Below are 220,588 nucleotides of genomic sequence, written 5' to 3'. Positions count from 1 at the left end.
TATAATCTTCATGTTAAAATATGAAGAATGGTAAAATGCACTAGGACAGTACTTCATGAAGTGAGACTTTTGATTCCTCTTCCTGGGAAAGGAATCAAAAGCAACATATCTGCTTCGCAAAGTAGCTATGTAGAATTGACTTTATTAGTAAAATTATGATTCCACTAATATTTGCGATGAAAAATAGAAACTGAGTGTTAATCTGCAGTCATTAGTTTTACCCCCATAAGCATAGTGTTTAACTTATGCCAGTGACATTCACTCTGGAACATTTTTAGGATGATTTGTATCAAAATAATTCTTAGAAAAAATCATCTTAATTATTTGGGAAAAAATTACAAATATTCCAAGCCAGTATTACATCAAAACTATTCTGATATTATGTAAAAAATATGTTTTATATATATATATATTTATGTGAATTTTATGCAAATTGAGTTTATTGAAGGACTAATTCTAGTAAAACAAGCACGTACAACCCTAAATATAACCCTGGCTACTATTTTAAATTCCCTCTAACTCTTATTCACAAGCCAGTATTGGGCTGTGGAACATTTGTAACTTAACACACAATACTATAAGATCTACTGACTCACTATGTATTCAATAGCCTCACCTGGCCTGAGGATAAGATTTGGCAAAAATCCAGAAACATTGCCAGATTCAAATTGTATCACCAGATTTGCCGTACAATAAACAAAATTTTCATAAAACTCACATGTTTACTTAATATTCATGCTTAAACTGTATGAATTATTAAATTTTGATATTATGCTAAATATATTATGAATAAATACCAAAGAAAATAATACTCTTTTTGGTGCTATATTGTAAAAATATAAATTGCTTATTATACAAGCCAAAGTAATTTTTCTTTTCAGTCAAGGCCATGTTTATTTCTAAAATCAAAATCTGAAATTGTAACAACTAAAATAATTGACCTTCGAAAATGTGTCTGCTTAAATATACTGTTCACATCTAGACTAGTTTTTTACATAACACACTCACACTCTAAAATGTTTAATTGTTGGAATTAGTCTTATGATTGTAATAAGACTAATATTATTATAATAATACTTATTATTATAACTTTTTTTTCTTGTATTTTAATTTTTTTTGTGAGTATTGTTTTTACTTAATGTTATAAAATTCTCAGTCATAAAAACCAAGTTTTAATTCACTTATTTTGGAAGTACAGCCATATTGACTAAGCAGATTAAAATATCTGTATATAATATATATAAATATATGCTGATTCAAATTGTTTGTTTTATTACTGTATATTTATTTGTAGATGCAAGTATGTCTAAGTTGGAGACAAAGAACCCACAATAGATATTGGTGGTTTAAAATCATAAATATAAAATTGCTAGAAGCAAATCCACTTTAAAGCAATTTAGAGATATTGCAACAGTTCTTATTAATATGAGAACTGTAAATTAAGATTAATATGAAAATATTATATTTTTTATGTTTTATGTGGTCCAGTTTCAGTCTATTAAAAATATTACTTATGATGATACTATCTTTTAGATAACTATTACTACAAGCAACTTATAAATCTTTTAACGACTAATGCACAACAAATGCTACTAGTAACTTTATTTTAATTTTTTACTATCTTTTCTGCTTAATTATTTGGTATCCTCCATCTATAACATTGCTTTGAGTGCTTTAGTAATTTTTTTTTAATTTTGAACACTATCAAACAGTACAATGTGGACACTATATAATAAGATTAAAATAAGAATATAATATTTAAATTTTTTCCCTATGCAGTGCAACCTTAACATAACTTACATTCTTGCTGTGCTGCTATTGAGACATACTAATGACAAAATTGCCTAGGGACAAATTTTCATGTTAGTACATCTAAATAGAAGCACTGCAAGAATCAGTTTTGCCTCTGCTTACAGTTGCCATTAAATCATTAGTTTGTATATCTTCCTTCCCTCTCTGTACCCTCCAAAACATTCACCCATCTGTATCCTCCAAAAAAATTAGCATTTTTCTGACTCATTTAGAAGAGTGATGCAAGGAAGCAAAGCTTAGTATTATCTCTACCAAATAATAATAATAAAATAAAATGTCTCATGTTTTTATTTTATCTGCTTCCAAATATTTATCTAATTCCTCTTTAAATCTGAATAAGCCCTCTGCTTCTACTATCATTAGTGGCCACTTGTTCCAATAGCTGATTATGCCTTTTGACTAAAGGCAACTTTCCTTAATTTGCATTTGTATCTTCCTTCACCACCAATCCCCAAGAACTCTTATTGATACTAAGATTTGGGAACAACTCCCTTTTTTCTGACAATCATGCATATTGTTTTCATTTATGGATAGCCCTATATGTTATAAACTAATTTTTAACCTCTTTTTAATTTTATTATTAATACAAAAAAAATTTGCAGAACTTTTTCTGCTGATAAAAATTATAACAAAACAGCATTAAATTACTTAACTATCTAAATAGTAATGTATTGGTTATTGATAATTTGATGTTTTAAAAAATTTAGGAAAAATCCAAAAAACCTGAAAGTACTATCATTATAATAAAATAATATTAAATAATTAAGCAAGATTATGAAGATGTATAGAAAATCAATAGTAGTAGCAAACAATTTTATTTGAAGCACTGAAGTACCCCACATGCTGTATAATTATTTGCCTCTTGCTCACAAACGACAGTTTTTTTTTTTTTCATTATCTTCCATTTTGTTCATGTTTTGAGTCCCTCCCCCTCTATGTGTCTGTGCATGTATCATGTTTTTTCTTATTAAATCTGTTGGAGGCTTTTTGAGAATAGAAAACTAAAACAAAAATTATTAATTCTGACATGGAAGTCAGTTTTTAGAAGCATTGTAGTATATTAATAGCATTGCCTAAGAGTTTTTCAATACAACCAGATAAAATGCTCTATGAGAATAAAGGACATCTTGTAGCTTCAAAGCACAAAAAATTGTTTATCACTTTAATGCTACATCCTCAACCTCATGCCAGCTTTTGGCACTAATTGAGATTCAAGCAAGATAAAAAGGAAAGAAAAAATTGAGAAGGAGCAATACTTTGTTCTAGTAGTAGGAGTAATGGCAAATGATACATGAAAGCAAGCTTATATAGCATCAGCTAAAAAAAAAATAATAAAATAAATAAACATTCACCCATCTGTACCCTTCAAGAATTTGTCTAGTTCTCCCTTGAATTTATTCAACCCATCCACTTCCACAAAAACAGATGGAAGCCTGTTCCAATAATCAACCACTCACCGACTGAAGGCAAACTTCCACACACCTATTGTGCAACTATCCTTTCTCAACTTGAATTTGTCCCCTCGTGCGTAGTCTCAGCAAGTGGAAGAATACCATTAACATTCAGCTTACTCAATCTATTCAAGGCTTTAAACACCTCAACCAGATCTCCCCACAGGTGCCTGGTCTCGAGACACTGCCATTTGCAGAACTGAAGCCTTTCTAGGTAAGAGCACTCTCTTTGTTCCCTTCCCAATCTGGTTGCCCTTCTCTGCACTCATTCCAGCAGATCTACATCTTCCTAATGTGAGGCCTCCAGACCTGTATACAGTACTCAAGATGTGGCCTAACCATGGCCTTATACAAAGTTCTATTTTTGTTGTTTTAATAGCTGCCCTGAATTTAAAAAGATGCCATGGCCTAAGAGGTGACTGTAAAACGTATTGTCCTGCAACAAAAACAAATATATAAATATGTACTTATAATATATTTGAATGAAGTAATCAATGAAGACCCTGATGAAATGAGAGAATCAGTAAAAAAAAAAACTTCAGCATTAATTTCATTATTGAATAAAGTGGTGGCAGTGTAGTTGGATGGTTAATCATGATTACTTTGATTGTTTATTTTTATAGGAGACAAAAAAAGTCATATTTTTAGTTACACTGTTCACAAATTTGTGAACAGTGTAACTATTACTCCAATGTTAAGGAATTTAACAGAAAAAAAAATTATGGACACAATAATACATGAAATACATAAAAGCAATAATTTCAAAATTTTGAATTACTGAACATGTACGACCCCTACTGCACCTTACCAATATTCTCCAGTTATTTTATACTGCTGTAAACAGCCATCAGCTCTCAAGCTATGACTCCATCAAGGAAAATTATCATTGGGTTATTTAGGGTAATTTTTAAGCATTCACCTAAACAGTATATTAAATATTTAGCTGCATATAACATGTAGACATTTCTGGAATAAAGTTTTGGTAGCTTTACCTGTTCATTGGGCTAGTTTTTATCAAAAGTTAAAAAGTATAATGGCTAGAATTTTATTTGGTATAATCATGGTATAATTTGGTATAATATTTTTGAGAGATTCAAAGGCACCTAATACAATGGTAAAAAAATTATCTGACTTTCGAGAAATGTTTTGGTGATTTTGTCAAACTGAATTCTACTATTATGCTGTTGGAACTTGTTCTTTCTGTATTAAGAACTAAATGTATTTGTTAAAAGTTTTATTTGTAATTAAACTTATTTAAACAGTTTTTTAAAATGTATTTATTTTATTTTTATTTAAATCACCCAACATTTTTCCCTCTTTTGTATAAAACATTAAAAGTCCTATTACTACCTCCCAAATGTGATTTTATTTTTAACCTAAGAAACCATTGCCATAGTAATAAATAAAGCATAAAATATTGATGTGTGTGAAATGGACATTGATAAAATAAAAACGTAGAGAAAACTGATTTTTTGGGCCAAAGCCCGTAATCCTCAGATATCACCCTTTCTCCCACATACACAGGTTAAGAACCACTAGTTTTAAATCATTTATGTAAGCATTTTACATTATTATAGCTTATTTATATTTCCATATAAATAAGATCCAGACATACCTCAAAGAAATTACTTTGTTTTAGTTATATCAGGAATGGAACCCTCTATTTATAATATTTTGCTTATGGGGAAAAAAATTATTTAACTACAAGGAGATTTTTTAGGAAAATATTACTTACATTAGTCAAAACAGAAGTATACTTACATTTTATATATCTTTTATGAAGTAATTAGATCAGTGTGCTTGAACTGATTTTTAAAACTTTTTAGTGTATAATTCTTAAAAATAAAAATCAAACTTTTACATGAAAATATTAAACATCAGCATTGCATGTACTGTACTTAGAAATAAATTTTCAACAATGTCAATTTCTTTTTAGTAATACTACACTTCCAAGTAAGGTATTGTTTACAGGAAAACAAATTTATAGTATAGCACTCTAAACAAGCAACAAAGAATGGCTCAGCTACATATCAAAGAATGGTCTTTTTACATAATCAAAACCTATCATGGTCCTGCATGTTTTGGTTTCTTTGGACTTCTTCATAAAGGAATACAATAATTTCATTTTTACAACCCTAAATTAAAGCATACAGGGAGTGTACATGATATCACAAAATGAATAAACTGAAATTAAACACCTTTTTATCACATGAAAGTATTGCTGTAACTACAAGATTTTACTTACAAGAAAATGTTACTTGTACATAAGCAAAAAAGAAAGTAAGGAAGATATTAATACTTTCATTGCTGGCTTTTCTGATAATCTTTCTGACCCAGGATTGAAAACCATGGGATTGAGTTAATGTGGATTGAAACGGGTATAAATATTTTTGGGCTTTCTTCTCAGTACAACTGAATTAATCAGCCCCTGGTGAAGGTGGCTTGAATATCCAGTTTTTATTCTGTCAAATTGGAAGAAAAAGTTCTAAAAGTAGGGTGGTTTTCCCCTCTGATTGTATTAAAATCTGAAGCCACATATATTTGCATTCAGAAAGCAGTGAACATGTTAAACTAAAATAATTAAGAACTGGAAATTAAAAGGGAAGAAATAGAGTATGTGCACTCACCCAGAAGCAAGCAATGCAGAATTTGACCATGGTGGTGCAACTGCAGCCTGTAACAGAGCAGAAGACCATGCAAAGCTGTCCTGTGGGTCAATGCAGTCATCTTATACAAGGAAAATAATGAAAATAAAAGAAAAAAGGGAACCACAAGCATGGCTATATTAGACAGAAGTGCCTGTAGACCCCAAAAGGTTGTATTTCTGTAATGAACTGCTGAGAGATAGCCAAAAATTCATTGATGATACCTATAAGACCTGTCAAAGGCCAAACTAAAGAAAACACAAATTTAAATACAGTAAGCCCTCTACTGCCAAACATTACAAAATGTAAATCTTTGTGATCAGTGCCAAATTGACTAGCCTAAAATGTATGCAAAAATAAAACTTAATTATATTAAAAAAAAAAAAACGAATAACAGAAAATAGTAACTAAACAAACTAAAATTAAATAGCATTAGTATTAATGGCAAAATGATGCAATAAAGCAAGCTTTTTCTGCATCTGTAAAAAAAAAAAAAAAAATCATTCACACCTTTCCCATTGTCAAAAAGTGCCTGTCCAATTTCACTTTAAGCTTTATCGGGCTATCCTCCTTGACCACTGTTGCAGGCAGTTCATTCCAATGGAATTATGGCATGCTATTTGAAAGTAAACTACATGAGATCTGGCCTTTTTCTGTTTCTCCCCTAAATTTTGTGTTCGTGTCTCCTGGATCTCTCTTTTGCCAGTCAATATACCTCCTTCGTTCATTTTACAGATTCCCTTCAGAGCCTTATACACCTCTATCAGGTTTCCTATAAGATGTCTGGTTGGCAAGCTTTGTAGGCCACACTTTCTAAGCTGTTCTTCCTATGGGCATTGATTAGCACTCCTCACCAATCTAGTTGCCCTTCTCTGAACTCTTTCTAGAAGTGCTGGCTTTCAAGTGTGGCCTCCAGACCTGAACACAATATTGTAAATGTAGTCTTACTATTGTCTTATATACAAAGGGACAGTGACATCGTTTTCCTTACTTGCGAAGGGCCTGCATATCATAGACATGGCAGTGTGCCTTCCTAGCTGCTTGCTTATGCAGTGTGAAAAATTTTGTTTGACTTAATCATAACCTCTATAGTTATTTGTCCTGGACCACTTTTAACTCCATCTTCCCCCCCCCCCATTTATAAGCATTTCCTGGATTTGTGTTGCCTAGGTGCAAAACATATTTAGATGAATTAACTTCAGCTGCCACTTTTCAGACCAATTGGTTTGAAGCAAAATGGCCTAGTTTTAATCATGAAAAACCCTTCCTGCCTTTAAATCATGAAAGTTTGACAACTTCCTCTGCTTCCTCATCAATGTCAAGGAAAATAAGAAAGCAGTGTGGTCCCAACACCAATATCCGAAGGACACCACTTTCTACTCTGATCCACCCCAAGGTATATCCATTTGTGACTAGTCTGTCTCCTACCTTTTAGCAAGCCCTTGATCCTTTTTCCTTTTGAAGGACCTTGCCATTTATCCCAATTAAAGTTTTTCACCAATGAAGGATCTTGCCATTAATCCCAGTTAAACATTTTTTCACCATGGGAAAAGTATCTAATTTCAATTTAATCACTTTGTGATAATACCACAATTATGTATCTGTATGATTTAATTTAACTTATGGAAAGTAGAGTACATTTGTCCATTTATGACCTCTCTCTCTTCCTCCCCAATGCCATTAATTGCAATTAAAAAATACATTTTCACCATGCAAAATACTTTCCTCATAATGAAAAGTGATAATTTTGTGATAATAACATGTATATTCCTGTGTGACTTAATTTAATATAACATATGGACAGTAGAGGTTACTTGTTTGTGTTGCCACTTGTAGTCCCTCCATTTTATTTGTGTGCTTTTCAGTGCCATTAAACCCTTCTTTTCTTCATTAAGTTTCTTGTAATTTTCTCATTTAGTTAATTACTTCTGTTGAATTGTATTGGTTCAGTTATTTTTTTTCTTTTTTTCTTTTGTTTTTTTCAGTAGGATTGATTTATTTTATTGTACATCCAGTTTAGGTTAGTTGATTTTGCACTGGTCTGCACCAAAATTTTCTTTTTGTACTTCTGTTTTCTTATGTTTGGAAGCAGAGGGCTTACTATATTTAATTTTGTGCTTTTTTTTTAGTTTAGTCTTTTATTGGTCATACAGAGGCATCAGTGAACATGTAGATGCCTCTCAGTAGTTCACTACAGAAATATGGCTATTTTTTTTTTTTTTTGTTGACTTTCAAATGCATGCCTGTGGCTCCCTTTATTTTTGTTATCTTAGCATTAGTATTAGTTGAGGCATATGATGCAAGAAAGCAAACTTATGCAGCATCAGCCAAAAAAAAAAAAAAAAAAAAAAAAACCCTCCCATTTCACCCATCCAATCACTCCAAATGTTTGTCTGGTTCAGCCTTAAATTTATTTAAGCTATCAACTTCCACAACAACAGATGGAAATCTGTTCCAGCAATAAACTACCTGCAGGCTAAAGGCAAACTTCTGCACATCTATGCTATAACTGTCTTTCCTCAGTTTGAATCTATGCCCCCTCTCAGGTTCCTAATCTGAATCTTTCTTGCATAAGGTGCCTGTGTTCACCCATAGGTCAGCTTTTCATGGTCTACCAGCTTTGTTGCAGCCTGCAACAAAGTTGGTCACTTCCTGTGGCAAGCATACTCTCTATTTCTTCCTTTTTAATTTCCAGTTATTAATTAATCACTTTTAATTTTCATTACATGCAAGTAGCAATAGTTTCTTATAAGCAAAATCTTGCTGTAGGTATAGCAATGCTTTTATGTGCTTAAAAAGTGTTTAATTTCATTTTAAACATATACTTTTTTTACAGTTTCCTGTGGTAATAATTTGCAGCGTAAATCTAGAGTCAAATGGTGATATTATGATATACATCGCAATTTCCCTTCCTGATTTTTGCTTCAAGCTAAAGAAAGAAATATCCATTTTTGGTCTAACAGAGGTTACATAAGTAACTCTTATTATACACTATATGATATGGCCAAGACCAGAAGGATTTATAAGAAAATAGTACTGTTACAAAGTAATTCAAAAAAATAAATAATATTCAAAATCAAAATTAGTATGCTTTACTTGCATTCAATTCAACCATTGAGGGACTTTCTGCCTCTCCATGATCGAAATTAAGTGCAGATAAAGCATACTGAGTTTGATTTTATTTTAACTACAGCAATTACATTGTTGAAATATCCTTGCAATTCTGTAGTAAATAACACTTTGAACATAAAGTGGAAAAGGGGCAAATGAAGCAACAGGATATCTATAGGAGACACAAATATAATAGAAAATCAGTTATATTAAACAAAAAAAGTAGAAAATCAGTTATATTAAATTTTACCTATAATTTGGGTGAGTACTAAATAAACCACCAATTTTAAGTGTAATGGAAGGAATGAGAAAATTCTATCTAGAGAACAAACTGTTGACACAAGGACTTAGTACTGGATTTTGCAATGTATTTTTTCTTATTATTTGCCATATTGTGCAAGGAAGCCTGAGGCTTTTGCTGCACCAACCAAAAAAAAAAAAAAAAAAAGTTTTCTGAGTTACCCTGTAAGGGAGAGAAAGAGAGAGAGAGAGAGTCAGAAGTAGAAGGAAATCACCAAAAAAGAGCAGAATGATGATGTGCCAAATGTGAGCCTTTGGGCCACATAACTTTAAATTTGCCAAGTAACTTTATGCAGATTCAGATTAACCTGAAAGAATTTCTGAGAAAGTAACAAAATATTTTTAGAGGAACTAAAGTTAGGGATGGAAGTTCAAAATTTGAAGTGGTTATGTTCTTGATCTAGTGAGGATATGTCTACTTTTGAGATTGGCCCTCCTAAGGAGGAACTACTCAACTGACAGATCTTTTAGGTCAAAATGAGCAGCCATTGACCACATTTCTGCTCTGCCCAGCATAGTGGAAAACATATGGGCTATAATATATCTCTTTAAAATAGTAGGATCATATTCATGAATCAAGTTTGTCTTAGACCCCACATTTTTTTTAAAAATATGTCATTTCACTACATGTAAATGTGCAGTTATGTAATATATTAAAATTACATAACCACTTCATTAAAATTACATTATGATCTCATCTTTAACTGGAAATAAAACTAGAAAGACAAGAAAAACTAAGCTCCTAACTTCATGCTACAGTTATTTTGTTTTAGCTTCACTGGTAACTCAGATATGCTTTATGTGGGTTAGATTTTTTGGAAGGTGTGCTTTGATTGCACAGAGCTGTAGAATGATGAGGAATATAGGCCGAACTGTTGTGCTTTGAAGTCCACTAAGTCCACTGCTTTGAAGAGAAGGCAAGGAATCAGTTTTTTTTTTTTTGTTTTTTTTCTGTGAAGAACACTTGGACCTGGAATTTTTAGCTATTCAGGCGATATGTTTCTTCTATCTTGGGATGGTAGGGAAAAGTAAAGGAAGAATTTCCTAGGATAGCCATTGCTCTCTAGTAGATCTTGAGTTGTCCAGCTCCGGTCCTAACTCCTGGAACTTCAGTATGTGCCAGCTTTGATACTCAGTTTGGGATGGGGGGTAATGTTCCTGGTTTCCTGAGATGAGATGAGATGAGATGAGACAGAAATGGCCCACCAGTGTAGAAGATAATTGTAATTTTAATAAGAGGAGGAGGAACAAAAGCAGAAAAAAAAAATTCTGCTTTTACTGTTGATTTCCTCATGGTAACAGCACTATTGGTTATCACCTCACGGAATGTCAGCATTAGCAGTATTAGATGGCAGAATTTGAAGTATGTGGGTATTGACATCACAAAAAGTTTATAGAAGATTCAGTAAGATGAATGGTCTTATGGCATTAGATACAGCCAAAAAATCAATATGGAGGATATCCAGTTGATCTTTATTAATTGCTTTCAAGGTCAGGAGCACCTTGTAGTAAATTAGCAATTGTGGAAGAACTTGTTTTCATGTAGAGAATATGAAAAAAATGTGAAGGAAGAACTCTTATCACTGGTTAAAAGAGATAAGTATAATTCTTTGAAACAGTTTGAGTAAAGAATAAGAAAGATATTCATCAGGATTAATTGAGTACTTCAGGAGATAGACAGAAAGTGGTGTGTTTTTTTTTAGGCATTTATTAAAAAGATTAATCAAGGCTTCAACTATGGAAAAAAGTAGAGTTTAATCAAAGTGTGGGCATTCAAAGCGCAAAACATATCTCTAAGAATTTAGGAAACAGAGCTTTAAAAAATAATTAAAACAAGGTCTTTTCAGGCCAGATATAATCGCAAAATGCAGAAATAGGATCTGAAAAATTAGAGAATGCTTTGGCTGCTGTTAAAGTTCAGATAGCAGAATAAATGCAGATCTTTCTTTTACATAAACTGTGGCATTGTGTTCATTGAGTTGCTTTTGTTTCTTTTGAAATTGATGCAAAACTTAGTTTCCAGTCCCATTAAACTTTGGAGATGATTAAGAAATGGGCCTTTTTTAATGTTACAGTAATCTCTAGCAAAGAGGATAGAAGGGCCTTATCAAGGTAATTTGGACAGTGATAGCATGCACTGTGGGGAAAAAATTAAGCTCTAATGCAGCTCTAATACATAAATCTTGGATTCAAGGTATATTTCCTAATGGACTGAAAGTCAGAGTGGGAATAAGATGCATTTTGGGGATGGTGAAGACAAAAGCAGTAGAATTATGATCTGAAATAAGTGGAGAATCCCATCTAACAAAAGTGTTGTCTTAATTTATGAAGATTAAGTACTAACACATTAACATTTCTAGTAGGGAAGGTTAATATAATTTTTGTTAGGTGAAGTTTGCTAAAGACATCCAAGAATTCCTAAAACTGTGGCAAAGGTATTAAAATCTCTCAAAATGTTAGCGTGAATTTTTAGGTTAGTTTTTTCAGTTATCCAAGAGATGAAATTCAAGTGGAACTCTCATCTGAGCAGAAAAAACAGTAAATATTAAAGACAAAAGTTAAAATGAGAATAACAGCATTCTAACATTAGATTTCATAGGCATCAGACAGAAAGGTCAAGCTTAACTATCTTATAGGATGATTTTATGAGTGCCTTAAGTCCTCACCTCTTTTGCATTAGCATTAGAGTAGAGATATATAATGCAATTAGACTGGTTGCAGAAAGGAGTCAATGTGAATGGAGAGTACCTAAACCATTTACAATTTGCAGATGACATTGTGGTCATGAGCCATGATCCCAAAGAATTAGAGGAAAATCTTAATCAGTTATGCAGAGTTAGTAAGGATTTTGGACTAAAGATGAATATGACTAAAACAAAAGTAATGATGAACAAGTATGCCACAGAAAGGGATATAATGATTGAAGGAGCAGTAATTGAAAAGGTGGAGTCATATACTTATCTGGGACAAGTCATTAGCTGTAATAATGATAAATGGCTGGAAGTCAAGAGAAGAATAAATTTTGGATAGATAGCATTCAGGAAATATAGTCACATGCTAATGAGCAATATCCCAATTTGTCTGAAACGTAAAATAATGAACCAATATGTACTACCCACCATGACTTATGGAAGTGAAACTTGGGCACTTGCCAAAAGAATGGAAGAGAAGCTGAGAACTACACAGCGAAGAATGGAACGAATTATATTGGGAATCAGACTGTTAGATAAGAAGAGAAACACATGGATTAGGCAGCGAACTCAAGTAAAGGACATTCTTATCAAAACTAAAGAACTAAAATGGTCTTGGGCAGGACACATCTCGAAGACATGATGACAGATGGACTAAGAGAATAACAGAATGGTACCCAAGAGGAGCTAGAAGAAAACCTGGAAGACAACGACGGAGGTGGACAGATAAAATTCATGAGTGTGGGTAGTAAATGGATTGCCATTGCCCAAAACAGAAGGAACCGGAAAGTTGCTGGAGAGGCCTTCATCCTGTAGTGGATTGAAAATGACTGATGATATGATGCAAGAAAGTAAGCTTATATAGCATCAGCCAAAAAAAAAAAAAAAAAAAACCTTCCCATTTCATGCATCCATTAACTCCAAATGTTTGTCTAGTTCTGCCTTGAACACTTTGTGAGGAGTAATGATATCTGAAAATAATCAGAAATAGTAGTTTCAGTGGCTTCACTTTTCACTGCTTAACAAAAAACAAGTTGAGCAGCATATTAAATTTATTAGCAAAAAAGTAAAGATTCAAGTGCAGATGGTTTGTTTTTAATTCTTCCAATATTCTGTTATTCACTTGATCAGTATCAATAGATAATGAAGCAGGAGTTGCAATTTTTTGTTCATGAGGTGACCATGATTATATCACAGCAGGAATAGGAAAATTTTTAGTGGTTATTATTAGAAGAATCAGAAATTTGGATAGTACCACAGTCATTGTTTGAAGACTAATCATAATGGGACAAAAATGGTATAAGTTTGAAACTTTCTTTTGTCCCTTTGCTGTACAAGTTGTTGAATCAAAGCATTTGTAGAAATAGTGGCTAGAGAGGGTAATCCTATGTTAACAAAACTTAAAAGAATAAATTGGATCATCATTCAGTACTGTAGTTGTTTTCATTTCTTTTCAGTAAACAAGAAATGAAAACAACTACAGTACTGAATGATGATCCAATTTATTCTTTTAATCCGCCAAAGTTGTATGGGCTGAAAAACCGAAATAATTCAGTGGAAAGCCTTGCAGTCTTCCCTTTCCCTTGAGATCAGCAAACCGCAGCCTCGGTTGAAGAGGAGTTTAAAAATTTCTCCAGTCTTGACTTGATTCCCGTACCTCTCCAAATGAGTAGCAGACGGCAATGTATCGTCCGATGAGGCTGCCACTGAGGTCTATCCAGTTTGGTAACAACAGATTAAGACGTATTATGTAGACAGATTATGTATGCGGTCTGTGATACGTTTGGCGGTGTCCTGAGATGAAGCACTCGAATTTCTCAGAATTCGTTGCCTTGGCCATTGTGTGAAAAATGTCTAAAAAAACCTTCCCATTTCATGCATCCATTAACTCCAAATGTTTGTCTAGTTCTGCCTTGAACACTTTGTGAGGAGTAATGATATCTGAAAATAATCAGAAATAGTAGTTTCAGTGGCTTCACTTTTCACTGCTTAACAAAAAACAAGTTGAGCAGCATATTAAATTTATTAGCAAAAAAGTAAAGATTCAAGTGCAGATGGTTTGTTTTTAATTCTTCCAATATTCTGTTATTCACTTGATCAGTATCAATAGATAATGAAGCAGGAGTTGCAATTTTTTGTTCATGAGGTGACCATGATTATATCACAGCAGGAATAGGAAAATTTTTAGTGGTTATTATTAGAAGAATCAGAAATTTGGATAGTACCACAGTCATTGTTTGAAGACTAATCATAATGGGACAAAAATGGTATAAGTTTGAAACTTTCTTTTGTCCCTTTGCTGTACAAGTTGTTGAATCAAAGCATTTGTAGAAATAGTGGCTAGAGAGGGTAATCCTATGTTAACAAAACTTAAAAGAATAAATTGGATCATCATTCAGTACTGTAGTTGTTTTCATTTCTTTTCAGTAAACAAATTGTATATTATAGTAATGCTAAGTAGAGTCAAACAGTGGTGCATTTTGAAATTCCTCACAGAACTGAGTAATAGAGCTAAGTAATATAACAGTTGCAATGTAAAGTTTTAACTTCACAAAAAAGAATTACAGAAAAAAAGCTCCCCTCTCCTCCCCAAAAAAAGATAATTTTTGAGTTAAACATGATTAATGTATACTTGAAAGTCACTGCATAAAGGAAAATCCTGTATCTTGGAAATCTTTTCCCTAGAAAAGAATTCCCCTCAAATTGGATGTATTTATTTGTGTTATGAATGGCACAAGCAAACATCAAAGAACATTAATTTCAGACAGACTATAACAATATGAAGACTGTTTTCAGTTTGTGTGTGATATTTTGTTAAACTATTAGTTGTCCTTGTTATTTTGAATGTTATTTCGTTGTCCAATGAAAGATGTCATGAGCTGTTGTTTACTAAAATTTTCTTTATAATTGATACACTGTAAATGACAGTGTATCAATTATAGTTATTTTTTTTTAAGTTATTAAGTTTAAGTGTAATTAAGTTATTTCTCCTTTAGAGGAGAAATATCAGTTACTCTATTTGTCATTTACAGTATATCAATTATAAAGAATGTGTGTGCGTGTGATGAATACCAGAGGCATTCATTACACAGATAGTGAAATTCATCTTGCTATTAAAAAATAATAATAAATAATAATCATTTTAACAAAATTAGTAAAAGGAAACCATTAAACAAAACAGTGCACACATTTTGATCTTTGGTCTTTAACATCTGGTACTGCTGCAATGATTTACTGACTGGACAGTTAATTGCCTGTTTGAAATCAGTGGCTTTTAATCTATCTGCATTCTTACAGTCCTGTTTGAATAATTTTGGAAGGGACAAATTGTTTGCTTACAGTTTTATATGAAGAGGTATAGCTGTGTTTATTATAGTTTTATAAATTTGAAACTGGAAGAGACTAGTTTCATGTACTGTATATAATGTTTTTCTTTCTTTTTTTCCAGCAAAATTAATAAAAATTTTCTTTTATTAAATGTAATAAGCATTAAAAAACAAATTTTTGAATTTTTCATTACGCAAAAATATAAAATTGTATTTTATAAGCTATTTGTTTGTAATTATTATTTTGCAGTATGTAATTATGATTTATAATTAAAACTCACTAATAGCATAATCTACAATGGACAGTGCCCTTCGTGGACTAATGTTATTAGCGCAGTCCCCCAGAGTTCGATTCTGGGCTCATTGTTTTCTGTATTTATTAATGATACTGATGAAAGTATATCAGGCTTTATGTCTAACTTTGCAGGTGATAAAAAGGTTGGCAGGATGATTAATGACAGTAATAATGGTATGCTATGCAACAAGATCTAGAAAAATTAGGCAGATAAACTGAAAAATGACAGTTGAAGTTTAACATTGACAAATGAAAAGTACTGCACATAGGTAGCAGTTGTCCCAGAATAAGTACCAGTTGTGCTACTACACTGAGGGTAGTGTAGAATGAAAAAGACCTGGGGGTAATTGTGCAGTCAGATATGAAGTTCCCTGACCAGTGTAGACAGGCTGCCAAAACAGCTTATGGGGTTTTTTCAATGATATACAGGAATTTTACTAGCAGGGATAAGGGGGGTGATTATCCTATTGTACAAAGCAGTGGTCAGGCCACATCTTGAGTACTGGCATACAGGTCTGGTGGCTCATTTTAGGAAGAATGTAGAACTGCTGGAACAGGTATAGAGAGAAGGGTAATGCAATTGGTGAGCAGAACAAAGGGTGCTCTTACCAACAAAGGCTTCAGTTCTGCAAATTGCAGTGTCCTGAGACTAGGCATCTGCAGTGTGATCTGATTGAGATGTTTAATGCTTTGAATGAATTAAGCAAGATTAATAAAAATGATGGGATTCTTCCTCTTGCTTAGACTACACACATGAGGGGGGCATAAATTCAAATTGAGGAAGGATGGTTGCAAAATAGATGTGTAGAAGTTCACCTTTAGCCAGTAAGTGGTTGCCTGCTGGAGCAAACTTCCATTTGTTGTTGTGGAAGTGGATAGCTTGAATAAATTCAAGGAAAAACTAGACAAACTTTGGAAGGGATGGATAGATGAAATGGGAAGTTTTTTTTTTTTTTTTGCTGATGCCGTATAAGCTTGTTTTCTTGTATCATTTGCCACTAATAATACTATCATGCTGATAATTTTTCATTGCATTGCACTGTAATAAAATTTCATCATAACAATAATTTGGATTTATTCAGTTATATTTACAGTTAGTCATAATTATGAGAGCAGCTTTGGATTCAGGGGATGTCCAAGTGGATTGTAGATTTGAAAATGCCTTCCCTATTCGTAGAGAGGTATCAAAGGGATGAAGTGAGTAATATAACAAGACATGTAAGCTTGATTTCTGTTCCAGGGAAAATAAAGGAGTTAGTAGTTAAAGAAGTAATGCAGAACAATCTTGAGAGGATGGAGTTATACAGCAATCACAACGCAGATTTCTTAAAAAGAGAACTTCTCTGACCAATCCGATTGGCTACTATGACACACAGTAACAGCGGAAATGAATGCAAAAAATAATTTGGATATCATATACATAAATTTCAGTAAAACTGTTAACACTGTTCCACATAAAATATTGATATACAAATTGGAATAGTGTGGCATTAGGGGGAAATTACTGCTATGGATAAAGGGATCATTGAGTGGGACAGGATAAAGTGGTTATTAATGGACACTGTTCTTCATGAATGCCAGGGGTCATTGTTGAGCTCTCTTATTGTTTTAAATATTTATTAATGATAGTGAAGAAGGCATATCAGACTGAATGTCTAAGTTTGCAGGTGATACAAAGATGACAGCAATCAGGGTATATATATGACTGCAACAAAATCTAGAAAAATTAGGCAGATGAGGTTATAAGTTGAAATTATAGGCACTTGTGAAGAGACCTGATTGAGATGTTGAAGGTTTTGAATGGATTGAATAAGCTAAATACTGATGGCATCCTTACTCATCCTTTCTCAGACAACACAGAGGGCACAAATTTAAATTTAGAAAGGATGCTACAAGATATGTGAAAATTTGCTTTCAGCTACAGTAATTGATTGTTGGAACAAACTTTCATCTGATTTCATCAGATGAAAGTTCTTCATCTGCAAGTGTACAGTTTGAATAAATTTGAGAAAAGACCAGACAAAATATAGGAGGGGATGGAGAGGTGAGGCAGGATTTTTTTTTTTCCCTTTTGAAAAGCACATCTTGAGTAAAGAATTTTGGTCACCTGCATTAATTTGTTATACTGACATTTCACTGTATATATTTTTTTATTGTATTGTTGATTGAGGTGAGGTAGGAGAGAAATCGCTAGTCTATAATATATAGGGTCAATCTGTATAAGTTCTGTTATTTGTGAATAAGTAATTTATTCTCATATCACGGAGAATACAGTAGTTTCCTTTTCAGAGGAATGCTAGATGTTTACGTTTGCCAGTTTCCAATGTGAAATTAATGGGCGTTTTTTTTTAATGTATGCAGTTTTTTTTTTTTTTTTTTTTATACCCATCTTTGGCATTTCATTATGCTTGTTGTATACGCAAAACCACTGTATATTGAGGTTGCACTGTATTATAAAGTTCATAATTAATTTGTTTTATTAAAAATAAATGTATAAAATGTTATATACTTAAACATTTAATTATATCTTATTTTCTTTGAATGTTAACCAGTCACATAAGACATGGAGCATTACCCAACACAGAAAAACATATAAATTTTCAAAATTTTGTGAAAAAAATACTTCTCACATATGGTAAAGGTTGCCCATTTGCATCATTAATAATTTTCTTTAATTGGAGAAATATAGCCATAAGAATCTCTTTAAGACAGTTTGAACTAAAAATTTTGGCTTAATAAATAAGTGTTAATTTTCCATAGAGCTGTAAGTCAAGAAGCAGGCAAAACTGCCATAAGACAGTTAGAGAAAGATTATATTGGATAATAATGTCAATAATTAAGAATAATTTTTAAAGTTTTTCAATTACAGTTGAACCTCCAAGTTCTGGCTACATTTAGAAAATTGGATGAATCCAATAAACCACCCAAGAGTCAGCAAATTTAGTTCTATTGGTCATTTGCCATAGCAGTGTCAGGACTTATTGTGAAGGATGGTGATTTCACCTCAGAGCCTTAAGTTTTTATTGTGCTCCACCCACATCATTTGTTAGATCGTGAGATTGTCTAATTGCTATTCATGAACAACATTATAGATTAATAATTTCTGATTTCACAATATTTACATGTAGCATTAGACTGAGCTAATGAATTACTTAACACATTTACCATTTAGAATATTTTTACTTTCAGAATGTTGTTTATAAACAATCACACTGAAACTTTTATCCATTTGTATTTGCCAATATGCTGTCTAAAAGAAAATTAAATAGTTCACAGGGTAGTGCCAATTCAAATGCGTACACAAGGGACTACCTGTTGAAAAAAAAAAGTTGCATCATCAGGGATGCTTGACACCAGGACTTGAAGTGATTATATGAAATAGAACTTTAAATAGGGGAAAAATTTTATTTTTACTGTATTCTACAATACTTTTATGTACTGTATGTTTATTTACTGTACTTCTCCATTTTCTATACATTCTCTTTGGAAAAAAAAGCTGCATTTGTATAGTTTTGTAGCAGTTCAATGTTTTTTGTTGATTTTATCATGACAATAATATGACTGCCTGATATTGGAAAATTTCCAGGTCTGGCAATAATTAGGTATCGAGGTCACAAGATTTGGGAGGTTCAGCTGTATTTCTTGCTGTTTATTCCAAAAATCTGAGTGGTAAATTCTGTTCACCAACACATCCACTGCTGTGAATTTAAAAAAGCACCTAGTCAAAGGTTCTTTTGACAGGACACAGACTTGCCTTGAGACTTTGTCAGTTGGGGCTGAGGAATGATGGGTTTTGCACTTGTGGTGAATTGGAAAAATCTATGCATATGATGTTAGATTGTGCAAATATGCTGATTTGAGACATAAATTGGAGGTTTCTATGGGAAATTTTGGAAGGGGGAGCCTTGTGGACCCTATTCATAGATAAACGGTTATTTTCCTATTTCAATAATTATGTGGCCGCAGTTTTTAAAAGAAGAGGGCATCTACAGCTAGATAGTAGAGCCATGCCTCATAGCAGCAGGGGCGGTAACTCTTGATATTAAGATCAATGAAGCAGTTTTATATTAGATCTTTCTTTCAAGAGGCTAAGTGGCCAAAGTATTATAAATTTTTATATTTTGAGTTAATTTATTATTTTGTGTTATAAGTTGAATTCTAAAGACTATGATATAAGAACCCAATTAACCCAAGAACCTTAAAACCATGGATAGGCTTCGGCCTGGGAAATGGATAGCTGATTGGAGGTTTAATGTGTGTTCAAAGGTTAAGTGTTAGGACTAAAAGCTCTTCTGGATTATTGTTCTTTTAAGGTAATGTACTTACAATAACCATAGTTTTAGAAAAAAGTGTAAAAACTTTAAGATCTCCAACTCTTCTAAAAGGGGCATTGAAAGTACTGGATATTAGGCCACTACTATAGATGTCACTGATTTAGCTTGACTTTTTTAAACAGATTAGTTATTTATGGGAAAAAAAAGAAGTAATTTAATCTCTTCCTCCTGAATGGTCTCTTTTAAGATGTGCACAGCAGTTCATGAAAGATTTATTCTTATAACCCAGTTACTTCTAAAACAAATATTTATATTACAGTATTTTTATAAATTTTCTCAAATTCATTAATTTGTCATCATACAAAACCAAGAAAGATAAATAAAAACATAAAAAAATAATTATGAACTGAAAATATGACTAAAAGTGATAAAATGCACAAAATAAAGTGACAGCTTTCAAGGTAGAATGCCTCTTTCTGACAAAACATCACATAACAACATTGTGATATTATTGTTGCAATGAAAGAAGAATGAGGTGGGAGAACAGGAAATGGCAATGAAAAGCAAAAGAAAATTAAAATGAGAATCTGATGACAAAACAGTACTTCATTCTGTAACCAATTTCTGTGCAATATTCTCTGACTACCATATTTGTGTACCAATGCTTGTCATATTGAAAAACAGCAGATTACCTCATGTGCTAGACACCATTCCTTTATTTCAGTTAATATTGGGCTAGAAGTAAAAATATGTGTTTTGAGCCATGAACACAGGTAAAAATTGTGTGATCAGTCAAAAACTTGAAGACCATTATGGGAAAAAGGTTGTCCACTTGAGATTTGGGAGGAAGGTGTGTGTTGGGGGGGGGGATAATCTGTCGTAAAAGCCACATCTTTATTTTGTGTATTTTATCACTTTTAGTGTTAAAATACACAATTATACATTTTTTTTATATACACATTATATTTTATCAGTCCTTAACTGTTTTTATCATGTTTTATTGTAATTTTACCATTCTTAAAAAGAATATTTTATTTAGTGTGGTGCAAGTCAGGACTTGAAAATCTACTGTACATGCTCTAAGGACTAGTTTTTTGTATTCCTTATATATTTTGTATGCCTTATATATTATATATTTGTGAAATATGTAAATCAAAGGAAAACATTTGACTAAAGGTAAGTCCCCAAGATTAGAATGGTTTAACTTTCCTTATAAAACAGTTTTTTTTTTTTTTTCTTCTAATCAAAAATATAAGTCTATCAGCAAGACTTACGATTACACTTTTGTCAATATTAAGAGAGATTGTCCTCCAACCATCTGATAAAGATATCCAAGGAAGAGGCTTTAAAAATCTTACTTGAAGTATATAATTTGAAAAGGTTTGATATCGTCAGTACACACATGTGTGCACGTGCAAACACACACACACCTGTACATTGAAATCCACTCTGGCCAGTTATTGAAATATAATATAAACAAAAGAGAAATTGAGTGAGGAATATCTAATTAGCAATTAAAATTATAAGAATTTATTCCCTCATAAGTTACAGAAATAGTCCTATCAAATAATTGGCAATTCTGGTTAAGTGCCTTATCACTTAATCCATAATGATATGACTTCTTTATTAGTATTTCAGACAAATTGAGTCAAATGTTTTTTATGTCAAAAAAATATATGTAGTATCCACTTAATAATCTTATTGCATTATCACAGTAAGGACTGAAATCTGCTTTTGTAGATCATGTTGGTAATTCATGACTAAATTATTAAGCTTGATCTGTGTAAACCTCCTAATCTTCACATGTGAAAGTAACAATGAATAAATATAGTCAAACTCTATAAAAACAAGGCTTACTGTATATTGGTATGGGTATTGGTACTGGTATACTGCATATTGGAAATTATCTGCAAATCTGCCAAGACACAGTGGGAGGGACTATATGTTGAGAGCCTTATCAAATCAGTTCGGCCCTGGAGAGATTGTGCAAGGTTCATGGGGCAAAATATTTCTATGTGTGTTCTGTGCTTGTTAGCAAAAGAGACTGTTTTTACAGGGATGGGTAGTGGCATAACTAGGGTGAGACATGCCCTGAGCACCAAATTTGGGGATGCCTTTTTATGGTTACCAAATGCAAAAATTCCAAAAGAACAGTTTTCGAGGGGTGCCATTTTTTATTTTCCCTAGGTGAAATCAACCCTAGGATGGGATAAACTTGAATAGAAGGGGTGCAAGAATATTTGCTGATGCTATCGAGGCAGTGATAGGCGGGTTGGAAAACTGCTAGGTTGGGGGAATAAGCAGACTAATAGATTAACTAGAGCCGCAGGCAGAGATGAAAGTGATTCTTGTACTGCTTCTATTGGAGCATGCAGCAGCCTGGAAAGCAAGATGTCGGGTATTTCGGGCCCTGCTGTGGGACATTGTGGAACAAGTAAATGCATGGGCTGTATGTGAGTAACTAAGAATAAAAACGTGCACGTATACTAATGCCAGGAGCATTGTAAATAAATTTCATGAATTTTGAAGTACTGATTAAATCACCAAATGCAGACATTGTGGGGATAGCAGAGACGTGGTATCACTCAGACATAAGCAATGCTGAATTTGAATATGGAGAGTACAATGTATACAGGAAAGACAAACAGGACAGGATGGGTTATGGTTTTAGTTGAGGCATATTATAAGGCAGTGCATCCACTCAACATGCGTGACCAGTGCAATATTGAGTAAGTATCTCATCTCGGGGGCTCACATCTGGTGAGTATGGGCTTGACACACCCAGGGTCCTGAGCTGGATATCATTATTCTTCTCTTTCTTGGTGATTCCCTTCTACTCTCTCTCTCTCTCTCTCTCTCTCTCTCTCTCTCTCACAAGGTAACTCAAGAATTTTTTTTTTTGGCTGGTGCAGCATAAGCCTCAGGCTTCCTTGCACCATGTGGCTACTACTTACTCCATAAGTTCAGTGTGATATAAACACTGTGAAAACAAAATTGAGAGTAGGAGTGTGTTACTGGCCTAATGACTGTGATGAGTGTACCAAACAGCTGTAAAGTGAGCCCAGTAAATCTGAATGTCTCATAATGGGATATTTTAACTTTCGATGTCTGGAATTTGCGGGTTGATCATTCACACTAGCAGGACTTCTGTGGATTTTTTGGATGACTGTTTTCTACAGCAGTATGTGAGAAAGGCAACAAGAAGAAGCAATACTCTTGATCTGGTTATCAGCAGTGATTCTTCATGTATTAAGAATCTTGCAGGTAAAAGATCCACTGGGTTGCAGCAATCACAGTGTATTAATATGGAATTTAATTAAAGACATAACTACTGTCAAGGGTAAAAGGAAAGGCTTTTGCTTTCATAAGAGTGATTACAGAGGTCTCTGACAGTTTTTAAGTTGTGTGCAGTGGGACCAATTGATGAAGTTACCAGCAGCAAATTCTAAATGGGAAGTAATCAAAGAAGCTACTAGGCTTTTCATACCAACAAAGAAATACTGTTCAAGACTTAGACCTAAATGGATGCCGGATGAACTATTGAGACACGTGGCAGAGAAGAAAAATGCATGGAATGCATATAAATTATCAGATGATACAGAAGCCTATGGTATATATAATTTAGTCTGTAATCAAGTCACAAAGGAGGTTAGGCAAGCTAAGGAAATTTATGAGAAGTCTCTGACAAAGACTTCTATGCTTATATTAAAAGTAGAAGGAAGGGGTTGAACTGCATTTGGGCTACTTGATGTCAATTAGTTAAATGTTGATGACCCTGCTCAAGTTGCTAACAAATTGAATAGCTATTTTGCATCTACATTCACACACCAGGAATTCCTTAGGGAAGGGGATGCCAGAAGTTTATTAAAATGTAACGAGGAGCTAAATGACTGTGATAAATGACTTGCATAATTTACCACTACTACTGAAAGGAAAGTGGAAGAAAAATTGTTGAAGCTGAATGTAAAAAATTTGCCTGGGGGGATGAATCTACCCAATTATATTAAGGGATGTAGCAAAGGAGGTAAGCAAACCCTTACCCATAATTATGAGAGTCCTTAGATTCAGGGGAGGCCCCTCTGAAATGGAGACATGTGATTGTATCTCCAATTCATTAAAGGGGGGGGGATCAAAAGGTGGCATGAGTAATTATGGGCCTGTTAGCTTAACGTCTGTTTCAGGGAAAGTAATGAAGCCACTGGTTAGAGAAGTGATGCAGGACCATCTGCACAGGAATGCAATTATAAATTATACTACAGTCATAGCATGGATCTGTTAAGGGGTGATCTTGTCTACCCAATCTGATAGGTTACTATGATGCAGTGACAAAGAAACTGGATGCAAAAAATAATTTTGATAAGATACTTGGATTTCAGGAGAGGTTTTGATACTGTTACGCATAAGACTTCTGTATAAACTGGAGAAATGTGGCATTAAGGGCAATTTTCTGCAATGGATAAAGCGATTTGTTGAGTGGAAGAAGACAGTGGTAATCAATGGGCACTGCTCTTCGTGGAATAATGTTATTAGTGGAGTCCCCCGGGGTTCAGCGTTGGGCTGATTGTTGTTTTTTATATTTATCAGTGATATAGATGAAGGTATATCAGGCTTAATGTCCAAGTTTGCAGACGATACGAAGTTTGGCAGGTTGTTAATTACAGTAATGACAGTATGCTACTGCAATAGGATCCAGAAAAGTTGGGCAGATGGGCTGAGAGTTGTCAGCTGAAGTTTAACATTGAAAATGCAAAGTGTACTACATATGGGTAGCAGTAACCCCAGAGTGGTGTACCAACTGTGCGGTACAACACTCAGGTAGTGGAGAATGAAAAAGACCTGGGGGTAATTGTGCAGTCAGATATGAAAATCTCCGAGCAGTGCAGACATGCCGCCAGAACAGCTCATGGTATTTTGTCAGTGATACACAGAAACTTATATACAGAAGCTAGCAGGAATAAGACGGTGATTGTCCCTTTGTACAAGGCCATTGTTAGGTCATATCTTGAGTACTGTGTACAGGTCTGGATGTCTCACATTAGTAAAGATGAGATCTGCAACTTGATGTAGATGGGCAACCAGCAGGGTTGGATTTTCCATTAGGCACCATAGGCACAGTGCCCAGGGCCTACGAAGGAAGGGAAAAATAAATAAATAAACAACGCTTCACACTTTTCATTGTGACTAACAAAAAATGATCTGAGAAAACTTGTGCAATTGGTTCTAGGAGCTTCAATTCAATATGCATATGCTATCTAGTGACTGTTCTCGAAACTAGAAGAATCGTTGCTCCGTCAATTAAGGTGGTTTATCATTTATTATAGTTGAAACTTGAATTACGTTAATTGACGTGGTTCGCAGTGAAAGTGCTAAAATAGAAGAAAAATTATACCCCCCATTTTTTTTAGCACATTTCAGAATAAAAGTGCCTAGGGCCTACGAACACCAAAATCCAGCCACGGCGACCAGACCAGTGAAATGAACATACGGGTGCTCTTAATTATAAAGGTTTCAGTTCTGCAAATTGCAGCATCTAGACACTTGTGGAGTGATCTGATTGAGATCTGTTTAAAACCTTGAATGCACTGAGTAAGCTGAATGTTAATGGCATTCTTCTTCTTGCTGAGACCACACAAGGGGTGCATAAATTCAAGTTGAGAAAGGATGGTTGCAGGTTAGATGTGCAGATGTTTGCCTTTGGCCAGCAGGTTGTTGATTGCTGGAACAGGCAACAGTATTTGTTACATGTGCAAATCATATCTACATTAAGTTTATTATGATTTATTACTGCCATCCATGGAAATTATGAGTGATATATAGAGTCGGAATATCTTATCATGTGAGGATGTCAGAGAGTCTCCAGGAAGTGGATGGTTTGAATAAATTCAAAAAAGAACTAGACGAATGCTTGGAGGGTAGGGTGTGGATGAGTGAAGTGTGTGGTTTTTTTTTTTTTTTTGTTGATGCTATATAAGCTTGCTTGCATCATTTGCTGCTACTACTACTATTGCATCACAAGTATATACAGTAGTTGGGAAAGATTTAGAAGCTGGCAGTAGTTATGAAATTAGAATCCTTATTTAATGTGCATTCATTCTATATTTTTGTTATTACTTGGTTTTTCTATTAGAGAACATTTTCATTTCAAGTGAAATTTGTCCATAATAATGAAGATTTTCTGATAGAAAACATTCTCTTAATAAGGAATGCACTTTTTATTATGTGGCTTTTGTTGATGGCTCAGGTGTTTAGCAATGCTGGGTTTACATGTACTGTGTGATACTTGGGGTCCTGTCTTCTCAGTTCTTTCTTATCAGTATTTGTTGCATGTGTAAATCATATGTATAATAAGTTTATTATGATTTATTGGTGCCACCATTGAAATTATGAGTGGTATTTAGGATCAGAGCATCTTATCATGTAAGGATGCCAAAGGGTCTGCAGCAAAGTAAAAGTAATCTTCTATATTAAGTTTTTGAAACAGTTACTACATGATTCAGTCATTTCAGATTTTAATACTTCATTCTATGATCAATTTCTGTGCAGTATTCTCTAACTACCATATTTGATTCTTTTGTTTGCTAGATTTTTGAACATGCTGCATACTACTACTTATAGTTTTAAAAATAATATAAGGATTACTCATGACACAGCTGCTGTAGTCAGGGAGGTGAATAAGTACGCATGCTTTGAGTGACCATGGTTAAAGCCCATGTGATTACTAAATATGGTGCTGTTTCCTGTATTCTTTCTGTTTCGTGAACTCCTCTGACTGCTGTCCCAGATTATAAACAAAAATTTATTTTATTTTATTTGCTGTTACCCAGTTACTAATCTTTTCACATGGCACATGAATTCACAATGGGTGAATATAGATGCAAACTCATTCAGTTTGTCAGCAACTTGAGCAGGATCACCGACAGTCGAACCATCAATATAAAGTGGACCAATCTGATTCATCCCCTTCCTTCTAGAGTTTACATAAGTAAAGAAGTCTGTGCTGTTTTTCTTTGCATCCTTTGCCAAAGATTTCTTGTAATCTGCCTTCACTTGCCTAACCTCCTTTGTGACTTGATTACAGACTACCTTATATCTACCATAGGCTGTGTTTCCTGATAATTTATATACATCCCATGCATTTTTCTTCTCTGCCACTAGTCTCATTAGTTCATCTCGCATCCATTTAGGCCTAAACATAGAACAGTATTTCTTAGTAGGTATGAAAAGCCTAGTAGCTTCAAAGATTAATTCCTTGAATGCTTCCCATTTAGAATTTGCTGTTCGTAATGTCATCAGTTGGTCCCACTGTATAGAATTTAAAAATTGTCTGAGACCACTACAGTCACCCTTATGAAAGCACAAACCATTCCCTTTACCCCTGATGGTAGTTACATCTTTAAGTAAATCCCACATCAGTACACTGTGATCACTGCCACCTAGTGGTTCCTTTAGAGGGAATAATACTCGTGATCCGATAATCAGATCACGAGTATTACTTCCTCTCATTGCCACTGCTGCTAATGTGCCAGAAAAATTCCAATCCAACCAACCAACCCTCTCACTGCCTCTCAAACATGCTGCTGTAGAAAACAAGCATCCAATAAATCCTAGCTGGGAATCCTTGAAATTTTTGGCACCTTGCTTTCCAGAATACTACTTGTTCCGATAGAAGTAGTGCAATAATCACGTTCACCTCTGCCTGTGGCTATTGTTCTTTTAATCCGAGTCCCCCCCACAAGCTAGCAGTTTTCTGACCCACCTAACACTGCCTCGATGGGATCAGCAAATATTCTTGCACCCTTTCTATTTAAGTGTATCCCATCCCTGTAGAAGCAGTCTTTCCTGTTAACAAGCACAGACCATGCTAAAAAAACAGTTCAATTTTTAAATTTTTGCCTGAATGGTAAATTCTTTTAACATGATATTAGCATTAGTAGAGGCATATGATGCAAGAAAGCAAGCTTATGCAGCATCAGCCAAAAAAAAAAAAAAAAACCCTTCCACTTCACCCCTCCGTTCATTCGAAATACCTGTCCAGTGAGCCTTAAATTTATTTAGGCTATCAACTTCCACAACAAGGAATAGAAGTCTGTTCCACCAACCAACTACCTGCTGACTAAAGGCAAATTTCCACACATCTATCCTACATCTGTCTTTCCTAAATTTGAATTTATGCCCTCTCAGGTGATTATTCTGAGCAAGAGGCAGTATCTCATCAGCATTGAGCATGCTCAAACCATTCAAGGCACCTCTATCAGATCACCTCACCGGTGCCTAGTCTCCAGACACTGTAATTTGCAAAACTTAAGCCTTTCTTCATAAGAGCAACCCTTCGTTCCGTTCACTAACCTTGTTGCCCTTCTCCGTACTCGTTCAAAAGCAATGCAGTAAGTCATCAACCATCACCATTTTATTTCCATACATAACAGATGGCTTTTATAACCCAAAAACAGTTTACCGAAACCTGGGATCGAACCAGGGACCTTGAGATCTTCAGTCTAACGCTCTCCCAACTGAGCTATTTCGTCACCATATAACAGCATTTAATTATATAAATCATTACCAAGAGGTCATCATGATGGAACAGATGCTAGGAATAATTTTAGCATCATATACTTTGATTTCAGTAAAGCCTTTTAAACTGTTACAAGCAAACAGCTGTAGTATAAAGTGGGCTGTATAGTACTGGGCAGGTTACTACTACGGATAAAGGGATGGTTAAGTGGCAGGAGACAAAAAGTCTCCTAACACTTAACTATCATGGGCCAATGTTATGAATGGGGTTCCCCAGATTTCAGTTTTGAGTCCCTTACTGTTTTTAATATTTATTAATGATACTGACGTAGGAATTTGATGTCTTTTAAGTTTTCTGATAAAAAGTGGTTACTGCAATTGATGACACTAAACCAGAGGTTTCCAAACTTTCTCGGTTCACGGCACCCTTAGTGTTCCAGTATTTTTTTCACATCACCCCTAGGCCAAAAGAAATACCTAACACAGTGGTTTTCAACCTTTTAATAATATATACCTATATAATAATTTTATTCTTTATATAGAGGTACTAAATAAAGATCAATTATAGATCACCACTAAATTAAAAAGATATGATACAATGGATACCATACACCGTTTTATAATAAAATAAATATACAAATTTAAAGAAAAACAAAATAATAATAGCTTTAAGTAACTTAAACCGAAATTACACAGCACCCCAAGAATGTTGTTGTGGCACCCCGATTGAAAACCACTGCACTAAACTGTAATTTGTATGATAGGTTCTCAGGCTGCAAGATATTTAAATTTCTTCTTGTGTCAGTTTTATTTTCCTGATGGTTGTGAATATTTTAGTACCTTTTTGTTATCTGCTTAATTTTTATATAATTTTTTTAAATAATTTATTTAATAATTAAATAAATTTTTTAAATAATTAATAAATAATTTTTAAATTCTGCTTGCAGTCTGACAGACCACACTTTACTATTTACATAACATTTTTGAGTTATACAGGGTGTTTCAAAAATGGTCAATAATTTAAAGGTGAAAAGTACAAACTAAAATAAGCAAAAAAGTCCCAGTGAACATCGGGCTGCATGGGGAAATGCTTCTTAGTACAAATGTGCAGACTCGAATGCACTGCCGTTGGTTTTGCCATACATGAAGTGCATGTCTGCATACTCTTCATTGCTGTAACCTCTTTCCATGTTAACTATCTTTTGACAAGTACTAGTGTGCCTGCTACGAGCATTGAGAAAGGGGAAAGGGAGAGAGAATGACCATAACCTAACCTAAACAAACAAGTCAGTAGTGGATCCCAACTCTGTACAGTTCACCTTGTCAGTGGTGGATCCCAACTAGAAATGTTCAATATCTCGGAAAAAACTATTCACTTAAGGATCCATGTTTACTGGGCTTTTTTTGTATATTATAGTCTGTACAGTTCACCTTTAAATTATTGACCATCACTTTTGAAACACCCTGTATAAAAATGTTAAATTAATTTTAATTTTTAAATGTTTCTTATTATATGTATTTCTGTTTAATTTTTAACCAACTGGTAATATTTAATCTTTTAAGTATCAATAAAATTAGTAAATTTATTCAAATTTTTCGTAACACTTTCTGTAAAACAAAATAAAAGAAAAAGTTTTCATAAAATTATTCAGTGTCATTTTATATAGATGAAAATATTTTCTTCCTTGTTATTCTTTTTTTTTTTTTTTTTTTTTAACAAAACTAGCATCAAGCATAAAAAGAAACAATAATGGTCAGTGAGACTGCACTGTATCACATTGTACTAGTTATCAGTTAATCAAGATTTAGATAAACAAGTGGAGAGACTAAAAATAACAACTAAGGTTTAACATTCATAAATGCAAAGTACCACACTTAACTAACACAACTCAAGGTGGTTGTTAAGGAAAACAACCTGGGGTGACTATACCACTGGACATGAAGTTAGCATTAGTAGAGGCATATGAATCAAGAAAGCAAGCTTAAACAGCATCTCTGGTAGTGCAGTTTTGATGAAAACCATAGTGTACTCTTTCTTCATCCAATTTTTTTGCGATGACTAACTAACTGGTTAAAATAAATTTGTTAAAATAAATGATATATACATAAGATAAAACAGAGATAAAATAAGATAAAAGCATTAAAATACAATAAGATAAAAGTGTTAAAATATAATAAAAACACTAAAATACATAGAAGCTTTCAAGGCGAAATGCCTCTTCATCAGCTAGTCAGTGAATAGTGTACCTCAGTATATATTGATGGTTACATTAGCAAAAGTCAGCTGGGCATGATCATGTATCACAAGTCTGGTGTTGGTAGAACAGAATTACTTACACATGATGACTGCCAGTGCTCATCGCACTGCAATACAGTACATTCCATAATAGGGTGTAAATGCACTCCCCCTGTGCAATTCATAGTACTATTATTGATAGCTATGTGCAGTGCTTCAAGCCATGACCGCTGGCAGTAATCACGTGAATAGTCGACAATTTCAATATCCCATCGGGGATCAAGATTGTGCTGCTCAACCCAATAATGCTCGGCAACTGCGGAGCGTTCAAAATTAGCGGTTCGCAGAGCCACCTCATGCTCAGAAACCTGGTCTTTCAATCTTCTACAAGGCTCGCCTACATAACGCCCCCCCCCCCCCTCACAATCTGGACACGTAATGCGGTATATGGAACCACTCTGTAGGAAAGGAGGAATAGGTGTTTTCACCTTAGAAATAAAAGACTGTAATTTCCTCCCCGGAAGTTGCTCACATCATATATGATGGAGACGCAAAATCCCAACAAGACGTTCCGATACGCCCAGATAATAGGGGATGTAGGCAGTAGAAATAAATTCATTGACGCGAGGAGGGTTAGATTGCATAACAAATTCATGAACTCTTCAAGCTCACATCTATCTAGAACATGAGGTGGATAGCCGCAATTTGAAAGGTCTTCTCTAATTTTGGCAATCTGCCTCATGTTTGCTGCATTACATGTCCGGATTGTGTTATGAGGGGTGTTATGTAGGTGAGTCTGGTAAAAGATTGAAAGACCAGGTTTCTGAGCATGAGGTGGCTCTGCAAACCACTAAGTTTGAATGCTCCACAGTCGCCGAGCATTATTGGATTGAGCAGCACAATCTTGATCCCCGACAGGATATTGAAATTGTCGACTATTCAGGTGATTACCGCCAATAATAGTACTATGAATCGCACAAGGGGAGTGCACTTACACCCTATTATGGAATGTACTGTATTGCAGTGCAATGAGCGTTGCCAGTCATCACATGTACGTAATTCTGTTCTACCAACACCAGACTTGTTATACATGATCATGCCCTGCTGACTTTTGCTAATGTAACCATCAATATATACTGAAGTACGCCATTCACCGACTAGCTGATGAAGAGGCACTTCGCCTCAACAGCTTCTATGTATTTTAATGCTTTTATCTTATTTTATCTCTGTTTTATCTTATGTATATATCATTTATTTATTTTAACAAGTTAGTCGGTCGTCGCAAGAAACTTAGATGATATGCAACCCGATGCACAAGGCCTGTTTTCTAGTGTACTCTTTCTACATAAAGCTAATTTCTGTTTCTCAGCAGCTTTAGAAAAGTATAGCCATTTTAATACTTATAAGAATAATATCCACAACAGTGTAGTTAGAAAATATAATCATAGATTATTATGTTCATAATATAGCACTCATACATATAAAACACACATAAACAGAAATGCAAAGAAATTTGATTTTTGAAATAACTCAAGTCAAAGACTTGAGTGCAGACTTATAAGCAGTTGTGACTTATATGACTCAGATTCATGCAGTTGTGGCTTTACATAGCATGGTTTTTTTTGTTAAAAATATGGTAGGCTTCTCATAAAAATCTTAATACTCAAAATATTCATAATATTTATGTTAAATTTTTAAATATTGTTGTGATTATATTAGAACAAAATTTTTAATTAATATTAAATGTTTATATATTATAATAGTATGTTTTCTGATTATTTCATCTATTAGATTTTTTAACATGTTTGTTTTAAAGTAATGTTTAAAAATACTGTTTGGCTTGAAGAAAGTTGTAAGGTGAAAGTTTTAGCAGTCCTATAAATTTATTCAAACTGCCAACTTTTACAACAGTTTGTTCCAACAATCAACTACCTGCTGACTGAAGGCAAAGTTCCACATGCCTATCCTACAACCATCCTTCCTCAATTTGAATTTATGTCCCCATGTGTGTGTAGTCTGAGCATTAGGATGGATGCCATCAGCAGTGATCTTATTTAATCCTTTCAAAACCTTTAAACACCTCAATCAGATCTCCTCATAGGTGCCTAGTCACCAGACCTGTAATTTGCAGAACCAAAGCTTTTTTTCTTGGTACAAGTACTCTTTTATTTTCCCCACTAATTTTGTTGCTCTTCTCTGCACCCATTCCAACAGATACACATCAATCTACATCAAGACTGAAATTTAGAGGTTGTTAGTATGTTCATAGTTGGTTGCTGTTAATGCCAACCAGAAATAAAATACTAAAATCCAATAGAGAAACCTTTATTTGGATTAAAATTTAGAGAGGGTGTATATTATATAATCTCATGAATCCATCAAAAATTAAATATATATTAAAAAAGGTTACAATAACTTAAAAACATTTAACAGTCAAATTGACCACTGTCATACTTCTAGTGTTAACTGGTAAGTGTGGCATAGCTTGATAAGGCAAGAGAGTGCCACCTCTCTTTTCACTCTACAACTGCACAAATACTAACTAGTGTATATTTATTTAGTATACACTGGTTAATTTACACCAGTAGAGATAATAGAGAAGTGGTGATCCCATTATAAGTAAGTAGATATAACAGAACCAATTAAAAGTAAATAGTTTCTGTGGAACAAAAATTTAGATCTGGTATGAAAGAAATAAAATATATAATGTATAAAACTTTATACATTACAGGATTTGATATAAAATAATTAGTATTAGCCATATAGAGCAAGGAAGCTACTTTCACTGAGGGAAGGGTAAGATGATTTGTAATTTAGCATTGCACCATATCTATGGGTTTTCAGTAGATAGATTTTGGGATGCCACTGGAAGAGTTGTTTATGAGAATAGCTAAAAATGCTAGTTTGTTTTCCTCCATTTCCATTTTTAAATTTAACCTTTTGAGAAGCTGAGGTCTCTGAAAAATAGGTTGTTCATTCTATGCTATTAAAACATCACTGAATTGGGAAGTCAGATTTTAGGTTTGAGATTATGATAATGTTCTAGGAATGTGGATTTCAAGTTTCACAAAGATTTCTGCATTGATGATGGTATTGATGAATGACACAAGAGTGTAGGCCAGACGTAGCCAGTTGGTCATGTGCAAGAATGCAGTAATGCATTTGAGTAGACTGCAGTTCAAGCCTGCATGACTTCAAAATATGATTAGTTAATTGTATTCATTTGTTAAAAAATAATTAATTGTAAACCTTCTCTGACTTATTAGTTGTTCCCCAATATAAACAAGAATTTATTATTATTATTTTTCAAGTGAAAACATAATCGATATCTGAACCTTGTGCACCAAGATCCCCCACTGATGCTAAATGAAGTTAACACTGCTCTTTGTGGACTAATGTTATTAGTGGAGTTCCCCAGGGTTCGGTGTTGGGCCCATTGTTGTTTTGTATATTTATCAGTGATATCGTTGAAGGTATATCAGGTTTAATGTCCACGTTTGCAGATGATAGAAAGGTTGGCAGGATTGTTAACGACAGTAAAGACAGTATGCTACTCCAACTGGATCTAGATAAGTTGGGCAAATGGGCTGAAAAGTGGCAACTAAAGTTTAACATTGACAAATGCAAAGTACTGCATATGGATAGCAATAACCGAAGAGAAATGTGTGGTACTACATTCAGGGACATGGAAAGTGAAAAAGACTTGGGGGTAATTGTGCAGTCAAATATGAAGTTTGCTGAGCAGTGCTGAGGGGCTGCCAGGGCAGGTCATGGAGTCTTGTCAGTGATATAGAGGAATTTTGCTAGCAGGTTCAGGAAGGTGATTATCCCATTATACAAGGCAATAGTCAGGCCACACTTAGAGTAGTGTGTACAGGTCTGGAGGCCTCATTTTAGGAAGGATGTAGAGTTGCTAGAACAAGTACAAAGAAGGGCAACAAGATTGGTGAGGGAAACAAAGAGGTGCTCTTACCAAAAAAAAGGCTTAAGTTTGGCAAATTGCAGCACCTGGAGAGTAGGCACCTGTGAGGTTAAAGCCTTGAATGGGTTGAGCAAGCTGAATGCTGAGGGGCCAAGATTCAAATTGAGGAAAGGCAGTTGTAGAATAGATGTGCGGAAATTTGCCTTTTGCCAGCGGGTAGTTGATGGGTGGAACAGACTTCCATCTTTTGTTGTGGAAGTTGGTAGCCTAAATAAAAATTAAGGCTGAGCTGGACAGGCATTTGGAACGAATGGAGGGGTGAAATGGGAGGGTTTTTTTGGCTGATGCTGCATAAGTTTGCTTTCTTGCATTGTATGCCTATGCTAATGCTAACTATAACTGCAGCCAGTGTAGAACCACTTCAGAGATGTCCTCTGAAAAGTGATGATTTTGCCTCTGCTCACCATTCTCTTCTTCAACAGTATGAAGAATTCAAAGGCAAATCACTAAGATTCAGATCCAGTGGATATAGCATCCGAGACCATCCAATCCCATGATCATACATTATGTCAATTAGAGCTGATCCCGCTATTAAAACACATTCCTTCAGAAAATGAACTGTGTTTTCTGTTTGTAGTCTTTACTAAATTCAAAACTGTTAACCTTTCTGGACCTTTTCCATAACCAAATTTCATTTAAACTCTCACTGTACTGTAAATAAAACTGCTGGTTTGATTTAAAAAAAAAAAAAAAAACCTTTTCATGTCCATCTTGCTTACAGAATTTTTCAGCAGGAATACATTAACCAGTTAAAATATATTCTCCTGTTTTAATTATATCAAATTCACAAAGCTTTTCATTTGTTTCCTTAATGAGCTTGTATATATCAACATAAAAATGAAGTTTGAATTAAAAAAAAATTGATGGAGTCTGACATGCAAAAAGACAAGTTAGTTGGTCAAGATGATCTTTAAAAAAAAAAAAAGTTTTGTTCAAACTGCAAATTAACTCCTCTCTGTGTAGTCCTCACTGAACATAAGTATAGTAGATATGATTACTTTAACTCTGGAATTACATAATTAACAATGATATTACTATAGATTATTAAAAAATAGCAAACTGTGAATTATCCTACAAGGTCTACAGGAAGATTAAATTTGAAACAAATGGTTGCAAATATCCTGATGTGTACTGGTACAAAATCTGTTGACAGACTGGGAAGTGATGTCATGCTGTCTTGAAAAGTCCGATGCTGGTTGGGGAACTTCCTGATCTGTTTCTAGTGATGTAACAACGTTAAACAGGTGAGGAGGTATCCCCAACCAACTCCAGTTCTGTGTCCGCAACCTTTAATGTCACAGCACTGCCAGCCCAGGAAATTCAGAAAGTATAGGAGATTACCATTCTATGATGCCTCCTAAAAAGGACTGCTGACATATTTAACAGATCCGGCCATAAGCATGAGATATGTCTGCAGTGGCGGATTAAGGATAGTTGGGGCCCCTAGGCAAATTATATTTGGGGGGCACCCCAAAAAATAATAATAAAAAAAAAAGAATAAAAATTAAATAAAAGTTAAGTGGCAAATAAATGAAATTTTGTACTTTTGAATTTTTTGCTTAAATTTTTGCTTAAATTAATCAAGATTTTTATGATGTTTACTGAAAACATTAATCTATTTTAGAACACTATAGGAAAATGCCTTGGCCTGGGGCCCCTAGGCATGTGCCTCATTGCCTTAATGGGTAATCCGCCACTGTATGTCTGAACAGCATGATGTTGTTTCCAGTCAACCAGATAGATTACACCATAACAGCATTCATCATCGATTTCCTGCCAGCCATACGGAGAACATTTGCTATTTCAGTAGTTTGCTACATACAATATTATTAATTATGTAGTTGCAAAAGCTTTGAAATCTGTTTTGATAATCAATGTTCATTGAAGTGGATCCAAAAAGATGGGTTAATATAGTGCTGTCCAGCTACAAACCAAAACCACTTAGTGACCACATTGTAACTTTAGTATATACGTTTTTTTTTTTTTTTTTTATGGAAATAATATATATTTGTAGGCCACATCATGAAAAAAATATTCCTGTTAAAAATTGTAGTCTATTTACAAGTCAAAAAATCTGCTCTGAAATAAGTAGATTAATTCATGTGCATGAAGCACAAGCACATGAACAAGAATGAGACCCATAATTAATAAATGATTTATTTAAATTTAATATGTCAGTACTAAAATTTAAGGAATTTGCTTCTGATACAAAGCTATTTACTAGATGTTGTATAAACAGGAGCTCTCATCTGGTGAGTATGGGCTTGGCACACCCAGGGTCCTGAGCTGGATATCATCATTCTTCTCTTTCTTGGTGGTTCCCTTCCCTTCTACTTTGACTTTCATTCTCTCTCTCTCTCTCTCTCTGGGTAATTCAGAAATTTTTGTTTTTTGGCTGGTGCAGCATAAGCATCAAGCTTCCTTGCACTGTATGGCTATTAATAATAATAATAATAATAATAAACAACTGAAGGATTACAAGCAATATTTAGCAAGCAGATTTTGTAGTGTTTTTTAAATAAGATTTGCTGACTTTTTTAAAAAGTAGGAAAGCATTAGCATTATAATGACCATTTATCCTGCTGCCACTCCAGTATGTAAATCCTGCTTTCTAAATTCTGTTCTGTCCTGCTTTCATATTTTGTGAATACGTCAAAGTAAAATTAATTTGAATTTGCTTGTACTTAAGTTTATATTATTCCATGTTTTTTTTTTTTTTTTTGGCTAATGCAAGAAAGCAAGCTTATATATACAAAGCTTGCTTTCTTGCATCATATGCTTTTACTAATGCTAATACTTCGGCACTGTTGTTTCTTGTAAAACGTTTTTCTGTCATAAGATAGGTTATGAATAATTTTTTTATGTTTGGCTGTCTGTTCATGTTGCCGCATGGTGTAGTTCGCAGCATACACTGATGTTTATTCTTCTGTTTGACTAAACATTTTGAATATATTTAAATACAGTGGATTTCAAAATGGAATAATTAAATCCCACAATAGATAAAAGGGTGGGCATATGTTAGTACTTTTTTAAAAAATTTACGTGCATTGTGAAAATTTAAAGCAGATAGTGAAGTATATATTATGTGTACCAGAAATTGACGATGCTTGTTGAACACATTTTTTCTATAATGAATAAAATTTTAGCTGCAACAATGTCTCTAAAGTGGAAATCAAATGACAAAGAGCTATAACCTTCTGCTTTTTTACAAGTTATTCCAGTTATATTTTTACAAAAGTGGGAGATCTTGTTAAAATGTGGCTGCATTATAAACACCTATATTGCTTTGGTAGCCAGATCTGCTGAGTATATTTAATATATATTTTGGGAAATGGAAATATACTCTTGCGAGTCACACAAAACCAAATGGAAGGCCACATGAAGTGCATGGTTCCATGAAGGCCAGCATGGTTTCGATACATATGGAATAATAATATATATGGTTCCAATGAAACCCTTATCTCACAAAGAAAACTAGTTTTCATTTTCTTATCAGTCTACATCTGTGGTTACAAACGTTTATTTACAAAATAGACAACTTCACTCTGTTTTAATATTAAAATTTCCAAAAATCATAATTAAAATTGGAGATCTGTAGTACTTTTTCATCTATTTAAAACAATATGTTGTGATGATTGTTGTATTTCAAATATCCTCAAATAAATATTCTCAAATGGAAGCATTTTTACATATGTAAAAATGCTGAATTTAAATGAATGTGATTTTCATAAGATTAAATCATGTAGAATTTAATCTTATATTTATTTCAGAACTTCTGATTGATTTAATAATATTGGTTAAATCTCTCTCTCTCTCTTGTATATTTTTGCTTAAATATTTGTTATTCTTATTTTGGTATATGGAAAATAAAAAGATGTTCTTTATACATGTAAATAAAGAGAAGTCTTCATTGTTAATTTCAATAATTCCTGTCACAGCTGGAAGGTAGAAGTTAAAAATGAAATACTTTTTCATCACAGGAAAAAGTGTATTTCTTAATGACATGCTTCTTAAGGTTTTCTCCACATCATTTTGTCTGATTATTCTTCCTCATATCATCTAATAATTATTTGTATTTATTAATAGCATTAACATAATTTAAAAATTAGATAATAGATACAGTACTGATTATCTAAGTTATACTTTCCCCTTCTAAAAATATTAACCAGTGGCACTTGTTTTAGTACATACAGTGAAGGGGAAAAAAAATTCTTTTCTTGTAAGGTACTGGGAATCAGCTCAGTAAACAATTTAATTTAGAACACAAAGGAGCAACAAAAAAAGTGCATGGAGAAGGACAGTGAAGGATCAAGAAAACCAACATGTGAGTGCCAGCAGTTTAAACATTTTAAATATGATCACTGGTACTTGTTGATACTTCAATTAATTATTAAAAATATTTTACAAAATTCAATTCAAAAATATATTGTTCATGCATGTGATTAATGGAAATGGTTCACATTGATGCTATTATATTTATTGTAATTCAGTTTTGAAGCTCATTTAAATATGGTTAGAGAACATTGTAAAAAAAATACAGTAAAACCTCATAAATCCGGCATCTTTGGGGACATAGCATATTCCAGATTTTTGAAAATTCTAGTTCTTTGAAGGTTATACATATCGTGTAACTATTCAAGGGTAATTCATTAATTTTATTAGATATTACAGGAGCTCTGATTCCTATAATCTTCATAGAATGATGATCATCGGTATTAAGCCAAATTGTTAACCTGTACTGCCAGATTGTCCAATGGATAACAAACTTGCCTAAAAAATAAAGATTGCAAGATTAAAATACTGCCTTTGGTATGAGTGTTGTGATTGTCCACATATTTTTTAATATGAGGTATAAATAGTAGTAATCAAATTGCCTTAAAAACTAAATACATACTGTACTGTACTGTACTGTACTGTAAACTAGTATTGAGTGTCTTGCAAAATGAATGATTTTATACAAAATAATGATGGCCTGCAGCATAAGAAATATGTAAAACAGAAAGAAATCAGTGTTTGGAAATTATTAATGGAACTTAATGCATAAATTGGCACTTGCAGTATTTTTTGTATTTTTTTAAGTCCAGCTAGCCTATTTTTACTATGCCTTTGTATAGTCAACTACCCTAGGAGAAATATTTTTGAAAAAATTCTGGATTTCTGAGGTTCTACTGTATAAAAGAAAAAAAATTTACTCTAATGGAGGAATCCATTGCATCTTTTGACATTCTATGTATTTGGGACCAATTTGAGATATTTTCCACATAAAATATTTTTAAAACAAGAGATTTACAGTCCATGATGACCAATTATTTCAAAAAAAAATTATTTTCTACAAAATGTGCAATTTATATTTAAATCCAAACTTGATTCTGTGCAAACCGACTTTTATTTTATCTGTAGGCATGTGGCAACTGAAAAAAGTTTTAAAATAATGAATTTTATTAGCTTTCTTAATTAAGATTTGAGATTAAATTTTCTCCAAGTACGGAAATGTTAGACATTGACTCGCTTCAGATTTAAAGTGCTGAAATTAGTAGTGTTCTAAAGAGGGAGTATTCCATGTATGGTGCAACAAAAGCTATTGCAACAGTAAATACTTGGTCCCCAGTGAAGATGCACACATTGTATTTTGTAGTGTATATTATTAAGTGAATTGTTTGAAAATTAGTTATCAGTGATACATATGCAGTTTCTCACAGATAATAGTGTCCACGTTTAAATTTACATTTTTTATTTTAAGTTATCTTTAACCTAATTTTGTTAACAAAATTTGAATGTCACTGTTTATAATTTTTGTAATTTAATGCAATTTTTTCTGTTATATTATGAATAAGAACAGAATGGATTGCAGGTAGATTTTTAGTAATTTCCTTGTTAGTAAACTATTTACATATACATATTGCATACTGAGTATAGCATAAAACTAAAAGATAAAAAATAAATAAGAACACCTAGCTACAGTATAGATAAGTGAATTTTTTCCCCTTTCTTGTATATTTGTGATAATGCCTCAATTGTGTAGATACTGAAGTGCATAATTTTTTATGTTGAGAATTCTGTATTTTATAATATTAAAAATCTTGTATTATCACTTGTATTTTCTGTGAAAAGAAACTTTGTATTTTTATTGCTCTGTGGATAAAACCAGAAAAATTGCTAATAGTAGCATTGAATGTTGTCCGTTTCTTTGTAATTTAACTGTTATAAAAAATTTCAAGATAATCACAAAATCCTTATGTAGGTTTCTCATCGAGTGATGTCTTCCTAATCAGTAAACACATTATTCTCAAAGTAGAATAAGTTTTTAAACATTCTTTTGTTAATTTTCTTTCTAGATATGTGTAACATATCATTCTGTTAGCTACACGCATTACTGTTATACACTAATTCCTGGTTTTACAAAAGGGGTGTGTTCCTTGAAAGTTTGCTAAGTGAAAAAAAAAAAGTGAATTTCCCATTGATTTAAAGGTAGTAAATAGGGTATGGCGACCTGAAGCAGTGCACACCTATATAAATAACAGTAAAGGTAAGTAATTATACAGTATATATATATTTATTATAATGAACAATTTTAAATGAAGAGTAACAAAATAAAACATACAAAATACAAGGAGAAAAAATGAAAAAATGCACATTGGTCGAAGCTGTGGCAGAAATTCAATGCATGCACTGAAAAAAGAGGTGCTAATTTTTCCAATACATTTACATGAAAATTTAAGTAATCATTTGTAAAACAAGAATGCATTGTAACACATCCCTGCCATTAATACCCAGACAAGTGCTATCTACAAATAGCCTTTATTAATAGGAAAAGTATGCTAAAACTTTTAGCCCTTATGACAGGCTCCATGTAACTGCTCCAACAAAAAGACTGAGCGGGCAATACAGTGCCAGCAATCCCAAATCAATGCTAGTCTTGAAAACTAACCAACAGAATCCAAAACCAATGAGGAAACAGGAAACTACACCAAAACAAGGCAATGAACAAAATGTAATCATTATTAGACCAGCTGAAGGTAGTAACTTTGCATCCAGTGAAGCTGTCAAGCAAACCATCTCAACTAAACTAGAGACAATTAAAAAACATAAAAATCAAGGGACTTAGAAAAACCAGACAGGCAAGCTGGAATATCTGTAGGGAACTAAAGCAAATGCCAGATGGCAGCATGCAAAAGAATTTTGTGGCCTGCAAACAAAAACAAATTTTAACAAAAAATTTGATAATTCTGCATTTCAAAGCTTTTTTCAATAACATAGGAAACACATCCATTTGCTCTAAAAGTTTGTCCAATTCTTCCCTGAATTTATATAAGCTATCAACTTCCACGACAGATGGAAGTTTGTTCTAGCAATCAACTACCTGCCAGCTAAAGGCAAATTTCTGCACGTCAATTTCACAACTGTTTTTCATCATTTCGAATTTATGCCCCCTCGGGTTTGTAATCTGAGCAGGAGAAAGAATCCCATCAGCATTGAGCCTGCTCAAACCATTCAAAGCCTCAATCAGATTACCTCACAGGTGTCATCACCATATGCTGAAATTTGCAGAACTTAAGCCTTTATTGGTAAGAGAACCCTTTTGTTTCCCTCACTAATCTTTGTTGTCCTTCTTGGTAATTGTTCTAGCAATTTTACATCCTTTCTAAAATGAAGCCTCCAGACATGTACACAGTACTCAAATGTGTGGCATGACAAAGGGATAATCACCTTACCCTACCAGCAAAATTCCTATATATCATTGACAGGGTGGATGCCCTCGAACGATCTAAATTCAGAGGCCCATCAAGCTCTCAGCTGCCCACATCAATGCCAGAGCTTGCACTTCATCATCACACAACAAAACGGCAACCCACAAGGCAGAATGCACTGGTTCAGGAACTAGTAGTTGTTGGTGACTCTATTGTCAGGGAAACGGTGAACATCCTATGCAAAAAGGATAGGTGGAACAGAAAAAGGGTATGTCTGCCAGGAGCAAAGGTCGATGACATTGTAGAGTGGATATCATCTTTTAAGGACACAAAAGGTGATATTGTTGTACACGGCACTAATGATATTAAGAGTAGGAGACTGGCAGAATTACTTAACAAGTACAGGACTCAGTTGAAAAAAGCCTTGAATTAGGGTTGAATTTGAAAGTGTGCAATTCTGCCCAGAAACGATAGGAAGGAGTATATGATAGCCTTGTCGATCAATTCATCCCTGGAAAGGTTGTGCAAGTCTCAAGGGGTAGAATTTTTTTCACTCTGGTCTGTACTTGTTAACAGGAGAGACTGCTTCTACAGGGATGTGATACACTTAAATAGAAAGGGGTGCAAGAATATTTGCTGATGCTATCGAGGTAGTATTAGATGGGTCAGAAAACTGTTAGCTTGGGGGGATACAAGAATTAATAGATTAACAGTAGCCACTTGCAGAGGTGAAAGTGATTCTTGCACTGCTTCTATTGGAATGAGCAGCAGCCTGAAATACATGATGCAGGGTATTTCAGAGACTGATGGGAGTCATTGCAGTAAAATTAAACACATCGGTTGTGTTAGGGTAGTTAAGAATAGGAACAGGTGCGTGTATACTTGCGTATACACCAATGCTAGGAGTTTGGTAAATAAATTTGATGAATTTGAGGTATTCCTCAAAACATCAAAGGCAGATATTGTTGGGATATCAGAGATGTGGTGTCACACAGATATAAGGAATGCAGAACTGGAATTTGAGGAGTACAATGTGTACAGGAAGGGAGGAGGGGTTATGCTATTAGTTAAGAAATGCATAAAATCCAAGGGAGTGAAGCCAGTCGACATCGCTGGACAGTGCAGTGTTGAGTCAGTTTGGTGTGACATAAGCACTGGGAGATCAGAATTGAGAGTAGGAATGTGTTATAGGCCTAATGACTGTGATGAGTATAATAAGAAACTGTACAGGGAAATAAATAGAGTGGGCCAGTAAATCAGAGAGTCTTATAATGGGGGATTATAATTTCCCAGATATTGACTGGAATATGTGGGTTGGTCACTCACACATTATCAAGGCTTTTATGGATTTATTGGATGATTGTTTTCTACATCAGCATGTTCAGCAGGCAAATAGAGGGAGTAATACTCTTGATCTGATTGTCATTAGTAATTCTTCATGCATTAAGAATCTGCAGATAAAGGAACCACTAGGTGGCAGTGATCACAGTGTGCTGAAGTGTGATTTAATCAAAGAGGTAACTACCATCAGGGGTAAAGGGAAGGGTTATTGCTTTCATAAAGATGACTACGGTAGTCTGCGACAGTATTTAAATTCGATATGGTGAGATCAACTGATGATGTTACCAACAGCAAATTCAAAATGGGAAGCATTCAAAGAACTTATCTTGGAAGCTACTAGGCTTTACATACCAACTAAGAAATATTGTTCAAGGTTTAGACCTAAATGAATGTCAGATGAACTAATGAGACATATGGCAGAAGAAAAATGCATGGGATATATATAAATTAATGGGTTACATGGAAGCTTATGATAGATATAAGCTAGTCTGTAACCAAGTCACAAAGGAGATTAGGCAGATTATGAGAAATCCTTGGCAAAGGATGCAAAGAAAAACATCAAAGAGTTCTTTACATATGTAAACTCTAGAAGGAAAGGGATGAATCAGATTGGTCCACTGGATATTGATGGTTCGACTGTTGATAATCCTGCTCAGGTGGCTAACAAACTAGATCAGCATTTTGCATCTACATTGAGGAGTTATTCAGGAAGGGGAATGCCAGAGGTGAAGTAAACTCTGGCAGTGAGCTAGATGATTTTGTAGCAACTGAGAGGAAAGTGGAGGAGAAATTGTTGAGGATAAACATAAAAAAAGGCACCCGGGGTGGATGGGATGTATCCAGTTAAAGGAGCCAGCAAAGGAGGTAAGCAAATCCATAACCATAATTATGAGACCTCTTTTGGACCCAGGGGAGGTACCCATGGACTGGAGATGTGCAAATGTGAAACCAATTCACAAAGAAGGATCAAAGGCTGACACAACTAAATATAGACCTGTGAGTTTAACTTCTGATCCAGGAAAACTAATGGAAGCACTGCAGGATTATCTAGACAAGACTTCAGTTATAGCTCGGACACAGCAAGGTTTTGTTAAGGGAAAGTCTTGCCTGACCAATTTGATTGTATATTATGATGGTGTCACAAAAGAACTGGATGCAGGGAATAACTTTGATATTATATATTTGGATCTTAGAAAGGCTTTTGATACTGTTGCGCATGGAAGACTGCTGCACAAATTGGAGAAGTGTGGCATTGGAGGCAAATTGCTGCTATGGATAAAGGGATGGTTGAGGGGGAGAAGGCAGAGAATGGTAATCAATGGACACTGCTCATAGTGGAATAATGTTATTAGTGGAGTCCTCAGGGTTCAGTGTTTGGTCCATTGTTGTTTTCTGTATTTATAAATGATATTGATGATGGTATATCAAGCTTAATGTCCAAGTTTGCAGACGATACAAAGGTTGCCAGGATTGTTAAGGACACCACTGAAGCTATTCTGCTGCAACAGGATCTGGAAAGGTTGAGCAGATGGGCTGAGAGGTGGCAAATGAAGTTTAACATTGACAAATGTTAAACTAATCTTGGAGGCTACCAGGCTTTACATACCAACTAAGAAATATTGTTCAAGGTTTAGGCCTAAATGGTTGTCAGATGAACTAATGAGACATGTGGCAGAGAAGAAAAATGCATGGGATACATACAAATTAATGGGTGACATGGAAGCCTATGATAGATATAAGTTGGTCTGTAACCAAGTCACAAAGGAGATTAGGCAGGCAAAGGCAGACTATGAAAAATCCTTGGCAAAGGATGCAAAGAAAAACAGAAAAGAGTTCTTTACATACTTGAACTCGAAAAGGAAAGGGATGAATCAGATTGGTCCACTGGATATTGATGGTTCAACAGTTGAGGATCCTGCTCAGGTGGCTAACAATCTAAACGAGTATTTTGCATCTACATTCACGCATGAGGAGTTATTCAGGAAGGAGAATGATGTAGGTAAAGTAAACATTGGCAGTGAGCTGGATGATTTTGTAATAACTGAGAGGAAAGTGGAGGAGAGATTGTTGGGGATAAACATAAAAAAGGCACCTGGGGTGGATGGGATCTATCCAGTTATATTAAAGGAGGCAGCAAAGGAAGTAACCAAACCCTTAGCCATAATTATGAGAGCTTCCTTGGACTCAGGGGAGGTACCTATGGACTGGAGATGTGCAAATGTGACCCCAATTCACAAAGGAGGTTCAAAGGCTGACACAAGTAATTATAGACCTGTTAGTTTAACTTCTGTTCCAGGTAAATTAATGGAGGCACTGGTTAAAGAAGCACTGCAGGATCATCTAGACAAGAATTCAGTTATAGCTCAGACGCAGCATGGTTTTGTTAAGGGCAGGTCTTGCCTGACCAATTTGATTGGATACTATGATGTAGTCACAAAAGAACTGGATGCAGGGAATAACTTTGATATTATATATTTGGATCTTAGAAAGGCTTTTGATACTGTTGCACATGGAAGACTGCTGCACAAATTGGAGCAGTGTGGCATTGGAGGCAAATTGCTGCTATGGATAAGGGGATGGTTGAGTGGCAGAAGACAGAGAGTGGTAATCAATGGACACTGCTCAACGTGGACTAATGTTATTAGTGGAGTTCCTCAAGGTTCAGTGTTGGGTCCGTTGTTGTTTTCGGTGTTTATGAATGATATTGATGATGGGATATCAAGTTTAATGTCCAAGTTTGCAGATGATACAAAGGTTGGCAGGGTCGTTAAGGACAATACTGACGCTATGCTGCTGCAACAGGATCTGGACAGGTTGAACAGATGGGCTGAGAGGTGGCAAATGAGGTTTAACATTGACAAATGTAAAGTGCTGCATATGGGAAACAGTAACCCCAGAGCAACGTATCAACTCTGCGGTACTACACTGACAGTGGTGGAGAATGAAAAGGACCTGGGGGTAATTGTGCAGGCAGATATGAAGTTCTCTGAGCAGTGCAGACGAGCTGCAAGAGTAGCTCATGGTGTCTTGTCAATGATATACAGGAATTTTTCTAGCAGGGATAAGGAGGTGATTATTCCCTTGTATAAGGCAATGGTAAGGCCACATCTTGAGTACTGTATACAGGTCTGGAGGCCTCATTTCAAGAAGGATGTAGAGCTGCTGGAACGGGTACAGAGAAGGGCAACAAGATTAGTAAATGGAACAAAGGGTTGCTCTTACGAAGAAAGGCTTAAGTTTTGCAAATTACAGAGTCCGGAGACTAGGCACCGGCGAGGTGATCTGATAGAGGTGTATAAGGCTTTGAATGGTTTGAGCATGCTCAATGCCAATGGGATTCTTCATCTTTCTCAGAATAATCACCTCAGAGGGCATAAATTCAAATTGAGGAAGGACGGATGTCGGATAGATGTGCGGAAATTTGCCTTTGGCCAGCGGGTGGTTGGTTGGTGGAACCGACTTCCATCACTGGTTGTTGAAGTTGATAGCCTAAACAAATTTAAAGCTCAACTGGACAGGTATTTCGAACGAACGGAGGGGTGAAATGGGAGTGGGTTTTTTTTTTTTTTTTTTTTTTGGCTGATGCTGAATAAGCTTGCTTTCTTGCATCATATGCCTCTGCTAATGTTAATGCTAAATGTAAAGTACTACATATGGGAAACAGTAACCCCAGAGCAATGTATCAACTTTGTAGTTCTACACTGACAGTGGTAATTAGAATGAAAAGCACCTGGGGTTAATTGTGCAGGCATATATGAAGTTTTCTGACAGTGCAGATAGGCTGCAAGAGTAGCTCATGGTGTTTTGTCAATGATATACAGAAATTTTTCTAGTAGGGATAAGGAGGTGATTATTTCCTTGTATAAGGCCACATCTTGAGTACTGTATACAGGTCTGGAGGCCTCATTTCAAGAAAGATGTTGAGCTGCTGGAACGAGTACAGAGAAGGGCAACAAGATTAGTTAATGGCACAAAGGGTTGCTCTTACGAAGAAAGGCTTAAGTTTTGCAAATTACAGTGTCTGGCGAGGTGATCTGATAGAGGTGTATAAAGCCTTGAATGGTTTGAGTATGCTCAATGCCGATAGGATTCTTCCTCTTGCTCAGAATAATCACCTGAGAGGGCATAAATTCAAATTGAGGAAAAACAGTTGTAGGATAGACGTGCGGAAATTTGCCTTTAGCCAGAGGGTGGTTGGTTGGTTGAACAGACTTTCATCCCTTGTGGAAGTTGATAGCTTAAATAAGTTTAAGGCTCAGCTGGACAGATATTTTGAAAGAACAGAGGGGTGAAGTGGAAGTGGTTTTTGTTTTTTTTTGGCTGATGCTGCATAAGCTTGCTTTTTTGCATCAAATGCCTCTACTAATGCTAATATTGCGGCCTCACGTTACGAACGGGACGATCCCACCTTGGCCATCCTGGGATAATAAAACACAACGCCCCTTTGAACTCTTCAGTCTGCAAAAGCACCATTCTTGCAATGAGGAGAGAGTTTGTCCTAGTTTAGTACAAGAATTAAAAACCACTAGCCCCAGTACAACAGGTCAACTGTCCAAGATTTGAGGAACCCAAGAGAAACATACCAACTGTGTGGCACTACATTCAGGGAAGTGGAGAATGAAAAAGACCTGCTGCGGTTTTTTTGTGCAGTCAGTCATGGAGTCTTGTCAATTATAAATAGGAATTTTGCTAGCAGAGAAAAGCCTTATACCTTTGTATAAGGCAATGGTCAGTGATATATCACCTGTATGCAGTATCTTGAGTACTGCATACAGGTGATATATCACAGGTCTGGAGGCCTCAATTTAGGAGGAATGTTGAGCTCCAAGAACGAATACAAAGAAGGACAACAAGTTTGGTGAGAGGAACAACGGGGTGCTCTTACCAAGAAAGGCTTAAGTTTTGCAAGTTGTAGGTTCTGGAGACTAGGCACCTGCGAGGCGATCTGATGAAGGTGTATAAGGCCTTGAATGGTTTGATCAGCCTCAATGCTGATGGCATTCGTCCACTTTCTGAGATTACGAACCAGAGGGGGAGGCATAGATTCAAATCGAGGAAAGACAGTTGTAGAATAGATGTGGAAATTTGCCTTTAGCCAGCGGGTACTTGATTGCTGGAATAAACTTCCATCTGTTGTTGTGGAAGTCGATGGCTTAAAAAATTTAAGGCTCTACAAGCAAACGTTTCGAGTGACTGCATGGGCGAATTGGGAAGGGGTGGTTTTATTTTACTTATTTATTATTATTTTTTTTTTTGGCTGATATTATACATTGGTGTGCAAAACTGAAGAACCAACACTATTTCTAAAGTTACAACCACGAAATCAAATGAAACAGCCTGTGGCGATTTGCATAACTGGCTGTTCAGTAGAAAGTTGGTGCATATGCAAAAATTTGAATCGTGATGAGAGGGCTCACATAAACAGATAAAAACAGCAGTTCAGCAGTTATATGCAAATTACCGAATGGTGAGCACGATTGTTACAGACGTTCGATTGGTTTCATACAGTGCCATAGACTACGAAATGGCCAGGAGACAACATCTGGATGGCTTTAACCGAGGTCGAATAATTGGGAAGCTCGAAGGTCAAAGTGCGAGGAGTGTGGCTGCAGAGTTCGGTATCATCTCACGTGTGTGGTAGGCCTTCAGAACGACAGGTACAGCTGTTCAAAGGACCAGTGATGGTCGTCCACGAAAAACAACGCCCACGTTAGCCGCTATACACTCCTACACGACAAGAGTGATCGACACCAGACAGAGGATCCATTGCAAACCTGCTGCACAGGACATAGGATATCGCAGTTTACTGTGGACAAGCGACTCTACAAAGGTGAACTGTTTTCCTGAAGGTATGTTGTGGCCCCGAGTTCGTGTTTATGGATAATAACGCCACAACCCATCGCACTTCAGCTGTTGATATGCTTTTGGAAAGTGAGGAATTGTTCGTATGGATTGGCCTGCCCGTTCAACCGATCTAAATTCCATCGAACACATATGGGACACAATGGTGAGACGCCTAGCGGCACATCCACACCCACCAGAAAATGTTCACCAGCCGAAGATGGCGCTGACAGAGGAATGGACGATTTTAGCATTAGCATTAGCATTAGTAGAGGCATTTGATGCAAGAAAACAAGCTTATGCAGCATCAGCCCAAAAAAAAAAAAAAAACACACTTGCACTTCAAACCTCTGTTCTTTCAAAATACCTGTTCAGCTGAGCCTTAAACTTATTTAGGCTATCAACCTCCACCACAAGGGATGGAAGTCTGTTCCATCAACCAACCACCCGCTGGCTAAAGGCAAATCTACGCACGTCTATCCTACATCTGTCTTTCCTCAATTTGAATTTATGCCCTCTCAGGTGATTTTTCTGAGCTAGAGAAACAATTCCATCAGCATTGAGCATGCTTAAACCATTCAAGGCTTTATACACCTCTATCAGATCACCTCGCTGGTGCCTAGTCTCCAGACACTGTAATTTGCAAAACGTAAGCCTTTCTTCGTAAGAGCACCCCTTTGTTCCATTCACTAATCTTGTTGCCCTTCTCTGTACTCGTTCCAGCAGCTCTACATCCTTCTTGAAATGAGGCCTCCAGACCTGTATACAGTACTCTAGGTGTGGCCTGACCATTGCCTTATACAATGGAATAATCACCTCCTTATCCCTGCTGGAAAAATTCCTGTATATCATTGACAATACTCCATGAGCTACTCTTGCAGCTCGTCTGCACTGCTCAGAGAACTTCTTATCTGCCTGCACAACCACCCCCAAGTCCCTTTCATTCTCTACCACTCAGTGTAGTACCACAGAGTTGATACCTTGCTCTGGGGTTGCTCTTTCCCATATGTAGTACTTTACATTTGTCAATGTTAAACTTCATTTGCCACCTCTCAGCCCATCTGCTCAACCTTTCCAGATCCTGTTGCAGCAGCATAGTGTCAGTAGTGTCCTTGACAACCCTGCCAACCTTTGTATCATCTGCAAACTTGGACATTAAGCTTGATATACCATCATCAATATCATTTATAAATACGGAAAACAATAATGGACCCAACACTGAGCCCTGAGGGACTCCACTAATAACATTAGTCCACGATGAGCAGTGTCCATTGATTACCACTCTCTGTCTTCTCCCCCTTAACCACCCCTCAACCATAGCAGCAATTTGCCTCCAATGTCACACTGCTCCAATTTGTGTAGCAGTCTTCCATGTGCAACAGTATCAAAAGCCTTTCTAAGATCCAAGTATATAATATCAAAGTTATTCCCTGCATCCAGTTCTTTTGTGACTGCATCATAGTATCCAATCAAGTTGGTCAGGCAAGACTTCCCCTTAACAAAACCATGCTGTGTCTGAGCTATAACTGAAGTCTTGTCTAAATGATCCTGCAGTGCTTCTTTAACCAGTGCCTCCATTAATTTTCCTGGAACAGAAGTTAAGCTCACAGGTCTATAATTACTTGTGTCAGCCTTTGATCCTCCTTTGTGAATTGGGGTCACATTTGCACATTTCCAGTCTATGGGTACCTCCCCTGAGTCCAAGGAAGCTCTCATAATTATGCTAAGGGTTTGCTTACTTCCTTTGCTGCCTCCTTTAATATAACTGGATAGATCCCATCCACCCCGGGTGCCTTTCTTGTGTTTATCTTCACAATTTCTCCTCCACTTTACTCAGTTATTTCAAGATTCTGTAGCTTACTGCTAGAGTTGAATACACCTCTGGCATTCCCCTTGCTGAATAACTCCTCATGTGTGAATGTCGAAGCAAAATATTCATTTAGTTTATTAGCTACCTGAGCAGGATCATCAACAGTTGACCCATCAATATCAAGTGGACCAATCTGATATATCCCCTTCCTTCTAGAGTTTACATAAGTAAAGAACTCTTTGCTGTTTTTCTTTGCATCCCTTGCCAAGGATTTCTCGTAATCTGCCTGCGCCTGCCTAACCTCCTTTGTAACTTGGTTGCATATCAACTTGTATCTATCATAGGCTTCTGTGTCATGTGTTAATTTGTAAGTATCCCATGCATTTTTCTTCTCTGCCATATGCCTCATTAGTTTATCTGACATCCATTTTGGCCTAAACCTTGAACAATATTTCTTAGTTGGTATGTAAAGCCTAGTAGCTTCCAAGATAAGTTCTTTGAATGCTTCCCATTTTGAATTTGCTGTTGGTAACATCATCAGTTGGTCCCACTGTATAGAATTTAAATACTGTCTCAGTCCATCGTAGTCGCCTTTACGGAATCAATAACCTTTCCCTTTACCCCTAATGGTAGTTACCTCTTTGAGTAAATCCCACTTCAGCACACTGTGATCACTGCCACCTAGTGGTTCATTTATCTGCAGATTCTTAATGCATGAAGAATCACTGCTGATAATCAAATCAAGAGTATTACTCCCTCTAGTTGCCTCCCGAACATGCTGATGTAGAAAACAATCATCCAATAAATCCACAAAAGCCCTGCGTGCGTGAGTAACCAGCCCCCAAATTCCAGTCAATATCTGGGAAATTAAAATCTCCCATTATAAGACTCTCTGATTTACTGGCCCACTCTATTTCCCTGTACAGTTCCTTATTATACTCATCAGAGTCATTAAGCCTATAGCACACTCCTACTCTCAATTTTGAACTCCCAATGCTTATGTCACACCAAACTGACTCATCACTGCACTGTCCGGCGATGTTGACTGGCTTCACTTAATTGGTTTTTATGTGTTTCTTAACTAATAGCATAACCCCTCCCCCTTCCTATCCTGTCTATCCTTTCTGTAGACGTTATACTCCCCAAATTGCAGTTCTGCATCCCTTATAGCTGTGTGACACCACGTCTCTGATATCCCAACAATATCTGCCTTTGATGTTTTGAGCAATACCTCAAATTCATCAAATTTATTTACTAAACTCCTAGCATTGGTGTACACGCAAGTATACCTGCACCTGTTTCTATTCTTAGCTACCCTAACACAACCCATGTGTTTACTTGTACCGCAATGGCTCCCAGCAGTCTCTGAAATACCATGCATCTTGTTTTTCAGGCTTCTGCTCATTCTAATAGAAGCAGTGCAAGAATCTCTTTCACCTCTGCCAGTGGCTACTGTCAATCTATTGGTCTTTGTCTCCCCCCAAGCTAGCAGTTTTCCGACCCACCTAACACTGCCTCGATAGCATCAGCAAATATTCTTGCACCCTTTCTATTTAAGTGTATCCCATCCCTGTAGAAGCAATCTCTCCTGTTAACAAGTACAGTCCAGGCTGAAAAAAATTCTACCCCTTGAGCCTTGCCAATCTTTCCAGGGCCGAATTGATCGACAAGGCTCTCATCATATACTCCCTCCTATCGTGTCTGGGCAGAATTGCAGACACTTTCAAATTCAACCCTAATTCTCGGCTTTTGTTCAACAGTGACCTGTACTTGTTAAGTAATTCTGCCGGTCTCCTACTCTTAATATTATTAGTGCCAACGTGTACAACTATATCACCTTTTGTGCCCTTAAAAGATGATATTCGCTCTACAACGTCATCAACCTTTGCCCCTGGCAGACATACCCTGGTCCTGTTCCACCTATCTTTTTTACAAAGCATGTTGCCCGTTTCCCTGACAATAGAGTCACCAACAACTACTAGTTCCTTCGGGACCAGCGCATTCTGCCTTGGGGGTTGTCTCTGTGTCACGCGATGCCAAAGTGCAAGCTCTGGCGTTGATGTGGGCAGCTGAGAGCTTGATGGGCCCCTCAAATTAGTTTCTTCGAGGGCATCCACCCTGTCCTTCAAGCTCTCATATAGGCCCACAAGAACGCCGAGTTGTTTCCTGATATCGATACACTCCTTGCATCGCGCACACACAAAGACATCCCCCTTGGCAGTATCATGTCCCGAACCCGATTGCTCTGCAAACATCAAGCAAACAGTGCATTTTATAAGGCTGTGAGTCAGAGGACAACTGCCCCCCTCAGTTCTGCTCTGAGCCACAGCACTTCCATTAGCTTGAGCCTTTTGCTTTGCCGCTCTGGTCTGAGTCATGATTCTATTAATTTATTAATTATAATTAATTATGTTATGTTATTAATTATGTTAAATATAATTAATTATATTACGTTTGTAATCTAAGTCATTATATGTATTTATTTAAACGTACAATTTAACTGCTAACGAAGTTCAACTAACGCTATCTAGTACGGTATATAACTATCGCATCACAAAGACGGGAAAAGTACGAACGGTAGCGGAGTTGAAACACGTGGAAACCTTTACCGATACTTTTATGCAATTACAAGGCGAGTAAAGAATAAATACACCAAATTAATCAGAAAATCACAAAATAATGTTATACTACTAAATTTAAATCAAAAGTTTTAGAAAAACAATAATTTCAAATCAATAAATAAGAAAAATCCACTTAGCAGCTTTGAACAGGACCGTCTCTAGTAGCCTCGTCAGCAGACAAATTTTACCGCAAGAAGTTATCAAAAACATTGTTCTAAATATGGACAAGTGGTGCACAGATTGCATCGACATTAGGGGTAGTCATATCTCCTACTGAGACCATCTCTTCCCTTTGCTCCATCTTTGATAGTGATGCATCTGTATCACGGCAGCCAGTACTATATCATTTTTGAATAAAGTTCCTCTGTACAGTTTTGTTTAAGTTATTTCCTTCATCATTTCTGTACCTCACGAGATTCCTTTGGTATGCTTTTCCCATATCCAGGCCCACTCCTATGGGAAGCTACAGGTGAAAATCTGACTGGTCCTTATGCACACCAGTGTATAAGCTTGCATTCTTGCATCATATGCCTCAACTAATGCTAATGCTAATTTGTGTCCATGATATGGATTATAGGTACCAACACCTGCTCTTGGTCCCTTTTCGAATCACATCTAGTGCCACAGGCAGTCGAAATCTCCGTTAAATCTTCATTTCTGAACCTATTTGTCCACTTCATTCCATGAGAGTTATTCCATAGCCACATCTCCTCTCCTAATGATAATGTCTCAACTCCATCAACTATGATCCTAGGTCAATGTTGAAAAAAAGCCGTGAGTTAGGATTCAATTTGAAAGTGTCTGTAATTCTGCCCATACAGGGTAGGAGGAAGTATATGATGAGAGCCTTATCGATCAATTCGGCCCTGGACATTTTCAGTCTAGTTTGTGCTTGTTAACAGGAGGACTGTTTCTACAGGATGGGATACATTTAAATAGAAATGGTGCAAGAATATTTGCTGATGCTATCGAGGCAGAGTTAGGTGGGTCGGATAACTGCTAGCTAGGGGGGTTACATGTTCTAATAGATTAACAGTAGCCGCTGGCAGAGGTGAAAGTGATTCTTGCACTGCTTCAATTGAAATGAGCAGCAGCCTGGAAAACAAGGTGCAGGTGATTCTAGAGACTGCTGGGAGGCATTGTGGAACAAGTAAATACATGGGCTGTGTTAGGGTAACTAAGAATACAAACACGTGCATGTATATTTGTGTATACACGAATGCTAGGAGTTTAGTAAATAAATTTGATGAATTTGAGGTGTTGGCAAAACTTCAAAGGCAGATATTCTTAGGATAACAGAGAAGTGCTGCCACACAGATATACGGAATGCAGAACTGGAATTTGGGAAGTACAATGTGTACAGGAAGGATAGGAAGGGAGGAGGGGTTATGCTGTTAGTTAAGAAACACATAAAATCCAAGGAAGTACAGCCAGTAGACATGGCTGGACAGTGCAGTGTCGAGTCAGTTTTGGGGTGACATAAGTACTGGGAAAGCAAAATTGAGAGTAGGAGTGTGTTATAGGCCTAATGATTCTGATGAGTATAATAAGAAAGTGTACAGAGAAATAGAGTGGGCCAGTGAATCAGAGTGTCTTGTAATGAGGGATTTTAATTTCCCATATATTGACTGACATTTGTTGGTTGATCACTGACACACTAGCAAGGCTTTTGTGGATTTATTGGATAATTGGTTTTTACAGCAGCATGTTCAGGTAGAAACTAGAGAGAGTAATACTCTTAATCTGATTATCAATAGTGATTCTTCATGCATTAAGGATCTGGATATAAATGAACCACTAGGTGGCAGTGATCACAGTGTGCTGAAGTGGAATTTACTCAAAGAAGCAACTACCATCAGGGGTAAAGGAAGTGCAATGGATGTCAGATGTCAACGCCATCGTCAGCTGGTAACCATTTTCTGGTGGGTGTGGATGTGCCGCTAGGCGTCTCATGTGTTCGGTGGAAGCTAGATCGATGGAACGGGCAGGTCTATCCATACGAAGAATGTCCCCACTTTCCAAAAGCATATCACAGCTGCAGTGCGATGGGGTGTGGCGTTATCATCCATAAACACAAATTCGGGGCCAATGGCACCTTGGAACATACGCACATATGAAAGGATTACTCCAGTACAATAGCGTGCACAGGTTACAGTACCACCTTCCAATAGTTGGAGTTGTGTACGTCCATTCAAGGTAACCCCTCCCCAGACAAGAACACCTTGACCGCCATATCGATCCCTTTCAGTGATATTTGCGGGGTGATACCGTGTGCCATCCTCTCGCCAGATTAGCTGACGACCATAAGCACTGCTAAGACTGAATCTACTCTCATCACTAAAGAGAACTTTAAGTAAAGATTTTGTGGTTGTAACCTTTAGAAATAGTGTTGGTCCTTAAGTTTTGCACACCGGTGTATAATCTCCCTGTAAATATCTGCTTTTGCTCCAATGCTGTCTTCTCATTACAATTCTGTTTCTAATCGTCTGACTACTTCTACCATCACTTGTTATCAGACTGTCAAAATATTTATATTTGCTCACTTCATATTAGTTGCAAATGATGCAAGGAAGCAAGATTATACAGCATCATCCGAAACACCTCATCTGTACATCCTACTAATAATTCTTCGAAACTTTTGGAAGTGAATAGTTTGAAATTTATTCTCCAGTTCCACAATACAGGATGGAAGTTTTCTCAATCACTCTTTAGCTGAAAGCAATCTTTTTTTTTCCTATCTATCCTGCAACCATTATTCTCCAAATTACATTTGTCCCATTAAGTGTGTTGTCAGAGAAAGTGTAAGGTTGCCAAGAGCACTATGTTTCCTGTATCTATTCCGAGCCTTAAATAATTCAATTCAAGTCTACTCGAAGGTTCAGTTTCATACAAGTTGCACAACTTTATTGGTAAGAATATCCTTTTCTGTCCGTGACTGGACATCCGAACCCCTCTAACAATTTGTCTAATTGTATCTTAAATTTATTTAAACTACCCAATTCCACAACTCCATATGGAAGTTTTTTTTTCAAACAAATAATCATTCTCTTGAAAACAAATTTTCGTACACGTATCCTACAATTCCTTTTCAATGTAATTCGATAACGCCCCTTTATTTGTGCTGTTCGAGAAAGAGTAAGCATTCCACCAGCATTTTACTTAATCAATTTAAAGCTTTAAGCACTTCAATTAGTTTGATTTGCTGGTACCTGGTTTCCACTCACTACGCTCTCGTGAGTAGCACCGTTGGTATAATCACCATCCTCCCCCACACCAGGTGGAAAAGACCTGAGTTCAAATCTCCTCAATGACACGAGACAAGAAATTTATTGGGTTAGTAAGTTTCATGCAAGGGTAGCATGGTTTTGCTACCGGAAACTCAGATTTTTTCGCTCAACAAACAGCGCCCTTGTTGGTAGCACAGTTGCAATAATCACTGTCCTCCCACACCAGGATGAAAGACTTAGGATTAAACCCATTCAATGATGGGAGGTATATTTATGGGTATTTTCACAATGTAGCTGAGTTAGTTGGTCTCAGGAGAGGGTAGTATGGTAGCAAGGGAACGTCCTTTCTCTCTCTCTCGAAAACATCTCATTACCCACAGCAGAATTTTGCCCTTAAAGCAAATTCTACTCGAATTTATACCTTTCATGTAGTATAGCACCAAAAATAACAAAATTATTTTCTGAATCCAGCTCCTTTTTGGTTATTTTTACCTACAGTTACATAGCAGCCAATTAGCGCGGTCAAACGAGACACTCCTTAGCAAATCGATGCTCCAATATACTACATTCCTGTCAAGATGACCTTTCAATGCTTCTCTAACCACTCACTCCATTATTTTCAGAAATCAAGCTGACAGGTCTGTAACTACTTCACACATATATCTTCCCCTTTCTGGATAGAAGTGTTTGCACTTCTCCAATCTTGAAAAACAGGAACTCTTCCCTGTTTCTGTTCTGGAGTAAAACTGTGTGTAATCGGGCGGGCAGATTCGTGACATTTTCAGCTGATCTTTCACAATATACTTAGCGCTACAGTATGAAATGGACATTCTAACAGCTAATTCACGAAGTGTAATTCGCATGTCTTCATCCAATATTTTCTGGGCTTTTGCGATTTGTTCAGGAGTTGTTCAGGAGGAAGGCTAACCAGGTCTTGGGTCATCTGCAACAGACTCATGGATTTAACTGAATCACTTATTATTATCGCTTAAATTCCCGATACATTTAAGGCCCGTCTGACACAATAACGAATTACATATCGCTGTTCAATCTGTAGGTCCGACATACTTGCTTCAAAACGATTGTCAGTGATGACAGCAGAGACGTCAATTAGGGTTGAATTTCAAAGTGTCTGCAATTCTGCACAGACACGATAGGAGGGAGTACATGATGAGAGCCTTGTCGGTCAATTCATCCATGGAAAGATTGTGCAAGGCTCAAGGGGGTTGAATTTTTTTCAGCATGGTTTGTACTTGTTAACAGGAGAGACTGCTTCTAAAGGGATGGGATACACTTAAATAGAAATGGTGCAAGAATATTTGCTGATGCTATCGAGGCTATGTTACGTGGGTCGAAAAACTGCTAGCTTGGGGGGGGTGAATCAAGGACTCACCGTGAATCAAGGTGAATCAAGAATAGATTAACAGGCCACTGGTAGATGTGAAAATGATTCTTGCACTGCTTCTATTGGAATGAGCAGCAGCCTGGAAAACAATATGCAGGGTATTTCAGAGACTGCTGGGAGTCATTGCGGTACAAGTAAACACATGGGTTGTGTTAGGATAGCTAAGAATAGGAGCAGGTGCATGTATAGTTGCGTGTATACCAATGCTAGGGGTTTGGTAAATAAATTTGATGAATTTGAGGTATTGCTCAAAACATCGAAGGCAGATATTGTTGGGATATCAGAGATGTGGTGTCACACAGATATAAGGAATGCGAACTGGAATTTGTGGAGTTCAATGTGTACAGAAAGGAGAGGAAGGGGGGAGGGGTTATGCTATTAGTTAAGAAACACATAAAATCCAAGGAAGTGAAGCCAGTCGACATCGCTGGACAGTGCAGTGTCGAGTCAGTTCGGTGTGATATAAGCATTGGGAGATCAAAATTGAGAGTAGGAGAGTGCTATAGGCCTAATGACTCTGATGAGTATAATAAGATACGGTACAGAGAAATAGAGTGGGCCAGTAAATCAGAGAGTCTTATAATGGGGGATTTTAATTTCCCAGATATAGACTGCAATTTGTGGGTTGGTCACTCACACACTAGCAAGGCTTTTGTGGATTTATTGGATGATTGTTTTCTACATCAGCATATTTGGGAGGCAACTAGAGGGAGTAATACTGTTGATCAGATTAGCAGTATGATTCTTCATGCATTAAGAATCTGCAGATAAATGAACCACTAGGTGGCACTGATTACAGTGTGCTGAACTGGGATTTACTCAAAGAGGTAACTACCATTAGGGGTAAAGGGAAGGGTTATTGCTTTCGTAAAGGCGACTACGATGGTCTGAGACAGTATTTAAATTCTATACAATGGGATCAACTGATGATGTTTCAAACAGCAAATTCAAAATGGAAAGCATTCAAAGAACTTATCTTGGAAGGTACTAAGCTTTACATACCAACTAAGAAATATTGTTCAAGGTTTAAGCCTAAATGGATGTCAGATGAACTGAGACATATGGCAGAGAAGAAAAATGCATGGGATACATATAAATTAATGGGTGACATGGAAGCCTATGATAGATATAAGCTGGTCTGTAACCAAGTCACAAAGGAGACTAGCCAAGTCACAAAGGAGATTAGCCATCATTTGTCAAGGATTTCTGTTCCCTTATATAAGGGAACAGAAATCCTTGACAAATGATGCAAAGAAAAACAGCAAAGAGTTCTTTACTTATGAAAATTCTAGAAGGAAGGGGATGAATCAGATTGGTCCACTGGATATTGATGGTTCAACACTTGAGGATCCTGCTCAGGTGGCTAACAAACTAAACAAGTATTTTGCATCTACATTAACAAATGAGAAGTTATTCAAGAAGGGGAATGCTAGAGGTGAGTTAGACTCTGACAGTGAGCTAGATGATTTTGTAATAACTGAGAGGAAAGTGGAGGAGAAATTGTTGAAGATAAACAAAAAAGGCACCCAGGATGAAAGGGATCTATCCAGTTATATTCAAGGAGACAGCAAAGGAATTAAGCAAACCCTTAGCCATTATTATGAGAGCTTCGTTGGACTCAGGGGAGGTACCCATGGCCTGGAGATGTGCAAATGTGACCCCACCTCACAAAGGAGGATCAAGGGCGACACAGGTAATTATAGACCTGTGAGTTTAACTTCTCTTTCAGGAAAATTAATAGAGACGCTGGTTAAAGAAGCACTGCAGGATAATCTAGACAAGACTTCAGTTATAGCTCGGAACAGCTTGGTTTTGTTAAGGGAAAGTCTTGCCTGACCAATTTGATTGGATACTATGATGCAGTCATAGTTGCCCTTCTCTGTACTCGTTCCAGCAGCTCTACATCCTTCTTGAAATGTGGCCTCCAGACCTGTATACAGTACTCAAGGTGTGGCCTGACCATTGCCTTATATAAGGGAATTGGATGCAGTCACAAAAGAATTGGATGCAGGGAATAACTTTGATATTATTGATGGTTGATGGGGAGAAGACAGAGAGTGGTAATCAATGGACGCTGCTCATCGTGCACTAATTGGAGTCCCTCAGGGTTAAGTTTGGGTCATTGTTGTTTTCTGTATTTATAAATGATATTGATGATTGTATATCAAGCTTAATGTCCAAGTTTGCAGACGATACAAAGGTTGGCAGGGTTGTTAAGGACACTCCTGAAGCTGTGCTGCTGCAAGAGCATCTGGAAAGGTTCAGCAGATGGGTTGAGAGGTGGCAAATGAAGTTTAGCATTGACAAATGTAAAGTACTACATATAGGAAACAGTAATCCCAGAGCAACGTATCAAATCTGTGGTACTACACTGGCAGTGGTAGAGAATGAAAAGCACCTGGAGTTAATTGTGTCAGGCAGATATGAAATTTTCTGAGCAGTGCAGATAGGCTGCAACAGTAGCTCATGGTATCTTGTCAATGATATACAGGAATTTTTCTAGCAGGGATAAGGAGGTGATTATTTCCTTGTATGAGGCAATGGTCAAGCCACACCTAGAGTACTGTATACAGGTCTGGAGGCCTCATTTCAAGAAGGATGTAGAGCTGCTGGAACGAGTACAGAGAAGGCAACAGGATTAGTGAATGGAACAAAGGGTTGCCCTTACGAAGACAGTCTTAAGTTTTACAAATTACAGTGTCTGGAGACTTGGCACCTGCGAGGTGATCTGATAGAGGTGTATACAGCCTTGAATTGTTTGAGTATGCTCAATGCCGATGGGATTCTTCCTCTTGCTCAGAATAATCACCTGAGAGGGCATAAATTCAAATTGAGGAAAGACAGATGTAGGATAGATGTGTGGAAATTTGCTTTTAGCCAGCGGGTGTTTGGTGGTGGAACAGACTTCCATCCCTTGTCGTGGAAGTTGATAGCCTAAATAAAAGCTCGGTTGGACAGGTATTTTTCGAATGAGTGGAGGGGTGAAATGGGAGTGGGTGTTTTTTTTTTTTTTTTGGCTGATGCTGCATAAGCTTGCTTTCTTGCATTATATGCCTCTACTAATGCTAATGCTAATACCCGTGGCTAAAAAAAAACTCTTCACGCCACACTAGCTCGACAAGTACTAGCATGTGCATATAGTCTGCTCAGTAGCGATCAGGGAGGGCGTCAGTTATGGAAAGTTTGCGCAGTAAACTTCAACCAGAACGCGATTTAAATGATAACCCCTCCTATAAAGGGAGTGAAAGGAATCTACAAACCAGAAGATTGTGAAGAACGTGATGAGAGTCTCTATATGCAGATGGAATGGGCAAGCAAGTGCCAATGTCTTATTATGGGTGACTCCAATCGGCACCAGACTGATTGGTTAAGAGTGAGTTTCTCTCTCAGAAAGTGGGAGAGAAATTCACCATGAAAAAAAAAAAAAAAAATCTTTTTTAAATAAATTAGATGATAATTTGTACCAGGGCGTGAAAATATTCTCACTTCATAAATACTCACGAACCAGATGACATCGCCGGGCTTAAAAGTACAGAAACGATTGACAAGCAACAATCAATTATTAGTAGGAAGATAAAGATGCTGCAGTTGTTAAAGGCACATCTTTTGTTTCCCGAAGGAGGGACTATGACAGTTAAAGCCAATATATGACATCTATTTAATTGGGCAAACTGCAGAGGCAAAGCAAATACATAAGAATTATGGAATACCTTTAAGGCAAAAGTTCAAAAACGCCATGAACGCAGATACCATTAAAAAAATATTGAGGAGTATGCCAAAATGGATGGATGCAGAGCCAAACTTCAATTTTTGCTGGCCTGCTCATTCCAGACAGAATACTTTGATAACAATAGCCTCTGCCAAGGGTATGACTTCCAAGTCTGCTAACTGCATTTGGAGTAAGAGATCTGCTTTATGCTCTAGTATGCCATGTGGATTCTGATGCTGGTTACCTGTGTGAGAATTCTGAACAGTGAGACCCAACGCACAAGCCTTTGGAGTTTGTTGCTATTGTTGTAGGATTTAAAAGCATCAGCTACTAAGGCCATATTGCTGTGTATATTGGCTGCAAATTGGGTGTGTTCTGAGGCTGATTTTCTGTTTGCTCGATGAAAAACTCAACTTTCCAGGAGAAAAAACCACACTACCCTAGTCCGAGACCGATTAACTCAACCACATTGTGAAAAAGACCCATAAAAATTCCTTCCGTCATTGACCAGACTCCAATTTGTGTCTTTTCCATCGTGTGGGGAGGATGAATTGTGCTACACATAAGGGTATGTGAGAAATTCTTAGACAACCCAGTTGATGGTGCAGATGAACTAAATAGGTATTTTGCATGTCTTCACTGAAGAAAGCTGAGAAGAGGTTGCTAGTTAGGCTAGGCCATACGAAATTAGTGATTTCGTAATTGCTGATGACGTTTATTGGTAAAACTTAGCATTTAGCATTAGTACCGGCATACGATGCACGAAAGCAAGCTTATGCAGCATCAGCCAAAAAACAAAACCTCCCATTTCACCCCTCCATTCGTTCCGAATGCCTGTCCAGCTCAGTCTTAAATTTAGCTATGCTATCAACTTCCACAACAAAAGATGGAAGTCTGTTCCACCAATCAACTACCGGCTGGCTAAAGGCAAATTTCCACACATCTATTCTACAAAACTGTCTTCCTCAATTTGAATCTATGCCCCCTCAGGTTCTTAATCTGAGCAAAAGGAAGAAACCGATCAGCATTCAACTCGCTCAACCCATTCAAGGCCTTAAACACCTCAATTAGATCAAGTCACAGGTGCCTACTCTCCAGGCACTGCAATTTGCAGAACTTAGCCTTTCTTTGTAAGAATACCCATTTATTCCCCCTCACCAATCTTTGTACTAACAACTCCATAAAATGAGCCCTCCAGACCTGTATACAGTAGTCTAAGTGTAGCCTGATCATTGCCTTGTACAACGGGAAAACCACCTCCTTATTCCTGCTAGCAAAATTCCTATATATCATTGATATACAGGAATTTTGCTCCATGACCTGCCCTGGCAGCAGTCTGCACTGTCAGCGAACTTCATATTTGACTGCACAATTACCCCCAGGTCTTTTTCACTTTCCACTTCCCTGAGTGTAGTACCACACAGTTGACACGTTTCTCGTGTGTTATTGCTACCCACATGCAGTACTTTGCATTTCTCAATGTGTTAAACTTCAGTTGCCACTTTTCAGCCCATTTGCCCAACTTATCTAGATCCAGTTGGAGTAGCGTAGTCTTTACTGGCGTTAAAAACTCTGTCAAACTTTCTATCATCTGCAAACTTGGACATTAAACCTGAGATACCTTCATCAATATCATTGATAAATATACAAAACAACAATGAGCCCAACACCAAACTCTGGGGAACTCCGCTATTAACACTTGTCCACGAAGAGCAGTGTCCATTGACTACTACTCTCTGTCGTCTCCCACCCAACCATCCCTTTATTCATTGTAGCAACCTACTCTTAATGCCATACCTCTCCAATTTGTACAGCAGTCTTCCATGTGCAACTGTATCAAAAGCTTTCCTGAAATCCAAGAGTATGATATCAAAATTATTTTTGGCATTCAGTTCCTTTGTGACCACATCATACACTAGTGTGCAAAATTTAAGGACAAGTCAAGTTTTCACCTTTAGCTTCTCATAGGAGTGGCCTGGATATGGGTAAAGCATACCAAAGGAACACCTCTGGTATGCTTTACTAATGTAGCTGTTGTTTGGTATAACCAAACACCTACACAACGGAAACAAAACGGTACAGAGGGGATTAATTAATTAATTAATTACTGTATTAGGGTTACCCGTATATGAAATTACATTAACCCGTATTCGTGTCTGTAAATTGCGTGTGTTCTCTGGTCGATTTGCCTGTTTTGCTGGACGAAAAAAACTCAGTTTCTGAGGGAAAAAACCTTGCTATCTATGCCTGAGACCAACTAACTCAGCCACGGAGTGAAATAAGCCCACTAAAGGTCCTCCCGTCATCGACGGGATTCGAACCCGGGCCTTTTCCACCCGGTGTGGGGAGGACGCAGACGGTACAGAGGGGATTGTACTCGGGGACAATGGCACCTTGGAACAGACGCACATGGCGAAGGATTACCTCAGTACAGTAGCGTGCACCGGTTACAGTACCGCCTTCCAATATCTGGAGTTGTGTACGTCCAAGATAACGCCTCCCCAGATGAGAACACCTCAACCGCCATATTGATCCCTTTCAGTGATGTTTGTGGGGTGATACCATTTGCCAACCTCTCGCCAGATTAGCTGACGTCCAAAATTGCTGCTGAGACTGAATCTACTCTCATCACTAAAGAGTATCTTAAGTAAAGATTTTATGGTTGCAACCTGTAGAAATAGTGTTGGTCCTTAAGTTTTGCATACCAGTGTAGTATCCAATGAAATTGGTCAGACAAGACCTGTTAACAAACCCATTCTGTGTGTTATCTATTACTGCCGTCTTGTCTAGATGATCCTGCAATGCTTCTTTAACCAGTGACTCCATAATTTCCCCAGAACACAAGTTAAACTAACAGGTCTATAGTTACTTGTGTCACCTTTTGAACCCCCTTTGTGAGCATAATTGCGTAAGACTGCCAGCGTTGATGGCTTATACCCAACAATTTTGAGTGAGGCTGCTAGGAAGTATATTGAACTCTTGAGGTTAATTATGAGGGTATCTTTGGACTCAGGAGAGATTGTTTGGGTGTAGCCATTTCTATCTAAGTGAGAAGTGCCAATGTACTGCTAATACGTAAAGGCAATTCTAAGAATGATGTCAGTAACTACACACCAGTTAGCCTGACTTCAGTGATAAGGAAAATCGTAGAGACAATGATCAAGAATGCAATTCAGGGATACTTAGATAGAAATGGCATTCTGGAGAAAGTATAATACGGCTTTAAGAGGAAATCATGATAAACTAATCCAGTAAGCTATTTTGACGCTCGTGCTGGATGTACAGAACCACATATATTTTACAACTCTTTCTTCAATTTGAATTTTTTTGCTCCCTCAGGTGCATAATCTTAGCAAGAGAAAGAATCCCATAAGCATTGAGCTTGATTTAGAAAAGCATTTAGCCAGTCCCTCGTGAGAGGATACTATATAAGCTGGCACATGTTTTGATTAGTGAAAAGATTCTAAGATGGTGATTAATGCATATTCAGGTTGATGAACATGACATGGAGTCCCCCAAGTTTTGGTTCTTGGACCACTGTTGTTTCTGATTTTCAAAAACATCAATGAAAGGATAGGTGGAATGTCAAAATTTACAGATGACGTAAAGATTGGTAGAGTAGTTAATTAGCATTCCTTCAGAACAGGCTTCGGGGTGATCAGAAACAGGCAGCAAAGTTTTAATGGGGCAACAATGTCTTGCACTCTTGGGTAATAGTAACCCCCACCCAAAAAAATTGTGCTGAGCACACAGCAGAAATTAAGTGAAACTTTTTTAGAATCTTTTGAAACGTTTATTATTTCAATGATCGGTTTAATATTTTACAAGTTTATACTAAGTTTTACAGATCTCTCCTGTCCTCAATGGAGGTGGTTTCGGTGGTCGCGTTGCACGTATATGTGCTCTATACGCCTTACACTACACTACTCTTCGCCATGTTGAATTTTAAAGCTTAAACGCGATGTGGTGTAAGTTCCATTGAGACCACGTCGTAGGGGTACTGACTTGTAGTTTTACAAGTTTATAGTTTTTACAGATTTCTTTGTACTCAGTGGTCACATTACACATATACATGCTCCATTGAAATTTTTATGAAATATAGTAGAGAATGACAAAATATTGATATTTAAAATCGGACTGCTAGAAGCTGAGATATACCAATTTAAAAGTTAAACGCATGCGAGTTACACCGTGGCCGCACTGTGGGATTCTGATTGCACCATGCATCACTACAATGTATTGCATCGCGTCGGTCATTCTTGGTTCAATGGTGGGAGCAACGAATCATTTCATGTCGCATTTTCATGGGATTTTTGTCAATCCACCAATGCAAGTTACTCCCATGTGAAAACTGCCTGGGGCTTGCCTAAAGAAGTTTAACTTCAATAAATTATACACTTGGCAGGGTTGAAGTAAAAAAAGTGGACAGGAAAATGGATCTCGGGATTACAAAAGGGCAGTTATGAAATTTTCTGAACATTGTAAACAAGCAGCCAGGGAAGCACATCTCGTCGATGATTTATCGAAAGTTATTCTTTAGGTAGGGAGGTCATAATCCCACCGAATAAGGCGATTGTAAGACCACATTTGGAATACCATGTTCGAGTATGGACACCATCTTAAAAAAGGTCCAAAGTGGACAACTCGCATGGCAAAATCTGCAAATGAGAAAATACTCAGATTGTGGGCTACAAAGGTTGACAATCAGGCACCTGACAGAGGTTTATAATGCTCTGAGAAGGGTTAGTAAAAGAATTTAGGGTGGAATTTTCTTTATTATAATGAATTCTGCTAGGGACCTAAATTCAAATTACAGGTACAAGTTGCCTCTGTAGGTAATTGAGGCTGACAGCTTGAAGAAATTCAAAGGTTAACCAGATAATTACCTTCACTAGTAGGGAATTGTTACCTTCTTGCACTACTTGGCTAATACTAATACTAAGAGAAAATTAGTTAACTCTAGGATATATTGTGGTTTATTTATTATTATTCGCCATATAGCGCAAGGAAGCCTGAGGCTTATGCTGCTCCAGTAAAAAAAAAAAAAAAAAAATTTCTGAATTACCCTTAAAAAAGTCAGAAGTAGAAGGGAAGGGAATCACCAAGAAAGAGAAGAATGATGATGGCCAGCTCAGAACCCTTGGTGCACCAAGAGTATACTACACAAATAAGTTTGAATACATTACTAGGGATGACATCTCATTGATTGCTACTGGTGAAACTCCTAGACAATTTGCATGGATGAAAATGCAAATTTCACTGGTAACTTTTTTGGTGTTCTTTGATTAATACCTCAAGTTCTTTGTCTCCGCCATGACTTCATGGATTGTTTGTTTGTTTGTTATTGGGTTTTTAGGAGCATTGGCAACTAAAGCCATATTGCTCCGGGATATGCGGTGGTCATTACCTGACCTTTCTGCATCTGGTGGTGACCGGCTCGAACCCCGGTCTAATCAAGAAGCATGTGCTATGCACTGCTGCTCCTTCCAACCTAGCTATGGAGGCACCTGACTTCATGGATGTCATCTTGATGCTACTAGTAAAACTGACAACTACTTGTTTGATAATGGTACTTGCTGTTACTTATCTTAAACCAATTCGCTATGGAGGATGAATCGAATTCCAAGATACTCGGCATGGATGGAAATAATTTTAGTTAGAATTCTATTAAATTTATCCTGATTGCCTGCATTGCACATTGACAATTCTCTTGATGTTCTTTAATTTCACTAAGAAGTTACTAACTTTATATTAAATTTACCGAAACATGGACACTCACAATGACAGCATTGATTTCTATCTTTTTGTTAACATTATTGCTGAATTTTTGGGAATGATAAACAATGTTAACTGGAGAGACTGCTTCTACAGGGATGGGATACGCTTAATAGAAAGGGTGCAAGAATATTTGCTGATGCTGAGGCAATGTTAGGTGGATCGGAAAATTGCTAGCTTGGGGGGATTCAAGGACTAATCGATTAACAGTAGCCACTGGCAGAGGTGAAAGTGATTCTTGCACTGCTTCTATTGGAATAAGCAGCAGCCTGAAAAACAAGATGCAGGGTATTTCAGGGACTGCTGGGAGTCATTGCGGTACAAGTAAACACATCGGTTTACTTGAACCGATAGTGATGTTTACCAATGCTAGGAGTTTGGTAAATAAATTTCAATTTCAGGTATTGCTCAAAACATCAAAGGCAGATATTGTGGGGATTTCAGAAACGTCGTGTCACACAGATATAAGGAATGCAGAACTGGAATTTAAGGAGTACAATGTGTACAGAAAGGATAGGAAGGTAGGAGGGGTTATGCTATTAGTTAAGAAACACAAAATCCAAGGAAGTGAAGCCAGTCGACATCGCTGGATAGTACAGTGTCGAGTCAGTTTGGTGTGACATAAGCATTGGGAGATCAAAATTGAGAGTAGGAGTGTGCTATAGGCCTAATGACTCTGATGAGTATAAGAAGAAACTGTACAGGGAAATAGAGTGGGCCAGTAAATCAATCTTATAATGGGAGATTTTAATTTCCCGTATATTGACTGGAATTTGTGGGTTGGTCACTCACACACTAGCAAGGCTTTTGTGGATTTATGGGATGATTGTTTTCTACATCAGCATGTTTGGGAGGCAACTAGAGGGAGTAATACTCTTGATTTGATTACCAGTAGTGATTCTTCATGCATTAAGAATCTGCAGATAAAGGAACCAATAGGTGGCAGTGATTAGTGTGCTGAACTGGGATTTACTCAAAGCGGTTACTACCATCAGGGGTAAAAGGAAGGGTTTTTGCTTTCGTAAAGGCAACTAGATTGGTCTAAGACAGTATTAAATTCTATACAGTGGGACCAACTGATGATGTTACAAACAGCAATTTCAAAATGGAAAGCATTCAAAGAACTTATCTTGGAAAGTTTACATAGCAACAAAGAACTAAGCTTTACATAGCAACTAAGAAATATTGTTCAAGGTTTAAGCCTAAATGAATGTCAGATGAACTAATGAGACATATGGCAGAGAAGAAAAATGCATGGGATACATAAATTAATGGGTGACATGGAAGCCTATGATAGATATAAGCTGGTCTGTAACCAAGTCACAAAGGAGATTAGGCAGGCAAAGGCAGATTATGAGAAATCCTTGGCAAAGGATGCAAAGAAAAACAGCAGAATTCTTTACGTATGTAAACTCGAGAAGGAAGGGGATGAATCAGATTGGTCCAATTGATATTGATGGTTCAACTATTGATGATCCTGCTCAGGTAGCTAACAAACCAAATGAATATTTTGCATCAACATTCTCACATGAGGAGTTATTCAGCGAGGGGAATGCCAAAGGTGTATTCAACTCTGGCAGTAAGCTAGATAATCTTGTAATGACTGAGAGTAAAGTGGAGGAGAAATTGTTGAAGATAAACACAAGAAAGGCTCCTTGGGTGGATGGGATCTATCCAGAGGCAGCAAAGGAAGTAAGCAAACCCTTAACCATAATTATGAGAGCTTCCTTGGACTCAGGGGAGGTACCCATAGACTGGAGATGTGCAAATGTAACCCCAATTCACAAAGGAGGATCAAAGGCTGACACAAGTAATTATAGACCTGTGAGTTTAACTTCTGTTCCAGTAAAATTAATGGAGGCACTGCAGGATCATCTAGACAAGACTTCAGTTATAGTTCGGAAACAGCATGGTTTTGTTAAGTGAAAATCTTGCCTGACCAATTTGATTGGATACTATTATGCAGTCACAAAAGAACTGGATGCAGGGAATAACTTTGATGTTATATATTTGGATCTTAGAAAGGCTTTTGATACTGTTGCATATGGAAGACTGCTGCACAAATTGGAGCAGTGTGGCATTGGAGGCAAATTGCTGCTATGGATAAAGGGATGGTTGTGGTGGGAGAAGACAAGAGTGGTAATCAATGGACACTGCTCATCGTGAACTAATGTTATTAGTGGAGTCCCTCAGGGTTCAGTGTTGGGTCCATTATTGTTTTCTGCATTTATAAATATTGATGATGGTATATCAAGCTTAATGTCCAAGTTTGCAGACAATACAAAGGTTGGCAGGGTTGTTGAGGACACTACTGACGCTATGCTGCTGCAACAGGATCTGGAAAGGTTCAGCAGATGGGCTGAGAGGTGGTAAATGAAGTTTAACATTGACAAATGTAAACTATTACATATGGGAAAACAGCAACCCCAGAGCAATATATCAACTCTGTAGTACTACACTGACAGTGGTAGAGAATGAAAAGGACCTGGGGGTAATTGTGCAGGCAGATAAGTTCTCTGAGCAGTGCAGACGGGCTGCAAGAGTAGCTCATGGTGTCTTGTCAATGATATACAGTAATTTTTCTAGCAGGGATGAGGAGGTGATTATTCCCTTGTATAAGACAATGGTCAGGCCACACCTAGAGTACTGTATACAGGTCTGGAGGCCTTATTTCAAGAAGGATGTAGAGCTGCTGGAACGAGTACAGTTTTTTAGGAGCATTAGCAACTAAAGCCATATTGCTCTGGGGATATGCGATGGTCGTTCCCTGACCTTTCCGCATCCTCCGTATTTGGTGGTCACGGACCAACCCTGGTCTAATCAAGAAGCGTGTGCTACACACTGCTGCTCCTGCTCACCTGGCTACAGAGATGCCAACGAGTACAGAGAAGGGCAACAAGATTAGTGAATGGAACAAAGGGTTGCACTTACGAAGAAAGGCTTAAGTTTTGCAAATTAGTGTCTGGAGACTAGGCACCGGCGAGGTTATCTGACAGACGTGTATAAAGCCTTGAATGGTTTGAGCATGCTCAATGCCGATGGGATTCCTCCTCTTGCTCAGAATAATCACCTGAGCAGGCATAAATTCAGATTGAGGAAACAGATGTAGTATCGATGTGTGGAAATTTGCCTTTAGCCAGCGGGTAGTTGGTTGGTTGGTGGAACAGACTTCCATCCCTTGTTGTGGAAGTTGATAGCCTAAATAAATTGAAGGCTCAGCTGGACAGGTATTTGGAACAAAGGGATGAAACGGAAGTGTTTTTTTTTTTTTCTTTTTTGGCTGATGCTTCATAAGCTTGCTTTCTTGCATCATATGCTTCTACTAATGCTAATGGATATAATTTTCAAACCAATATCATTTCAACTTGAATGCTACAATGTTCAATTCAATAAGAAATTACATTTTTCAGTGACAATGGGCTTTAAGTGTAAACTTCTGATACATCTTTAGCATTATTCCATTCCTCCTCCAAGTTCAGAATCAGAAAGGCATTCTTACTTTGAGAAGCGTACTCAAACTGTATACTGTACTCAAAGTAACAATCCATAATGAGTGACAGAACTCTTCTGTGCACCATTTTTTTGAGAGTACATTTATAAAATATTTAAATATAAAATTCTGGTTTTTATTTTTTATCACCTGCTTAAGTAAGTCAGCTTGATGATCTTTGTTATCATTAAGTATTTGTGTAATTAATTTAGTTTATCAATAAAAGTTTAATAGTAGTTATGATTGTCAACATCAATAAGCATATCTTTTTTCTTAGTATGTATTCATTTGTCTGATCTGCACATATATATGCATAACAAAAGTAAAAATTATAAAGTATTTCACTTTTCATCAGGTTAAGATATAACTGTTTTCAGGCAAAACAAGATTCTGGTATCAACCAGGACTGCAATCCTTATTTGTGATGAATATGAGGTATGAACCAAAGTTTCTGGAATGGGGCAATAAAATTAATTTTGACTTGTGTTAGTTACATGTTGCCATTCTCCTCTCCAGATTTTATACATTGATCCCAGCACTTCTCCAACTATTTGAAGCATTTCTGAAGCTAATATTTCTTGATGATGAGGTCCAACACTTTCTGCAGTCCAACTTGAATCTCAGTGATAACCTGCAAATTATTGCCCTTTTAACTAGATTTTCATTTTAGGGAAGAGGAATCACAGGGGACCTGGCCAGGAGAATACAAAGGATGTAGGAACATTATCATTTTGTTCTTGACTAAAAACTGAACCAATAGACAATCAGCATGCTCTTGATTTTTGTTTTTTAATGGCACAAAGATTTTCTTTTTTGGAAGTGGAGATGATACTTTTTCACTGGGAGGACTGCTGCTTTGTTTCTGGCCTGTGCTTGTAGTCACCATACATACAGAAAGCCAGTTGTTTGTTTGTCACTCAACAAGTGGGGCACAAATTTTGCAGTAATCCGCCTCATTTAAATTTTCAGTGAAAATTGTCAGTACATATTGTGGTATTTAACACAGTGCTATACTACACGTTAGTGCTCCATGTGGGCAGTCCAGAAAGTTTTGGCTTGCACGTCATATATTATAAAAAGCAGCAGAAATCCAAGAAATGAAAACAGACTTCTGCTGCCAAAAATATCCTATACTGCTGAAACGGCAAAAAATTTGCCCATGTGCATGCACACACATGCCTAGATTATGTAACCAATCTAAGGATGCAAAATATTTAAGTAAAAGTTTCAGCACTGTCTTTCAACAGTCATTTGGTTAAAAGATAAATCAAATATCTTTGAAGTGTCAATTAAAACAATTTGATAATTTAGGAATGAGAACACTTCTTCAGTTTAATGATTGAGTAGTCATCACAAATAAAATAAGTTTATTAAGAAAGTCAGACCACTACATGAATTGATATACAAGATGTTTTCATACACACGGTGGGTAAATGATACAAGATGGATTTGTCTCTGGACACCAGTTTTGACATGAAACAATGAGATTTTGTAGTTAAGTATCTATTTTTTTTATATGTGCTACAACAGAAGCACATTTAGAAATACTATTACCAAAGAATTGACATTCGCTGAATATGAAAATGCAATGATACAGTACTAACAAATGGCTCCTATAAAGCATACAAAACAGAACAGGATTAAAATTCATTATTTTATCTCATAATTAAAAATCATATTACAAACTTCCCTTTGGAGTTTAATGCACACTTTGCAGTATGGCACCTTGCTTGCTTTATTTTTTACAGTATGTTTTCTTCAGACAAAGGTTGGACACCAAACACAAAAATATGCTAGCTAAAACATGATGTGTGCTGAAGTTAGAAGTCGCCTGCTGATAAAACTGTTCAATAGCTGAATCAACATGCACAGTGCATGGTTGCATTACACTGCCATAACTGTTATGGAACGCTGATCTAAAACTTGTCAAACCAACAGAGACCTCTGAAAAGTTAAGAAATTAGTTCAGTTTAGGGTGATGCTGTGCAGTACATTCCACTACACTTATGAATGAAACAAAAAAAAAAAAAAAGGTTATATACATAAAAATAAATGTATAAACAAATTAATAGGCAGACATTTGCAAATGAAAACTAGATACATGTCAGAATGTACTTCACTGAAATTCCATAAATACAGGCACAATACTAGTTGGGTGTACAGCAGTGTTCAATCTTTTCACTATCCCTCCCCAACTTTAAAACTGTTTTTCCCTAAATGTAAAGTAAGGAATTATTAGGAACATTACTTTGTCACTCCAACTCCATAGAAATAAGATAAACGTGAAACAACACAAAAATGATTAAAATGCCATAATAGAGGAATTATAACATATAAAGCTAAAGAAAATACAGATGTTTCAAATACAATAATAAGTAATGAACAGTATGAAAACCAGGCACTAACAATGTTTAGTGAAAAGAATTAAGTTAGTCTTACTAAGTAGCTTCCAAGTGTAGATGCATATTGGAAATGGCTACTTCTAGTTCTTTTTTTTTTTATGTTCAATATGGAACAAGACAAGAAAAAAAAAACACCCCTCATATAAATTGTTTATTATGAAAGTAATCAAACATTTAATACTTGCCTACTTAAAAAATAGTTCTGTAATATATTCAGTCAGAAATCAAAGAATGACTGTTTAACATGATTTTCCAAAGGAGAATCAATGAAAAGGTCAACCAGCTTTACCTGTACACTTATATTCAATAAATCAGATTTACAATTAAAAGGGTCTCTAATTCATTTGAACTGATCTAATTACTGCAAAATATATTTCAGATTTTTTCACGACAAAGTGATTTGAAAAGCAGATTTTCAGCAAAGGGAAAGTCTGACAATGGCAGATAGGTGCATTGGATCAAAAACAAGCAAAATTTATACCAATAATGACAATCAACTTACATATTCTTTGCTAATCGGTCAGTTTTTATTGCTCACCTGACCAGCAAAAGGAGATGAAACAGAGGAGGGACTGGTTGGTTGGTTTCATTTTTAATGGTGCCTTGACAGCTTAGGCTGGTTGGTTGGTTGGTTATTAGGATTTTTATGGCGCATCAGCAACTAAGGCTATAGTGCGCCAAACAGCTTAGGCCATAATGCACCGAGTCAAATATAAAAACAGTACTAACATGTTTAATTGTTTTAATTGTTTATTACTAACATGTTTAGCAGCCTGTAAAAACAGCCTACCATATCAAGATGATAATTATTATATATTATGGACTATGGTTAAAATAAAGTTAAATAACAAAATATGAAAATAATATATATTAAAATTTAAACCTGTGTATAAATTGAGTGTAAAAAGTTAAAAACATCAAACATACTGTCACTGTCTTCTGAAATGTGGCCGAGTGAAAATGCTTCAGCCAGATTAATAAAATGCATAAAAGATAAACAATGCACAATGGTAAAAATGGGAAATTCCATAAAATTATGGGTAATGGTTAAAATAGTTAACCCTAGTTTCCCCCAAGCCTCCACCCTGGTTTGTACCAGGCCTATATACCACATTTCTGCTAACAGGCATAGTTCCCTGAATGCAAACTATGCCAACTTGGCTTCATAAAGGATCCTAAATGTACCTGTGGTGCTGATGAGGATTGGGCACGTCATATATGACTGTCCCAATTACCATCCCCATAAATGCAGACTGATCACAAAGACTGGACCTATAAATGATGGAAATTAGCAGTTGCTAATCTCTGATGAGACACAACACATGGCCTTCTCCGAGTTTTCTCAGAGAGTCTTTCAGACCAGGAGAAGAAATCATGCCATGACTCCCTAAATTGTGACGTCCTCCCCTCCACTATTTAGACAAACAAGCTTACCTTCAAAAGGTACAAACCTAAATGTGACTGGCCTGCCAGGATGTTTCTCACTCAGTGCAAAGTTGCATATTAATGTGGTTCCCTAATTACTTTTCATAATAAAACCAAACTCTTCTTATATGTAAAATATGTTTTACATACACACTGAGTGATCACTGAATTATGACCACCTACCTAATACTTCGTAGATCCTCCCTTTTGCCCTCAGTACAGCAGCTATCCGACGTGGCATTGAATCAACAATATGTCGGAAGTGTTCGGGAGGTATGGCCAACCAAGTTGTGTATAATGCAGTCAGCAATGCAGGTATGGAGGTGATTGGTGTAACCAGATGCCTGATATGCCTTTCCATAGTGTCCCACAAGTGCTCTATGGGATTGATATCAGGGGAGTTCAGAGGCCAATCGATATGCTGGAAGTCAACTGTGTTCCTCAAACCATTCCTGCACAACAAGTGCCCGATGGCTCGGCACAATGTCATCTTGAAAGAAACCATCGCCATTCAGGAAAAAGTGTAACATAGTGGGGTGTACAGTCAGCAAGCGGTTGACGATAGTGGAGACCACTGATACATTGTTCGACATGCACCAAGGGTCCAAGTTCCTGCCAGTGAAACATGCCTAACACCATACAAAGTCCTCCACCAGCCTGCACTTTTGATACCATGCATGATGGATCAAGAGCCTCATGCTGAGGCCAAATCCGTACACTACCATCATGTTATGTACTCCACAGTGTGGAGTAAATAACATGACTCATCCGACCAGTACACTTTCTTCCAGTCTTCTAACGTCCAACCTGCATGCTCTTTGCACCAGGCGAGTCTTTTACATCAATGAACCTTGTTTAGGAGAGGATACCATAGGGGGTTGTCTGCTGGTATAGCCCATACGTGCAAGTGTGTGATGCATGATAATGCCAGATCTTGTTCTGGATTGGCCCATATTGTATTGGGTAGTCAACTTTTCAACAGTGCTGCACCTATTCGGCAGCACGAGTTGTCAGAACCGGCACTCACCTCTTAACATCAACCTGTCTCTGACCTTTGTAGTTTTGCCGTCGGGTCGTTGTTTGACCATTTTGACGTCAGTCCTGGTACACTTTAACTACAGCAGCTCTCGAACACCCCAACAGTTCAGCCGTTTGGGAAATCAAGGCACCAGCTCATCGAGCACCCACAATCTGTCCTTTATCAAAGTCCGATAAATCCTTCCTTTTACCCATCATGCTCGAAATTTTACTACCTACTGAACCACTGACACCTTACCTATGGTACGTAGGTCGACTAACTCCACACTCTCGTACCTCATGTGGTCAACAGGTCGCATTCAGTTTTCATAGTTCGTTATGAGTGGTCATAATTCGGTGATCACTCAGTGTATATATAAATACAATGTATATGTGAAATATATATTTATATATGTAAAACTGTTTTTGATATTGCCAGTATACCATTCACGTGCTGCATTTCATGTGTATTAATAGGTATAAATACTGTGAGTGTAAATGCACAAATATGTATGAGTGTGTGCACGTGCGTGCATATTTCACAAATGAGTACATGCAAATGTATGTATTAGTTAGATTCTGCAGTGAGTGGAAAATGCATCCACCTAACCTGCAAAAAAGAAGACATTTTATTATTCAGGGCACTGTACTGAGTGAGTGTTAAGTATGTGCAAAGGCTGAGTGAATGAGAATGTCCTATAAGTGTTAAATGTACCCTGAATGTGTGTATATGTATGTATGTATGTATGTATATATATATATATATATATATATATCTGATAATTAAAATAAATATGATATTTAAAATAAAAACATCAGCCAGTAGTACGGCAATAATGCAGAGCGAAACGAAACGCAAAAAAAAAAAATATAAAATAAACAAACAGGGAAGGGAAGGTAAAGATAATAGGACAAAAAGGTAGTCGATAATCCCCTGTAAAATTTAGTCAATTAAGTCATTAAACCCAATTAATAAAATGATGTAAATTTAAAATAATGCCAATTATAAATAATTTAGCGGTACCCCCCCTCGAAGGTACCAGTTCCAAAAGACGTGAAATATTAATTGACTAAATTTTACAGGGGATTATCGACTACCTTTTTGTCCTATTATCTTTACCTTCCCTTCCCTGTTTGTTTATTTTATATATTTTTTTTTTTTTTGCGTTTCGCTCTGCATTATTGCCGTACTACTGGCTGATGTTTTTATTTTAAATATCATATTTATTTTAATTATCAGATATAATTAGGCATCATGTGGAGGATGTGCATTTGCTGCCTCTGATGATAGCTACATAGCCATATTTATTTATTTTTATTACTTTTGCCTAACTTTTACCTCACATAATATATATATATATATATATATATATATATATATAAATATCTCCAAGTATAACAAAGCAAATATTAAATGTTATAATAAATATAAATATTGTAATAAATATTAAGCAGTAACATAACCAATTAATGCCATCTAGGACGATTAAACATTACATCGGTCTGTATGAATATGAGTTAAGTTAATAATGGTAAGAGTTTTTTTAAGGTAAAATATGATATACTAGCTTATCAGGTAAACCATAAACCATGGCGGGTACCCAACGTGACCTGGAAAAAATTAATCTATGCCATGACATAAGCAATAAATTATAAACATATATAAAAATACCATTAAAATGTTAGTTATGGCAATAAGATACATTGCAAGGGACTTTTTCGAGGGCTAACCCTTACTATGTATCAACCATAATTAACGAGCATATGAATATATATGAATATATAAATATAATATATATTCTATATATAGAATATATAGAATAATTCTATAATAATATATAACCATTAAATTCAGCCACGCATTATTCGATTATGTCTGCCTAGATAAAACCATTAACGTATATATAAGTGATTTACCTATTACCAATGCACTGTTACGTACCAGATTCAGCTATAATAAACCGTTTGGACTATTGGTCTGTAACTATAAAAAAGCTGCTACTAACCTCGTCAATAGTGATATTGAGGCGGATTGCTATTGCCATTTACCGCAATATCAGACATATGGGGATGCACACCATAAACACATTATCACAGGAGATATGAACATTATAGACTATCCTGAGCTACGTGAGATTCTATCATTTGGTTTTAAATTTCGACCAAATACCGATATTAATACCTATGCCATCATTAAACAACTACATTCAGATATAATGAAGTTCTGCCTAAAGTTATCCTACAAATATAACATATCCTTGGAAGCCTTCCACAAGTGGCTTACACTCACCTTTCAGGCCATCAAGAAACAGATAAAGTCCGCAAGCATGAAACTACCACCTACTAAGATTTTTAATATAGATGCAATTAAGCGTAAGCTTAAACTGATACAAAATAAGTTTATAATTACTACTATTGATAAAGCCTCTAATAACTACAGCATCATATGTAAAAAATTTTACACAACAGCATTACTAAATGAACTTAACAACAGTAGCACATACAAAATAGTAACGGATAAACGTAACGCTATTACTAAGAAAATACGTGCGTGGCATAAAAAATTAAAACTTACCAACCATACAACTACATACCCATACATATACTGTATACCTAAGTTTCATAAAAATCCGACAGGTTTTAGATTTATAACTTCGTGTAGGGATAGCTACGCTAAGATTCCGCATCGCAAACTAGTTAATTTACTTCAAATTATTTTTGATAGCATAGGTCATTCAAATATTATTCTCAATAATAGACCGGTATTGAATTACATCAATAGCAACACAGGCATCAATACGATAGAACATATCAATACGTTCGACTTTAATAACTTGTTTACTAGCATCCCACATAACAGCCTAAAAACAGTGTTCGGCCATTATTATGATAAATACAAAAATATCTTACCCTGTGAGAAACACTACTGGGATGACCTTTTCAACCTTTGCATCTTCAATAACTATATATTTAATGGCAGTAACCTTTATAGGCAACATACAGGGATACCGATGGGCGCATGTAGCTCATGCATTGTGGCAAATTTATACCTACACCACTTCGAATATAATTTTAAACAAAATATGGTTCTATACAGATATATTGACGATTTGATAGTTTTTAATATGCCTGACTTCCATACGGAAGCAATCAAATATTATCCGCCTGAATTAACATTAGAACGCACCAACACTAATAATTCCAAATCTGCTACCTTCCTTGACTTGGATATAAGGATAGATAACAATACTGTACACACTAAACTGTATGATAAACGCAAAAATTTTCATTTTAATACTATTGACCTCACTAACTGGAACTCGAATATCTCAAAAAGGATACATCGCAATACCCTAATCGCGCAAAGCATCAGAAGAATACACATATGTAACCAGACAGATTATATTATAGATACACTCATTGAATTCAGATCCAAGCTTTTAGAAAATTACTTCCCACACTGCATAATTACAAGATATATGTATAGAGCTATATTGATAGCAAGCAACAAGGGGAACTATAACCTTAACGCGCAGAGTATTATAGATAAAGTCCTAAACAGGCGCTAATATAACATAGCCGTTGTAAAATTTTCGTAGGTGTTTCTTTGGCTTAGATAAATTTCGTTGGATATGTAATTATGTAAATAGTAGGCACTGCCCATGGAGTAAGTTACATATAGCTTACTCGCATTAAAAACTTGTACCTATATTTGCTCCATGGGTAGGAACTTATTCTGTAAACTTCTATTATTACTTCGAGATATACTTATTTGACGGCTTTTCTATGTGTAATACTATACAGTATATTAAATAACAACAGAGGGCGCTGTATATAATTATACTTATTTTATCACTTAATTTAACTATTACTTTTCCTAGGGGGGGGCTGCGATCGGTAGTTATATATGCTACACGCGCCAATACATGTGGTTTTCTAGTACCTTGGCCATACGGTGGTAAGCATTCTAATTTTAATCTTAAATCATTCTAACCCGGATACCTTACTATAAGGTTACATCCTATGTTAATTATTTTGCTTTTTCTTTGCTGTTTAACTTTCACTTTCTTATCCCTATTTTTTCATACCTCATGAACTATTAGAGTATTCGAGGGGGATTGAGGTACTATATCTATTCTTATACCTTTGTTCCGTTCGCCTTTGTTAGCTATAGCTCACACTGTTATTATTTTTATTAATTTTGATTAGACTACCGTGGCAGCATTTACTATCAACTACGCACATATGCCTAACAATAATTATAGCTCTTTCTATAATTTTAATTTAATATTTTGGCTATCCGTCGGGCTAACAGTCATCTTGCCAGTTTACTGCTAAATTTGGGATTAATTAACAAATTTTATTACTACCATTTGGCTCTAACTTACTACAAATTTTATACTTTTGGCTCTAACTACTACAAAATTTATACATTTGGCTCTAACTTAATGCTAACTTAATACTATTTTACGTATATTAGGACATAGTTATGCTGGACGATGACTACAGAAAGGGATAGCTCGTTAATTATGGTTGATACATAGTAAGGGTTAGCCCTCGAAAAAGTCCCTTGCAATGTATCTTATTGCCATAACTAACATTTTAATGGTATTTTTATATATGTTTATAATTTATTGCTTATGTCATGGCATAGATTAATTTTTTCCAGGTCACCTTGGGTACCCGCCATGGTTTATGGTTTACCTGATAAGCTAGTATATCATATTTTACCTTAAAAAAAAACTCTTACCATTATTAACTTAACTCATATATATATATATATATATATATATAAAAGTACTTATATTTGAATAATGTTTGAAATAATTGAAAACTGAATCTTAAATTAAAAAAGGGGTAAAGCATACATCAGAGGCAGCAAAGAGCATTTTCCTCTACATGACGACGCTTGAGATATAAACTTACGTGAGAATAATGATTAAAATAAAAATGCCAGCAGCATGGCAAGACAGAAGAGCAAAAATTGTGAAATTATACGTAACAATCAAACCAACGGGGAGGGAAGAGAATAAAATTATTGCATCAGAAACTCTCAAAGATAATTTAGAAAGCCTAAATACAAAAGATAATAAAATATAAACAATTAAATTTTGAATAGCCAATTAAATAAAATTTAATGGCACCCCCTCTGACAGGCATCAGGTCCAAAATTTATGAGAAATATCACGGGCAGAGATGTAAACTACAATAAAATAAAATAAAACAGGAACTGACTGACCATTATGCCCCATCTCAACAGAGGACCACAAGGCCAATAATGGTCAGGGAATCGCTGCATTTCGATCGCTAGACAAATTGCCGCAAATGCGAATCAATCGAAAGATCAGTACCACTATCCGGTCCCCGGATTGAACCGCCAATATGCAGAGGACTTGAATAGCGGTGGTCCTGATGCAGCGAAAATTAAAAATAGGACAGATACAAGCAATCAAATGCAAAGCCACACCACTGACAAAAGTAATCTTAACCAGATTATAAAGGCAAAACATGAACTATGGTTGGTGTGAGACTCATTTTTATTTTTATCATTATTCTCATGTAAGTTTATATCTCAAGTGTCATGTAGAGGAAAATGCTCTTTGCTGCCTCTGATGTATGCTTTACCCCTTTTTTAATGTAAGATTCAATTTTCAATTATTTCAAACATTATTCAAATATAATGTATATCACATGACAGTAGTGGGCTGATTTGCTAACGCTGCACCTGTGCTGCCATCCATTGTTCATGTTTTGCCTATATAATCTGGTTAAGATTACTTTTGTCAGTGGTGTGGCTTTGCATTTCAGTGCTTGTATCTGTCCTATTTTTAATTTTCGCTGCATCAGGACCACCGCTATTCAAGTCCTCTGCATATTGGTGGTTCGATCCGGGGACCGGATAGTGGTACTGATCTTTCGATTGATTCGTCTTTGCGGCAATTTGTCTAGCGATCGAAATGCAGCGATTCCCTGACCATTATTGGCCTTGTGGTCCTCTGTTGAGATGGGACATAATGGTCAGTCAGTTCCTGTTTTATTTTGTTTTATTTTATTTTATTGTAGTTTACATCTCTGCCCGTGATATTTCTCAAAAATTTTGGACCTGGTGCCTGTCAGAGGGGGTGCCGTCAAATTTTATTTAATTGGCTATTCAAAATTTAATTGTTTATATTTTATTATCTTTTGTATTTAGGCTTTATAAATTATCTTTGAGTTTCTGATGCAATAATTTTATTCTCTTCCCTCCCCGTTGGTTTGATTGTTACGTATAATTTCACAATTTTTGCTCTTCTGTCTTGCCATGCTGCTGGCATTTTTATTTATTTTTATTATTTTAATCATTATTCTCACATAAGTTTATATATATATATAAACTTCCACTAAGTATTTGGCAGGTTAAGTTGCATAAATGTGTATGAATGCTATGATCACCTGTGTAAACGGTGCACAGTGGCTGATTGAATGTAGCTGTGACAAGCTTTACAAAAAAAACCAAAAAAAACCTAAATGTCCTGATAGTTGTGTTTGTTTAAATGCCACTTATATGTCCTGTCTCTGAGTGTATGATGATGTATGAAAAGAGGCATATAATTGAGTGATTGTTGTGTGCTGTTACCTACCAGTTTGTCCTTAAATAAGTGGAAAAAAAGGTGTACACCTGTGTATCTGTTTGAGTGGAAGGTTTGATGTATGTAGAGTGTGTGTAGGGTGTGTGGCAGCCCCCCCCAGCTGGACTGAAGTGGGGATAAACCAATGGGAATATACCCTGCCTTGTTGACACTGGCTGGTGTGGAATTTCATGCAGAGCAGCACCATATATCCACAGGGCAGACTTCCCCCAACATAGGGCACTCTGATCCTGACATCCCACCCCCCCCACACTCTCAATTCCAACTTCTCGCCTGGTGGATTCTCCCACCACAAACCATTTGTTTTTTTAACAGCACCCCCCCCCCCCCCAGTGAGGATAGGCTCCTCTATCCCATTAACTTCCTATTTCCAGGTGCCTTCCCATCGCACACTTTAACCTTCTTCACCTGTTCCCTCCCTCTTCACTGTCACCCCTTTCATGTCCTATCCCAGTGATAGGGCCCTCCCTGGCAAGCTCAGGCACAGTCCAGGGTTCACCCTTCTAGAAAACTTCTATGGCCGGCTGCTTCCCTGAGCACAGACCAGGCAATATGGGGCCTCCAACAAAATGCCAGAGGAAGACCAGACCAACACAACAACGCTACGCTATGCAAGCCAATACAAAAACTTACACCATCTCTGGCATTTACAGAGTTTGTAGCATCACACGTATATTATGCAGTTTGTGAAGGAAACCCCTGGCACTGCTTCAAAATTTACACAATATCCTTTCTGTACACACTGTACTTCCGATATTCAAATTCTGCATTCCTTATATCTGTGTGACAACAGGTTTCTAATAACCCAGTGATGTTCACATTTTATGTCTTAACCAGCACTTCAAATTCATTATGTACATTCATCATAATCAGCCATTTTCAATCCACTGCAGGATGAAGGCCTCTCCAGCAACTTTCCAGTTCCTTCTGTTTAGTGCAATGGCCATCCATTCACTACCCATAAACTCATGAATTTCATCTATCCCTCTCCGCCATTGTCTTCAAGGTTTTCTTCTAGCTCCTCTAGGGTACCATTCTGTTATTTTCTTAGTCCATCTATCATTATGTCTTCGAGCTATATGTCCTGCCCAAGACCATTTTAGTTCTTTAGTTTTGATAAGAATGTCCTTTACTTGAGTTTGCTGCCTAATCCATGTGTTTCTCTTCTTATCTAACAGTCTGATCCCCAATATAATTCGTTCCATTCTTCGCTGTGTAGTTCTCAGCTTCTCTTCCATTCTTTTGGTGAGCATCCAAGTTTCACTTCCACAAGTCATGGTGGGGAGTATACTATTGGTTCATTATTTTACATTTCAGACAAACTGGGATATTGCTCTTCAGTATGTGACTATATTTCCTGAATGCTATCCATCAAAAATTTATTCTTCTCTTGACTTCCAGCCATTTATCATTATTACAGGTAATGACCTGTCCCAGATAAGTATATGACTCCATCTTTTCAATTATTGCTCCTTCAATCAATATATCCCTTTCTGTGGCATACTTGTCCATCATTACTTTTGTTTTAGCCATATTCATCTTTAGCCCAAAAGCCTTACTAACTGTGCATAACTGATTAAGATTTTCCTCTAATTCTTTGGGATCGTGGCTAATGACCACAATGTCATCTGCAAATTGTAAGTGGTATAGGTACTTTCCATTCACATTGACTCCTTTCTGCGACCAGTCTAATTTTCTGAAAGCTTCCTCAAGGGCAGCAGTAAACAGCTTTGGAGATATTGTGTCTCCTTGTCTTGATTTTAAATTTGCCACTGTCTTTGTCTAGTCTAATAAAGGAGGTAGCGTTCTCATATATTTTCTTCAAAATCATAATATATGGGGTATCTATGCCTTGTCTTTCCAGTGCCCGAAACATTGCCTTATGCTGCATGGAGTCAAATGCCTTTTCATAATCCACAAATGACAGGCATAATGGTCTTTTTTATTCATTTGCTTTCTCCATTAGCTGTGATATTACATGAAGGTGATCCATAGTTGAGAATCCTGTCCTAAAGCCAGCTTGCTCTTTCGGTTGATTCTCATCAAGTATTCTTTCTAATCTGGTGTTTTTTTTTTTTTTTATGTAAACCCCAAACATGAGAGGTATTAGAACCTATAGTACTTAGTACCGTGCTTGGGTTGGAGATTGAGAAGATGAAAGAAGATATTTGTTGACATTGGACTTGAACTTCTGTAGACTGTAATTTTCAGGAAATACGTATGAAGGAAGGTTGTTCCAGAAAATGGCAGCTGAATGAATAAACGAGGAAGATGAAAAGTTGGTTCTGTGAGTTTGAAGTTGGAAAGTAAATGGATGTTGGCGGCACGTGTTCAGACTGTTTAGAAAGAGAGAGCGGGAATTATAGAATCCAATTCAGAAGAACAGTGCCCATGGAAGTATCTGTGGAAGAGGCATGCAGCAGAAACAGTACATCTATGAGACTCTGTTAGAGATGAATCATTAATTAACCTAACTGCCCTCTTCTGAATGGAATCAAGAAGCTTGAGAGAGGTTTTGGGGGCACCACCCCAGATGTGGGAACAATATTCCATGGCTGGGCAGATTTGCGATTTATACAGAGTGAGCAGCTGTTTGGAAGAAAAGTAACGCTGAGAGCGAAAGAGAAAACCAAGTTTTTTTGATGCTGAGGAAGCAATATTTGTAATGTGCTTGTGCCAAGAGAGATTAGAAGTCAGGGTAATCCCCAAAAGAGATATACCATTTTGCCTAGAAATCAGAGTGTCACTAAAGATAAGCATAGGAGCAGAAAAATTCTTTTTGCGAGATATAAGACAAGATTGAGTTTTAGAAGGGTTGAAATCATCTAAGTTGTCTTTGCCCCACTGGAGAATTACCTGGAGATCGGCATTTAAGGAATTGGTTGCAGATTTTCGAGAAGTTGAAGCTGATTGAGCAGGACAAGGTTTCTCAAAATGGAAAGTGGAATGCAATGTGCTATCATTGGCAAAACTATGGATGCAAAACTGTTAGTAATGACCCTTGTGAACAACATGTAGATGTGGGATAACAAGCTAATTGGTCTATAATTTCCAATTTCTGATTTATCTCCTTTCTTATGCAGCAAAACTATGATTGCATTATTCCACTGCTCAGGCATCACACCTTTTCTAATGCATTTTGTGAAGAGCCTTGCCAGTTTTTGTTATGTCTCTACCTCCCAATTTTAACAACTCTCCAGTAACTTCATCTTCCCCCGGGGTTTTCTGATTCTTCAATGCCTGTTCTAGCTCATCGGGAAGAATATCAGGTATGTCATATGTATTGCTGAATTGCGATCCAGCTTCCCCACTGCTGGCATCATTCCCTCACTCCTTGTATAATTCTCTATAGTAGTCTTCTGCTATTTGAATTATGCCTTCTCTGCTATTTATAAGTGCATCACCACTATTCTTCAGTTTCAGTATCATTTGTCTTTCTGTATTACTGCTCATGGCTGCTGATTTAAGTCCTTTGTTTTCCCTTAATGCTTGTTCTACTTTTCTTGTGTTAAGTCTTCTTATGTCCTCTCTGAGCCTCTTTCTAATGGCTTTGCATAACTCAGTATACTCAATTTTCTCCTTGTCAGTGTTTATCTTGCTCTTCATTTGTCGCCTTTGGTTCATCATAACAAGTGTTTCTTGACTAATTTTTTCTTCTTTGGATTTCTTTTTCCCTATTGGTTTCTGGGGCTTTATCACTTTCAGAAAGTTGTAATATTCCTCGTCGATATCTTGGTCCTGAGCAGTCTGCAGAAGCTCAAACTTGTTCTTACGTTCCAGTACATACTGCTCTTTCTCCTCTTCTGTTATCTCAAAGACCGTATTATTTACTCAAGTCAGTTTTTTTCCTTTCCTACATCTATATCAAGTGTGCATCTTACCATTCTGTGATCACTTCCAACATGTACCTTATTCAGGACGGTAACATCATTCACGATATATCTTCTGTTAGTGAGGATGAAGTCTATTTCATTAGTTGTTAATCCATTTGGACTCTTCTGTGTCCATTTTCTGTTCACCCTTTTCTTGAAAAAAAGTGTTCATTACTGATAATCCTTGAGATTCTGTAAATTCCACAAGTCTTCCACCTCCTTCATTTCTTTCACCATTAAGGCAGTTGCACAATGAGATCATCTAGGTTTGTCTGCTAATTACAGGTGGAAAATACACTAAACATATTGTGAAAAGAAGTATGGTTACCCTCTAGGATCACTACAATGGCAACTCCACCATAAACCGGTCCATCCCTTATTTTGTCTTTACATATTTGTGCTGACATTACATAAAATAAGGTCTTCACCTGCCTTTAAATATGTCTCCTGCAAATAAAGGCACACTAGCTTGTGCCTCCTCTTTGTGTGTATGGAGGGCCTTGATATCATCCATGTTCCTGCAGAATCCATTGCAATTCCTGTGTATGAATTTGGCCATCATTTGGGCTTCGTGGATCCATCAGATTGCTTCCAAAGTGCTGAAGGCTTAGAAATGGACACTATCCTGTGTCCATTTCTTCCTCTGTAATAAGTTCCAATACTGAATCTGGCGCTTCCTTTACCTCAATGTCCATGTTTTCCTGCATTACACCAGGTACTTCAGATTTTTCAGTCTTCTCTCTTGATTTTTGTTACCAGCAGAGCATCAGGAGGCACAGATATAGGGGTGATAAGTGACTAGTCCTTCTGGGTAGGTTTTTTCGAGCTTAGTAAATAGTGGGTGATGGGATAAATGACTAATGGTGGTATGGTCAACGGTGGTATGGTGGAGAAACCTGGGTGTATGAAAGCTTACCACTATTTACTGGTTGGATGCATTTTTGAGCCTCTTGGTAGGAAATGTTCAGCTCTGTCCTCAGTTTTTAAATTTCTTTCTTTTCCTTCCATCACTGACATGATTGAGAGTATGCGGAGCACTCTCCTCGGCAATCTGTATAGATTGGCTTTGGAGCTGAGCATTCCTTGCTCTCATGGTCTTTAGAACATCAGGCAGGGTTACCACGACAGGACATTTATGAATGGCTGTACTTTTGGCACTCAAAACAGCTCAGTGGATCTGGTATGTAAATCTTAACTGGCTTTTAGAATTTGCTGGGCATGTTTATCACATGACGCTTCCACTAAAAGATCTCCAAATCGTAGCCTTCTCACCGATTTTGGAGATTCTGCCAACCTTTCTAAACCTTTCTCAACGAAGAAGGGTGCCATTTTCCAGATTTTCCATTTTCTGGTGAAATGGATTATGAGGGAAAGGGGTGTCACCAATGGCGGTTTTATTTTCAGTTTTGGGGGTCTTCTTGCAGAGGTGTTATCGGTATCGCCTGATCAGTTAGGTAGGGGAGCAAAATAAAAATCTCTGATGTCCAAAGTACTTCACCCACTACGAGCTCTACAAGGGGATGCACACTCGTGAACTAATGGGTGTTGCATACACAAATGGGACGTCAAGTTCATTTACAGCATTGTGCCCACATTTCCAATAAGTCTTGATCGCATCCCAGGATCAAAGGGAAACTTATTGGAGTGCAGTTGACCCTAGCAGTAAGAACTGATCCTAGTTAGGCCAGTCTGGGAACTCCCATCTTTTCAAAGCAGAGGTCAAAGTGGTGTATTAAGGCTGGTCCCCTCACTCACCCACAACACCCTTTTCTGAGTTTTCTTGGATCACAGTGCACGAATGTAGCTATATATGCCAGATTCTCATGATGTAACTCTGGAACCAAAGTTTGGGTGTTGAATCCCAATGATAATAATCTAGAAATCCAGCAGAATTACCAGGAGATCATCTCACCATGTATAAGTGCCTCAAGGGGCGAGGAGGGGCAGTATTACAAATGCTCTAAAGAGCAACACAGAAAATAAGTGAATAATGACCAACTAGCGTTAACAAATGTTAGGCTGAACCTTGACCTCTAAGATGACCTGGGTGGCTTAAATAGTGGGCAGCCAGTTTCACATAAAAATTATAACACAGATAATACCATCTGGCATTACTGAAATATAAAGTAATAATAATACTTTATGCAAATAAGGTTGGTTACATAAAATATATTAAAAAAATAAATTAATAAAAATAAATATATATAACCCAAGGCAGCTGCATTAAAGGTGTTTAGAAGTATGAAAAACTACATACTGTTTAAAATTGTTATTTTAATACATTGCAATTTTTGAATTCATGCTATAAAATATTTTCCATAAGCTCAAAAGAGCGAGCGAAACCATTAGTAAACTTATCCAAATCAAAGGAATTAATAAGGACAAACTGTTTAAAAAATAAGGTTATATATATGTTCTTGTTTATGCTCCAGCACAACCATCAGGTCAGTGGAGTTTACAATAAATCAATCAATACAAACGTTAATTGTATTTAGCAGTCATGGGCTTTGGGGGAAAAAAAGCAATCTAAGTTTTTACATCTTGTACGTATTTGTGGGGCGTATCTTCTCCTTTCAGTTTTTGCAACCAATAATATTTAAACTTCCTAGTTAAAGCTGCGGTCTTATCAGTTCACAGTAGTTTCAGTAGCTTCTTAGCTTTTGTAGGCCTTTAGGTACATCAACAACTTGGGCCATACTGGACTGGATCACAGTAGAGTACATTTTGCCTTTAATGCATTGTTGGGTATTGTACTTTCAAACAAATGGCATTGCTAAAAGGCAAAAGCACTACTATACCAACCTGTTTCAGGAATTGCAGGTTAGTCATCGGGTAGCAGTGTTCTCAGATTAACCTTTTGGTTATGTTGTTTGAAATTGATACAATACCAGGCAACTCATTCTGAAGGCAAAGTCTGTTCTAAAATACTTGTACAAAAAGGATAGGTGGAATAAGACCAAAAAGTCTTATTCCACCTATCATGCTTCCTGCCACTTGAATTTGAAGAATCACATTTGTATATAGTACAGACAGCAAACATGTTACCTACCTTTTTTCTGATTTTACAATACACGATTCTCCTTGGACTCAGGGGAAGTCCCTATGGACTAGAGCACATCACACAAGTACCATGAAATGATCACATATTACAGAGAACAACGCTATTGACCTAAGTTTTTATTTTGGAATGTAGACTAGCACATCTGATGGTCAATTCGTTAACAAAAATAACAAATACACAAAATATTTTTGAAACATCTTTTTCTCCTCCCATACTACTTTAATTACTCTGTGTATCCACTGCAGCCCTGCTTGGCCAGCATCTTACTATTTCAATAGTCACTTCATCACGCCCTGGCAATTTACCTCCGTTCATCCTTTTCCACAGCTCCCACCACTTTACTTCTTGATATCCCTCTTTCCTCTACTTCTATTTTATTTCCTTTTCTTTGATAATAGCCTCCTAAAATAGTCTTTGCACCTCATTTCTTCTTCATTTGTAATTATTCTTCCCATTTCACTATAAAGCTAATGTTGTTCCTTCCTATCTCTCTTGCTATTCTTCACTAATCCATAACATCTTGCAGATCTTGTAACTAGCTTTCCAAACATATCTTCTTTAACTATTCTCTTTACACGAGAACAGTTGCCTTTTGCTTCTTTATATTCTCTCTGACTCGTCCATTGATTTTTTACATCTCTTTCTAAAGGCCTTATTCTTCCTTAGAGTAGCCTCTTTTGCTCTCATTCTTCCACCACTGTCTCTTTCATCTCCTCATAGTGCTTGTCCTCCCACACACTTCCTCCACAGTAAGCAACCAACCAATCCTCCTCTACCCCCTGTACTTTATTCTCTGTTTCGATCTTTTCTCTATACATTTTTCCTATATCCTTGTTTTTCAGCCTCCATATCATAATCCTCCTCCTGTCTTCTTTTATTTCTATCTTTCATTAATTCTAGCACCCCTATAACTAGTCTATGATCACTGTCCATCACTACTCTTGATAGAACGTTAATATCCTTTACTTTCAAACATAAGTCACTACTAATCAATACAGTCAATTATTGACTTCTGTTTCCCATACCAGCTATACCTTGTATAACTGACTATCCTGCTTCTAGAACCCCCAATTCCCAATTGGTCCAACATTCTTTTGTCCTCTTAATTTCTTTTTCCTTTCCCCATCTTCTGTCTGTGCCAACTTGTGCATTAAAATCCCTCATAACAATTTGATCTTCCTTTAAATACCCCTACATCTCTTCCTCAAACATAACTTTTTCTCCACTTTCACGTTCTGTGGAGCATACATCCTGCAGAATGTTGATCCTTTCTGTCATACTATCATCTTGATCCCTACCATCCTGTTGTTTATTTGGTTAAACCTCCACAACCCTCTCTATACATTCTGGGCTCACTACTATACCAACTCCATTTTTCCTTTCCTTTTCATTTTCTGACCAGTAAAGCTTATAATCCTTTCTTAGGTCCTTTTGTTCTTTGCTCCTCCACTTCACTTTCCTCAATCTCAACACATCTAGCTTTCACTCCACCATTATATCTACTAATCTCCTTCCTTTTAAAGTTACAATGTTCGGGGTTCCAGTTATTCTTTCTCATGTCCTTTTTCTGTTTGCCGTCATTAACTGTAGTATTTTGTCCAGTTTTCCTGGTTTTGAAAGCACTTAGTTATCCACTGTCGGCTTTATAGGCCTTTCACAGCATCACCAAAGTTAATTAGCTAACTACTTTCAGGTAATCATAAGAGTTCTTTTTTAATTATCTTAAATGGTATAGATGAAGGGATGGTGAGCACAATATCAAGATCAATAGATTACAGTAGTTAATGATTAGCACCAAGCAGAGCATCTTCATAACTTAGACTGACTTCAGGTGTGGTCAGAAAAGTGGCAGCAATGTTTTAATGCAACAAAATGGAAACACTTGGGGAACAGCAAGCCTTCGCAGCCGAGTGGTGAAAGCAGGAGTGCAGTAGTACACATTCTTCGAGTAGACTGCGGTTCAACCCCCCCCCAACTGCTAAATAAATTGGATCTGTCAACCCGCATTGGACCAGCGCAGTGATTATGGTCCATTTCTCTCATTGTGAATCATTGAGCAAGCTTCCATCCTGCAGTGGGTTGATAATGGCTGCAGTTTACCTTTTTTTCTTTTTTTTTAATACCAAAATAACTTATATGGTCAGATGTGAAGTTCTTTTCTCTGAGCAATGTACACAGGCAGCAATGAAAGCGCACAGTATCATACTGATAATTTATCAAACATTTACTTGTATATTCAGGTGACACTCAAGTCAAGTGGACCCAATTTCAGTGAAGTACGGACCGTCTGTGACAGCCAAATCCTCTGCTTGCACCTTCACGATGGTGGGACTGTTAGTAATCCTATGTATAACCCCCAGGCACAAGTACATGGTGGGTGACCACCCAGGTGTGAACCAATGTAAGCAGAGGAATGCCGCCGCTATATATTACCAGGCAGTACTAGGTGGTAGATAACTCTCATCAACCCATGAAATACCACCACTTTGCTTATTGGAGGCTTGAAGTGGTGGAACCCATGTTTAGTCTCTAGAGCTAAGTTCCATTCAACCCTTCCCCATCTCTTCCATCATGCAGTATGATTGATGAATTTTGAGGTTATGATGAACATCGTGGCGAGATCCAACATCCCTTACATTTCGAGGGTACAGCTCTAAAGCGGTGTTTGCAGGCCGGCCGCTAGTTAGTACACCACACCGAACCTATTCGTAACTCTCTAGGAGGCTTCCGGATCAGCTAGTTTATCATCTTGCTACCTCTACTCTGCTAGATAGTGACTGGAGGGAGTCTGAGTAGTGTGTATGCGGGGAGCATTGTCGAGGCCACTTTATGTCAAGGATCTGGCTATATTCTTACCATGTGTATGTCATATCCAAAAATTTCATTACTTCATACAGCATGTCTCACCTACTTTTTCTTACTATTGAATAAACCATGAATTGTCAAACTAATGGAGCAAGCTTATCTGCGAAAAGATCTAAACCTCCCAAACACTTCCTAATTCATTTCACAAATATACGTGGTCTCAATTCTAATCTCAACCATGTCCATTTCCACTTGCAGTCTGCCAAACCCCACGTATTTTTCTGACAGAATCTCAGTTATCGGTTGATTCAACTACTGCTCATCTCAGATGCCCAAATTATTCGCTGTATGATTCCTTTCGCCTCAAAGGTGGTACTTGTGCACATGTCCGTTCTGATATTCCCTGTCAAAGACTTGGCAATTTGGAATCTCCTCTCTCTGATCTTCTCTGCCTTAAAATCTCTCTACCTCATTGTGTCAAATTCATCTGTTGTCTCTACCATTCTCCCAACTCCACTAATCACTTGGAGCTCTTTGCAACTTGACTTTCTACAGTCCAACTTTCCAAACAGTGAGGTAATTTTCCTTGGTGATTTTAATGTTCACAACTCCAGCTAGCTTCCATTTTCTAGTCACACCGACCCAGTTGGTCAAGATGCTGAGCTTTTGCAATTACTATTGACCTTGCACAGATTGTTCATTTACCTACAAGAATACCGGAAAATCCTAACCATACAGCCAACACGCTTGATCTTTTTCTCACAAACAACCCTTCTAAGTACATGGTCGAAGTAAGAGGTCCTTTAGGCACTTCAGATCACAACTTGGTGATTGTCTTTTCTCCAATGGAACCTTTATCTCATGGCTATTCCCAACCTCGTGTTATTTGGAATTACAAGAATGCAAAATGGGATGACCTGCGAGATTTCTTTTCTTCTTTTCCTTGGTTGGATTACTGTTTCAAAACTTCTGATGTCAATGTCTGCTTAGATCGTGTCAGTGAAATTATTCTTGCAGGAATGGAATCCTTTATCCCACACTCCACTTTAAAATCTCATCCTTTATCTAAACCTTGGTTTTCCAATAAATGTGCTAAGGCTGTTCAAGAGAAGAATGTTGCATATCGTAATTGGCTTGTTTCTAATTCTTAGTTAATTTTCTGCATACACCAAAGCTCGCAACAATTGTAACGCAGTTATTAATCAGTCCAAACTGGAGTTCGAACAGGCTAAGAGTAGAAAACCTGCTTCTTCCATTGATGGTAGCCGAGCATTCTAGTCTCTTGCCAAAGCTACTGGCCATTTTGCCCATCTCTGCTCCTACCTCTGTCCAAACCAGATGGTTCTGTTGTCACTTCAGTCAAGGATAAAGCTGACCTGCTAGGATCTCATTTTTATTCCAACTCATGTATTAATGATCTTGGTAAAACACCTCCAACCATTCCCAACAAGCTCCATTCAATGCTTCCTGTGGTCTTCTGACAAAAGGATGTCAGAAAGATTTTGACGAATCTTGATGCTAAGAAAGCTCCAGGTCCCGATGATATTTCTCCACTTGTTCTCAAAACCTGTGCTCCTGAACTTACTCCTATTCTTTGCCACCTTTTTTCACTTTCTTATTCCAAAGGTGTTTTTCCTTCTGCTTGGAAATTTGCTCACATCCAGCCAGTTCCTAAAAAGGTTGACAAATCTCTCCCATTCAATTACTTCTACTCTTTCTAAAGTAATGGAGAAATCAATTAACTGTCAACTTTTAAACTACCTACAAACCTTCCATCTGATCAACAATCGTCAGTATGGATTCCATCAGTGTCAATCCACTGGTGATATTCTGGCTTATGTTACCCATTTATGGACTAATTCAATGGAAAGGTTCGGTGAAACACAAGTAGTTGCTCTTGACATCTCAAAGGCCTTCGATCTTGTCTGGCATAAAGGTCTTCTTAACAAGCTTCCATCTTATGGTTTGCCAACTGTTTTTTGTAATTGGTTATCCAGTTTTCTCTCTGATTGCTCACTGAGGGTGATGGTAGATGGCTCTCTGTCTTCTAACTTCTCCACTAATACCAGTGTCCTCCAAGGTCCAGTTCTTTCCCCCACTCTTTTACTCTTGTATATTAATGACATTTTTCCATTGACTGGAAATCCTATCCATAGTTTTGCTGATGATAGCACATTGCATTCCACTCTCCATTTTGAAAAACCTTGCCCTGCTCAATCAGCTTCAACTTCTCGAAAATCTGCTACCAATTCCTTAAATGCCGATCTTCAGGTAATTCTCCAGTGGAGCAAAGACAACTTAGTTGATTTCAATCCTTCTAAAACTCAGTCTTATGCTTATCTTTGGTGACACTCCAATTTCTAGGCAAAATGATATATCTATTTTGGGGATTACCCTGAATTCTAATCTCTCTTGGCACAAGCACATTACAAATATTGCTTCCTCTGCATCTAAAAAAAACTTGGTTTTCTCTTTCACTCTCGGCATTACTTTTCTTCCAAACATCTGCTCACTCTGTATAAATCACAAATCCGCCATACCATGGAATATTGTTCCCACATCTGGGGTGGTGCCCCCTAAACCTCTCTCTCTCAGGCTTCTTGATTCCCTTCAGAAGAAGGCAGTTAGGTTAATTAATGATTCATTTCTAACAGAGTCTCTCCACTCGCTGTCTCATCGACATACTGTTTCTGCTGCATGCCTGTTCTACAGGCACTGTTCTTCTGAATTGGCTTCTATAATTCCCGCTTTCTCTTTCAAAACAGTCAGAACACATGTAGCAGTCAGCCAACATCCATTTACTGTCCAACTTCAAACTCACAGAACCAACCTTTCATCTTCCTCATTTATTCATTCAACTGCCGTTTTCTGGAACAACCTTCCTTCATACATATTTCCTGAAAATTACAGTCTACAGAAGTTCAAGTCCAATGTCAACAAATATCTTCTTTCATCTTCTCAACCTCTAGGTTATAATACCTCTCGTGTTTGGGGTTTACATAAAAAAAAAAAAAAAAAAATATATATATATATATATATAGGGGTTTTTTTTTTTTTTTTTGGTAGTTGTTGGCACATCGGCTTCTGTGGCCATAGTACACCTCCCAAGGTTTTTGCAGTACTTTGATCCAAGTCCGAGGCGGGATTCGAACCCTCGACCTTTGGGTTGCCAGGCAGGCACTTTACCCACCTGGCTAGCCCGGTCGGCCTATATATAGGGAAGTGTTAATCCCACCTCGTGTGGTAATTGTAAGACCACACTTAGAATACCATGTTCAAGTATGTTGTTGTTGTTGTTGTTTTGGTTTTTAGGAGCATTAGCAACCACGGCCATATTGCTCTGGGATATGCGGTGGTCATTCCCTGACATTTCTGTATTTCGTGGTGACGGGCTCGAATCCCGATCTAATCAAGAAGCATGTGATACGCACTACTGCTCCTTCCCACCTGGCTACGGAGGCTGTTCAAGTATGGAGATTGCATCTAAAAACACAGTCTAGCTTCTTGAAAGTGTCCTTAAACAAGTAACACACCTTATATGGTCAGCCAAAAAAAAAAAAAAAAAAAAAAAAAACCATCCATAAGAGGAGACTGAATATGTAGGCTTACGAGCTTGGAAACTATACACCTTAAAGGAGACTTGATTGAGATGTAGAAGGCTCTGAGACATGTATGTGAAATGAACGATGGTAAAATTTTCATTGTTGCCCCCATGGGTGGTTGAGACTGACAGTTTTGGGAAATTCAAAGGTCTGCTGGATGGCCACCTACATGAGGAAGGAGTCAAACAGGTAGTTGATTATTTATGTATTTTTTAAATTAATATATATTTTTTTTCCCATTGGAACAGCAAAATCGGTATCCTGTCTTCTCAACATTAAAAATATACTAGTAGATGGTCTCAATGATTTGTGATGGTTAATAATGAAGTTATTCAGTGACATGAAGTACATAAAAAAGTTAAAACTTCAACTATTTAATACAGCAGAGTTATGTGGCCATAGAAATAAATCCTGTAAATTGAGAATTATCTTTTCCTATATGTTTGCTCAGGGAAGAACACTATACTCCTTTATAAAGCCTAGATGTTTTACCTCTATGCTAGACAGACAGGAATAAACATTCACTCCATCATATGAGTGAGTCTGTCTATATGTCTATCCCTCTCTCTATATTAATTTGTAATTTGATATGTTTGTGTTACCAATTGTATACTCATTCTTACCTTGTGACCTATATTTGAGATTTTATTCAGATTCTGCTTCTTCTCCAGTATCACCATCTTTCTCTGCAGATGCTGCTTTAGCATCACTTGTCTCCTAAATAAATAAGTTCAGCAATTATAATACAATTGTTAAGTAGATTCAGGTTAAATAGAAAGGAAAAAATTAGCTTTTCTAACATCTCATCATTAACCTCCAATAGCAAAATAAGAATTGGCAAAAAAGTTAATACATTTACCACCTCCTGAAATATACACAAGCAATTCCAAACAAAATAGCAACTCACCAATAAACCCATTTTTTGCATTTTTTACTCAAAAATGTTTATTATTTATAATTACTTTTCTTTCTTTTTTTTGGGAAAAAAATTCTGTGGGTAGTAACAAAATTCATTCATATTATTAAGGTGATATTCACTGAATAAAATAATGATTTTGGGGGAGGTGGATGAAGACAGGGGTATTTTGATGGGAGTAAACTCCCATCAAAATGATGTCTAAGGAATCAGTCATAAAGAGCACTATAAGAAGGAATGACTTTTTGGGGCCTGTATTTCATATTTTATCAATAGCTTGGTAAACAAATGGATTTTATAAAGTTTTTTTGTTGTTGTAGTGTTTATGAAGCAATGGTTTATATGTTATTTGAAAAAACTGCACACTTAATGCATTATGCTTGATTTTTTTTTTGGCAACTTGAGTCTTATTTTACATGCTAAACAGGAAAAAAAAATTAATAAATTAATTTTTTTAACCCTTTAAACATATCTTGAATATTATAAACATGAAAAAAATTGTATTAACAATAATACTGTCATTAATGAAATTTTTTATGCAAAATTGCATACACACACTACCGTATTAGCAAGGATGTAATGTTGAAAGAAAAAAGAAAAGGAAAAAAAAAAAAAAAACATTGAAGAGAGCTTCTGAATACACAAACAGGAAAGATACTGAGTTGCAAGAGCAGCCTTCTATCTCCAAAGCTTCAACTTAAATATAAAATGAACAAATGTCATCTGCACTGGAAACGACTTCTACAAAGAAAACAAAGTGCATCATGAACAATTCAAAGAATTTATTTGCTTTTTTTTTATCATCCTGTTTCCAAATGTAAAGGAGAACTAAATGCAGATTTGTTTCTTCTTGAAACTTAAAAAAAAAAAATAAATAAATAATAATAATAATAAAATAAAGTAAAATAAAAATAACTGAAAAAATACATGACACTTTGTAGGATTGACCTTGTGACCACAAAAGGGCACTAAAGCAGGATTGCACTCTAAGTGAGAACGCTATAATGGGAGTTTACTGTACGACCAATGGACATAATAGAAAAAATAATAGCAACCATTGCTCTTAAACACTTGGGATGTCTTAATCCTTTCTGCTCCCCCCCTCCCCAACAAAGTGCAGGTAGGGATAATAACTGAATATTCATCACAATTTTAAAAAATGCCCATTAACTTAATCTATACAAATGTGGTAATCCAAGGAGAAAAAAATTATACTGGAAAGGCAACATGTTCTGAGCCATCATACAGAGCAGTTCATAGCAGCTGTACAAATGTCTCTCCTATTCACAAGGGAAATTTCAAAGGGTGAATTGTGTAATTACAGATTTGGAGGCATAACTTCTGTTGCGGGAAATAGTCACAAACGAATTGGAAGCAAAAAATTGTAACAGTCAGCATTAGTTGAGGCATATGATGCAAGAAAGCAAGCCCATACAGCATCAGCCAAAATTAAAACTTCCCATTTCACCCATCCATTTGCTCCAAAAGTTTCTCCAGTTCTTCCTTTAATTTATTTAGTTCAACTTCCACAACAACAACAAACGGAAGTTTCTTCCAACAATCAACCATCTGCTGGTAAAATGCAAATTTCTGCACATCTATTCTACAACTATCTTTCCTCAATTTGAATTTATGCCCAACAGGTGAGTAATCTAAGCAAGAAGAAAAATCGCATCAGCATTGGGCTTGCTCAACCATGCAAGACCTTATACACCTCAATCAGATCACCTCACAGGTGCCTAGTCTCCAGACACTGTAATTTGCAAAACTTAAAAGCCTTTATTAGTAAGGGCACCAATCTCATTACCCTTCTTTTACCCTTCTCATTACCCTTCTTTGTACTTTTTCCAGCAGCTTTACATCCTTCATAAAATGAGGCCACCAGACCTGTATACAGTACCCAAGTGTGGCTTAACCATAGCCTTATACAAAGGAATAACCACCTCCTTATCCCTGCTAGCAAAATTCCTGTATATTAGTATTAGCAATGGCCACATGGTGCAAGGAAGCCTATGGCTTAAAATAAAATAAAATAAAATAAAATAATAATAAAATAATAAAAAATATTAATAAAATAATAAAAAATATTAATAAAATAAAATGATAAGAATAAAATAATAAGAAGAAAATATTTTAAAAAAATTAATAAATAAGAAAAGGAAATGGACAACCTAAACATTTATCCAGCTAACCTTTGAATTTCTCCAAACTGTCAGCCTCTACCACCCATGTAGGTAACTTATTACAGTAATTTATTACTCGCTGGCTAAAATAAAACTTCCTGCAATCCAGTGTAAACGTCTCCCCCATAACTTGAAATTACAGCCCCTAGTTCTAAAATCATTTATAACCGTGAAAATTTCATCCTCATTCATTTTGCTTATGCCTCTCAGCGCCTTCAAGATCAATCATGTCTCCTCTAAGGTCCCTAGTTTCCAAGCTATCTAACCCCCATATGCCAAATCTTTCCTCACATGGATGCCCTTTTGCTGATCTCACCAGGTGAGTTAGTCTCTGGACCCTTTCAAGAAGCACAATGCCTTTCTTTGGATGCGTTCTCCATACATGAAGGCAGTATTCCAAGCGTGGTCTAACGACAGCCTGATATAATGGGATTATGATGTCCTTATCTCTAAGCAATTGTTTGATAAATCATTGATAGGACACCATGGGCCTTCCTTGCAACCTGTCTATAATGCTCACTGAACTTAAAGTCTGACCGCATCGAAACACCCAAGTACCTTTCCTCTACCACCGGCTTTAGTACAAGTGTATATGTTATTTTGGGGGTTACTGTTCTCCAGGTACAATACCTTACACTTTGCTGGATGAAAGCATAGCTGCCATTTTTCTAACCATCCCTGAAGTTTATCGCCATTCTGAAGAAGCACTGCTTGGCGGCAATCATTAGCTATTATACCAAATCTTCCCATCTTTACGTCGTCTGCAAATTTAGACACCATGCCCTCTATCCTTTCATCGATGTCATTTATGAAAATCAAAAACAACACTTATCCTTGGGGAACCCCACCTTTTACATCAACCCAATCTGAAAAATAACCATTTATCACAACCCTCTGCCTCCTGCCCTGAAGCCATTCAGTTATCCATCTAAGGATTTTTCCTGTGATTCCAACCTATTATAGCTTATATAAAGTAACTTCTCATGTTGAGTGACCCTGTCAAAATAGCTAACCAGCTTAGTTAAACATGATTTTCCCTTTACAAAACAACGCTGAGTATCCTTCAGAATTCCATTTCTATCCAAATGATCCTGAACTTAATTGATCATTGTCTCCATGATTTCTCCTACTACTGAAGTTAGACTAACCGGCCAGTAATTTCCCACTTCACTTTTAGAACCACCCTTATGTACTGGAGATACATTGGCACTTTTCCAATCCAATAGAATCACTCCAAGTACAGTGATGCTTGCATAATTAGCCTCAATGATTCAGTACACTCACTTGCCACCTCCCTTAAGATTGTAGGGTATAAGCCATCAACCCTAGGAGCCTTACTGGCCTGTAGGCTCAAAAGTTTTCATTAAATAAACACGTGAAATTTCAACATAATTACATTTTTTTTCAACTTCACTCCTGTAATTTCTCATTGACAATAAAGGGTTTTTCTTCTGTAAATATCAATGCAAAGTAACTGCTGAGTTCATCTGCAACTTCAACTGGGGTATCTAATACTATCATGTGTCCATTACATAAGGGCCCAATCTGGTTTGTTCTCTTCTTTGCATTTATATATGTGAAGGATTCCTTATCCCCACCCCCCCCCCTCTTTGCCAGCAATTTCTCATTGACAAGACCCTATCACCTGCTCTGGCAGCCAGTCTGCACTGCTCAGAAAACTTGATATCCGACTGCACAATTACCCCAGGTCTTTTGTCATTCTCCACTACCCTGAGTCTATTACCGTATAGCTGGTACGTTACTTTCGAGTTACTGCTACCCATAAGCAGCACTTTGCATTTATCAATGTTAAACTTTAGTTGCCGCTTCTCAGCCCAACTATTCTAGATCCTGTTGCAGTAGCTTACTGTCATTAACAATCCTGCCAACCTTCCTATCATCTGCAAATGTAGCCATTAAACTTGATATACCTTCATGAATATCACTGATAAATACAGAAAACAATAATGGGCCCAATACCAAACCCAGGAGTACTCCACTAACAACATTAATCCATGAAGAGCAGTGTCCTTTGATCACCACTGTCTTCTCTCATTCAACCATTCCTTTATCCATAGCAGCAACTTACCCTTAATGCGATACTGCTCCAATCTGTACAGCAGTCTTCCATGTGCAATAGTATCAAAAGCTTTAATAGTAAGTGTTTGCCATATAGAACAAGGAAGCCACAGACTTGCAGCACTTGCAAAAAAAAAAAAAAAAAAAAAAAAAACCAACCAAGTAGATATCAAAACTCAAATTATATGTTCCCCTATTTCATAGGTAAGTATCCAGTAGACCACTGAATTTATTCAAACTGTCAGGCTCAACTACCTGTGAGGGCAACTTGTTCCATCTATCAATGACACACTTGCTAAAAGTAAACTTCCTACATTCCTACTTCCTATCTAAAAGAAAGCTTCCTAAACATCAAGCTCTCTAATTTGAATTTATGAAACTGTTTAGAACTGTGAGCATTCCACCTTTGTTCATTTTACTAATCCCTCTCTGAGTCTTATAAACCTCAATCAGGTCACCTCTGAGGTGCCTGGCTGCCAAACTCTGTAGCCCACATAATCAGTCTTTCCTCATACAGTTGCCCTTCTGCCAATCGAGTTGCTCATCTTTGGACCCTTCCAAGAAGATCAATGTTTTTTTTTTCAGATGAGGTCTCTCTCCATACTTGAACACAACATTCTAAATGTGGTCTTACAATTGCCTTATACAGTGGAATTATCATTTATCAAATGCTATCCTCTACAGGGCAGCATTTGACAAACCATTGATCCTGCAATGATTCTTCAACCATTATCCAGCCAATGACCCCATTATTTTCCCAGGAACATAAGTTAAACTAACAGGTCTGTAACTACTCGTGTCCCCCTTTAATCTCCCTTGGTGAAATGGGGATACATCTTAACATCTCCAGTCCATGGGGACCTCCCCTGAATCCAAAGATGCTATCATAATTACTTACTTCCTTTGCTGCCTCCTTTAATATAATTGGATAGGTTCCATCCACCCCAGGTGACTTTTTAATGTTTAACTTCAACAATTTCTCCTCCACTTTGCTCTCAGTTATTAGAAAATCATTAAGCACCCTGTTACAGTTTGATAAACTTCTGGCCTCCATTCCCTACAGAATTCCTCATGTGTGAATATAGATGCAAAATACTCATTCAGTTTGTCAGCTACCTGACCAGGATCACCAACAGTCAAACCATCGATATCAAGTGGACTAATCTGATTCAGCGCCTTCCTTCTAAAGTTTACATAAGTAAAGAAATCTTTGCTGTTTTTCTTTGCATCCTTTGTCAAAGATTTCTTGCAATTTGCCTTTGCTGGCCTAACTTCCTTTGTGACTTGATTACAGACTAGCTTATATCTACCATAGGCTTTTGTGTCACCTGATAATTTATATGCATCCCATGCATTTTTTTTCTTTTCCATGAGTCTCATTAGTTCATCTGACATCCATTTAGGCCTAATTTAGGTGTTGAATGGGTTGAGCATGCTGAATTCTGATGGATCCTTCCACTTCAGATTACGAACCTAAGAGGGCATAAATACAAATTAAGAAAGGACAGATGCAGAATAGATGTGCGGAAATTTGCCTTTAGCTAGTGGGTGGTTAACTGCTGGAACAAACTTCCATCTGTCACTGTGGAAGTTGACAGGTTGAATAAATTTGAGAAACTGGACAGGCATTTGGAAGGAATGGTGTAATTTTTTTTTGGCTGATGCTGCATAAGCTCATACACTTGATTTCTTGCAACACACGCCACTATTGCTACTACTAATAATCCTTGAACAGTATTCCTTAGTTGACATGAAAAGTGTAGTAGCTTCCAAGATAAATTCCTTAAATGCTCCCCATTTAGAATTTGCTCTTAGTAACATCATCAGTTGGTAGCACTGAATAGAATTTAAAAACTGTTTGAGACTACTGTAGTACCTTTATGAAAACAAAAACCCTTCCCTTTACCCCTGATGGCAGTTACATCTTTAAGTAAATCCTACATCAATACTGCAATCACTGCCACCTAGTGGTTCCATTATCTGCAAATTTTTAATGCATGAATAAACACTGCTGATAATCAGATCAAGAGTATTACTCCCTCAGGTTGCCTCTTGATCTTGCTGCTGTAGAAAACAATCCAATAAATCCACAAAAGTCTTGCTAGTGTGCAAGTGACCAACAACAAGTTCCAGTTAATATCTGGGCAGTTAAAATCGCCCATTATAAGACATCCTGATTTACTGGTCCACTATTTCTTTGTACAAATTATTCGTTGTATTCATCAGAATCATTAGGCCTATAACACACCCCTCTCATTTTTGCTTTTCCAGTGCTTATGTCACACCAAACCGACTCAACATTGCACTGTCCATCCATGTCAACTGGATGCACTTCCTTAAATTTTGTTTCTTAACTAACAGCATAACCCCTCTCACCTTTCTATACTTTCTCTACACATTGCACTCCCCATTCCAATTCTGCATTCCTTATATCTGTGTGACACCACGTCTGTGATATACCAACAATATCCACCTTTGACGTCTTGACCAGCACTTCAAATTCATCAAATTTATTTTCTATACTCCCAGCATTGGTGCACATGCAAATTTTTATTCTTAATTACCCAAATGCTGTCCATGTATTTACTTGTTCCCTGATGACTCCCAGTAGTTTTTTAAATCCCCAGCACCTTGCTTTCCAGGCTGCTGCTCATCCCAATAGAAGCAGTGCAAGAATCACTTTCACTTCTGCCTGCAACTATTGTTAACCTATTAGTCTGTGAATCCATAAAATATAGCTGTACAAACTGGAATGTTCTGGCATTAGTTACTGCTATGTATAGTGATGGTCACGCAGCAAGAAACATTAATTATTAACAGCTGCAGCTTTTCATGAATTAATGTTATTACTACCCCCCCCCCCCATGTTTTAGTGCTTGGTCCCTTACTATTTTCAATATTTATTCAATACAGGAATCCACCGATTAGCGCGGTTTATATTTTGCTACCAATTTTCGATTAGCATGGTATTTTGGCTTGGCCTAAAGAAACTGAAGCTGGTGATGCTACGAAGGTCAGTACTAAGCTACAAATGTAAATACACTGCTAAAGTATGCATAACATTATAGAAACATCGCTTGTTTTCTTAGTGAGTGCACGGCTCTGTTCACAAAAGGGAGTTACTGTTTATTTCACAGTGTCATACCTTCTCCATTGAGAAGCGTTATCGAGAAATAAACAAAAACAAACGCAAGATACAGCGTGGGAAGCTAGTTTGTTTTTCTACCATAAGAAAATAAAAAGAACCTGATTTCAAATGTGTATTATTACAACAATTGAAATATTTCTACCATTATGCACTCTGAAGGACAACACCAGCCGCACCGCATTTATTACATACATGCAGATTAGTTGCTTTCAGTTGTTCTTGTGTTGCATGTTAATGTGCAGACTTCCATGTATCTCCCACCATTAATTACTGTACATACTAATTAATTACATTAATTTCTATTAAATGTTTTATATATTACGTAATTATTAACTATGGAAAAAAGGAAAAGTGTATCTAATAGTGCCTCTGGTAAAAAAAGAAAAGTGATTACGTTAGATGAAAAAATTGAAGTCATAAAAAGATTTGAAGATGGTGATAGTAAAATACAAATTTCTCGACATCTTGGAATGCCTGAATCAACAGTTCAGATGATTTTAAGTAAAGCCAGTGCATATAAGGAAAAAGGAAAGCTTGCTTCATCGTCAACACACACAGAAACCACAAGAAATAGAAGTGTTACGATGATTGAGATGGAACGTCTTTTGGCCATTTGGATAGAAGACTGCAATTAAAAAACAAATTCCAATCTGCACAATGACAATAAAAACAAAAGCCTTGAGTATTTTTGCAATGTTAAAGGAAAAGTCAACAACAGAAAACTTGGGCTGAAGAAAATATTCAAGCAAGAGCTCTTCAAAAGAAAAAGTGATTGAAGTGGAAACGGAAAAAAATTTCACTGCCAGTAAAGGCTGGTTTGAACGTTTTAAGAAAATAACAGGACTGCATAACGTTTCATTGACTGGAGAAACGGCAAGTGCAGATAAAGATTCAGCCACGAAATATCCCCAAATTTTAAAGAAAATTGTTGATGACAGTGGCTACACAGATCAACAAATATTTAATGTTGATGAAACAGGCATTTTTTTTGGAAACGAATGCCAAAAAAAAAAAAAAAAAAAAAAAAACGTTTATAGCAAAAAAAGAAAAGGTTCAAGCAGGCTATAAAGTTTCCAAAGATAGAACAGCACTTTTATTGGGAGGCAATGCAGAGGTGATTTGAAATTAAACGCATGTATCTATAGAAATGAAACTCCAAAATCTTTCGGTAAAGGTTTTAATAAAGCAAGCCAACCTGTTGTGTGGCGCTCTAATAGAAAAGCTTGGGTCACGAAAGCTTTATTTGAAGAGTGGTTCACTAGCTATTTTTGTCCAAAAGTTAAGGCCTACTGCGAAAAAAATAATCTTGCAGAAAATAATGCCCCGGACCACCCACCAGCACTTTCTGATTTGTGTGAAAATATGAGGTTTTTTTTTTTTTTTTTTTTTTACCTCCAAATGACAAGTCTTTTACAGCCTATGGATCAGGGCATAATCACTACTTTTAAGGCCTATTATTTACGCAGAACATTTGTGCACGCAATTGAAGCAACAACTAGAGATGGTGCAGTTTCTTTAGTTGAATTTTGGAGAAATTACAACATCAGGAAAGCAACAGACAATATTCATGAGTTGTGGACTGAAGTAACATCCAGCAGTATGAGAGAAGTTTGGAAGCATATTTTGCCACATTGCACAAATGATTTCTGTAGTTTCACTCATGTCAACACTGTTTTTGATGAAATAGCAAATATTGGAAGAGATCTAGGCTTTGATGAAATCAACAACAATGATGTTCGCAAATTGCTGAAATCACATTCAGAACAATTAAGTGATTCTGACCTCTTTAATATTGATGAACAACGAGCATATGACGAGGTGAAAATTTGCAAGGAAGAAAATGTTCAAGAAAAGAAGTTGACATTAAAAGAACTTGAAGGAATATTTCATGCTGCTGAAAATTTGAAACAACTAATCATGGATGCAGACCTAGATATCGAGCGCAGTATGCAAATTCGCAGTAACATTGAAAAAGATGTGTATCCATACAAGTGAATTTTTGAAGGGTTGCTTTTAAGTACAGGCAGTTCCCGCTTTACGAATTCCTGGGTTTATGAGTTTTATATATCAAGTATCAACAAAATCAAAAATATGAACATTAATTGGAAAAAAATGAATGTTAAACATTCATAAATACCACATTTCAAACCAAGCACATAGCTATACAATACAGTGTACCCGCTTTACGATATTAATCCGCTCCGGAGACACCATCGTATCGTGAAAATATCATAATGTGAACCCAATAATGCTGTTTTTTGGCAATTCGTTGCCCAACCTCGGAAGTAGAAATTTTCACTATATAACTCTGTAAAAAAGTCATTTTTAAAAGTGTAAATTATATTAGTTACCAATTCAAATCATTAAAATGCACTACACTTTATCGCATATGTTTTGTTTTGAGAACCAATTTTGAACGGTTTTGTGATATTTTTCTAAAACACATGTGGATATCACGACCATAAAATAATAAAAACAATTTGCACTTTCCGGTTTATTGTTACTGCAAGCAATTATAAACATGTAGTAAGCTCCATGTTATTGCATTTGCGAAAATACCGATAGCTGGAATTGTATGGGGTTTTTTTTTTTTTTTTACATTATGATGAAATGTGTTTCCCCTTTACTGAAATCTTCAATTGTATAAAAAAACATAAATAAATTTTCAGAATCTTCTCTTCATTCCTTTTTTTTTTAAGCTTCGTAAACTTGTTAAGTGCTGCAAATCGTGTTAGCTGCAATTTGTGTGTTCCGTTAAAAAATGCTTATGCATGTTATTGAAATTTATAAAAATAAGAAAAGATTATCTAGGAAACAAATGCCTCTTGAAGCATTTCTGAAGAAGACTCCTCGTGCAAGAAACCAACAGGTGCCGAGCCAATAACGAGTGATCAAAGAGTGTGCATTTAGTTGATGATGAAGAATAAATATTTTTATTTAACATTTGTAAGTTGTATATAACTTCTTTATTACAGGCTACATTTTCATTTCTTTGGATAAATCAATCATTGTTTAAACAAACTAATTAGCTAACTAATTTAATTGTTGAGAAAGTAACCCCTATTTTTAACATTATGTCAACAGGAAAAAAAATTCCCGCTTTACGAGTTTTCGATTTATGAGTGTGCGATAGGAACGAATTAACTTGTAAAGTCGGGAACTACCTTTATATACTACAATGTTAGTAAATTAATAAGAGGAGTTTACCTCAATATAGTACGTGGAACACTTCCGTATGATACCCTCCAGAAATTAAAACGGAAAAAACGAAAAAATCGACAACTTACCGGTACATTAAAGTAAAATATAAATAATTAAAGTAAAATATAAATAATTAAATAATCAATTTAACACAATTCAAAATCAATTCAAAACAATTAAAATTAAAATTGAATTTGAATTTTAATTGTTTTGAATTGATTTTGAATTGTGTTAAATTGATTATTTAATTATTTATATTTTACTTTAATTATTTATATTTTACTTTAATGTACCGGTAAGTTGTCGATTTTTTCGTTTTTTCCGTTTTAATTTCTGGAGGGTATCATACGGAAGTGTTCCACGTACTATATTGAGGTAAACTCCTCTTATTAATTTACTAATATTATTATCAACGTAGAACATATTGAGTATTACAGCTCTGATTCATACTATACTACAATGTAAAACAGAAATAAAAAATGCAAATCTTTTATACTTACGCTCTTTTTAGGTCTTCCACGTCCTCGTTTGCCACTTTTGGCAGGACTCCCTGCTTTCTGAAATCCAAAAAATAAAATTGCTTCTCAGTATTAATAAAAGATTTAGTTTTATTAGTAGTAGTAGTAGTACCAGCATATGATGCAAGAAAGCAAGCTTATAAAGCATCAACACAACACACAAAAAAAAAAAAAAAAACACCACCTCCCACATCACAAATGCATTCTCTCCAATAATTTGTCCATTTCTTCAATTTATTCTAACTGCCCACTCCACAATAACAGATGGAAGTTGTTTCAACAATCACCCACCTGCTGACTGCACACCTATCCTACAACCTCAATTTGAATTTACGCCCCCTTATGTGCGAAGTCTGAGAAAGAGGAAGAATACAATCAGCATTGAGTTTGCCCAATCCATTCAAAACCTTAAACATCTCAGATCATCCTCACAGGTGCCTAGTTTCCAGTTGTTGCAATTTGCAGAACTGAAGCCTGTCCTTGTAATACCACCCTTTTATCCCATTTACAAACTTTGTTGCCCTTCTCTGCACTCATTCAGAAGATCAACATCCTTCCTAAAATAAAGCCTTACCATTGCTTTATACAATGGGATAACCACCTCCTTATCCCTGCTAGAAAGTTCCTGTATATAATATACAAAACCCCATGAGCTGTCCTGACAGCCTGTTTAAAAGTCAGAACTTTAATATCTGACTGCACGATTACACCAGATCTTTTCTCATTTTCCACTACACTAAGTGTAAAAACACAGTTGGTATGTTAATCTAGGATACACAAGTTTATTTTTCTGATTGATTTTTTTTTTTTTTTTGATTTGGTAGTTGTTGGCGCATCGGCTTCTGTGACCATATTGCACCTCCCAAAGTTTTTGCAGTACTTTGATCCAAGCCCGCGGCGGGAATCGAACCCGCGACCTTTGGGTTGCCGGGCAGGTACTTTACCCACTCGGCTAGCCTGGTCGGCTTATTTTTCTGAGATCACTATATTGTTATCAATATATCTTCTATAAGATTACATAAATCATATTCAGCAGTGTGCATCTCACAACTAATGAAAATACTGCTATTTGCTCAATCAAGCAAAATGATGTTCTGCACTTCTGGAAAAATAACACAAAAATCAATGTTAATCTTGGTAATCATTAGACATCAGATTATATGCATTTGCATATTGTCGCTGTTTTAATTATTAGAGCATATAACATTAATATTACTAGCAACACTGTATATTTTCATTAATTTGATCAATTCTTCAAAGATTAAATTTGGATTACTGATTTCAACCACTGAAAGCATCAAACATCAAACAACAGCATGGGAAAACATGTCGATGGGATTTTGCTGTAATTCTTGTGTCATCAATGATGTTGGATGAAAATACAATATATGAATGCACAACGAAATACAATTGTTCAGTTCTGCTATAAAAAAATTTACAGGAGCTTTTGTTCAAAATGCTAAAAATCAAATCTGCCACAGAATAGATTTGCTATGGATGGCAGTATTATCTTTTGGGTTGTTTGTGAAAATGGTGTTTCATGTAGAAAAAAAACTATAATATGGGAAAACGACATCATACATTATAGCCAAAAAAATAAAACGCAAAGAAAAATTTCTAGATCAGTCACTTTTAACTAAGCCAACTAGTAGAGGAGAAAGTGACTTCTCAAAGGATCTACATCTCACCTTGGTAAGCAGCAATTTCCTTTTCAATACGTCAAACAATTCAGTTTTGGAATGATTTTGAAAAAAAATATTGTAAAGTTCAAGACATTCCAGAAGAATCTACCTTAAGGAAAAATTAACTTAGTTTTATTTCTAATGATATAAATTGCATTACGCTTCCCACGTCTGTCAATGTGGAAAGATTGTTCAATGCTTTTAAAATGCTTTTGGAAGATAAGTACCAGATTTACAATGGATCCATTCAAAATACATATACTGTTTTTTTATTATAATGAAGTTTATTTAATAAATGTTGGGAACAATATAAAATACCAGAGGAATGGAAGATAGCAAAAATTATTTCAATATTTAAAATAGGAAACAGAAATGATAAAGAATTATAGCTGGATTAGCATATTAAATACAGTATATAAAATGTATAGCAAAATAATAAATACAGTATATAAAATGTATAGCAAAATAATAAATAATAGAATTAAAATGATCTCTGATGAAATATTAATAAAAGAACAGGCAGGATTCAGAAAAGGAAGATCATGTACAGATAATATATTTGTATTAAAACAAATAATAGAAAAATGAAGAGTTTAATTTAGAAACGCATTTAGCATTTATAGATTATGAAAAAGCATTTGATCGAGTAAACAGACGAAAACTATAGGACATATTGAGTAATAAAGGATACCCAAAGCATCTTACAAAAATAGAGTTTATATCAAGGAACAAAAATAGTAATAGATACAGGTAATAAATTAACAGAAGAAAGTATAATAAATCAAGGAGTTAGACAGGGTTGTAGCTTGTCACCAACGTTGTTTAACATATATATCGAGGATATGATATGTAAATGGAAAGAGGAAATTAATACAGGGATATATTTAAATACAGGGATATATAAAAATACAAATTGGAAAAATATTTGCAGATGATCAAGTAATTATTCAAGATAGTGAAGATAATTTACAAAGAACAATATTTAAATTAAACCAAATAACAGAAGAATATAAAGTTAAAATATCAACAACGAAAACTAGAACAATGGCTTTTAAGGGGTAAAATACGGTGAGAACAAAAATAGTTATAGACAATAAAATATTAGAAGGAGTAAAACATTTTAAATATCTAGGATGTGATATAACATATGATGTGGAAGGAGATATGAACCAGAAATTGGAAAAATTTCAAAATATATGTGGAACAATAGAACGAACTCTGGCTAAGAAAATAAGGAAAGAAACACAATTGAAATTTTACAAAGTCATTGCATCACATGCTACTACGGCATGTGATGATACCAGAAAGCAAATGTATGTGCTTATGCAGCATCAGCCAAAAAAAAAAAAAAAAAACACACCATTCCCTCCAAATTAACTACCCGCTGGCTAAAGGCAAATTTCCGCACATCTAATCTACATCTGTCTTTTCTTAATTTGAATTTATGTCCCCTTAGGTTCGCAATCTGAACAAGTGGAAGGATCCCATCAGAATTCAGCGTGCTCAACCCATTCAAGGCCTTATACACCTCAATCAGATCACCGCGCAGGTGCCTAGTCTCTAGCCACTGCAATTTGCAGAACTTAAGCCTCTCTTGATAAGAGGATCCCTTCATTCCCCTCACCAATCTTGTTGCCCTTCTCTGTACACACTCAAGTAAATCTACATCCTTCCTAAAATGAGGCCTCCAGACCTGTACGCAGTACTCAAGGCGTGGCCTGACCATTGCCTTATACAGGGGGATAATCACCTCCTTTTCCCTGCTAGCAAAATTCCTATATATCATTGACAAAACTCCATGTCTTGCCCTGGCAGCCTGTCTGCATTGCTCAGAAAACTTCATATCTGACTGCACAATTACTCCCAGGTTTTTCATTTTCTACCACCTTAAGTGTAGTACCACACAGTTTCTCTGGGGTTACTTCTACCCATATGCAGTTCTTTGCATTTGTCAAGGTTAAACTTCAGTTGCCACTTCTTAGCCCATCTGCCCAAATTATCTAGATCCTGTTGCAGTAGCACACTGCCATTACTGTCATTAACAACCATGCCAACCTTTGTATCATCTGCAAACTTCGACACTAAGCCTGATATACCTTCATCAATATCAATGATAAATATACAAAACAACAGTGGACCCAACACCGAACCCTGTGGTACTCCACTAATAACATTAGTCCAAGAAGAGCAGCACCCATTGATTACCACCCTCTGTCTTCTCCCACTTAATCATCCTTTTATCCATTGTAGCAACTTACCCTTAATACCATTCTGCTCCAATTTGTACAATAGTCTTCCATGCACAACAGTGTCAAAAGCTTTCCTGAAATCCAAATATATGATATCAAAATTATTTTTTGCATCCAGTTCCTTTGTAACCACATCATAATATCCTATCAAATTTGTCAGACAAGACTTTCCCTTAACAAACCCATGCTGTGTCTGAATTATTGTTGCAGTCTTGTCTAGATGATCCTGCAATGCATCTTTAACCAGTGACTCCATTATTTTACCCGGAACAGAAGTTAACTAACTGGTCTGTAATTACTCGTGTCACCCTTCAATCCCCCTTTGTGAATTGGGGATACATTTGCACATCTCCAGTCCGTGGGAACCTCCCCTGAGTCCAAGGATTCTCTCATAATTATGGCTAAGGGTTTGCTTAGTTGCTTTGCCGCCTCCTTTAATATAACTGGATAGATCCCATCCACCCCAGGTGCTTTTCTTACGTTTAACTTCAACAGTTTCTCTTCCACTTTGCTCTCAGTTATTACAAAATCATTAAGTATCCTGCTACAATTTGATAACCTTCTGCCATTTTCAAACCTTAATAATTCCTCACGTGTGAATGTAGATGCAAAATACTCATTCAGTTTGTTTGCTATCTGAGCAGGATCATCAACAGTCAAACCATCGATGTCAAGTGGACCAATCAGATTCACCCCCTTCCTTTTAGAGTTTATATAAGTAAAGAAATCCTTGCTGTTTTTCTTAGCATCTTTTGCCAAGGATTTCTCGTAATCTGCCTTCGCCTGCCTAACCTCCTTTGTAACTTGGTTACAGATCAACTTGTAGCTATCATAGGCTTCTGTGTCACGTGTTAATTTGTATGCATCCCATGTATTTTTCTTCTCTGTTACAAGTCTCATTAGTTCATTTGACAACCATTTAGGTCTAAACCTTGAACAATATTTCTTAATAGGTATGAAACTTTTAGTAGCATCCACGATTAATTCCTTGAATGGTTCCCACTTAGAATTTACTAACACTTCTTTACGGTTCTGAAACATGGACCAAAACAAAGAGACATTAGCATTAGCAGAGGCATATGATGCATGAAAGCAAGTTTATGCAGCATCAGCCAAAAAAAAAAAAAAAAAAAACCCACTTCCACTTCACCCCTCCATTTGTTCGAATTACCTGTCCAGCTGAGCCTTAAATTTATTTAGGCTATCAACTTCCACAACAAGGGATGGAAGTCTGTTCCACCAACCAACCACCCGCTGGCTAAAGGCAAATTTCCTCACATCTATCGTACATCTGTCTTTCCTCAATTTGAATTTATGCCCTCTCAGGTGATTATCCTGAGCAAGAGGAAGAATCCTATTGGCATTGAGCACACTCAAACCATTCAAGGCTTTATACACCTCTATCAGATCACCTCGCCGGTACCTAGTCTCCTGACACTGTAATTTGCAAAACTTAAGCATTTCTTCGTAAGAGCAACCCTTTGTTCCATTCACTAATCTTGTTGCCCTTCTCTGTACTCTTTCCAACAGCTCTACATCCTTCTTAAAATGAGGCCTCCAGACCTATATACAGTACTCAAGGTGTGGCCTGACCACTGCCTTATACAAAGGGATAATCACCTCCTTATCCCTGCTAGAAAAAATCCTGTACATCATTGACAAGACACCATGAGCTACACTTGCAACCCATCTGAACTGCTCAGAAAACTTCATATCTGCCTGCACAAGTACATTAATAGAATACAAGCTGCAGAAATGAAATTTTTAAGATATGTTAAAGGATGTACAAAATTAGATAAAATACCAAACGTAAACATTAGAAAGGAATTAAAGATTTACTCAATTAACAAAAAAAATTATAGAATATAGACAAAGATAAAAAGAATGGAAGATAATAGATTCCCTAAATTAGCTTACACATATAGAGCAAAAGGAAAAAGAGAAAGACTGAAGAAAAGATGGGCAGACCTCTTTGAGATCGGAACAGGCGGATCACCTAATCCGTGAAGGAAGACAAGACAAGTTTATTCTACACGTGAGTTATACAATGGTCCTTATTCTAAAGCTTTCCAGCATTTTTATTATTTTTAAATAATAATGAATACAAAGAAACTAATTCATTATTGTATATAATAAAGAAATTTATATAACAGCGTTTTGGCACATTTTGTACACAACTGCATATCTACATGCATATTTTGCCTATTTTTAGAACATATTATCTGATACCTAGTAATTTCTTGCTTGCAACGACCAAGTGAAAACAACTTAACAACCCTGACATTGTTATTATATCTGCAGATAAAGGATGTGACAGTCATTATGGATCGACAGGAGTACCGAGGGGAAAGCTCTGGAACACCTAGGCAATCACACAACATAAGAAGCAGGCCCACCATCCCTGAACATTCTCGAAAACAAGGTGCACTCTCTTCTGAGGAAGTGGCTCAACCAAGCCAAAATTAGCAAAGAACAATAAAGAAACCTCCATGCCACCGACTGCAACTGGGGCTGCTTCTATGGTCTATCAAAAATCCATAAACCGGACATCTCCCTGTGCCCCATCATTTCGGGCACAGGCAGCCCCACTCACAAACTGGCATGCTTCATTTCCAATCTCATCAAACCGCTGGTAGGCTGGACATTTACAATCCAATCCAGCCAGGAACTCATACAGTGCTTAAAGAACTACAGCATCAGTGACCGAGACCTTCTTGTCTTCTACGACGTCACTCCCCTTATACACATGCATCCCCATTTATTGGGCAATAAACCGAGAAGGACCAGGTCTTTCCGTTTTAAGATGTGTGGTTAAAGAGAGAGGGTTCCAGTAGAGGTCACAACGTTGGTCTACTGGAAACCCACATGTGCCAGACAATACACCAACTACCATTCCTGTCACTCCACCATACGTCACAGCATTACCGGCATACACCTGAAGAAACACGTAAGGTAAAGTCCAATCTCAGTAAATGCGGCTACCCTGAACAGACCCTCATACTGGGAACTATGGACATCACACCGTCACAGCACCGTACATTCTTCATCTCACGCTCGTCAACCTGACACTTCCGGTTTCTCAGGCTTCGCCTGCATCCCAGTTTTATCCTTCTCTAGTAAATGGCATAACCAGAATCCTGCGTAGCCACAACATCAACATCATTCAAACATCCAGAAGGAAACTGCAATCCACACACACACCCACCCCCCTCTGAAAACACCAATTCTACCTCTGAAGTGGAGCAGGATCATTTACCACATACCCTGCCAGGACTGTGACACAAGCTACATCGGGGAGGCCATCCATCATTTAGAAGACTGGCTGAGGGACCATCACACTAGAGCTGACTTTGCCCATTCAGAGCTAGCTGCTCACTTTTGGCAGGTGGGGCATGATATCACGATGCTGAAATCATAGGCTTTTCTTGCAACTTCAAGATCTGCCATTGGCTGGAATCAGCACACATCAGTGTCACTGGAAGTACAATTAACAGGGACCGCGGCACCCACATACATCCCATTTTTGAGCCTCTCACCTCTCATAGTCGGTGAGATCGGCAGTCACCACCTACCTAAACAGTCTCCCTTCCTTTTTCCCCCTCTTCCACCTCCTCTCCTGACCGCCTCTTCTTCACCACTGTTTGCACATGCCCATAAACTACCCTCCCCTCCTCCATGACCTCACGTACTTACATACTTGAATGTCAGCTACACACATTAAAACTACCACTTTCCAGTGCTGAATCAGTAGCCGAAAGCTTCTATGTTATGTTCTGTATTTATGCTAAATTTAATATATGTTATCTCTTGAATATCTGTGCCTTGTGTCAATTTTTTGTGTGTTACTATGTGTACTCTCTCTCTCACTTAGTAATTAAGTTCTTTTCAATTGGTTGGTGCAAGCAAGAAATTACTATGCATAAATTGGGGAAATTTCTTGCATGTTGACAACATTGCTTGGTCACAATCCAGCTTCAGTGCCATCTAAAATTCAAACAAAACAATTTCAGTTTCATTACAATGAATATTATGTATTCCTATTTAGAATTTCTACTGTAATTAAACTCCAGGAATTAAAAAGAAGACATACTTACCTTGCTAAATTAATTCAAATTGTTATCACAAGAATGCTGTTTTTGTTTCTCAAAGTAAAAAAAAAAAAAAAAAAATATATATATAAAAAAAGAAAGGAAAAAAAATCTCCAGTAATTGAAAGGAAGACATATACTTACCTTGCTAAATTAATTCAAACTATTATCGCAAGCATTCTGTTTTCGTTCTCATTTCATATTTGTTCTTGTTACACTTTCATATACATATATACGACGGCTGTTCCAAAAGTACATTGACTGGCAACACTGCTTCGGTGCGATGAAAACGAGTGACGAGTTTAGTCTAGGAATGTTCCCACCTAGGAATGTTCTTAGTTTGTGCAAGTGTATCACATAATATTCATCTTTGTCTTTGTTATAACAGTTTATGTGAAGTGTGTTTTATGATGGGGGATGAGAAAGAAATTTCGTTAATTATCAGACAAAGAATTGTGACTGAATTTTGTGTTGTTAGGCAAAAGTGGTCAGACCACTTTTCTGACTTGGGTGTATTTAAATGGTGGAAGCATTTTAAGGATGGAAAAAATAGCATATGAATGAACAAAGAAGCGGGCATCCATCAACCTCATTGAACGATGGAAACATTGAGGGAGCTGAAATGTTACTGAAAGAAAATAGACGTTTATCGATTCATGATCTGGCAGTTCAATTGAATGTAGGTATAGCAAGATGTCACGAAATTGTACAGACGCACCTTAACATGTCACGTGTTTGTGCAAGATGGGTACCACACGATCTTACCGCAGAACAAAAAGAATGCCGCATTGAACTTTGTCAAGACTTTATTGACAAGGTGGAAGAAGAGCCCGACTTTTTGAATAAAATAATGACGTGTGACAAGTCCTGAATTAAACATTTTGATCCTGAGTCCAAACAGCAGTCAAGCATAGGGAAACACCACGATTCACCGCCACCAAAAAAAAATTGAGTTTTTGGTTCATCAAAAAAATTTATGTTGATTTTGTTTTTTGATGCCTATGGAATAATACTGCAGCACTGGGTTCCTGAGAAACAAACTGTAATGAAAAATATTATGCTAACAAATTGCTTGTTATTGTTGTTTGTTATATGGTTTTTAGGAGCATTAGCAACTAAGGCCATATTGCTCCAGGAATATGCGGTGGTCATTCCCTGACCTTTCTGCATCCTCCGTATTTGGTGGCGACGGGCTCGAGCCCTGGTCTAATCAAGAAGCGTGTGCTACGCACTGCTGCTTCTTCCCACCTGGCTAGAGAGGTGCGCCTAACAAATTGTGAATTCACCTCAAAGGAGCAATTTGCAAAAAAAAAAAGACCGGAACTGCTTAATCAAGAATGGTTTTGTCTTCAAGATAATGCTGGGCCACATGTCGCACAAACAGCAATGCAAGCTTTAGCAAAAATTGGTGGCCAACACTAGACCACCCTCCATACAGCCCAGACCTCGCACCATGTGATTTCTGGGCTTTTCCAAGCTTCAAAAAAAAAAAAAAAAAAAAAAAAGTTGACAGGAAAAAAATTTAACACAAATGAAGAAGCTAAATCTGACACATCTGCTATCCTGCAACGCCTTTCAGAAAATGGGCTGCAGCACGTTTGAGAAGCTAGTGAACCACTTTAAAAGGTGTATCCTGGTGAACTGCTTGAATGTCAAGACCGCTATTTCGAAAAGGAGACCCACACCAACCTCTCAAGTGACTCAGAGCAATGATCTCAGTCCGAATATTTTCGGGACAGTCCTCGTACAGAGTAAAATATGGTTTTCGAAATAACCTGTATAATAAAGCTAAATCTTACAATATATACCTATAAATATATAGGTATATGTAAATACATACCTATAAATAATAATATATATTATAAAACATTATAATATTATACCTGTATAATAATGCTTATATATTGCATTTTCCAGATACACTTTTTTTTTTTGCTCCTGGAAAATATTGCTTAAATTTCTGGGTCTTCTGGTGTGAAGGTATAATTAGGTGTATGCAATGTTCAGGTGGCCTTCTAGAAAAAAACAGCTCGTTCACTGAGTGACCATTTCAGATCACATAATTAACTTGTAACAAGTTATGTGTGTACCACAAATGAAGAACACATTGTTAACACCATTACAGTAACACTGTTTCTTTACTGCTTGATGTTTTCGTGTACCAGCATTATTGGCAGCACAACACGTGGCATAACTTTCATCCGTCTCATTAGCAAGATGTCAATAGTATGATACCTTGCATTCTGTGTGGCAATACTGAGTTAATCAGTACTTGATATGTACCACAATGTGGTTACTGCTATCGTCTTGCAAAACTTCAAACCAAGTAACAGCACAATCAAATGCAGGTTGTAACATACTGTATTTCTAACTATTATTTTTCAGGGCTGCTAGGTCAAGAATGTTGTGCCACATTACACACTACCAGTAATGTGGCACAACATTACACACTACCAGTAAGGAAACAAGCTTTAATCTTGAGAATTCACAATAGAAAAAATTCATAATAGAAAGTCAGTAGGCTACCAAACTAAGTTCGCAATTTACCCAATTTATACAGTCATACAGCTTCTGCTATGACTTAAATATTTGTGTATTAAATACATGAAGCAGTAACACATCATTGGATCATATCAGCAAACAAATCACTTCAATGGCACAATATTGGTAGAACTGCCCTAACACTTTTTACTATATGTATAAAACACTTAGCATATAAAGTTTTCTACAAATGTTGTGCTGTGCCACTGATCAGCTCATCATACATCAACCTGCTCTGTCATTCATGGCATGCTGTCTCTGTACTCATCTCTCATTAGTCTTTTATTAATTATGTTTGACAAGGAGGGCAGTATTTTGGCTCAAGTTAACAAGGCTTTCCCAGAATGAAATTACTTCGTTTATTTTAATGAGTACATTTCAGTACAATTTCTGAAAAACATCTTTAAACAAAAATGAACCTTACTTTCATTTAATTAATTTGAATCTGTTATTATTATTTTGTTTTTACGTACAAATCCATTTTAACAACAACAACAGCAGCATACCTTACTTCCTTTTTTCAATGTTCCTTTAGGCCTGCCACGTCCTCGTTTTGGTTTAGGCTCATCAGAAACTGGTGAATCCTAGAGGAATTAAAGTAGGATGTTAAAAAAAATTTCAACTCAGAAAATAATTTAAGAGTATTAGTTTAACTATATTTTATCTAAATGGTTGTCCTTTAGCAAATACCAACAAACTGAAGTTAATCACAATACAGTTTGTAATTAACTTAGGAAAGAGAAATAATCAGAACAAATTTCCATTTAATAACTAGCAAAATTAAGAAAATAAAGTTAGACTTCATTAGGGACTAGCCATGGTCCAGTGATTAAAGTGTAAGGAGATTGCAGGTTTGAGCCTATATACTGCCATTAAGAATGCACCGCATGTTGTGAACTGTGTGCCAAAAATCTTGCTGCCCTCTATAACTAATTCATAGCATGTATGCAGTTGCAACAAATATGTAAATTCTTCTGCCCTCAACCATAAAGAGAATAAACAGAAATTTATTTATTTTATTCAAAGATAATGAATTCAAACATTAAAAAACCATTACACTTCAAAAAGCAGCAACAATAACAGATTAAAAAGAAGTGAACATATGCAGACAGATACAATGAATGTTTAAAAATAGTAATAAAACAGCTTTCAGGGACATTCTGGGAGAATTAAATGATGACAATGAATTTCATATGGTAGTGAATATAAAGAAGCCTTTCTATTATTCCATTTTTCTGTCAGCTTCAAAACTATTTCAATGAACATATTCATCTAATCTCAGCAAAATACTGCTTGCTGTTACAAGTTAGAAGTGCACACCCAGAACAAGGTGTCCAAATGAAACAACATTTGTGACTGTTATAATTAAGAAAAATTGAGATTTCTTTTTATTTATTATTATTTTTTTAATGTATGAAAATCCATTATATAACAAAAGCAGAAATCTCTTTAATGTGCAGATGAAAGGCATTCTTTCTAAGGCAAGTAAAGGAAATTTAGAATTTTTAATGACAATAACATATAGGCCTAATGTTTCATAAGATATTACTACTAAGACAAAATAATTATTAACCCAACAGTGATGGCACTGCACCTGACAGGTGTCCACTAAATTTCTGAAAAAACTATCAGTGTTTTTGAATTATCCATGGATGATACAAATATTTCAGCTTTTCTTAAAAGATTGCAAGACTTATTATACATATTTTATTTTTAAAAATTTTAATTTTTATGAAATGTAGCTTTATATTTTTTAATTATTTTTTTAATCAGAAAAAATATTATTTATTTCTTCTAAAACAAAAAATCTATCAGGCAAAAATAAGACTTGAGTCTATTATTCTGATCCATTTTCCGGTCGAAAAGATCATACAGTAAGACACCCCCCCCCGTATCCATGGGGGATACGTTCCAAAACCTACCGTGGATTGCTGAAACTGCGTATATAAGCGAACGCCTGCTGACCCCATATATATTGTGATTTTCTTGCACATACATACATATGTATAATAAAGTTTAACTTAAGAGTTACCGTATTTAATGTTGGTAAGACATTACCAACATTAAATACGGTAATAATAAAGTACAGCAGACTATTTACAAGGATTGGATTAACTGGGACATTTCAATACCCCAAAATAAAAAAAAAAAATAAAAAAAAAAAACCCCAACCAACCAGAAATCACAAAATTCAAGTAATAACTAGAACAGATATATTATTGCAAGTCGTAAATAAGCGACATGAAACGGCATTATAAGTCATCATTGGGAGATTAGTGTACCTATTATCTTGCAACCCTCCTGCTGTCTTCACACCTACCGCTTAAAAAAAAAAAAAGGAGAGAGAGAGAGAGAGAGACCAAATGTTTAGTTTCATTTAGTGCATCGCTTCGATTGTTGTTCTGTCGCACCGCAAAAGAACAAATTTTGTTTTGTTATTTATGTCAGGAATTTCGGATTTTTTTTTTTTTTTTTTTTGTTAAGAAATCACGGAAAATGATGGGAAAATCCAAGAGTTGTGCTTTCAAATTACACAACTTGAAATTATTCAAAAGTTTGAAAACAGTGATAGGTTAAATCTCTAAAGAACCATTATAAATGTTGGTAACCAAACCACACGCAACATTATAAAAAATATAGGGAAGAATCGTATTGGACACGCGAGTAGTATGTGTTAAGTTTTTTCATTTTTTTTCCCCGGGGTTAACCGCGGGTAACCGATTCAGCGAATACAGAGGCACAACTGTATTTCCACTTGTTAATCATTATCATCATCAGCCATTTTCAATCCACTACAGGATGAAGGCCTCTCTCTCCAGCAACTTTCCAGTTCCTTCTGTTTTGTGCAATGGCCATCCATTTACTACCCACAAACTCATGAATTTCATCTATCCATCTCTGTCGTTGTCTTCCAGGTTTTCTTCTAACTACGCTTGGGTACCATTCTGTTATTTTCTTAGTCTATCTGTCATCATGTCTTAGAGTTGTGTGTCCTGCCCAAGACCATTTTAGTTCTTTAGTTTTGATAAGAATGTCTTTTAGTTGAGTTTGCTGCCTAATCCATGTATTTCTCTTCTTATCTAACAGTCTGATTCAGATATAATTCGTTCCATTCTTCGCAGCGTTGTTCTCAGCCTCTCTTCCATTCTTTTGGTGAGTGCCCAAATTTCACTTCCATAAGTCATGGTGGGGAGTATACACTGGTTCTTTCTTTTACGTTTCAGACAAATTGGGATATTGCTCCTGACTATGTGACTATATGTCCTGAATGCTATCCATCCAAAATTTATTCTTCTTTCAACCATTTATCATTATTACAGTCAATTTCTTCCGACCATTTATCATTATTACAGCCAATGACTTGTCCCAGATAAGTACATGACTCCACCTTTTCAATTACTGCTCCTTCAATCATTACATCCCTTTCTGTGGTATACTTGTCCATCATTACTTTTGTTTTAGCCATATTCATCTTTACTCCAAAATCCTTACTAACTCTGCAAACCTGACTAAGATTTTTCCTCTAATTCTTTTGGATCGTGGCTTATGATCACAATGTCTGCTGACGAGGCAAGTGGGAGCCAGATGAACTAATCAGACATATGGCAGAGAAGAAAAATGCATGGAATACATATAAATTAACACGGAACACAGAAGCCCATGATAGATATAAGCTGACCTGGATCTGTAACCAAGGTACAAAGGAGGTTAGGCAGGCAAAGGCAGATTAAGAGAAATCTTTGGCAAGGGAGGCAAAAAGATAATCAATGGATACTGCTCATCGAGGACTAATGTTATTAGTGGAATCCCTCAGGGTTCAGTGTTGGGTCCATTATTGTTTTCTGTATTTATAAATAATATTGATGATGGTATATCAAGTTTAATGTCCAAGTTTGCAGACGATACAAAGGTTGACAGGGTTGTTAAGGACACTACTGACACTATGCTGCTGCAACAGAATCTGGAAAGGTGGAGCAGATGGGCTGAGAGGTGGCAAAAGAAGTTTAACATTGACAAATGTAAAGTACTACATTAGCATTAGTAGAGGCATTTGATGCAAGAAAGCAAGCTTATGCAGCATCAGCCAAAAAAAAAAAAAAAAAAAACCACTTCCACTTCACCCCTCTGTTCATTCGAAATACCTGTCCAGCTGAGCCTTAAACTTATTTAGGCTATCAACTTCCACGACAAGGGATGGAAGTCTGTTCCACCAACCAACCACCCGCTGGCTAAAGGCAAATTTAAGCACGTCTATCCTACTTCTGTCTTTCCTCAATTTGAATTTATGCCCTCTCAGGTGATTTTTCTGAGCTAGAGGAAGAATCCCATCAGCATTGAGCATGCTTAAACCATTCAAGGCTTGATACACCTCTATCTGATCACCTCGCTGGTGCCTAGTCTCCAGACACTGTAATTTGCAAAACTTAAGCCTTTCTTTGTAAGAGCACCCCTTTGTTCCATTCACTAATCTTGTTGCCCTTCTCTGTACTCGTTCCAGCAGCTCTACATCCTTCTTGAAATGAGGCCTCAAGACCTGTATACAGTACTCTAGGTGTGGCCTGACCATTACCTTATACAACGGAATAATCACCTGCTTATCCCTGTTAGAAAAATTCCTATATATCACTGAAAATACACCATGAGCTACTCTTGCAGCCAGTCTGCTTTCCTCAGAGAACTTCATATCTGCCTGCACAACCACCCCAAGGTTCCTTTCATTCTCTACCACTGTCAGTATAGTACCACAGAGTTGATACGTTGCTCTGGGGTTGCTGTTTCCCATATGTAGTACTTTACATTTGTCAATGTTCAACGTCATTTGCCACCTCGAAGCCCATCTGCTCAACCTTTCCAGATCCTGTTGCAACAGCATACTGTCAGTAATGTCCTTGAAAAACCTGCCAACCTTCGTATCGTCTGCAAACTTAGACATTAAGCTTTATATACCATAATCAATATCATTTATAAATACAGAAAACAATAATGGAACCAACACTGAACCCCGAGGGACTCCACTGATAACATTAGTCCACGATGAGCAGTGTCCATTGATTACCACTCTCTGTCTTCTCTCCCTCAACCACCCCTTTATCCATAGCAGCAATTTGCCTCCAATGCCACACTGCCCCAATTTGTGCAGCAGTCTTCCATGTGCAACAGTATCAAAAGCCTTTCTAAGATCCAAGTATATAATATAAAAGTTATTCCCTGCATCCAGTTCTTTTGTGACTGCATCATAGTATCCAATCAAATTGGTCAGGCAAGACTTCCCCTTAACAAAACCATGCTGTGTCCGAGCTATAACTGAAGCCTTGTCTAGATGATCCTGCAGTGCTTCTTTAACCAGTGCCTCCATTAATTTTCCTGGAACAGAAGTTAAACTCACAGGTCTATAATTACTTGTGTCAGCCTTTGATCCTCCTTTGTGAATTGGGGTCACATTTGCACATCTCCAGTCTGTGGGTACCTCCCCTTAGTCCAAGGACGCTCTCATAATTATGGTTAAGGGTTTGCTTTCTTCCTTTGCTGCTTCCTTTAATATAACTGGATAGATCCCATCCACCCCAGTGCCTTTCTTGTCTTTATCTTCAACAATTTCTCCTCCACTTTACTCAGTTATTACAAGACTCTCTAGCTTACTGCCAAAGTTGAATACACCTCTGGCATTCATCTTGCTGAATAACTCCTCATGTGTGAATGTCGATGCAAAATATTCATTTAGTTTGTTAACTACCTGAGCAGGATCATCAACAGTTGACCCATCGATATCAAGTGGACCAATCTGATTCATCCCCTTCTTTCTAGAGATTACATAAGTAAAGAACTCTTTGCTGTTTTTCTTTGCATCCCTTGCCAAAGATTTCTCGTAATCTGCCTTCGCCGGCCTAACCTCCTTTGTAACTTGGTTACAAATCAACTTATATCTATCATAGGCTTCTGTATCATGTGTTAATTTGTATGTATCCCATGCATTTTTCTTCTCTGCCATAGGTCTCATTAGTTTATCTGACATCCATTTAGGCCTAAACCTTGAACAATATATCTTTGTTGGTATTAGTAAATTAATTAGTTTACTAATTGATTGAGTATTACAGCTCTGATTCATACTATCTTTGTTGGTATGAAAAGTCTAGTAGCTTCCAAGATAAGTTCGTTCAATGCTTCCCATTTTGAATTTGCTGTGGTAACATCATCAGTTGGTCCCACTGTATAGAATTTAAATACTGTCTCAGTCCATCGTAGTCGTCTTTACGAAAGGAGTAACCCTTCCCTTTACCCCTAATGGTAGTTACCTCTTTGACTAAATCCCACTTCAGCACACAGTGATCACTGCCACCTAGTGGTTCATTTATCTGCAGATTCTTAATGCATGAAGAATCACTACTGATAATTAAATCAAGAGTATTACTTCCTCTAGTTGAGTCCCGAACATGCTGATGTAGAAAACAATCATCCAATAAATCCACAAAAGCCTTGCTAGTGTGTGAGTGACCAGACCCCAAATTCCAGTCAATATCTGGGAAATTAAAATTCCCAATTATAAGACTCTCTGATTTACTGGCCCACTCTATTTCCCTGTACAGTTTCTTATTATACTCATCAGAGTCATTAGGCCTATAGCACACTCCTACTCTCAATTTTGATTTCCCAATGCTTAAGTCACACCAAACTGACTCGACACTGCACTGTCCAGCAATGTCGACTGACTTCACTTCCTTGGGAAACAGCAACCCCAGAGCAACGCATCAACTCTGTGGTACTACACTGACAGTGGTAGAGAATGAAAAGGACCTTGGGGTAATTGTGCAGGCAGATATGAAGTTCTCTGAGCAGTGCAGATGGGCTGCAAGAGTAGCTCACGGTGTAGCTCTTATCAATGATATACAGGAATTTTTCTAACAGGGATAAGGAGGTGATTATTCCCTTGTATAAGGCAATGGTCAGGCCACACCTAGAGTACTCTATACAGGTCTGGCGGCCTCATTTCAAGAAGATGTAGAGCTGCTGGAACGAGTACAGAGAAGGGCAACAAGATTAGTGAATGGAACAAAGGGTTGCTCTTACGAAGAAAGGCTTAAGTTACGCAAATTACAGTGTCTGGAGACTAGGCACCGTCGAGGTGATCTGATAGAGGTGTATAAAGTTTTGAATGGTTTGAGCATGCTCAATGCTGATGGGATTCTTCCTCTTGCTCAGAATAATCACCCGAGAGGGCATAAATTCAAATTGAGGAAAGACAGATGTAGGATAGATGTGCGGAAATTTGCCTTTAGCCAGCGGGTAGTTGGTTCATGAAACAGACTTCCATCCCTTGTTGTGGAAGTTGATAGCCTAAATAAATTTAAAGCTCAGCTGGACAGGTATATTGAACGAACGGAGGGGTGAAGTGGAAGTTTTTTTTTTTTTTTTTTTGGCTGATGCTGCATAAGCTTGCTTTCTTGCATCATATGCCTCTAATAATGCTAATGTCATCTGCAAATCGTAAATGGTTTAAGTACTCTCCTTTCTGCGACCAGTCTAATCTTCTGAAAGCATCCTCAATGACAGCCGTAAATAACTTCGGAGATATGTCTCCTTGTCGAACTTTTCTCATATATTTTCTTCAATATATGATGTATCTATGCCTTGTCTTTCCAGCGCTTGAAACATTGCCTTATATTGTATGGAGTTGAAAGCCTTTCATAATCCACAAATGCCAAGCATAATGGTGTTTTATATTCATTTGCTTTGCCCATTAGCTGTGATATTACATGAAGGTGATCCATAGTTGAGAATCCTGTCCTAAAGCCAGCTTGCTCTTTTGGTTCATTCTATTCAAGTATTGTTTCTAATCTGTTAGTAATGAGATGTGAACAACTTGTAGATGTGGGATAACAAGCTAATTGGTCTATAATTTTCAATTTATCTCCTTTCTCGTGCAGCAAAACTATGATTGCATTATTCCACTCCTTAGGCATCAACTTTTCTAATGCATTTTGTGAAGAGTGTTGCCAGTTTTTGTGTCACGTCTCTTCCTCCCAATTTTAACAACTCTCCAGTAACTTCATCTTCCCCCTGGGCTTTCCGATTCTTCAACGCATGTTCTACCTCATATGGGAAGGATATCAGGTATGTCGTATGTATTACTAATTTGCGATCGATCTTCTCCACTGCTGGCATCATTCTCTCGCTCCATGTATATCTATAGCAGTCTTCTGCTATTTGAATTATGCCTTCTCTGCTATTTATAAGTACACCATCGCTATTCTTCAGTTTCAGTATCATTTGTCTTTCTGTATTACTGCTCATGGCTGCTGATTTAAATCCTTTGTTTTTCCCTTAATGCTTGCTCTACTTTTCTTGTGTTAAATCTTCTTATGTCCTCTGAGTCTCTTCCTAATGGCTTTGCATAACTCAGTATACTCAATTTTTTACTTGTCAGTGTTTATCTTGCTCTTCATTTTTCACCTTCAGTTCATCATAACAAGTGTTTCTTGACTAATTTTTTCTTCTTTGGATTTCTTTTTTCCTATAGGTTTCTTACAACTTTCAGAAAGTTGTAACATTCCTCGTCAATATCTTGGTCCTGAGCAGTCTGCAGAAGCTCATACTTGTTCTTAAGTTCCAGTACATACTGCTTTTTCTCGTTCTGTTATCTCAAAGACCTTCGTATTATTTACTAGTCAGTTTTTTCCTTTCTTTTCTTACATCTATATCAAGTGTGCATCTTAACATTCTGTGATCACTTTCAACATTTACCTTGTTCAGGACAGTAGCATCATTCACGATATATCTTCTGTTAGTACGATGAAGTTGATTTCATTAGTTGTTAATCTCTTTGGGCTCCTCCACGTCCACTTTCTGTTCACCATTTTCTCGAAAAACGTGCTCATTACTGACAATCCTTGAGATTCTGCAACTTCCACAAGCCTTTCACCAATTCCAAAATTTCCTATAGTTCTCCTTTCTGCACTGTTTTGTCTCTTTCCAACCTTAGCATTGAAGTCCCCCATAATGAGAGTGTAGTGGGTTTTCTGCTCATCTAGAAGATTCAATTTCTGTGTACATTTCTTCAACCTCTTCATCATCATGGCTGGATGTTGGTGCATAAATCATTAGAACCTTTAGCTTGTACCTCTTTGAAATCCTGAGTAGTAGTCTCGACACTCTTGGTGATGTACTTTTGAATTCCAAAATGTAGTTTTTTATATCTTTATAGGCCAGAAAGCCAACTCCTCCTTCGCTCCTTTCACTGTTTCCATTGGTGTACAGCAGATTTTCACTTGGTAAACTTCTAAGTGATTCATTTCTTCTTCTTGTTTCAGCCAAACCGATGATATTCCAATTCACATTTTCTAATTCCTTTTCCAGCTGTAATATCCCGTCTTCACCAATGAACGATCTTACATTGTAACAGGCCAAGTTCAGTTTCCATGCATGGCAGCCTGGTCGTACCCAGAGATTCTTAGCACCCTCTGCTTCCGCTCTGATCCTCTTGCTACCGTAAGAGGGGAAATGAAAGCCGCTAGGGACTGAGGGCCATTTGTTTTGTTGTGCTGTCATGTGCTGGAGGGTTTGGTCTTTTCCTCTTCACGTTGACCAGGTGTCTTGAAGAGAACCACTCTAGACGTTCGTTGCCACCTAAGTGACGTAACAAGGCTTACCATCGGGAAGGTGTGCATGAGTGGATTTTTGGGAGGCAGGCCAACTGGACTTCTCCTAAATCTTCTGAAATGGAAAGATATTGGATCCATCAGTGTTTTATTAGACTGAGTGTCTAATAACACACAGAATGCCTGTTTCCCTCTAAGCTCCCTATTCTAGATTTCAACTTTTATATTTTTTCATGATCAAATAAATGAGCATATATTTCTGCTTATTTGTACATATTACATACTATTCTAGATTTCAACGTTTATATTTTTTCAAAATTTGATTTCAAATTTGGTGTGCTTCACATGAACTTATAACAACTACTTATCTTATTTTCAGCAAAGTAGCACCCACCTTGAATGAATACTAGGTGCATTTTTGCATCTATATATGAAAAGAACAACAAATATTTCTAAAACAGCTCCCATGATGACAGCAGATGTTTATTTAACATGTAATAAGAGTGAAAAGGCAATTAATCTTGAATGTTAAACAAACACAGAATTCAAAACTTTTTTTAAAAACAAAAGAAGTCATTTCCCATAGTAGCATCCACACAAATTTAAAGTGTCACATGAACAGTGGCACTCATCTGATTGGTCCTAGTATTTAATTACTCTGCCAGAGTAATTAAATTCCTGAATTTTTTTTGTTATGGAAAAAAAATTCAGGAACTACTGCAGCAAAAACAACTATATTTAAGAACCGAGAAGTAATTTCAGACTTTTAATCATTAAAGCATAACCCAGGAATGTTTATTTCTGAAAGGCACCTGTAAGGTGGCAGGTCACCACTGCTGAGTTAAAACAGTCTGTGTCTAATTTGTTACATAGCTTATATTTACTATTTTTTTAAGGACTGGCCACCCTTTTTTTGATTAGTTATACAAATTTCTACTTCTTTTAACTAAATAGAAAATAATTCATTTGTTATTAATCTATCTTTTCTGCTTAATTCAACATGCATCAATTTCTACTTTCCCCTACAAGGCATTTAGACCTAATGATACCCATACAAAGAATACTTCAGCCTCCAACACAAAACAATGCACCAATCAAACATTACTATGCAAGCTAAACGGTTTGTACAAAAACACTGTTTGACGAAAAACATGGGCAGCACCATCTTGATACTAGACTTCTGTAAACAACTTTTTGGGTCTTGATGATTTTTGAAGTTTCTGGGTCATACAGCAGAGCCTGAAATCCCCGACACCTTGCTTTCCTGGATGCTGCTGCATGTTCCAAAAGAAGCAATACAAGATTCACTTGCACCTCTGCCTGCAGGTTATCTATTAGTCGGCAATCCCCACAAACTAGCAGTTTTCCAAACCCATCTAACACTACTTTGATAGTATCAACAAATATTATTGCACTCCCCTTCTATTTAAGCGCGTACCATCCCTGTAAAAACAATCTCTCCTGTTAACAAGCGCAACCAACGCTGAGAAAAATTCTACCACATAAGTCTTGCACAGTCTCTCAAGGCCCAGCTGACTGATGAGGCTCTCATCACAAACTCCCTTCTATCATTTCTGGGCAGAATTGCAGCCTCTTTTCAAATTTAATTCTAACTTGTGACTTTTTCTCAATACTGCCCTTAAAAGATGATAGCAGCTGTATAACAACAACTTTTCCCCGAAGTAGACACTCCCTGGTCCTATTCCTTTTTACAAAACTTATTATTCCCTGCTTCCCTAATAATTATCCATCAGGGAAGATTATTATAATAGTGTCACCGCGAAAAACTATCTCCTATCGGATCAAAGCACTCTACCACGGAGGATCTGTGTCCTGTGTTGCATGAACGTAGTCTTCAGCATTGTGCTAGGCAGTTGAGTGCTTTAAGGTTCCATCTTTTTAATTTATCTGAGGGCATCAACCCTGTTGCTCAAGCCTTCGTATAAGTCCATCAGAATGCTGACTTGCTGCTTAAGATCCTCACTCTCTACATCAAAAGGACACAGCTATCCCCCCCCTGGCCATATCATGTTCCACCAGAAATAACTCAAGATGAGGGCCATAGTTACTATAGCAAATATAACTATGAATCACAAAAGACCTGACATCAACAGTTCTCTCCTGAGCCAAATCATGCCCACCACTTTGAGCTATGTGTTTTGCTGCTCTTTGAGACATGATTCTAAAATAAATTCAATTTAAAATTACTGCACAAACTAAGAGGTAAGAGTATAACAACACATGCAATTACCAGATTTTGTTAGTTAGTATGTGCACAATTATTATGTATGTAAATAATGCTAGCTGTTCTAATTTCTTAGCTAAAAAAAAAAAAAAAAAAAAAAACGAAAAAGCCAACTACACAATTAGAACCTTCAAACTACTCATTTACTACAAATCAAAAACATCACATTTAGCTCTTCTTTCATGCAGAATGGTATCAAAAGCTTTACTGAAATCTAAGTACAGTAGAAAGTTATCGGAATAATTAAGGTCAGACCTCTTCTGGATAGCAGAATTTTCCAGATAATTGATCGCAAGGTAAAATTAAATAAATTCTGTGATAATGTATTAAGGTAAAAGAAAAAGACTTTAAATAGCATGAAAAAATGAATTTATTTAATTAAAGAAATAATAATAATTTATACATAAAAATTCACACATTACATATGTATGTATATCCGGATAGGCTTTATTCGAATAATTTTTATTAGTTTCCATTTCGATGAACTCTGTTCTTCAAAGTCCCTGAATATCCTTAAATGCTGATCTCTAGATACTGTGAAGTAAACCTGGTTAATTTTCAGAAATCCATATTCTCCGATTTTGATTGTTCATGTAGCCACCAAGGTAAAACCAAGCTTCACAGGTGCATAAGTTTTAACCAAAATTTAAATACCTTCACAGAAAGTAAACTCTTAAACCAGAGATAATACTGTAATCTTTTAATCAGCCTGAAATTGAAGCTTGCGAATAATATGGATTCAGTATGGAAAAAGTTTCGGGTGTTTCCGTATTTCCATCTGATCTACACCCCTGAAACTTCTTTATCGTCTTGAAAACTGCAACTTTGCACGGAGAGTTAGTGCTAGAGAATTTTTCAACAAATTTTTTGTCATTCACTGTAGGACTCCATTTCCAAATAAGATTAAAAAAAAAAAAAACCCATTGCTCAATGGCATGATGTGCATTTATCAGTAATTATGAATACTGACTTCAAACATGGACTACAACAAACTGAACACTTGAAATGCAAGTGTCCAGTTCTTCCAGTTACATAACATCTTCCACTAGTGCCCTTATTACACCAATAATCTTAATACAAATAAGATGGGCTTACTTTTAAAATGAATAACTTGTATATACAGGTAGTTCCCAACTTTACGAGTTATCGTTCCTAGCACATGCTTATAAAGCGGGAATTTATTTCCCATAGATATAATGTTGAAAACAGGGATTACGTTCTCAACAATGAAATTAGTTAGCTAATTAGTTTATGTTCAAACAATGATTGATTTATCCAAAGAAATGAAAACATAACCTGTAAAATCAAGCAAATTATAATTAAATGAAATTATTTATGACTTACAAATGCTAGTGTTTATTCTTCATCATTGACTAAATGCACACTCGTTGATCATTTGCTGTTGATTTGTTGCACAAGGAGTCTTCTTCAGAAATTCTTCAAGATGCATTTGTTTCCAAGATAATCTCTTCTCTTCTCTTTATAAATTTCACGTTAGCATGCATAAGCATTTTTTAACAGCACACACAAATTACAACTAACTAACAAGATAAGTGCAAGTGAGATTGCAACTAACACGATTTGCGAGGAGTAACAAGTTTATAAGCTTTTAAAAAAAAAAGGAACGAAGAGAAGATTCTGAAAACTTATTTGTTTTTTATATGATTGAAGATTGCAGTGAAGGGAAAACACATTTTACCATAACATAAAAACCCACACAACTCCAGCCATCGTATTTTTGCAAATGCAATAAGATTGAGTTTACAACCTGTTTATAATTGATTGCACTAACAGAAAAGCCCAATAAACCGGAAAGTGCAAATTGTTTTTATTGTTTTATGGTAGTGACCTACAGAAATGTGCTTTAGAAAAATATCGCAAAGGAATTCAAAATTGATTCTTATAACATAACATGTGATGACAATGAAAGTGCATGCATTTTAATGGTTTGAATTGGTAACTAATACAATTTACATTATAAAATTGACATTTTAGAGAGATAAATGGCTTTGTTATATAGCAAAAATTTCAACTTCCGAGGTCTTGAAACAAATAACTAAAAAACAATGCGTTATTGGGTTCACATTATATTTTCATGAAACGATTGTGTCTCTGGAACAGATTAATATCGTAAAGCAGGATGCACTTTACTGTATAGCTACAAGTGTGGTTTTAAATGTGGAATTTATGAATGTTTAATATTCATTTTTTGAAATTAATGTTCATATTTTCGATTCTGTTAATACTTGATAGTTGGTAAAAAAAAAAAAAACACCGGGAACTAGTAAAGTGGGAACTACCTGTGTGTGTTTTAAACCTACATAAAAAAGTGAAATCATACCTTTGTCTCATTCCTGGGTTCTGACTTGCGAGGTCGTCCACGACCTCTTTTTGGTTGGTCTACAGTGTTATCACTATCAGCCATGTCTATATATATATATATAAAAAAAATGAATAAATAAATAATGAAGACATAGAATCTTAAATTCTATACACACCATAATTAAGGATGTAATGAATTAAATTAAGGCTAAATTGGTATTATAAAATATACATTTTTATTTTTTTTGCTATATTCAATGGAAACTACAGTGATGAGAGAATAAAGCAATTTAAATTAAATTAGAAGATGAGGAAAAATGTACCGGTAACTCAGTAAAGTTTAAGTAAAAAATTTGTATAAAATTTTACTGTTATTAGCATATGATGCTTATACAGAATCAGCCAAAAGGGGGGGGGGGAACCCACAGAAACAGACACTTCCCATTTCACCCATTCATTCCCTCCAATAGTCAAATGTTTTCCCTAAGACCTATCGAATGGGTGCACTGCCTGGCAAATTTAACTGACCGCCCAGCTAAAATTTAAACGATTCTCGTGGTACCGTATACAGTGAGCAGTACCATTCACTGATATCGATCAATATTAATTCGAATGTGCTATGCAATAGATGACAATGCAACGTTAAATTATGCAATTAATTTTTGCTCTGGATCGCTTAAGCCACATTTATAAATAACAGAAAATTTTATAATATTGTGAAGAATTACACTTCCCCAAACAACTACTTCATAATGCCACCCGGCTGGCAAATTTTTTTCTGGGGAGAACACTGTAGTTTGTCTAGTTCTTCCTGAATTTATTTAAGCTATCAACTTCCACAACAACAGATGGCAGTTTCTCCCAATAACCAACTGGCTAAAGGGAAATTTCTGCACATCTATTCTGCAACTGTCCTTCCTCAATTTGAATTTATACCCCTCTCAGGAAGAATCCCACCAGCATTGAGCTTGTTCAAACCATTCAAGGCCTTATACGTCTCGATTAGATCATCTTCCAGGTGCCTGGTCTCAACACTGAAATTTGCGGAACTTAAGCCTTTCTTTGTAAGCACACCGATTTGTTCCTCTCGCCAATCTTGTTGCCCTTTTCTGTACTCGTTCCAGCAACTCTACATCCTTCCTAAAATGAGGACTACCTCTATACAGTACTCAATATTATACAAGGGGATAATCACTTCCTTATCCCTGCTAGAAAAATTTCTGTATATCAATGACAAGACACCATGAGCTACTCTTGCAGACTGTCTCCAGAAAACTTCATATCTGACTGCACAATTAACCACAGGTCTTTTTCATTCTCCACTACCCGACTGTAGTACCACCCAGTTGATAAGTTACTCTGGGGTTACTGCTACCCATATGCCATACTTTACATTTGTCAATGTTAAACTTCAGTTGCCACCTCTCAGCCCATCTGCTCAACTTTTCTAGATCCTGTTGCAGCAGTGTACTGTCATTAGTGTCATTAACAATCTTGCCAACCTTCATATCGTCTGCAAACTTAGACATTAACCCCGATATACCTTCATCAATATCTGAGCTTCATCAATATCTTCATCAGAGTACTGATAAATACAGAAAACAAGAATGGGCCCAACACTGAACCCTGGGACACCACTAACATTAGTCCACGAACGGCAGTGTCCTAATTACCACTTTGTCTTCTCCCACTCAACAATACTCAACCAGAGAAATAACAGAACATAACACTACACAACAAAACCACTCTCCACACACTTTTTAAATCTCTTGCCTCCGCAGAGTTCTGTGTCATACAAACAGAGTACACAATGTGGAGATGGGGGAACTCCCTGGTGCCAGCAGACAACTAACACACTTTATACTAAACCATACTTTTATCCATTGAAGCAATTTGCCCTTAATGCCACGCTGCTCCAATATGTACAGCAGTCTTCCATTTTTTGCATCCAGTTCCGTTGTGACCACATCATAGTATCTGATAAAATTGGTCAGACAAGACTTCCCGTTAACAAACTCATGCTGTGTCTGAATTATTACTGCAGTATGTCTAAATGATACAGCAATGCTTCTTTAACCAGTGACTCCATTATTTTCCCCAGAACAGAAGTTCCGGGGAAAATAATGTACTAACAGTTCACTAATAAAATACTAACAGTTCTATAGTTACTTGAGTCACCTTTTGAACCCCCTTGGGAATTGGTGATGACAGTACACTACTGCAATAGGATCTAGAAAAGTTGAGCAGATGGGTTGAGAGGTGGCAACTGAATTTATGCATTGACAAATGTAAAGTACTGTTATGGGTAGCAGAGTAACATACCAACTGTGTGACACTACACTCACAATACTGAAGAATAAAAAAGACCTATGGATAATTGTGCAGTAAAATATGAAGTTTTCTGAACAGTGCAGACAGGCTGCCAGAGTAGCTCACGGTGTCTAGGAATTTTGCTAGCAGGGATAAGGAATTGATTATCCCGTTGTATAATGCAATGGTCAGGCCACACTCAAGGTGTGGCCTGACCACTGACCATCCTTCTAAAATTAGGTCAGGAGTCCCAATTTTAGAAGGATGTAGAGCTGCTGGAACGAGTACAGAGAAGGGAAACAAGAATGGTGAATGGAACAAAGGGTTGCTGTTATCAAGAAAGGCTTAAGTTCTGAAAATTCAGGAGACTAGGCACCTGCAAGGTGATCTGATTGAGGTGTATAAGGCCTTGAATGGTTTGAGCAAGCTCAGTGCTAATGGGATTCTTCCTCTTGCTCAGATTACTCACCTGAGGGGACATAAATTCAAATTGAGGAAAGACAATTATAGAGTAGATGTGTTTAAATTTGCCCTTAGCCAGTGAGGGATTAATAGTTGGAACAAACTACCATCTGTCATATTGGAGGTCGACCACAACTCAACTTCCCCAGAGCCAGATTACAAATATTCTTCCAGCCACTCCAACGCCACCTGACATAAGGGGAAGTGTGATAGAGGAGAAGTCGGAGTGGAAAGGGACAGCAGTCTTAACCAATTACGACAAAAATTTCTTACTTCTGCAAAAACATATGACCATGTGAACACATTGCTAGGACCCTTCCAGGGCATGGGAAGGGGCATGAAACTTAAGCTTCATTACCTTCACAGTAAATGAGCTTCTAAGTGTTATAGGCCTGATGACTCTGATGATGACAACGAACAACTGTCAAGAGAAAAACTGCCAACATGAGGGGAAGTGTGACGGAGGAGAAGTCGGAGTGGAAAGGGACAGCAGTCTTAACCAATTATGGCAAAAATATCTTACTTCTGCAAAAACATATGACCATGTGAACACATTGATAGGGCCCTTCCAGGGCATTGGAAGTGGTCCCATGCATGCAAGTTAATTAATTAATTAATATTAGTTAGTTAATTAATACTTAAGAGTCCGTAGATATAAAGTTCGTAAGTTCCCGCCTCTGTGATACGATAGTTATATACTGTACTAGATAGCGTTAGTTGAACTTCGTTAGCAGTTAAATTGTACTTTTAAATAAATACATATAAAGACTAAGATTACAAACGTAACATAACTAATTATATTTAACATAATTAATAACATAATTATAATTAATTAATAAATTAATAGAATCATGACTCAGACCAGAGCAGCAAAGCAAAAGGCTCAAGCTAATGGAAGTGCTGTGGCTCAGAGCAGAACTGAGGGGGGCAGTTGTCCTCTGACTCACAGCCTTATAAAATGCACTGTTTGCTTGATGTTTGCAGAGCAATTGGGTACGGGACATGATACTGCCATGGGGGATGTCTTTGTGTGTGCGCGATGCAAGGAGTGCATCGATATCAGGCAACAACTCAGCGTTCTTGTGGGCCTATATCAGAGCTTGAAGGACAGGGTGGATGCCCTCGAAGAAACTAAATTGAGGGGCCCATCAAGCTCTCAGCTGCCCACATCAACGCCAGAGCTTGCACTTGGGCATCACGTGACACAGAGGCAACCCCCAAGGCAGAATGCGCTGGTCCCGAAGGAACTAGTAGTTGTTGGTGACTCTATTGTCAGGGAAACGGGGAACATGCTTTGTAAAAAGGATAGGTGGAACAGGACCAGGATATGTCTGCCAGGGGCAAAGGTTGATGACGTTGTAGAGCGAATATCATCTTTTAAGGGCACAAAAGGTGATATAGTTGTACACGTTGGCACTAATGATATTAAGAGTAGGAGACCGGCAGAATTACTTAACAAGTACAGGTCACTGTTGAACAAAAGCCGAGAATTACGGTTGAATTTGAAAGTGTCTGCAATTCTGCCCAGACACGATAGAAGGGAGTATATGATGAGAGCCTTGTCGATCAATTCGGCCCTGGAAAGATTGTGCAAGGCTCAAGGGGTAGAATTTTTTCAGCCTGGACTGTACTTGTTAACAGGAGAGTTGCTTCTACAGGGATGGGATACACTTAAATAGAAAGGGTGCAAGAATATTTGCTGATGCTATCGAGGCAGTGTTAGGTGGGTCGGAAAACTGCTAGCTTGGGGAGAGACAAAGACCAATAGATTGACAGTAGCCACCGGCAGAGGTGAAAGAGATTCTTGCACTGCTTCTATTAGAATGAGCAGAAGCCTGAAGAACAAGATGCATGATATTTCAGAGACTGCTGGGAGCCATTGCGGTACAAGTAAACACATGGGTTTTGTTAGGGTAGCTAGGAATAGAAATAGGTGCATGTATACTTGCGTGTACACCAATGCTAGGAGTTTAGTAAATAAATTTGATGAATTTGAGGTATTACTCAAAACATCAAAGGCAGATATTGTTGGGATATCAGAGACGTGGTGTCACACAGATATAAGGGATGCAGAACTGGAATTTAGGGAGTACAACGTCTACAGAAAGGATAGACAGGATAGGAAGGGGGGAGGGGTTATGCTATTAGTTAAGAAACACATAAAAACCAAGGATGTGAAGCCAGTCCACATCGCTGGACAGTGCAGTGTTGAGTCAGTTTGGTGCGACATAAGCATTGGGAGATCAAAATTGAGAGTAGGAGTGTGCTATAGGCCTAATGACTCTGATGAGTATAATAAGAAACTGTACAGGGAAATAGAGTGGGCCAGTATATCAGAAAGTCTTATAATGGGAGATTTTAATTTCCCAGATATTGACTGGAATTTGGGGGCTGGTCACTCACACACTAGCAGGGCTTTTGTGGATTTATTGGATGATTGTTTTTCTACATCAGCATGTTCGGGAGGCAACTAGAGGGAGTAATACTCTTGATTTGATTATCAGCAGTGATTCTTCATGCATTAAGAATCTGCAGATAAATGAACCACTAGGTGGCAGTGATCACAGTGTGCTGAAGTGGGATTTACTCAAAGAGGTAACTACCATTAGGGGTAAAGGGAAGGGAAGGGTTATTGCTTCCGTAAAGGCGACTACGATGGACTGAGACAGTATTTAAATTCTATACAGTGGGACCAACTGATGATGTTACCAACAGCAAATTTAAAATGGGAAGCATTCAAAGAAATTATCTTGGAAGCTACTAGGCTTTACATACCAACTAAGAAATATTGTTCAAGGTTTAGGCCAAAATGGATGTCAGATGAACTAATGAGGCATATGGCAGAGAAGAAAAATGCATGGGATACTTACAAATTAACACGACACAGAAGCCTATGATAGATACAAGTTGATATGCAACCAAGTTACAAAGGAGGTTAGGCAGGCGAAGGCAGATTACGAGAAATCCTTGGCAAGGGATGCAAAGAAAAACAGCAAAGAGTTCTTTACTTATGTAAACTCTAGAAGGAAGGGGATGAAGCAGATTGGTCCACTTGATATTGATGGGTCAACTGTTGATGATCCTGCTCAGGTAGCTAACAAACGAAATGAATATTTTGCATCGACATTCACACACGAGGAGTTATTCAGCGAGGGGAATGCCAGAGGTGGATTCAACTCTAGCAGTAAGCTACAGAATCTTGAAATAACTGAGAGCAAATGGAGGAGAAATTGTTGAAGATAAACACAAGAAAGGCACCCGGGGTGGATCGGATCTATCCAGTTATATTAAAGGAGGCAGCAAAGGAAGTATGCAAACCCTTAAAAAGGGTTTGCTTACTTCCTGTAAGGCAACAAGATTAGTGAATGGAACAAAGGGGTGCTCTTACGAAGAAAGACTTAAGTTTTGCAAATTACAGTGTCTGGAGACTAGGCACCAGCGAGGTGATCTGATAGGTGTATAAAGCCTTGAATGGTTTGAGCATGCTCAATGCTGATGGGATTCTTCCTCTAGCTCAGAATAATCACCTGAGAGGGCATAAATTCAAATTGAGGAAAGACAGATGTAGGATAGATATGCGAAAATTTGCCTTTAGCCAGCAGGTGGTTGGTTGGTGGAACAGACTTCCATCCCTTGTCGTGGAGGTTGATAGCCTAAATAAGTTTAAGGCTCAGCTGGACAGGTATTTTGAACGAAGAGGGGTGAAGTGGAAGTGGGTTTTTTTTTTTTTTTTTTGGCTGATGCTGCATAAGCTTGCTTTCTTGCATCAAATGCCTCTACTAATGCTAAGTGAGGGGCTCTGAAGTTTAAGCTTTATTACTTGCACGGTAAATGTGTTTCTATGTGTGTTATAGCCCTGATGATTCTGATGAGTACAACTAACAACTGTCGAGAGAAATAGAATGAGCCAGTAAATCAGAATGTCTTATGAGAGATTTTAACTTTCCAGATACTGAATGGAACTTAGGGGTTGGTCATTCACACGCTAGCATGCCTTTTGTGGATTTATTGGATGATTGTTTTTCTACGGCAGCATGTCAGTGAAGCAACCAGAGGGAGTAATACTCTTGATCTGATTATTAGCAGTGATTATACATGCATTAAGAATCAGAAGATCTTAATAAACATAAATACACTGACAGTGTTCAGTGTATTTATGTTTGATTTACTTAAAGAAGTAGCTACCATCAAGGGTAAAGGGAAGGTTTTTTTCTTTTGTAAAGGTAAGTGATCTCAAACAATTTTTAAATTCTATACAGTGATTGTTTGTTTATTTGGTTTTTAGGAGCATTGGCAACTAAGGCTTGTGTGCTATAGGCCTAATGACTCTGATGAGTATAATAAGAAACTGTTCGGAGAAATAGAGTGGGCCAGTAAATCAGAGAGTCTTATAATGGGGGATTTTAATTTCCCAGATATTGACTGGAATTTGGGGGCTGGTCACTCACACAGTAGCAAGGCTTTTGTGGATTTATTGGATGATTGTTTTCTACATCAGCATGTTCGGGAGGCAACTAGAGGGAGTAATACTCTTGATTTGATTATCAGTAGTGATTCTTCATGCATTAAGAATCTGCAGATAAATGAACCACTTGGTGGCAGTGATCACAGTGTGCTGAAGTGGGAGTTACTCAAAGAGGTAACTACCATTAGAGGTAAAGGGAAGGGGTATTGCTTTCGTAAAGGCGACTACAATGGACTGAGACAGTATTTAAATTCTATACAGTGGGATCAACTGATGATATTGCCAACAGCAAATTCAAAATGGGAAGCATTCAAAGAACTTATCGTGGAAGCTACTAGGCTTTACATACCAACTAAGAAATATTGTTCAAGGTTTAGGCCTAAATGGTTGTCAGATGAACTAATGAGACATATGGCAGAGAAGAAAAATGCATGGGATACATACAAATTAACACGTGACACGGACGCCTATGATAGATACAAGTTGATCTGTAACCAAGTTACAAAGGAGGTTAGGCAGGCGAAGGCAGATTACGAGAGATCCTTGGCAAGGGATGCGAAGAAAAACAGCAAAGAGTTCTTTACTTATGTAAACTCTAGAAGGAAGGGGATGAATCAGATTGGTCCACTTGAGATTGATGGGTCAACTGTTGATGACCCTGCTCGGGTAGCTAACAAACTAAATGAATATTTTGCATCGACATTCACACATGAGGAGTTATTCAGCGAGGGGAATGCCAGAGGTGTATTCAACTCTAGCAGTAAGCTAGAGAATCTTGTAATAACTGAGAGCAAAGTGGAGGAGAAATTATTGAAGATAAACACAAGAAAGGCACCTGGGGTGGATGGGATCTATCCAGTTATATTAAAGGAGGCAGCAAAGGAGGTAAGCAAACCCTTAGCCATAATTATGAGAGCTTCCTTGGACTCAGGGGAGGTACCCATTGACTGGAGATGTGCAAATGTGACCCCAATTCACAAAGGGGGATCAAAGGCTGACACAAGTAATTATAGACCTGTGAGTTTAACTTCTGTTCCCGGAAAATTAATGGAGGCACTGGTGAAAGAAGCACTGCAGGATCATCTAGACAAGACTTCAGTTATAGCTAGGACACAGCATGGTTTTGTTAAGGGGAAGTCTTGCCTGACCAATTTGATTGGATACTATGATGCAGTCACAAAAGAACTGGATGCAGGGAATAACTTTGATATTATATACTTGGATCTTAGAAAGGCTTTTGATACTGTTGCACATGGAAGACTGCTGCACAAATTGGAGCAGTGTGGCATTGGAGGCAAGTTGCTGCTATGGATAAAGGGGTGGTTGAGGGGGAGAAGACAGAGAGTGGTAATCAATGGACACTGCTCATCGTGGACTAATGTTATTAGTGGAGTCCCTCAGGGTTCAGTATTGGTGCCTTTATTGTTCTCTGTATTTATAAATGATATTGATGATGGTATATCAGGCTTAATGTCCAAGTTTGCAGACGATACGAAGGTTGGCAGGGTTGTCAAGGACACTACTGACACTATGCTGCTGCAACAGGATTTGGAAAGATTGAGCAGATGGGCTTCGAGGTGGCAAATGAAGTTTAACATTGACAAATGTAAAGTACTACATATGGGAAACAGCAACCCCAGAGCAACGTATCAACTCTGTGGTACTACACTGACAGTGGTAGAGAATGAAAGGGACCTGGGGGTGGTGGTGCAGGCAGATATGAAGTTCTCTGAGCAGTGCAGACGAGCTGCAAGAGTAGCTCATGGTGTATTGTCAATGATATATAGGAATTTTTCTAGCAGGGATAAGGAGGTGATTATTCCCTTGTATAAGGCAATGGTCAGGCCACACCTAGAGTACTGTATACAGGCCTGGAGGCCTCATTTCAGGAAGGATGTAGAGCTGCTGGAACGAGTACAGAGAAGGGCAACTAGATTGGTGAATGGGACAAAGGGGTTCTCTTACGAAGAAAGGCTTAAGTTTTGCAAATTACAGTGTCTGGAAACTAGGCACCAGCGGGGTGATCTGATAGAGGTGTACAAAGCCTTGAATGGTTTGAGCATGCTCAATGCTGATGGGATTCTTCCTCTAGCTCAGAAAAATCACCTGAGAGGGCATAAATTCAAATTGAGGAAAGACAGATGTAGGATAGATGTGCGGAAATTTGCCTTTAGCCAGCGGGTGGTTGGTGGGTGGAACAGACTTCCATCCCTTGTCGTGGAAGTTGATAGCCTAAATAAGTTTAAGGCTCAGCTGGACAGGTATTTCGAACGAACAGAGGGGTGAAGTGGAAGTGGTTATTTTTATTTATTTATGTTACTTTTTTTTGGCTGATGCTGCATAAGCTTGCTTTCTTGCATCAAATGCCTCTACTAATGCTAATGCTAAGGCCATATTGCTCCGGGGATATGCGGTGGTCATTCCCTGACCTTTCTGCATCCTCTGTATTTGGCTATACAGTGAGATAAACTGATAGTGTTACCATCAACCAATTCTAAATGGGAATCATTCAGGGAATTAATCATAGAAGCTACTAGGTTTTTCATATCAACTAAGGAATACTGTTCAAGGTTTAGGACTAAATGAATGTCAGATGAACTTGAGACTCGTGGCACAGAAGAAAAATTCATGGTATGCATATAAATTATCAGGTGACACAGAAGCCTATGGTAGGTATAAACTATCTGTAATCATGTCACAAAGCAGGCTAGGCAAGCAAAGGAACATTACAAGAACTCTTTGGCAAAAGATGCACAGAAAAACAGCAAAGACTTCTTATGTAAATTCTAGAAGGAAGGAGATGAATCAGATTGGTCCACTTAGTATCAATGGTTCGACTGTTGATGACACTGCTCAGATTTCTGACAAACTGAATGAGTATTTTGCATCTACATTCTATTCACATAAGGAATTCTTAAGGAACTGAAGGCAAAAAGGTTATTAAACTATAACAGTGAGCTAAATGATTTTATAATAACTGAGAGGAATGTGTAAGAAAAATCATTGAAGTTAAACATAAGGAAGGGAACTGAGGTGGATGGGATCTATCCAATTATACTAAGGAAGGTAGTGAAAGAAATTAAGAAATCCTTAGTCATAATTATAAGGGCATCCTTGGATTGAAAGAAGGTCTCTGCAGACTAGAGATGTGCGAATGCATTCCCAATTCACAAAGAGGGATCAAAAGGTGACATGAGTAATTACAGACCTGTTAATTTAACTTCTGTTATAGGGAAAATAACAGTCACTGGTGAAAAAGTAATGCAGTATCATCTAGACAAGATTGCAGTTATACTTCTCATACAGCATGGGTTTGTTAGGAAGAAGTCTCGTCTGACCAATTTAATTGTACATTACGATGTGATCAAAAAGGAAGTGGATGCAAAAAAAAATAGTTTTGATATCATATACTTGGATTTCTGTAAGGTTTTGACTGTTGCACATGACAGACTGCTGTACAAAATAGAGCAGTGTGACATTAAGGGTAAGCTGCTTCTATGGACAAAGGAACAGTTGAGGTTGAGAAGGAGTGGTAATCAGTGGACAATACTCTTCATGGACAGTTCCCCAGGGTTTAGTATTGGGCCCATTGTTTTTTTTATATATATTTATCAATGATATTGATGAAGGCATATCAGGCTTGCCGTCTGTCTAACGTTGCAGATGATAATGCTACCGCAACAGGATCTAGAAATGTTGGGCAGATGGGCTGAGAAGTGGCACTTAAAGTTTAACACCAACAAATGCAAAGTACTAAAGTACTGAATATAGGTAGCAGTAATCCCAGAGTACCAGCTGCGTAGCACTACACTCAGGGTAGTGGAAAATTAAGACGAACTGGGATAATTGTGCAGTCTGATAATGAAGTTCTCTGAGCAGTTGAGACAGGCTACCAGGGCAGCTCATAGGGTTTTGTAAATGATAAACAGGAATTTTACTAGCAGGGATAAGGGATCTATTGTATAAGGCATGACTAAAACAAAAGTAATGATGAATAAGTATGCCACATAAAGGGAAATAATGATTGAAGGAGCAGTGATTGAAAAGGTGGAGTCATATACTTATCTGGGACAAGTTATTAGCTGTAATACTGATAAATGGCTGGAAGTCAAGAGAAGAATAAATTTTGGATGGACAGCATTCAGGAAATATAGTCACATACTGAAGAGCAATATCCCAGTTTATCTGAAATGTAAAATAATGAACCAATGTATACTCCCCACCATGACTTATGGAAGTGAAACTCACCAAAAGAATGGAAGAGAAGCTGATAACTACACAACGAAGAATGGAACGAATTATACTGGGAATCAGACTGTTAGATAAGAGAAACACATGGATTAGGCAGAAAACTCAAAAACTAAAAGAACTAAAATGGTCTTGGGCAGGACGCATAGCTCAAAGACATGATGACAGATGGACTAAGAAAATAACAGAATGGTACCCAAGAGGAGCTAGAAGAAAACCTGAAAAACAAAGGCGGAGATGGATAGATGAAATTCATGAATTTGTGGGTAGTAAATGGTTGGCTAGTGCTCAAAACAGAAGGAACTGGAAAGTTGCTAGAGAGGCCTTCATCCTGCAGTGGATTGAAAATGGCTGATGATGATGAAGGCAATTGTTAGGCCATATCTTCAGTACTGCATACAAGTCTTGAGGCCTCATTTTTGGAAGAATGCAGAGCTGCTGGAACGAGTACAGAGAAGGGCAACCAGATTGGTGAGGGGAACTAGGGGAGTTCTTACCAAGAAAGGCTTCAGTTCTGCAAATTGCAGTGTCTGGATACTAGGCACCTACAAGGTGATCTGATTGAGGTGTTTAAGGGTTTAAATGAGAAAGTTCAATGCTAACAAGATTCTTCCTCTTGTTCGATGAGGCATAATTTCAAACTGAGGAAGGTTGGTTGCAAAATAGATGTGCAGAAGTTTGCCTTTACACAGTGAGTGGTTGACTGCTGGAACCAACTTCCGTCTGTTATTGTGGGGCTTGATAGCTTCAATAAATTCAAGGAAGAACTAAAAAGACTATTTGAGAGGATGGATAGGTGAAATGGGAAGGATTTTTTTTTTTTTTTTGGCTGATGCTGTATAAGCTCGATTTCTTGCATCATGTGCCTACTAATGCTAATACAGATAAATATGGCAGTAGCCTGCTAACTTCATCACAATCTCTTGATAACACTGGAGATTCCATGGCACTTATGCTTTTCATTCTTAGACAGAACTGATAGTGATCCTCACTGAACAAAAGAGCAAAATTCAGGAAAGTAATCTTGGAAGCCACTAGGCTACTAGGTCAATGTTGAGAAAAAGTTGCAAGTTATGGTTAAATTTGAAAGTGTCTGCAATTCTGCCCAGACATGATAGAAGGGAGTATATGATGAGAGCCTTGTCAATCAATTTCGCTGTGGAGAGATTGTGCAAGGCTCATGTGGTAAAATTTTTCTCGGAATGGTGTGTGCTTGATAACAGGACAGACTCCTTCTACAGAGATGGGAAGGATACACTTAAATAGAAAGGGTGCAAGAATATTTGCTGATGCTATCGAGGCAGTGTTAGGTGGGTCAGAAAACTGCTAGCTTGGGGTGGGGGGGTTCACAAAGCAGCAGCCTGGAAAGCAAGGTGCGGGGGATTTCCAGGACTGCTGGGACTTATCATGGAACAAGTAAACACGTGCTGTATTAGGATAACTAAGAATAACAACAGGTGCATGTATACTAATGCTAAGAACAAATGTAATTTGATAAATTTGAAGTAATTAAGTCATCAAATGCAGACACTGTGGGGATACTGGAGACATGGTGTCACTCAGATACAAGCGACGCTGAATTTGAATATAGGGAGTACAATGTATACAGGAAGGACATTATAGGGCATGTCCAACTTTCAGTGTTGGACATGCCCAGCTTCTATGACTGCTCCACGACTATGACCTGACTCTTCTGTTCAGTAAATGATGAACTCTGCATGTTTTATCTCACCCAACAGAGATATTAGCCTAAACACTGACCACCCCCGACTTTGACTCTTAATACTTGGGACTTCTGAATAGTCTTAACCCGTAACCTGGCCTGGAATGTCAAACAGGACAATCTCTATTTGAACTCCATACACTGACTGTGATATCGGATCGAGAAACTACCCCATGGACTTATGCAAACTTGCTAATCACCAACACTAAGGATAGGATCCTGAGCCCGCTATCCATTAATCTACCCTATCGATGTACTTACCAGCTCTTCTGTTTCCATGGGCACACCTCCAACTTCCATCCAATCTCATTATCGCTACACTCCCTGCACCTCCCTCCTCCCTACACACCCTTCTACATTCTCTTCTTATGATTGCCCGGGCTTCACAAGACCTGGCTGGGGAAGCCCGGGCAATCATAGTTGTTTGGTATATCCATTGCAATGTTCAATGTGTATCGTTTTTTGTCAACCCCAGGATTCCCCCATTTGCTGCTGCATCATCTTGTGTGAGGCAAGTGCCAAGGCTGGGTGTTTGTGTGTAGTTGCCAGCATCTGGTGTCTTAGCAGCCAAGGGGCAATGCACCAGGTCAGTTGTCCCTTGGCTCCCACCCCTGGTTGCTAGGAGGTATGCCAGATTCTACTGCTAGCTCGTGCTGGGTATACAGAGAAATAGAGTGGGCCATAAATGAGATTGTCTTATAATGCTGGATGTTAACGGAATCTGTAGGCTGGTCACACACACTAACAAGACTTTTGTGAATTTATCGAATGACTGTTTTCTACAGCAGTGTGTTAGAGAGGCAACAAGAGGAAGCAGTACTCTTGATCTGGTTATCAGCAGCAATTAAGGACAGCTACATGCACCCATTATTACACGAAGCTGCATTAAATGAAAATGCAGGATAAACAGAACATTGCCTAAACCAGTGTTTCCCAACCTGGGTCCATAGAAGCATTGAGGGGATCCACAGGAAAAAAATTGTATTTCGGGGGTCCATAATATGAACTAAGGGGTTCATGATAAAATATTATAAATAAAATAATTTGTTAAATAAAAATAATAATAATAAAATAAACTAATGTCATAGAAAAGTCCAGAAATTTGCAGTTAGAAGATACTCTTATTTTCTGGAACCTTCTTTAGTTGACACAAAAAAAAAAAAAAAAAAAAAAAAATTCTTTCCATAGAAAATTCTCGAAGAAGAAAACATTATTTAAGCACCGACTAATCTAGAAAGAGTCAGTCAGAGGCAGTCATTTCATTCTATAGTGAGTAATTGGCATTGTTGTGGTGAAATCTATTGTTTGTGTTATTGAACATTATTGTTCTAGTGAACTATATTTCCATTAGTACCTACAAGCATTTCCAACATTAAATATTTGAGGTTAATAATATTATTATTGTTTTCAGATTACCCATGGCTCATGCAAAGAAGAAAACAAGACAATATTTGACTGAATATCTGTCATATGGTTTTATTGAATCACCACAGAATATCACAAAACCAATGTGTATGACTGTGCTGTCTAATGATAGCATAAAGCCAAGCAAGCTTCGTCACCATTTGGAGACAAGACACAGCGAAAAGAAAAATAAATCAGTGGAGTATTTCCGAAAACTATGAGACAATTTTCATGGAAGAAACAAATTGTATCAGATTTTTAGTAGACAAGCAAGCAATAAAGATAGCGGTTTATTAGCATCATATGAAATCAGCAAAATAATAGCAAAATCTGGAAAGCCACATAGCATTGGTGAAACTGTCATCTTGCCTTCGATATCATTTGTAATTTCAACAATGTTAAATAAAAATGCACGTGATATTACCAATAACCTTCCTTTGAGCAATAACACAATATCCAGACGCATTGATGAAATGTCTGAAGATGTAGAAAATCAACTTATTGCTCAATTACGAGTGAAACAGTTTGCAATGTAACTCGATGAATCAACTTTGATGGGCAATGAAGCACTTTTATTGGCATATGTAAGATGTATGGATGATAATCAACTCAGAGAGGAAATGCTTTTTGCAAGATTCCTCAAAACAGATACTAAAGGTGAAACAATATTTAAGGAAGTCCAGTCTTATTTTAGAGAAAAAAATATTCCACTCAAAAATTTAATGGCTTGTGCTACTGATGGTGCTCCTTCCGTGGTCGGTAGGTACAGAGGGTTTATCACTCATTTAAAAAATGCATTGCCAAAAGTATTTTGCATAATTATAAGGTATGTTCGTGTCAGACGGCACCTGAGATTTCTCCCGTCTCCGCGTGTGTTTCGTTGTACCGAGGACAGTACACTGTCAAGCCAGAGACTTGAAGGTGTGTGGGCCATGTCTGTGCAGTGTGATATGTTGTGCCCATTGCTTGTCCGGCTTATTAGCCGCCAGGCCCCTAGGTGGGGCCCGATGTTGCCCATACCTTGCCACGTGGAGGCTAGCCAGGTGTATCCAGTATCACAACAAATTACTCTGGCAGGTCCTGCCACCTAGTTTCCTGGGATTTCAGTGGCTAGGACCTAAAAAAAAAAAAAATAAATAAAATTATGTTTGACATTAATGCTTAATGGGATTGCTGTTAGGAAATCACTGGTTGGGGTTGAACGCTAAAGAGATGTGTTAAAGGCCTAATAGGTCGGGCAAAATTTTGATGTTATTAAATTTAGACATGTGAGGTTATATGCTAGATAAAAACTAATAGTGTTAGTTGTCTTAGAGATTTACACGAAGCCGGTAGAATTTAGACGTTGATTAGAATTTGGCGGCATTGTTAAGGGTGTACTCGGTCGATTTAGTGAGGGGGGAGACTGAAGACTGGGGGTGAAACAGATAGAAGAATAGGAATGATAGAGTAGGCATCCCCAAAGAGGTCAGTGGGGACAAGCCCCACCAGGCAAAGTATGAGGGGTAGGTAGGGAGGAGAGGAGACAGAGATCCGTCTCCTCCCTCCCCTGCCTGGGGATGGGGTTTTAAAGGGAACCACATTGCATTATTCACTGCCAACATCTGGTGGCGAAGAGACTGAGTGGACGTCTTCATGAAGCCTTAACTCTTGTAATAAAAGCTGTCAACCTCGTTAAGGCTAATGCTCTTCAAGATCGTCTCTTTCGCAAATTTTGTGATGAAAATGATGAAGGATTTGACCGTCTTGTACTGCATACAGAGTTGCGATGGTTGTCTAAAGGCAATTGTCTTCGTCGCTTCATTGTCCTTTGGGACAGTATTGTATTTCAATCTCCATTTCTAAACGAAAAGGAGATTGAAAACAGTTGGTTGCCATGAAAACAGACATATTTTACCTCTCAGATGCGTTTAAAAACTGAATTCTCTTAATAAGCTGCAGCAAGGACATAATTGTGATTTAATATCAAGCAAAGAAGCCATTAATGCATTCCTAGGAAAACTCAAATTGTACAGTCTTAATATCTCATGCCGTGCGTTAGACCAGTTTCCAAACCTTGCTTCAGTTAGCAGTGATTTAAAAGATGATTGTGTTGTGTATGTTGATCATTTAAAAAAAATTATGAAGACATGCAAGTTTGGTTCAAGGACCTACTAGAACTGAACATCCTAGATTGGGTGCTGATTCCATTTGAGGTAAATGTTGCTGATATTGAAACTGATTTAAAGGAGGAACTTGTTGAATTGTGGTCTGATGAGACAGTCCAAAGTCTATTCAAAAAAGGAAAGCATGATATACGGAAGAATGGTGACATTGCATGTAAATATCCACTTTTATGGGAGAAAGCTAAAATGTATGTCATTGTTTTCCCATCATCTTATCTTGTGGAATCTGGCTTTAATCGTGTAACACAGTTGTTAACAAAAAATCGTAATCGACTTAACATTTCTCAGAAATTTAGTGCTCAAAAAAAAAAAAAAAAAAAAAAAAAAAAAAATTTTTTTTTACTAGAAGCCCTCATTCTTGCATCAAACTGACAAAGAAAACCTTTCAGGTTCCCAAGACTTTATATTACAGGTCACAGTAGCATACAGACATATAGTAAAAAGAGGTGATCTTCATCTGACTCTCACAAAATTGGAGCCAGATATTAAAATGCTAATATCAAAACATCAGCCACAAGGATCTCATTAGTAGGGCCTATTTAATGGGATCCTATTTAATAGCCTTAGGAATAAATTTATATATGTTGTTTGAAATAGTATTTTTTAAAAATTTTTTTTTTTTTTTACTAATTCTGTCATTACAAGTAAAAATATGTTTCGGTTTTATCAATTAAAATTTTCAAAATTTGTAATTTACATTTTTTATATTATATTGGAATTGTTTAATTATTAGCTTTTACTAACCTATAAATAAATATTTCATTTAGGAATATTACATATGAATATATGGCAGTCCACATATGTAAAGTTAGGACTCAGGGGGTCCACAAGCAAAAAAAGGTTGGGAACCCTTGGCCTAAACCAACTAAATTGCTCTTGTACTCAAGAGCAATTTAGTTGGTTTAGGCAATGTTCAGACTTCTCGATTGAAATGGACTACTAATTTGAAGTGTATTACAAATACTTCCGGTAGATGAGCAAAATGCTTAACAGAAGTACAACAAATATTTTCTATTTTTTTATCCCTCACTCGAACTCGCAGAACAATTTTAATTATTGGTACTTTTGGCAAATTTTTATGTAATATTATTATAGATACAACATGTGTTTCGTTAGAAAACATAAATTTTGCTAATTCTTCATGCATCAAGAACCCGCAAATAAAAGACCCACTGGGTGGCAGTGATAACAGTCTACTAATGTGGAATTTACTTGAAGACATAACTACTATCAAGGATAAATGGAAAGGCTTTTACTTTCATAAGGGTGATTACAGTGGTCTCAAGTTTTTTAAATTCAATGCAGTGGGCCAACTGATGATGTTACCAACAGTAAATTCTCAATAGGAGCATTCAGGCAAATAATCACAGAAGCTATCAAGGCCTTTCATACCAAGATATACTGTTTTTATATTATACTGATTAGACCTAAATGGAGATGAGACTTGTGGCAGAGAGGAAAAATGCATGGGATGCATATGAATTATCAGGTTATTATTAACATCATTAGCCATATGGTACAAGGAAGCCTGAGGATTATGCTGCACCAGCCTTAATAAAAAATAATAATAATAAATTTTTTTTTTTTTTGAATTAACCTGAGAGAGAGAGAGAGAGAAAGTGAATCACCAAGAAAAAGAACGATAACATCCAGCTCAGGACCCTGGGTATGGCGAGTCCATACTCACCAGATGTGAGCGCCTGGAGCCTATGGTACATATAAACTATTCTGTAATCAAGTCACAAAGGAAATTAAGCAAGCTAAGGCAGAATACTCTGGCAAAGTGCAAAGAAGAGCAACAAACACTTCTATGCTTATATTAAGTAGAAGGAAGGGATTTGTCAAAGGGATCATCTCATTCAGAAGCATTGCAGGATCATCTAGACAAGACTGTAGTAATAGTTAAGACATGGGTTTGTTAAAGGGAGGTCTTATCTGACCAATTTTATTGGGTACAATGATGTGGTCACATAGGAACTGAATGTTAAAAATAATTTTGATATCATATACTTGGATTTCAGGAAAGCTTTTGATACTGTTGCACATGGAAGACTGCTGTACAGATTGGACAGGTATGGCATTAAGGGTAAGTTGCTACAATGGATAAAGGAATGGTTGAATGGGAGACGACAGAGAGTGATAATCAATGGACACTACTCTACGTGGACAAATGTTATTAGTGGAGTTCCGCAGGGTTCGGTGTTGGGCTCTTTGTTGTTTTGTATATTAATCAATGATATTGATGAAGGTATAACAGGATTAATGTGCAGGTTTGCAGATGATACAAAGGTTGGCAGGGTTGTTAATGTCAGTAAAGACAGTATGCTACTCCAACTGGATCTAGATAAGTTGGGCAAATGGGCTGAGAAGTGGCAACTGAAGTTTAACATTGACAAATAACTCAAGAGAAACTTACCGTGTGGTACTACATTCAGGGAAGTGGAAAGTGAAAAAGACCTGGGGGTAATTGTGCAGTCAAATACGAAGTTTGCTGAGCAGTGCAGACGGGCTGCCAGGCCAGGTCATGGAGTCTTGTCAATCATATATAGGAATTTTGCTAGCAGGGACAGGGAGGTGATTATCCCATTGTACACGGCAATGATCAGGCCACACCTAGAGTATTGTGTTCAGGTCTAGAGGCCTCATTTTGGGAAGGATGTATTTGCTCGAACATGTACAAAGAAGGGCAACAAGATTGGTGAGGGGAACAAAAGGGTGCTCTTACGAAGAAAGGCTTAGGCGGCCTCCGAATGAACTGAAGAGCAGTGTGATATGTAGGGAGAGAAATGGAGTTGGAATTCAGAAAACTTTGCTCATTTATCCCCCTTAACTAGAAGAAAAGTAAGGAAGATGAGGGGAACAAAGGGGTGCTCTTACGAAGAAAGGCTTAAGTTCTGCAAGTTGGAGCATCTGGAGACTAGGCACCTGCAAGGTGATCTGATTGAGGTGTATAGGGCTTTGAATGGTTTGAGTAGGCTCAATGCTGATGGGATACTTCCGCTTGCTCAGATTAAGAATCTGAGTGGTGGCATTGATTCAAATCGAGGAAAGACAGTTGTGAAATAGATGTGCGGAAGTTTGCCTTTAGCCAGCAGGTATTTGATTGTTAGAACAGACTTCCATCTGTTGTTGTGGAAGTTGATAGCTTAAATAAATTTAAGGCTGAACTAGACAAAACATTTGGAGTGACCAAATGGGTGAAATGGTAAGGATTTTTTTTTTTTTTGGCTGATGCTGTATAAGCTTACTTTCTTGCATCATATGCCTCAACTAATGTTAAAAAGAACAAAAGATGAAGCTTTATTCATTACACCATTATAGACAACAAACACAGCTTGTTTGAACCAGTTGCCAATCCCTTTTTCATCAACCTTATTCCATGCTAAACAGATAAATAACACTGCATGCAGCACATCACAATTTTGTTTAATAGCATTCTTCAATAGTTTTTCTTCAAGCACTGGATTACCCTTCATCAAATGGATAAAGAACTGATGTAGGATTAGATGGCAAGTGCTCAACAGTGATTAAATGCAGGCCACTTACTTGGCAATGTGAGGTGCAGTTATCCACAAATAGCAAATTTTCTAATCTATCCACTCATCTATGCAATTTAAGTCTCTGATCCATTCTTTGTAGATTTTTGATGACACCCAAGCCTTCTAAGTTCACTCAATATGTAGTTGGCCACATCTTCAAACTTTTAAAGCACCAGGATTTTGGGCTTTTAAATTGGTTAAAAGATAGAGAGCTTCTCTGAAGACATGTTTGCTGTTAGCAGAATGGTAATCCGCTGTTTTGCCTTTTTCCCACCACTACATTTCTCACCTTTAAATGAAAGCATTTTATCCTGCAACAACTTTAAAAAAAAAGTCCAGTTTTATCAATGCTGAAGTGTAACAAAACATTTTTTAAACCTTTTCCTTCCATTCCTTCATAGCTTCAGTGCTAACAGCTGCACTTTCATTGCACAGTTTTCTGAGACAGCCCATGATGGGTCTTAAATTTCTGGAACTATCCAGAACCATCGGAAGACTTAAAATCTTCAATATTCTCTGATGCACAAGCAATTCAGCCTTAGTGTTTAAAAGTCTACAGGAATGTTTTTTGCACTGCACCTTTCATTAGCCATTCCAAGTATACCTTTTAAAGATCCAAATGCTTCACCTTTTCTGCTGTGATCCTACCTGGTGCCGCAGATTTCTCTAAGCTTTCAGTTTTTTTTCACTCTTTCAGAATGCCGAACAGTGTACTCTTTGTAGTGCCAAACTGTTCAGTGATGTCAGTATTAGAATACACATCATTATCTATACCTTGTAAAATCTTAATTTTTGTCTGCAATTGGCAAAGGTACCTGCTTCATAGGAGCCCTAGCTATAAACATATAGACTATACATACTGTATAATGAAACAATAAAACAAACTTCAGTCAAAGCTAATTTCATTACGCCAACATGCATCAGAAATTTCCGAGCGTGGGAGATTGCAACAAGTGATTTCTCACAATAAATAGCCTGTAAGCTCATCATTAGCTGCAATGAATTGACTTTCTTTCATTTTGAATTTAAAAACAAGATACAGAGTGATGGAAATTTTTGAATTATATCCAGTTCATTTGGTTTTCAAGGTCATTATAACAAATGTAAAACAAAATACATGTGAGAGAGAGAGAGAGAGAGAGAAAAAACTTTATTGCAACATTTGATTGTAACTGGTTACAAGGTTCAGTTATGCAACGTTCCCTTCACAGCCAGGGGCTTACAGATGAGAGGTATTACAAAAACATTATATACCATAAGACATTAAAGAACAAAGACAAGATGACATTAAATGATATAGGGATAAAATGAAATGACAAATACATATACGATTTTCAATAGTGACTATTGTCCTCACAGTTCATGGGAGAGAGCAGAAAGAGCACCGTCTGGCTCATTTCCCATTATGCTCACTAATTAATTCACAGGGGGCAGTTTCACTTCCGTCTAGAGTCTAGACAGTTGCGATGGGTTGCAATGCTTTGTCAATAGATGGTGGCACCACATCCCCTGTGGTCGCCATTTCCTGTATTAGTTAAGGGAGTTTGGTGATTGGCAGATGCAGCTGATAGTTCGTGGTCTATGGAGTGTGTTGGGCTGAGTATCGCACATCTATATCGTTGGTTGACGGCAAATTTGTTAAGGCCAGCATCAATGTCCTGGAATTAGTCCGAGCATCTGGTATGGTAGAAAACGATCTGATAGGTGGAGGTATGAATAAAGAGGGCAAATAGTTGGAGTGGCTCTGAGCTGGGCAGGTGAAATAATCCAGCCACAGAGGTCCCAGAATGAAGATGTGATCAGACCGGTCAACATCTTTACTGTGATTACAAGTCTTCTTTCATCAAAAAGAGAGGGTGGCCTGGGGATTCCCAGGGCCTGGGCCATTTCAGTTGTATGAACATGGGGTGGTAACCTGTGCTTATATGGTACCCATTTGAGGAGTCAATGTTCCGCTGCTCAGATGGGTTTTCTGATCATAGGTGCTGCTGATGCCCATATTTCAGCTGCATAAAGTAGTTATGCTGTTGTTATTTTGGTTTTAGGAGCATTAGCAACTAAGGCCATATTTCTCCAGGGATATGAAGTGGTCATTCCCTGACCTTTCCACATCCTCCGTATTTGGTGGCCATGGGCTCGGACCCCGGTCTAATCACGAAGCGTGTGCTACGTACTGCTGCTCCTGCCCACCTGGCTACGGAGGCCCCATATAAAGTAGTGGGAAGTATGTAATGGTCCTAACATTTTGTTAAGCATCATAACCCTGTCTAAGGTATAATGCAGGTGTTTTTTCACTCTCCATTTCAGGTGTGCCGCATGACTGATGAGTTTGTCAATGTGCTTGTTGAATCTGAGTTTTGTGCCAAAGACAACCCCCGACTGGTCCATTATCTAAATGATAGGAAACAGTCGGGATGGAAACTCCACTGATAGACGAGATGAATGTTGTTTCTTTCTTCAGGAAGTAGTGCATGATGCACTTAGACTTCACTGGGTTAATGTTAAGGCCAAATTGTTTAAGGTGGCTTACTAGTGTGAGGAGGACACTGTTAATTTCCTCTGTGATCCTAGAGGGGTCTGTGCTTGCTTGGATGGTGGTCAGTATTTTTAAATCATCCATGTAAGACAATACATCTGGTCTCTGGCTTATGAAAGGGGAGACCAGAGAGGTCTGCCCCTTGTGGTGCTCCTGTAGATATTTGCTTAGTATAGGTTTTTTTTGAATGATGGCATATCATAATACGGTTAAGAAGGAGTGATGAGAGGAAGTGCAATGCATCCCCACCTATAGAGTAGTGGTCTTCGAGCAATTGTAGGAGGGCAGTACCTGAACGGCATCAAAAGTGGCTTCAATTTCGCAGTATGTTATGAGGAGTTCTTTTCTCTCGAATGCTGTGGGTGGTGGCAAGGAGATTAGTAATGGTTGACCTATTTGGTAATGAAGAATGAATTTGTGGTGGGGCATCTGGAAGTAATTAGGTTTAAGGAAAAGTGGCTAGGTCCTACCACAAAGGTTGATATAAATGTGCTTGCATGTCAAAAAGAGGATTACTATAAACAGCTTCAACACACATTTCAAGTTTTATATATACAATCCATTCCGGTTATTTGGGACACATCGGGATTAGTGCATTTTGGCCCAATTAAGCGGCTGCCACAATTATGCGAAGTTTCATGTAAATAGTTAAAAATACAATGTACCCCCTTTTTTTACAATTGGTACACGGTACAATCAAATCACGTTACGACGAACTCAACATAGTAAAGTACCATTCACTATACGATGTGCAGTAAACACCAGCCATTGTAATCACATGTATTTTGCTCTTAATATACCTTCCCAAGCTGGTGTAAACTAATTTTTAAACCAGTCATCAAAAATATAACTGGTGACCTATGCATTTTGATAGCTCTTAAAAATGACAGGGAGATGTGCCTTATTGAAGTTCTTTAATTCTCTAGGGTTAACTAAAAGTGGTTTCATTTTAAAATTCCCAAAGCATTTGAGACTAGCAGCAAAGTAAATCCATCTATAGAGGCTTTATGGCCTGGTATTTTTTTTTCTATCTTCCATAATGTAGGTTCTTTTCGGCATTTTTTTTTACAAAAGAATCCAGTTTCATCAAAGTTAAATACCTGGTGAGATTAGTACACATTTTCCTCCATTATATCACCAAAACCTGCCACAAACTCATCAACTTTCTGTTTATCAACTGAAAAGAAAAAAGGTTCACAAAGACATATCTGCAGTTTAACAACTGTCCTACTTTTACATCTGTGAAACCAACCTCTGCAAGTATCAAATCTACATTAATCATTGGTTGCTGCTCTTTAAATCTAGTGAAAATGGCTCAGCCTCCCTCGTGCTGCTTTTTTCAAATCAATATTTATAAATAATACTGATGATGGTATATCAAGCTTAATGTCCAAGTTTGCAGACGATACGAAGGTTGGCAGGGTTGTTAAGGCCACTACTGATGCTATGCTGCTGTAACAGGATCTGGAAATGTTGAACAGATGGGCTGAGAGTGGCAAATGAAGTTTAACATTGACAAATGTAAAGTACTACATATGGGAAACAGAAATCCTAGAGCAACGTATCAACTCTGTGGTACTACACTGACAGTGGTAGAGAATGAAAAGGACCTGGGGGTAATTGTGCAGGCAGATATGAAGTTCTTTGAGCAGTGCAGATGGGCTGCAAGAGTAGCTCATGGTGGCTTGTCAATGATATACAGGAATTTTTGTAGCAGGGATAAGGAGGTGATTATTCCCTTGTATAAGGCAATGGTCAGGCCACACCTTGAGTACTGTATACAAGTCTGGAGACCTCATTTCAAGACGGATGTAGAGCTGCTCGAACAAGTACAGAGAAGGGCAACAAGATTAGTGAATGGAACAAAGGCTTAAGTTTTGCAAATTACAGTGTCTGGAGCCTAGGCACCGGCGAGGTGTATTAAGTCTTGAATGGTTTGAGCATGCTCAATGCTGATGGGATTCTGCCTCTTGCTCAGAATAATCACCTGAGAGGGCATAAATTCGAATTGAGGAAAGACAGATGTAGGATAGATGTGTGGAAATTTGCCTTTAGCCAGCGGGTAGTTGGTTGGTGGAACAGACTTCCATCCCTTGTTGTGGAAGTTGATAGCCTAAATAAATTTAAGGCTCAGCTGGACATGTATTTTTGAACGAACAAGGGGTGAAGTGGAAGGTTTTTTTTTTTTTTTTTTTTTGGGCTATGCTGCATAAGCTTGCTTTCTTGCATCATATGCCTCTAATGCTAATCCATGAAGATAACTGACTATTTTTATTGATAATATCAGCATGTTTATAAATTATTTTGGTCTCTCCAGAACTAACTTTAACCAACTCTTTTATTTTATTTTTTTCTACTTAATAACACAGTATGAACTGTGGTCCAAGCTAAATGTTTAGCAACATCAGCTGTATGCTCACAACTTTTACTGCTTTGAATAATTTTTAATTTACTTTTTAAATATAACACTTTCTGGATGCCTCACTTAATTTTCTCACTTTTCTTTAGAAGCACCATTTTTATAAAAATTATTTTCAAAAGCACTAATATTGAAACTATTACAAAATAAGAGACTGCACAAAGCACACCTGAACAGCCCACGTTATAGACAAACTTAAGGTGGTTTAACACCTATACAATGATCTGCATTTAAACTTTTTGTTGGTTGGCAGCCTCATTACAAATCTCATAAGTCTGAGGTAGAGTATCTCGGAAAATTAATTGGAACCAACAGTAAAATCTCATAAATTGAGGCACCACTGTATAGACATTCTTACTACCCATACTGTAAACAAATGACTGGGGGAGGGGAAAAAAAAAAAACAACGTGGTTATAAAAAACAAAGCATTAAATATTGAAATAAAAATGTAAGTTTTATTAGTTTTTGCAAAAATGGTTTCTGACATATATGCAGACATTTGATGTTCTGATGAGTAGTTACAGATTTATTTCAGAAGAGAAGAGAAAAGAAAAGCAAGTTAGGCAACCGATCTTACACTTATTCTTTAAAAAATAATCCCAATACAAGATGATTATCCCTCACCTTTTTCCCGATTGAAAAAATTAGCCATCAAAAATGAAAACAAAATAGCACTGCCGTGTAAATTTTATTTTTAGTTTTATTTAATAACCTTTGGGTTTTAATATGTTATTTACCAATCACAGTATAATGTGTATTGATAAAAATTGTTTAAAATGAGGTAAGTATTCACAATTTAGTTTTTATTGCACCTACTGTCAGCCCTATTATGATCACATAATAGAGCTGACAGTACAGGAACCAGTAGAAGGGAGTGATCAGGGAGTTTTACGGTGCATGATGAAGAGAGAGGTAGCAGTAGTTAAAGGCAAAGGAATGGGTTATAATTTCAGGAAAGAAAATTAGGACAGCTTAAGATGCTACATGGCCTCTATTAACTGGTTAGATATCTCACAGAGAGTGATTACAACTGAATTATGTTATATCGTTAATCACAGAAACCTTGAATGCTCACATACAATTAAAAGAATACTCCCTGAGGAAGATTCCAAGTTGGATGAATAAGGAAGCTGCCAGATTACTTCACCAGAAAACGACGGCATGGAAAAGTTACAGAGCAACAAAAAGTACTGAAGCCTATGACAGCTACAAATTGATCTGTAATATTGCGAAAGAAAAGGTTAGGCTGGCAGGAGCAGATTATGAGAAATCACTGGCAAAGAGTGGGTATAAGGAATCCTTCACATATATAAATGCAAAGAAGAGGAGAAACCAGATCGGATCCTTACGTAATGGACGTGGGATAGTATTAGATACCCCAGCTGAAGATGCAGATGAACTCAACAGTTACTTTGCATCAATATTTACAGAAGAAAAACCCATTGTGTCAAAGAGAAATTATGGGAGTGAAATTGAAAAAAATGTAATTAATGATGCTGAAATTTCACATGTTTATTTAATGAAAAAACTTTCGAGCCTACAGGCTAGTAAGGCTCTTGGGTTTGATGGCATATACCCTATTATCTTAAGGGATGCAGCTAGTGAGTATATTGAACCATTGAGGCTAATTATGAGAGCATCACTGGACTTGGGAGCTTGAGCAAGCTCAATGCTGATGGGATTCTTCCTCTTGCTCAAAATAATGCCTGAGAGGGCATAACAAATTGAGGAAAGACAGTTGTAGCTTAGATGTATGGAAGTTTGCCTTTAGCCAGCAGGTGGTTGATTGCTGGAACAAACTTCCATCTGTCGCTGTAGAAGCTGATAGCTTAAACAGATTCAAGGCAGAACTAGACAAACATTTGGAGCGAGTGGATGGGTGAAATGAGAAGGGGGGGGGGGTGTCTTTTTTTTGGAAGATGCTATATAAGCTCGCTTTCTTGCATCATGTGCTAATGCTAATGCTAAATTCCGTTGGATTGGAAAAGTGCCAACGTATCTCCAATACATAATAAGGGCGGTTCTAAGAGTGAAGTGTGAAATTACTGGTGGGTCAGTCTAATTTCAGAAATAGGGGAAAATCCTTAGATGGATAGCTGGATGGCTTCGGGGCAGGAGGCAGAGGATTGTGATAAATGGTTATTCCTCAGATTGAGTTGATGTAAAAAGTGGGGTTCCCCAAGGATCAGTATTAGGGCCACTGTTGTTTTTGATTTTTATAAATGACATCGATGAAGGGCATGATGTCTAAATTTGCAGATGATGTAAAGATTGAAGAGTAGTTAATGATCACCGCCAAGCAGAGCTTCTTCAGAGTGACCTAGATAGACTTTAGGGATGGTCAGAAAACTGACAGCTATGCTTTAATCCAGTAAAGTGCAAGGCAGCGTTTCCCAAACTGTGTTCCATGAAAAATTGTAATTAATAATTAAAAAATAAAAGAAAATTAATAAATTTTGCATATTTGTAGTGACAACTTTTGTATCATTATAATTTTTAACATAATATTTTTTCGATTATTAATATACTGGCATAGACTAATAATCCAATAGACCGTAACACACTTTATTTTGGCAGGTTTTTGCATAGATGTAATGCCATCTACGAAAAAGTAACAATGTAGTGATCTAATATGCCATTTGTATGCGATTTAGCCTGGAGTACACGGGTTGAAGGAAGGGGGGAAACAAACTGATATCATAACTAAACTCACTTCCTTGTATAAATTTTTTTGTTAATTATCAAGTATTTCGAAATATTATTAAAATAAATGACCACGGATTTGTGGTTGAAAAAAGGAACTTTAAAATGAGAAGCAAGTAATTCTAGTATTGCAACTGTGGTCGATGAAAAACGAACACAATATTGTCACACTTCAAAGTGAGGATGAACAATTGCAGCCTTTTGTCCCCCAAAAATCCGAAGTGAAAAAACAGAAACCAACTAATAAAAGACCAAAACGAAAGTATGATGACAGTTATTTGAATTTCAGCTTTATATGTGTTGGAAATAAAGATGCTCCTGATGCCCAGTTCGTTGTATGTAATAAAATATTAGCAAACAGTTCTTTGGATACTGCTAAACTTGTGTTCCGTAAATGTTTTCAGTTACTAAAAAAGTTTGGGAAATGCTGGTGCAAGGTATTACACCTGGGAAACAGTAACCCCAAAATAATTTATACACTTGGTGGAGTTGAACTAAAGCCAGTAGTGGAAGAAAGGGATTTCGCATTAAGTTCTCCGAGTATTGTAGACAGGTTGCAAGGAAGACCCATGGTGCCTCATTGATGATTTATCGAACTACTAGTAGAGATAAGGACGTCATAATCCCATTATATAAGGCTATTATTAGACCACATTTGGAATATTATGTTCAAGTATGGAGACTTGTGCTTCTTGAAAGGGTCCAAAGATGGGTAACTCACCTGGTAAGATGAGGAAAGGCTGAATATGTGGGTTGCAGAGCTGGGAAGCTAGGCACCTTAGAGGAGACTTGATTAAGGTGTTTAAGGCTCTGAGAGGCATAAGTAAAATGAATGAGGGCGAAATTTTCACGGTTATAAATGATTCTAGAACTAGGGGCCATAAAGTTATGGGGGGAGATTTTTTTTAGACTGGATTGCAGGAAGTTTTATTTTAGACTGGACTGCAGGAAGTTTTATTTTAGCTAGCAAGTTATAAATTACTGGAATAAATTATCTTCCTAAACTATTATTCTCTACATGGCTGGTAGAGTTTAGGGAAATTCAAAGATCAGCTGGATAATTACCTAAGGGAGGAGGGAACCGCATGGGTTGTCTATTTCCTTTTCTCTTATTATTATTATTATTTTTTTTTTTAGTTTATTTTATTATTTTATTTATTTATTTATTATTATTTTTTTTTTGGCTGGTGCAGCATAAGCCATAGGCTTCCTTGCACTATGTGTCTATTGCTAATACTATCCATGACTGTTATATGAATACATGCAAGCTACAGCATGCATTTCTACTATTACTGATTTTTCAGAACATATGTTGAATTATAGCAGGATCTGCTACTGTGTATTTGCCCAATATTTGCCATACATGCATGCGCATGCACACTCAATAAAATAGTTAACTATTTTTAATTTGACTAATAATTATTCTACTAGTGACCCCTAATGCCACTGTTAACATTAAACATTTACATGAACAATATGCATATTTATCAGTGACGTTGAAAAATGTTATTAGATCCTAAATTTCATACAAAAAACATAAAAAATATAACCAGATATAAACAAAGCAATAAAATATGTAAAGTCATGAATGTATGTATGTATATTAAATAAGCTAAAAAATATAGAAGTAATTAAAAACCAGTCACTGTCTCAACACACTAAGCACTTTGACTGGGACCAATGCCTATCAATAAATATAACAAGCAATTAGAAAAACTACTTCCGTTTCTATGTGCCTTATACCAGCATTACATAGGCTTAAGTAATAATTTTATTATCTTATTTTATTAAGTAATAAAATATTGCTATATATGAAAGCTCAATAATAGCTCCTATTAGTGACAATACATGATATACAGATGTCAATAACAAAAATAAAATTTAAACATACAGTCAGTCTTTGTATAACACGGTAGTTGTGTTCCTAGAAGCCTTCATGCAATATAAATAACAGGCCTTATGGGAAAAATAGGGTTAGGTGCCGACCACTCAAGGCTGAACACACATTTATAACCAAAACATTACCAAAGAATTAATAATCATAATAAAATATTTATGTATTTTATTACAATTATCGTAATTACATTATTAAGTAATAAAATATTGCTAATGCTTTTGCCATATGCAAACTTGTTCTTGATCTCTTCTTTGTTTGATCTTCCATCCAAACAGATAACAGACATCCATCTCTTCCAATTATTTGTCTTGACCTAATGGATTTTATTATATTTTTGAGTAGTTCTTGCTATAAAAGTTGCTTTTATTTTCTTTGCATTCTTTCTGACTTCACCTCATTCGACTACCATTTCTTATAAACGCAAAACAGAATTGTGCATAAGCGAATTCAGTTCATGTTATTTGTGGGCCCATTAAAGGGCCTATCGTACCCATATTTATAAATCATGTATGATTAAATTCGTGTAGTGTAAACATTTGTTATACAAGGACTGACTGTACTTTGAACATTACAGAGGAACTAATTTTGCTGTAATCCTGCATAAAGGGCCCATTTATGCTAGACAGAATCTGGCATAGGAATATTAGTCCTTCTGGATCAACAGTTCTTTTAAACCAGACTACAGCAAAATTATCCCCTTCCCTAGGCTTAAAGTACGATTAAATTTTATTTCTCATTATTGGCATTTGTATACCACTCTAATATAAGCCACCATGAGCTTTCCTACTTAAACCTTTATAAAGCTGGTATAAGGCCCACAGAAACAGATGATAGCTCTACCAACTACTTATTATTTATGCACTGATAGGCATTTGTCCCAGTCAAAGCATTTATTAATGTGTAAAGACAGTAACTGGTTTTAAATTACTTTTATATTTTTCAGCTTCATTATTCTAATTTTGGCTAATTTAATATACATATATTCAAGACTTTACCTATCCCATTTCTTGGATGACAGTATAATTTGCCTAGGCATAAGTTTTCCTAACTTAGGCCTAGGCAAACTAGACATGTGCCTAAGGCCCATACTTTGGAGAGGGCCTGTAAATGGCAAGGGAACAGACAAAATCAATGATATCCAGTAGTGTAATGATGAGCATGGATGCTCATGTTCATGACTTTCATCAACCGGTGAAATACCACCACTTTGCTTATTGGAGACTTGAAGTGGTGAAACCCATGTTTAGTCTCTAGAGCAAAGTATCCGGCATCCCCCTCCCCCCATACTTCTCCTTCAACCCATGCATGGTACTAAGTACTATAGGTTTTGATACCTTTCGTGTTTGGGGTTTTCATAAAAAAAAATAAAATAAAATTTGCAAATAAAATATACTTTTAAATTGCAATGTTTTAGCTTCTGGCCAAAAGGCATGTGCCGCTGCTATTAGCATTAGCAATGGCACACGATGCAAGAAAGGAAGCTTATAGAAGAAAGGAAAGATAGCATCAGCCAAAAAAAAAAAAAAAAAAAAACCTCATTTCACCCATCCACTCACTCCAGATGTTTGTTACTTCTGCCTTGAATCTATTTAAGCCAGTGTTTCCCAACCTTTTTCGAGTCGCAACCCCCTTTTATAATAGCCAAGTAACCTATGACCCCAGCCACATTTGCATAAAATACATTTTTAATAGGGTAAAGAAAACACATTAAAAATAGATTTTTCAGAATATAATTCTAAACAAATATTTAATGCGATGACTTGGACCTGGGCAGCCAGCTTCAAAATTTGTGGCCGAGTGTTTGTTAAATGATTCATCTATGATGAATTTTAGTGGTGTTTTAGTAGCTAAAACAGACTCAAATCGATAAAATGTCTTTATTAAACAAAAATACACACACTGACTGTATAAACTGTACATTAAAATAAAATTAAATAAGATGGTATATAACAGGAATAAAATGCAATAAAATATAAAATTAAAAGTGCTAAAAAGATATTTAAAATTACTAAAAACTACTAAAACAGGAGCTTTTGGCAGCATTGGCCACCTTCATCAGCAATAATGGTTGCAGGTTATCCGACAATCTATATATGTACACATATACACCCCAGCAGGTCCACGACACGAACTATGGCACCTGCACACGGTCCACCTCTCGTGCATTGGAACCGGAAATGGAATGAACTACTCTGAAACGTTCCCTAAGATAAGGGGCTTCAAAGAGTGGATGAATGCAAAAGCCCTTATCCCTATTAAGACTATAGTATCCAGACGAACATATCCTTAAACTCTCTAGCCATTTCCAGTTCCATCCGCTCAATCCATAATTGCGACTTCTTTAGCTGTAATGCCATATCCAGTTTCCCAGGCATGTTCAGCTACAGCCGAACCCACATAATTGGTTGTCTTGAGGGCCCTATCGTGCTCCTCCAGGCAATCAAGCAGATCAGCCGTAACTTTTTTAGTCTCGTCACCCCCTCTCCTCAGATGAAAAGCAGTGTGATCCAAACCTTCCCACTGCTCCTCATCTGAGGAGAGGGGCAGCGAGACTAAATGAGTTATGGCTGACCTAGTAACGTGCGGATATCCCCAGAGCATTATTGAGGGGTGTTTAAGAGATATGAGTAGCAGTTGCAGGGACACTTTTACACCTGTTGCCACCGCATACATTCCCTACAATCCATTTCAGAACCCATTTCCCGTAATTTACGTTCATGTAAGATACACTGTGTGCAGCTATCGGGTCAGAGACTGCACAATCAAAGATCCTATTGTGGGTAATAACACTAGTGAGGTCATATATGAAATTGAGTGTCCAGATTGTGGGGGGGGGGTGTTATGTGTGGCAAACAAAACGTAGGCTGCGTGATCACCTGGGGAAACACAATAGGGCCCTCAAGACAGCCAATTATGTGGGTTCAGCTGTAGCTGAACATGCCTGGGAAACTGGGCATGGCATTACAGCTAAAGAAGCCGTGATTATGGATAGGGCAGATGGCTTTTGGAACCGGAAATGGCTAGAGAGTTTAAGGATATGTTCGTCTGGATGCTATAGTCTTAATAGAGATAAGGGCTGTCGCATTCATCCACTCTTTGAAGTCCTTATCCTAGGGAGAGACGAACGGTTTAGAGTGGTTCGTTCCATTTCCGGTTCCAACACATGAGAAGTGGACGATGCGCAGGTGCCATAGTTCGTGTTGCAGACCTGCTGGGGTATATATGTGTATATATATCGATTGTCGGATAACCTGCAACCATTATTGCTGATGAAGGCGGCCGATATGTTGCGAAAGCTCCTGTTTCAGTGGTTTTCAGTAATTTTAAATATCTTTTTAGTGCTTTTAATTTTATATTTTATTGCATTTTATTCTTGTTCCATTTACCATCTTATTTCATTTTAATATACAGTTTATACAGTCAGTATGTGTATTTTTGTTTAATAAAGGCATTTTATCGATTTGAGTCAGTGTTTTAGTAGCATCATAGATGAATCAGAATTACTGACTCCAGAGGCCTCTTCAATGAATGTTTGTTAAAGCCAACCTCATGTCATTCTCAACATTCAGTCTGTTTCTTGCCTTTGTTTTGATATGAAGCATTGAAAATCCACTCTCGCAGAGATATGTAGAGGCCAATGAAGTAAAACTCGAAAGGCAAGCATGGTGACATTTGGATATGATTGATACATAGCACACCAGAACTGAGTCAGCAATTTTTCATAAAACAAATTACGTGCCAAGGAATCATTCTGCAGATCCAAGAATTCATCCTATACTTCATCGGAAATGCTGGCTACATTCAGGGAAGCAGAGAATGGATTTCGTACCATTGCAGATTCTTCTCCTGGAAGTACCGCTGAAATTGCTTTTCAAGGGATTCAAGGTGCCCAGTATTCTCCTCCTTCAGATTCCTCTACCACACTGCAAAGTTTTTCAAACATAGCAACATTTCCAAGATTTACTTTCCAACACCAATTTTGCAGCTTCAATACAAATGCTTGAAGATTGTCTTGAAATTTGATAATGTGTATTTCCTTTCCCTGAAGTTTTAAGTTCAGCTTTTTTAGCTGGTCTAAAATGTCTGCTAAGTAAGCAACTCTTTTCTTCCAAGCTTCATCATTAAAGTAAGCCACAAGGTCATGGTTCCCTTGCACTTCCAGGATCAACTTTATTTCATCTTTCAAATCAAAGACACGATTCACAACATTTCCTTTCAACAACCAACATACAGCAGTGTAGAAAAGAAGAACCTCGTGATCAGAATTCATGTCTTTACAGGGTTCTTTAAACAGAGGGGTGTTGAGGGCTCCAGATTTGATGTAATTCACAATTTTGATCAGAGAATCAAGTACCTCTTGCAGAGGAGATAGAAGAGTCTTACTGGCAAGAGCATATCGGTGAATCATGCAGTGAATGCCCTTTGCTTGGGGGAACAAGTTCTTTCACTTTTGTCTGAAAGCCCGACTTTGACCCTAGCATAGCTGGTGCTCCATCTGTACAAAACCCACAGTCGTTTTTTCCACTGTAGTCCTCCAGTTTCAAAAAAGGTATTTATTTTCTCCATAATATCTTCACCTTTTTCTAGTAGTTTCAAGTCCACTACAAAACAGGGACTCTCCTTTGATGTCACCTGAATGAATATATTTCATGAAGACAAGCAACTGAGAACATGAACTTATGTCTGTTGATTTCATTCAAAACCTGCTCTTTCACGCCTTTCACATATCCAAAATGCGGCTCTGAATAGTGTTATTGGACAGATATTTGTCGCATCTTTATCTTGCTGGCTTCCCCAAGAATTAACTTCACCATCTTCAACATGCAGGGTTTGATGACAGTTTCTCCAATCGTGTAAGGTTTTTTTTTTGTTTGGCAATTTCCAATGCGACTTCATATGAAGCTTTTTATTAGCTCCAAATCCTTTTTAGTTTGTTCTGAATGCTTTGTCTCTAAGTGACGTTTCAGTTTTGAAGGTTTCATAGATTCAGCACTAAGAATGACATTGCACAAAATGCACTGTGGCTTCTCTATGCCATTGCTGTTGATCAGCAATGACCAACAATGGTGGTAAAGCCAAATTTTTGATAGTCTTCTGAATATTTACATTTTTTCTCCGTGGATACGGATTTAGCACGGACTGATGACGACCTACAGACGTTCTTTAGATTTTAGAAAGTGCAAGCAGTAGCTAACCTGTGCTTGACAGCAAGTGACTGGTTTCTATCATGCGCCAACTAAAGGTGGTTGACTATTGGTGAACTAAGTTCGTGCCTTAGACGGCCCATCGCAGACATTATTGAATTACATCATTGCAAACGGGGCGGCATCAGCAAAACATACGGGGTGATCTTCAACTGCGTTAATAGAGCAACTCACCTTCATTCGACAGTCTGTCATTCACACATTGAGACACCGATTAAAAATGAATTTGATACTGAATTTTGAATCATAGTGAATATTCTTTTCAGTTTGCTATTTGTAACAGAATTTTATTCTAATGATAACACTGCATTTGTATATTTTATTTTTAGGGAGTGAATCAAGGTCCGCCGCGGCAGAAATTTGAAAAAAATATTAAAGGCCTGCCATAGCAAATAATTAAAATAATATAAAATGCTTAATATGTATGAACACGGCAGGCTTTTAATATTTTTTAGAGGATTCTTCCTCTTGCTCAGAATAATTCTTGCTCTTGAATGATATGTTCAGATTTGCATATATTTCTAAGGAAATATATGCAAATTGGAAAATATTTTGAATAGGGCACAAATACTCTAAAGAGAGGCTCTGCTTTCTTACTTTCTTTCTACAAAAAGACGGTGTGGTTTTTCTTTTTGTTTTTTTAAATATTCCTATATATTAAATTTAGGTATCACTTCCCATGAATCAATGCCTTATCACAGCTCGAGTATTGCACTTGTCGAGGAAGCTGAGAATCATGCCACTGGGAATGTATACTCCTATCAGTAATGACAGTATGCTGCTACAACAGGATCTGGAAAAGTTGGGCAGATGGGCTGAGAAGTGGCAACTGAAGTTTAACATTGACAAATGCAAAGTACTGCATTTGTTAGCAGTGGTTAGCAGTAACCCTAGAGAAAGGTACCAACTGGGTAGTGTTACACTCAGCTAGTGGAGAATGAAAAAGACCTGGGGGTAATTGTGCAGTCAGATATGAAATTTTCTGAGCAGTGCAGACAGGCTGCCAGAGTAGGTTATGTCAATGATATACAGGAATTTTGTGAGCAGGGATAAGGAGGTGATTATCCCCTTATATAAGGCAATGGTCAGGCCACACCTTGATTACTGCGTACAGGTCTGGAAGCCTCATTTTAGGAAGGACGTAGAGTTGCTAGAATGAATACAGGAGACTAACTCAGATCACCTGCAAGGTGATCTGAGTTAGGTGTATAAGGCTTTGAATGGACTGAGCAGGCTCAATGCTGATGGGATTCTTCCTCTTGCTCAGATTACAAACCTGAGGGGGTATAGATTCAAACTGAGGAAAGACAATTGTAGAATAGATGTGAGGAAGTTTGCCTTTAGCTAGAAGGTAGTTGATTGCTGGAACAAACTTCCATCTGTTGTTGTGGAAGTTGATAGCTTAAATAAATTCAAGGCAGAACTAGACAAACATTTGGAATGAATGGATCAGTGAAATGGGAAGGCTTTTTTTTTTTGGCCTGATGCTGTATAAGCTTGCTTTCTTGCATCATGTGCTTCTACTAATGCTATCAGGGTCACCCACAATGGACAGTTCAAAGCTAAGACACCAGACTAAATCGATCCAAAATCTAACAACCTGCACTGGACCATGGTTCATTGCTTCAACATGGCTTAACAACAAAATAAACAGCCTTCATTCCCTGGAGGCCTGTGAGCTACTGCCTACGGCAGTGGGAAGACCAGCTTGATGGCAAAGGGTACTAAGAATCACTGTACTCAATCAGGCTGCCTTTGGACTTTAAACATTGGCATGCTTAACATCCGGTCTATGAGTACAGACTCACACCTAGAACTATTACATGAGCCAAAAATCATCAACTGGGACATCATCGATTTATGTGAGATTCAAAGAAAAGATGAAGATTTGGTAAAACTAGCAGACAGGCAGACATTGGGTACTACAAAGGAACAAATAATGGACTGTGTGGTGGAATTGGGTTCCTGATCAACAAAAGACTAACAGATTCAACAATAAAAGTAGAAAGTATTACTGAAAGAATTGCTTGCTGTATTATTTAAGCTAAACAATTACTATTCTCTTCAAATTATTCAAGCTTATGCTCCTACAAAGTAGCCATATTGATGGTGAAGTTGAAGTCTGAAGATATGTTGCACCTTTATAAGGACGACGACTATCACTATAAAATTGTAATGGGAGATTTCAAAAGATTCAAAATGGGGAAAATCTGCCAGCCCATATGTAACTGGAAAAAGAGATGACAGAGTCCTGGAAAAACTATAGAGAAAACTACTTAAAGAAATAATGCAGGACCACCTAGACAGGAATGTAATTATACTGCAGTCACAGCATGGATTTATTGAGGGGTGGTCTTGTCTGACATTCTGATTGGATACCATGATGCAGTAACCAAGGAAATAGATACAAAAAATAATTTTCATATTTTATACTTGGATTTCAAGAAGTCTTCTGATATTGTTACACATAAAAGACTGCTGGACAAGCTGATGCAATGTGGCATTAAGTGGTTATCAATGGACTTATTTAATTAGTGGAGTCTGCTAGGGTTCAGTGCTATGCCCAATTTTGTTTTCAATATTTATAAATGATGAAGGTCACATCATCAACAGCCATTTTCAATCCACTGCAGGATGAAGGTCTCTTCAGCAACTTTCCACTAACCTGTTTTATGCAATGGCCATCCATTTACTAACCACAAACTTGAAAATTTCATCTATCCATCTCCATTGTTGTCTTCCAGGATTTCTTTTAGCTCCACTTGGGTACCATTCTGTATTTCCTTAGTTCATCTGTCGTCATGTGTTCAAGCTATGTGTCCTGACCAAGTCCATTTCAGTTCTTTAGTTTTGATAAGAATATCCTTTATTGGTGTTTGCTGCCTAATATAATTTGTTCCATTCTTTGCTGTGCAGTTTTCAGCTTCTCTTCCATTCTTTTGGTGAGCGCTCAAGTTTCACTTCTATAAGTCATGGTGGGAAGTATACATTGGTTCACTATTTTACATTTCAGACAAATTGGGATATTGTTCTTCAGTGTATAGCTATATTTCCTGAATGCTATCCATCTGAAATTTATTCTTCTCTTCACTTCCAGCCATTTATCATTATTACAGCTAATGACTTGTCCCAGATAAATATATGAATCCACTTTTTCAATTACTGCTTCTCTCTAAAGATTATTCATCTTTAGTCCGAAATCCTTATTGATAACTGATTAAGATTTTCCTCTAATTCTTTGGGATCATGGCTTATGATCCCAATGTCATCTGCAAATCGTAAATGGCTTGGGTACTCTCCATTCACATCGACCCCTTTCTGCGACCAGTCTAATTTTCTGAAAGCTTCCCCAAGAGCGGCAGTAAACAACTTTGGAGATATTGCCTCCTTGTCGAATTCCTTTCTTAATATTAAATTTGGTACCGTCTATATCTAGTCTAATAAAAGAGGGAGCATTCTCGTATATTTTCTTCAAAATCATAATGTATGCCTGCCTTGTCTTTCCAGTGCCTGAAACATTGCCTTATGCTGTATGGAGTCAAATTCTTTTTCATAATCCACAAATGCCAGACATAATGGTGTTTTATATTCATTTGCTTTCTCCATTAGCTGCAATATTACGTGAAGATGATCCATAGTTGAGAATCTTGTCCTAAAGCCAGCTTGCTCTTTCAGTTGATTCTCATCAAGTATTCTTTTTAATTTATTAGTAATGATCCTTGTGAACAACTTGTACATATAGGACAACAAGCTAATTGGTCTATAATTTTCAATTTCTGATTTATCTGCTTTCTTATGCAGCAAAATTATGATGGCATTATTCCACTCCTTAGGTAATGCCTTTTCTAATGTATTTTGTGAAAAGCCTTGCCAGTTTCTGTCTCTTCTTCCCGATTTTAATAACTTTACGGTAACTTCTTCACTCGGGGCTTCCTGATTCTTCATTTTCTTCAATGCATGTTCTACCTTATCAGGAAGGATATCAGGTATGTCGTATGCATTGCTAATTTGTGATCCATTTTCCCCACTGCTGGCATCATTCCCTCGCTCCCTATATAATTCTTTATAGTAGTCTTCTGCAATCTTAATTATGCCTTCTCTGCTATTTATAAATATACCATCACTATTCTTCAATTTCAGTATCATTTGTCTTTCTGTATTACTGCTCATGGCTGCTGATTTAAGTCTTTTGTTTTCCCTTAATGCCTGTTCTACTTTTCTTGTGTTAAATCTTATGTCCTCTGAGTCTCTTTCTAATGGCTTTGCATAACTCAGTATATTCAATTTTGTCCTTGTCAGTGTTTATCTTGCTCTTCGTTTGTCGTCTTCGGTTCATCATGACAAGTGTATGAGTCTCAATATCTAAGTTTGCAGATGATAAAGAGGTTGGCAGGGTGGTTAATGACAGTAATAAGTGTAAGCTACTGCAACAAGATCCAGGAAAATTAGGTCAATGGGCTGAGAAATGGCAGGTGAAGTTTAACATTGATAAATTCAAGGTGGTGCACATGGGTAGAAGTAATCCCAGATTAATAACCCAACTGTGTGGTACTATACTCAGGGTAGTGAAAAATGAAAGACCTGGGAGTAATTGTGCAGTCAAATATGAAATTCTCTGACTGCACAATTAGGCTGCCAGGACAGCTCATGGAGTTTCTGTCAATGATATTCAGAAACTTTGCTGATATAGATCTCCCTGAAAAAGTGTGAAGGACAACACTGGTGAAGGGAACAAAAGGGTCCTCTTACCAAGAAAGGCTTCAGTTCTGCAAATTGCAGAGTCCAAAAACTAGGCACTTGCAGGCAGATCTGATTGAGGTAAACATTTAAGACCTTGAATGGATTGGGTAAACTAAATGTTGATGGCATTCTCCTCTTTCTGAGGCTACATATATGAGGGGACATAAATTCAAAATGAGGAAGGATAATTTCAGGAGAGATATGTTAGAATAAATTCAAGGAAGAACTAGATTAATTCTTGGAGAGTTTGGATGGGTGATGTGTTGTAGGTTTTTTTTTTTTTTTTCTTATGCTTTACAAGCTTGCTTTCTTGCATCATTTGTCACTACTAATAAGACACATAAAAGAGTTATATTTATTTGCTACACTAAGATTAATAAATAAAAATATACAAACAAAGTCCTTATTCATTATTTCATCATCACCCATTTATCTCTTGCACACCAATCTGTGGTAGCCTACAGTGAGTTATATTGCTGTTGAGTTTGTTCTATTTATTGAGAATTTCCCAAAATTTCATATGAATTACATTTTAATCTTAATGTTACTTTCAAGTATTTAAATGTTTTTAAGAATAATTTAAAAAAGCTAAAAATACCTGATATTTTAATACACTTTTTGCCATTATTAATGAAAATAAATGTTTTAATGAAGTTTGCACATGTGCATAAAGCAAGAATTTGATGGTAGCAGAAGTGGAGATTTTAATGCTGGTCATGGATGGTTTTATCACTTTAAATACAATTTCCTATTACAAAATCTTTAAAATGAGAAAAAAAAAATGAAATAAAACAACCAGAAATCAGTCCATTCTTTAAGAAAAATGAGGTCCAGTATCTGAATCCTTGCAGAAATAAACAGATTTATAACCTACATTAAAAGGATATATACACAGTGCAAGAAAAATGAGTAATGCTAGAAAAAAAAAAAAAAATCATCCCATGTACGAGTAAACAAACCTTAGTTTATTCAAAATAACTTCCTCCCACTGCATGCAATGGAAGGCCATGCCTGGTAAACTGTTCAATGTGCTCATCACAGCTCTTTGAATGGTGTCAATGTCATGAAAATAACAGCCTTTCAGTGGTGCCTTGAGCTTCAGGAACAAAAAGAAGTTGCACAGGACTAACTTTGGTGAATATGGTGGGTGAGACAGTATGCACTTGTTTGGTAGCCAAAAACTCCTGAGCAATGAGAGCCTTGTAGCTTGATGCATTGTCGTGCAAGAGGAAATGAACTACCATCTCCATACTGAGGCCATACATGATAGTCTCTGCAACAAACATTTCAAAACATCCAGATGATAGGCACAAGCAATACTTTGACCAATGGGCACAATTTACTTGCTGTTATAGAAAGTGACAAGCATGGTTTTGATATCTGACCTTTCTTCATGAACTTTTTTTGGCTTTAGGAGAGTTTCCCAGCTTCCACTCCACAATTCGTCACTTCACTGCAGGGTCACACTGAAAACACTGTCTCGAAAAGATGTTTGAATTCAGGAAGTTGGGTTTGTTTTCAGAAGCTTCAATGAGTTCTTTGCAGTGTTCAACTCATGCCTGTCATTTACTCTCTTAATAAATGTGGAACAAACCACACAGACCTTCATTTTCTTCAAACCCTGAATTATTTGTCGAATGGGTTTCTCATTAAACACACAGATCTTCTGAAATAAATCGGAGAATTGCACATCGGTCACAGATAATGATTTCCGACACCTTTTCAATCAACTCTGGCATTCGAACCATATTTGCTGGGTATGAATGTTCGTCAACTTCTGAAAGCTTGCTCAAGGGCGGCAGTAAACATAACTTCGGAGATATTGTATCTCTTTGTCGAATTCCTTTCTCAATTTTAAATTTACTACTGTCTGTATCTAGTATAATAAAGGAGATAGCATAAAATAAAGGAGGTAGGTCTCTTCCACGGGCAAAATGTTTATGCCACTCAAACACAAGTGCACAAGACAGATAATTCACTCCATATGCTTGCTTCATCATTTGAAATGTTTCCTTTTCATTTCAAATGAAACATCTGAAATGAAATGTCAAACACAAAACTTGTTTGCTCCGTATTCCATCGTCCCTCCACACACTACATTCTGAAATGGCAGCAATTTCTGCTGACCTAGACTGTGAAAAGAGGTACAGTCAGTCCTCGTATAGCACGATAGTTGTGTTCCTAGAAACCCTCATGCAATGCAAAATCGTGCAATATAAACAACAGGCCCTATGGGGAAAAAATAGGGTTAGGTGCCGACCACCCAACCAAACACAATAAATAATCGTAAAAAAATACTTACGTATTTTATAACGACTATTACGTAATAAAATATTGCTAATGCTTTTGCTTCTATCGTAAGCAAACTTGTTTTTTGTTTGATTTTCTATCCAAACAGATGACAGCCGTTCCATCTCTTCCAATTCTTTGTTCTTTGTGTCTTAATCGAATGGATTTTAATTACACTTTGAGTTGTTCCTGCTATCAAAGTTGTTTTTATTTTCTCTGCATTCTTTGTAATTTGCGGCGTTGCCTCATTTAGGTCTGTTGCAAGTACAATATCACATGGTCTTTCATTTCGCTCAAAGCGTTTCACAATTTCATTTTTTCTCTATCGACAGGGGCGGACTGGCCATATGCCTTACCGGGGAAACCCCGTTGGGCCGGAGGCCGGTGTGATTTTGGCCATAAACCATAGTATGAGGCCAATATAAATTTTCCCGGGCAAGAATTTTTGACCCAGTCCGCCTCTGTTTATCGATATTGCTTTTCTTTTTCTCTCTGAATCTGCAGTGTCTTCACCAGGACGCTTCCTTTTCACACCTTTTAAGTATTTTACTCATTTTTAGGGAATAAAGCACAATTACAAACCGAGGAGGCCCGCTTGATACACATAAACAAAGCTGCACGCATGTAGCAACTGAATAAACAACACCGTAAAGGCTGAGATACACTATTAACACCTCACATTTTACTAAAGCACATTTATAGGGGTTACTGCCATAAAACAATAAAAACAATTTCCAGGTGCGTTTCTGCTAGTGGAATCTGTTATAAATTGGTAGTAAACTCGATCTAATTGCATTTGCGATAATACCGATAGCTGGAATTGTGTGGGTTTTTACCTTATTATGCTGAAATGTTTCCCCTTCACTGATATAAAACACATAAATACATTTTCAGAATCTTCTCTTCATTCCTATCGTGTTGCGTTCGGTTGAGGTGATTCTGCGTTCGACTGCCATTTCTTGTAAACACAAAGGCGAATCGTGCATAAGCGAATTCGGTTCGTGTTATATAAGATATCGTTCCCCTATTTATAAATCGTGTATGATCGAATTCGTGTAATGTAAACACGTGTTATACGAGGACTGACTGTATTTGAAATACCTATTTCATTTCATGTTTATTTCCAGTAGATGGCAGCACCAGCACTCAAATAATATCAGTCTCGTTTTCCAATTGCCACACTATGTATGGGAGCTTAAGAACACCATTGTACAGTTATACAGTGGAAGCCCAAATCACTCACCTAAACATATATGACATAATTTAATTGTATTGAGGGTATCTCATGGAGACAGTATAGGCTGACCAGGTTTATGCATAATGGGTCTGGTAACAAATGACAGATGCAGATATGAAATCTCCTTTTAATTTTAGTATCACAATTTTGCACTTTAGATATGCAATCTTCTGGTAAACTTTCTACAGAGCTCATGATTTATTTCATAATAAGGCTGTTGTGAGTGGTACAGAAACTTTGGCATGTTAACCCTTTCTAAAAATAAAATGAATAATCCTATTTTTAATAATATTAGTAATGGGAAAGGTAGACAATCATTTCATCTCATCTACAGTTCTCCTGTCCACTCAAACCCTAAATGTTAGCTTCATTTGGACCTATTCTATCCCTTCTAATTATAATTACCATGAAAGAACTTGAATGCACTAAGAAAACTTTGGAGAGCATTCAAATGTTGACCTATTCACACCCAACAATATTTTTTTCCATTAAACTAAATTCATCTTTCACAGCACAGGAATTCAACTGAATTTACATCAATTTTTTTTTTTATCTTGATTTCTTGCACAGCATTCACTGAGCTGAATTCCTCTAGCGTAACAGATGACTAGTTTAATGGAGAGAAATATTGCTGGGTATGACTAGGTCAGCATTTAATGTTATAAAGTTTGTCCAGTGCAGCTAAAAAAGTGTAATTATATATGGAAAAGACTGTGAAAGCATGCTTTTTTTTTTTTTTTGTACAAATGAATAGAACTACAGATGATAAAAAGATTGATGAGATAAGTCTTTATAGTTGCCTTCACATATTAAAACACCAAAAGTGTAATAATACACACAAAGCATATCATATTGCTTTCTGCTAGCTAAACCAGCCAATTAAATGTGTTCAAATATAACTGCAGTGTAATTTTGTATACAGAACAACCTACTCTAGTAATTTGCGTCGGTCTAATGGGTAATAATTTTTTTTTTACAAATTTAAATTATAAAAATTAACATACATAAAAATGCTTTCAGAATATACAGGTTTAAATGTACAAGCTTCAATAAATTAATTCACTTGGCTTCCCAATTCATCTCCAACCTAAGTTTCAATAGCCTTCAAATGGCATTTGTATACCTTCTGTAATATAAACAATTACTGTAAGCTGAGAATAATTTTGAAATTCGAATATTCTATCAATTTTGAAAACTCCTTGTACTAAACATATTCAATAGAATTTCTGTTCAATTACATAAAAGAATAATAATTTCATGTATCCAATGTAGTAATTATTAAAAATTGGAAAAACTACAAAATATCACTAACTTATTTTCTATATCAGAAATGCTTTGTTTAATTAAGCCTATCAATCATAAACTAATAAAACATCTGCTAAAACCTATTAGCATTTAATTTATTGCATCTATACTTACCAACTCTTTTGATGGTAATAAAATGTGGTATTAACTGTGTAACAAATATAGGCTTATTAATCCCAAACAACTTAATCCTTCAGACAGTTGAAATATTAGACAAGGTGTGTTATAATTTTATTTTATTATTAACTAATTCACAAATCGACAAAAGAAGTGATATTAATTAATAAAATTGCCTTATTTCAGTTTATTTCCTGTGCAGAGTGAGAATATACTAAATAAACTTAAAACAATTTGATAACTTAAAAAGACTGCTTAATTATCTACGGCGACTGTTCGTGTATTACAACAAGCCTATGCTTCTGTCAACAACAGATAGATAACCCGTTTCTCACGAAGCCGGACTTTTCTTTCAGGAAAAAAAAATAACAATAAGAATATTAAATATTCATAAATATCTACGCTCTATTGATTCTGTTTCTTTTTTTTTTTATTCAACAATAAAAATACACCGATGCACTAGGAGACCTTTGTGGGAGACTTCTTGCCTTGACACCCTACCGCGCGCGCGTTCATTGAACTCTAACGTATACGAAGGGTTTAGTGTTATTTTTATTTTGTACGCATACACTTCCACTTTTTATTATAAAAGAGAAGCATAAAAAAAAACAACCATTAAAATTCGACATTTATTAATTAAGATTTTCTCATTCTACAAAGTAACGTCATAAATATATACATAAAGATATAAGAAACCGTTAGGCCGCATAGCGGGAGAGCCATCGTTCGCCATGCTTACAAATGTCAAATATGTACAATATGAAAAAAAATAAATTATTTAAACACTTCGCAATAATTTATAAGACACATAAAAACTTGCATATATATGTCGCGGTAGCATTTTAGGTTTTGATAATAACACAATGAACATTTTCCAGCTTGAATATAGCATCGCGCATTGAAAGAGCTTCTTTTTCCATTTTCATTTTTTTTTTCCGCAGGTAATCAACTATACATTTCCACTGATTTAAACCACACCGCATCTTTCAATACCCTGATTACGTTCATGATGTGCATATTCTACTGTTACGAATACGTATATTCTTACAGCAAAATTAAATAATAAATAGCCTGTTACCAGACATACCTTGCTACCACGACAACCCACACTTACAAACCTAAGATACTTTCACAAACAGAAAAACACAACTTCACAGCCCGCGCTTTTGCTACTCAATAATACTATTGGTAGATGGCGCTAGCAAATCTGATTTGAAATCTTAGCTCAAACTAAACTTGGTGATTGATAACAGCAAATCGAAAACACGTTAATGTGACGTTTTCTTTAATACATCTGTCATTTCCAAAAAATAATTCTTTAAATCTACCTTTGTCAGCTGAATAGACTTTAAATAATGCATAAGGCTATTGAAATTATATATAATAAATCCTAATTTAAGGAGATCATGGTGAATTTATCTGGTTTATTTTCCATACAAAATACTGTATTTTACAGTTAAAAACATTTTTTTCCTGACAACCTCAAACACGAAAGGTATTTATAACTTATAGTACTTAGTACAGTGCGCGAGTTGAAGGTTGAAAAGCCAGAAAATAATTGTTGACTTGAATTTCTTCAACTTCCTGAGACTTGAATTTCTGTAGATAGATTGTGTCGGTACGTGCATGTCGTCATAAATCGAACATGTTTTTTGTGAGGCACTTACCACAGGCGCCTCCTAAAATAAAAATAATAATAATAAACTATTTATTAGGATCACCCATAATGTTAATTCAACTACCCATGTGTATTGCGTCATTAAATTGTGTGTGTTCTTTGGTCCATTTGCCTGTTTTGTCGAACAAAAAACCCGATTTTATGGGGGGGTAGGGAACCTTGCTATTTACGCTTCAGACCGACTAACTCAGCCACGGAATGAAAAAAGCCCATTAAAGTTCCTCGCGTCATCGATAGGATTCGAACCCGGTGTGTGGGAAGGACGGTGAAGATACCACTGTGCGACACGCCAGACGCGCTACCTAAAACAGGCGGTGCTAGATGCGCTACTGCATATATATACGTGTTAAGATACAATGTGATTAGTCGCAGTGACAAGGTTTTTGCCACAGGCACCACAAATGCGTCGCTTCTGACTTTAAGTATATTTATATGTTATAAAGGAGCGGATACTCATTTATAACATATAATTATACTCATAGTTAAATTTATACTTATGCAGATATGAAACTTAATTTAAACTTCGCTTAATAAATCATTTAAACCAGAAATTAAACAGATCAATATCAAAACGGTCAATATATGCACGTGTGTATTATACTGTATACATAAACATCTATTCTTTATTTGCATCTTGCAGTAGACATATTATTATAATTAAAGAGGGTGGAAAGGTGAGCTGGGGTAGGTTTTTGTTGTTGTTGTTGTTGCTGCTGCTGCTGTCTGCATCAGCTTGCTTATCGTATTATATGCCACTACTAATACTTACTAAAGTTAGTCACACCAAACTATTGAAATTGTAAAAAGACAAAGGTAGACGTCTGAACAGAATTTTATTTACTCTCTTGATACAATGAACTCCCATGTGTAGCATATGGATAAAACGCCATCCTTGCACACTGGAGGTAAAGAGCCTGAGTTCAAATCCTGTCAATAACTATTGCAATTTGTAAGCGCTTTTTCACAATGAGGTTGAGTTAGTTGGTGTCAGCAAGAGTTGTGAGGTTTTTCTTCAAGGAATTCTGGTTTTTATCCAACAAACAGCTAACTGATCTAAGAACATATGCAGTTACAGACACAAAGAGTTCACAAACAATTGCAGAATAATATTTCTCTACAGAGAAAAATTCCTAATGTTACGAAATTTCTGCCCTCTGACTAATAAGACAAGATGCTGGAATATTAAGCTTTGTCAAAGACAAGGCTGTGGTGGAATGTTTTCTCTGTTTGCTACTGAAACATGCAGCTCGTAATTATGCTTTAAACCTGGCATTGCGGAAGGGGAGAGGCTTATAGAACCTGTCAGATGGCCAAATTAGTTTTCTATTCACGGAAGGGTTATTTTTTAAAATTATGCTTCAGCATACAAATATGTCATATTTTCTTAGATAATTGCAGTACTTACTATATGTGATATTGGAATAGTGTTTTGTGGAAGCCACCACCAGTGGTTTCCCACATCTGCGCCATATGTACTCTGCGATGGAATGCAGAACTGTACAAAGCCAGAAAAAGTGTAATGTCTGGTTTATGAAGCCAGACAATGTTTTGTTCTGTTGTTATGTCTCAGGCTTCTTGGCCGCAGGGCCCCCTAGTGAGTCCATACGTTGCCCGGCAACACCACCGGGAGTTGAGCCAGGCTGCCCATCATACTCTGACTAGCCTCCGCCATGGTCGCCTGAGCTTTCTGATGGAGACCAAAAATATATATATAATACTGTAAGTGATATTTCAATATTCATTAAAAAATAGTGTAATCTTTAAAAAATATTTTGGGTTTTTACACATGTCATTTTTAACTCTGCAGTTTCAGTATTACACATTTGAGGAACAACTTGATAATAACGCGCCAGCATCAATAATTATTGAAGATTATAATCACTTCAAATAAAAATCTGTGACTTTCAATACATCCCTAAATACAGAAGAGTTTGACATCGTACTGTTTTTGAATTTTTATTTGATGTTCTCCCAGAGTTACACCAGTGTAGCCTAAAAAAAGTTTCGACTTTTAACTATTAATAATGATAGCGTGGAAAACTAACTGCTACTGACACAAAGGAGAAAAGAATTATTAGTATTAGTCATAGTAGTGACAAAGGATACAAGAAGGAAGGAAAATTTATACAATATATTTAATCTCCTCCTCCTTATCTTTGCATTTGTCAATGGTAAACATCGATAGCCACTTCTCAGCCCGTCTGCTATATTTTAAGACCTTAACACAGTAACATACAATAAGTATTGTCAGAAACCACTCAAGCAACATTCGTATCATCTTCTTTCAAAAGAAAAAAAAATAAATAAAAATCACATGTGACTAATCATCCCCCTATTTTTTTTTTTTTTTTCCAATTCTTCCTTGAATTTAATCAACCCACTTCCACAACAGCAGATAGAAGTTTGTTCCAATTATCTACCCACTAGCTGAAGGCAAATTTCTTCACATTTATCCTGCAACCTTTCTTCCTCTGATAAATGTTTGCCCTCTCATGTGTGAAGTCTGAGAAAAAGGGAAGAATGCTATCAGCATTAATTTGCATTAGTCCGTGCATTAATTTGCATTAGAAGCTGCAATTTGGAAAACTGAAGCACTTCTTGGTAAGAGTAAGCTTTTGTTCACATCAATAACCACGTCACCGTTCTCTATTCCAGTACCAACAGATCCACAATGTTCCTAAAATAAGACTTCCATACCTCTATGCAGTATCCAAGGAGGTAAGCAAATCCTTAGCTATAATTATGAGAGCATCCTTGGAATCAGGGAAGCTCCCTGTTAACCAGAGATGTGTGAATGCATCCCCTCATAAAGTGGAATCAAAGGCAAAGTGAGTAATTACAGACCTGTTAGCTTAACATCTGTTCCAGGGAAAATAATAGAATCACTGGTTAAAGAAATAATGCAAGTCCATCTAGACAGGCATGCAATTATACTGCAATCATAGCATCGATTCGCTAAGGATCGCTCTTGTCTAACTCAACTGATAGGTTACTATGATGCAGTGACCAAGGAACTGTAAGCAAAAAATAATTTTGACATAATATACTTGGATGTCAGGAAAGCGTTTGATACTACTGCACAAAAAAGACTGCTGTGCAAACAGGAGCAATGTGGCATTAAGGGCAAGTTACTGCTATGGATAAAGGGATGGTTAAGTAGAAGTAAACAGAGTAGTTATCAATGGGAACCGCTCATCGTGTTCCAATGTTATTAGTTCAGCACTGAACCCTGGGAGTTCCCCAGGGTTCAGTGATAGGCCCATTGTTATGTTTAATATTTATGAGAAATATTAGCATTAGCATTAGTGGAGGCATACGATGCAAGAAAACAAGCTTATGCAACATCAGGCAAAAAAAAAAAGAAAAACGCTCATATTTCACCCCTCCATTCGTTCCAAATGCTGTCCAGCTCAGCCTTAAATTTATTTAGGCTCTTAGCTTCCACAACAAAAGATGGAAGCCTGTTCCACCAATCATGTTGATGAAGGTATGTCAGGCTTAAGGTCTATGATACAAAGTTTGGCAGCGTGGTCAACGACGGTCATCAGGGTCAGCTGCTGCAACAAGATCTAGGAAAATTGGATCAATGAGCTGAAAAATGGCAGTTGAAGTTTAACATTGACAAATGCAAGGTACTGTATATGTGTAGCAGTAACCTCAGAGTAACTTATCAGCTATGTGGAACTATACTCAGGGTAGTGGAGAATGAAAATGACCTGGGGGTAATTATGCAGTCAGACACGAAATTCTCTGAGCAGTGAAGACATCCAGACAGATCACGGGGTTTTGTCAATGATATATAGCAATTTTGCTAGCTGGGATAAGGAGGTGATTATCCCTTTGTATAAGACCAGTTTTAGGTCGGATCTTTAGTACTATAAGATGATACTCTATAAAAGGCATTCTGAACTTATAAAGAATATTGTAATGAACTTAAAACATTCAATTGTGTTCCAGTCTCTCCCTCAAATTCTATACGTAAAGTCCGTTTAAAACTTTTCGCAATTAATCGTTTTGATTGAAACTCTGTGTTTATTTTGAAAACTAAAAGCATTATCAACCACTGAACCAAACTTGATTATGGAATGTGTCGCTCTGTGATCATTCCGAATAGCTTCAGTACGAATTTTCCCATCAACAACTTTATTACTAATACCAGTGGAAGACAAGATAACATTAGCATTAGCATTAGCATTAGTAGAGGCATTTGATGCAAGAAAGCAAGCTTATGCAGCATCAGCCAAAAAAAAAAAACCCACTTCCACTTCACCCCTCTGTTCGTTCAAAATACCTGTCCAGCTGAGCCTTAAACTTATTTAGGCTATCAACCTCCACCACAAGGGATGGCAGTCTGTTCCACCAACCAACTACCCGCTGGCTAAAGGCAAATTTCCGCACGTCTATCCTACATTTGTCTTTCCTCAATTTGAATTTATGCCCTCTCAGGTGATTTTTCTGAGCTAGAGGAAGAATCCCATCAGCATTGAGCATGCTTAAACCATTCAAGGCTTTATATACCTCTATCAGATCACCTCGCTGGTGCCTAGTCTCCAGACACTGTAATTTGCAAAACTTAAGCCTTTCTTCGTAAGAGCACCCCTTTGTTCCATTCACTAATCTTGTTGCCCTTCTCTGTACTCGTTCCAGCAGCTCTACATCCTTCTTGAAATGAGGCCTCCAGACCTGTATAGAGTACTCTAGGTGTGGCCTGACCAATGCCTTGTACAATGGAATAATCACCTCCTTATCCCTGCTGGAAAAATTCCTGTATATCATTGACAATACTCCATGAGCTACTCTTGCAGCCCGTCTGCACTGCTCGGAGAACTTCATATCTGCCTGCACAATCACCCCCAAGTCCCTTTCATTCTCTACCACTGTCAGTGTAGTACCACAGAGTTGATACGTTGCTCTGGGGTTGCTGTTTCCCATGTGTAGTACTTTACATTTGTCAAGGTTAAACTTCATTTGCCACCTCTCAGCCCATCTGCTCAACCTTCCCAGATCCTGTTGCAGCAGTGTCCTTGACAACCCTACCAACCTTTGTATCATCTGCAAACTTGGACATTAAGCTTGATATGCCATCATCAATATCATTTATAAATACAGAAAACAATAATGGACCCAACACTGAGCCCTGAGGGACTCCACTAATAACATTAGTCCACGATGAGCAGTGTCCATTGATTACCACTCTCTGTCTTCTCCCACTCAACCACCCCTTTATCCATAGCAGCAATTTGCCTCCAATGTCACACTGCTCCAATTTGTGTAGCAGTCTTCCATGTGCAACAGTATCAAAAGCCTTTCTAAGATCCAAGTATATAATATCAAAGTTATTCCCTGCATCCAGTTCTTTTGTGACTGCATCATAGTATCCAATCAAGTTGGTCATGCAAGACTTCCCCTTAACAAAACCATGCTGTGTCTCAGCTATAACTGAAGTCTTGTCTAAATGATCCTGCAGTGCTTCTTTAACCAGTGCCTCCATTAATTTTCCTGGAACAGAAGTTAAGCTCACAGGTCTATAGTTACTCGTGTCAGCCTTTGATCCTCCTTTGTGAATTGGGGTCACATTTGCACATTTCCAGTCTATGGGTACCTCCCCTGAGTCCAAGGAAGCTCTCATAATTATGGCTAAGGGTTTGCTTACTTCCTTTGCTGCCTCCTTTAATATAACTGGATAGATCCCATCCACCCCGGGTGCCTTTCTTGTGTTTATCTTCAACAGTTTCTCCTCCACTTTACTCCCAGTTATTTCAAGATTCTGTAGCTTACTGCTAGAGTTGAATACACCTCTGGCATTCCCCTTGCTGAATAACTCCTCATGCGTGAATGTCGATGCAAAATATTCATTTAGTTTGTTAGCTACCTGAGCAGGATCATCAACAGTTGACCCATCAATATCAAGTGGACCAATCTGATTCATCCCCTTCCTTCTAGAGTTTACATAAGTAAAGAACTCTTTGCTGTTTTTCTTTGCATCCCTTGCCAAGGATTTCTCGTAATCTGCCTTCGCCTGCCTAACGTCCTTTGTAACTTGGTTGCATCTATGTTTGAGACCGTTTACCGTTGAAAAAGTGCACAACATTCCCTGTGCATTATGAACACTAAGATTACAATTGGCATTGGCATGAATAGCAGTTATAACGTTAGAATTACCAGTGATATTCAAAAATCATTCAATACAACTGACAGTTTCTGACATGTCCTACAAAGGACATGTTAGACAGAGCTCACTCCTGTGCATCAGGCAAAACAGAGGCAATCTCGAAGGCAGAATGCTCTGGTTCCAAAGGAACTAGTTATTGTTGTTGACTGTATTGTCAGAGAGACGGGAATATACTATACAAGAAGGATAGATGGAACAGGACCAGGGTATGTCTGTCAGGGGAAAAAGTTGATGACATTGTAGAGCAGATATCTTTTAAGGGCACAAAAGGTGATGTTGTTGTACACGTTGAAACTAATGACATTAAGAGTAAAAGATCTGCAGATTAACTGAACAACTACAGGTCAATGTTGAAAAAAAGTCACGCGTTAGGGTTGAATGTGAAAGTGAATGCAAGTGTGCCCAGACACGATAGGAGGGAGTATAAGATGAGAGATTTGTCGAAAAATGCGGCCTTGGAGAGATTGTGCAAGGCTCAAGGGGTAGAATGTTTTTCAGCCTAGTCTGTGCTTGTTGACAGGAGAGACTGCTTCTACAGGGATGGGGTACATGTAAATAGAAAGGGCGCAAGACTATTTGCTGATGCTATCGAGGCAGTGTTAGGTGGATCGGAAAACTACTAGATTTGGGGGGATTCACAGACTAAAAGATTAATAGTGGCCGCAGGCAGAGGCAAAAGTGATTCTTGTTCTGCTTCTATTAGAATGAGCAGCAGCCTGGAAGGCAAGGTAATGGAGATTTCCAGGACTGCTGGGAGTCATACTGCAACAAGTAAATACATGGGCTGTGTTAGGGTAACTAAGAGTAAGAACAGGTGCATGTATACTTGCATGTACAACAATGCTAGGAGTATAGTTAATAAATTTGATGAGCTTGAGGTGCTAGTCAAGACATCAAAGGCAGATATTGTTGTGATAATAGAGACGTGGTGTCACACAGACATAAACAGTGCAGAATTGGAATTTGGGGAGTGCGATGTGTACAGGACAGGAAGGGAGGAGGGGTTATGCTGTTAGTTGAGAAACACATAAAATCTAAGGAAGTACATCCAATTGATTTTGGTCGACAATGCAATGTGGAGTCTGTTTGGTGTGAAATAAGCACTGGGAAAGGAAAAATGAGAGGAGAGTAGGTGTGTGTGTGTTATAGACTTAATGAATTTGATGAGCATAATGAGCAATTGTGCAGAGAAATAGAGTGGGCCAGTAAATCAGAATGTCTTATAATGGGAGATTTTAACTTTACAGAAATTGACTGGAACTTCTGGGTTGGTCACTCGCACACTAGCAAGACTTAGTGGATTTATTGGATGACTATTTTCTACAGCAACATTTTCGAGAGACAACCAGAGGTAGTAATACTCTTGATCTGATTATCAGCAGCGATTATTCATTGCACTAATAATAATAAGAAGAAAAAGAAACCACTAGGTGAAAGTGATCACAATGTACCTTTAACAAGGCGCATTATGACCAAATCAGCTTATGCGCCAGAAAACCCCCACAACAACAACGACAATACCTTTATCCTTGTGACCACAACAGTGATCACTAGGCTAAAGGGAAGGACTTTTGCTTTTATAAAGGTGACTACAAAGGTCTCAGAAAGTTTTGGGATTCTGTACAGTGGGATCAACTCATGATGCTACCAACGTTGAATTCTAAACGGAAAGCCTTCAGGGACATGATTTTGGAGGCTACTAGGCTTTTCATTCGAACTAAGAAATACCGTTCAACGTTTAGGCCTAAATGGATGTCAGATGAATTAAGCAGGCTAGCGGCAGAGAAGAAGAATGTTTGGGATTCATGTAAAATATCAGTTGACACAGAACCCTACAGCAGGTATAAACTAGTCTTTAATCAATTCATAAAAGATGTTAGGCAAGCGAAGGCAGATTACAAGAAATCTTTGGGAAAGGATGCAAAGGAAAAACAGCAAAGAGTTCTTTATTCGTGAAAACTCTAGATGGAAAGCGATTAATCAGATTGTACCACTTAACGTAGATAGGTTGACTATTGATGATGATACTCAGGTAGCTGATAAACTGGATGAGCATTTTACATCTACATTCACATATGAGGAGTTATTCATAACGTAGATAGGTTGACTATTGATGATGATACTCAGGTAGCTGATAAACTGGATGAGCATTTTACATCTACATTCACACATGAGGAGTTATTCAATGAGGGGAATGCCAGAAGTTTATAAAACACTAACAGAGAGCTAAGTGATTTTGTAATAACTGAGAGCAAAGTGGAGGAGAAATAGTTGAAGTTAAACATAAGAAAGGCACCTGTGGTGGACGGGATCTATCCAGATATATTAAAGGAGGCAGCAAAGGAAGTAAGCAAACCCTTAGCCATAATTATGAGCGCTTCCTTGGATTCAGGGGAGGTCCCCATGGACTGGATGTGTGCAAATGTATAACCAATTCACACAATGGGTTCAAAATGTGACACGAGTAACTACAGACCTGTTAGTTTAACTAGTGTTCCGGGGGAAATAATGGAATCACTGGTTAAAGAAGCATTACAGGATCATCTGGAAAGGATAGCAGTAATAGTTAAGACACAGCATGCGTTTGTTAAAGGGAGGTCTTGTCTGACCAATTTGATTGGATACCATGATGTGGTCACAAAGGAACTGAATGCCAAAATTAATTTTGTTGTCATATACTTGGATTTCAGGAAAGTTTTTGATACATGGAAGACTGCTGTACAAATTGTAAAGATATGTCATTAAGGGTAAGTTGCTACAATGGATAAAGGGAAGGTTGAGTGGGAGACGACAGAGAGTGGTAATCAATGGACACTGCTCTTTGTGTACAAATGTTATTAGTGGAGTTCCCCAGGGTTCAGTGTTGGGCCCATTGTTGTTTTGTATATTTATAAATGTTATTGATGAAGGTATATCAGGTTTAATTTACAAGTTTGCAGATGATACCAAGGTTGGCAGGGTTGTTAACGGCAGTAAAGACAGTATGCTACTCCAACTTGATCTAGTTAAGTTGGGAAAATGAGCTTAGAAGTGGCAACTGAAGTTTAACATTGACAAATGCAAAGTACTGCATATGGGTAGCAATAAGCAAAGGGATACCTTTGCAAAGCAAAGCAACGTACCAACTGTGTGGTACTACTCTCATGGAAGTGGAAAGTGAAAAAGACCTGGGCGTAATTGTGCAGTCAAAGATGAAGTTCGCTGAGCAGACGGGCTGCCAGGGCACGTCATGGAGTTTTGTCAATGATATATAGGACTTTTTCTTGCAGGGCCATTGAGGTGCTTATCCCGTTATATAAGGCAAAGGTCAGGTCACACCTAGAGTACTGTGTGCAGGTCTGGAGGCCTCATTTTAGGAAGGATGTCGGATTTCTAGATCGAGTACAAAGAATGGCAACAAGATTGGTGAGGGTAACAAAGGAGTGCTCTTACCAAGAAAGATTAAGTTCTGCAAATTGCAGCGCCTGGAGAGCAGACCTGCGAGGTGATCTGATTGAGGTGTATAAGGCATTCAATAGGTTCAGCAAGCTGAATGCTGATGGGATTCTTCCTCTTGCTCAGACTAAGAACTTGAGGGGGCACAGTTTCAAATTTAGGAAAAATAGTTGTAGAATAGATGTGTGGAAATTTGCCTTTAGCCAGCGGGTAGTTGATTGGTGGAGCATGCTTCCATCTTTTGTTGTGCAAGCTAATACCCTAAATGTAAGGCTGAGCTGGACAGGCATTTGGAACGAATGGAGGGGTGAAATGGGAGCGATTTTTTTTTTTTTTTTTTGGCTGATGCAGCATAAGCTTGCTTTCTTGCATTGTATGCCTCTACTAATGCTAACGCTAATGCTAACGAGGGCAATACATGGACATTAAATAGAATGAGAAACAACAGAATTGGAATCTGAACACACGTATTGTTATGAGCGAAGAAAGTTGTCATTTTAGAAACAGTTATATCAGTATTATTAGCCGATCGGGCTAGCCGAGTGGGTAACGTACCTGCCTGGTAACCTAAAGGTCGCGGGTTCGATTCCCGCCTCGGGCTTGGATCAAAGTACTGCAAAAACCTTGGGAGGTGCAATATGGCTACAGAAGCCGATGCGCCAACAACTACCAAATCAAAAAAAAAAAAAAAAAAAAAAATATCAGTATTATTAATTGTAATAGCAGACTTAGGACTATCACTACTGCATTTTACCATTCGTGAAGACTATGGAATCCCCACAACTTTGCACCCTACATGGGAAACCTGAAACACATAATGTGGTTCTTAATTTCTTGCAGTGGTCAATGTAAGAGTCAATACGACATATAATGTCGTATTGACTTTTACATTGACCACCCTGACTTCAGCCATTACTAATGGAGAACGTTGAGAATTTATCTGTAAACTTTTATTTTACCCATACCTGCAAAACTCCTCCTGCTATCATCCCAATGGTTTTGATCACTAATCAATGGTATTTAAATTGGATATTTCAACGACTCTTTGGTACTCAGGACAGTTCTTATCTCTCACCAAATGACTGCAATATTTTTACATTCTCTTGCAGTTAACGTATTTTCCAGTAGATCTTTAAATACGTACGTTGTTTCGTACGTTGGCATTCGAGGTGAGCGGACGCGCTTAGACAGGGCCCCTCAGTTAAGTGGTTTACTTTTGGATAGTGCTTTTAAATATTTGATTTATTTAGATATTGTTGGATTATTTTGTTATAGGTTTTCCTGTAACTGTTTGATTTTAATAATATTATAGATATAATTTTTTAAAGTTACTTTCATTGATATTTATTTAATTTTATAATGGTAGTTACGAGATCTGCCTTAAACACGTCACAGGGTATCGTGACTCACACGGAAATAGCAGATGGCTATTTACGGGTGAGTCATGATTTAATCCGTTGTGGAACCTGTGGAATGTTTTCCAAGGTCGACCTGGTGACTAATCCTACCTCACCTGGGGATTCTTTTCTTAGTGATCGATGTAAGGAGTGCACCGATCTTAAATTACAATTTGGTGCACTGATGGAACAATTTGAATCCCTGAAAAAACGAGTGCTTGCCCTCGAAAATAATGCTTCTGGGAGCTCGTCAGGGACTCAAAACTCCAGCAATCCACCAAGTGATGCACACCCGATTCGAGCCTCAAAACAGAAAAACCAAGTGCAAACTACCCTGGTTAAAAAGGACATTGTTTTATTAGGAGACTCCATTGTCAGGGAAACGGGGAATATTTTTTGTATTAAAGATAGGTGGAGCAGAACCAGGGTATGTCTGCCGGGAGCAACTATTGATGATGTCACCAACAGACTGTCAGATTTTAAAGGGGGTAAAGAAAATATTATTATTCATGTGGCGACAAACGATATTAAACGTGCACGATCTGACGATTTGTTGGAAAAATACAGGACCATGCTGAGGAAATGTCGCGAGCTAGACCATAATGTCTATGTGTCTGCAATTCTGCCCAGACACGATAGGAGGGATTATATGTTAAGAGCCTTGTGGATTAACTCAAGACTTGAAGGAATCTGCAAGGCTTTAGGGGGTAAATTTCTATCAGCATGGCCCACACTTGTAGGTAGAAGGAATTTGTTTTGTAGAGACGGGATACACTTAAACAAAGGTGGTGCAAACGTTTTTGCCAGTATTATTGAGGATACCTTAAAGGCTCAGGGAAACTGCTAGTTAGGGGGGATGTGGATAATACTGACACGCGTTTATCTGATAATATTGGTCAATGTAACTCTTGCACATACCTTAAGAGTTCTTATCTGTTACCCCAACTGGACGTATTATCTAGATGTTCTGGGGCCAAAGACGTTTCACGTGAGCGGGTTGCTAATATCAGGGAAGAGAGCCTAAAAAACTTCAAGGGTTGTGTTAGGGTTGTTAAATATACAAGAACAGTAAATCTTAATTGTTTATACAGTAACGTTAGAAGTGTCGACAATAAAATGAGCGATTTCGAACTGCTGGTTAAAACAAGTAACGCGGACATAATAGGGCTTACAGAGACGTGGTGCCACCCGGAAATTGGGGATGATGAGTTTCAGTACGGCTTGTATAATGTATTTAGGAAGGATAGAGTAGATAGAAGGGGTGGTGGGGTAATGCTTCTTATCAGAAGCAGCCTGAGTGCGACGATACCTTTCCCGGATTCAGACATTTCACATGCTAGTATAGAGTCTGTATGGTGTGAGATAGTTGGAAACAAAGGTACAATGCGAGTAGGAGTAATCTACAGACCAGGTGATTGTGACGACTATGACAAAAGCCTCTACATGCAAATGGAATGGGCAAGTAAGCGTCAATGCCTTATTATGGGTGATTTCAATTTGCCTCTAATTGATTGGAGTAAATGGGAAGGAAACTCGACATGGGGAACAAAATTTTTAAATCAACTAGATGACTGTTATTTGTATCAACATGTCAGGGAAAGTACTAGAGAAAAGAATATCCTAGACTTCATCATCACACATGAATCAGATGACATAACAGCGCTGACAGTAGAGGAACCAGTAGCAGGAAGTGATCATGGAGTTCTACGGTGGATAAAAGGAAAAGGAATGGGTTTTAATTTCAGAAAAGGAAATTACGATGCCTTAAGGTACTACATGGCCTCTATTAACTGGGTAGATATCGCGCAGAGAATGAATACAATTGAACTGTGGTACGCTTTTAAAACATTAATCACAGATGCCTTGAATGCGTATATACCATTAAAAAAATACTCCACGAGAAGGGTTCCAAGTTGGATGAATAGTGAAGTTGCCACATTACTTGAGCAGAAAAAGGTGGCATGGAAAAGTTAGAGAGCAATAAAAAGTACTGAAGCCTATAACAGCTACAAGGTGATGTGTAATAGAGCCACAGAAAAGGTTCGACAGGCAAAGGCAGTTTATGAGAAATCACTAGCAAACAGAGCAAAGAGGGGGGATAAAGAATTCTTCACATATATAAATGCCAAGAAGAGCAGGACAAACCAGATCGGACCTTTACGTAAGGGAAAGGGGATAGTAATAAATACACCAGCTGCCGTTGCAGATGAACTCAACAGTTATTTTGCATCGATATTTACAAATGAAAAGCCTTTTGTGGCAATGGGAAATTGTGGGAGCGAAGTTAAAAAATATGTAATTAATGATATTGAAATTTCGCAAGATTATTTAATGAAAAAACTTTCAAGCCTACAGACCAGTAAGGCTCCTGGAGTTGATGGAATATACCCTATAATCTTAAGAGAGGCGGCAAGCGAGTGCATTGAACCACTGAGGCTAATTATGCGAGCATCACTAGACTCTGGGGAGATTCCCTTGGATTGGAAAAGTGCAAATGTATCTCCCATACATAAGGGTGGCTCTAAAAGTGAAGTGGGAAATTATCGACCTGTCAGTCTGACTTCAGTAGTAGGGAAAATCATGGAGGCAATGATCAAGGGTGGAATTCAGGATCATTTGGATCGAATTGAAATTCTCAAGGATACTCAGCATGGTTTTGTAAAGGGAAAATCATGTTTAACAAATCTGGTTCGCTATTTCGAAAGGGTCACTCACGAGCTGGATTTAGGGAATAATTTCGACATTGTTTATTTAGATTTCAGCAAAGCTTTTGACTCAGTCCCACATGAGCGGTTGCTTTATAAGCTGGAACAGGTTGGGATCACTGGGAAAATCCTTAGATGGATAGAAGGATGGCTTCAGGGCAGGAGGCAGAGGGTTGTGATAAATGGCTATTCCTCAGATTGGGTTGATGTAAGAAGTGGGGTTCCCCAAGGATCAGTATTAGGACCACTGTTGTTTTTAATTTTCATAAACGACATTGATGAAGGGATAGAGGGCGTTTTGTCTAAATTTGCAGATGATGTTAAAATTGGTAGAGTAGTTAATGATCACTGTCAAGCTGAGCTTCTTCAGAGAGACCTAGATAGACTTCAAGAATGGTCAGAAAATTGGCAGCTGTGCTTTAATCCAACAAAGTGTAAGGTATTACACCTGGGAAACAGTAATCCCAAAATAACGTATTCACTTGGTGGAGTTCAACTAAACCCAGTACTGGAGGAAAGGGACTTGGGTGTTACGATATGGTCAGACATGAAATTCTCTGAGCATTGTAAACAGGTTGCAAGAAAGGCCCATGGTGTCCTATCGATGATCTATCGAACTTTTGCAAGTAGAGATAGGGACGTGATAATCCCATTATATAAGGCTTATGTTAGACCACACTTGGAATACTGTGTTCAAGTATGGAGACCGCACCTAAAGAAAGACATCGAGCTTCTTGAAAGGGTGCAAAGAAGGGTAACTCGCTTGGTGAGATCGGCAAAAGGGCGTCCTTATGAAGAAAGACTTCGAATATGTGGGTTGCAGAGTTTGGAAACTAGACACCTTAGAGGAGATTTTATTGAGGTGTTTAAGGCTCTGAGAGGCATCAGTAAAATGAATGAGGACAAAATTTTCAAGATTATAAATGATGCTAGAACTAGAGGACATAAATTCAAGTTACGGGGGGAAATGTTTAGATTGGATTTGCAGGAAGTTTTATTTTAGCCAGCGAGTTATAAATTACTGGAATAAGTTGCCTTCATGGGTGGTGGAGGCCGACAGTTTGGGGAAATTCAAAGGTCATCTGGTTAGTACTTTCGGGTAAGGGAAGCGCATAGGATGATAGGATTAATTTCCTTTTTATTTATTTTTTATTTCATTTTATTATTTTTATTTATTTATTAATTATTATTATTTATTTATTTATTTAATTTTTGTTTTTATCATTGTTTTGTTCGGATTTTTTTTTTTTTTTTTTTTTTTTGGCTGGTGCAGCATAAGCCATAGGCTTTCTTTCACCATACGGCCGTTACTAATACTAATACTAATAAACAGTCAGCATGCCCACTTTCTGTATGAGGACAGTACTGTGCAGTATGATCATAGCCAATGCATTTAAATGGTAAACTTTCGGAACTTGTACGAGGAAAAGTTCAAAGAAATCCTGTCTTTATACAAAATACACCTTAATAATCTTGGAGAGAAGCCAAGTATCCAATTTTCAGTTTTTGCTTTAGTTCCAGACTGAAACTAGAAAGTAATCTCCTGCGAAACTTCATATTTTTCAAAACCATACTTTTTTTAAATTTTTACTATAAAGATATTCTATCGTTTCCTCCTTAGTTATCTCCTTCTGTTCATCATAAACTACTGCGTGTGTAGCACAGTGGTATTGTCAACGTCCTCCCCACACAGGGTGGAAAAGGCCCGGGTTCGTAAACCCGTCGATGACCCGAGGAAGTTTAGTGGCTTTTTTTTTTACTCCGTGGTTGAGTTAGTCGGTCTCAGACGTAGATAGCAAGGTTTCCTCCCAGAAACTGGGGGCTTTTTCGTCCAGAAAACAGGCAAATCGACCCGAAGACACACGCAATTTACAGACAAAAAAAATATATGGGTAGATGTAATCATTTACGGGGGACCCTAATATCACAAATTGGTACATCATGAACCAGGTGGGATCATTCAATTTTGATTTATCACATATCACCACTGCTGTATTTTGGAATTCTGATTTAGAAAGTTTGTTTATATCCCTCTTTCCTTCAAACGCCAAAACAACCTCCCTTATCCCGAATTGGCCGCATTTTCCGAAATTTAATCTCCACTAAGTTTAATAATTATTTTAATTTTAATTTTAATAATTATTTTTCAGTGTAGTAACTGCTACTTCTTTTACTTCCTGACTGTTTTGTAAACTTCAATTTTCACTTGCTCTTAATACCATGACATTTTGCTTTTTATAGGCCGAATCATCAGAAACCGTCTACTGTGCCAACTCCTTATCTTAATTTCAAATTATCTACTAAAACCTTCCCCCATACTGCCAGATTTCAGTTTATCGGATTATCTAGCCTTCGATCTCTTGTTATCTATTATTATCTAGATGTTCTGGGGGCAAAGACGTTTCACGTGAGCGGGTAGCTAATATCAGGGAAGAGAGCCTAAAAAACTTCAAGGGTTGTGTTAGGGTTGTTAAATATACAAGAACAGTAAATCTTAATTGTTTACACAGTAACGTTAGAAGTGTCGTCAGTAAAATGAGCGAATTCGAACTGCTGGTTAAAACAAGTAACGCGGACATAATAGGGCTTACAGAGACGTGGTGCCACACGGAAATTGGGGATGATGAGTTTCAGTACGGCTTGTATAATGTATTTAGGAAGGATAGGTTAGATAGAAGGGGTGGTGGGGTAATGCTTCTTATCAGAAGCAGCCTGAGTGCGACGATAGCTTTCCCGGATTCAGACATTTCACATGCTAGTATAGAGTCTATATGGTGTGAGATAGTTGGAAACAAAGGTATAATGCAAGTAGGAGTAATCTACAGACCAGGTGATTGTGAAGATTATGACAAAGCCTCTACATGCAAATGGAATGGGCAAGTAAGCGTCAATGCCTTATTATGGGTGATTTCAATTTGCCTCTAATTGATTGGAGTAAATGGGAAGTAAACTCGACATGGGGAACAAAATTTTTAAATCAACTAGATGACTGTTATTTGTATCAACATGTCAGAGAAAGTACTAGAGAAAAGAATATCCTAGACCTCATCATCACCCATGAATCAGATGACATAACAGGGCTGACAGTAGAGGAACCAGTAGCAGGAAGTGATCACGGAGTTCTACGGTAGATGATGACGAGAGAGGTAGCAGAAGTAAAAGGCAAAGGAATGGGTTTAAATTTCAGAAAAGGAAATTACGATGCCTTAAGGTACTACATGGCCTCTATTAACTGGGTAGATATTGCGCAGAGAATGAATACAATTGAACCGTGGTACGCTTTTAAACCATTAATCACAGATGCCTTGAATGCGTATATACCATTAAAAAAAATACTCCCTGCAAACCCCTAGCCATAATTATGAGAGCTTCTTTGGACTCAGGGGAGGTACCCATAGACTGGAGATGTGCAAATGTAACCCCAATTCACAAAGGAGGATCAAAGGCTGACACAAGTAATTATAGACCTGTTAGTTTAACTTCTGTTCCAGGTAAATTAATGGAGGCACTGGTTAAAGAAGCACTGCAGGATCATCTAGACAAGAATTCAGTTATAGCTCAGACGCAGCATGGTTTTGTTAAGGGCAGGTCTTGCCTGACCAATTTGATTGGATACTATGATGTAGTCACAAAAGAACTGGATGCAGGGAATAACTTTGATATTATATATTTGGATCTTAGAAAGGCTTTTGATACTGTTGCACATGGAAGACTGCTGCACAAATTGGAGCAGTGTGGCATTGGAGGCAAATTGCTGCTATGGATAAGGGGATGGTTGAGTGGCAGAAGACAGAGAGTGGTAATCAATGGACACTGCTCAACGTGGACTAATGTTATTAGTGGAGTTCCTCAGGGTTCAGTGTTGGGTCCGTTGTTGTTTTCGGTGTTTATGAATGATATTGATGATGGGATATCAAGTTTAATGTCCAAGTTTGCAGATGATACAAAGGTTGGCAGGGTTGTTAAGGACAATACTGACGCTATGCTGCTGCAACAGGATCTGGAAAGGTTGAACAGATGGGCTGAGAGGTGGCAAATGAGGTTTAACATCGACAAATGTAAAGTGCTGCATATGGGAAACAGTAACCCCAGAGCAACGTATCAACTCTGCGGTACGACACTGACAGTGGTGGAGAATGAAAAGGACCTGGGGGTAATTGTGCAGGCAGATATGAAGTTCTCTGAGCAGTGCAGACGAGCTGCAAGAGTAGCTCATGGTGTCTTGTCAATGATATATAGGAATTTTTCTAGCAGGGATAAGGAGGTGATTATTCCCTTGTATAAGGCAATGGTAAGGCCACATCTTGAGTACTGTATACAGGTCTGGAGGCCTCATTTCAAGAAGGATGTAGAGCTGCTGGAACGGGTAGAGAGAAGGGCAACAAGATTAGTAAATGGAACAAAGGGTTGCTCTTACGAAGAAAGGCTTAAGTTTTGCAAATTACAGAGTTTGGAGACTAGGTACCGACAAGGTGATTAAATAGAGGTGTATAAGGTTTTGAATGGTTTGAGCATGCTCAATGCCAATGGGATTCTTCATCTTTCTCAGAATAATCACCTCAGAGGGCATAAATTCAAATTGAGGAAGGACGGATGTCGGATAGATGTGCGGAAATTTGCCTTTGGCCAGCGGGTGGTTGGTTGGTGGAACCGACTTCCATCACTTGTTGTTGAAGTTGATAGCCTAAACAAATTTAAAGCTCAACTGGACAGGTATTTCGAACGAACGGAGGGGTGAAATGGGAGTGGTTTTTTTTTTTTTTTTTTTTGGCTGATGCTGAATAAGCTTGCTTTCTTGCATCATATGCCTCTGCTAATGCTAATGCTAATGCTAATGCTAATACTCCACGAGGAGGGTTCCAAGTTGGATGAATAGTGAAGCTGCCGCATTACTTGAGCAGAAAAAGGTGGCATGGAAAGGTTACAGAGCAATAAAAAGTACTGAAGCCCATAACAGCTACAAGGTGATGTGTAATAGAGCCACAGAAAAGGTTCGACAGGCAAAGGCAGTTTATGAGAAATCACTAGCAAACAGAGCAAATAGGGGGGATAAAGAATTCTTCACATATATAAATGCCAAGAAGAGCAGGACAAACCAGATCGGACCTTTACGTAAGGGAAAGGGGATAGTAATAAATACACCAGCTACCGTTGCAGATGAGCTCAACAGTTATTTTTCATCGATATTTACAAATGAAAAGCCTTTTGTGGCAATGGGAAATTGTGGGAGCGAAGTTAAAAAATATGTAATTAATGATATTGAAATTTCGCAAGATTATTTAATGAAAAAACTTTCGAGCCTACAGGCCAGTAAGGCTCCTGGAGTTGATAGAATATACCCTATAATCTTAAGAGAGGCGGCAAGCGAGTGCATTGAACCATTGAGGCTAATTATGCGAGCATCACTAGACTCTGGGGAGATTCCCTTGGATTGGAAAAGTGCAAATGTATCTCCCATACATAAGGTTGGCTCTAAAAGTGAAGTTGGAAATTATCGACCTGTCAGTCTGACTTCAGTAGTAGGGAAAATCATGGAGGCAATGATCAAGGGTGGAATTCAGGATCATTTGGATCGAACTGAAATTCTCAAGGATACTCAGCATGGTTTTGTAAAGGGAAAATCATGTTTAACAAATCTGGTTCGCTATTTCGAAAGGGTCACTCACGAGCTGGATTTAGGGAATAATTTCGACATTGTTTATTTAGATTTCAGCAAAGCTTTTGACTCAGTCCCACATGAGCGGTTGCTTTATAAGCTGGAACAGGTTGGAATCACTGGGAAAATCCTTAGATGGATAGAAGGATGGCTTCAGGGCAGGAGGCAGAGGGTTGTGATAAATGGCTATTCCTCAGATTGGGTTGATGTAAGAAGTGGGGTTCCCCAAGGATCAGTATTAGGACCACTGTTGTTTTTAATTTTCATAAACGACGTCGAAGAAAGGACAGAGGGTGTGATTTCTAAATTAGCAGATGATGTTAAAATTGGTAGAGTAGTTAATGATCACTGCCAAGCTGAGCTTCTTCAGAGAGACCTAGATAGACTTCAGGAATGGTCAGAAAAATAGCAGCTGTGCTTTAATCCAACAAAGTGTAAGGTATTACACCTGGGAAACAGTAATCCCAAAAAAACTTATTCACTTGGTGGAGTTCAACTAAACCCAGTACTGGGTTTAGTTGAACTCCACCAAGTTCAACTAAACCCAGTTTAGTAACTTGGGTGTTACGATACGGTCAGACATGAAATTCTCTGAGCATTGTAAACAGGTTGCAATTAAGGCCCATGGTGTCCTATCGATGATTTATCGAACTTTTGCAAGTAGAGATAGGGATGTGATAGTCCCATTATATAAGGCTTATGTTAGACCACACTTGGAATACTGTGTTCAAGTATGGAGACCGCACCTAAAGAAAGACATCGAGCTTCTTGAAAGGGTGCAAAGGAGGGTAACTCGCCTGGTGAGATCGGCAAAAGGGCGTCCTTATGAAGAAAGACTTCGAATATGTGGTTTGCAGAGTTTGGAAACTAGACACCTTAGAGGAGATTTGATTGAGGTGTTTAAGGCTCTGAGAGGCATCAGTAAAATGAATGAGGACAAAATTTTCAAGATTATAAATGATGCTAGAACTAGGGGACATAAATTCAAGTTACGGGGGGAAATGTATAGATTGGACTGCAGGAAGTTTTATTTTAGCCAGGGAGTTATAAATTACTGGAATAAGTTGCCTTTATGGGTGGTAGAGGCCGACAGTTTGAGGAAATTCAAAGGTCATCTGGACAGTACTTTCGGATAAGGGAAGCGCATAGGATGATAGGTTTAATTTCCTTTTTATTTATTTTTTATTTTATTTTTTTATATTTATTAATTGTTATTATTTAGTTATTTATTTAATTTATTTATTTTTGTTTTTGTTTTTATCATTGTTTTTTTCGGATTTTTTTTTTTTTTTTTTTTTTGGCTGGTGCAGCATAAGCCATAGGCTTTCTTGCACCATGCGGCCGTTACTAATACTAATACTAATTAAAACAGTAGTAACCGTTCGTCTCTCTCTCTCTCTCTCTCTCTCTCTCTCTCTCTCTCTCTCTCTCTCTCTCTGGTCCAACTCCTTTTAGATGTGGACGGGTGCTGAACCCTTTCCATCGTGATCGGGCCTCCCAGTAACTAAGTGTCCAGATGAACAACACAAGCAACATTACAATACAAAACTCACACATCCATCTGGCCTTGGCAGAGCTTTTCTTCAACACAGAGACACATCATGCGGTATTGTGGGTGACCGCTGACACACACACACACAGCCACACCCACACCAAATTACGATATTAGGGTCGCCCGTAAATGATTAGATCTATCCATTTATTTATTTTGGCATACTTGCATTATCCGGGGGTATATCGATGCGCCTGACGTCATCCTTACAAATCTAGGTTTAGCGTATCGTGTCACTTATACATAGATTGAGAAAACACTTTTCTCCCTCTCGGAAGGGGTATCTTGTAAAGACTTACTTTGTTTTTTTAAATTTTCATAATTTTACATTTACTAGCATAATACAACGTTTTATTTTTTATTTTTTTTATTTGGTAATTTTATCTTACCAAGTATAATACAATGGATTTTCCCCATATGCCGTTATATTAAATCCAAACTCTGATTCACTGCCGAAGTGTTTTCTCAATCTATGTATAAGTGACACGATACACTAAACCTCGATTTGAAAGAATGACGTCAGGTGCATTGATTTATCCAGTATAATGCAAGTATGCCTTTATTTTTTTCTGTAAATTGCGTGTGTTCTCTGGTAGATCTGCCTGTTTTCCTGGGAAAAAAACCCAGTTTCTGGAGGAAAACTTTGCTGTCTACGCTTGAGACTAACTAACTCAGCGACGGAGAGTGAAAAAAGCCCACTAAAGTTCCTCGCGTCATCGATGGGATTCGAACCCGGGCCTTTTGTGAAGGACGGTGACGATACTACTGTGCTACACGCGTGGGCACACACACACACACACACACACACACACACACACACACACACACACACACACACACACACACACACACACACACACACACACACCTCACCAGTGAAACCTTGGTTCATCCGCACCAGAGGTCCTAATTCTTGCCAGCAAAACATGCCTTATATTAAGCAACCACCGCCATTTTCCTGTGAGCTATTCGGCATAGTCCATTACGGATGAGGTGATCACTATTCGAAGATCACTGAGTGTATATCACAATACTTTTGCACGTGTCACTGTATGTATGTATGTATGTACAAGTTGTGGGGTTGGGGAGGTTTTTATACTTTACCCTTTTATTACCTTCCTTGGAAATCTTAATTCAGATTTTTAGGCACACCCTCACACCTCCAAGGCTATACACTGTATATCTCACTGAAGATTCTCAGGATCGTGAGGGTAATTTCTTTACTTTCCCCTTAATCAGTTTCCAGGATTCTCTCGCCAAATTGTCGGAGAGAAAATTTTAACTCAGAATAACAAGATTCGAAGTGAAAATAAAACATGAATTTTATTACATACATATATATACAACATAATATACAACTGAACCAGATATCATATAATCATAGCATACAAAGTTAAATCAGAGATACCTTGGATATATTAGTCTTATTACAATTTCCCTTCACTAGTTAATCTGAACAGACAATTATATAAAAAACATGATTCATTCTTCTTCTTCGCTTATTTCCTAATTTACTCCTAACACTTATTTTTTTAACTTTATCTTTATCTCTTCATCTCTTTTTCTTTACTCCTGGATACAATACTGTTTCAGCCCCAGGGTCTCACGTCTGGTGAGTATGGGCTTGGCACACCTAGGGTCCTGAGCTGGATATCATCATTTTCTCTTTCTTGGTGATTTCCTTCTACTGCTGACACTCTCTCTCTCTCTCTCTCTCTCTCTCTCTCTCTCTCGCTCTCTCTCTCTCTCTCTCTCTCTCTCTCTCTCTCTCTCGCTCTCTCTCTCTCTCTCTCTCTCTCTGGGTAATTCAAATTTTTTTTTTTTTTTTGGCTGGTGCAGCATAAGCCTCAGGCTTCCTTGCACTATACGGCTAATAATAATAATAACCATCCCGATCATCGTGTCAACCACAGATATTGTGCCAAAGACCCTACGTAACAGCCTAGCAGCAATAGGTCTCCCAGAGAACACCTACAAGGGACTCCATAAAGTCGCAATCCTGAACACCTGTAGAATAGTCAGAGAGTTCCTCGACCAACAGTAACACCAGACATAACAACAACCACCCTGTGTACTTGATAGCAATACCCATCACGAGGTGGAACCCCCAATCAGGGAGAAATAATATAAGAGTAATAATAATAATAGAGTAATATTCAAAATGCTACATTCATCATTCAACTCTTATTCTCAATACACTGTTACAATATACTTGTAGACAAATGTACAGTATCCTAATTTCCCTCCTTGTTACTAATCCTTCAGATACTTGTACACAAATTTTCATCAATTAAAACACTATATTCAGCTTTGCTCATATACCATATTTATCTACATTTAAAACATATTCAGAATCTTTCTTTAAACTCTATATTTCCCTTCTAACGCATTATACACTCAAAAATCTCAACGTTCCCCTAGACACAATATTTCTATCACTTTCCCACTAATAACTTTCTTAACCTAGTAACTATCCTATTCTCTGTCTCTTTAATTTTTTTATCTGGACTCTTTCTCTCTATTACTCATTCCTTCGTTTCCCTTGCATTATACATTAAACCCTTTCTAACATAATAACTCCGTTAGTATATCTATCTACCTTAGAGATAATTTACCTTTCAAGCTTTACTTTCTAGTGCTACCCTCTTTCATTAATTACTCTACTATTTTACTGACAGTCCTTCTTGTTAACTTACAATACACTTAATATATCACTTACCTACTTCTATATTCTTCTCCAGGGAGGTTTCAAGCTTTCTCCTGACTCTGCTTCAGATATTTTTTCCAGAACTCTTGCTGCTTGGATCCGGCATTCTTGATCTCCTGGACGCATCTCCTCCGTTACTACAGATCCTTTAGATATAATTTTCTCAAAAAGGTCGTTGCCTTTCCTCGTTCACTTAGCAATCTTTCATAACTCTTTGCTTATCGTCCTTAGCCTTCACTTTTCTTTTCTACTCGTAACTATTTTCCCCCTTACTGTCTCGGGCCCTTTTCCACTCCCTTGCATATCTGCACTTTCCGACTTACTTTTTCCAATCTGTCTCCATGATCACTGTTTCAGCCACTCCTCCCTTTTTTCCACACTGACGACCCCAACTTTTTCTCCATTGTTTAAACCTCCTCCCACAGGACTCTGTACCAATCCAAAGAATTCACCTAACCATTCCCTCTTCCCTATTTGTTAAAAAAAATTACCATAACCCTTTTCCCCTGTGTGCAAACCAAGCCATTTACCTGTCATTTTCTTGTTTATTTCCCACGGCAGCATCGACCTTTTATGTTTGCCCATCGTTTCCAAAGACAGCTGTTTTTCGTGTTTTCACATTTGCGAAATATCAACTTACCAAAAAGTCCACCACAGTGACTCGGTCTTTTCCGACACCAACGCCAGCCTGTCGGTACTTATGTCCAGATGCCGCATACATCAAACGTTTCTTAATCACCCGCATTTCACTGACCCATTGTTCTGCTTCTAGTAAACCTTTTTCACCTATTCGCAAATGACCACTTCTTCCCTAGTACGGGCCACTGTCTTTGTTTACTCTCAGTTCACCCCTTTTCCTTCCACACATCTGCATTTACTTCTCTTCCATTTGACTGCTATTCAATTTACACACCTATAACCTCATTTCTAAATCCAGTATTCTTGTCATATATGCATCTTTTAAATGTCAAAAATTCCCTTTCCATATCAAAGATTTACCATAGCAAAGAATAATTTATTCCATAATCTCAAAAAATCTTCCCATAAACTCTAGCTCCCCTATATTTGTAAGATTTATATCTTACAAAATATGTACACCGATGAACCAAAACATTAAGACCACCTACCTAATATGATGTTGTTCCTCCACGTGCAACCAAAACAGCTCGTATCCGGCGAGGCATGAACGCTACAAGATTTCTAAATGTTGTCTTGTGGTATCTGGTACCAACACGTAACCAGCAGATCCTTTAGCTCCTGTAAGGTCCATGGTCGAGAAGCCACAGATCGGAGTTGCCGTTCCAACACAAACCACAGATGCTCGATGGAAATTGATATCTGGGGAATTTGGAGGCTAAGGCAATACCTGGAAATCTTCCTTACGTTCCACGAATCAGTCTGGAACAATTCGGGCGGTGTGGCATGGCGCATTATCCTGCTGAAAGATAGCACTGCCAGAGGGGAATACCGTTGCCATGAAAGGTTGTACCTGGTCAGCAATGATATTTGGATAAGTGTAAAGTGTATTTATGGTCAGATGGCACCAGGGGTTTCCCAAGTCTCCGTGTAGTTTACATTGTGGTGTGATACAATTCGCTGTAAAGGCCAGAGATTTAAAAGTGTGTGGTGTCACATACTGTTGTTCTTCTGGCTATTTAGCCGCCAGACCTCAGCAGAGGCCCGACGTTGCCCGTACTTCACCCCGTGGAGGCAGACCAGGTACCTATTAGCATTAGCATTAGCATTAGCATTAGCATTAGTAGAGGCATTTGATGCAAGAAAGCAAGCTTATGCAGCATCAGCCAAAAAAAAAAAAAAAAACCCACTTCCACTTCACCCCTCTGTTCGTTCAAAATACCTGTCCACCTGAGCCTTAAACTTATTTAGGCTATCAACCTCCACCACAAGGGATGGGAGTCTGTTCCACCAACCAACCACCCGCTGGCTAAAGGCAAATTTCCGCACGTCTATCCTACATCTGTCTTTCCTCAATTTGAATTTATGCCCTCTCAGGTGATTTTTCTGAGCTAGAGGAAGAATCCCATCAGCATTGAGCATGCTTAAACCATTCAAGGCTTTATACACCTCCATCAGATCACCTCGCTGGTGCCTAGTCTCCAGACACTGCAATTTGCAAAACTTAAGCCTTTCTTCGTAAGAGCACCCCTTTGTTCCATTCACTAATCTTGTTGCCCTTCTCTGTACTCGTTCCAGCAGCTCTACATCCTTCTTGAAATGAGGCCTCCAGACCTGTATACAGTACTCTAGGTGTGGCCTGACCATTGCCTTATACAATGGAATAATCACCTCCTTATCCCTGCTGGAAAAATTCCTGTATATCATTGACAATACTCCATGAGCTACTCTTGCAGCCCGTCTGCACTGCTCAGAGAACTTCATATCTGCCTGCACAACCACCCCCAAGTCCCTTTCATTCTCTACCACTGTCAGTGTAGTACCACAGAGTTGATACGTTGCTCTGGGGTTGCTGTTTCCCATGTGTAGTACTTTACATTTGTCAATGTTAAACTTCATTTGCCACCTCTCAGCCCATCTGCTCAACCTTTCCAGATCCTGTTGCAGCAGCATAGTGTCAGTAGTGTCCTTGACAACCCTGCCAACCTTTGTATCATCTGCAAACTTGGACATTAAGCTTGATATACCATCATCAATATCATTCATAAATACAGAAAACAATAATGGACCCAACACTGAGCCCTGAGGGACTCCACTAATAACATTAGTCCACGATGAGCAGTGTCCATTGATTACCACTCTCTGTCTTCTCCCCCTCAACCATCCCTTTATCCATAGCAGCAATTTGCCTCCAATGTCACACTGCTCCAATTTGTGTAGCAGTCTTCCATGTGCAACTTCCATGTGCATTAGTTTGTATTTACTCTGGCAGGTCCTGCCACCTAATTTCCTGAGATTTCAGTGGCTAGGACCTTTTAAAAAATAAATAAATGAAGTAAAATTAAATAAATAAATCAATAAATCAATAATAAAAAATAAACATAAAAAAATAAAAAATAAAAATAAATAAATCTATATATACATATAATAATTATTTAATAATTGTCGATTGCATTGGGAGAGACTTGAAGTCTGTGAGGCCAAAATGTAAGCGAAAAGTAATTTAGACAAAGTTAGATTTTGCCGTGTGGGGCTTAGGTAAGCATGAAGATAGAGAGGGGAGGGAGACTAAAGACTGGGGTAAATAGTGAAGACGACCCCAATCAGATGCCCATGCCCCACCAGAGGGAAAAGGAAGGGGGCAAGGAGGAGAGGGGACAGGAGGACTGTTAACTTCCCCCACCAGGGAGGGTAAAGTGGGCCGGGCAAGGGAGCTGCACATATCACCAATAAGGCTCGGTGGCAATATGCTTGCTATTTGATCAAATCCTTGGGTCGAGTCCGTGGGTCAAGTCCGTGGTTATCACATCGAGGTGTTTCGTCCAGTCCGTGATTGTCACGTAGTAGCAATATGTCTGCTTTTGGTCAGTTTCTTGGGTTGAGTCCATAGGTCTTGTCTGTGGTTGTCACATGCAGGGTCTTATCCAGCCCAATCAGTGTTTATCTTTCATGGGATGTGGTCCCATTCTAACTAGTTTGGTTCAGTCAGCTGAGTGTCCGTCCATGGACATTGTGTAGTGGTTTACGTGGCCAGGTTATTCGTGGTCAGGCTTGGTAGATTCCGGTGATCTTTGGTGATTTCAGACTTAGGTTTCATTGAGGGAGTTAGCCAGGGTTTACGTTGGTTGGGTGGTTGCTGGGATTGTGGCACGGAGAAGGCTCGTCTTCTGTCGAAGATGCCCTCTGCATATTTTTTAGGGCCCTGTAACTACCCTCCTTCTCCAGTATACGGTCCTCTTGGTTCTGGAACACATATTGGTCGCATGATGCTACCATGTTTTTATCATTCCACAATAGCATTGGGGGTGTCACTGAGTCCAAAGTTTGATAGTTTATGTCTGATAGTGCCGTTACCAGTAAGCAGGTACGTAACCAGCAGTCCTGGGGAAAACGAGTGAAGATATTCCGGGTAGATGGCTTGTATTATTGGCACGAATTTCCGTGTAATTTGTCTTTGAATGAATTATCCCAGCATGTTTGCCAGATTTGTTGAAGATGTAAGGCGAGTCTCCATTTCTCTATTTTGGGGTCATTGGTTAAGTCTAGTGTGGAGTCTTAACAGGTAGCTGCTTTGCCTTTGGAAAGGTTGTTGAGGAGCCCACAGCGAACTATCTAGAGGTCCAGGGGAATGGTTCCCCATAAGGACCTGGAGCGCATGAGCGCTGACTGCGTTGCAGACTCGAAAGATCGTGAGCAGGATGTATCTCTGTACAGTTTCAAACTTTCTTCTGTTTGTTGAGGTTATCGCTTTTTTATACCAGACTCCCGACGCGTACACGATGACTGACAGAAAGACAGTTTTGTGGAAGAGGTCAAGGGCCCCAGGACACTGGGGCCCGATGTTGGGTCCGCTGTTGTTTTGTATATTTATCAATGATATTGATGGAGGTATATCAGGCTTAATTTGGGCAGATGGGCTAAGAAGTGGCAACTGAAGTTTAACCTTGACAAATGCAAAGTAGTGCATATGGGTAGAAGTAACCCCAGAGAAACGTACCAACTGTGTGGTACTACACTTAAGGTGGTAGAAAATGAAAAAGACCTGGGAGTAATTGTGAAGTCAGATATGAAGTTTTCTGAGCAATGCAGACAGGCTGCCATGGCAGGTCATGGTGTTTTGTCAATGATATATAGGAATTTTGCTAGCAGGGAAAAGGAGGTGATTGTCACTCTGTATAAGGCAATGGTCAGGCCACGCCTTGAGTACTGTATACAGGTCTGGAGGTCTCATTTTAGGAAGGATGTAGATTTTCTTGAGCGTGTACAGAGAAGTGCAACAAGATTGGTGAGGGGAATGAAGGGATCCTCTTACCAAGAGAGGCTTAAGTTCTGCAAATTGCAGTGGCTGGAGACTAGGCACCTGCGTGCTGATCTGATTGATGTGTATAAGTCCTTGATGGGATCCTTCCACTTGTTCAGATTATGAACCTAAGGGAGCATAAATTCAAATTAAGAAAGGACAGATGTAGATTAGATGTGCGGAAATTTGCCTTTAGCCGGCGGGTGGTTAATTGCTGGAACAAACTTCCATCTGTCGTTGTGGAAGTTGGTAGGTTGAATAAATTTAAGGTGGAACTGGACAGGCATTTGGAGGGAATGGTGTGATTTTTTTTTTTTTTTTTTTTTGCTGATGCTGCATAAGCTCATACACTTGCTTTCTTGCATCACATGCCACTACTACTACTACTACTACGTGCGCAGTTTCTCCAGCGCTTGTCTAGACATAAAATTGAGAACATAAGTTTCTAAAATGCGTGCAGTTGCCTGGTAGAAATTTACGTTCTCTAGTTTTCAATGTAAAGACCCCGGTCACCCCTCTGTTACGCAGCAGTGAAATATACCACATAGCCTGCAAAACTGTGACAGCTGCTACATAGGAGTGACTTCGAGACGTCTTCAAGATCGCCTTGCAGAACACGACAGAGCGATTTGCCTTGCTGAGACCGACCAGTCCGCAATCTCGGAACACTTCTGGTCCACCCACCACGACTTCAATCCCAAGCAGGACTATGAAGTAATTGACCTCTCCTGGCACTTTCGCCACCGCCTCTGGTTAGAGTCATTCAATATATTGTGTAATTCGAGAGCCACGAACCGCTGCAAAGGCATGAGACTACACCACATCTTAGAGGCAACCGTTTCATGTCTAGACAAGCGCTGGAGAAACTACCCACGTCCATGCAGCAATAATGAACACCAGTTTAATGATTGAATGACCTACCTCGTGCCCTCGCACGCCTCACTGCACCCACAACTGTGTCCGTTAGAATAATTTTATCTCTAAAGTTTCCATTTTCTGTTGACAAAGAGGCACGTTTAGTCTCGAAAGCTACAGGTATCTATTTGTCATTAAAGATATTTTATTTTACTGGTTATACGCCTAATTATTTATAATCCTATGGATTCCAGTACAGCAGGCCCATTTATCCTCAGAGAGAGGGAGTCATGGTAGTTAACTGTGAAAGTTGGATAATTTTGTGCTAAATTTTAAACAATAAATTAGGTATTTTTAAAAGCTTATAAAAAGTAGAAGACTAGTTGGATCAGAAAAAGGAAGTAAAACTCTACTTGAAGAGATAATTTTTGTATTAAATTGGGTAACTATATAGTGAATAAGAGTGAAATTTGTTACTAGACGGTTCGAACAATGTGCTGTAGCTACAGCATATAGGAAGCTGCCGTTGAAATTTCATTTGGCAATAATTTGAATTACGGGGTTCCTTCCAACGTGACTTATTCCATGATGTGAGGAGACACGTGCTGATGATATTTAACAGCATTGGGGTAATACAAGTGATGCAATCGTAAGATATAATTTTTAAGTGTATTTTATATCTATTTTCTGTTACTTGATTCGAAGCAATGGGAACCATTACGTACAGATTTGAATTGCTTTGGAAGACGGTGGCACTACTTTATCAAATGTGCAACATTTGTGAATTAGAACTACAAATACAGTAGAACGTCGGTTATCTTGAATAATTTTAAATGCTGATTTTTCTTCTTCTTTTTATTAATGATAGCATTTGAGACAAATGTTTATTTGAGATTATTTCTGTCTGTTTTTTTTTTTTTTTTTTTTTTACGTCGTATATCTGGTGAAATTTTGGATTAGGACCAATGGGTTTTCTCGGAAACCATGAGTGATAGTTTAGTCATTCGCTTCCGTGAACCCAATTTTCCATGACATATTTTGTTCTCTTTATTTGATATTATGTTTAGTTTAGTTTGGCTCAGATTCGATATGAATAATATCGGCCCGAAACTATGCCATTTATTATTATTTTTTTTTATATATATTTTTCCCCCGTAAAATGTCAACGAAAAGAAACAGCACGAAAAGAAAATAGAAAATTGGAGTACAAATGGAGGAATAGAAGTTCAGTAGAAAAAATTGACAGTTCATCAGGGGACAAATCGGAGTTCACTGCTGATGCAAATAATATAAAGATTGGGAAGAGCTAGAAGAGCTGCCCTGGAAGACAGCCCATTGTCAAGACAGCCTATGAATTAACTTCTAAAGAGGGAAAAAAATTAATGTGGGTTAGAATAGTTCAGTGGAAACTCCTGACATGGCTGTTCCTGGCTCCTTGGCCGACTGCGTGTAGCAAGTATTTGGCACCTTTACATCATATTTTTAAAGGAAAAAAACTTTTAATTTTTACTAGTAATCAACAAATTAGTAATGACACAAATTAAAATTAAATTTTACTGAAACCGATACACAAAACTACCTAATAATCCTATCCTATACATAATTCTTGAAGTCCTTCAACCCGTCTGTTCCACGTTCCATTTTAAAAATCGTTTGACGGTAAACTTTGTTTATACTCACTAGTAATATAAAGATTGGGAGGAGCTAGAAGGAAAACTATTCTCCCATTCGATCCCAGAAGAAAATTATGGCCTACCGGGCTAGCCGGGTGGGTAAAGTGCCTGCCTGACAACCCAAAGGTTGCGTGTTCGATTCCCGCCTCGGGTTTCGATCAAAGTACTGCAAAAACGTTGGGAGGTGCATTATGGCCACAGAAACCTATGCGCTAACAACTCCAAAAGGAAATTATGAATTTACAAAATAATAATAAACGTAAAATTTCGATTTTTCAACTTACAGCATCACCTTTATTGCATTTCAACTAAATACAATGGGACACGCATCATTTTAAAGAAAAGTCCATAAATATTTCTATTTTTGTCGTCAAATTTTTAGTTCCTGCGCCAATTCTTTCACATGCAAAAGAAATTGAAAGTTAGTCGAAAAAATAATATTTTGGCTTAGCATTGCCTTGTCGACCAATACCATATTGAAGTGTGCTCGAGATATTCGTTACTACCTATGAAAAAGTTAGTAAATACTGGCTTGAAGTAATTAGTAATAGAATATATTTGTTGGAATTTTGAGATGTTTATTCAGATTAGAACAACTTTTATAGTTAGAAATCTAAGAATATCTTTAGACAATATCTTTAAGCAATGCCATTCGTATCGACTTTCTTACAAAAAAAAATGCAGTTATAATGAAACTTAATTAAGGAAACATTTGCATTCATTTTGGATATACAATTGTAATTTTTACAGATTTTATCCCATATTTTTGTCTGAGAATCATGGAGATACCCTATTCAGAAATCATCACATGAAGGTATTATTACGTAATACATTTTCGTGCTGCTTAATGGGCATTTTCATAATTCCTACGAAAATTAATTTTGATTAAAACGAGATTTGACAAAATTTTAATAATTTCCATGCGATGAACTTCGTATACGCTTTTCATTTTCTAAGATTTATTTAACAGGTAAACTTATGGAATTAAACGCTAATAAAACGATTATGGAGCTTCAGGGTTCTGTTCTCACTACATACATGAACAGTGCACTGTTGAGTCAGTTTGGTGTGGCATAAGCACTGCGAAAGCAAAAATAAGAGTAGGAGTGTGTTATAGGCCTAATGACTCGAATGAGTACGATGAACAATTGTACAGAGACATAGAGTGGGCTAGTAAATCGGAATGTCTTATAATGGGGGATTTTAACTTCCCAGATATTGACTGGAACTTGTGGGTTGGGCACTCACACACTAGTCAGACTTTTGTGGATTTACTGGATGATTGTTTTCTGCAGCAGCATGTTCGAGGGGCAGCCAGAGAGAGTAATACTCTTGCTCTGGTTATCAGCAGTGATCATTCGTGTATTAAGAATTTGCAGATAAAGGAACCACTAGGTGGCAGTGAACTGATGTGTGACAAATCCCACATCAGTACACTGTGATATACTTAAAGATTTACTTACCATCAGGGGTAAAGGGAAGGGTTTTTGCTTCCGTAAAGGTGAGTAGAGTGGTCTCAGAAAGGTTTTAAATTCTGTACAGTGGGATCAACTGACGATATTACCAACAGTAAATTCTATGTGGGAAGCATTCAAGGAATTAATCGTGGATGCTACTAAAAGATTCATACCTGTTAAGAAATATTGTTCAAGCTTTAGGCCTAAATGGTTATCTAATGAACTAATGAGACTCGTAACAGAGAAGAAAAATGCATGTGATGCAATAAATTATCAATCGACTCAGAAGCCTATGGCAGATATAAGCTAGTCTGTAATCAGGTCACAAAGGAGGTTAGGCAGGCGAAGGCAGATTACGAGAAATCCTTGGCAAAAGATGCTAAGAAAAACAGCAAGGATTTCTTTACTTATATAAACTCTAAAAGGAAGGGGATGAATCTGATTGGTCCACTTGACATCGATGGTTCGACTGTTGATGATCCTGCTCAGATAGCAAACAAACTGAATGAGTATTTTGCATCTACATTCACACATAAGGAATTATTAAGGTTTGAAAATGGCAGAAGGTTGTCAAATTGTAGCAGGATGCTTAATGATTTTGTAATAACTAAGAGCAAAGTGGAGGAGAAATTGTTGAAGTTAAACATAAGAAAAGCACCTGGGGTGGATGGGATCTATCCAGTTATATTAAAGGAGGCGGCAAAGCAACTAAGCAAACCCTTAGCCATAATTATGAAAGCATCCATGGACTCAGGGGAAGTTCCCACGGACTGGAGATGTGCAAATGTATCCCCAATTCACAAAGGGGAATCGAAGGATGACACGAGTAATTACAGACCAGTTAGTTTAACTTCTGTTCCGGGTAAAATAATGGAGTCACTGGTTAAAGATGCATTGCAGGATCATCTAGACAAGACTGCAGCAATAATTCAGACACAGCATGGGTTTGTTAACGGAAAGTCTTGTCTGACAAATTTGATAGGATATTATGATGTGGTTACCAAGGAACTGGATGCAAAAAATAATTTTGATATCATATACTTGGATTTCAGGAAAGCTTTTGACACTGTTGCGCATGGAAGATTATTGTACAAATTGGAGCAGAATGGTATTAAGGGTAAGTTGCTACAATGGATAAAAGGATGGTTAAGTGGGAGAAGACGAGGGTGGTAATCAATGGGCGCTGCTCTTCGTGGACTAATGTTATTAGTGGAGTCCCACAGGGTTCGTGTTGGGCCCATTGTTGTTTTCTATATTTATCAATGATATTGATAAGGGTATATCTGGTTTAATGTCCAAGTTTGCAGATAATACAAAGGTCGGCAGGGTTGTTAACGACAGTAAAGACAATATGCTACTCCAACTGGATATAGATAAGTTGGGAAAATGGGCCGAGAAGTGGCAACTGAAGTTTAACATTGACAAATGCAAAGTACTGTATATGGGTACCAATAACCGAAGAAAAACGAACCAACTGTATGCTACTACACTCAGGGAAGTGGAAAGTGAAATATACCTGGGGGTTATTGTGCAGTAAAATATGAAGTTCGCTGACCAGTGTAGACAGGCTGTGAGGGCAGGTTATGGAGTCTTGTCAAATATATATCGGAATTTTTCTAGCAGGGACAGGGATGTGATTATCCCGTTATACAAGACAGTGGTCAGGCGACGCCTAGAGTATTGTGTATAGGTCTGGAGGACTAATTTAGGAAAGATGTAGAGTTGCTAGAACGAGTACAAAGAAGGGCAACAAGATTGGTGAGGGGAACAAAAGGGGGCTCTTACCAAGAAATGCTTAAGTTCTGCAAATTGCAGCGCCTGAAGTGTAGGCACCTGCGAGATGATCTGATTGAGGTGTATAAGATCTTGAATGGGTTGAGCAAGCTGAATGATGATGGGATTTGTCCTCTTGCTTACATTAAGAACCTGAGGGGCACAGTTTCAAATTGAGGAAAGACAGTTGTAGAATAGAGGTGCCGAATTTTGCCTTTAGCCAAGCGGGTAGTTGATTGCTGGTACAGACTTCCTTCTTTTGTTGTGGAAGTTGATAGCCTAAATAAATTTAAGTCTGAGCAGGAGAGGCATTTGGAACGAATGGAGGGGTGAAATGGGAGGGTTCTTTTTTTTTTTTTTTTTTGCTGATGCTTTGCCAAAAGTTAAGCTTGATAACTTGCTTTCTTGCATCGTATGCCTCTGCTAATGCTAATGCTAATGCTTAAGCCTTTCTTCGTAATAGCAATCCTTTTTTTCACTCACCAATCTCGTTGCCCTTCGCTGTACTCGTTCCAGCATTTCTATATCTTTCCTAAAATGAGGCCTCCAGACCTGTATGCAGTACTCATGACCATTGATGTATCCTGACCATTGCTTTATACAAGGAGACAATCAACTCCTTATTCCTGCTAGCAAAATTCCTGTATATCATTGACAATACACATGCGCTACTCTTGCTCTCTGTCTGCACTACTCAGAATACTTCATATCTGACTGCACAATTACTCCCAGCTACTTTTCATTCACTACTACCCTGAGTGTAGTACCGCACGGTTGGTACTCTGGGGTTACTGTTACACATATGCAGTACTTTACATTTGTCAATGTTATGCTTCAGTTGCGACCTGTCAGCCAATCTGCTCAAGTTTTCTAGATCCTGTTGCAGTAGTTTATTGTCATTAACAAACCTGCCAACTTTCGTATCGTCTGCAAACTTGGACGTTAACCCTGATATACCTTCACCAATATCATTGTTGAAGGTATATCAGGATGTCATTGTGTGTGTTCGGTGCTGAGAGTGTCTAGAAAGCTTAGGCGTCAACTAAGCGTTCTGTGTTATAGGCCTAATGACTCGAATGAGTACAACGAACAATTGTACAGAGAAATAGAGTGGACTAGTAAATCAGAATCTCTTATAATGGGGGATTTAACTTCCCAGATATTGACTGGAACTTGTAGGTTGGTTACTCACACACTTGCAAGACTTTTGTGGATTTATTAGATGATTGTTTTCTGTAGCAGCATGTTCGAGAGGCAATCAGAGAGGGTAATACTCTTGATTCGGTTATCATCAGTGATTATTCGTGTATTAAGAATGTGTAGATAAAGGAACCACTAAGTGGCAGTGATCACAGTGTACTGATGTGTGATTTACTTAAAGATGTAACTACCATCAGGGGTAAAGGGGCCCAGGGGCCTCCTTACCAAGACAAGCTTAAGTTCTGCTCACATCTGGTGAGAATGGGCTTGGCACACTCAGTGTCCTGAGCTCAACCACCAATGAATAACATTTCGGGAATGCTCATTCCAACGTGCGTCACGAATCGACAAACTCGAAAGCCTGCCTTGAATAAAAAATACTAGAGCCACTTGCCTTAAAAAGATCCAAACTCTTGCATAATCAGAGTCTTGTACCAGAATGGTAGAAGCATCCGCAACAAACTGAATACCATTGATCAAATTCTGCTATCTAGTGATATCGATATTCTCTGTGTCACAGAAACCTGGCTTGATAAAGACCAAGAATTTTTTACATCTTGTACTCCAGCTGGTTATAAATCAGCGTTTAATTCTAGAGTTGGCCAAAGAGGAGGCGGTGTTGCCATTTTCTTTAAGAGCTCGCAGGCCTCACTTGTTCATCAAGTTTCTAGCCAAACACCAGCATATGAAGCTCTCGCTATTACTCTCAGCTACCATAGCGTCCTTATAGATGTAATTGCCATATATATACCTCCAGCGCCTTCATATGACACCATCCATGAAATATCAAACTGGATCATTAACCAGCTTCATCCTTCAGCCTTGCACTTTGTCTGTGGAGAATTTAATCTTTCTCCCCAGCCAGCTAACCTTCAGCAAATTCTCCTGTCAAACCTATCTTGTACAGGGTTTCAAATGATCAACGACCTCCCGACCAGAGGTAACAATCAACTAGATCTCATCCTTGCCTCCTTTCCTTGCACATCTGATTACATGCCCGAGACTTATTTTAATTCGGACCACAAGCCAATTATTGTTCTTTTACAGATACCTGCTCCAAACCTTCAATGTTGTGAATTCAACTAACACCAGAGTAATAGTTAGTCCCAGATTTTTGAGCATTGCTAAATGTGTTGAGGCTGCCTCTGCCATCCCGTGGTCGGTCCTAGAAAACTGTGATCTTGAAACTGCAATGAATCTGCTTACTAATTGGCTTAAGACGATTGCGACATTTGCAGCATCAAAGAGAATTTCTATTTTGCCTCGGTCCAGAGCATGGTGGACTCCCTATCTTAATATGAGCTTCAGATTAAAACAGCAACTTCACAAAATGTGGAAGCAGTCGCAAAGTGTTCAAGACAGGATATCCTACTCTAGAGCCCGTGCAACATTCAACAAGCGGAAATCTCAAGCAAATGAGAATTATATGGACACCACCATTCGTAGAGGAAAAACCCCCTACATTGAACGGCCTTCTGATTTCCCCTAAAACTTGAATCTGACCAGTGGCTAGACTTTATATCTAGATTTGCCTCGAACTCGGAACAATGTGCTGATCTTCAGACACCAACAACTGAAATACCACCTGACACGCTATCTGCAGTATCAATCTCCAGGGAACAACTTATTGCTGCCATAAATTCTACACCGGCTTCTGCAAAGGCAGGTGCAGATGAAATACCCCAATTCATTATTAAATGTCTTAGCCCATACATTTTGGGTCCCCTTCTAACTATTTTTAATACTATTTTGTCAAGTCATTTCTTTCCCCAGCAGTGGAACATCTATCTTGTGAAGCCTATGCCAAAAATTCAATCTCCTACTCTTCTTAAGCATTACTGGCCAATCTCCAACGCCTCAAGTCTTCTAAAACTCCTAGAGAAGGTACTTCTCCCCATTATAACTAAACAACTTCTTCCACATCAGCCTCATCAAATCCACTACTCTCTTCCTCATAGATCCACTGTGACTAATCTCTTAGCCATCAACAGCTCTATCCTCTCTGCATTTGAATCTCATGCAGAGCTTGCAGTCACCTGCAACAGGATCTGGAAAGGTTGAGCAGATGGGCTGAGAGGTGGCAAATGAAGTTTAACATTGACAAATGTAAAGTACTACACAATGGAAACAGCAACCCCAGAGCAACGTATCAACTCTGTGGTACTACACTGACAAAAAAATACTACACTGACAGTGGTAGAGAATGAAAGGGACTTGGGGGTGGTTGTACAGGCAGATATGAAGTTCTCTGAGCAGTGCAGACGGGCTGCAAGAGTAGCTCATGGAGTATTGTCAATGATATACAGGAATTTTTCTAGCAGGGATAAGGAGGTGATTATTCCATTGTATAAGGCAATGGTCAGGCCACACCTAGAGTACTGTATACAGGTCTGGAGGCCTCATTTCAAGAAGGATGTAGAGCTGCTGGAAAGAGAAGGGCAACAAGATTAGTGAATGGAACAAAGGGGGGGGGGGGCTCTTACGAAGAAAGGCTTAAGTTTTGCAAATTACAGTGTCTGGAGACTAGGCACCAGCGAGGTGATCTGATAGAGGTGTATAAAGCCTTGAATGGTTTGAGCATGCTCAATGCTGATGGGATTCTTCCTCTAGCTCAGAAAAATCACCTGAGAGGGCATAAATTCAAATTGAGGAAAGACAGATGTAGGATAGACGTGAGGAAATTTGCCCTTAGCCAGCGGGTGGTTGGTTGGTGGAACAGACTTCCATCCCCTGTGGTGGAGGTTGATAGCCTAAATAAGTTTAAGGCTCAGCTGGACAGGTATTTGGAACGAATAGAGGGGTGAAGTGGAAGTGGATTTTTTTTTTTTTTTTTTTTTTTTTGGCTGATGCTGCATAAGCTTGCTTTCTTGCATCAAATGCCTCTACTAATGCTAATGCTAATGTAGACCTCGAAGCAGCTTTCGACTCAATAAACGTTCCTGCAATGCTGAAGCTTCTTTCAGACCATTATGAAATCAAGGGAGACACTTAATAGTTCCTCACTTCACTCCTTCAAAATAGAATAATCCGGCTTACTGTCCACAGCCAAACATACGAGCGATGTGTCTCTTCAGGCGTGACAGAGGGTGGTATCTTATATGGGCTCTTGTTTACAGCGCTTATCTCGCCGCTTGTTGAGTCCAGGCACGATACTCTTATGTTATGCTGATGATAACTCCTCACACTGATGATCTTCTCATGATAACAGCATCAATTAACAATACCTATACTCCTGGAATTTGCAAACTACCTCAACCAGTTTGGACTAAAAATAAATCCAGAAAAGTCTGAATTTATGATATTTTCATTAAAGAAAACGCCTTCCTATATTCAGCCAACACTATGCAATTCCCCTATTCCCATCGTCAAGAAACATACTGATTTGGGAGTTGTTTTGATCCTAAGCTCTGCTTTGGTAACCACATGGAAAAGCTGCTCACCCAGGCAACTCGACTCCGATGGATGGCCAAACAGCATTTTCATTATATTAATGAAGTAACGACCACCAGAAGATATATAAAAAGCACAGTATACTCTCCGCTTCTATATGCTGCAGAAGTATGGACATCTGCTGCAGAAGTATGGACATCTGCTGCCCCTAGTAAATTCGACCACTCTTTTGTACTGAGTTTTGGCTCTTGAAATGGGCCATAAACAAACAAACTTCCTGCACAGTTAAGGACAACTGAAATGGCCAGTTTGATAAAAATTCACAGGCTTCACACGCTGATTAGGGTGATATGCCTTACCACAACTATAAAAATGATCACTGGCAAGATCTCGGCACCATCCTTCTGGGACCTGTGCTCTTGGAGAGTCCCTCAACCTTCCCTCAGAGCGACTCCAACTCTGTGCCCACATCTCAGCTGTCTCCACCTATCCAATAGGTTTCTGCCATTTCAGCTACTTTCATGTGCCCAGTCTTTGGATGCTAACCTTAATAAGTTTTCTTGTAATAGGGAGTACAGACGCCGCACCCTTAAATTGTACTTCCCTGTCCCTGATCCTTCTCCTTGAAGCTCACCTTAATGCCGCAACCAATAATATGACATGAAGATGGCTTACCAACCAACCTTGCAGTTTTCCATCTATATATTATTTGTAAATTGTGATGGTTATAATTGAATTATACTTTGAGTGTTGAGCTGTATTTACTTTTTATTCGTTCACATATGTATTTTTATATTTAATTTATTAATTTCTTTTTCTTACATATTGTAATATTACTGTTAACCCCTGGCCTTGTGGCCGTGAAAGGCTTATTGCAATGTATCCATTGTATTATTATTATTATTATTATTATTATTATTATTATTGCAATAAATATTTCTAAATGTATGATAAATCATCGATGGGGGATATTGCCCCCTTATGATCAAAATATTGTGGATTTTTTTTTAGTTAATAGATGATTAAAGCTAATGATTTCCCAAACACTGCTTTATTCCTCCTTTAAAAAAATCCTGGGACCACCACTGTCAATAGAACGCCATGGGCCTTTCTCACCACCTGTCTACACTACTTAGAGAACTTCATGTCTAACCGTACTGTAATTCCTAAATCTATTTATATTCCTCTATTATCTTTAGTTTAATCCCACCAAGTGTATAATCATTCAGGATTGCCAGTCCCCAGGTGTAAGACCATGCATTTTGCAGCATTAAAATATAGCTGTCACTTTTCTGGTTATCCCTGAAGTCTATTTAACTTATATTAAAGAAACTCTGCTTTGCGCCAATCATTAAATACTCCACCGACTTGACGTCATCTGGAAATTTTGACATCAAGCCTGCATCCCTTCGTCGATGTCATTTAGGAAAATCAAAAACAATTCTCACTTCTTACGTTATCCAAATCTGAAGAATAACCATTAATTTCAACACTCTTCCTCCTACCCTGCAACCATTCTGCAATCCATCTCAGTATTTCTCCAGTGATTCAACATGTTCCACCTTATACAATAATCTCTCATGTGGGAGACTTAGCCAAATGCTTTGGCAAAATGTAAGTCATCATCATCATCATCATCAGCCATTATCAATCCACTACAGGATGAAGGCATCTCCAGCAACTTTCCAGTTCCTATTGTTTTGTGCAATGGCCATCCATTTAGTACCCACAAACTCATGAATTTCATCTGTCCATCTCCGTCGTTGTCTTCCAGGTTTTCTTCTAGCTCCTCTTGGGTACCATTCTGTTGTTCTCTTAGTCCATCTGTTATCATGTCTTCGAGTTTTGTGTCCTGCCAGGAACATTTTAGTTCTATAGTTTTGATAAGAATGTCCTTTACTTGAGTTTGCTGCCTAATCCATGTGTTTCTCTTCTTATATAACAGTCTATTTCCTAATATAATTCGTTCCATTCTTCGCTGTGTAGTTCTCAGTTTCTGTTCCATTCTTTTGGTGAGTGCCCAAGTTTCGCTTCCATAAGTCATGGTGGGGAGCATACATTGGTTCATTATTTCACGTTTCAGACAAATTAGAATGTTGCTCCTTAGCATGTGACTATAT

General features: G+C 37.4%; 1 protein-coding gene and 1 long non-coding RNA gene across 3 annotated transcripts; both read right to left on the bottom strand.

Moving 5' to 3' along the window:
• Positions 1 to 72,890: 72,890 nt before the first annotated feature.
• LOC150090427 (uncharacterized) lies at positions 72,891 to 179,088 on the bottom strand. Of its 2 annotated transcripts, none has more exons than XR_016546708.1 (6): positions 178,970 to 179,088; positions 133,138 to 133,223; positions 119,465 to 119,542; positions 108,381 to 108,437; positions 96,977 to 97,070; positions 72,891 to 73,484 (listed from the first exon to the last, which is right to left on the bottom strand). It is a non-coding gene; the product is annotated as an uncharacterized LOC150090427 (long non-coding RNA). The 2 variants fall into 2 exon arrangements; XR_016546709.1 differs by lacking the exon at positions 178,970 to 179,088 and adding an exon at positions 177,880 to 178,405.
• LOC150090428 (protein ZBED8L-like) lies at positions 166,871 to 167,398 on the bottom strand. Its single transcript, XM_090390310.1, has one exon. The coding sequence runs from the start codon at positions 167,396 to 167,398 to the stop codon at positions 166,871 to 166,873; it is 528 nt and encodes a 175-aa protein (XP_090246436.1).
• Positions 179,089 to 220,588: the final 41,500 nt, after the last annotated feature.

Source organism: Mastigoproctus giganteus, chromosome 2 (assembly GCF_048544385.1).
Source record: "Mastigoproctus giganteus isolate SK-2022 chromosome 2, ASM4854438v1, whole genome shotgun sequence".
In the NCBI taxonomy this organism is placed as follows: Eukaryota; Metazoa; Arthropoda; class Arachnida; order Uropygi; family Thelyphonidae; genus Mastigoproctus; species Mastigoproctus giganteus.
Note: the sequence above shows the minus strand (reverse complement) of the source record. Positions and strands in the feature narration are given on the sequence as shown.

Coding starts and splice junctions, on each gene's coding strand:
- LOC150090428 (XM_090390310.1), bottom strand. CDS start 167,398: ATGATTCACCGATATGCTCTTGCCAGTAAGACTCTTCTATCTCCTCTG.